The 214832-nt window shown below is 44.7% G+C and overlaps 6 protein-coding genes and 5 long non-coding RNA genes across 32 annotated transcripts; 5 read left to right on the top strand and 6 right to left on the bottom strand.

The window, feature by feature from the left end:
• Nucleotides 1-14357: 14357 nt before the first annotated feature.
• On the bottom strand, nt 14358-41889 carry pgap1 (post-GPI attachment to proteins inositol deacylase 1). Its single transcript, XM_056423573.1, has 26 exons — nt 41474-41889; nt 39983-40136; nt 31019-31194; nt 30158-30329; nt 28673-28833; nt 28238-28290; nt 28057-28123; nt 27785-27890; nt 27286-27344; nt 27086-27169; nt 26137-26186; nt 25963-26014; nt 25803-25880; nt 24145-24220; nt 23984-24057; nt 23847-23898; nt 21897-21963; nt 21709-21814; nt 19285-19323; nt 18998-19182; nt 18671-18901; nt 18448-18583; nt 18288-18338; nt 17831-18045; nt 16964-17068; nt 14358-16867 (listed from the first exon to the last, which is right to left on the bottom strand). The coding sequence occupies exons 1-26, from the start codon at nt 41603-41605 to the stop codon at nt 16729-16731; spliced, it is 2820 nt and encodes a 939-aa protein (XP_056279548.1). The 5' UTR covers nt 41606-41889; the 3' UTR covers nt 14358-16728.
• LOC130199796 (uncharacterized) lies at nt 19332-20867 on the top strand. The gene is made up of 2 exons (XR_008832886.1): nt 19332-19687; nt 20272-20867. It is a non-coding gene; the product is annotated as an uncharacterized LOC130199796 (long non-coding RNA).
• On the top strand, nt 34257-36227 carry LOC130199801 (uncharacterized). The gene is made up of 3 exons (XR_008832887.1): nt 34257-35033; nt 35955-36015; nt 36127-36227. It is a non-coding gene; the product is annotated as an uncharacterized LOC130199801 (long non-coding RNA).
• On the top strand, nt 37120-38580 carry LOC130199805 (uncharacterized). The gene is made up of 2 exons (XR_008832888.1): nt 37120-37660; nt 37739-38580. It is a non-coding gene; the product is annotated as an uncharacterized LOC130199805 (long non-coding RNA).
• Nucleotides 41890-42150: 261 nt separating the features above from the next.
• maip1 (matrix AAA peptidase interacting protein 1) lies at nt 42151-56749 on the bottom strand. 2 transcript variants are annotated; one of them, XM_056435938.1, is made up of 6 exons: nt 56373-56749; nt 50121-50192; nt 47877-48003; nt 43001-43151; nt 42816-42895; nt 42151-42733 (listed from the first exon to the last, which is right to left on the bottom strand). In XM_056435938.1, exons 1-5 carry the CDS (start codon nt 56685-56687, stop codon nt 42817-42819), a joined length of 744 nt encoding a protein of 247 aa, XP_056291913.1. In that variant the 5' UTR covers nt 56688-56749; the 3' UTR covers nt 42151-42733; nt 42816. The 2 variants fall into 2 exon arrangements, with proteins under 2 accessions (XP_056291913.1, XP_056291904.1); XM_056435929.1 differs by having other exon boundaries at nt 42152-42895; nt 56373-56742.
• On the bottom strand, nt 44580-45645 carry LOC130207369 (uncharacterized). The gene is made up of 2 exons (XM_056435950.1): nt 45361-45645; nt 44580-45272 (listed from the first exon to the last, which is right to left on the bottom strand). The coding sequence occupies exons 1-2, from the start codon at nt 45536-45538 to the stop codon at nt 44848-44850; spliced, it is 603 nt and encodes a 200-aa protein (XP_056291925.1). The 5' UTR covers nt 45539-45645; the 3' UTR covers nt 44580-44847.
• Nucleotides 56750-59651: 2902 nt separating the features above from the next.
• Nucleotides 59652-127018, bottom strand: lrrfip1a (leucine rich repeat (in FLII) interacting protein 1a). 21 transcript variants are annotated; one of them, XM_056423178.1, is made up of 27 exons: nt 126446-126903; nt 90923-91009; nt 84899-84916; nt 84663-84734; nt 83850-83891; nt 83211-83261; nt 82954-82989; nt 81864-81917; nt 81737-81778; nt 81592-81648; nt 78894-78953; nt 78110-78193; nt 77196-77273; nt 75763-75903; nt 74547-74573; nt 73786-73911; nt 73048-73119; nt 71688-71858; nt 69665-69757; nt 69326-69418; nt 69066-69158; nt 68093-68237; nt 62261-62310; nt 61500-61620; nt 61321-61400; nt 60637-60741; nt 59652-60560 (listed from the first exon to the last, which is right to left on the bottom strand). In XM_056423178.1, the coding sequence occupies exons 1-27, from the start codon at nt 126533-126535 to the stop codon at nt 60453-60455; spliced, it is 2196 nt and encodes a 731-aa protein (XP_056279153.1). In that variant the 5' UTR covers nt 126536-126903; the 3' UTR covers nt 59652-60452. The 21 variants fall into 21 exon arrangements, with proteins under 21 accessions (XP_056279153.1, XP_056278981.1, XP_056279000.1 ...); XM_056423006.1 differs by lacking the exons at nt 59652-60560; nt 60637-60741; nt 61321-61400; nt 61500-61620; nt 62261-62310 and adding an exon at nt 62763-66690 and having other exon boundaries at nt 126446-127004; XM_056423025.1 differs by lacking the exons at nt 59652-60560; nt 60637-60741; nt 61321-61400; ... (1 more) ...; nt 62261-62310; nt 73048-73119 and adding an exon at nt 62763-66690 and having other exon boundaries at nt 126446-127006.
• LOC130199565 (uncharacterized) lies at nt 99035-100027 on the top strand. The gene is made up of 3 exons (XR_008832853.1): nt 99035-99169; nt 99294-99432; nt 99516-100027. It is a non-coding gene; the product is annotated as an uncharacterized LOC130199565 (long non-coding RNA).
• A 1921-nt stretch (nt 127019-128939) lies between the features above and the next one.
• LOC130206284 (ras-related protein Rab-17-like) lies at nt 128940-133497 on the top strand. The gene is made up of 5 exons (XM_056434192.1): nt 128940-129328; nt 130284-130435; nt 130537-130662; nt 132456-132549; nt 132784-133497. The coding sequence occupies exons 1-5, from the start codon at nt 129145-129147 to the stop codon at nt 132912-132914; spliced, it is 687 nt and encodes a 228-aa protein (XP_056290167.1). The 5' UTR covers nt 128940-129144; the 3' UTR covers nt 132915-133497.
• Nucleotides 133498-139010: 5513 nt separating this feature from the next.
• Nucleotides 139011-142446, bottom strand: LOC130206533 (uncharacterized). The gene is made up of 3 exons (XR_008834139.1): nt 142367-142446; nt 142113-142207; nt 139011-139605 (listed from the first exon to the last, which is right to left on the bottom strand). It is a non-coding gene; the product is annotated as an uncharacterized LOC130206533 (long non-coding RNA).
• Nucleotides 142447-142979: 533 nt separating this feature from the next.
• Nucleotides 142980-194020, bottom strand: mlphb (melanophilin b). The gene is made up of 13 exons (XM_056426726.1): nt 193951-194020; nt 190267-190441; nt 172398-172619; nt 169852-169991; nt 167664-167705; nt 163667-163719; nt 159583-159675; nt 158916-159057; nt 158162-158394; nt 153016-153099; nt 151075-151380; nt 143094-143284; nt 142980-142992 (listed from the first exon to the last, which is right to left on the bottom strand). The coding sequence occupies exons 2-13, from the start codon at nt 190392-190394 to the stop codon at nt 142980-142982; spliced, it is 1647 nt and encodes a 548-aa protein (XP_056282701.1). The 5' UTR covers nt 190395-190441; nt 193951-194020.
• Between the last annotated feature and the right edge of the window lie 20812 nt (nt 194021-214832).

The following is a 214832-nucleotide window of genomic DNA, read 5'->3' as shown; positions in this document are numbered from 1 at the left end:
GTGCATCCCTGTGTATAAATGTATACAGGACTGTCTCAGAAAATTAGAATATTGTGATGAAGTTCTTTATTTTCTGTAATGCAATTAAAAAAACAAAAATGTCATGCATTCTGGATTCATTACAAATCAACTGAAATATTGCAAGCCTTTTATTCTGATTTATTGCTGATTATGGTTTACAGCTTAAGAAAACTCAAATATCCTATCTCTAAATATTAGAATATCATGAAAAAGTATACTAGTAGGGTATTAAACAAATCACTTGAATTGTCTAATTAACTCGAAACACCTGCAAGGGTTTCCTGAGCCTTGACAAACACTCAGCTGTTATAACTCTTTTTTTTACTTGGTCTGAGGAAATATTAAAATTTTATGAGATAGGATTTTAGAGTTTTCTTAAGCTGTAAGCCATAATCAGCAATATTAAAAGAATAAAAGGCTTGCAATATTTCAGTTGATTTGTAATGAATCCAGAATGCATGACATTTTTGTTTTTTTAATTGCATTACAGAAAATAAAGAACTTTATCACAATATTCTAATTTTCTGAGACAGTCCTGTATATCCGTCTTTTGTCATAAATCTTCATGTTCTCACAAAAATATACCGAGAATATCGGTAATATGTGATTAATCATGATTAATCCACAGAAACCTGTGATTAACCTGATTAAAATTTGTAATCGTTTCACAGCCCTAATATATATATATATATATATGGTTCTTTGAAATAAGTTTTTTTGAGAAATCATAGGTTAGGGCACTTATAAGATTGATAGCTTCAGCCTCGACCCTTTCGGTCAGCTACTTTCTTCTTTTGTTGAATTCTGATTGTTGTATATTTTGCTGATCGAAATAAACTAAAATAAACTAAACTAAAATAAAATAAAATAAACTAAACTAAACTAAGGGGTTAAATAAGGGCCCCATTTGTGAATCCCACAGAACCAAACCCACCCCGGGATGGGGTGTAGGAGTAATCACACGAGGTGATTCTCGCCAAACCGTCCCACCCCGTTGGGGAGGTAGGCGATTCATAATCATACTCGCCTATGAATCGCTCCTCCCGTGTAGGCGATTCTGAACCGCCTATCGCCCACCGCTCCTGTGAGATTCACAAATCCCTGCTGCTTTGCTGGAAATCACTTCTACTTACAGACTCTGGTTCGGGGCTCCGTGACGTCACGAGCACCAAAGCGCTTAGATGTCACGTGACAATGTTTTCATGGTGACGGACAAGGTCGCGGAGATCGAAGGCACTGACAAGAAGTGACTTGATAGCTGGTCACTGTCTGCAGGGTTGCCAGGTCTGTGTGACAAAACCAGCCCAATGGCCAATAAAACCAGCCCAAATACCAGCCCAATATCAGAACTCAAAATATGCCCGTGCCAAACCATATACACTGCTTTTAAAGTCCATGTCCAGTACCGCTGCTAACCATGTTGGTGTCCTAAGCATAACTCCTTCATGATGAGATAGAAAAGTGAGCCACGGCGAGCGTTGTCGGGGGGGGGGGGGGGCTAGTGAGATAGTGCTCAACTGTGTGCGCGGATGTGTCGGCGTGTACATGCTGATCTGGAGTCAGTTTGGTAGGATTTGGGTATAAATAAATTATTTCATTTAAAATATGGATTTTTATTTAAAGATATTCATGTAATTTGCATGCAAAATAGGTCTACCTGAACCAGCGCACACAAAATTCAACCCGCGGCAACACTTCAAAAGTAGCCCAATTCCGCGGGAAAACCGCGGACCTGGCAACACTGGGCGGAGTGATCTTCTAGGTGCTACGTACCTGCGAGACCTGGAGAGCGTGATTGGCCGAGTCCAAATGTGACGCCGCAGCGCCATTGGTCGAGTCCAATGTGACGCCGCAGCGCCATTGGTCGAGTCCAGCGATTGGGCTATGACAATGGGTTTTTGACAGCCTCACCTGATCCAGGTTAACGTTCAACCCCTATTAAGACCAACTTCATGACATTCTAGTGTTCGATCGACTGCTCCCTCACTCACGATGAACCCGGTACACCTGTATTATTCTTATTTGAGGATTTTAGAGCGCCACCTGTCTTCAACAAGGTCTAATGAGCCAGAACAGGATAACACGTCTGTGTGGGTGTGGCAGGCTTTTAAAATAATTTCCATTTCATACACTGAACACTTTTAGAATAATTCAAATGAAACAAGTTAATTTTCTTAGTTTTATTGCAACAATAATATATATATATAGTGCCAACATTGCACAGTTTGTCCATTTACAATGACATCAGATACAAATGTGAGAAATATAAAAACATCAGCGCAATCAATGTTGACAACGCTTAAACCTGAGGAGGAATTACTCTTCCACACTAGAGCCTCGCAAGAAAACACAAATAAAGGAAAAGACCCTCCGATAAGGTACATTTCCTTCTTGCAGTATAGTGGCAAAGGTCGGCGGATGAGTTATGTACTATACACACAAGGACCAGCCAGCAGGAGGTTACAGGTTTTAAAGTCACTCGAGGCAGAAACAGAATAAAGAAAAACCAATAGGGTTACCATACTATAAAGCACTTAAACAGTTGTAACATTTAAAAGAGTTTTAATTACATATCACCACATACAGTGAAGAAGAAAAAAAGACCGCCCTCATCTTTTTGCACACCCAGACACATTTGATTGAAGACTGAATGAGCGAGAATAAAACCCAAGCGGAGTAATAAAGTATTCACTTTGGATCCCTGTGTTCAGACGGTGGAGCACACACGATGGTGTACGGACACGTGTTTCACAGCCGTCGGTTTTACCGCTTATAACAATTTAAAAAAGGCAGTATTTCAAATCGAGTGCTTATGAAATATACACTGAGTCCTGGTCTTCATTTCTTTCCAACTTCAAAGTTTGAACCTAATTCTGGAAGTTTCCAAGGAGCCACATGTACTGACCTACTCCTGAATGGGAAACTCCCATTTTAAATACCCAATACTGAAGAAATATAACTTTTTTTGTTGGTGTGTGATGACGTAGGAAAAAAAAACGTGTGTACAATCTGGAACTGGGACATGATCACAGTGAACACCGATAAGTAGAAAATAAATCCCATAAATAAAACCCCACAGCTCTCATCTTTACTGATTCCTTCAACACAGTTGTGTGCGCCACTAACTCTTCACAAAGCACGACAACGGCACCACGACGAGGCGGCTCACTTACACCACGGGCAACTGCACTAAGGTCAAAGGGCACGCGGAGACATTCACATCGGGGATGTGTGTGTGTGTGTGGGGGGGGAGGGGGGTTACATGATTGTACGCTTCCTTGAGGGTCCAGAGCCATCGGCCCCTCATGAAGGGCTTTCAGGCGTGGATCAGACGGGAGGAAGCAGAAAGGCACAGCAGCTGCTCCGCTGACGTGAGGAGGGGGGGGGCACCAGCAGGACAACAGGAGGCAAAGCAATAAGACACCGTTTATCCGTCAAACGTCAAGTACTAGAAAAGAAGAACAAAAAGCGACCTCTGGTCCGGTTTGGCGTGATGTCACATGGACCGACCGTCACTCACCACTTAAAATTAAAAACTATTTTCCCTCCCCCCCCCCGGATGTCATCACATTTTAAAAAGAAGGGGTCGGTTATGAACATCTACAACTTAAAGAGGGCCGTCGGAGCGAGTGCAACGGTTAACCGGCGTGTGAAAGTCACTGGCTGAGTGTGAAGAAAGAAATAAAGACACGCGCCGGATCACAGGAAACGGTTCGTCACGCCGATGGTCCGAAGCAGATGTGGAAACGGGAATCCCAAAGCTTCAGGAGAGAGAACGTTCCTCTCGTCTCAACACCTGGCACGAGGAGAAGTCGGGTGATTTCCTGCCGTTGTCTTTGTGCCGCGGTAGAAGACCCGAAGCAACCGTTCATCCTGCGGATGTGAAGCCTCTTTAGCCTCGTGCATTAATCCTGTTGGAGTAACGATTACAAAAGACGAGTCCCCCTCGTGTTCTAGGAGACCGCTGAGCCTTTTTAATACAATGAAATATAACGCGCGGCTTTTTCTGCACCGTCGTCAGCAGGAGGCGGCGGGCTTTGGGGCTGAGACCGAGATCAACCGACTTGGCTTCGTTTGACAACTATAGAAAAATATGCGACGACCCCGTCTCCTAACTTGATCTCGACGAGGCTGCAGTCCGTAACCATGAGGACGACGACCACGCACATGAGGAACAAATGCGTACAAACAAAAATAAAGATTACAACATTTGCAAAAGGAAACTGTCGTGTATTTTGCATTACAGCTCTTAAAGATTCCAGAGGCCCACAAGGTGTCCATGGTATTGAATACCATTGCTTAGAGCTGGACCAGATGGTTTACATTAGGTAGCATGAGATCATAGTAGGGGGGGCTAGAAGCCCGCTCGAAACCATTGCCAGCCCATAGATTCGAACATGACGCCTCCTCTTTCCTCTGTCTATATAACCCGTGACAACATGATAAACCATTGAACTTTCTCATCCGGACCCTGAAAGTTTCCAGTCATTCTAGATGTCTGTCTTCGGCACGTACCTTATAGAAGAAACTTTGTGTTCTTATCAAGTACCGTGTCGCTCGAAACTTCTTCTCCATCATCTCAAGGGACATGAAATAACCAACATATTTGGCATCACGATTATACAATATTTGGCGTCCGAACAGACCCGGATGGACAGACCTGCAGCATCATTCACATTCTCTCACGGTGAGCATATTAGCTTCATTTAAACGCGTTGACTGGAGCTGTTGTGTGCTGTGGAGGGTGTGGCTGTAAATTTGTGCACCGTGAAATAACTTTTTTCTCTTTTGTGGGAGAGTGTCTGACCGAGGTTGATGTTTTGAAGTTGTTTTTCGTGTTAAATTTTAATTTGATCTGCGCAAAGAATGCACAGAAGTGGGGAGTAAGATTAAAGTAAAAGAGTTGTAGAATAGCAAATGTTATTATAAGTGTGTTAATTAGTAGGTGCAGATTATTCAAAAATAAGGCCTTTGATTTGTTTTAACATTAAGACGCGTGAAAATTAATCACTAAATATCATTTTGCTGAATAGTCAGGTAGGAAAAGATAAAAGAGACAAATTCAGATAAACCTAGATCCAGGTTAGGTTATTTGAAGTAATAAAGGTAGGACAAGAGTTAATCGAAGTTAAAAGTGTGCAAAGAGATTAAGAGAGAGAAGGTTAAAGGACCTTTTGGAAAATGATCATAGAGCTGCTTAAATCGGATAGAACATAGTCAAAAGAAATTAGTACTGGCTTAACGAGATTGAGAAATAAAGTACGATTGTATGCTCCCACTCTGCGGTTATTGACGAATAAAAGCACGAAGCAGCCTCTCATCGGAAATGAAGTCTCGGACGGTAGCAGAAATTAAACCTTAAGAGAGGAACAAGCGGCAAGAGCATGCTAATACGGATGAATGATATAAATGACTGATTTTAGGTAAGAAAATAGCCATTTGTGCGACGTGTAGGCACATTGCCTGATCACGTTTGGGAGGAAGGAAAAAAAAGGCAGAGCAGTTGCGGCTACCGCGGGAGCGCGCGCAGTGCCTGTGAACTGAGGAATGCAGAATGCCGCGCGCGTCAAGTGTGTGTATGGAGTATGGGTCCCGTGGGAGCCAAGTGCATGCATGATTTGTGTGCTATTCAAAGTTTTGGAGGGGAGCAGAACTAATATGTTGGCCAGATGTGATGTGTTAAATACTGGAGCTTCTGAGTGTCAAAGAACAACATCATAGCTATCTGAAATAAAAGGAGACTGGCCATAACCCCCTGTGTTGTTTTAAATGAAAACATGTGTGAGAGAGGGAAATATGTGTCCGAATGAAACTATGCACGCCTTACACATTTAATCTACAGAGAACGTAAAGAGAAGCATGATCGTCCTGTTGAGGAGACTAGCTAGTTAATGAGATATTGATTAGTTTAAACATGAGCTTCCTTGAGGAATAGGTACGCTAGCAGTCATAAAATTAAAGAAGCTCCCTTGAGGGTGCGTGAGCCCAACTAGGGGGGAGAGACACTTCATAAAATTAATTAAATAAAGGAGAGCAAGGACTTTGAGTTAGACTAGTGGTCGAGCGCTGGGCCGCAAGGAGAACAAGGACCTTTAGGTAGACTCGTGATCGCCCCCTGGTGGTCCATCCCCCCATCTTAATCCTTACGTCTAAAGGCCAAGGGGTTCTGGGGTGTGCTGGGAGTGAAAGGTGTTTGGTTATACAGATGGAAGCGATCTGTTCCACCTCGCCATGCATTAAGTGGGAAAAAACACACAGTTCTGTTGAGAGGGAACTTTTTTTATGTGAACTGCTCTTATTAAATCTAAAAAGAGGTTTTGTTTTGTGTTGCTTTTGTTTTTGTTTTAATTTGAAGAATTTAATGAAGGTTACATGCTGATGATAGAACCTAATCATTTCATATTTCTTTCCTTTTGTTCATGCACGATGAATGAGATTTGGACTCTGAAGGACTAGAGGCGTTGACATCAAGGAGCCAGTCCAGGGCGTGGCCGCTGACTGACGTGCTGACTGACGTGCTGACTGACGTGCTGACGTCACCGATGTACAGCTGAAGAGGCCTGTACAAATTTAGCACAAACTCCTTGAGCAATAACCCTGCATTTGTCATATTGAGACTTTTGAGAATATCGATCTGTTTGCATAACACATGAAGACTAAATGCTGTAGTCAGTTTTAAAATAACTAAATAAATAGAAGGCTTGGCAGCTGATTGATCATTGGTTAATTAATTTAATTGGTTAATTGATTTGATTGGTTAATTAATTTAATTGATTAATTAAAAATATAGAATAAAGACAAATAAAAACAGAATGGGGAAAAAGGGAACTAATAATCCAAAGATGATTACTCCTGTCGATGTAGTGCAGAGGAATAATCCTTTAATCAGCAGCGTCACAAACGTTGCGAAGATCTCTGAGAAATGGTCTCAACGATGGCCTCAAATTGACCGACCGTGGCCCTTGGAGGGGACACTTAATCCAGATGTAATTCAAATAATGCATGTACTTGTATCTACCTACAAGGCAGAACAGAAGAAGGGAAATCAGGGAAGCGGCCGACAGGAGCTGTGGTCGGAAGGTCATCGGTGCCTGTCGCGGCGGCAACCCAAGAACCCGGTGGTGGACACCGGGGTCAGGTCAAGCTGAAGAAGGAGGCTCACCGGCCTGGCTGGCCCAGGGTCTCCTGAAGCAGCTGACGGCACCGCAGGCCAGAAGGGCTGCAGCTGCGGTGGTCGCGAAGCAAAAACTCGGGCATGGGAGGAGTTCGGGAGGCCATGGAGAAGGACTTTCGGTCGGCCTCAAAGAGATTCTGGCAAACCGTCCGACGGCTCAGGAAGGAAAGCAGGGTCTACCCCAGGCTGTTCTCAGCGTGGGGAGCTGCTGACCCGGACAGGGACATCGTCGGACGGTGGAAAGAATACTTGAGGAACTCCAACCGCCAACATGTCCCTCTAGAGGGGCAGTGCCTGTAGACTTGGGGGTCGCACCAATATCCCTGGCAGAGGCCGCTAAGGTTGTTAAAAGCTCCTTGGTGGCAAGGCGCCGGGGTGGATGAGATCCGCCTGAGATGCTGAAGGCGCTGGACATTGTTGGGCTGTCTTGGCTGACACGCCTTCAATGTCGCATGGGGGTCAGGAACAGTGCCCTTGGACTGGCAGACCGGGTGGTGGTTCCATTTTCAAAGGGGACCGGAGAGTGTGCTCGAACTATCGTGGAATCACACTTCTCAGCCTCCTGGGAAAGTTTATGCCAGGGTACTGAAAGGAGGCTCACCGCTGGTCGAACCTCAGATTCAAGACCAGCAGTGCGGATTCCGCGTCGTGGAACTGTGGACCAGCTCTTCACCGCAAGGGTCCTCGAGGGGTCCTGGGAGTTTGCCCAACCAGTCTTCATGTGTTTTGTGGACTTGGAGAAGGCTGACCGGGTCCTCGGAATTGTTGTGGGGGTGCTGCGGGGTATGGGGTTCCGGACCCGTCGTTACCGGCTATCCGGTCTCTGTACGTCTGCAGTAGGAGCTGTGTTCGCATCCTTGGCAGTAAGTCAGACACGCTCGTGGGTGTTGGTCTCGCCAGGCTGCCCTTATCACCGGGTCCTGTTTGTGATTTACATGAACAGGATATCTAGGAGCAGCCTGAGAGTAAAACAGATCAGGTTTGAGGTTCTTGGGATCGCCTCTCTTCTGTTTGCAGATGATGTGGTCCTGTTAGCATCCTCAGACCATGACCTCCGCACTCACTGGGGCGTTTGCTGCCGAGTGTGAAGCGGCAGGATGAGAGTCAGCACCGCCAAATCTGAGGCCATGGTGCTCTGCCGAAACCGGTGGATTGCTCCTCCAGGTGGGGACAGAGTGCCTGCCCCAAGCGAAGGAGTTCAAGTATCTCGGGTCTTGTTCACGAGTGAGGGTAAGATGGAGCGGAGATCGACAGGCGGATCGGTGCAGCTGCAGCAGTAAAACAGGCGCTGTACCGGTCTGTCTTGGTGAAGAGAGAGCTGAGCCAAAGGCTAAGCTTTCAATTTACTGGTCGGTCACGCCCAATCCTCACCTATGGTCATGAACTTTGGGTAGTGACCAAGAACGAGGTCATGAATACAAGCGGCGAAATGAGTTTCCTCCAGGGTGGCCGGGCTCAGCCTTAGAGATAGGGTAAGGAGCTCGGACATCAGGAGGAGCTTGAGTCGAGCCGCTACCCTTCGCATCGAAGGAGTCAGCTGAGGTGGTTCGGCATCTGATTCGGATGCCTCCTGGACGCCTCCGTTAGAGGTTTTCCAGGCACGCCCTACTGGGAGGAGACCCGGGAAGACCCAGGACACGCTGGAGATTATATCTCCCGGATCCCATTTGGGGACTCAGGATCCCAGATTGAGCTGGAAAGTGTCATGGCGAGGGAGGGAAGTCTGTCAACCTGCTGGGTCTGCTGCCCCCGCGACCCGACCCCGGAATAAGCGGATGAGAATGGATGGATGGATGGAAATCAGGGAAAGAAACGCAAAGAAAAGAGACAACTCGAGCTTGGAGTTCTCCAGCTATTTGCAGATTCAAGATTCAAGATGTTTTATTTGTCACATACACACACAGGGTGTGCAGTGAAATGAAAGTGGCAATGCTCAGCAGGAATGTGCAAGGGCAACAAGTACACACTATTTACAAATAAAAAACAACACAATATTTACAGTAAGTGTGTGTGTGTGTGTGTGTGTGTGTGTGTGTGTGCCTAAGAGGGGCAGTTGTGTGGGTCTATGTGGGGGTCCTGGTGAGGTCGGAGTTCACAATCCTGATGGCCTGAGGAAAGAAACTCCGTCTCAGTCTCTCTGTTCTTGCAGCGTGACTACGGAGGCGCCTGCCTGACCGCAGCAGCTGAAACAGTCTGTTGTTGGGGTGGTGAGGATCCTTCATGATCCTGCCGGCTCTGGTTCTGCACCTCCTGGTGTACAAGTCCTGCAGGGTGGGAGTGTAGTTCCAATAGTGCGCTCAGCCGAACGCACTACTCTCTGCAGAGCCTTCCTGTCCTGAGCGGAGCAGTTGCCAAACCAGGCTGTGATGCTTCCTGTCAGGACGCCTCTACAGCTCCAGAGTAGAAGGACTGAAGGATCCTCTGGGAAACTTTAAATTTCCTCAGCTGCCTGAGGTGGTAGAGGCGCTGCCTTGCCTTTCTCACCAGAGTGTCTGTGTTTGTTGACCATGTCAGATCCTCGGTGATGTGGACTCCCAGGTATTTATACCGCCACCCTCTCCACAGTAGTCCCGTTAATCCCCAGTGGTGAGTACGCCTCTGTTGTTGTACCTTCCTAAAGTCCACAATCAGCTCCTTAGTTTTGGTGACATTCATGATGAGGCTGTTGTCCTGGCACCAGAGTGACAGATCAGCAACTTCCTCCAGGTAGGCCTTCTCGTCGTTGTCGGAGATCAGGCCCACCACCACTGTGTCATCCGCAAACTTGATGATGGTATTGGAGTTGAACCTGGCCACACAGTCATGTGTGTACAGGGAGTACAGTAGGGGCTGAGGACGCAACCCTGGGGGATCCTGTGTTCAGGGTGAGGGATTTGGAGGTGTGTCTGCCCACCCTGACCACCTGTGGCCTGGCGGTCAGGAAGTCCAGGATCCAAGCACACAGGGGGGTGTTCAGTCCCAGCTCAATCAGCTTGCCAGCCAGTCTGGAGGGGACTATGGTGTTGAAAGCTGAACTATAATCAATGAACAGTAGTCTCACCCCTCTGGCTGTCCAGATGAGAGAGTGTGGTGTGCAGTACCTGGGAGACAGCATCATCCGTGGATCTGTTTGGGCGATAAGCAAACTGCAGCGGGTCCATGGAGGAAGGGAGGAAGGCGCAGATGTAGTCCTTTATCAGCCTCTCAGCATTTCATGACCACCGAGGTGAGGGCCACCGGTCGGTAGTCATTCATACATGCTGGAGAAGCATTCTTGGGCACAGGGACAATAGTGGATCTCTTGAAGCAGGTCTGGACCACGGACTCAGCCAGGGAGAGGTTGAATATTGTGGTGAACACGAGCTAGCTGGTTAGCACAGGTTCAGTACTCGCCCAGATATGCCATCTGGACCTGCAGCTTTCCTGGTGTTCACCCTCAACAGAGCCCTCCTCACACTGTGCTCGGTCACAGAGAGTGTGTGTTCATCCCCAGCGGTAGAACTCACCTCGGCTACGCTTAACGGTGTTGTTGTTAGCAGCGAGCTAGCGCTGTTGTTGCTAGCCTCAAACCGTGCATAAAATGAGTTCAGGTCGTCCGCTAGGGATGCGCCGGCACTCACCATTGCGCTGGGTCTGCTCTGGTAGTTTGTGATAGTCCGTAGCGCGTGCCATAGGCGCCTGGTGTCGCGCTCCTGCATCTGTGATTCCACGCTGTCTCGGTACCTTCTTTTACGCCCTTCACCGCCTCCTCAGTCCATAGACCGCTGCCTTGTACTGCCCATGTTGCCGGATACAAGACCGGAGTTATAGGCAGCAGTACGGGGGCTCACAGCTTCACGGATGGATCTATCAACCCACGGCTTTTGATTAGGAAAGACCCTAACTTTACCGTGGGGACGATGGTGTCCGTTAAGCGTTGCTATGAGGCTCATTGCTACTCAAGAACTCGCTGACGCCACTGGAACTGGATTGGATCATGTCCCAGTCGACGACACGCAGAGCGCCCTGTAGCTCAGCCTCTGATTGGTCAGACCACCGCACGCTCGTCACTACCGCTTCCCGCGATCCTTTGTTTATACTCCGGAAGCAGAAAATGGCGGCATGGTCTGATTTCCTAACGGAGGGAGAGAGACAGCCTTGTAGCCTCTCTTGAATGGCGATAGCAGTGGTCCAACGTTCTTTCCTCTGGTAGCACACGTAATGTGCTGGTGAAAGTTCGCATGACTTTTTAGGTTTGCCTTGTTAAAGTCCCCAGCCACCACCACAGCCGCCGGGATACTTGTTCTGATGCTGACATAACACATCATGTAGGTCCGATAGTGCTACGCCGGTGTCCGCTTGTGGTGGAATGTAGACGGCTGTGGTGATGACCGAGCTGAACTCCCGGGAAGGTAGAATGGACGGCATGAGATCGCCAGATGTTCCAGGTTCGTGAGCAGGAACGAGAAAGAGTCTTAATGTTCTTGGGGTCGCACCACATGTTGTTTGTCATGAAGCAGACCCTCCACCCTTAGATTTACCAGACTCTTCCGTCTGTCTGCACGGAAAACAGAGAAGGACTCGTTGGACATATGACTCGATCCGCACCAGCGGGTCAGCCAAGTTTCCGCCAGACAAAAGATGTTACAATCCGCATGTCCGTTGGAATCTGATCCTTGCCTAAAATCATCCATCTTATTTTCCAGAGACTGGACGTTAGCAAGAAGGATGCTGGGCAAAGGTGGACGGTGGGCTTGAACTCTCAGTCTGTTCCGACCGCCCGCTTCCCTCGATGTTTTCGCGTCTCCCGTAGTAGCGGCTCCACTGCTGTTGTTGTGGTTCGCTCAAATCTCTGCCGCCACGCTGGATCGATGGAAAAGTGGACAAAACCCTTGTTTTGCAAAAGTTTATGTCCAAAAGTGCTGCGGTCGTATGTTGTTAGTGCCGATGTGTTTGTGGCAAAGAAAATATTAAAATAAACACAAAACTAAAAGAGCGCACAATCTCCGCGGAGCTGCCGCGACGGCGACTGGACACGGCCGCGCCATCTCAAAAAAAAAAAAGGGACAGAAAATGATTGCAACTGCGTCAGTAATGTATCCCAAGACAGTCTGTCCTCAGGTCTCAGTGTCCAGTCAGAAGGGGCGTCCTCAGATCAGTGACGAGAGTGATCAGGAAGAGGTCAAGGGGGGTTGCGACCCCAAAGCCAAGTGGAGCAGAGCAGAAGAGGCAGACGACAGTGAGGAGGAAGACAGCGATGAAGAAGACTCCCAGATGACTTTGAGTGAGGTCAGAGAGTTGCAGATAAGAAAGAGAGAGTTACTGCAATCTAATAAAGTGTCAGCACCAGGAAGCATGTTCCCAGTGATCATCAGAGAACAAGGTTTTGAATATAGACCATTGCAGAGCACCGATATGTCAGCCATACTTGAGAAGCTTCCCATTATCGAAGATGGAGCGCATCCTTGGATTGCAAAACTAGAACAGATTTTGGTCGGAGATCTTCCTGCGATGGGGGATATTAAGAAGCTACTGGCTAATGTCGTTGGCGTTTACAGTATGGAAGAAATTTTAGAGAAAGCTGGACTTAATCAATACGTAGGAACAGGTGTGAATGATTCAGACCTGTTTGCTGCGAGTCGAGGTCGAGTGTTCAGAGCACTGAAAGAAACATTCCCGACGAACGTAGATCCAGCCAATATTTTGATTGAACCACTCGGACTGGAGGAAAATCCCAGATCATTTGTTTCGAGGTCTCATCAAACATGGATGAATGTCACAGGTAATGATCCAGAACAAAATCTTATGGACAAATCGATTTTGAGAGGCAAAATCCTGATGGGGTTGCCATTGCCAGTACGAAGCAGATTGGCAGAGGTGGTTGGCCTTGGAAATATGAAGAAGAGTGTCTACACAGACCATATAGCCCACCAGGTGGAGCTGTATCGGAAGAAGGGAGACGATTTGAAAGAACAAGATCGAGAGACCCTCAGGAAACTTCATGAAATACAACTGGTGAGTGATAAGGCTGAGAAGAAGCAGGCCCTGATGAAGAATCAGGTCCCATCAAATCAACCTGCACCACAACCGGAGCCGAATCAAGCTGAGTTCCAGTCGTTCGAGCCATATCCAGTGGGTCCAGTTGCCTTCTACCAACAGCCAGTCTTTGATTATGAACAATATTGAACCGGTAGTGAACTTGAAGGTCAATATTACACTCAAGGATGTGACTGTAATGAAGATGCTTCTGTAATTGTTAAACAGCTGTAGACAGATTCTCACGATGGCACGAAGCGTGTCTAGCTGAAAATAAAATAGTGCTCAATAAGTTGCCAAGCAAAATGCTAATAAAGTCTGTCTATAAAATGGTGAAAACAATTTTAGAGAAAAACTAGGAGTTAAACAGCATCTTGGTGCGAAAGAATACACATTTTTTTTATATATCTTATGATTCTTAGAATCCTAAAACATTTTTGATTAGATTTTTTGCTCTTTCGGAACTCTGAAGAGTTCCGAGTGGGGAATTGAGATAAAATAAATGACAATATATTAAAGGGACAAAAATGTTTCGTGATAATTCATGTTTGATGTTTTGATTTGCATCTGTTCTGTATGCAAGATACTGGTTCTCTTCTGTCATTTTAGAGAAACCACTGTGAGGTGATGGAGTGTTGAAGGACTCCAGTGTTGAATGAAACCAGCCTCTCAAAACGTGAACATGACGAGTGACCTGAAGAACTTTGAACGAGAACTGGTGATGAGACATTCGGATCATCGAGGAGACGAGTGTCAAGGCTGCTGAAGAACTGCAGTGATATGTCTTCTCGTATATGAAATATTAGTAATATTAAAAATGATTTTTCTTGTTTAGGTGTTAATTGTTGGGGAAACAATATTTTCTGTTGTTTGGTGAATATAATGGAATCTCAGATGTTCTCTTTTCGTGATGTTTAGGGACAGAGGTGATTAGGCAGGGATAGGTCCATGGGGAGAGGCGATGGGTTGACCAACTTGATCCTGGACATTATTATTTCCTGAGAAATTCCAGGTGTATTCGTTTGAATCATTTCCCTACACAATTTGCTAAACATTCCTTATTTCAGTGGTATGGAGTTCGATTTAAGGTTGCCTTGGCAGAGGGACCGTGAAAGAATTTTTCTGTCTACATTGTTTAATTGATATTGCAAGAAAAGATAACTGCCCGACAGGTTTTTCAATTTCACATATAAATACTTCATTTTACACCACTGTTACACTTCATACAGTCACAGTAATGTTAGAACTTTACTGTAGGACGGGGTGGTATTTTTGTCATGATAATACACCTGTATGTTTGCATTGGTTGTTTGTTTGTTGTCGAGAGTTTATTAACTCTCGAAGGGAGGTATATGTCGTGTATTTTGCATTACAGCTCTTAAAGATTCCAGAGGCCCACAAGGTGTCCATGGTATAGAATACCATTGCTTAGAGCTGGACCAGATGGTTTACATTAGGTAGCATGAGATCATAGTAGGGGGGGCTAGAAGCCCGCTTGAAACCATCGCCAGCCCATAGATTCGAACATGACGCCTCCTCTTTCCTCTGTCTATATAACCCGTGACAAGATGATAAACCATTGAACTTTCTCATCCGGACCCTGAAAGTTTCCAGTCATTCTAGATGTCTGTCTTCGGCACGTACCTTATAGAATAAACTTTGTGTTCTTATCAAGTACCGTGTCGCTCGAAACTTCTTCTCCATCATCTCAAGGGACATGAAATAACCCACATATTTGGCATCACGATTATACAATAAAACCCAGACCAGATGTTTTGTGATCCGTCCGTTATGAAAAGGTCTTTAAAAGCAAAAGTAAGACATACGGTGGTGTCCTTGGTCCCAGGTCCTGTACACCTGCAGCGAGGATCAGTGCCTCAATAATCAATAAACCAATAACTATCAAACACAAGACACATCAACTGAAGCAAAACATTTTTGTTTCAAAGCTTGACATCCTGAGGATCTGCTGCAATAATCAGACATCCCATAATCCTCCACTGAACATGAATCCGGCTGCACCAGAGTCACCGGAGAGCGTGGTGATGACCCCCAGGGACCCGACCGTAACACGTTGACCATCGGCTCCTCGCCCCGTTCCCTGGAGCCGGCTGCTCTCTTTAGCATAGTTATATCTCCTAAATCACCTCGTTAACTTTGGGCTTGATCATATTTCACCTGTGCACACCTGTGTGCGGCCGGCACGCTGCGACTCAACGCCGCTAAAAACAATAAACCGCGACGCGTCTCAAAGGGGTCGACACGTCGCGATGGATGTTTACGCGTTACGAGCACGGACGTCATCGTGACGCGTAGGAACACGACTTCTCCCAGCTATCGGACAATGTCACGCCCCCACCCATGAGGGGGGGGGGGGTCCTTTTTGATGGAGAGAACGAGGCTTTGGCAAGACGCCAATGTAGGAGTTTCAGAATTATGAAAAAATGCTTATTTGGCTTCTAATTCTTCAGTGAAAATAAATAAATAAAAATCGCTATTATTTCTGACCAGAAGACTATCGGGTGCATGTTTTTAGAGACGCCCTGAGCATGCTGCTCATTTAACAGTCGCTGTGTCCCTGGCGTGGCCTCAGGAGAAGGCGTGGCCTCGCAGGAGTTGCATTCAAAACTCCTCTTGAGGTGTTCGAATAAAGCTCAAATTACTTGACCTCATATTTTTTTGTTTACAGATTTGTTTCTGTTGTTGTGGTTGTATAAATGTAATGTATCAAAAATAATCCGTCATGCTAGCGAAGCTTCCAGCCAGTCAGCGCAGCCCTCCTCCAGCAAGGCGGATCCACGAGAACAAAAACTAAAACTAACCAAGATACAAATTGACGTGCCACACCGGGATGCATGCGGCCCGCAGCCCGGCCACCCCGTCACTACGGCGTCGTGTTTAGAGAACATGGAGCAGATCATAACCTCCTCCTCCTCTTTGTTCTTCATCTTCTTTTTCTTCTTCTTCTAACAGATTAGAGCTCATTGCTCCGTATCAAAAAGGTGAACCCGGCAGAATGCAAACATGGTAACTGTGGGCGTGTCCTCGTGGAGCGAGTGTGCGCCCCTGCCACCGGCTGTGTGTCGGTCACAGGGTAAAGACAACGCGCGGCGAGGAGTCGAAGCAGGAGGAGCTCACAGGGCAGTGAACAACAACACTGGAGACCACAACAACAACAAAGGGAGAAACAAAAGTCATTTGAAAAGTAACACCCTGCTAAGGATCTCTGGTATCAGGAGCTTCACTGGTTGTGGGGTAGCTGCTCCTCCTTGAAGGCTCTAGAGATACAGAGTAAGGCAAATAGGTTTCAGGTCAGTCCTTCAGAGCCGTATTCACGTCAAACGGTCCGAGGCCGTTGCATCCTCTCGTTCCAAAAAAACATTGTTTGTAATTGCCAAGGAGCTTTTAGTGCCAACATCGAGCGCACCGTTCCCCAAGCTGTGTACGTCTGCGGCTCCGCGGCGGCGGGTTCGGGGGTGTGATTTAGAGAAAGGCTTGTTACGGCGGTCGAGCTGCGGACTGAGACGGGACCGACGGCGTCAGAGCAGGCAGCACAAGGCCAGAGGGACGAGCGCCGCCAGCAGGAAGTAGGCCACTCTGTAGAGGTGGAGCGGAGAGAAGGTCACCATGGCGACGGACATGGGCAGGGGGAGGCAGGACGCCAGAGGCAGGAGTTTACTGAACAGAGAATCGAGAAGAAGAAAAAAGGTCAGAAATTCCCCTCGACGCCGACAACAAAGTGTGTGTGTGTGGGGGCCGGGGGGGGGCTCTCACCTGGTGCCGAGTTTCAAAGTGTTGCAGTTAATCAGCAGGATGAACACGATGACGAGCGGCACGCTGCAGGGCCAGCAGGGGTCAGGATCCAGCTGGGCAGAATACCTGCAGGGAGGATCACAACCAGCACCGTGAACCCATCGTCATACCAGTGTTTCCATTATACTCACACCACGGGGTGGCGGCCCGCCCCTTTGACATCACCCCCCACCCCCTCTAAATGTTCTCTATAGAGCCAGATTAAAACAGAAGTAATTTAAGGTTCTCCACCTTGTTCTTTAATGCTCTTTAATTGATCGTATCGACACAACGGCGTGTCATTTCTGTCTCTAGGTGGTGGCGTTAACAGTTAAAGCCGAACGATTCATGTATTTGCAGGTCAAGACAAACATCCCAACAGGCTGCAAGGAGGCCTGCGGCTCTCAGAATAATGGGCCAGACGTCGTCTGCCTTCGTATATCGAGAGGCTCTGGAAATGTTCTTTCAAAAGCCTCGAAAAAAATCCACTGCAGTGACGAAACGTGCAAACTTTGTGGTCGTCATTAAAATGAATTGACAAAATATGGAAACCGTACTTGGAGATGGAGGATGCCGACTTGATTTGATGATGTAAACTTAAAGATGTGATTATGTCGGACTGGTGATGTGCGAATGTGTTATTTGCTGTGGTTTTATCTGTTTTCTTTTGTTATTTACCCTTTTATTTCTCCTTTCCCTTTGTATTGTATACTTAAAGTCCTGTTGTTAATTTGTAATATCAAAATAACTATATTAAAATAACTAACTAATTGACCCCATGTTTCCTCTAAGTGTGTCGGTCGGTCCCCCCTCAAGCTGTAAGTCTCGGGTAAAGCCTGCATACTGTACCTGAGGTTGCATAGCCAGTGGAGCAGCGAGGGCGTGACGAGCATGACGGGGAGCGCGAGGAGCGCCGAGAGGCAGAGGTGGAGCTGCAGGTCGTCCCTCACCTCCTGCAGAGCACACTCAGACAGCAGGGGGGCGCCGGTGCATTCGGTGGGCTGGCTCGGGGACTCCTCAGCGACCGCGCTGCCGTTCTCGGCGTCGGTGTGCTTCCGGGGGGCCTGGAAAGATGCCGAAAAACACCCCTGACTTAATGTAGTCGTTAAAAATAATAAGAGAAACGTGACTCGGCAGCGTTCCACAGTTGGCTGCCGATCACGTGACGGCCCGCCTTAATTTGCCGAGAATCAAATTGCAACAGATTCTGAAGCCCGGCTCTGCATTCAAATCACAAGCGGGCTGCAAAAGAACGGACCCCCTGCTGGTGAGATCGGAGCACTACAGTTCGACCTGGAGCTCTTACCAGATTCAACATGTGACTCAGGGATCTATCCGTCATCTGCAGCCTCAGTAACTGAAAATGCAAACAGAAGGCAGATGTGTGAGAGAAGGGGGGGGGGGGGGGTGAGCAGAGTTGATGTTGGACGTGACTCGGTTTAGGAGCAGGTTTTCCTCGGACTCACCCGGTAAAGGTGGAGCAGAAAGGCAGCGAAGATGGCCAGCGCCCCGCAGGACACCGCCCCCGTGACAGTCAGGCACAGCGTGATGAGGAGCTGGGTCCGGAGCTGCAGGGTGCCGCAGTCTCTGGAGACGGATGGTCTGCGCGGAAAAAGGAGGTTTACGCTTACATCGTGTTGTATGAGACACTCAAACCACACACCTCCGTGTTTAAATGTCCAACCACACCTGTGGAACGGAGCCAATAGCAGAGAGATGAGTCGCATGAGGAGCCGGAACAGTGCGCTGCCCCAGTAGGCCACGGCTGCCCCCAAGATGTAAAGGAGAGGGGACAGGAGGAGGGGCCACTCTTCCACCGACGCTGGACCCTCCAGAGACCCGTTATCAGGGTGGGCTGGGGGGAGGGCGTCCATAGGGGGCAGGTAAAGAAATGACCAGACCTCTTGAAACCAACTGCAGCTGCGGGGGAGGAAGACATAGTACGATTTAGTTGAGCATCTTAAAAAGAGGTTTCTTAATAAAGATACGACCGTGTGTCGTTTTTGTGAAACGTACCCGAGTAAAATGTGCAGAGTATACACGGGCAGATTGACTTTATGAGGCTGCAGGCCTTTAGCCACCACCTCGCTCATTTGTGCGGCTCGCCCGGACTTCAGGATGGATGACAGCTGCCCCCCGCAGGCCTGGAGCAGCGTTACAGCCGTGTACACCGGCACCATGGGACCACAGAACCGTAGGATCTGTCAGACAAGGAAGAGCAGATGGTCAGAACCATACCGGATGGTTTTCATTGAAACAAGACAACCAGAAGAGGAAAAAAAAAAAAGGCAAACATTGTGTACCTGTCCCAGCACCCTGGGTAATGACGTCCTGACGGACACCTGAGGGTATCAGCAAAAGGTAAATCATGTCATTAGATTAACGTCACACTTCAAACTCCTTTGTGATGACAAACACCATGGCTGTGTCTACTACCGCGCACTTGAGCACTTGAGCACTGACTTTCAGTGTTCGAAGTGCGCCACTGAAAAAACCAGCAGAATTCAGTGCACTGAAAGTACCCGGATGGTGCACTGCAAACGGGCAAAACATGTAGTGTAAAACGATGGACACTACTCGCCCTAAGCGGCCGCCATCTTGGTGACGTAGCGGAAGAGGAGGAGCCCTTTCGCCAGCTTTTCATTTTATTTCTAAAACAATGGCGGACAGCACAAGCGGTAGACCACGAAGCCACAGACCGTAAATGTAAGTATCAGCGGTAGTTACACATTGTACTGGTCTTAAAGACATGAGTATTTGGTGGAGTTAACGATGTATATGATATATACCGACAGTTAGCATACCTAGGTAGCATTAGATGCCATTGGATCTGCATGGCAGTTATGATACGCTAGCTGGCTAATCCACCATCCGGTCCTCTTGCCAGTCCGACGAAGGTGCACTTTTATCGGACACTTTTCGCTTGACGAGCGGGGGCACTTGGCGGGCTCCAGCGCTTGCTCCAGCGGCATGTCCGACGACAGATGGCTATGTCAGTCATCGGACAGTGTTAAACAACGTTAACCAATCGAAATAGCAATTTTAATTATGGATTAACAATGGATATGCTCAGTTTAATAACGGGTTAACATGACACCGCGAGCGTTTGCCCACACGCCGCCCGATAATTAATACCGTTACGATAGCTATCTAAGCTTGTCCTTCTAGAAATAATTGTAGCTTTCAATCATCGTTGTGTTTTTTTTAATGTCGTGTATGTATTAATTTAAATGTAATCGTGGTCTGGGACAGAGCACTGAATGGCTATCCTATTTCTGTTTCCTGCCCAGAGACGTTTCCTGGAGGTGCTGGTGCTGGTCCTCTGCTGCCCTCCCGACATCTGGCTCCAATGACCTCTGGCACCTCACATCCACCTCCAGGGCCTTTAAGAAGATGGACCGCCATCGCGTCTTCAGTATCCCGAAGGACCTCTGCACAACACAGCTGGCCTTTGACAGGCAGCAGTTGTAGCTTGGAGGTGGACAGGCTGCCTGAAGGGGGTCATGAGGCAGATGGGTTGGGACAGGCAGGGGGAGCCACCATCCCCAAGGATACAGTATCCTGGTGGAGGGTATGACTGCTCATAGAAGATGGGGCTGTTATTCAGGACCCTGGCATCATGCTCTGAGTCTGGGTAGCCCACACACACTTCTATGAATTTGCACTTATTATCACAGATGGCCTGCAGCTGGATGGAATGAAAAAGCTTCCTGTTAAAATAGCAGGCAGCATCCTCCGCTGGGGGCTTCACTCTGACGTGGCAGCCATCAATAGCCCCCACCACTCTGCTGAAGGCTGCCCACCCAGCTAGACGGGTGAAGCGGGCAGGGGAAGGGAAGATTATATTAATATGCAAGTCATTTTATCAATAAAATGTTGCCATTGAGGTTTTGTAGTCTTTTATTGCGTTTTCTGATTTATATTAGAATTGATGCATGTTTGTAACAATAATTAATATGCCTGTGTTCAATTGCTCATTGATTCCTGTATCAGGGTGAACTTCACTACGACAGAGATGTGTATAAAAGTACAGTCAGTCAAAGTAGGCCTATTACTGTGTGAATTCAAGCAGATGATGCCTATCATTTCAGTGGATAATTCTTAAAACTAATTGGAATCTAGGGACAAACATGTACAGATTTGTCATGTTTATTTTCCATATGGTGTGTATGTGGATTTCAAAGAAGAAGGCTACTTCTGACAAAGATAATTGAGAATTTAGCATACCTAGCGAGGAGAATTTAATTGCAACTACTACATGAAGCTATGCTGTGAAGGTAAGGCAAAATCACACAATTAAATTTACATATACCATCTCGACTTCAGCCAGAAGGCGGAGGCTCCTGCCGCGATTGTGGAGGTATCGCAGTTTCCACATGGGGTGGAGAAAGGTAAACAAGGGACAACAAGAGGGCAAGAAGTGCATTCATTTTGTCACTTTAAGGGTTAGGGTATCGCAAGCAGATTTGCATACGTCACTCCCGGCTTAATTTCGCGGGTGCCGTGAACAGATTTGCGTCCGTCACTTCCGCCAAGTGGTGAACGTAAGTGTTCCATTTGAGACAGCACTTCATCAGCGACGCAGTGCACTGCAATGCAGTGCACTGAATTGTAGTGCACTGCATTGCAGTGTACTTCGTAAAGTGTGCGGTAGTAGACACAGCCCACGTCAGTCACGGTGAGTCGGCAACAGGCCGCGTCTCCTACTGGCGCCTGAGGACAGGTACCTTGTACTGGCAGTTGGGGGCAGTGTGGAGCTGAAGGAGCACAGCTGAGGTGTTGTCTGGACGACTTGTGTGGAGCATCCCTGAGATCTCCGTCACTGACGGCACACTGGCAGACAGATCACACGACGTCACGACAGAAACCGTGAAAACTGAATTAAAGGAACAAGAAATAAGTGAACCTAACTGACCTGGCTGTGGTCAAAGAGTCCTCTCGAAACCACGGCACATGTACCCTGTACACGCCGGGCAGCCGATCTGCAGACAGACATGCAATGGTCATGGTTACGGCTCAACATGTGCACACGTGTGTCTTCTGTGGAAACTGAGAGGCAAGGGATTAGAATTAAAAAAAAATTTTTTACACCCACTATATATAAAGAATTAATGTTGTTTTACAGATTAGTTTTATTTTACATAACTTTCTAACACACACACATATATATAAATATACACACACAGATATATATATATATTAGGGCTGTCAATCGATTAAAAAAAATTAACTAATTAATCGCACATTTTGAAATTCATTAATCGCGATTACAAGTTTTTTTTTCTTCTAAAGACTAAATCTTCTAAATGAACGAGAAATCCCTTCAGACAGCGTGTATTTCAGACACTTGTTTAATTGTATTCTTTTTTAAAGACAGAACTTCACACAGAGCTGTGTTTTCAAAGAGGCTCCTACCTATAAAGTGCCAGTGAGGTATTTAATATTGTGGATGATAAATTGTTTCTTCAGTGAAACATCCAGATTAGTAAACAAAGGTGTATTTGAGACCCCATTGGTCCTGTCATCTTTAACATTGAACAGCAGCAGAACCAGTGGCCTTGGTAAACTGACAAATATGTCATATTAACCCTCTGGAGTCTGGGCTCATTTTCTCGATTTTACAAAACATGTAAATTCACCCTTTAAAGGCTTTTGCATGTGACACATCCCAGTGTTTCCCCCACCATTCTATCAGGGTGAGGCCCCGCCCCCCTGTAATGTTCTCTATCGCACCAGATTACAGCTGAAGTAATGTACGGTTATTTTCTTCAAGACGTCTTTGTTCTTTTATTAAACTAAACGTCTGTTGTTGGTCATCTCTACACCAGCATGTCATTCTGTCTCGACGTGTCGTGTTAACACGTCTCGGCTCTCCGTCTCGCGCGCCGCAGAGCTCCATGCCGGCGTGTCTGCGTGCGCATCGGGCGGAGCAAAGAAAAAAAGTCACCTGCACCTTCCGCCCCGCGTCAGCGACACGTCGCCCGATGTTTCTCTGTGAATATCGAGGAGCAGACGGGAGGAAGGAGGCGGACTGCCACGGCTTGACACTCAGGAGTGAAAAAACTTCAACGCATACCGGAAGTAAACAAAGTTGCGTTAAAATATTTTAGTGCGTTAATCGCGGCCAAATTAATTGCATAGATTAACACGTTAACGCTGACAGCCCTAATATATATATATACACACACACGTATATATATATAAATATACACACATACATATATATATTATATACATACACACACGTATATATATATATATATACACACATCCATATAAATATACACACATACATCCATATACAGGACTGTCTAAGTTCTTTATTTTCTGTAATGCAATTAAAAAAACAAAAATGTCATGCATTCTGGATTCATTACAAATCAACTGAAATATTGCAAGCCTTTTATTCTTTTAATATTGCTGATTATGGCTTACAGCTTAAGAAAACTAAAATATCCTATCTCTAAATATTAGAATATCATGAAAAAGTATACTAGTAGGGTATTAAACAAATCACTTGAATTGTCTAATTAACTCGAAACACCTGCAAGGGTTTCCTGAGCCTTGACAAACACTCAGCTGTTATAAATCTTTTTTTACTTGGTCTGAGGAAATATTAAAATTTTATGAGATAGGATTTTAGAGTTTTCTTAAGCTGTAAACCATAATCAGCAATATTAAAAGAATAAAAGGCTTGCAATATTTCAGTTGATTTGTAATGAATCCAGAATGCATGACATTTGTTTTTTTAATTGCATTACAGAAAATAAAGAACTTTATCACAATATTCTAATTTTCTGAGACAGTCCTGTATATATACACACACATACACAGTGTATATTATTGGATCCCATGACAAACTCACCTTTATTTACTTTGCACTGGCTTGCGACACTAATTCTGAAAGCCTGATAAACCTAAAAGACACAGAGGCGTTGAGCGGTGAGTGACGCAGCAGGAGCAGAGTCACCGAGTCCAGCAACACGAAGACGTGAAAGCTACCTGGTGGAAGTGCTGCAGCTGGATGATGTGCAGAAGTCCAGAGGAGTTGACCGAAACATCGCCGGCAGTCAAACCTGGAAAACCAACGGTCACTGAGAAAAGGAACGAGTCTCTTCTCCTCCAGGTCTAAGGGAATCCACACAGACGGTAACACTACTCACCAAAGGACAGGACATGCGGCACCGGGACGGACTGAGTCTGGGATTCTTGTCTCTGCCACTCGCATTCCACCGTGAACTGTGGACAGTAACATGAGTGATCATTCAAGTTAAGGGTTCTATAGTCTACCGGCCACTGTGTTGGGTCGTCCAGACTTTTATTCTCCACAAGGAACTTTTTAACCCTCCTGTTACCTTTGGGGTCAATTTGACCCCATTCAATGTTTGACGTCTCTAAAAGAATGATTAACATAATTTGTTTTGCTTCATATTTCATGACTTTTCCTAATTTATTGGGGACAACTGGGAAAACATAAAATTCACATTATGATATGTTTTAAATGTTCTGAACACAACTTGTCCGCATCGGTGTTCTTTGAGGTCAATTTGACCCCAGGCTGTTTTTCACTGTGTAAAACATATAAGAAATATCAACTTTTTTATTCATTTAAAGGGCTATTTAGGTACTCAACAAACAAACAAAAAGTACTTGACACTTAAACTTGGGAAACAATATTAATTCTAATAATTTTCTGGGGTTTTTAATTGCTGTGGTCAAAAAGGGTAAAAGATGTTAGTACATTTGAAGGTAACAGGAGGGTTAAAGTTACCTGATTTTCCCTCATGCGCCCCCATCTGGTCAACACAGGTAGTCACTCTACTTCAAGACCAAACATGTGGACAACTAATGGCATTACAGTCACGTTCAGCTGAGCTTTACACATCACATAGATGTTAGCGTGCCACCTGCTGAACGTGACAATCTCAAAGACCTCCGCTGTCTTGTCGTTGGCGCCACCTCTGGTGGTGAGCTGTAATTGCGCCTGTGTTTTAGGATCTTAACCTTCATCGTCATCTTTTTTTAGGGTGGGAGGTTTGTTCGGCTATAGTTATCTTTAACATGCAGGACGAGCAGAGAACAAAACTAAAAACAGGTCGCCGCTTTGTAGGGATTGATAGGTTGTAATAGTTTATTTGGATTATGCACATGTACAGAGGAAGTCTTCTGCTTTAAATTAATACATATAGATAGATATTATCAGGGGAAATATTCGGGAGAATATTGATATTGTTATGAATGTGTTATGAAGCATAGGGGTACTGTTTACTCTATGCAGATGTAAATGGCAAGAATGAATGTATGTTGCATGAGAGTGAATGTTAGTTAGTATTTCAGATTGTCGAAGCCGGTTGAAACCCGTGAAGTGACTTTAATGTGGACAATAACAGACGGGACTTTTATTGTGAAAATACTTGTTTAGTGACTTGACCGGAAGTGACATTTGACCCCTCCATTTTGATAGTGGGACCTTGAGCCAACAGGAAGGTGTTAGAGGATGAACTAGCTTTGAGAGCAGGTGATTGGCTGATTCTGGGACTAATACTCTGTCCTGGGGAAAAATCGTCCTCTTTCATCTTGACCCGGTTCCTTCAAGCTGGTTCCCATTGAGCCCGGCTCACCACGAAACCCACGATCCTGAGCCTTAATTGCTTGTTTACACTTCATGCCATTAAATATTGTTAAACTTAATTCACGCGCATCCGGAGCCTGATGTCCATCATCTGCCAAGTGGCCAGTTTCAGTTCCTCTTATAGTAAGAAAGTAAGTAAGCGAGCGACGGAGCCACGAGCGCCTCATCTTCACAGAGAAGAGACGTTACCTGATTGCCGTTGAGGTTGGAGGCCGAAACAACCAGATGAGTGACTGCAGACAAGTCACTGAGACTCAGGATCAGGATCTGAGGAGGAAGCACAGGCGTTAGAGCAACCAGCAGCGGCTCAGACGGGGCTGGAGGCGCTGCCTCTGGGGAGCAGGATCACCTTGTAGGGCGGCAGCAGCTCCGTTCCCATGGACAGGTCCACCGCACGCACACTGGAGACACCAAGGAGCCCCGGTGAAGAGCAAAGGAAATACATGTGTAATGTAATAGAACAACAAAAGACAGGCAGCAAAATCGGAGATGTGGAAGAGATGCACTCTGGTCTTATTCTTACCACGAAGAACCGTCCTTGTGCATGCAGCCGTACACCCAGCTCGTCATCTCCTGTTGAGCGTCAACCAATCAGAGTCCCATTAGAACTCTGGTCAAAGTACTGATCACTTTGGTTCATACTTTATTATTTCACTGTATGTATGCATGTATATGTGTGTAATTTATATATATATATATTTTTTTTTTCTTTGTTGTTTTTTTCATTATTTTATATTAATTTTCTGATTTATTTAACTTTAATTTAGGATAGTAATTTATAAGCATTTTTTGCTTCTACCTATACCTTTTCAGTCTTTCTCTCTTGTATATTATAAAGAATACTATTGTATTGTATTCGATTTGATTGACTGAATAAAATACACAAACAAACAAACTTCCTGTCCAGTACATTCATCTCTACAAGTCCCTGAACAACTAAAGCCCAGAGGCAAAGGAGGAAACAACTAGTCAGGTGGTCCACTTTTTAATTCTGACCTAAATAGTGGACTTTCTGGGTTTATGACTTGAGAGCAGGTTGGAAATGCACTCTGCCAGAGTAATCCTTCAGTTTTACTCTGGCATCGGAAGTTGGAAAGATTACTTGGACAAAGAAAAACATTCATCTCCCGTTCTTAATTAAATGGACAGTTCACCACCAACAATCAAAAACAGGAACTATTTTCTAGTTGAAGGCTTTGAGCAGCACAAGCAGAGAGTCAGCTAGCCCCATTATCGCCCCTATTACATAACACCAAAACAATGGAGATGGATGAATTGCGGAAACATATGTATGTTAGTTTTTTGCATGAACTGTCCCTTTAAGAAGAACAAACAAACATTGGAAATGGATCCCCAGAGAGAGCTTCCATCTCCCTCTCTGGGTTTCTGTAAAGGAATCAAAGATGTGGGCGGCGACTCGTCCTCGAACGCCTCCAGCAGGTCAAACCTGCACAGCGGAGCTGAGCGCTCACCAGGTTGTTGCTCCGGCAGTAGAAGTGGCTGTAGGCCGTCCTGCGACTGGACAGGGCGAACTGGAAGTATTTGACCTGTCCTTCCTGTCGACGGAGAGCAACACTGGAGACGATGTACATGTCCACCCGCCTGCATCAGGGCTCTGTCCTCTTAAATATATGAAATGACCCATTGAATATAACGAGGCAGAGCCGGGTACCTTCGGTGTGCTGTAAGCCAGACGCAGGGTGTTAACCTTACTCCATGCGGCAGGAGCATCTGGACATGTGGGGAAGAACAAACAAACAGGACAGGTATGAGTGATCCATTAATACACATGTTGACCAATGGATTTCCAGGACTTTACCAAATCTTTATGACCAAACATTTTGTGAAATCTCCGTGTATACATAAGCATAAACCTTAAATGGGAAAATAGTTTGATTAAAAGAATAAATATGTATATAAATGTTTATTCTTTTAATCAAACTGTGTAAATGAACACACGAATATAACACACTTCCAGGACTTTTCCAGATTTTCCATGACCGTACGAACCCTGTTAATAGTGCCACTCAATCAAAACGGCATTCACTCGCTTTAGAAGAATTTAAAACTCCAAATATAATACAATGAGTACAAATGTGTCTTTTCAAGCACCGATGACAGCTACTGGCAGGATGTCCCCGTTTATTCCTCCGTGGCCACGTGTTTCTGACCTAAGATGGAGATGGAGGAGTCTTGGGTTTCTCCCGGCATCCAGACCGGGTGTCTGATGAAGTGGTGCTTTAGGACAGCCAATTTCTTCTCTGGGTTCACTGTGAACTGAGAACAACACGCTGGTTAGCTCGGAAACAGACGGCAATGCAAACCCAGCCAGAGACGTGACGCTCGACTGGAGTCCCACTCGTCTCTCGCCCGCGACGAGTCACGCCGTCGTGTCCTCGGGCGGATTCATTTGAAAACGTGCGTGAACCTTTGTCGTTCTGACCTGTCTGGTTTCAGGATCGAGGAGGTCGAAGAACGCCCTGACGGTAGCGAGGACGAGCTCTTTGCACCTGGAACACAAAGACGTACACACCACATATTAATACATATATATATGGAATCATCCTCGTTCTATTTGAATGTAGCTCTGATGAAAGGTCTAAACACGACGGCGTGTCTTTTACCAGACGATGGACAGATGGTCAGTGGACACCCAGGTCCTGGGAACGGCAGTTGCCTTGAAAAAAGAAAAAAAAGAAATGAAACAAAGACAGGCGCAGTGTCAAACAGAGTCCTTTGGCTTGTAGTAGAATTATAACTCAAATATTATTATTATTTATTCAATTTAAATCGTGCTTTTTAAAGGTACCCCAAAACACTTTACATGTTACATTCATCCACCGTAGAACAGCTACGGGGAGCAACTCGGGGTTCAAGGACACATCAACGAGGGCGGGGATTGAACCGCCAACCCCCTGATTGGAGGACAGACCTGCTGACCACAGCCGCCCCAAAATAATATATTTTTTGTTGGTAAAGCTCCTCGTTGAAAACTTCCCAGGGTTCTTGGACAGTTTCCTACGAGTTGCCCCTAAACAGAATTCCCCAGCGCTACTCACCACGAGGGACAACTTATTGGGGTCTCTTGGGGTGCAAGGCAGGGACGTCAGGCCGGAGCGCACCTGGTAGTCACGGTAACCGCCCCCGACGGACAGAACCGTGACATTCCTGAGCTTTTCCGCCTGGTTCACCCACTTGTGCCTCACTGCCGAGTAGAAATCTACACAGAGCAACGACCGCGTGTCATCTTCCTCAATCAGAACAACAACAATAACAACAACAACAACAGAGGGATCATGGGAGCTGTTGCACTTCGCTTCCATCAGCTTATTTAGCCAAATATACGTATGATTTCTCCTCTCCTGCGTCTGAGGAACAGCCTTTTCCCCCCAGAGCGGTTTCCTCCATCACCCCCACACCCAGCACACCCCACCCAGCACCCAGCTCACACCAGCTCGTGTTGCAGGGGGACCAAAATCCAAATTTACACGACACATGTTCACTTCCAAGCTATTGATGCCGGTGTTTTATGTTTCATTTATTCTTATTTGATTTGAAATTACTTGTTTTAAATTAGAAATGTCCTTTATTCATGTCTTTGCCCGTCGCTGCTGTACTGACACTTTATTTGCTTTTTACAATGACAATAAACTTCCTTATCCTTATCCTCAGAAGGCATTACAGATGGCTGGGAGCTGCCAGCCGAGCTACCGCTCACAGCTGCTCTGCTCGTTTCTCCCATAACTTATACATACGGTCGAAATACATCGTTAAAAGGATCTAAAAAAAGGCGGATGGTAAAGACGTGGCTTGAAAATGAATACATAAGTACATTTACGGTACAGCTAGTACACAGCTAAACGGAGGTCGAGTGGATTTTAGACGTTTTAAGTGACCCGTTCTAACTTAAGTGGTGTGCGTGTGTAGCTCACATTACAGCCGCGTGCTCGTGAAAGAGCTTCTCTCCACATTTGCAAACACAAAAAAGTCATCGTCACATTTAGGAACTAGAACGGGCACTCGGTAGAGTGCATACCTTCGCATTTCACAAGATTGGGCATTGAATTATGAACATTTTGGCATTAGTTGCATGCAAATTGGATACAAATTGACCGTGCTATGGCAACAAGAAGATTTTGACCTTTTCATGACCTTGACCTTTGACCCGATTGATCCCAAAATCTAATCAAATGGTCCCTGGATAATAACCAATCATCCCACCAAATTCCATGCGATTCGGTTTAATCCGATCAAAACATAACCTTCCGCATTTTCAATGCGAAGGTAATAAGACGGTCGATATTTGAGCTGTCCAATAACACGTCATGACGTGACACTTTTTTTCTGTTTTGTAAAAAGTGAAAATGTCCCGCGTGTGCAGGTCATCAGCCGAGCTGAACCACACAGGAGCCGACGGCGCCGATCGGTTACTTCCTGTCTGGTGGAAGGCGTTTCGACGAGCAGTCCGATCGGCGGTTGTCGTGCTCGATTTGGCACGACATCACACCTCACGTGCACAAGGAGTCAAGTTGCCGTTTCCTCACCCAGCAGGTACGGGTCCAGGGCCAGCACCGGGGCCAGGTGGGGCGAGGCCTGGGTGATGATGAGGTTGACCAGGTTGGTGTTGAACCGGGGCAGCGTGAAGAGCGCCCGGGCCACCACTCCGCCCATGGAGTGACCAACAAGCACCACACTCTGAGGCGGGCTCTTCAGGTGCTGCGGGGCAGGCACAATTTAAAAAACCGATTATTTGGATACCTAACCTACTTATTTTAACTTTAGGGTTATCTATAATTACCAGAAAGAAACATTCTGGGTTCATACACATGTCGACCGATGGGTTTCCAGGACTTTAAGCAAATTTCCATGACCAAACATGTTATGAAATCTCGGTGTATCCACGATAGTGGATTATCCATGAGCTACTGAGCGTTCCAGTTACGGTGCGTTCACTTGCAGCACGAAAAAAAAAAGAAATTTGCACCGCGAGTATGAAAGAGCGTATGCCGGCTTATATTTTAAGCGTCTTTCATTCAAAAACATATAAATTATATCAAACTCAGTGTAAATGAACATGAATACAAAAACATTTCCAAGACTTTTACAAAACTTTCGTGATTAAATTTTTTTTGGGGGGGGGGGGACTTTTCCAGGCCTGGAAATAACCATTTTAAAATGCCAGGACTTCTTCAGGTTTCCCACGACCGTACGACCCGCATAATCATCTACAGGTCAGCTGCATTACTAATGCAAGACGCACACGCCAGAGGGATTAATTATATACAAAAAGTGTAAAGTTAGCGGGTGATGAAATGCGATATGCATCCCCCACCCTCTGATATCCCTCCGCCGCCACATAGAGTGAGTGACCCCGCCTGGCGAGCAGCGGGCGCCGGAGGCCTGACCTTGTAGAGCATCAGGATGGCCCTGATGCTCTCGTGCAGGAAGTGCGTCTGGCGCAGCAGGCTGCCGCCGTACAGCGCCACCAGCTCCTCGTTGAAGTCCACGGTGAACACGTTGAAGTGGAGGCCGCCCTCCATATTCTCCGCCTTCCTCAAGGCCACCGAGCCCAGGGAGCGAGCTAGGTGGAGAAGAGAAGAAGAGATTTTATTTTGTTTTAACAACATAAGATGTATTTTGCATACAGCCACTTTCTTTGTCAATGTTTCAGTTGGGCGTCTTGGTACACGTGATATTCGGTTATACAACACACAAGGAACAACACACATCAAATGGTGCTCACTCCAGGAAAGAAAAGAAAAAGAAGAGGGATAATAATGAATAGATTGCATATAAAAATAATGAAATACAAAAGAAGGAGACATTTTGATGGTGCGTTGAGGCCGGGTGTGTTTCGTGGCGTCTCACGGGGACACGTGTGGCTCAGTGGTGAGCGGTCGTCCTTCGATCAGAAGTTCGATCCCCGGCTCCGCTAGTCCACGTCAACGTGTCCTTGGGCAAGGCACTTAACCCCAAAATGTAATGTGTGTGAATGTCAGTGACTGGCGATGCGCAGGTTGAACTGTAGCTCCTCCCGTCGGTATCTTAATGGTTGTTAATGGCTGAATGATGTCATGTGGTGTTAAAGTGCTTTGAGTGGTAAGAAGACGAGGAAAGCGCTCGACAAGTACAGGTCCACTCCAGAGGTGAGGGTCAACGTCCACCAACAACACGCATGTGTGACCGCTCTTCTGCCAACGGATGGGCGGCACCAACTGTTGAGGCGTAGCTCGAATAGGAATGTATTTTTTTTTTAACATGTGACCTAAAAAGAAAACTCTCGCCTTCATTCTAAAATATTCTTTTCTTAACCCTCCTGTTATGTTGCGGGTCAAATTGACCCGTTTCAAAGTTTGAAAATCCAGGAAAAATACTTCTAAGTACTTTTTCTGTATAAAACTTCTTCTGCTGACCTTATTTAGTGTAATCAACGTAAAAAAAAATAAAATAAAAATATCATGTATTTGCAAGCCCCCCCTGCAGGTTTATATAACAGAGATGATGTTCCCGGGTCAATTTGACCCGGCTGTGAAAGTGAAGGCTAAAAGTCACCAAAAGAGTCACGTTTAGACTATTTCTTTCTTTGTAAATGTAGGGCAGTCTTTCTTACTCCCTCCCACCAAGTTTCAACACACACACTCACACCAACACACACACACACACACGCGCGCAGAGACATCAACACACACACACACACAAACACACATATCAGCACACAAACACCCCATTCACAACCACATACAGGACTCTCAGAAAATTAGAATATTGTGATAAAGTTCTTTATTTTCTGTAATTCAATTTAAAAAACAAAAATGTCATGCATTCTGGATTCATTACAAATCAACTGAAATATAGCAAGCCTTTTATTCTTTTAATATTGCTGATTATGGCTTACAGCTTAAGAAAACTCAAATATCCTATCTCTAAATATTAGAATATCATGAAAAAGTATACTAGTAGGGTATTAAACAAATCACTTGAATCGTCTAATTAACTCGAAACACCTGGAAACACATTTTCAAATGTTTGATTTTGTTTTGCTGTTATAAATCTTTTTTTTTACTTGGTCTGAGGAAATATTCAAATTTTATGATAGGATTTTAGAGTTTTCTTAAGCTGTAAACCATAATCAGCAATATTAAAAGAATAAAAGGCTTGCAATATTTCAGTTGATTTGTAATGAATCCAGAATGCATGACATTTTTGTTTTTTAAATTGCATTACAGAAAATAAAGAACTTTATCACAATATTCTAATTTTCTGAGACAGTCCTGTATATAAAGTTGTACACATTTCAAACTTCAAACAAAAGAATCAGGTGGTTGTTATGGTAACCATCTCTATCCTGCTGTGTGCCCATCACCCTACATGAGAAGCACACTTTACAGACTAAACAATGTTTATCATCTTCTAACTTTCCCCCTAAATACACCTTTATTGGACATGGGACACTCATGTGAGGGTTTATTTCATGTCTCAACTAATACATCCGTAGTATAGTACTTCTAATATACTGTCCGTCTGACTGGGAGAGACACACACCCTGTCTCATCCCAATCACAGACCCACACACACACACACTCTTTCTAACGACCGCACCTGTGCGAGAAATACAGATACTATTTTGACGGGAACCTTTATTTTTCCACTCACACATATCAGGGGAGGGGCCAAACATACTAAATGGTTGCTGAGAAGTCCTACAACATTACACTCTGCAGATACATACGAATGCACCAAGAGGATGACTGTGTGCTGGCCTTTGGTCATCTTTTATCATATAATTTATGCATCGTAACACTAAAAATAAATATAACTAACGTTTACTTTCAATACAAATCCTTTATGACTCATTTGGCTTGATTTTTAGTGGGCGGGTCATTATGACCCTGAACAGCACAGGTGTCTCATCTCTATTTATCTACATCACCCCATGAAGAAAAAAAACTTACAAAATGCAAATAAAATTTAGGAGAAAATACATGTTATGGTAGACTAATGCAATTTAGATTTAGATTTTTTCAATGTACCTAAAAAATAGTTTGAACATGTATTTTTCATTAAAACGAGTGAGTGCTCCTGATTGAACTCTGGTCTATGGAGGGGTAAATAACTCAATTCCACTAAAAACTGATTTAATTGTTAGTAATGTTGTTGGTGATGAGGTACAAACTATAGTTTTTAGAATTTTTTGGTTTCTGACCACTTTTGGATGATTCAACATTAACCGGGTCAAATTGACCCGGGAACATCACGGCTGTATGTAATAAACGAACATAACAGGAGGGTTAAAGCTCATTTAATTGCCATTTCTCCTGCATCAAAAGCCTCGACACTGGTGCCCCATGGAGCTGGTTGAACTGGTGAAGTTAAGGAAGCCTGTCGAACACCAGCCGACGTGAGGAGTCTCAACGCGAGTGAAGACCACCCTGAGGAGCAGAGAGCACCCCCACCAGACACCACCACGCGCTCGTCTTCACATGGAGAAAGGCGCGGGTGTTCTCCTCCTACACACAACTGGTAGCAGGAACGGGGGGGGGGTGGTGTGGAAGAGGGAGGGGGGGGGGGCATCATCTTAAGAAAGGATTTGTATCACTGAGAGCTTTACTGGAGTTATATAAAGCTGATACCACCAAACTGAGATCTAACTGAATATATTATACAGAATACGGTGGCACTGAGAACATGGGCGTTTGTCGGATTCTAAGAAGAGGGAGGGGCTAAGCCCCGAGGGGAGCGCTTTGATAATATTTTGGGGCCCCTGATATCCATTGTTAGAGGCAGAATTTCAGGGTCATAGTGATATTTTATGCTCATTTGAAGACTATCACTGAGATAGAGATGAACTAGTTCAGTGGAGAGAAAAATACAATATTCATATATATTAATGCAAAGAATAGAGAGATGTCGATACGTATTTCTTGTATTTCGAATTCCCTCGTTCACACTCGCTCTATGGAGAGAGTTTCTAAGTTTCCCTACATTTGCTTCAAGTAAAGATAAATGTAAGCAGGAAACAATCGTTAATAATTACCAATAGCCACATTCTCTAACTACCTGGACTTAATAATTCCTTTAAACTAACCTCCTGTCTGAAGCTCCCCTAAAATAGGCCCAACGACGCCCCCGACTCAGACCCACACACTCAAAAAACTGATTCTTGGCCCTCATAAACATTAAACAATATTTTTAAGTAAAACGTAACTGAAATATATAAAATCTAAAGTGTATTCATTAAAACCACTTAAACACAATGTAAATATGCTTCGTATAACCTGAACATAAACAAATCAAGTAAACGTTACTTGATTGGATCACAGAAGGAGCATCTGTGAGTGCAGGAAACACTTCACCACGTGACCTCTTGAGTGGACTTGTCATTCTGACCGACAGAGCGACCGAGCGTGACAAAGTTATTAGGTAAGTCCAATCCTTTTCCATCTTAAGTGTAATGTTATTTTATAAGTATTATTTTTACGAAGGTTGGTGAATTTAGGTTAGCAAAAAGGCTTGCTATGTAATTTAGCACGAGCTAGCAGCTTCAACATTAGCATAGTTTCACTGATTGGGAAATAGGTCTGACTTCGGTGGCGAACCTTCTGCTTTTTAACAGTTAAGATAGCTTCCAAAGCGGTGGAGAATATTCTGCTTGCCAAGCTGCTGCAGCTCGGGCTGCGTGTGTCGACAGTTAGCTTAACTTCCACTATCTGGCTAGTCCCACGTGTTCACTAGCACTTGCTATCTGGCTTTGCGCTAGCTAGCAACGCAGTTTTACATGCTGACTCGCTTGACCGCGTGAAAGGTAACGACACTGGTTGTAGTACACGTCGAGACCCGCGTCCGTATAGGCCTCGGCTTCCTGAAGCCCAGAGGCGGAGCGCCGTGCTGCTGCTCATGGTCAGGCTACAGCCGGTTAGGCTGCGTCATTTGCGAACACAGGCTACCGAAAGCTATGTCTTAACTGCTGGCACCGGCTGCTCGCGCTCGGCACGAGCTAAAGCGCTAAAATGCGTCACTTGCTTCCTCTTTACACTGCGGGCAACTAGCTGAACTACGTTCAAACTGCGGTGGCTTAAATATATAAATACAATGTTAACTTAAGATCAGAATCCTGTTCATTGACAATTAATGTTAGGGTGTTCACATGCAAGGAATATGATTTTATAACAAAAGACAAATACATATATAGAATAATATGCAATACGATATAAAAAAAGGAAGAACAATGCAGTTGAGAGCTCTCTCACTCTCTCTCACACACACACACACACACACCTCTGCAGTTGGCTTATTCTCATCCTGGTTGAAAACTTACCTTGGAATATTTTCCATTACTTTCAGGTACACCATTCAAGCCAAATCCACAAAGCATCTTTCATCCTGTGGCAACCTCTCATTTTAGGTGAGTAATGTAACATATGATGATATTGATAAGTTACATCTTAATAAGCCATAGTTTTCTGCATAAATGTTGGCTTTATCTTGACAGTGTTTTCTTTTTTTGCTCTTTTAGGTGGAGGATGTCAAATACACAGCCAACATAACTAAGGTCGTCAGCAACAGAGGAGGAGCTGCTGGAAGGAAGATCCGACTCCTCATGGCTCCAACAGCTAAGGCAAGTGCATTGACTGGTTACGTTGTTAAGCAAAGTGGCTCAGTGGTTAGCACTGTCGCCTCACAGCAAGAAGGCCCTGGGTTCGAATCCCAGTCGTTCCAGGTCCTTTCTGTGTGGAGTTTGCATGTTCTCCTCGTGCCTGCGTGGGTTTCCTCCGGGTACTCCGGTTTCCCCCACCATCATAAAGACATGCACCGCAGCCTCACCCCGGTTCGTATGGATGTGAATGAGTGTTGGTGGTGGTCGGAGGGGCCGTAGGCGCTGATAGGCTGCCACGCTTCCATCAGTCTGCCCCAGGGCAGCTGTGGCTACTGATGTAGCTTACCACCACCGGGATGACTGTGTGTGTGTATGACTACTGGACTCTGTAAAGCGACTTCGGGTGCCTTGAGAAGCGCTATATAAAATAAATGATTATAATAATTATAAAATCCATTTTAACACTGGTTTTAACAGAGTTCCCGCATCCTTGAAAACATAGAATTGTGTTTATGCAGACTGTACAATTGCTCTGGAGTGGGGTTTAAGAAACCTTGACCTAAGAGTGGAAATATTCTAGATTGTAAATTCCTAGTTGGAAACATGTTTTGCCCCGGGATAAGTGTAAAGTCTCAAGGACTTTTGACTTATAATAGGTCATACACATCAGACAAGTGGGCAATATGTCTTCTCTTTGTCAAGGCTTGGGTCTTGAGGAGTAGTAGCATTTATTTACTGGCAAATAAACTACACACTACACTGTTATGTTCACTGCTATAACTTTACTGCTGACTTCTCTGTTTTAACATTTAATAGCTAAACTGGATATATATTGCAGATGTCCGTAAGTTAATTATTTTCTGGTCAAAAAGAACATTTCAGATATCCACACATTCTTCCGAGGAAGAATTACCTCGCTTTTGCCATTCATGTGTTATGGGCTTTTTATTTTTAGATATCCATAATTGCATTTTTTTTTAATAGTCTTACGAGGGGGAAAACTCACATTTCACTCGTATCGACGGGAAAACGGTATTCGAAGCAACATCGACCTTGGCTCAGGAGTACATTGCGCACAGTCCAGTCTGACACTAGTGGCTTTGTTAGTCTGGTTATAAACAAACAGAATATTATTTTAATCATTTTGTCATAGCTTATTACTAATGAAATACAAGTTGGATTTAGCGCTGTGACGCTGACAAAGGCAAGTGTAGGATACTTTTTAATTTGCCAGAACATGTCATAAGGACAAATGCCTTCTTTCAAGTGTCATAGTAATCCCTTGGGTGAGAATAAAAGGGTTATGAGCAATGTCCTGAAAAATATCTTAAAGTGGATACTCAAAATTGTATTGTGCCTTCTTTTGCAGAGTGAGGACATTGACCTCAAGAGGGAGTGTGTCCTCTGTGTGTCTCCCTCAATGAGGACAGCAACACTCATCAAGGAGTACTTGGTAAGTTTTACAGTGAGCTTTCAGTGTTAAACTTGCAATGTTTTCTTTCAAAATGGTCACTTTGTTTTTCACCATCAGAACGTCAACAGTGAGGAAGCTGAGCGAGAGATCGCGCAGACCACCGTGGGCCTTTACAGGATTATCAAAGAAGGTGCTGATAAAGAGGACGAGCCAAAGGACTTTGGAGTGGTGATCGAAGGTGTGGAGCTGCTATGCAATCTGAGAGGCGTTGCCTTTGGATGTGCCATGCTCTTTGGCCTAATTTACACTCAACCTGAGCTATCCCCGAGAACTCAAATTCACTTTTGAGTTCATCCAGAAAGTGTTGATGAACTTGGATGGAAAGAAGTTGTCCCCAAAGGTCCAAACACTTAAAATCAAGATGCTTCAATGAGCTCACATGGTCAGCACTGGAGAGTTGAGCTAGCCACATTTTGGCGTGTTGGACATTGATATATTGACCTGGTAAGACTGTAAAGAAGCTAGTGATTTACTAGTTTGTGGTACTGTTGTCAGGTTCACTGGAAAAGCTGTTATGTGTTCTAATTGTTGCATTACCCAGGTTTATCAATACTGGTATCCATTTTATTAATGATTAATCCATTTTGTATTTTATTATTCATCATAATCACAACTCTAATTTGTAAGTTGTTGATGTCATAATGCATGGCTAGACTGGATATTTTGTATACCTGTTTAACACTTCATGACTAAAATGTTGTGTTCTAATTGTTCCATTACCCAGGTTTACCAATACTGGTATCAGTTTTATTAATAATTAATCCATTTTGTATTACTATTCATCATAATGATCATAATCACAACTCTAATTTTTAAGTTGTTGGTGTCATATTGTGACTGTTTGTATACCTGTTTAACACTTTTTTTTGGTATTCGTCAATAAAGCCTTCTGAATTGTCCTTGTATGCATTAGTGATTTGTTTCAAATATATAATACTTGATTAAACAAATTAGGTTTATGTAAAATGTCCCCTTAACTTTATATGTAATAATACATAAGGTTTATGTATGAATTTGCATCAATTTAATTTAATCAAATCTCATAAGGATTATTCAATTTATTCAGACTGACTCAATGGGATAGAAAAGCATAATGTTTAATTAGATGCTTTACATTGAACTTATGTAATGAAATTACATGGAAAATTTACATGTAATTGAAATACTTAAAGTCAAGGTTTTTTGGATAATTATTTTTTTGAGTGCACACACGTTCATAAGAGCGCATAATAGATCACAAGTATACACTTGTGTCACTTTCTGAAGCAGCTGAGCATGCAGGTTTTTAGCAAACGTCACATAAAAAGGCGCCAACTGTGTTTCTACAGGGACTATTTTCAGCAGACGATGAACACAAGTTGAGTGCTTCAGTGGGTATCTACGGCAGCAGAAATAAACAACAGTGCGTGTGTGTGTGTGGTAATGCAGGTGTGTGTGTCACCTGGAGCGACAGTGGGGCTCACTGGTGAGCTTTTAATAGTTTTTGGTCAACTACGGAGATCAACGGCACAGAGAGGAAGACACATCAGGCTTTGGCTACATGCACAGTGATGATGTCACACAGTGCGGCTCGCTGATGTGAGACACACTGTGTGATAGATTGTAAATAAGAAGCGGATGCTTTGTGGACGAAGCTTTTGAAGCCCCAAAGTCTGTGTTTTGGCCGCCACCATCTTGAATTTTTGCAACCAGTGAACAGAACTGATGGGGGACGTGGAGCAGTGACGTAGTGATGCTGTGCACAGCACTGGGAGCTGTAGTGACCCGTCAATCACAGTGGGCCGCACCCGAGAGCATCCTCTGCTTCATGGTCTGTGTGACTCTAAATGACCATAAAGTATAAATGATGACATCATGCTGTATAGAAGAAGACTTGAAACTAGAGACTGAGACATAATGTTTACAATGTTTACTGAGGGAATACATCAAGAGAGAAGTAGAGTCATTTAAATAGACTTCTATACAACCAGACTTGGTTTAGCAACCGAAGGTATCGCCCCTACTGGTCAGTAGAGAGAATGCAAGTTTTAAGATGCTTCCTCGTTGGCTTCACCTTGAGAACCAGAAGTTGCCGCCTGGGTTTCAATAAATTGATAGTAATATTGTCACCATCGTTTTCGACCCGCTGGTAGATCAGCCGGGAAAAATCAACTAAAAGCAGGAAGTGACGCTCTCGTCCTCAAACAGCCGCAGCCCACCTGCTCATTGAATACAAACGGCTGTACAAGGACAAAACGCACAACTCCCACTGGCCTTGCCCCTGCTTTGTTGCGTAACCCTCCAAAAATAGCGCGCACGTACCTTGTTTGTGGCTGCCTGCGTTTCCAGGCAGGAAGAGCACAGGGGCGCCGGTGAGTTTGAGCGCTTGGGTCTCCTGGGCGTACAGGCCCTCCCCGTACAGGTAGAGGCCGTACGCCGGGTACAGCCGGGCCACCCGGCGAGGCAGAGCCACACGCTGGGAACACAGACAGCGGGGGGGGGGGGGGGGGGGGTCATTAAGCTTCATGTCACACTTGTAAAGGCATGCCGTCTCACCCTGAAGCTCACAGCAGCAGTTTGTTCATCTCAACCCTCCAGCTGGGAGACAACACCGCCCCCCATCCCACCGGCACTCTTCTAAATACCTGCATGCAATTGTGGCTTCATGCGAGATGCAATCAGAAGTCGCATTGTTCGGTGCAGCGACTCTACCTGTGCAAGACTACACCTGGGGCTGGGCTCACGGCTGAAATGATTAGTCAATTAATCGATCGGGAGAAAATAAACGTGCAGCACTTTGGATTATTTACAAATCATTTAAATATTATTTTTAAAGCTACATTGCCAACTTAATTCTCAATTTGAGTGCTTGCTGCTTTGATCCACTATTTATGACTGCAACATTTGTATATTATGGTTCTGGACATCAACTCGGGGGAAGGGGAAGTATAATACTAACAGCAGCCCAGACAGTCGAGCTGTATCACTGTATCACAACCACCAAAGAACGCTTTCTTTGGTGGTTGTGATACTTCAAATCGTAATTTGTCAGCAACATCAAGTCTTTGGCTTTCACCTCAGACTTCAGGAATATTTGCTGACTATTAATTTCTGTTTTCATCTTCCTGGGGGTCTTCATCACAGGTACATCGAGGTCGCCCTGATTCAAGAGACCATGTCATCCACCACATACACAACGATAAAGACATATGGCGGTCTATTTTATTCTTCCTAACAAAACAACAACAACCATGGACTCCGTGTTAAGGCCCATACCCACACTGTGCATTGGCCCCAGCTGTGCTGCACTTCTGCAGGGCGACCCACCACGCATTCATAATGTAGGCTCACGTTAACTTCAGTATGTGTGTGTGGTGTGTGTGTGTTTCCTGCATAACCTGCTCGTCTGCGAAGCGGGTTCAAGGATCAACAGTTGATGTTAGCAGATCATTTTGATAATCTTATTCCAGTACTTAACAAATGCAGGCGCGCGCACGCGCACAAACACAGGTGTGTGAAGAAGCATTGAGGAAATAGATGAGCCCGGCCGGGAGGCAACACCACCCGAGGGAACCAGCCCTGTAGGCGGCTAACGTTAGCAGCACCCATGCAACTAGTGAATGGTGCGTTCAGGTGGACGCGCGGCTGTTGCACTCGGTTGAAGTGACGTTAGCAAGATGCACGCGCTTCTCTCTTAGCGTAACCGATGTGCTCGAGAGCGCGCTACGCGTAAGGCAACGTACCTAGCTTAGCTGACCGTGCGGTGGCCGCGTTGCGAGGCGGCAGGTGAGGCGCTCCGCCCCGGCTACTCACCCGGTACTCCGGGTCCTCAAACATGTAGGTCATGCTGCATCGGTTCTCCTCGAAGCCCGTCAGCAACTCCCGCAGGCCGACCGCCAGAAGCCCCACAGCGAACCCGTAAAAGGCCACGGTGACGAGTTTCATGGTTGAATTCGGACTCTTGTTTTTTTTTTAGTTTTTACATTCCAGGTGTTCGAGCTTCATGTTGTCGCTGTCGTTCCGCAAACATCCTGTCATCCTCACCTCACCGGCTGAACCGGACAACAGGAACCACACAGGGCACACGCGGCTGTGATTGGCACGGGTTTCGGCCAATTCGAGCTTCATGTTGTCGCTGTCGTTCCGCGAACATCCTGTCATCCTCACCTCACCGGCTGAACCGGACAACAGGAACCACACAGGGCACACGCGGCTGTGATTGGCACGGGTTTCGGCCAATAGGAGGAAAGCACTCGAGAGAATAGACCAATGGGAGAGCAGCTAGCGAGTGACATAATCAGAAGCTCGATTTGTTGTCTTCTATGGTTCTTTCATGCTATCGTTTCCATTTTATTTCCAATAAAAATAAAGTTTTTTCTAAGATTATATTTAATTTTCAGATGGCATTCACGTAATCTTCATCAACGTTTCTATGTGTTTGCACACATTTCCTACTTTCAATCATTAGAAATATAAAAAATTATTATGGAATAATAAATAAATGCACATTTTTCATTTATCACATTTTTAATAAAACAATCAAGGGTCTGCTGCAGATGCATCACGCTGCCTTAACCATTGCAAACACGTGTGCACATTTGGTACACAGCATGTACTTCAGAGTCACATTACTGCAACAGGTGTGGGATAAAAAGAATAAATAAAAAAAGGGAAGACCAATTATTTTTTGTGTGGAGATGAATCTGGAACATTGAATATCACTATACCACACAGTCCCGTGTCTGAAGTACCAAACTAAAGTCGGTCCTTACAACAACAACAACAAAGCAAGATGAGTTTCCAAGAAGGGGTGCAAGGCTCACCCATGTGATGATAGGTATAATTACAAGTTTAAGAGTTCCCACACCTGCTGTAGTCTAGGGGGTGATATCAGAAATATTGAATAATACAATAAGAAACACTATCAATCTCTCTGAGAATATATGTGTCTTTTCTACAGTGAATAGTGAGTGAATCCAAGTTTGTCCCGGTGGTTTCCTCGGACTTCCCAGCGAGGCGATGCATCACGATTTCCTGTGTGGTTAATCTCAAGCTGCTCTCGTCGTACTCAATCTAACAAAAAGCAAATGCTGAGCGGCAATTTCCATGTCTTTGATTCATTTCCAGTGGCACAACTGCCACAAATCATAGCCACCTCAATCCAAAAGCTTGGAGTGCTCTATCCTCGTAATGGTCCATTCCGGAGACACTCCCTTCGTGAACTCCCTCTGGAATCTGTCAGAGAAAGAAAAGAAAGATCAGCAGGAATACTCCAATCCCCACAGAGCTTAGTTTTATTCTGTATGCCCGAGTCCTGACACTCCTCAAAGATATACTGACTCATATTTTGCACTGAGGATTCTCTTGGTTTCTGATTCTCCCTCTCCACCGATGGCCACCTGGAACCCACGGCTTCCCTCCATGGTGTCGTTAGGAATACGAGCGCTTGTCAGATACCAGAAACGCATCAGAATACTGACAAATTTCCTCCCTGGAAAAGAATAAAACGGATCAACACTGCACAAAAAAAAGTGGCTTATTTCAAACACACACCATCTCTACTGCGTGTCGGTCCGTTGGGATCTCTTCTCTGTTGCTCCTCAGGACGTAGCCTTCATTTATTCCCAAGTCAAGTTTTATTTATGTATTTGTTTTTAGGTGGAAGCCATTGGTTTAAAAAAAATAAAAAATAAAAAAGGCTCAGCAATTTACCAAAACAGCTGGGCAATATAATTTTTTAACAAAGGTCAATAAAACAGGAGTAAATGGTGCATTTGTTGAGGCTGCGGATGTATGGCTGTATATCCATGTTGCTCTAGTGACTGGTCAAAGCAATAAGAGCGGCATTTGGGATTGTGTCAAAATAAACTGCAGCGTGTGTATTCAGGGTAATGAAGTGTCACCCAGTGACAGTGGGGCTCATTACTTTGTTTCTAATAGCTTGGGATCATCAACGTAGCTCAACAGGAGAGCTGATATATATATATATATATATATATATTAGGGCTGTGAAACGATTAAAAATATTAATCAGGTTAATCACAGGTTTCTGTGGATTAATCATGATTAATCACATATTACCGATATTCTCGGTATATTTTTGTGAGAACATAAAGATTTATGACAAAAGACGGATATATACAGTTATACACAGGGGTGCACATAACTTGCTCACCAGTGTGCGCGCATCGCGGCTGAGCTCTATATAAATATATATATACACAAAAAAATATGTGTACATATACATATGTAAATATATATATTATATATATATACATTCACACATACATATATATGCACACACATAAGTACATATATACATAAGTGGCACCCTTATTTCACCTCCTTAGGGAGGGCAAGGACTCCTGCAGGAGGAAGCTGGAGGCCAAACTCCAGCTGAACAACACAAAGGAGGTGTGGTCTGGGATGAAGCAGATAACTGGCTTCAAGGTGGGAGGGAGACAGCCAGGGGGCTCCCTGGAGAGGGCCAATGAGCTGAACTGTTTTTTCAATAGGTTCAGTTCACAGCCCTCCCCCGTCTCCTCCACACATCACACCTCCCAAACACCTCCCCCTCTGTCCCCCCTGCTGAGCTGCACATCCACCGAGCCCTCAATAACAATGGGCTCCTCCACCTCCCCCTTCTCTCTGTGACGACTGACCAGGTGAGAAGACAGCTGGAGAAACTACACCAGCGCAGAGCTGAAGGTCCTGATGGCATCAGCCCCAGGGTCCTAAAGACCTGCGCCACCCAGCTGTCTGGTGTCCTGCAGCGCCTCTTCAACCTCAGCCTGAGGCTGGGGAAGTCCCGTGCTGTGGAAGACGTCGTGCCTGGTCCCTGTCCCAAAGAAGTCAACACCATCTGGCCTCAACGACTACCGACCGGTCGCCTCACCTCCCATGTGATGAAGGTGCTGGAGAGGCTGGTCTTGGCCCACCTCCGGCCGCAGGTGAAATCGTCGCTGGACCCTCTGCAATTTGCTTACCAGCCTCATGTGGGAGTGGACGACGCCATCATCTACCTGCTGCAACGAGCTCAGTCGCACCTGGATGGAACCGGTGTCTCTGTGAGAGTCACTTTCTTTGACTTCTCCAGTGCATTTAACACCATCCAGCCACTGCTGCTGAGTGAGAAGCTGCGGTGGTCGGTGTGGACGCGTCCACCATCTCCTGGATCACTGACTACCTCACAGGCCACAGTTGGTCAGAATGGGGCGTGTGCTGTCTGGAACGGTGGTCAGTGATGTTGGAGCCCCACAGGGAACTGTTCTGTCTCCCTTCCTCTTCACCCTGTACACCAGTGACTTCCAGTACAACACGGAGTCATGCCATCTGCAGAAGTACTCTGATGACTCTGCAGTGGTCGGGTGTATTAGGGATGGACGGGAGGAGGAGGACAGGGCAGTGGTGAGTGACTTTGTAAAGTGGGCCGATGAGAACCACCTGCGGCTGAACGTGGCCAAGACCAGAGAGATGGTGGTGGACTTCAGGAGGAAGGCGACAGCTCCTACACCTCTGAGTGTCCTGGGAGTGGACGTGGACATGGTGGAGGAGGACCAGTACCTGGGCGTCTCCATCGACAGCCGACTGAACTGGAAGGCCAACATCAACACTGTGTACAAGAAGGGATGAGTCGACTCTTTTTCCTGAGAAAGCTTCGATCCTTCAACGTGTGCAGCAAGATGCTGGAGTTATTCTACCAGTCGGTTGTGGCCAGTGTGCTGCACTTTGCCATTGTCTGCTGGGGAGCAGCATCGGAGCCGGTGACACGAGCCGTCTTAACAAACTGGTTAGGAAGGCTGGCTCCATCATCGGCTGCCAGCTGGAGCACCTGGAACAGGTGGTGGAGAGGAGGACGTTGAAGAAACTTGTGTCCATATTGGACAACCCGGACCACCCTCTCCACCACCTCCTACAGGGACAGAGGAGGACTTTCTCCAGACGTCTCCTCACGCTCCGCTGCCACAAGGACAGATACAGGAGAACATTCCTGCCGACGGCTATGAGGCTCTACAACAGTTCACCTCTTGCCAGATCATAGTGTTGATCTGCACTTCACACATCTCATTTGTTTGCACTACACACATACACACACATTGCATTTCATTAGCTCTGCACTCATACACACACTTTGCTTTTTGCACTCTGTCTATATTTAATATTTTGTGTATTTGATTTGTCAGTGTTGTTGTGTGTTGTGTATGCATGTGTATTGTATATTTACATATATATTTTGTTTTGTATTTTACTTTTATTTTACTTGTATACTTCTATATCTTTCATCCCTGTTTCTTACATTTTGTGTTTTGTTTTTACTCTTGTGTGTTGCTGCTACTGTCACGACAAATTTCCCCTTGGGGATTAATAAAGTATATATCTATCTATCTATCTATCTATCTTATCCTGCTTTCACCTGAAGTGGCTGCAGGGCGATACTCGTGTTCGCCAGTAGGGGCAGTAGCGGGTTTTGCCATGACTGGCGCCGTCATTCTTGTCTTAAACAAACAAGTTAGACCAGCATATCACAGAACAGTCAGTGTTGCCAGGTCCGCGGTTTTCTCCCGGAATTGGGCTACTTTTGAAGTGTTGCCGCGGGTTGAATTTTTTGTCCGCTGGTTCGGGTAGACCTATTTTGCATGCAAATTACATGAATATCTTGAAATAAAAATCCATATTTTAAATTAAATAATTTATTAATACCCAAATCCTACCAAACTGACTCCAGATCAGCACGTACACGCCGACACATCCGCGCACACAGTTGAGCACTCTCTCACTAGCCCCCCCCCCCGTCGACAACGCTCGCCGTGGGTCACTTTCCTATCTCATCATGAAGGAGTTATGCTTAGGACACCAACATGGTTAGCAGCGGTACTGGACATGGACTTTAAAAGCAGTGTTTATGGTTTGGCACGGGCATATTTTGAGTTCTGATATTGGGCTGGTATTTGGGCTGGTTTTATTGGCCATTGGGCTGGTTTTGGGCTGGTTTTATTGGCCATTGGGCTGGTTTTGTCACACAGACCTGGCAACCCTGCAGACAGTGACCAGCTATCAAGTCACTTCTTGTCAGTGCCTTCGATCTCCGCGACCTTGTCCGTCACCATGGAAACATTGTCACGTGACATCTAAGCGCTTTGGTGCTAGTGACGTCACGGAGCCCCGAACCAGAGTCTGTAAGTAGAAGTGATTTCCAGCAAAGCAGCAGGGATTTGTGAATCTCACAGGAGCGGTGGGCGATAGGCGGTTCAGAATCGCCTACACGGGAGGAGCGATTCATAGGCGAGTCTGATTATGAATCGCCGACCTCCCCAACGGGGTGGGACGGTTTGGCGAGAATCACCTCGTGTGATTACTCCTACACCCCATCCCGGGGTGGGTTTGGTTCTGTGGGATTCACAAATGGGGCCCTTTTAACCCCTTAGTTTAGTTTATTTTATTTTATTTTATTTTAGTTTATTTCGATCAGCAAAATATACAACAATCAGAATTCAACAAAAGAAGAAAGTGGCTGACAGAAAGGGTCGAGGCTGAAGCTATCAATCTCATAAGTGCCCTAACCTATGATTTCTCAAAAAAACTTATTTCAAAGAACCATATATATATATATATATATTAGGGCTGTGAAACGATAACAAATTTTAATCAGGTTAATCACAGGTTTCTGTGGATTAATCATGATTAATCACATATTACCGATATTCTCGGTATATTTTTGTGAGAACATGAAGATTTATGACAAAAGACAGATATATACATTTATACACAGGGATGCACATAACTTGCTCACCAGTCTGCGCGCATCGCGGCTGAGCTCTGCCGCAGCCGAGAAGAGTTGTTGACGAGGGGGGGGGGAATGCAAGTGACTTTTTTTCGTCCCGATGTGCGCTCACACGCCGAATTGGAGCTCTGCGGCGCGTGAGACGGAGATCGGAGTCGTGTTAACGCGACACTAGAGACAGAATGACATGCTGCTGTAGAGACGACCAACAACAGACGTATTGGAAGCTCATTCTGCGCATGCGTTAAATGCGGTAAAAAAATATTACTAATTAATCCTGTAATTTAATCATAACGTGTTAACGCGTTATTTTTCACAGCACTAATATATATATATATATATTTATTTATACAGCAGGCTCTAGTACACAAACACAGTACTTGTTAGCAGGATCTATTCATTGCTTTTGGTTGCAGGTAAAGACTTCATGCTGACCATCATCATCAAAGTAGATCCTCACGTCTCGAGGCGTCATGCACATGATGTCATCAGCGTCTGCAGAGAGAGCTTTCTTCTGGTCCAATGGCAGCCCGTTGCACTTTTCCTCCAGCTTTGCGATCAACTGCAAAGACATGGAAAATAAACAAATCGATAAAGCTCAACTTGAGCAGAGAGATTACAGTGATTCTTAAAACACTGCAAGTCTGTCCTTTGATAAAGGTAAACAGCTGTGTTGTGTTTGGTAGCAATAGGACTAAATGGGTTAATTAATCAATACATAAATATATCAAACTGTGATGTGTGGGATGGACTCATCTTTTAGTTTTATTCCGACTTACGAGCAATCATAACAAGTTGCATCTGTTGATGAAAACAAACCCAGTATTTCACAAGTGATGAGTATCGTCTATAAAAACAGAATGACGTGACTAAATGGTTAAAACATCATTCAAGCCGACAAACTCTAAATCCCCCTGAAACACAGGAGGGGAGGAGCCTTGGTTGCTTTGGCCCCTGATGGAAGTCACTGGGATCCCGTCGGTGTGAGGCGACATGAGGCGACTGCTGTGGTCTAAATGACTAAATACATGTGTGCATAGAGGGAAACACTTCTACAGTCCGATGCATGAAGGAAACCGACAAGGGACTCAGAACTGCTTCCGAAAAGATCTCAGGAAAACATTAAATAAGAAATGGACCATCTCTTCATGTTATATTTTCGATATTCAATTAGCTGTTGCCTGTTGTGTAACGATTGATTGTGAACCATCTGCAAAAACAAATGTACACACAGAGAGATGAGGACTTATTGTGTATGGAAGTGGGGATCGGCGAGAGACATCAGGTGGAACGAAAAGCTTTGCTTTGTCTCATCTGTTTTCATAGATTGACACCAATATTAGAACATGTGATTATAACAATTTCCATGACTTTTTCCAAACTTTTATGATTTAAGTTTTTTACATGACTTTTCCAGGCCTGGAAATAACCATTTTAAAATTCCATGACTTTTCCAGGTTTTCCATGACCGTACGAACCCTTACGTTTGGTGACCTACAACAACTCTTTGACTCCGTTTCTAAAGTAGCAACTCACACAAAAGACTCCTCAATCGGGAACAGAATGACTTCATAAATAAATAAGCTGTATGTTTGAGTCTACATCTCCCTCGCATAGTTTGATGTCATCGGTGCTGCTCTGGGTTTGATATTGTCTTTGTTTGTTATGTGGGATATTGTTTAATGTAAAAATGTAATTCCAATATGCTTAAGATGAAATATTATATATATATATATATATAGTATTAATAGAATAGTTCCAACACCTTGAAAGATGATGGTGAACCAGGTAAGATGGCCGCTACACCTTGAAATATTCAGTAATATTTATTTTGCATGGGCCCAGGTGTGAATGGGAGCGAGGCCCATTCAGAGAAATCTCTACGGCCCACACGGGTGTATGTGTATATATATATGTTTGTGTGTGTGTGTATAACTCTGCTTTCTCTCCGGAGCCTTTTGACTTCACGTCTCATAGGGTCCGATGACCCTATGAGACGGCATAGATCCTATCTGCCTGATGGAGCATCGAGGTCTGGGTCGTGGAATTCCTGCTCCTGACTACGCCACTGTCCTGTTGAGACTCCGCCCACTGTTGAGACTCCGCCCACTCCTCCTCCCCACCGCCATCTGCCTGATGGATCGTGGAGGTCTCCATCGTGGAATATGCCTACTATGAACTATTCATACACTCTGTCATATTCATTGAATGTATTTAAACTCTAAATCTGTCCTTCTGTACACATTACATCTATTGCATCTGTCCATCCTGGAGAGGGATCCTCCTCTGTTCTCTCCTGAAGGTTTCTTCCCTTTATTTCCCCCTGAAGAATTATTTGGGAGTTTTTCCTGGTCCGATGTGAGGTTTTGGGGCAGGGATGTCTATGTGTACAGATTGTAAAGCACTCCGAGACAAATTTGTAATTTGTGAAATTGGGCTATATAAATAAACTGAATTGAATTGTATATATATATTTATATATTATATATATATATGTATGTATCTGTGTGTGTATATATATACATATGTATGTGTGTGTGTATATATACATGTGTATAAGTGTGTGTGTTAGAAGAATTTCCCTGTACAATGGGATTGATATGTTGATATATTTTGAAATATGATCACTAACAAGGTAGAGAATGGATACGTTTGGACCTGTTGGCTTCCCGTACTCACGTCTTTCGCCACGAGCCCTTCCAAGGCTTCAAACTGACTCCCTGCCAGTAGTTTGGAGACGTGGATGAAGGCCTGCGGGAGGGAACAGAACTGATGGGGTTCGGGTCGTAATGACGGATAAATAACGTGCAATGACTCCCGTAGCTTGTGGGTCGCTGACAACTTTTCAGCGCCGTGTTCCCGGTGTTACACCCCTACTGGTTTTCAAACCTACTGGTTTCCCTGCGCGTGTGTTGTGTTCTCTTCACATCTGCAGCGGGGCTCTGTCTCGCTCACCAGATTCGTCACACATTCACAAACATATTGCTGGAGATCTTCAAGCCTCCGTTCATATCCATTTCGGCGATTACGATTGTATAAGTGAGCAGCGCATCACAGCCACGTAGGAAGAAATACATTTAATAAAAAATAAAAAGATCGCCCGACCTGGTTTCGATCTCTGTCACGCAAAATGAAACTGCACTCTAAGCGCATAGTCTGTGCGCTGCGCCACCAGATATTAGTTTCAACTCAAGTAATTGATATATTCAACCATTACGTCACATCTTTTGTTTCATGGAACAGTTTGGCGGAGGGGATTTGAAACAACTGGTTACCTTGTTCGGATATTTACACTTTGAAACATGTTTAGCGATGCTTGTTCGCAACGCAACAGCCACACAATACCGACAACAACTAATTGACTTTCGTGACGAGTATATAATGACGATGGTACTGTGAACAGAGATTAGAAACATTGCGAACACTGAACAACAGGAAGAATGGAATACTAGTAATGTTCCATCGACAAAACAATGTAGAACATATTGCTGGAGCTCTTGAAGCCACATGTCACATCTATTTACGATTGTACAAGTGAGCACTACACATCACACATGAAGAAACACATATTTTTATAAAAAGATCGCAACGACCTGGTTTCAATCTCCTTCAAGCAAAATCTGGCCACTGTATAGCGCAGCAGTCTATGCACTACGCCACTAGATATTAACTGCAAGTCAAGTAATTTTGATATTCATCCATTATGTCACAACTCGTATGCGTCATGGGAACAGTTTGGTCGAGGCAACCTGAAACAATTGGTTACCTTGGGCGGATATTCAAATATTTCCAAACATGTTTTGTGATGCTTTTATAAATAATATTCAGACATCATTTTTTTGGAAATGTGAAGGGAATGCATTTGTTAGCTTGAACTGAAGCAATTCTTGCACCATAAGTGGATCCATCGAAGCTTCTTGTCTTTTTTCCCTTCCGTTTGTTTGTCTGACACAGTTTCCTTTTATACAGATGTTGCTAATTATGTCCTTGCTTGATTGGAATTGTGATTGCAAGATGTGATAGCTGTGCATCATTTTCTAAACTCTTGAATTATGTCAATACAGTTTCTCAATATTATTTTTGTATCATGATGCGATCTTTTTATAAAAATATGTGTTTCTTCATGTGTGATGTGTAGTGCTCACTTGTACAATCGTAAATAGATGTGACATGTGGCTTCAAGAGCTCCAGCAATATGTTCTACATTGTTTTGTCGATGGAACATTACTAGTATTCCATTCTTCCTGTTGTTCAGTGTTCGCAATGTTTCTAATCTCTGTTCACAGTACCATCGTCATTATATACTCGTCACGAAAGTCAATTAGTTGTTGTCGGTATTGTGTGGCTGTTTCGTTGCGAACAAGCATCGCTAAACATGTTTCAAAGTGTAAATATCCTAACAAGGTAACCAGTTGTTTCAGATCCCCTCCGCCAAACTGTTCCATGAAACAAAAGATGGGTCATTCCTAGCATTCAGTGCCATTTAGGTCCCCAACACATTATATCATATATTTTTGTTTATTCCCTCTACTATAAAACATCAATGTTATTTTCCCAGGATATTCAAAATGCTAAATAATTACTGTGATTTGCTGTGTCCCAAATCATGTTTGCTCAACTTCTCTAACGGATATAAAAAAAGAAATCAAACAATAACAAACAAATTCTACTTTTGTGTCACTGTTATGTAACCCTTTTATTGATATTCATCACAAAATAAAAAATAAAATGGTAATTCATTTTATTGATTAAAGTTTTAAAAGTGTGTCCCCTGTTTTAATGTCCCCTGTTACTGTGATTTGAATCCTCTGACACCCCTTTACTATGCTACTATTTGTATGACTCAAGAAGAAGGATACATTTTAGGCGGAAAATCATCTTCAAGAAGCAGAGTAAGTATGCACTCTTCCTTCAACAATTTTTTAATGTTTTTACTAACTTAACTGTAAGCATCAGCATAACATGTCCACCCTGTTATGCTCATTTTGTGTGAAACTGATCAAAATGTTTACATTTAGAAAAAATGTGAATAAAGCTATCAAATATCTTTCTCTGATGTCACAGTGCTAGCTTGATCATCATCAGACATGTAGCAATAGCCAAGTTTAGCATACAATGTCCACCCAGTTCCGTCCACCCTGTTACTATGTTTCACAGTAACAGGGTGGACATAAATAAAGGGTAGTTAAAAGGCTAGATGATTAACTATTTCCAGCATGTGCTGTTATGTATTGTTTGTTTAATATGCATATATGTTATATATATATATATATATATATATATTACATTATATATATATATATATATATATATATATATAAATTATATGATATCTAATGGTATGAATGTATTTATCAGGAAATGGCAGCGTTGTCTAATGCAGAAAAAGGCAGCGGCTACAGGGCCGCGAAGGATTCAGACAATGAAAGAAGGAAGCAGTACCTGGATAAAGAGAAGGCAAAGTGGAAGAAAGACAGAGAAGAAGGAAAGTGTCAGACCTCAGTGAAAGAGAAAGGAGAGAACAGAGAAAGAAGTGGCAAGAAAAGAAGAAAATAAAGCAAGAGCCAGCGTAATGACCACTCCACCAAGTCAAGAGACAATGCTCAAGGTTAGAATAAAGTTATGGTTTAAATGATTTGCAGATTGTGTGTATCTGGATTTGAATTATCTTACATGATAAAGCAAACCATTTTGTGTTTCAGTGATTGTAAATTGTGACAATAAACTTTTTTTTGTGTTATAGGCAATACGTTGTTGAACAATGTCAGAAGGCCAGAACCAGATTGAAAACTGGAGGCCACATTGAAGAGAGAAATTAGAAAAATGTACAAATACAAAAGAGAGACCAGCGTTTATTGGGGAGAACAAATCCCCTCGGTCTAGGGTGAATTACCTGCTTCGCAATCAAATAGTTAAGGACACAATTAGAAAAAGATTGTGACATCAGAAATAAATACAAAAGGAACGACACCGAGAAACAAATAATTGCTAACACAACAATAGGAAAGATTATCGAGAAATACAGGCTGCAGAGGGATGCACAGAAAATTCTTGGCTTTTCAAAAAAGCGAGGTCAAAGACCAGATGGAGCGCTGTTGACATTTGAAAGAAAAGTGAGCAACAGATTACCTGCTGAATGCAAAGCAAAGCATTCTATTTGAGAGATGACGTCAGCGGATGACAACGGGACGAAAACAAACTGTCACTCAAAAGAAGACGAAAAATCAAAACGTTTGCTAACTGACACGATGAAAAATCTGCACCAGAAATTCCTTTCTGAGCATCAACATCGGGTCTCTACTCGTGTTCTGCACCTTGAGACCATTTTGGGTTGTGGTGCCAACAGAAGCTGATCGAGAAACCTGTCAGTGTAAAACTCATGAGAACCTACAGTTCCTCTAAACAGCCAAGGCATGTCAGCTACAAAAATATTGAGGAAATGGTAGATGCAACCATGTGCAATCCAAAATCCAAACTCTGTGCATACGGCGAGTGTAAAGACTGTGTTTACACAACACATAAAATGCTGAGAGCTCCTGAAAACATAGAGGTAGGTATTACCCAGTGGTCTTTGGAAGCCAACATCCATAATGGAAAAAGGTCAACAATCACTGTCAAGAAAAATGTGATGACATCAGAGGATGGACTTGCATGTGACTTTCATGACCGACTGTTCAGATTTAGAAGGCACATATTTAACATTCGGTGGCAGTATGGAGCCTATAGACAACTAAGGGAAAACTTGAGGAGCAATGAATGTCTAATTCATGTAGATTTCAGTGAAAATTACTCCTGTAAGTACTCTAAGGAAATTCAATCTGTCCATTTTGGAGGTTCCCACCAGCAAGCAACCCTGCACACTGGAGTGCTTTACACAGCAGCTGAACTGTCTCCAGTGACTTTCACCACCATTTCACCTTCCAGAGCCATCTGGGCCCATCTTGACCCTGTTTTGGACATGGTGAGGAGAGACACCCTGATATCAATCGCCTGCATGTTTTCAGACGCCCAGCAACTCAGTACAAACAGAAGGGTAACTTTACCTACTATCTCATGGAACTTTTGAGGCCAGCCATGGAAAGGGTGCTCCAGATGGTGTTGGGGGGGGTAAAAGATCTGCTGACAGAATTGTCAAACATGGAGAAGATATCCCAATGCGGAAACCATGTTCCACGAGTTAAAAAGTCGGGCACTTCAGTGGAGCAGCTTGTGCCTGTGAAAGGAACTATGAAAATTCACCAAGTCATTTGCCTCTCTCCAGGGATTATCAAATACAGGGACATAACCTGTCTTTGCCAGGCTGACAAGGGCAAACTGGACTGTCCGTGCTATGGGCTGAAGGAGGTGAGCTTGGTAGAAGGGCCGATTCAAGAATGCACCAGAGAACCAACCCGGCCTGAGGTCCTCACTAAAGAAGAAATTGGGCAGTGGTGCATCATTAAGTATGATGGTGAACCCTTCCCAGGAATCATCCTGGAGGTGGAAGAAGACCTGAAGATCAAGTGTATGCATAGAAATGGCATTAACAAATTTTACTGGCCCAGTCCACGAGAAGACGTCAGTTGGTACAGAGATGACCAGATTGTATGCCTCATTACAAATCAATAAGAGGTCTGTCCAGCTGGAAAAGTCTGTTTGAGTTTCTTAGAGAAGCAACTGGGTTGCTGGCTAATGGAATAGATCGGTTGATGTATAGATGGAGAATGTTGGTACTACATATGTATTAACTGTTGAATATGTTCATGAATATTGTATTGGGTGGACTTTTATGGTTGAAGTTTGGAGTATTCGTATTTGTCAGGGCCTGGGGGATGCGGGGCGGGTGGGCTGTTATTGTTAATTATAATAATTCTTGTTAGTATTCTTGGTAAAATGAAATGTAATTAAATAATATATAATATAACATTTTGACACCATTAATTAAATGTAGCCTAATGTTTAAGGATTTATGTTCTTAATTAAATATGTTATTGTATTCACTGATACAAGTCCTCCCCGTCACGTTTCTCTTGTGTCCACCCTGTTGACTGTGTTTCTTTTTATAATGATTAAATGAAACGAACAAATCTGACCAATGTCTTTGTAGTACTTTGCAGGAGATGATTTGACAATATTAATTTACTAAAACATGCCACATTCCAATTAAATTATGTTTTATTCTAAAACAAATGGGTTGAACTTACATTGTGCCTCAAAATAGTAGTATTTTTCGAAATAATGCATTTAAAAAATGTTTTGTTAAATTATTTTGACAGGTTAAGTAAGGAACATTTCAGCTGTTAGATAATTAACATTTATAATGATTGTGTAGTCAAAACACTTTTTCATAGACATGACAATGTCTGTAACAGGGTGGACGTTTTGCCTCGTTTGCATCCGATTATTAAGTCACAATTATTTAAACATAATATCCTGAGCTTGACCAAAACCTTTTTCTTATACTTTAACAAGCCATCATTCAGATTAAATAGAAAAAAACATGGAAAATTATGTTTTTTTATTTTTGATCAACCTAGCTGAAATGGCACCGAATGCTAGGAATGACTCAGATGTGACGTAATGGTTGAATATATCAATTACTTGAGTTGAAACTAATATGTGGTGGCGCAGCGCACAGACTGCGCGGCTTAGAGTGCAGTTTCATTTTGCGTGACAGAGATCGAAACCAGGTCGGGCGATCTTTTTATTTTTTATTAAATGTATTTCTTCCTACGTGGCTGTGATTGCACTGCTCACTTATACAATCGTAATCGCCGAAATGGATATGAACGGAGGCTTGAAGATCTCCAGCAATATGTTTGTGAATGTGTGACGAATCTGGTGAGCGAGACAGAGCCCCGCTGCAGATGTGAAGAGAACACAACACACGCACGCGTAGGGAAACCAGTAGGTTTGAAAACCAGTAGGGGTGTAACACCGGTGCTCACGGACCTGCTTCGCGCCCTCCGTGAAGTCTTCGATGGTGAACTCCTTATCAAAGTACGCCCGGATCAGGAAGTAGTAGATTCGGGTGCGAACCCAGAGGAAGGGACTCGGGATGCCGAAAACCACCAACTTCTGGTTCTGGTGCTGCCCGCCGCGGTCGGAGCTGTACGAGCGGAGCGCCGCTCCCACGACAGCAGGCGGTGGAGGAGGTAGCCACCGGTTAACGGACCGGTTCAGGATGACACTTTCATTTAAACAGAGACGAGTAAAGCTTAATTTAGATGGAAACCTGTGACAACCTCTCAACATGGGCAGCGCCATCTTTCTTTCTTTGTTTTTTCATCCTCGGAAATTTACCGGTCCTTGTGATTGTAACTTCCGGTTAGGAACATATAGGCATTATTCCAAATACAGACAGAACAATTACAAGTATTCGGGGAATATGATTAATTTGTGTATTAAAAAAACATGAACATTGTTTTGTAAATACAATACCGTACTGTTTTATTTTACAGCCGACTTGTATCATTATTTATTCATATAACTTTTCGTTTCTAGTGGGAACAATAACAATGTGACGCCCGTTCAGCGCCGCTGTTTACTTTCTGAAGGGGAAAGTACCGGTGCCGATATTTACAGAAGTAGACACGGAAGTGTTCCTGCGAGACATTTACCCAGGGTGCACCGGGCGGCTGTTGCTGGTCAGTTCTGTAAAGTTGGAAAGATATTGACAGTTCGGACTTCCCGGCGGTTAAAATAATTAATAGCAGACGTCAGTGGGCAACCCTCGGTTGTACGACAGCTGTTATTCTGAAAAAAAATAGATTTTTAATGATTATCATGAATTATTAAACATATTGTATGGAAACAATATTCAATAGCTCCACTGTAATAAAGTGTAGGTTGAAATAATTAATATCAGACATCAATTGGCTCTCCTTTGTTGTACTACAGCTGTTATTTTGAAAGTTAAAAAAATAAAAATTATTATGAATTATTTCACCCTCTACTTTATTACAGTGGAGCTATTGAATAATGTTTCCATAGAATATTCAACATAATTCATAATACTTATTCAAATAAAATTAAAATTAAAACAATTTGTGAATTGTTCTTCTCCGCATTTGTGAACCTGTGTTCGTATTTGCGAGTCTCTCTGTGCGCATTTGCAATTATTGAGACTGATCTGACCCCATCATATACTTTGACCCCAGAGAAAAGCTCAGGGACATCAGGGAAGCAACCACGGCCGATCCGTATGGAGGAAAACGAAAAACAGACTTTGGCAGACTGCCAGCTGGCTTCATCGAGAAGGACCCCCCCCCCCCAAACACGATTCAATAAAACTGATTCTGCACCGTCAGGTCCTCTTGGTTCTGGTCGGGTCTCCCAAGGCAAATTTATTACGTCAAGGTTTCTATTATTTATTTAATAGAGATTAAATAACACAAATCAGAGTTTTTACAGTGGACGCTTCCACTGATAACCCTGTTTAACCCTTGTGTTGCCTTCGGGTCAATTTGACCCGATTCAATGTTTCACCCTCCTGTCGCCTTCGGGTCAATATGACCCGATTCAATGTTTAACCCTCCTGTTACCTTTATATTTACGAACATATTTTTACCCTTGAGGTCAATATGACCCCAGCTATTAAAATCTCCAGAAAATTATTAGAATTAATATTGTCTTCCAAGTTTAAGTGTGAGGTACTTTATGTTTGTTTGTTGACTCCCGAAAGAACACCGACATTAAACATTGAATCGGGTCAAATTGACCGAAGGCGACAGGAGGGTTAAATATTGAATCGGGTCAAAATAACCCGAAGGCAACACAAGGGTTAATGTCCCATTGCAATGCATTGTGGGTAATTCCCTTGGGCAAAGTCTGCATTCTGTCGGCGTTTCTCAATATGCGTACTTGTGCGTACTTTCCTCTACTTGTGTGCTCGTGACTCGTGACACGTCATCAGTCTCAGCCCAAGTACATGTTCCAATTCAAAGTGCGCTTCTCGCAAAGCACGGTCAAAATGCCCGGATGTGACTTGATCCTCCCACTTTCCGGAGGATGCATCAGAGGAGACTTGTGCGACTCTGGCCAGCATATATCCCAGAATGCATTTCACCAGCAACCGGAAACATTAGCGGAGGAGAAAATAAACAACTGACAGTTGACTTTTTATAAATACTACTGTTGTTGAGTCACGGAATGTAATTTTAGGATGTTTTGTTTATTTCACTGTAAAAAATAATTTACAGTGAATAATTAGAGTAAACCCAGGAGCAAGAACAGCTGATGTGGTGACGTCATCAAGTCAGCTGCTGTTCCAATCGCAGAAAGACCGTCGTCCCGTCCTCCGGAGTCTGGACTCCCAAGACCAGACTCCAAAAGAACACAAGTCTGTACTCGTGTACTTTGAATTGAGAAACGCCGTGAATGTCTGCCAGAGAATCCTCCAACACTCGAGGATTTGACCGTGGGAACTAAACCCCCAGTCATTTTCTTTTTGCTGCCGGAGGAGTCGCCCCGACGCCCCCTGGTGGACATTAGAGAGAATGCAACTTTAAAACCGCCTGAATGGGGCGAAGACCCAGGAAAGAGAAGCCATTATTAAAAAGGCCAAGTTACTCCTCCGACCAAAGACAGGTGGTCTAAAGTGTAGACCTGCTCTGTTGATGATGATTTGAGAGTTTTCTCGTGACAAAAAAGTAGCATGAACATTAAAATAACACCGCATCCTTTAAAAATAAATTTGCATGAGGAAAAATCAGTGTTAAAAATGATATTTCAAGTGTCTGTTTTTCAAGATGTTCCTGGTTGCCCTGCGGCAGCCTTCGGACATCACCTGCATATATGCATCTTCAAGTATTCTTAAAGATGTTGTGTACTTGATGCATACAGCATGCTGGAGACGGCGTAGCATAACTTTAATTTGCTTTATGACCGATTTCCTTCCCGTCTCTCTGTAGAGGCGATCAGCCGTCTGACTGAGTTCTACAGAATTTAAAAATAAAATCAGGTTCACATTTGTTCAATATATTAGACCCTTATTCATAATTTGAATCTGTGAGAGGCACATATTGTATTTTGTAAACACCAGTTTGAATAAAAGATTGCGATGTCTTGAATTGTTGGATTTAGGATGATTTCTATCGAAACGTGAACACACGCCGTGGGTACAACTACAAGAGCAATTTGGGGGTTAAGTGCCTTGCCCAAGGACACATCCACATGGGCTAACAGAGCCGGGGATCGAACCACAACATGTGTACGGCATAACATCTGAAGTAAGGTTGGAGCTTTTATTGCACAAAGATTACAGCCGTTAAAGTTCCCCCACAAACATCTTGAAGCTCTGTAAACAGTGAAGCAGCTCCTCCCCAGCGTGAGTCCCCCGACGCCACATTTCTGCAGCGAGTCTCAGCGTGTGTGTGTGCGTGTGTGTCTGTGTGTGTGTGTGCACGAGAGCCAACCAGTGACTGCCTATAGGAAGCAGAGAGCAGCTGGGAGACATCTTGGTAGGACGGGTCGGCGACTTCTGGACTGTTCCGGTCAGTTCCACCGCGGACGTGGACGCCTTGAGAACAGAGTTTGGCTTTGAATGCAAACGAGGACAACACACTTCATTCTGCTCCCCTCCCATTCACGACAACACAAGCACACACACACACACATAAAGCCTTGTTGTCTTCATCGCGGTCTCGGGCCGACGGGTTGTTCCGCTCTGGCTCCGTCTTTTCTGAAACGTCTCCGTCCTCCTATGTGAACAACTCGTCTCGAGTCACGATGAGAGGCAGCAAGAAAACCAGGGTTCAGAGTGCCCCCCCCCCCCTTTAACAGAGGTACACAAAGATATGCCCCCCTCCCCCCAACACAGCTATGAAGACTTATCGGACGGCAAAAACAGGCGAAGAAATGGCACGTTGCTTGTCGTTCTCTACTCTGGATGTGATAACTACGATTTTGTATTGCTTTTTTCCCCTTCTCCTTTTTGTGCGTTTCCTTGTCGTCAGGCCGACGGAACGGGAACCGAGACGCAGGAAAACTCTTTTATGAATCCAGGAGTCGAGCTCCAGTGCGGCGGCGTCGCTATGGAGTCTGCGCCATGCCGCGACTCGTCTTCATCTTCTCCAGTCTTTTGGACAGGTGGCTGTTGTTCGACTCGAGCTCATCGACCTTGTCCAGGGCCGAGCGCAGCTGTCGGGTCAAAGGGGGGGGGAGATTAAAACGGAGCTGGTTTGAGGGTCCGGCTCCTCTCTTCCTTGCCCTCTACCTCTCTCTGTAGTTTCCGTTTCTCGGCCTTCAGCTCGTCCTCCACTTTCTCAGAGTTCTCAGCCGCAGTCTTGTAGCGCGTCACCTGACCCTCAAGTCTGGTCACCTGGACACCAAAAATAATTTTTAAAAGGTGAGAATATATACACTACCGGTCAAAAGTTTGGGGTCACCCAGACAATTATGAAAACTCAATCATATAAAATATGGTCAAGACATTGACAAGGTGAGAAATCATGATTTTTATTGTAAATATTAATGTTTTTCTTCTTGTGGCTCAAAGGAAGGCCAGTTTTATAGCTTCTCTCACCAGCATAACTGTTTTCAGCTGCGCTCACATAAAAAGGGTTTTCAAGGGTTTTCTACCCCTTCGTTAGTCTTCTAAGGCGATAACACAATGTACCATTAGAACACTGGAGATGGGCCTCTACACACACATATGTAGACTTCATTAACAACAAGATAATAGTCATCTACCACATTAACTATGTAAAGACTGTATTTAGGATTAATTTAATATTATCTTCATTAAAGACAACAGTGCTTTACTTTAAAAAATAATGACATTTCTAACTGACCCCCAACTTTTGACCGGTAGTGTGTGTGTGTGTGTATATATATATATATATATATATATATAATTTATTTGAGGTATGCTACGTATTTATGATTCCTCGCAGCTCACGTTTTGTTCCGAAGCCGTCACTTCCTGCTCCGCCTTCACCAGCTTGAACTTGAAGTCACTCATTTGCCTGCTGGCGTCTCCTGGAAGAGATGGAAGAAGCAAAGCGTTCCTGAGCTGCGGGCGACCGCGACGCGGCGGCGCCGGTCGGTCGGTTCCCGCGCGTCACGGCGTGGACTCACTCTGCTGCTCCGTCGAGTCGGGATCGGTGCCGTTCTCCAGAACGTCGCCGCCCGGGCTCGAACTCTTCTCCGCGCCGTTCCGCTGCGTCTTCTGCTCCAGCTGGGACTTGAGCTTCTTCACCTGCGGGAGGAGCCACGAGCAAATCAGTCCAACACTCACACCGCCGACGAGTCCCCATCCCCGCTGCGACTGGAGGCAGACATATTATTATATACTTATTCATAAACCCCTCAGATGTGTTCAGGGTTCATACGCGTGGTGACCGATGGGTTTACAGGACTTTAAACCAAATTTCCAAGACCATTTTGTGAAATCTCGGTGTATACATGAGTATAAACCTTAAATGACACAAATTAATGAGACAATAGTTTCATTAAAAGAATACATCTTGATATAAATGTCTATTCTTTTAATCAAACTGCATAAAATAACATATGATAATACATTTCCATGACTTTTCTAAAACTTTTGGGATTTTTCTCAGGAACTTTTCCAGGCCTGGAAATAACCTTTTTTAAATTCCAGGACTTTTCCAGGTTTTCCATGACTATGAACCCTGTGTATAGTTTCAGTCGTCCCCCCCCCCAGCTGGTCACTGTAGTTTTGAACTCGTGCATCTCTTGGGGGACCGTTTTCAACGTTGGTTTCTCGTGAGCAGGACGGTGAACGTGGGATTTGATTCTTTAGCCTGAAGCACATGAAGCAACATCTCGCGACGCGTCGTGGTCGTCACTGAGACGACAGCCGCTCCGTCTCGCACCTGCTCGATCATCTTCTCGCGCTCATCCACCAGCTTCCTCAGGCGGATCTCTGCAAGATAAAAGCAGTGCACGTTTTGAGAGGACGCTCGGCGCCAGACGCTCGGCGACAGGTAAACGGCGTCGCGCGTCACGACTGCCGCCGGCCATCTTTGAATTAAAAAAAGGAAGTTCACGTACCAGGGGTGGGGATGCAGCCAAGGAGATGGTGGTGAGGGGGGGTCAGGGTGGGAGGTTGATGCATGCAACAGCGTAGGATTCCATCAGGGATGGAGCGGAGTGTGTGTGTGTGTGTGTTGGGGGGGGGGGGATTGTTAGCATGCACACACTGTTGAGAAGAAGGTCAATGCAAGAGCACACAGCGGGCTCCATTCACACGACGTGGCCGCGCAGGAAGACATGAAGACGTGAAGACGTGAATGTGCATCCAGGAGCCGACACTTTGTGCTTTCTGTCACTATTTACCTTCAAAGAATATAAATAAAAAATGCATTTGAACAAACATTTAAAATGGGTAAAAGCATGTTTTTTATTGGCATTTGGGCAATAAAGTGCAATAAAATGCAAACATACACGTGTCAGACATTCCCATGTCATACAGCAGTTGGTTTACAGATCAGGGCCTCCAGTCACTTTGCATCGTCACCACCAACATCACGTCAACGCTTCTCCAACTAAAACATTACCGATTAACAGGAGTGCGTTTTTCTTCTTCAATCGGACACACGTGGAATGAATCAATCGGTCCTGAAGTTGTAACGTGAGGAAAATGACACGACATTATTTCATCCGCGACACACGACAAGCAGCAGCGTGAGAAATGTGCATCGACGGCAAAACAAAAGACGTAGCTAGTGCAGTATTGTCCAAGAGTACGATGGAGCGCCACCGAGCAGCTCACATGACACTGAGATCTGTCCTGTGGACATGGACTGAATGTAAATGATATACAAACGTATATTCAATTGGGAAAGGATCAAAGTGCGGCAACTATTGACTCCCTAAGACTGATGATCTGATATACATCTATGCCAGGTACCCTCGATGAGCTAAGACATCTTACAGTCCTCTTTGCCCTTGCCTTTGCCTTTCTTGCTGCTCCTCTTCACGCCGCTGCCCGCCTGCTGTGGCTCCTGACCGCTCGCCACCGGCTCGGCTCTCTTTGGTGAATCTCGGCCGTGCAGCTCCTGCTTCATGGCATCCAGCCCTTCCTCTCCAGGCGGAGGCTGGACGATGTCGCCCCGCCCGCCAACACTCAAACCCCGCCCTCCCTCTGCCATGTGCCTGGGCTCATCTGCCACGCCCACTTCTTCCTCTGGAATGCGTTTCTGCTTTTCATTTGCCGCCCGCCCCGCCTCTTTGGACGAGGCGTCCCCGCGGGCCCTTCGGTTGTCTGGAGGCGCGGTATCCGGGGACTCTACCCGGTTGCCCCCGGCTACCGTACCCGCTTCGTCAACACTCTCAAGTAGCTCCGCTCGCCTATTCTCATTGGACAAACTACCATTGCTGCCGTCGTCGGGCACGACTTCAACTCCCTCCTCCACCGCTTCCTGTTTTGGATTGGCTCCAGCTGCCTCCTTGTCATCGAAATCAAAAGGAAGACCTTCGTCTCCGTCCTCTTCATTGCCGTCCTGCAGGGAGGGTCCAGGCGGATCGTCGCCCTCAGACTCGTCTGTGCCGGGTTCATGCGGTTGCTCCGCCTCGCTCTGCGGATCCTTTTCACCGTTTGGACGCTCTGGAACGGTCGACCCTTCAGCCCCGTGGTCCTGCTCTGTCCAGGACCCGATTTCAGTCGCTTCTTTTGGAGAGGCCGTTGTATTCAACACGTCAATGGTGTTCACCTTTTCTGCTTCAGCGGACACTTTGGCATCAGACTCCTCAGGCAGATCCTGGCTGTGGACGTCACCCGGTTGTCCGGCCTGTGCTCCTCCGGCGGTCTCCAGCGGACTCTTCACAGAGTCAAAGGCATCGGTGGTATTAACTAATAATGCACAACTATCACTTTGTCCCTCACAGGATTGGGCTGACTTGACTAAATCTTCGGCGTCCGTCAAGCCTTCGTTCAACTTGGTTCTTTCTGCTTTTGGCTCCAAACGGTGCCCATCAGGACCGGGAGGAGGAGAGGAGTCCTGCTCAGCCTCTGCTCTTGCCTCCTCTGGACCTCCACCTAAAACCCCTTTGGAAGCGCCACCGCTGCCCGTGTTCATGTCTGCGGGCGACTCGGAGCCAGACAAGCTCTTGACAAGAAAAGCGTCGGCGAAGACATCGGTGAAGACGTCGGTAGAGGACTGGGACACAGACGCCTTGCCCGTACTCTCGGGATCGATGGAGGATTCAGGTTCATGGGCAGCGACGTCAACATTGCTTTGAACGTGCAATTCTTCAGTGTCTTCCTTAGCGCTCGTTTCAAAGGTGTTCTCGGGGTTATTAGTTGTACATTCAGATTGCGTCTCGTCAATGAACCCAACTTCATCCTCGACTCTATCCATTTTTGACTCGGTGTCGGTGACATCGTCAGTGGTTGAGATGCTGGTTTCACTTTTAGAGTTATCTATACTGGAAGAACACTCTCCATCAAGACCATTGGTGCGTTCTGCATCTTTAGAGGTGTCGATAAGATCAGAAGTGCTGGGCTTGGTCTCTGGGACAGGACTTGTTATGGATCCCACTTCCTCTACTTCCTCAGTTTCAAAGGTTTGTCCCTCGTCCTTTTTGGCCTTTGCTCTGGAGTCATTGAGGGTTTCAACGCGAGACAATGTTTCACCGGGTGCCACTGCCTCTACGGCTTCTACGGTTTCAGCTTCTGAACTCGGTCCCTCGTTCTGTTCATCCGGAACATGATCCAACCTTTCTTTGTTGGGAGTTGCCCCGGGTTCTGCTTCCTTTAAGTTCTCCGTCTGCAACTTTTGTTCTTCGTCGGGCTCATCTGGAACGAGTTCCACTAGAGACTCTTTCAGAGGTTCATTGGTAGGAAAGGTTTCTGTGGGTTTTGCTGCCTCATCTCGCCCGTCCTGCTCATTCTTAACTTCAGCAACTCTCGACTTCTTGAGAGTTTCAGTGGCAGAACCGTTGACTTCAGGTTCTTGTGGGTTTCTTGTAGCCGATTTGTTGTCTACTTCTTCTCTGCCTTTTTCTTCATCAATTCCTTCTTTTTGTTGGTTCTTATCCTTGTTTGTTCCTCCTTTCTTTTTGCCTCTCCTCTTCCTTTTCTTCTTCTTCCCTGAAGCAGCGGCGTCCTGAGGCTGACATTGACCTGATATTTCCTCTGCCTCGTCGTTCTGTGGCTCGTCGGCATTCTCCGGCTCTTGTTGAGGTTCGGCGTTTGACGCGGTTGGGTCGGACTCATCGGGTAAACCTTCTGACATCAGTGAAACTTTTTGCTGATGACATGATTCTGTATCTAGCAAGTTACTTTCATCATCTTCCCGAATGTTTTCTTGCTTTTCAAAAAGGTTCTTACATGACTCGTTGATTTCATCACTCTCTATGTCAACACGACTGCTTTTGGTTTCCGTCTCCCCTAAATCTGGGTGACTCGTCTTCCCTACATCTGGGTGACTCGTCTCCTCTACATCTGGGTGACTCGTCTCCCCTACATCTGGGTGACTCGTCTCCCCTACATCTGGGTGACTCGTCTCCTCTACATCTGGGTGACTCGTCTCCCCTACATCTGGGTGACTCGTCTCCCCTACATCTGGGTGACTCGTCTCCCCTACATCTGGGTGACTCGTCTCCTCTACATCTGGGTGACTCGTCTCCCCTACATCTGGGTGACTCGTCTCCCCTACACCTGGGTGACTCGTCTCCCCTACATCTGGGTGACTCGTCTCCCCTACATCTGGGTGACTCGTCTCCCCTACATCTGGGTGACTCGTCTCCCCTACATCTGGGTGACTCGTCTCCCCTACATCTGGGTGACTCGTCTCCCCTACACCTGGGTGACTCTTCTCCCCTACATCTGGGTGACTAATCTCCCCTACATCTGGGTGACTAGTCTCCCCTACATCTGGGTGACTCGTTTCCCCTACATCTGGGTGACTCGTCTCCCCTAAATCTCCCCCTTGAGGCGATTTGGTTTCTGGAACAATTTCCTCAGACCTTGTTCCAATCTCTTTAAACCCAGGACTGCCTATGATTATACATTTGGCTTCTGTGATTGATTGGTCAATATTGTCAACATTTAAGTCCTTGCCGAGGCCACTTTCTTCAACGTTGTCTTCTTCTGCCGCGGTCTTCTTGTCCTCTTCCAAGCATGTCTGTTCTTCTGTTGGCTGTTCTTCGCTAGATGTCTCCGGCGTGGACACAGCAGCAACATTACAGAGCGCGTCACAGCTCGCAGGATTCTCTTTTTCGTCCTCAAACATTTCTCGACGCCGCTCTGGATCCACCTCTTCCTCTCCGCTACTTCTCAATGGAGTGTCCTCCGTGTTGCCTGAGAGATCATGAAGAGTACACGGTGACGGAGGGCATGACTTTCAAAACTGTAATCTTCGTGAGGAAGTGCATCAGCAGAAGTCAGGGTAAGACAGAACACCCGATTGATTCATTGGCCAGGAAGAGAAGCGCAGAGCCGAGATGACCAATAGAAGCACAAGAAGGAGAAAAAGAAGAGAAGAAGAAGAAAGGCAGGAGGAACACCAAAATGAATTTCTTGATTCCCAGCACATCGATAGACAAGAGAAGAAGCCGGCTGCTCACAGATATACGGGACAGTGCATTTACAATGATGTTCCTTACACATACTATTTGCTATAAATGCTTTGTACCATCAACCCTGTAGAGACCCGTCAGCATTTACACAACTCCACCACATGCATTAATCGAGCTGGCTGTGATTCAGAACTAATATGTGAGAGCTGGGAAAGGTGCAAGAGAAACAAATCAAAAGCCAAAACATTAATAATGGAGATGAGGGGTGAATGGTGACAAAGATGAACCCCAGGGGTCCAGGAGCATGCTGAGCTTGAAAGAGGAATCTTAGTTTGAACAGGAGAGCAAGAGGTTGGATAGATACAGCTGGAGTTTCTGTTTGTCAACAAATTCCATGAAAGTATTAAAAATAACTTGTGTTTTAGTCGGTCACTCAATACTGTCTGGCTCTCCCAACTTGTCTGTAGCACAAGCTCATTGGCTCTTTCTACCTTCTTAATATATATATATATATATATAAATATATGAATAAGACACACATATATATATATATCTGTTAATCATATATATTTATTATTAATATATAGATATTATTAATATATATAATTAATACATATAAATTGATAATATATATATATATATATATGCACAGATCTGATTAATTTGTGTGAAGATTGGAACACCCAAACTGATTCTACTTATTTGTAAATCTTTCCCCCATTTGTTGAACATTCAATATATATTTGCGACCATTTTGAGATCAATTTCACTCCATTATTTTGTATTTTCATGGAATTTTCTCACAATAAAAACAAATAAGTTGACACAACCACAAGGTCAGTTGGCATCGAATTGTCGACCTTAACTTTACATGTTCGGAGAACTTTTAAAATGACTTCTCGTTGACGTTGGCTTAAAAGCTCCAGAACAACTACACAGCTGACCTTGTGGTGAGATTGTCTCGTCGTTGTAAGTGTCCAACCTCAAGAACTGAAAATCAGAGTTAAAGACAGTTGACGAAGAACTGAAGAGTTCATTCCACAATCAGGCATCAGACGTTTGGGATCAGAGATCAATTGTGAGACAATTCTTTGTCGGAATCGTTTTGTGTCACTACGGTAAAACATTGTGGAATGAAAGTCTTCAGACAGTTTAATGCCGAGCCGTGGAGTGAGGAGTTTTACCCAGTATGCTGTTCCCCTCCGACGGGGTGGTGTGCGAGTCCGGAGCCGGTCGAGTGGCAGCGTCTCCACTGGGGGAGCCGCCCACCTCTGCCTCACCAATGTCCCCATTGACGGTGAGATCAGGACTCAGTACTATCCCGTGTTTCTGGAAAAAAACACAAAGGCAAACATGAGCTCCATCAGGGGAGGACATTTACATACTTTTTAGGGGGCAATTTTTGCCAAACTGACTGAAACCCAGGAGCATTTAAAAAGAAATTGAGGGCACTTTTTAAAACTTGTGAAATAACATTTAACCTTTGTTCAAAAATAATAAATATACTTATTTAGGCTTACGGTATATATAAGCAATTATCATAAAAATGGCAATAATAAGACTAATAATAATAATAATACATTACATTTCTATAGCGCTTTTCAAAATACTCAAAGACGCTTAGGCAATAATAAGACTATGAGGCAATAATAAGACTATGAGGCAGTAGTCTACAGATTCAAAAATCAAACAGAAAACATAAATAATATTCAATTTCATTCTTATTTCTTTATGGTTATTTCTTATTATTAAAAATGTTTAACAACAATTATAACTTATTTCCTTTAAAAAATATATATTCTAAATTATATTTATATTTTTTGGTGTGTACCTAGTACAGGAAGTACAGATAGGACACACACAAAGAACAAAAACAAAACACTATTAAATCATCAGAATTATAAGAGGACACTATTGGGACATTTGTTGACATCAGGGGCAACATTATATTATTATGTTTTGCCCTTTGCCCTGTTGTGTTTCCGACGCTGGGCTCCATCACATACATGCCAACATAGTACACACAGAACATATATGTGCACTTGTAAAATATTTCTAGTCAATAACCAGGATTCGGTTTGACCTTTAAAGCTTCAGTTACCGCGACAACGTTATTTCCCCAAAGCGACACGCATCACACACACACCGCCCGAGTACCTTGACAATGTCTTTCAGCTTCACCGCCTCTTCTCGGAGCTCATCGCGCTCAATGCGAATGGCGTCTGTGTATTCTTTCTGCCGCTCTAAGGCCTGAGCACAGCCCCCCAGTGCGAAACAGAAAACGTGGACCAGAGGGGCAAAAGAAGAGAAAAGGATGGCATTCAAGTTCATGCAAAGAAGATGTGCTGAATTCATGCTGAACGAGATGAATCGGATGAAACGGTGAACGGCAGAGGACCGGGACTCAGAGGGCGTACCCCAATCTTTTTATCCTTCCACTCCACTGTCTCCTGCAGGTCAGAGATCTCTCTGACAAAACCCTCCTGCTTGATACGCAGCTGGCGGATGTCCTAAACAGCAGGAGAAGGAAAGCAGGTTTGAGATGGAGAGAGGGAGAGAGAGAGAGAGAGAGGGAGAGAGAGTAGAGTGCATGCTCAAGTACAGAGTGTGGACAAAAAGAAAGTGGCGGAACAGCCTCTAGGTGACAAGCGGAGGAGAGAGCAGGTGTTACCCTTCTTCATGACGTGTCTTTTGAACCAATGGGGCTCCAGTCCACTTTGACTGACAGGCGTTCACACCGGGGGGCAAGTACTCACGTTGAGCAGCTCTTCACTCTGCTTCAGCGTCTCCTTCACTTCACCGAACTGGAACTGCAGCACCGTGTGGGCGTGTTTCTCGCGGTCGTGATCCTGTGGGGAGCAAACATGGAGCATGAGAGACGATCCATCCTCATAATCAGCTCAACCTGAACACAGGGACGACGGGGGTGATGTCAGTGGTCATTGTGCCGTGTGCAGTACGCTGGCACACATATTGCAAAATACAGTGTCAAAAGTTTGGGGTCACCCAGATAATTTGGTGTTTTCCATGAAAACTCACACTTTTATTTATCAAATTAATTGCACAATGAATATAAAATATAGTTAAGACATTGACATGGTTAGAAATAATGATTTTTATTTGAAATATTAATGTTGTTCTTCAAACTTGTCCCTCAAAGGAAGGCCAGTTTTAGAGCTTCTCTCACCAGCATAACTGTTTTCAGCTGCGCTCACATAAAAAGGGTTTTCACGGGTTTTCTACCCCTCCGCTAGTCTTCTAAGGCGATAACACAATGTACCATTAGAACACTGGAGATGGGCCTCTACACACCTATGTAGAGACTTCATTAAACACCAGAGAATAGTCATTTACACATTAACTATGTAGAGGGTATTTCTAAAGGACATTTCTGAGTGACCCCAAACTTACAAATACGATGCTTGTTGTACTACATTTGTTGTAACAGAGCACAGAGACTGTGGTGCTTTGTTGACATTCACCACATGATGGTGCTGCGTTACTGCGGCAACGGGTCTGTGTGTCTAAATGGAGATCGACATGGAGAGATTTGCCTGGTTTCTATAATCCTCAGCGTTTGATTTTACGAGATTCCATTAACGTCCTTCCACTTGCTGTGAAACAGTTATGTCACGTCATTATATTGACATCTGAAACCATGATTTAAAAGTTTTAGTTTTTTAATAAAAGGAAGTTCTGAATGAATGTTTTACAAATGTCTGTTAGATTTTTTTCAGGAATTTAACAAATAATAAAAACAAGGATGCATGTTCGTTGTTTTGAACGTTGTCCTTTGATCATGTGGTCCAAAATGGCAGAGCGGAGTTTCAAAGTGACGACCGGTCGGCTTTAACTTGACCACGCTCGATGTTTATTGATATCACATTTAAACCAGTGGTTCTCAAACTTTTTCTGTCACGCCCCACTCCGGAGGAAGAAAGATGTTCACGCCCCACCGCCCCAACAGAATTGTAACAAAATGGTCCATGCTGAATTATTAATGAAATAACGTTTTGTGACTCCTTCATCTGTACTTTTTCAAATAATAGAATTACTTTCCAATCATTTTTTATTCAACCAGATTGCTCCATCAGACGAAAAACTAATACAAGTTTTCAATCACTTTATAAGAATAAAAATATCTGTGCAAAAAGGAATTAATATTTGGCCAAAAAATAGCTTATAGTGGGCTGAGATTAATCTGTTTTGCACTGAATATATTTTCAAGATTATAACAATAAAGTGAAACCTGTGAAAAACTAAATAAAACAAGTTGAAATATTTGGCAATAAAGAGTTTTACACTGCATATCTTTTCAAAACAACAATAACGTGCAACCTTTGCAAAACAAAACAAAACTAGTGTAGATAAGTGTGAGTCATCACGTGTCATGAGCTCTCCACTACACCTCTTATTAAAACGGGGTTGCAGGCTTAATACGGCCACTCTCAATGTTGAGCTTTTATTTTGAAGGGCAACAGCAGGAAAGCCGATCTCACACGGAGGTAGGATGTGGCAAGTCGCCAAGAACCTCGACCATGTAACCTGTTAAAGTAAACTGTACACTAAAGTACAGACATGTCACTCTTTATTTATGAATGACTTAGTTGTATGTCTGTGTACTTTGTAATATGTGAAGTTCTCAATAAAGATCTTGAAATAAAAAAATAAAATAAAAGATAGATTGTGTATTTATGACGCCCCTCAGGGATACATTAATGGTTTGTGAATAATAAAAACCTCCAGATTTAATCCGTCACCCGTCTCTGGCTGCTGTACCTTGACTTTCTCCTCGTAGCCGCGGCGCGACTCGAACAGCAGCTCCTCCAGCTCCATGAGCGAGTCCTTCAGCGTGTCCACCTGGTACATCAGGTTGTTCTTGTCGTTGTCCAGCTGGGCGTTGGACACCATGGCCTTGCGGTACTTCTCCTCCACCTCCACGAACGCATCCTAATGGCCCGACGCACGGAGAACACACGACTGTAAAGGGCATCCAATGGGGAGGGGGCTGAACTGTGCGACAGGAATCCAGACAATGAGACCATCGATCACACACACACACATAGAAATGAAGAAAGACATGCAACGTGCAGACAACAGCTTGCGAGTTAACAAACAAGTTAGAAAAACATCTGGCGGTGGATATAAATGAGAAATGATGCCTGACGCTGTATTTGAGTTGCTTGGATCAGAATCTCTGAGTGGAGACATTCGTCTGCCGGTTCTGCTCCTCTGCTGTAGTACATGTGCCTCGCGCTTCATTGTCTAGACACAACTAACATGTGGAATAAACACATCATTTCTTTAACCCTCCTGTTGCCTTTGGGTCAATTTGACCCCATTCAATGTTTAACCCTCCTGTTACCTTTATATTTACTGACATATGTTACCCTCGGGGTCAATTTGACCCCAGCAATTAAAACCTCCAGAACATTATAAGAATTAATATTGTTTCTCAAGTTTAAGTGTGAGGTACTTTATGTTTGTTTGTTGACTACCTAAATAGCCCTTTAAATATGTAAAAAAGTTGATATTTCTTATATGTTTGACACAGTGAAAAACAGCCTGGGGTCAAATTGACAGGAGAGTTAAAAAGTAGCGAGTGGACTGCAGATTTTGGCATTTTTACGCATGAGTAAACGTGTGGGGAATCGAAGCTCCGGGAGGAGAGCAGGCGGGGAGACGCATCAACAGGGTTGCAAGCAAGAAATGCATCTCTTGTCTCATTTATCTGAATCGGATCATATATATTGATATTGTTTAGAATAGAATAGCAGGGTGTTTATCCCAGCGAGTCTGTCTCGCTGTGTCGCTCTCAGAGCTAAGGTAAAGAGCTGGCCAGTCGGCGTTGAAAACATATAAATATAATAGTCTGTTTGGTGTTCATAAAACTATTCAGAGCCAATAGCGGCCGGTGACCGTCGATCGGAGCGCCTGAATGCAGCTGTACGACAACGTGTGAGCAGCAGCAGCCGTGATTCTAAAATACGTGACGGAGTGCTTCTGTCGGCTTATTGATCCACAAGCGGCCCTCTGGCTGTCGGCCCACTGTGGAGCACCGGGCTGAACCTCAGCCGGCACCGGTTAGACACACCACCCCTCTGTTAGTGAGCAGCGAGTCGCCCTCGGGCTTCTATACCTTGACTTCTTTTAGGTTCTGCGTGTACTTGGTTTCCACGTCTTGAATCTGATCCTTCAGCTCATGAATCTCCTGGTGAAGAGCGGCGAGCAGAGGAGCAACGGGGCGACAGCGTCGGGACAGGTGACCACGAGGAAAGCAACACGGTGTTTGCAGAGAGAAGGAAAAAACTAGTTTGTGGACCCCGGACAGACATTATGCTCCGACACAACAACAACAACAACACGGCAGAAGCGTCCACAACGCTGACATTACAGTTCAATGGAATATCATATAAATAAAAAGTGTTTCCAGTCGTGTATGATCACATGATTCTAGCTTACAATGAGCCTATAATATCTCCAGAGGGGGCGGGGCCTCTTCACAGAGTCTGCCAGGTTTCTACAGGAGCCCAGATGGGACAAACCATACACAGCTCGTAGTTTTCTGGCGCTCGTAAAACATCAGAGTGTTACACCGCGGCACCGCCGGCCTCCGTTTGACTTCTGTCGCTCCCCAAAGGTCGGATTATATTATGGTATGGAAGGGCGTTATTAATTTTTGCAATTGGTTTGCGTTAAAGTAATCTTGGAAAAGGAGGCCGGGTGTTCAGTTGGGAGATGCCGCCAAATCCTACATACCGTCCCTCCAAGTCAGTCTAATCCACGTTATGAATATGGCGTTCACGTGTGAAAGCGTCGCCCGGCTCGGGTTCTATTCCCTCCGTCAGAAGGAAGCTCCGCCTCCCATCACCGTTACCTTGATTTCTCGTATAGAAGTCTCTGCGTCGATGGTTATCGCCGTCTCGCCGCTCCCCCTCCGCAAGGAAGTGGCGCCGACGGAGCTGAGGGACGCTGCCGTTAAGGCGGAAGCTGCTCGAGACCCCTGAGGAGGAAGAGGAAGTCTTCATTACACAAATGGGGTTTTTTCAGACGCAAACTTTTTTTCTCTTTCAGACGATGAGAGAGAAAGAAACATTCTGGCGCTCCGTTTTCTGAGTCCGATCTGAATTGTTCTCTCCCCCGTGTGTATGACTTAAAAGGTGAAAGAATAAAAATCCTGTATTATATTATTCTGTCCATCCTGGAGAGGGATCTTCCTCTGTTTCTCTCCTGAAGGATTCTTCACCTTTTTTTCCTCCTGAAAGGGTTTTTTCTATTTCTTGGAAGTTTTTCCTGATCCGATGTGAGGTCAAAGGTCAGGGATGTCGTATGTGTACACATTGTAAAGCGAGGATAATTCGGAATTTGTGATATTGGGCTATACAAAACAAACTGAATTTGACTGGATATTATTTAGGTTCCTAGAATACATTTTATTAAAAAAAAGGTTTATCTGAGAAACAGGTGGGAAATAACAAACGCATGATACTTGCAAAACTTCGTCTCCCACCCGTTTCAAAGACGAACAAAATAAGGAGTCATAAACACATTGAGATCAGACTAAGAACTAAAGCACTTGATAAGAAAACATTCCCTGATGTCCCTTCATGCATCTGGACTACACTCGCATCCTCTCACCTTCTCAAGATAATCTCTGTCCTCCACCTGTTGAGACAAACAGAAAACAGTCAGAGAGCGATGTGGAGGCCGAGGAGCCGAGGAGACCGACCGAGGGAGGAAGGAAGGAAGTCGGTCCGTGTACGTTTTGATGGTTTGTTTTTTCGTTTCATTCCAAATACGGAATACGAAATAATGTGTTGTTTGTATTCCGTTTGAAACCAGAAACGGAAAAACAATTCCGTATTCCGTTTCTGTCTGAAACCAAAAACGACAGAACGGAAGTGCTTAAAATGAAAGTCAAAATAAAAGCCATTGATATATATTCGTATTTACAGTGTTCTATGATGAAAACACATAGCAGGGTAACGTTAGAAGAATAGTAATTAATCAATACAAATAATAAATAAATAAACCTAATAATGTTTTATTTATATTGACTAATTAAAATTCTTCTAACGTTACCCTGCTATGTGTTTGCATCATAGAACACTGTAAATACGAATATATATCACGGGCTTTTATTTTGACTTTTTTAAGCACTTCCATTCTGTCGTTTTTGGTTTCAAACAGAAACGGAATACGGAATTATTTTTTCGTTTCTGGTTTCAAACGGAATACAAAAAACCACGTTATTTCCGTATTCCGTATTTGGAATGAAACGAAAAAACAAACCATCAAAACGTACACGGACCGAAGTCCCAAACCCCCTCCAGCCTGCTCAGCAGTGAACACACACGTGCACCACTCTGGTTTCTACACACAATTGAGAAAAGACGTAAACGTATACGAATAAATCGACGCAGTGCAAAAAAAAATTAGTCGGGCAGGTGTCAAAAATCACCAAAACAAAACATCAGTGTTCCCTTCAACAACAGATCGTGTGTTAAGAACACTTCAAAACAACAGAGCGTCTTCAGCTGGGCTCACTCCTGGCCTCACACACACACACACACACACACACACACACACACACACACACACACACACACACACACACACACACACACACACACACACACACACACACACACACACACACACACACACACACACACACACACACACACACACACACACACACACACACACACACACACACACACACACACACACACACACACAAAACAACCCTCTGGTCGACTCAGTGGACAGAGTTTAACCTCGGACAGGGTGAAGAGCACAAAGAGGAAGGACGGGGGGGCAAACAGGCAAACCAAACAGGAAGTCAGCTCACATCGCGGCCGCGGCTTCCTGTGGCGGAAAAGCGACCCGCATCAGGAAAGTCAGGAATAGTAACGTCGTCCAGATCCCGGGGGAGGCCGCCGCCGCCAGCGGCCGCACTCCTCAGGTAACTGGCGACGGAGCTGCAGTGTTCCTGCGCCGGCCACCAGGGGGCGAGACAGAGCGACAGAGCAACAGAGAAATGAAAAGAACAGAGCAACACTTGAGGAAAGTCTACTCCTCGTGTCCTCCTTTCCCATCAGACATCATCACAGCCCGTCCCTCACAAAGGAGGAACGCGTCACGTCGCTCAGTCACGGTGGAGGACAGACGCCAGACAGGAACTTAAAACAACAACACGAGATTCAAGATGTATTCCGACGTAGCAAACTGCTCGTTCAGCCAGTGACCGATCACGGACTTCTAAATACTAATGGTGCGTTCACACCGGACGCGTCGAAAAAATTCTCGACGCGTCTGACATAGCAGGCTCGACGCGCGTCGAAAAAAGGGTGTTCACACCAGACGCGTCGGACGCGTCGGGGGCGGAGTAATAAATGGATCGAGAAACGACAGGACCGCAGAGGACTTCCACTTTTTAGTGGACTGAGCTGCACTCCCACTGCGCTTGTATTTGCTTTTATTCTCGCTATTTGTTGTACTTTACTTTGAACCAACCGCCGGCATATGTGTTTCATGGCAGAGGAGATCTGCCGCCATAGGTGGAAAAGTCTCAGAGACACGTATCAAAGAGAGAAGAGAGAGAGAGCAGCGAGAAGCGCAGTGGGAGTGCAGCTCAGTCCACTAAAAAGTGGAAGTACTCTGCGGTCCTGTCGTTCCTCGATGCATTTATGACTCCGCCCCCGACGCGTCCGACGCGTCTGGTGTGAACACCCTTTTTTCGACGCGCGTCGAGCCTGCTGCGTCAGACGCGTCGAGAATTTTTTCGACGCGTCCGGTGTGAACGCACCATTAACATGTAAACTCGACGCGCGTCAAAATTTTGAGGCGTCCGGTGTGAACACACCATAAATCTAATACATTAAATAATTTATGAATGTGACAATTTCCAGAATGTGACTGGATAAAAATGCCAAGATTATTATATTACTAGATTATTTTTTCTAAATTTTCAGCAGTTTGTGGAGAATGCTAGTGCTGAGTGCAAAAGGCTCAGGGCAGCAGGTCAAAGCATTTTAATTTTGTCTGATACAACACGACAAAAAATGAATCGTTGTATATTTGATTTTCCACCACTGTTACGAGTCGGGCGCTGTGGCTCGTCGACAACTGGACCGAATGGCATTCTTTCTGAGCTTCATTGAATGTCTCAGTCGCCATGACGACAACACATGAACCCGCCCTGTCACGACTCTGCCGTGCAGGTCCACCGCCAAAACATTCATATTTTTGCACGCGTCCAAAATCTGCAAATGTGTCGCTCACCACTGGGCTGACGCGGGCCGAGCCGGCCCTGGACGAGGCTCTGGAGCCGGAGCTGCGATAGCTCGTGTACTCTAAAGGCTGCGGAGAAAACACGGGGTTACACACACGGTACGCTGCAGGTCGACGGCGGGGAGGCGAACGCCAGCAGGCAAACATCTCTCTCCTTTGCTCCCTCGTCTTCATCACGCTCACACCGACGGCAGCAGATGCATGCTGGAGGCCGACGCCTCTTGTTAAAGGACATTTCACCAACGCACACAAGTTAGACATTCAGTTCCGATCCCATTAGAATCCACAGCAACAACTCCGATGCAAAGTTAAAGTCTGGAATGAGAACACAACGGAAGCAAACTTCACACGTGACCCGGTTCATGAGTTCACACCAGATTCACGTCGACTCTGAGGCTGGACGCACTCTTCTGAAGCCACTTGTTCACACACACACACACACACACACACACACACACACACCCCCCCCCCCCCCCTCTGGCAGCCGCATGCTTTTGTTCTGCTGAGTGGTGAAACACCACCCGTGCTGCCTTCAGGGCCCGATTTGTGGTTTCATGCAAAATCGAGACGTGGGGGGGGGGGAGGACGAGACGGGACTTAATGGGGGTGAAATGGTGATTACAGGTGTTTTTTTAAGACCGTGACGTTTTAGTGGGTAAAATCTGTGAGATGTAAATGACTGGCGCAAGGGCTGCTGGGAGATCTGACCGAGTGCAACGTCGGGACGGAGTCAGGGATGAGTGTGCGGGTTAGGAGGGGGCGGCTCGGGAATAGGATGCGGAAACTCGAGAATAAAAGGATTGTTTAACTCGTCCATTCGTTGTTTATTTCTCCTGTGCCTTTGCACAGAGGGGTCAGAGGTCAGCTCGCCGCTCCAGAGCAGTTCACAGTGCGCGTGTACAGACCTTGTAACCATTGAACGCTGACCCCGGGGTTCTGGAGGAGGTCAGACCATTGAAGCTGTACAAGTCAGAGGAAGCGTAAGAGGCCTGAAATGAGGAAAGGAGGAGAGCGGGTAAGGACCCAAGAGAAGGAAGTCATGAGAGTAGCCTGATTCTAATACGCAGAACCAACAGGTGACCGGAGTGCTCTGGACTGGCCATGAAAAGATGGCCCAGACCCAGAAATCAGCACAAATCTATCTATAAAAAGATGTCCCAGTCCCGACGCCACCGGATGTCATCCTGTTGACCGTGTGAATTTGAACCATTACTCACTTTGGACCCGACGTAGCAACACGTCTCCTCCCGGGCCGACGGAACACGTTCACGGTCACATGATTTGAGTAATACAAGATAAACAAGCGTCCCAAGTGATTATGTCATCTTTCGACGGGTGTGGGGAGAATAAAGATAATTTTAGTGCTTACACGTTTTTAGTTTTATTAGCGCTTTTCTTGAGATCACGAGGTAATGATGATGTTATCTTAAGAGACAGGATAATTTTTTTAAATATATATATATGAATATAAATAAATATATTATAATATAAATATATATATATATAGATGTATATTTATAAATATATTTATACAAATATATATAAAAATATACATATATAAATAAATATGTATGTAAAAATATATATAAATAAATATTTATATATGTTGATCTTACAATAGAAAAAGTGTGCACGGACATTAGTAGTATTAGTAATTTTAAAAACAGTCTGAGGTGCGATGCCACCCACCGGCTGCAGGTCTAATCTGGAGGCACGAGACGCCCGGGTGTCATCACTCAGCCTGGAGCTCTGGGGGTAGGGAGTACAGGTGACAGTATCACATCACAGCTCTGGTTCACTTGTTCACATGCCACATGCTGCGAGTGTCAAGCTGGGTTCAAAAACAACAACTTCACAGTTGAATAGATCCGTCGGCGGCAGAGATAAGGAGGTTGAGCCAAAGAACCAGATTATCACGCCATGTGGGATTAGTACGAGCCTCCAGGGGCCGTTGGAATAAAACGTTACATCACACACAAACACACACTCACACACAAGGTTTTGGAATGAGGCTTTGTGCGTGGTTATATTTGATGACGTTTATGAGCGTGTTTACTTTAGCCCCGCCTCCCAGCTCTTGGTCCAGCCGGGAAGGAAAGTTACTTTGCATTTAACTAAAAGTGCATTTCTACAACTTTTATGAACAAAAGATTGAAACAATGTTTAAGTCGTTTTATATCAGAAATATATATATATATATATATGTATAAAACTGCCGAGTTACAGATTCACAAAAAGTACTGACGGACCTGGAAGTTGTAGTTACACCGTTTGGCCACTATGTCAAATTAGCTGAATTACCCAGAGCTCTGGGGTTTAACCCTTGTGTTGCCTTAGGGTCAATTTGACCCGAATCAATGTTTCACCCTCCTGTCGCCTTCGGGTCAATATGATATGATATGATATGATATGGGTGTTATTGTCATTGCATAGAGTACAGGTACAGAAGCAACGAAATTGAAAAGAAAGGGGATGGAAGATTACAGCATAACATGAGGGAAGAGAGGCGAGAAAAAAACAACCCCCCGACTATGCCCCTAGGGGTACAGTGTGGGAGCAGGAAAAAAACACCTTAGCACATAAGCACATACATCTTAAACATAAATTGCAACGAGTAGGAAGGGGGGAGGGGAGGTAAGCCAAAGACTGGGTGATCTAAGCCCAGCCATTGGGGGCAGGAGGTGACCAGCACCGACAAACAGCCAGCCCGGTCCTTCAGCCATTACAGCGCCGATCACAGGCCCGTCCTGTCACACTGGGGGACGAAGCAGACGAAGGCGTGGGATGGGGGGGGGGTAGTGAATGCATTTCAGTGTATGTTAAGTTCGTGTGGCGTGGCCTGTTATGTCGTCCTCCCCCAGGCCACAACAGACAAAGTTCTCAGTCCGCAAGATGGTCGTTGCCATGGAGATAGCCTTGAAGGGTCCTGGGGAGAAAACAACCACAGGTGTCTGTGGATAGGGGAAGGAATGAGAGAGATTCTCGTTTCAGTGATCTTCGGGAGTTGTTGTTCCAGTAACGGCCTTGGCCAAGGCCCGTCCTGGTAAGGGAGCCAAAGGAGATAAGATTGGGATTGTTTGGTCTTCCAGTAGCTGCATTTCAATTTTGCGCAACCACTATTCCTCCATCTTCCTCCCGTTTGCCAATAGGATTTCAAATCGATCCACTTTCATTTGCAGAGCCGTCAGCTTCTCCACGATGTTATCATTCTGGCGGTTTAATGCCACAGTCTGAGTGCCAACAACTCTACCCAAGCGTCAATCATGTCGGGCAGCCTTAGGGGCTTTTACAGCTGTCACCGTTTCCTTAATTTTCCGATAAGCCAGGGCAGCGCCAAATCCAAACAGCAGAAATCCTGTAATCATAGTTCCGAATAGGTAGATGTCTTCACGTCCTCCACGGAGAGTGGTGCTAGGCACAAGACCCGCCACCGCACGCGTCCATCGTGTATCCAGCAACATTCGTCCCAGCAGGACAGGCAGGTTCCCCCGAACCCGAGCTTCTCGTCGAGAAGATGGTGTCAATTGCGTTTAAGGACCAGTTGATTACGTCCATGGTTTTTAGTTCAAGAGCGATCGTGAGAGTCTCTCCAGTATAGAGACAGACAAGACATGACGAGAGAAGCCAAGCAGGGAAGGGAAGGTCATGGGAAGGGGGGGGGAGAGAAAAAATGCGACCGCCTTCGGAGACAGCCAGAGAAGACCCGATTCAATGTTTCACCCTCCTGTTACCTTTATATTTACTAACATATTTTACCCTTGAGGTCAACATGACCCCAGCTATTAAAATCTCCAGAAAATTATTAGAATTAATATTGTTTTCCAAGTTTAAGTGTGAGGTACTTTATGTTTGTTTGTTGACTCCCGAAAGAACACCGACATTAAACATTGAATCGGGTCAAATTGACCCGAAGGCGACAGGAGGGTTAAATATTGAATCGGGTCAAAATGACCCGAAGGCAACACAAGGGTTAAACATAATGAGACGTGGAAAAAATGAAAAAATGTAAAAAAGAAGCGTCCCTGCATCCAAATGATAAATAATAATTTTAATGTCAATGTGACGAATGAAGATTTTAACTTTTCGATACAGCCCTCGCAAATACATTTCATACCATTCTTCGTAGCTCCACCCACTGCAAGTTTGCCTCAAAACATTGTAGTTTTTTTAAATGAATTTTTTTAGTTTCTTTTAACTCGTCTTGTTCTGTGTTTGTTGTAACTACGCCTTTCATATGTAGCTGCATGTCTCGTCTAGGTCACCCTCAAAAAATAGATTTATATAATCTCAATGAGTTTCTCCTGGTTAAATAAATGTTTAATACAAAAACAAAGCAGTTAAATTCTGTTTTCACAGCAACACACAGCACTGAGGATGCTACACGCACCGCTAGCTCCAGCCTGGAGGAGCGAGACGCTCGGCTTTCATCACTGAGTCTGGAGCTCTGACGGCGGGACAGAGAGGAGGCAGGTGAGCGACAGGCGGTCATGTGACAACACAACAAAACGGCGGCTCAACACGCGGCTACTGACCCGGCTGGACACCACACTGTGATCATCGTCATGGCCGTTCCTCTGCGGACAAAGAACACGAGTGAGAAACACGGGGCGCCCGGTGTCTGTGCGGGGGGGGGGGGAGGGACGTGTGCGTTTTACATACGTCTTTGTCTTTGTGCTTATGTTTCTTCTTTTTCTTTGACTTCCTAAGTGAGTCCTTGGGGCGAGAGAAAGTGAAAGAGAGGGAGAGGGGTGAAGGGGCGCGCTGCCTCTGAGAATCTACATCTGCAGTTGATAGAAAGAATCCAGGCGACACACAACACACAACGCACTGAGCAGACAGCTCATGCAGAGGGGTGGTTTGTATTTTGGAGACTTCTGTTATCTGGACTCTCTTCAAAGCTCCCCGGTCTCCTTCGTCAGAATAAGTGAGTCGTTGCCGGTCCATTGGTTCTGTTTGTGACTTTAAACTAACGGTTTAAAACAGTCACAAACTAGCCGAGCGGGGCGGCGGGGGGGCAGAGCGTCCGCTGTCTTTGTGGCGTTGAAGAGAGCACAGAGGAGGATGTAATAACTCTAGAGGCTGACATGTGAGATAAAGTGGCGAAAATATTCAAAATATAGCGTATCCTTAAACTGATAGAGATGTTTGGGTTGTCAGGAACATATTTATCTGCTGCTGGTCCACAGCCGTGCATTGCTTCGTGCTGATACTCAGAGCACCGTCTCGCCACTCAAAATCCAAACTATTGCCTTCGAAGTTCTTGGAGTAAACAAAGCGATTCAGCTGGTACACTCCCAGAGCCAAACGGCCTGGATCTCGTCGGCCCGTGGGAATGATTGACATGAGGAGTGTTTTCCACATTACATGGAGCAGGAGAAATGTCCCGTCACATTCTGAGACACAACAGAGCCTTAAATAGTCGCACTGTGTTTCAGTCGGATGGCTCTACGGCACATAATGTTGCTTTGGTCAAAGTCCGACCCCACGACTCCACTGACGCAGTGTGTGTACACAACAGCACACACACAATGACTGGTGTACTGACCCAGTACTAAACATCCATGCATATCGACACATTGCAGACAATGGACAGAATACAACACTCAAATCCTTTTAATTCACCCCAAGCACACAACCATGCGCTGTATTATAAAGAGAGGCGTGTCCTCACGAGAATAAGGCCCATCGACCGCGCTGTGAGCTCTTCACATCAAACGGTGAGTCACACAACACGCCTTCAAGCCCTTACCCCGCCACCGTAAGCCCCGACCGCATCCAGATCAGACTGTGCAAGAGACACGTCGTCATCATCATCATCATCATCATCATCATCATCAAGTGCCAACCAAATAACAGTACCTTGTTGAGTTACCAAAGACAGACACAATCTGCATCTTGGTTATTGAAAAAGCAAAAAGTTGTTTTGATAATCCCAAAATGGAATAAAAAGGAGCTTTCAGGAATGTGTGTGTTTTTTAATGCGAGTGCCGTTTGAGTGAAACTGACCCTGACGCTGCCCCGGCTTCCCACTGACATCCGCTCATCGTCGTCTGAGAGCTGCGTGAGAGAGAGAGAGAGAGAGAGAGATGGATGGTTAGGGGCGAATGAGAGGACTCCACTGCAACGACACGCGGGTCAATTACAAAAAAGTTGTCTTCTGTTTGAATTAAGATGAGAGAGAAAAGAAGTAATTCACAAATTATTTTGAGGAAGACCAAAACGAAAGACAATAAAGAAAAATTCAAAGAAAACATGAAAAGTCACATCTCAAAATGACTGATTTACATCCTGGTACTTTACCAGACGGACAAATAAGTCGCCACACAACAAAAAAAGAAAAGCTAGGCAAGGAGCTTTTTCTCGAGGCGGCAGCATAAACATAAACACTTTCTCCTTATGGGGAAGAAAAACAAATAAACAAGAGTGGAATTACTAACGATATAGATAAACGCACCTGTACATATAAAATACAGAATAGGGATCCATTTCTTTTACTCGGCACAGTTTCTCGCTTAACAAAAATACTTTTTTATTCTAAATATCATAATGATGACCACATTTAGTCTCAATGCATTTCATTAAACACGTGGTGGAGGCTACAGAGGAAAGGCACGAGGAGATGGGAACAGAGGGAGGGCCACAAACCGTTTGGATCCGCGAAGAACGTGAGTATCTCTCACTGTCCTCCTGGATGAAGGGGGGGGGGGGGGGGTGGAGGTGAAGGGGGCAAAGGAGGAGAGAGAGAAGTCAAAGATCAACGAGACAGATGGATGAGGGAGGTAGCGGGACGTAATGCTCCCACTGAACCCAGAACAAATGACTCTGAGAACAGTAAGACATGTGATCAGAGATTCCCTCAGATGGTGATGTTCAACTGAACGAACACGTTGCATCACCTGCTTTTCGGCTCTTGCATTTGTAAAAATCAGCATGAAACAAAATCCAGATTACTTTTTCCAGACATGCACGTTCTTAAAAATAAATAAAACCGACAAACCCCATGCACAAACACGCCGTCACCTCAAACTGCGACACGCGGGACATGGATCGATTTAATAAACGACAAAAAAGAAACACTGCGATTAGTCAAATTATAAGCCACACACACACTATGAGTACCGTCGGTGCTGGTCTGGGACCAGTGACACTGCAGGGCGACAGTGGGTCTGCAGACGGTCCCCCTGCTCCTTCGAATAAGTGCATTAATGGCCGAGCTTTGATTCTTTATAATCTGTTATTTTCTAAAAAGGCTCAACGGGAATTATCTGGAGTTCAAGAGCAGACACCGTGCGAAAGCCTCTCGCGTGCAGTGTTTAGTGTGGTTAGCATTGTAGCACACACACACACACACACACACACACACACACACACACACACACACACACACACACACACACACACACACACACACACACACACACACACACACACACACACACACACACACACACACTGTACCATCCACTGGTCAATGTCGCCCCATTTGTGGTCCGCGCGGTCGTCTAATTTGGTATCCAAGCCATAATATTTCTAAGAAGGGGCGGGGACAAGAGCACAAGGAAACCCCGCCCCCAAAAACAGGAAACAGGAAACAAAGCACAGATTATTTTCTTGGGAACAACTTAAAGCTCTTCTGCATGCTTGAAAGTCAAATGATGTCCGAGGTGGAACGCAGCGGGAGGGGGCAGGCCTACCTTCTGCACCTGGAAGATCTACGTCGACCAGGGGAGGAGGAGGAAGGGTGGAGGACAGAACACGTGAAAACAAAGAGCAAATAAAAAGAAAACAAGACAAAAGATGAGACCACAGGTGAGATGAGAAGACAAACTTTAAAACTGAAGCCATGAAGCAGCAGACGGCAGAGAGGCGCTGAGGCGGAGCGCGACGCAGCCGATTGGCCGACCGGGCGGTTCCCCTCGCGGGTCGTCTGGGTTGGTACCAGGGGCAGAACGCTGGGTCAGCGCCACAATCTGTCACCATGACTACAGATACGAGTCTTTTCACAAACAACCGGCGTCATTTGTGTCCAAAAACATGAACCCAAACACCGTTGTCATTGTATTCCTTGAGGAGTATTGAGAAAGAACCCACATGCTGCCTCGTCTTGAATGTTGAGATACACATACTTAAGACCATCACTCAATCTATATGGCCCGAAAGAGTATTTTGTCATTAGAGGAAATCTATCGGTCTCTTTCTTAGTTAAATGAGAAGATCGATACCACTCTTTAGCTATCAGCCGGTTAGCTTAGTTTAGCATAACAAATTGGGACAGGGAGCGAGAGCTCGGCGAGCTCGGTGCAAAGTGTCAAGAATAAATATTTAAAAGCTCACCAAATCACCACATCTTAAGCGAGCCTCGAGCGCGACAGTGCTATCTGTTGTTTAGTCAGTGCGCCATGTGAACGGCTCTCACAGGGAATATGGCCGAAGAGGTTTTTAATGTCCTCATTGTCAATTGTCGTTTTGTGCTTCTCTTTTTTAAAGTATCGGTTCAGGCACCGGTACCGTTTTAAAAGTACCGGTTTAAAACCGGTATCGGGAAGAAGAAAAAAACGATACCCATCCCTAATAACGTGAACATCTGTCGTCCCAAATATCCAAATATCAGTCCGTTATGAAGCCGCTCGCGGAGCGTTTGCACACATTTAACGACTTCCTCCGCGGCCAAATTCGATGCCAGCGCCGCCACCGCATAACGACGTGGCGCGAGGACGCACGCGGGCGTGATCGGGGCCGCTTTGTCTCGTGTGTTACTCCAAACACGCAGTCCAGTGAACACATGACGTGTCAACCCAAACACGTTGAGCAGCCACACCGTGACCTCTCGTCTCCGCTGGCCTTTCGGACGAACGATAAGCCAGAGGCATCGAGGCGGGATGCCAGTTCACCGCCGAGTGAAACTTCAATAAATAACGGCGGTGGTAATAACAGATGCCACAGCCACTTTCAAACATTGCTGAATAAAAATAAATTAAAAAAGAGCACTGCCTCTTTGCACTCCTCCAAATACCACAAAGCCCCCCCCCCCCCTCACTGCTGCGCCTCATCAGTTCAGGGCTTTAATCCTCATGTACTACCACTGTGTCTCTTGTATCGTTGCCCAATACATGGATCGGCTGCTCTGTAATTCCGGCCCTCGGACTTCCCCTCAGCTGACCTGCATGTGCACGGCGTGGCGTCAGCACCGCGACCTCGCCGACCTCAAAGAACGCGCCGCGCCACGTCCAGTCACGACAGCAAAGTCCTCCTCGCTTTACAAGCCGGTGACCTCGAGGTCACGCTCACGTCTCGAGTATCTCACCGTGAATAGCGATACATTGCCGTGTCACGTGTGCAAGAATAATACGCTGCAGCAATTCCACACTATTTCTGCACAAAAATATACAGATTGTTACAAGTATGGCCAAAAAGACAAAAAGAAACAGAAACTAATGCAGTGTTTCCCCTACCATTCTATCAGGGTGGCGGCCCGCCCCGCTGAAATCTCCGCCCGCCACCCTGTAATTTTCTCTATAGCGCCAGATTACAGGCGAAGTAATATAAGGTCCCTTTTCTTAAAGACGTCTTTGTTCTTTTATTAAACGTGTCGCGTTAACACTTCTCGGCTCTCCGTCTCGCGCGCCGCAGAGCTCCGATGCCAGCGTGTGCGGTGAGCAGACAGGTGAGCACACTCCCACTAGCAGCACCCCCCCCCCGCTACCTGTCGACGCCGTGGGTCCCTTTCCTATCTCAGGGGAGGCATCGTGAAGGAGTGAAGCTTAGGGCACCAACATGGCACTAGTCCCCGCCCCCCTGAAGCTGTAAACCTCGGGGAAACACTGTAATGCATAGAAACCGTCTGTGCTCCAAGAGCTCTGACTGTCTCACATGCGCCTACAAAAGATGCCATCAGTAAAAACTAAACTAAATATGTTGTATTCCACTTTCGCGAAATGATGTGAAATGTGACGATTAAGATGTAGAGAAGCACAAAGTGGGAAATGACAATAAAGATCAATGCAGAGCGACGGCTGGCTGGAGGGTTCTCGTCTGATTCCTTATCTCTAATTACAAGTCTGGACACCCAATTAGCAAGTGAGCCGTGAGTTACGCGGCCGGTGGCGCGTTAGCTCAACTCACCGAGCTCCGCTTGGTGTTCGGAGCGGCCCTCAGCCCCCTCCCCGCCAGCCGCCGCCCGGCCGTCCTCAGGGTGCCAGGAAAGGTCGCATCCTCCGGCGGTCAGCAGGCGAGACCGCGGCCGGCCACCGAGGCCGGATTACAACGACGGACGACGCGCAGAGGGTTTGAGCTCGGGCCGACGGAGGCGACCGCGATGTGGCGAGCGTCTGCCGCTACACGGACCAATAATCCCACGTTAGTGACGGTCCTCAGCGTGCGAGTGGACGTCCCGAAGGAGGCCGCGAGAGCGACGGCCCATCGCTCGTGTCGGCAACAACAAAACAACAACCGCTCCACCGGGGCGAGCAAGACACCGCTAAGCTACTTTAGAACGCAGCTAAGGGGTTTAAAGGGACACACACACACACACACTCAGCTTAACAATGCTTATGACCGCACACACACACACAGAATAATTGAGTGCTGCTGGAATGCTGATTCTCCCAATCTACCCTTTCATCTCTCGTGATTGTATGCCCATGGGGAAGGATTTCTTTATTTTGTGATTTACATTATGTTGACAATGTGAGGACAATAAAGTTGCCACCAGGGTTCCGTGTAAATACAGTTAAAGAGGTCTTGACCCCCAAATCATCTAAACTGCCATCACGGGCTCCGTCTCGACAGGCGAGAGGCATTTGTTTGTGTGTATGGGATTACCCCACAGGGCTCCAGACTAACTTTTTTAACTAGGAGCACAGTGGCCCCTAACTTAAAATGTTAGGGGCGCAAGCAGAAAATTTAGGGGCGCACACAGGGTTTTCCTGGGTCAAAATTTTGCGCGCTGTGCGCGCACCAACTTTTCATGCAGTCGAGATATTGAGTGAGTGATCAGCAGCTGGCCGCTCTGCCGTGATGCGCGCACACATCCGCGCACACGGGTGAGCACACTCCTCACTAGCACCCCCTCCCCCCGTTAACAACTCTTCTCGGCTCGCCCAAATTTTCTCTATGCAGGAAAAACCCTGCGCACAGTATAAATCGACTTGCAAAGTTTTCCCATCATTTCTACTGTATTACTGATAAATAATTTGACAATATACAATCTTATGCCTTTTTGCCTTCATGAACTGCAAAACATTCACAACAGAGAACTCTTCAGAAGTTACTGTATTGAGTTTAAACATATTTTAAGAAAGAACATACCTTGAGCATGTGCATGTTGCACCGATGTGGCCAATCAAAACATTTGTTGGTTTCTAGAGATGCACCGATCAGGTTTTGGTGCCGATCACGATCACTGAAATCAGTATCTGCCGATCACCGATAATACCGATCACGGTGTCGATTGAAGCATTCTATTTTTTGTGTAGCATTATTGCTATGAGGACTATGAGGAAATACATATATAAAGCAACTCAAACATTAAAGAAATTACAGATTTCTTTAAACATTTAGGACTTTTACTTTGAAAAATGTCCTAATTGATACATTACAATTGTTTGATTGTTATTGTAGGGGATTTCAGATATGTATGGAACACATCTGCATCATTCATTTCCTGGAACTCTTGGGGAAATCTATATACAGGACTTTTCTTAACATACACAAGTCTGACAAATTTTTATAAACCCTTCCTTGGTCCAGTAAAAATGTTCTAATGTTAGCATATGTTAAGCTAAATCTCAGAAACGATCTCTAAAGATACAAAATCAGTTCATTGTTTACTTTTATATGTTCGTGTATGATTTGTCGACATCTTATTTTGAAAAACGGATGTTGTTTCACATGGTTCTTTACGCTAACTTTGCAAAACCGGATGTTGTCACTTAAATCCTTCCGCTAACTTTCTCAAAACCCTCGCGCGCTCCCGATCGAATGCGTTTACCGTGAGCATCAGGCTCTAGGGGCAGACATGTGAGAGTCGGCTGAGTTGACCCAGAGATTCAACTCGGGGGACGGGGACGCCGCTCGGTGCGTGAGGATCCCCTCTGACCTCTCACTCTGCGGCCAACGCCGGTCGCATTGTCTCCGTTGCGGTGCGCCTCTTTTCACACATTAGCCCCCCGCTCTCACACACAGGCCAGCCTTCTTCTTCTTCGGTTTTCGTCTCCTTTCTTCTTCTTCTGGAGTTAATGTCGGTTAGCAAACCAGTCATTCAGGCATTACCGCTAACTATAGTGGGCTGAAGTGTAGAACAAGTTTGTCAGCAACAAAAATATTTAATAACAAAAACAAAAAAAATCTGCTAATTTACTGGTCGCGCATGCGCGAGTTGATGAAAAATTTACTCGCACTGTGTCTAATTTTAGGCGCAAAATGCGACCATTTGGTCGCAGTCTGGAGCCCTGCCCCAGGCTGAGACACACAGAAGGGTGCTAACCACCGGTGCTCTTTGCACTAAGCTTCTGGTGAAGGAAGCCTCCACCGTTACATGCATGTGATACCTCTGGTCTCACAGCAGGGCCTTCAGAATAAGGGCCAGTCCTCCCCCGGTCCCACGGTGGCTACAGGCATCTCTTCAGAGTGACCAATGAGAGACGGGGCTTCGCGAAAACAAACTGTAACCAAATGTAAATAACTACCGGGGTCGGTTCAAACATCGCAAATGTGCTTTCGGGGTTTCATCTGCACAACCTCTTCGTCATTTCAAGAACAGAGCGAATCGAACGTGTGACTTGACTAGCTTCCATAAAAAGCCACGGAAGTTTATTTTTTATTTGGCATGAGATAACCGGTAAAGAGAGCGAGAGAGAGAGAGAGATAGGGAGTCTCTATGAGGACTTCCATCTCGTTACTTTGGAAAGTTTCCTCGTCGACTGCCACTTGTCTAATGTTTCCTAAACTAATGGCGCCTCATGACCGACTCAACTGTGTTGCTGTATAGTTGGAAACTTTGCTTTAAAAACACAAATCCACTTTAATCAGGAGAGAGTTCGAGACGAGCTGCACGAGTGACACCTCATCCAGGTGATTTGCATCATTTGGAGAAATACTCCATGTTCAGACGGCCTCCAGGAATAAATCTGTCGAGGGTCAATTTGTTTTTTTTGCAATTTCCCTTTCTGCCGTGTAGCAGATATTCTGATGAAGGCGACAACATTTGAGTAAAGAAGGCATTTTGATCAGTTCCTCCTGAATCAATACATCATACATAATGCGTCTCATTCCATTTGAAAGCTTATTGTCTTCACTCCCTGTGAACAACAACAAGTGAATCCCCGGTGGTTCTCCTGAGTACTGCAGTCACTCACAGCAGTCCGTTTACACCTCTGACCTTTAACCCCCACCTGGGATTAAAGAGCCCCAGATTAAGAGCGTATAAAGCACCGCGGACGGGAACCTGCCAACAACAGAGTACCAACAAGGCTGCCACGTCCCTTTGTTATTCTCGGTCATGGATTATGAAGCTACGCGGCAGACGGCAGCACCTGGTGTGACCGACGTGACCGGCCTGACCGTACGGCGACCTCCCCCCTCGGCCGTTGAGCCGTCTGGGTTTAGGCCGAACACAAGTGTTACAGGAAGTGACACGTGGGTAAAACTCTTCAAACCGGGGTCGGCCTTTGCAGTGACAGAGTGTGTGTATGTGTGTGTGTGTGTGTGTGGACTTGTACCTCTTTCTGCTGTCGCTCCAGCTCCTTCATGCGGATCTCTCGGGCCTCCGCCCTGGCCGCCCTCTTGGCTGCCAGCCTGGCCTCGGCCTGAGCGGCAGACGGGAGAAAGAAAAAAGTAAATAGAGACAAAAAAAAAGTGAGACAGCTGTGGCACACACACTTACATCTACACACACACACACACATCTACAGGAGCTGAACACACACAGCTGTTATAATGGACACAAACGTTGTGCGGTTTATAGTCGGTGAGGGAACGGGCCATACGTTTCAGTGACGGCCCGTCCAATTCTGAGAAGGAAACGGACCCGTAAACCAAAAGTATAGAGTTCAACAGTTAAATACAGAAGTAGTGCTTATAAACCGGCTGAATCAGGGAAAGCTAAAATCAGAAATTGGATTATCAGAGACTTTACACTGCAGTGTGTGGCAGTAGACCGGTCCATAAACACAGAATATCAAGTGTCCTCTAAACGGTGGACAGATGTAGAGGACTGTATTTAGAGGTGCACACAGCATGTGGGAACCCAGAGACCCACGTGGACGTGGAAGACGTCACGGTGACTTGGCGTGTCCGCTAAGAATACTTTAAAACGTCTTTATTCCAAGTCATTCCCTCAGCGTCCCTCAGGAGCAGGGCCTCCTCCTTAAAAGGGCCCGTGTGAGAGCGCGGACGCACCACACGGGCCATGTGTGCGTACGCGCTTCCTTCCTCCAGCTCTGTGGCCGACGCCACGCGGTAGCAGGCAGTTTGCCTCTGGGCGGGGTCGCTAATGCACCCCATCACCAAACCCCCACCCACCCACCAACATGACGTCACGAGCAAGTAACAGGAAACAAAGAAAAGAGTCACTTCCAAATACTATCCCTTTCTCACTGGACTCATGTCAGGCAACACACACACACACACAGGAAGTGGACATAGAAAGTGGATGTAGGAAGTGGACATAGGAAGTGGACATAGGAAGTGGACGTATGAAATGGACATAGGAAGTGAACATGGACGTAGGAAGTGGACGTATGAAGTGGACGTATGAAGTGGACGTATGAAATGGACATAGGAAGTGGATGTGGACGTAGGAAGTGGACGTATGAAGTGGACGTATGAAATGGACATAGGAAGTGGACATGGACGTAGGAAGTGGACGTATGAAGTGGACGTATGAAATGGACATAGGAAGTGGACGGAAGTGGGATACTTAGGAAGTGGATGTAGTAAGTGGACATAGGAAGTGGACATAGACATAGGAAGTGGACATGGACGTATGAAGTGGACGTATGAAATGGACATAGGAAGTGGACGTGGATGTAGGAAGTGGACATATGAAATGGACAGACATAGGAAGTGGACATGGACGTATGAAATGGACATAGGAAGTGGATGTGGACGTATGAAGTGGACGTATGAAATGGACATAGGAAGTGGACGTATGAAATGGACATAGGAAGTGGACATAGACATAGGAAGTGGACATGGACGTATGAAGTGGACGTATGAAATGGACATAGGAAGTGGACGTGGATGTAGGAAGTGGATGTAGGAAGTGGACATATGAAATGGACAGACATAGGAAGTGGACATGGACGTATGAAGTGGACGTATGAAATGGACATAGGAAGTGGACATAGGAAGTGGACGTATGAAGTGGACGTATGAAATGGACATAGGAAGTGGACATATGAAGTGGACATAGGAAGTGGACGTGGACGTAGGAAGTGGACGTGGGAAGTGGACATAGGAAGTGGACGTATGAAATGGACATAGGAAGTGGACATAGACATAGGAAGTGGACATGGACGTATGAAGTGGACGTATGAAATGGACATAGGAAGTGGACGTGGATGTAGGAAGTGGACGTAGGAAGTGGACATATGAAATGGACAGACATAGGAAGTGGACATGGACGTATGAAGTGGACGTATGAAATGGACATAGGAAGTGGACATAGGAAGTGGACGTGGACGTATGAAGTGGACGTGGAAAGTGGAGAAGTGGAGAAGTGGACATAGGAAGTGGACGTGGACGTAGGAAGTGGACGTATGAAGTGGACGTATGAAATGGACATATGAAGTGGACATAGGAAGTGGACATAGGAAGTGGACGTATGAAATGGACATAGGAAGTGGACATAGGAAGTGGACGTGGACGTATGAAGTGGACGTATGAAATGGACATAGGAAGTGGACGTATGAAGTGGACGTGGATGTAGGAAGTGGACGTGGATGTAGTAAGTGGACATAGGAAGTGGACGTATGAAATGGACATAGGAAGTGGACATAGACATAGGAAGTGGACATGGACGTATGAAGTGGACGTATGAAATGGACATAGGAAGTGGATGTAGGAAGTGGACATATGAAGTGGACAGACATAGGAAGTGGACATGGACGTATGAAGTGGACGTATGAAATGGAGATAGGAAGTGGACGTGGACATAGGAAGTGGACGTAGGAAGTGGACATATGAAATGGACGTATGAAATGGACATAGGAAGTGGACATAGACATAGGAAGTGGACATGGACGTATGAAGTGGACATAGGAAGTGGACATAGGAAGTGGATGTGGATGTAGGAAGTGGACGTATGAAGTGGATGTAGGAAGTGGACGTGGGAAGTGGACGTATGAAGTGGACATATGAAATGGACATAGGAAGTGGACATAGTAAGTGGACATAGGAAGTGGACGTATGAAGTGGACGTATGAAATGGACATAGGAAGTGGACATAGACATAGGAAGTGGACATGGACGTATGAAATGGACATAGGAAGTGGACGTAGGAAGTGGATGTAGGAAGTGGACATATGAAATGGACAGACATAGGAAGTGGACATAGACATAGGAAGTGGATGTGGACGTATGAAGTGGACGTATGAAATGGACATAGGAAGTGGACGTATGAAGTGGACGTGGATGTAGGAAGTGGATGGAGGAAGTGGACGTGGATGTAGTAAGTGGACATAGGAAGTGGACGTATGAAATGGACATAGGAAGTGGACATAGACATAGGAAGTGGACATGGACGTATGAAATGGACATAGGAAGTGGACATATGAAATGGACAGACATAGGAAGTGGACATGGACGTATGAAGTGGACGTATGAAATGGACATAGGAAGTGGACGTGGACGTAGGAAGTGGACGTATGAAATGGACATAGGAAGTGGACATATGAAGTGGACATATGAAATGGACATAGGAAGTGGACGTGGATGTAGGAAGTGGACGTAGGAAGTGGACGTGGGAAGTAAACGTAGGAAGTGGACGTATGAAGTGGATGTAGGAAGTGGACGTGGGAAGTGGACATAGGAAGTGGACGTATGAAGTGGACATATGAAATGGACATAGGAAGTGGACATATGAAGTGGACATATGAAATGGACATAGGAAGTGGACATAGGAAGTGGATGTGGATGTAGGAAGTGGATGGAGGAAGTGGACCTAGGAAGTGGACGTGGATGTAGGAAGTGGACGTGGGAAGTAAACATAGGAAGTGGATGTGGGAAGACGATGTAGGAAATGGACGTAGGACTTTCCCTACGTATGAAGTGGACGTATGAAATGGACATAGGAAGTGGACGTGGACGTAGGAAGTGGACGTATGAAATGGACATAGGAAGTGGACATATGAAATGGACATAGGAAGTGGACGTGGATGTAGGAAGTGGACGTAGGAAGTGGACGTGGGAAGTAAATGTAGGAAGTGGACGTATGAAGTGGATGTAGGAAGTGGACGTGGGAAGTGGACGTAGGAAGTGGACATATGAAGTGGACATATGAAATGGACATAGGAAGTGGACATATGAAGTGGACATAGGAAGTGGACGTAGGAAGTGGATGGAGGAAGTGGACCTAGGAAGTGGACGTAGGAAGTGGATGTGGGAAGTAAACGTAGGAAGTGGACGTGGGAAGTAAACATAGGAAGTGGATGTGGGAAGACGACGTAAGAAGACGACGTAGGAAATGGACGTAGGACTTTCCCTACGTGCGTTACTGCTGACGCAGGGAGTCGCTACACAGATCTGGCAACGTGTTGTAATATTGTTCGCAGCGTACAACTTATCACATGATGGCTTGACCGTCAGTCGCTGCTTTGCCACGTCCACTTCCTGTGTGCTTCACGATATTGTGCAACGCTTGCTCTCCATAAATGGGTGTACACTCTAGTACTTTGTTGCGAGACATTACAATGAAAACATCAAAAATATGATGCACAATTGTTTTTACTCCATGATTTGCCCTTTCCTCGTGCGATGGGGTCATTTCAAATAATCTACTTGTTTTAGTCAAAACAGCTTTAATGACAAAATAAAATGTTTGATGGATGAATAAATGAATAATATTTTCCGATTTCATACATTCCATCTTTAATCCTGAATGTTTCTGAACGCAGAGGTGCCGTCCTCTTTGTGTACCTTGTTTTGTTTACGTCTCCATGCAATGTCAGATTGCAATGAATTGTGGGTAATTCCCTTGGACAGAGTCTGCCTCCGATGCCGACTCACAGAAAGGGTTCACAAAGGGCCCTCAAACACTCGAGGCGTTGCCTGTGGGACAGAACTAAACCCTCACGGACTTCCAGGTGTAACAGTTTAGCTCCACACCTTCCTTTTTTTATTAGTTGTTCTCATCCTGTCTTACTAACTATCATGTCATTCCAGATCCTGCTTCCCATCTCGTCAGTCCAACTCCCTTCACCTGCCTCTGGTCACTCCCTCGTTAGTCCCTCATTACCTTCACCTGGTCTTCATGCCCGTCTCACCTGTTGCCCATTCCCTCATTAGTCCCTGTCTCCTCAGGTTCCCTCACTTGTCCTCTGCCAGATTGTCTTGTGTTTTCCGATCAAGCCCTCGAGCGTTCCACAGTGTGTTTGATTATTCTGTCTGTTCCGTTCCTGACGATGCTCTCAGTTAAGGATCTTTATTTGCATTATCTGTCTCCTGAGTCGTGCATTTGGGTCCACCCTAATCCCACCGTGACACCCGGGGAGCTGGACTCAAAGTCTGTGAGTCCGTGAGGGTGGAGACTGACGGCGTTTCTCAATTCAAAGTACACAAGTACAGACTTGTGTTCTTTTGGAGTCTGGTCTTGGGAGTCCAGACTCCGGAGGACGGTCTTTCTGCGATTGGAACAGCAGCTGACTTGATGACGTCACCACATCAGCTGTTCTTGCTCCTGGGTTTACTCTAATTATTCACTGTAAATAATTTTTGACAGTCAAATAAACAAAACATCCTAAAATTACATTCCGTGACTCAACAACAGTAGTATTTATAAAAAGTCAACTGTCAGTTGTTTATTTTCTCCTCCGCTATTGTTTCCGGTTGCTGGTGAAATGCATTCTGGGATATATGCTGGCCAGAGTACGCACAAGTCTCCTCTGATGCATCCTCCGGAAAGTGGGAGGATCAAGTCACATCCGGGCATTTTGACCGTGCTTTGCGAGAAGCGAACTTTGAATTGGAACATGTACTTGGGCTGAGACTGATGACGTTTCACGAGTCACGAGGACACAAGTAGAGGAAAGTACGCATATTGAGAAACACCGTGAGATTGGGCCAATAACTGATCAGGATCCATCCGAGCGATGAGGGAGGTACTCCACTAATAGCCCTTACCGATCGCTCCCGCCCCTCCCTGACCGTACATGGCAATGATTGTCCTTGGGATTCTTAACATGTACCTGTGCTGACGCATCTCCACTGAACCTCTCCCTGAGAACACATGTTGTCCTCCCACGACCTTTGTGGTTGTCAACGCTGCGGTGGCAAAGCAGTGACATGACGTCTCACTCTTTGCCCTCCAGCAGCGTGACTACAGCTCTTAAAAACCTCCGCCGACATGGTCAGTTTGCCTTTAGGGGTCAAGACCTTTCACACTTTGGTTTCAATAGCTTGTACAAGACCATCCATTGACTTCATTTCAATGAAAGGAAAGAGTCTGGGGTGAGTAATTGGGAAACATGTCAGCGGCAGTTGAAGTTTAGGTGCCACAGTACCACCACGTACAATACACCACAATACAATAAGGGCGAGGACATGCAGACAATCATATCGTACCCAGGGAGACTTTCCTGTGAATGAAATGTGCTCGACAGTCTCCATCCGGCTGCAGTAAACCCCACCCGACAGCAGCCGGCGCATATCAAAGCCCATTACTCATTTAGTTTATCTAATTCTGCCCTCACCTCTCCGGTGATCGTCTGCTGTACAACTTACAATCAATGTCCAGGGGAATATTCAGAGGACACTGCATGCATTTTACCCAAACCCGCTGTAGTAATGTAGGCCGCAGGACGATCCTGGACCGGCTTGAGTTGTATCAACTATCTTTATTTACTCCTAACTCTCTGAATTAAGAGACAACCGACTATTGAATACGTTTCAATTTACAATGGACGCTGCGTCTGATGATCGGCCTTCATTGAAACCACCAACCAAAGATGTTTAGAACCACTATTGGCTGATGGTCAGAGCACCCAGTGACCTGTGAAACAGAACATGAAATAAGAAGGGAGATGTTTACACCACAAAAACAAAACAAAATGGGAAAATACAGGGCTGCAACGCTCATTGAGTGGATGGAAAGTCAAGGTGAAAAGGAAACGCCTTCAAAATAAACCAGTTGTACCGGCTAAAGGCTGTTGGACCGTCAGCAGCAATAGGAAACAAAATGGACACCCCAATACCAACACGTATATCATGTTATTTCAATATATTATACAGTCTATAAAACGGAAGCCAAGCACATAACAGGACATCAGTCATGGGCCTTTATGCATGACTCAGGGCTCCAGACTGTGACCAAATGGTCGCATTTTGCGCCTAAAATTAGACACAGTGCGAGTACATTTTTCATCAACTTGCGAATGCGCAACCAGTAAATTAGCAGATTTTGTTGTTGTTGTTATTAAATATTTTTGTTGCTGACAAACTTGTTCTACACTTCAGCCCACTATAGTTAGCGGTAATGCCTGAATGACTGGTTTGCTAACCGACATTAACTCCAGAAGAAGAAGAAAGGAGACGAAAACAGAAGAAGAAGAAGGCTGGCCTGTGTGTGAGGAGGGGGGGGGAATGATTGACAGCGGGAAGGGGGGGATGACCACGGTTATAGGCTAATGTGTGAAAAGAGGCGGGTCTTGGGGGTTATCGCGAATCCAAAGATTTTACATAGCGGTGTCTCCTGTAAACAATGGACAATGGCGAAGCGGACTATCAGTTCGTACTTTCTTCCTAAACCTAATGATATAGAGAAGACAAATCCTGAGAATGAGTCCGACTCAGATTGTGAGGAAACGGTCGTGGCGAAAAAAGGCAGGAAATTCAGCTTTCGCGATGAGTGGCTGCGCGAGTTCACCTGGCTGAGGTATTTCAGGGAGACCAATTCAATGAACTGTACATTCTGCTGTCGATTCCCACAACATGCGGGGAACACGAAATTTGCTGATAAGACTGGCACTACACAATTAAAACACGACACACTGATGGGGACACATACGTCAACAAAAGAGTGTGAAATCATATATGCCAGGATCCTGCAACAAGGGAAACCAACAAATGTTTTGATTGGCCACATCGAAGTGCAACATGCACATGCTCAAGGTATGTTTTCTCTCAAATTATGTTTAAACTCAAGACAGTAACTTCTGAAGAGTTCTCTGTTGTGAATGTTTTGCAGTTCATGAAGGCAAACAGGCACCATAATGATTAAGCTGTTAGGCTGGTGGTAGGACTAACACATAAATAATTGTGCTCAATATGTGATTTCATTTGAAGGTGTATATGATGCCACTAAAGAGGCCTTCAAGAAACTAGGGACAGAAACAGGGTGGTTAGACAAGACCGTTGCCATGTTAACGCAGGGGGTCACCATCAAAGGAGAAGTCTCTGGTCTGGGAGCAGATGGACTCAATGGAAAGCACACCTCAGCTGCAACGAGCAGTAAAAGCAACAGTAGAGTGCACTGTGCTGCACCTGAAGCAGAGGTTCAGCAGTCTACTTGGCAAGTGAAAACACAGTACAATTTGTATATAATTATGACATCTATTTTTCTTTTCATTTAATCTCTCTTTCTCTTTGTTTTTTTTGATAGATGAAGGGTCCTCATTAGCAACAACGAGGGCAGTGAGGTCATTCAAAATATGAAATCACGATTCCTGGCCTGAACAAAGACATCTCCTGACAGATTATGGTGCAGAGGAGCTGGACTTCCTGCTGGACCACTTCTCCCCCATCCTAACAAGGTTAGTAGCTCTTATCAATGATTATGACAACATATAAACATTATAACACAGAACAGCATTTCAAACATTTACCTTGATCCTACAGAAACTTAGTTTGATAATTTTTTCCTTTCACTATTTTTAGAAATGGCTGTGATACCAAGCTGGCAAGAGAGGAGTATCAGTCGATGAACATTTTCATTGTTACAAACTACATGGACAAGTCATATCATGCCCTGTGGGGGATGATGTTGACCAAAATGCCGTTCTGCTCCGACTACAAAGTAAATATGATATTCTCATTTATTTAATTGGCATATGACTTTTTGATTGACTGAAACCTAAACTATTATTCTATTCTTTGTAGAACATCCTACATCTTGTACACATGATGCTTGCACTCCCAGTGTCTTCTGCTGTGTGCGAGAGAGGATTCTCTTCCCAGAAGAGGATTAAGTCAGATGTCAGGGGGTCTCTTCATGTGGACACTGTTGAGGACTAAATCAGAATTAGTATGGAGGGACCGAACATCGATGATTTTGATGCCAAAGAGGCTGTTGACATGTGGCTCAATCAGGCTCAACGTACAAGGAGGCCTAATTACAAGGGCTGGCCAACACAGGCACCTTATCCCCCACCAAGGGGTGATCTTTTGTAGGAAGTGTTAATGCACAAGTTATGTCTACAACTTGTTCTGTTGTTGTCAGTAGAGCATAAATATTCATTTTGTATTTTTAAGCTGTATAACTGGTGTATGTTATTAAAACTATTGAACAAGTTTATAAGATTGTATATTGTCAAATTATTTATCAGTAATACAGTAAAAATGATGGGAAAACTTTGCAAGTCGATTTATAGTGTGCGCCCCTACATTTTCTGCTTGCGCCCCTACAATTTTAAGTTAGGGGCCACTGTGCTCCTAGTAAAAAAAGTTAGTCTGGAGCCCTGTGACTGCATGCCAGAAACAGAAATCTACAAGTGCAGCATGACTGGTGCTGAAGGAAATATGAAGCCAGTAAAGAGAAACGGAAAAGGGAGCATTCGGACTTTTCTTCTGCCTATAAATCATGTGCAAAGTTGTGTTCTTGTCATTTAATAATCTCCCCGTGCTGCTAGCTTCAGCGTATCTGAGTGGAGCCGCACAGCGAAACCCTCCAAGAAGAGGTGGAAAGATGTCATCATTTATACTCTACGGTGGACCTTTTTTTATTGGGTGCACGCATGGAGAAAAAAAAATGTTTCCAGTACTCTGGAGCTGCGGACCAGTGCGATTAAACCAGATAAAACACAAAAAATGTTTGCCGCGCGCACGGTCTGTATTGCCATGTTACCGTAATTAGCAGACATCTAGGTTTTTTCCCCCCCCCCATAAATAATGGAGGCAATGCTTGAAATCATTTTGCTAAAATAGATAGGCTAATAGATTGACAATTAGAGATGCACCGATCAGGTTTTTTGGTGCCGATCACCGATCACTGAAATCAGTATCTGCCGATCTGATAATACCGATCACCGATCACGGTGTCGATTGAAGCATTCTATTTATTGTGTAGCATTATTGCCTAGGAATATGAGGAAATACATATATAAAGCACCTCAAACATTAAAGAAATTACCGATTTCTTTAAACATTTAGGACTTTTACTTTGATAAATGTCCTAATTGATACATTAAAATTGTTTGATTGCTATTATAGGGGATTTCAGATATGTATGGAACACATCTGCATCATTCATTTCCTGGAACTCTTGGGGAAATCTATATACAGGACTTTTCTTAACATACAAAAGTCTGACTTATTTTTATAAACTCTTCCTTGGTACAGTAAAAATGTTTTAATGTTAGCATAATTTAAGCTAAATCTCAGAAACGATCTCTAAAGATACAAAATCAGTTCATTGTTTACTTTTATATGTTAGTGTATGATTTGTCGACATCTTATTTTGAAAAACGGATGTTGTTTCACGTGGTTCTTTCCGCTAACTTTGCAAAACCGGATGTTGTCACATAAATCCTTCCGCTAACTTTATCAAAACCCTCGCGCGCTTCCGATCGAATGCGTTTACCGTCAACATCAGTCTATAGGGGCTCAGAGCCTCAGACATGTGAGTGTCGGCTGAGTTGACCGCTGTGATTCAACTCGGGGGACGGAGACGCCGCTCGGTGCGTGAGGATCCCCTCGTGGTCCTCTGCACTCTGCGGCCCTCGCTGGGCGCATTTACTCCGTTTTGGTTCGCCGCGATTGAAACGTCTCTGATAGTTATCGCAGATTTTACATCATCTGATCGGCCAAGTTTGATCGGCCGTTTGAGAACGCCGATCAAAACCGATAATGGGAATATCGGCCGATATGGATCGGCGCCGATCAGATCGGTGCATCCCTATTGACAATAGTCCAGGTGTATTCGAGCACGTCGGGCTGTTGAGTGAGTGATCAGCAGCTGGCCGCTCTGTCCATTCGCGCACCTCACAGTTGCGTATTGATCAGACAAGAAGACACTCTTATCAACTCGATTACTATTAATCAAAACAGAACGAGGGTTCGGCTGTAGCCGACTTGAAACATACTATTGAGAACATATTCGCTGACATGCACGTGATGAACACAGTTTTTTTTTTTTTTCCCCATCGCAGACTTTTTTTGCCTTAGGCGCTCGGGAAAATGGCATAGGCGCGCCCAAATTTTCTCTATGCAGGAAAAACCCTGAAAACATGATATGGTTTATTGTTTGAGAGGGCAATGTGCGATTCTGTAAACAACAGAGCAAAGTTAAGTCAGCGTTCTTCCCCGAGCTGCTTGATCACTTACCGTGTAACAATTCGCCCTTAGTAATTCAATCAAGGGGAAAAGGTACAATACGCTAAAAAAAGGGAATGGGCGGATCTGCGAATTCTGGTGTTAACTCTCTGCTCAAATGGTCGTAAAAGAAAAACACACAGTCGATATGCGGAAACCCCAAATATAAGTGTATTAAATCAAATTCAATGCTTACGCAAGTCCCCCAAAATGAACACATACACTACAAACAATCAAACCCACACACAACAAAGTATAATCCCCGGATCCCGACAGTCCCCAAAGTCTTTGCAGTCCCCCAAAACAAAAGTCCCCCCCCACTCCCCCAAAAGCCGGCAAACAGCTGACCGAACAGGCGGAAACTTGGCGAGGCGCCGCGTTCAATCCCCGCGCTACTTCACCCTAGTCCGGTAGGTGCTGGGCCCAGTTCACAGTGTTCCTGCGCAGTCTTCTATTAGTGATTCCGCCCGTTGGCCTAAATCAAAATCGAAGCAGTCGCCGGATTGCTGCCGTCCTAAATCCGCCGCCTGTCAGTGCGCTCCAAACAAAAAACCCTCGCGTCTCCTCCCCCTCGTCACCTTTTATAGCCCGTGACACGTACAAATAATAACAATAATAATAATTAATAATTACAATACAGGACACCACATGATCCCAACTAAACCCAAGCTCACTTGAGGCCACTGACAAAAACACTGGTACGGCACATATACATAAAGGAAAATAAACCAGTAAAAGGTTTACCCTTTACCGGTGCCGTACACACAGGCCAAACCATGCGATCATTACAACCGGGCGCCAAATCCCCCACACATCTGGTTTACTCGACAACTTAATACCAACGGCAAGACACTGTGCAAACATGGTGTTCCTTTAACCACTAGTAAGCGGTTTATATTTCTTTAAATTAAATAAAAACACAGTTCCTTCATGCAGTTATCAAAATACACCATCATGTGACCCGACATGTTGTTCCGAGTGTGAACTGTAGGGGCCTCCAGTCAGAAAGATGCATCTAAATAGGACAAACATCCTCCTGCTTTGCAGCTATTTATACCGACCCACATGCTCCGACCCACATGCTCCGTGCTGTATTCGACCTGCTCTACTTCAGCATCGTTTCAGAGGGCCGGCTGGCCCCCGGGACCAGATGAGCTACTTCAGAACAAAGATGGATGAACATGAGCGGGCAGAACACTGAAACGTTAAATGCTGATTAAAGAATGAAAAACAACGCAAGACTTCAGGGGAAGTTTAGAACACAAGCATATTGTGTGAAGGGGGATGATGTAACACACTGTTTGTCCTCCTTATTTGTAGCTGCTCTTGAATCAAGCGAGCGTGATGTAATTAAGCCAAAATGACACTCTTTATTTAAAAAGGGATGTTTTCCTTCAAGAGGGTACATTCGAAAAAATAAAAACTACAAATGATCGCGGAACACACACTACCGGTCAAAAGTTTTAGAACACCTCAATTGTACACAAGTTTAATTTAACAATGTACTCTGAGATTAAAGCGTACAACAAATAATTGGAGAAAAAAAAAATGATGGAATTGTTTCGTTTAACAAGATGTATAATCTACATGTTTGGCACCTTTTGCAGATATAACAGCCGAACACACTGGTATGGTGTTCTTTCTACAATGGAAATCAAATATGGTTCAGAAACTTCCTCCAGCTGCACATCGTTAACCCTTCATGAACTAATTAATCGCACATTTTGAAATTCATTAATCGCGATTAAAAGTTTTTTTTTTTAAAGACAAAACTTCACACAGAGCTGTGTTTTCAAAAAGGGTCCTACCTATAAAGTGCCAGCGAAATATTTAATATCGTGTATGATAAATTGTTTCTTCAGTGATACATCCAGATTAGTAAAAAAAAAAAGTGCATTTGAGACCCCATTGGTCCTGTCATCTTTAATATTGAACAACAGCAGAACCAGTGGCCTTTGTAATTACCAATGTCAGTTAGTTTAAACCAGGGGTGCTCAATACGTCGACCTGCCAGTCGATCGCGGCGTTGTATGGTAGATTGCATGACATAAAAAAAATGTGGCCCGCCCCCCTGTCACTTTCTCTATAGCGCCACATTACAGCAGCAGCATGTCATTTCTGTCTCTACGTGTCGCGTTAACAGTCCTCTGCCCGCCGTCTCGTGCGCTGCAGAGCTCCGACACCGGTTTGCGCGCATTGGGACGGAGCAAAAAAAAAGTCACTAGCACCCCCCCTCAACAATCCTTCTCGCGCGCGACTCTCACTAGCACCCCGTCGGTCGATCGCCTTGACTTGGTCACATAATAAGTAGCTCGCATGCTGAAAAAGTGTGAGCACCCCTGGTTTAAACTAACTGACATTCAATCAAATATGGCATTTTCTCCATTCTACAAAAAAAAAAGTAAATTCACCTTTTAAAGGTGTTTGCATGTGACACATACCCCCACGTGTTATACATCAAACATTCCAGAACAATCTCAGCTCTCTCTATAATGAAGGACATTTGTCCTCGCACCGTGTTCTCTGGTTCTCTGACTGACAGGTCGCTAATGAGCCTCACCTGTGAGGTGGGAGGTCCTTTGTGATTTACTGAGTGTTCATTGGTTGTTTCTTTCGCTAAATGTTGACAGACAAACGGATTGACAAATCACGGTGAAGGTTTCGTGTGACGAGTTCTTTCCGCGCCGCGTCACCCGACATGTCGCCCCTCCGTCTCTCTATGGGTCGGAGGAGCAGACGGGAGGAAGGAGGAGCAGGAGGAAACCCGACTGATTAATCCACGAGTTTAAACTGATTTCTACTCCCTATTTTCGCGGAGAAATAATTGTTTTAAAAACGGAAACAGTGTCAAACTGCACTGCTGCGGTTTGACACTCAGAGGAGTGAAAAAACGTCAACGCACACTGGAAGTAAACAATGTTGCGTTAATTGCGTTAAAATATTTTAGTGCGTTAATCGCGGCCAAATTAATCGCATAGATTAACGCGTTAACGCTGACAGCCCTAATAATAATAATACATTACGTTTCTATAGCGCTTTTCAAAATACTCAAAGACGCTTAAAATGTACATTATTTGTCAGTTTTTGGTAACCTAAACTTTTGTGTTCAACCTCTGGCAGTTTGCTGCTGACCTTTTGTACAATTTCAGGTTATTCACTTAAACGGTGTACATTTCAATAAAAACTGGAAAAATGGGGGCGTTCGAAAACCTTCGACCAGTCGCGTATAGCGTCGTTCTTCCTTCACATGATGAATTCAAAAAGTTCTGCAAACACAACCCGATGCAATCAAATTATTCAATTTGGATTATTGATTTTTAAAATCTACAGTGTTTTTGATATCCTTTTTCAGCCCTCGGTGTGACCTGTTGGCCCGGCTCAAGTCAACCTGAGCCCTCGTGTCTACTGACAACACAGAAGGGCGTCCTGTCTCCACGGCGCTCCAGAACTACGTGAATTCCCACGCCCAGAGCGCCGGCCTCCAGCCAAACCAAATGGCCGCATATTTTAATGGCCGCTGACCGGCGAGACAAAGACGGCACACACGGCAATGACTGAATCCAGCTAAGAGGATGGACTGCGGTCCCAATGAGGTGGAACCGTTAAGTGGATACACACAGTTGGCCTGTTGAAGGTCATGATGACCAGCTGGGGGAAAACCCCACCGCTTGTTTCCTCTTTGCAAAAACCTTATAAACCACACAGATGTTGCTTAAAAAAGGGAGCGAGTTAGCTTCATGCAGACCAGAGCAGCAGGAGACCGAACTGGCATCGAAACACAACGAAGAAGTTCTGAATAACAGACACATTCCCTCCAGAATAATGGAAACAGGCTGGTTACAGACATGATTGACTTTAACCAGAGAGTTATGGAGAAGTTTGCCAACTTTAAAGAGAGGAGGCTCCTTGTCTTTACAGTAGTGGGTCTGCTCTGTCACCCAATGTAACATGTGATCTCTTTCTGACTCTATTCTGCTCTGAACCTCTTTCATGTGAGGGTGAAACTCTTTTATTTTGCAAACCTCTGAAACCCAACCCCATGTTCCTTAAAGCTGCTCTGAACCTCTCATGCCCAAAGTCACAGTGTGTTGATAGTTGTTATTGGACCGTGTTGAGCACGGTGTGTTCTTGAAATAAAGCTTTGTTTTTTACTATATTCTACTCAAAACCTCTTTTCTTCTCATTGTTGAGTGCTATTTAAACTGCGCCCCCCCCCAAAAAAAATTCACCAGCCGCCACTGGTACAGGTGTGTGTGTGTGTTTAGGTACATGTGTAGACGTCTGGCTCGGTGAAATGAGGTGACCTCTTTGGATCTATTATTCTACGTATCTAGGTGCGTGTACCAGTGAGGGCTTGTTATATCTGTCAACTAGGGTTGCAACTAACGATTATTTAAATAATCGACTAATCTGTTGATTAATTTATCGATTAATCGGACTTTTAAAAAATCGGTGCCAACTATTTTATCGATTCGTTGCTGCCCTAATGTCAACAAAGAGATGAAAAACATTGGAAATATCAGTTAAAGTTCATGTTTACTGTGTTAAGTACCTGGCAATATTTCCAAATAAATAAATACATAAATGTGTTCAAATGCACCTCACATTTGAGCCCCATCTCTTGGCTCACATTGCGGGTCACAGGAGGGTAACCTGCCGCCTGCCTTCACTCACACATGCAACTCGACCTCCGGCTGCACCACCGATGCGCGGAGCAGCTGTCGGGCTCTCAGCACGGCACACACACCAGTGAGCCACCGGGAGGCAATAAAGAAAATAGTGTGCGTCAGGGCTTTCTAAAAATAGAAATCAAGCAAGGCGCCGTAGTTCCACCAGTGGAGGAATGAAACCATCGAAACCACACGGCAGCGCCAGAGTTCAGGGTTTTCTTCAGATTTGAAAGTGGTGGGACCAACAAGGTGCGTCATGCCCGGCACATTAATATATTATTCCTGAATCAAGACGGTGGAAATGTGGAAAATCATTCCTCACAAGAAACTGTGGGTCTCACCACATGAAGGACTGCAGTGTGGAGACCACTTCTCCGCTTGTATTCCCACTGCTTTGCCTCTTGCCAACAATGTGACGTCATCATGCTGCTAAAAGGTCTTTATAATAATAATATATTCTTTATTGATCCCCGTGGGGAACTTCTTCTCTGCATTGACCCATCCTGAGTTATGAGGGAGCAGTGGGCTGCAGTGCAGCCTCTGGGGGCTCAGTGCCTTGCTCAAGGACACTTCAACATGAACTATGGGGAGAGCGGGGATCGAACCGGCAACCTTGAGGTTACGGGACGACCGCTCTCCCCATGATATGAGATATTTGAGAGCGACAGCTGACCCCCAATGATCATCATATGAGATATTGTGGCGTTGTTATCCACATAACTGGTGACACAGCGTGGGGCCCTCATGGTTCAGTTGAGAGCTGCTCAGCACTGCAACATTATTATAGCTCGTATTACTTACTTTTAATAGTATAATACATTACTTATTTTAATGTGCTGTATTGTAGATTTGCATTGTGTGTATGTTGTTTTCTTCTTACCACATATACTGTTGAAGTGTGTTTTATCCTGTACTGTTTTTTATTGTTATGTTTGTTATATGTTTGTTATTGTTTTATGTTTGTTATGTTTGTCATTGTGCTGTTACTGTGTTTTAATTTGTGTCACATGACATCTATTCTTCTGTCCATCCTGGAGAGGGATCCTCCTCTGTTGCTCTCCTGAAGGTTTCTTCCCTTTTTTTCCCGTTAAGGGTTGTTTGGGAGTTGTTCCTGATCCGATGTGAGGTCAAAGGTCAGGGATGTCTATGTGTACAGATTGTAAAGCCCTCTGAGACAAATTTGTAATTTGTGAAAATGGGCTATACAAATAAACTGAATTGAATTGAATTGTTTTATGTGTATTCTGGTCTCTCAAGGGACTACAGATACACATTATCTGTATAGCTACAATCTGGTCCAGAGCATCAAATGGTGACATTTATGTTTTTAACTGTACATGGTCCCTTTTGAATAAAGATCATAATAATAACCGTGGTGCCCTCGGCGTTTCCTTTGTGGGAATAATAGGATGCTTCCTGTCGCCTGAAAATGGAGCTTCAGGCAGCAGCAGTTTATGTTGCAGCTCTGAAACGTGACGGGAGACCAGAAGTGAGACAAAGCAGCTCTGAACACGAGGTCAGCTGCAGAGAGGAACCTCTGTGACAAGAGAGGATTTCTTTCTTAGTGCTACGTGCATGGTGGAGGAGGAAGAGGGGGGGGGGGGGTAGGTCACACACATAAAACAAGACATTCTGGTTTACTTGGCCTCTAAGTAATGACACCCGAGCAGGAGAGGTGAAATGCCTTGCTCAGAGGCACACTGCCGAGGTTTAGTAAAGGGAGACGGGCCGGGGCTCCAGGGATCCACCGACTTCACGCACTTTATTTTACTCGTGACAGGAACGACTCCAGGGTTTCATTTTACCGCCTCACTCCTCAAGCCCGTTGAGGCCGCACACAGCTGTGGTCTGCGCGGCGCTGCTGGCGTCTTGTAGCGTCATAGACATCGGTACTACAATGGAAATTAAGCAAGCCATGTGTGAACAAGTCTTCAGAAACAAAAAAGTCCGCCTGGCACTTTAAATAGTGGTCAGCAGGCGGACTTTTGGTTTACGGAAATTTGAAACTGGTATCCCGCCCAGCCCGAGAGCAAATGGTAAAAACATTATTATTTCGTGTGCCATTGTTTAAAAAAAATAATTGATTGAATAATGACATTTCTTGTCAGGCACTCTCACTTTTCATTACATAAGAATAACATTTACTCTAACAAGTCACAGCTTGTCAAAACAATGCAATGTAGCGCTTTTTACAAAGAAATACAATTAATGTTATCCATAAATGAGTTCAGGCTGTTGGCCCGGCTGTCCACAATATTTGCTGTTCCTCATGTGGCCCACTGGAAAAAATAATTGCACACCCCTGAATTAGAGTGTGAAGCCCCGATGTGTCTCCTGCAATGTCATCAGAGAAAAACAATCAAGGGGAATACATGATCATGACCGTTAAACAGGTTTTTAAAAGACTGGCAGCACGTCCGCATAGTTTTTGGGGATTAATAAAAGTGTATATTCATATTCTAACCTGGCCCTGCAGCCAGGTGTGGTGCAACAGTGGCTGCACTGGAGCCACATTGTGGCTTCTCAAACGCATGCTGAGGATGAGAGAGACCTTCAGGTCAGGAGAGGTGAGAGGAGGAGATGAAGAGATATATTACTGAAAAGAAGTAGAAGAAAAAAAGTGAGATTTGAACTCTGGAATGAAAACTTTAGAAAGCACCTTTACAGCAGCACCAATAAATCCAGCAGTCCTGTCTGCTGCTTTGGGCATATGCTACATGCTGGTAGCATCCTTACTGCTTGATGAGTGCACCCCCACCCTTAGTGTACCCGAGTTCATCAGTTGTATTACCTGCACTAATCCCCTCCAACCCCCCACGATTCCCTAAAGTGTAGAAAGAGAACTCGGCCCCCGGAGGAGAAAACAGGAAGCAGTGTGTGATAACAATCTGTACGGGGCTGTGATGATGTCATCAAGAGGAAGCCAGAGAATGCATTGCCTCCACTTCCTTTAAAGGAGCTGCGAGTCAGGCGAGCCGAGCCAAACTGAAGCCGCTGGTTTGTGTAAACACACACACACACACACACACAGATCAGGAAACACACAAATAATTAGTTTGGACCATTAACGTTTGTTTAGGTGCTTCGTGGCTTAATGGGAGTTCACTGGAAAACGTCAATGTGCTGCAGACGTACTCTGGGCGACACAAGTGCCATATTTAAAGAGGTGAAGAACATTAAACACATCTAAACAAGCAGTAGACCCATATTCTTGTAGTGGGATAGAGTTACTAGAGTTCACTATTTATTCAGTTGTTTGTCCTATTCCAGATTAACTGTGGCTCCGTGAGGACCCGGCTGGAGCCCACGAGCCCCCCAGACTAATCCTCTCTAAATACTCAATTCTTTGACGCTTAACTGAACACCAACCTGGAGAATTAATCCCCAGTGTTGGCCGAGCCCTCAAAAACTCATGAAAACAAACCATCAGTAGAAACCTGAGGAATCGGGCTGAACTCAACAGTAATCCTTTCATTCGCCCGATTGTCTTGGAGTAATATTTATTGACAATATTTATTTGATTGATTTATTCACGAGGGACAGTGCACACTAATCATTATTTCAGCTTCCACCTTAATGTAGAGTGCCAGTTTAGCCACACATCCATGCATGCACTTCACGACTGATGACTGGATACCTTCTTTAAATGGTGACTTATGTTGTCAAACATAAATCGCTCGTCCATTCTCTGTTGATTCAGGGGGCGCTAGAGGTCAGCTGTAGTAGCAGTAGTAGAATTAGTAGCTGTAGTAGCTCTAGTAGCTGTAGTAGCTGTAGTAGCTGTAGTAGCAGTAGTAGAATTAGTAGCTGTAGTAGCTCTAGTAGCTGTAGTAGCTGTAGTAGCAGTAGTAGAATTAGTAGCTCTAGTAGCTCTAGTAGCTGTAGTAGCTCTAGTAGCTGTAGTAGCTCTAGTAGCTGTAGTAGCAGTAGTAGAATTAGTAGCTGTAGTAGCTGTAGTAACAGTAGTAGCTCTAGTAGCTCTAGTAGCATTAGTAGCTGTAGTAGCTGTAGTAGCTGTAGTAGCATTAGTAGCTGTAGTAGCAGTAGTAAAATTAGTAGCTGTAGTAGCTCTAGTAGCTGTAGTAGCTGTAGTAGCAGTAGTAGCTCTAGTAGCTGTAGTAGAATTAGTAGCTGTAGTAGCAGTAGTAGCTCTAGTAGCTGTAGTAGAATTAGTAGCTGTAGTAGTAGCTGTAGTAGTAGCTGTAGTAGCTGTAGTAGCTGTAGTAGCTCTAGTAGCAGTAGTAGCTGTAGTAGCTCTAGTAGCTGTGCTGTAGCTCCAGTAGCTGTGCAGTAGTGGCTGTAGTAGCTGCTGTAGCAGTAGTAGCTGCAGTAGCTAGCAGCTGGTGGCAGTGGTAGCAGTAGTAGCAGCAGTAGTGCTGCAGCAGCAGCAGTAGTGGCTGCAGCAGCGTGGTAGCTCTGGTAGCAGTGCAGTAGCAGTAGCAGTAGCTAGTAGCTGTAGCAGCTGTAGTGGCAGTGGTAGCAGGTAGCTAGCAGTAGCTGTGGTGGCAGTGGCAGCAGCAGCAGCAGTGGTAGCAGCATTAGTAGCTGTAGTGGCTGTGGTAGCCCACTGGTAGCAGTAGCAGCAGTAGCAGCAGCAGTAGGTGCATGTGCAGTAGCAGTGTAGCAGCAGTAGTGGTAGCAGCAGTGGTGCAGCATTAGTAGCATTAGTAGCAGTAGTAGCTCTAGTAGCTGTAGTAGCTGTAGTAGCTCTAGTAGCTGTAGTAGCTCTAGTAGCTCTAGTAGCTGTAGTAGCTGTAGTAGCTGTAGTAGCAGTAGTAGCTGTAGTAGCATTAGTAGCTGTAGTAGCATTAGTAGCTGTAGTAGCTCTAGTAGCTGTAGTAGCAGTAGTAGCAGTAGTAGCAGTAGTAGCATTAGTAGCTGTAGTAGCAGTAGTAGCTGTAGTAGCATTAGTAGCTGTAGTAGCATTAGTAGCATTAGTAGCAGTAGTAGCAGAGCTACCAACTCTCACGGTTTCGCCGTGTGACACACGCTTTTGCATGTTTTCACACGCTCTCACGCCACACAACCAATTTCTCACGGCAAAAGAAATTCTGATTTTGAGTCGAGGCGCGTTGGTTTCTTTTCAAACTCCCCGACAATAGATGGCGCTAAGGAGCGCATCTATAAACCTATTCGCTGCATACACATCCTATTTATTCCAAAGAGTCCCGAAGTTAGCAACAGAAGAAGATTTTCAAACAGACACAACGAGCAGAGACTACGGTATGTTAATGCAGGGCTCTCAAGTGTCACGCATTGTGAGTGACATTCACGCATTTCGGTCTTACGTCACGCACTCCCGCCACACATCGTATTTCTCACGCTGAAAAAACTCTCGGCTATTTAATGTTTTAATGTGCCGCAGCGCGCCAACATGAGCTGGCCGCGCTGCCCTCACCGTGGAGGAATCAAGCGCTCCCCTGGAGTTCTGCTGTGAGGAGCCACTTATCAGCCAATCAAAAAAAACAAATGGGCTACACAATAGCCAATCAGAAAAGAACGTATCTGTTGTATCTGTAAGATTTAATCCAGCAACCAATGAAAATAAAGCATCCTGGATAGATTTATCACTCTTGCCTGTCTTCAAAACTTAAGAGCCCTGTTAATGACATGTGGTTCAATTAAGTTCTCACTCTCTTAAACATTAAATCTTGAAATAATTGGTTGTGTTTGTGCGTGTGATTTTTTTATTTTTATAATGGTTTATTTAATAAGGGACAGTGCACATTGATAAAAACTTTGCAGTAAATGTGCCAGAGTTAGCCAAGAGGCTATTTTTCATCTGTAGTCCCAATGTTGCTGATGTTAAGAACAAACCTAAAAACATAAGATTACAAATACAATCTACAGATAAAGCAAATAAAATAAGGGAGAACAATGTTAAAATGGACAGAATAAAAACATAATGTCAGAGATACAACGTAAAAGCTTACAGACTAAATGTGACATATAACTGCAAACAGGTGAACGACAAGAGAAGACACGCAGGTGGAGCAAACGGCCGACCAGCAAGTCAAGACATACAGAGACCGGACAACAGACAGACAACAACTGACAGACAGAAAAAATGAAAGTCCAACCTGGGCAGATGGAGGAGGGAGGAGCCGTTACAGTCTAGTGCTGACAGAGCTGGGTAGTAATGTACCATTTCTTTGTTTCTGCTTTAAAAGAGTTGAATGATTGTAGCTCTCTGATAGATCCTGGAATGTAGTTCCAGTCAACTGCTGCTTGTACTGAGAAAGCAGCATGACTGAAAGCACTTTTCCTGAGAGGGATGATACAATCCCCTCTCGCTGCTCCTCTTGTGAGCCGATATCCAGTTCGTGTGGTGACAAATTGTTTGAGAGGAGGAGAGGTCAATCCATGTATGATTTTGTACATCAGACAGACGTGCACATATTTAATCAAGTTATCCCAACTAAGCAAGTTGTATTTTTTTAGTATAGGACAATGATGTGACAGAACTTTTTTTTAATCAAGAGTTTTGAGCGTCCGCTTGTATAATGACTGTAATGGTTTGAGCGTAGTGGCACTAGCATGTGACCAGGTTGTTAAACAGTAGGTCATGTGGGAAATAACCATTGAATGCATGAATGTTTTAGCTGCCTCTGTTGACATGTAGTTGCGAGAATCGGAAATTGGATAGATTGTATTTTACCCGATTACAAACTTTTTCACCTGTGATTTGAAAGACAAATTAGAATCAAAGTACTCCCAGGTACTTGTATTCAGATACAACCTTTAGCCTCTCCCCAGATACAAAAACATCCGGTTCTACACTATCAGAGTTTCTTTTGGTAAAAAACATACACACAGTTTTGGATATATTGAGTTGTAAACAACATTGCGTTAACCAAGTAGTCACATTAGCCATGGATGTAGTGAGTTCTTTTGCTACATCTCCCAAATTGCTGCCATGCAAATAAATGACAGTGTCATCAGCATACATTTGAATATTGGAATGAGGACAAACTGATGGCAGATCATTAATATATAAGGAAAATAATAATGGGCCCAGGACAGATCCTTGTGGGACACCTGTGGACAAGCGGAGGGCAGCGGATTGATGTTTTTGAATTTGGACAGACTGTGACCTATTTAGCAAATATGATTCCATCCATTTAAGTGTACCTGAGGAGAAGTTGTAACTGTGCAATTTAGACAAAAGAATACCATGATTTACAGTGTCAAATGCCTTCTTGAGATCAAGATACACAACTCCAACAACACCCCCTTTGTCCAGTAGAATTTTGATTTTTTCAGTGAAGAAACAGGTGGCCGTCTCAGGTGGCCGTCTCAGTTTTGTGTGGTGATGTAAACTCAGCTGTCATAACAAGCAGCAGGAGAGCATCGTGTTAACCTCTTGGTAGACTGCATGCTCAACACATCAGAGCATTGTTTGTTAAGGCTGCCCACACAGCATTTATCACTTTATTTGCGGGCCTAGGAAAAGGACCCTCTCAAAAAATTTCAAAACAGCACTTTGAACAAGTAAGATGTATTATAAAGAATTTAACATAAAGACAGGACATTTGTGCAATAGAATTAGGCATGTTTTTGTAAATGAGAGTAGAGTTATTAAAAAACATTTTAATTCTTTAAGGTAGCAAAGATGTCTCGTAAAAGACCTTTGCCAGGCCAGAATGCAGGGTACAACATGGGTACAACATGGGTACAACGCCAAATTAATTCAAATTTCCTGATATTTGAGCCACTAACGTGTGTGGCTGCGTGCGCGGCAACATTTTGGTCACCCCCGACAAAATCTCACTCCAAGGTTTTTTGAAAAGTTGGCAGCTCTGGTAGTAGCTGTAGTAGCAGTAGTAGCTGTAGTAGCATTAGTAGCTCTAGTAGCAGTAGTAGCAGTAGTAGCTGTAGTAGCTCGAGTAGCAGCATTAGTAGCAGTAGTAGCTGTAGTAGCAGTAGTAGCTGTAGTAGCAGTAGTAGCTGTAGTAGCAGTAGTAGCAGTAGTAGCAGTAGTAGTAGCAGTAGTAGCAGTAGTAGCAGCAGCAGTAGCAGTAGTAGCAGCAGCAGCAGTAGCAGTAGCAGTAGCAGTAGCAGTAGTAGCAGTAGCAGCAGTAGCAGCAGTAGCAGCAGCAGCAGTAGTAGCAGCAGTAGCAGCAGTAGCAGTAGTAGCAGTAGTAGCAGCAGTAGCAGTAGTAGCAGTAGTAGCAGTAGTAGCATTAGTAGCAGTAGTAGCAGTAGTAGCTGTAGTAGCATTAGTAGCAGTTGTAGCTGTAGTAGCATTAGTAGCAGTAGTAGCTGTAGTAGCATTGAACTTGTGTCAGTAGTTTTGCTGGCATTTTGGTCAAAGTACAGAAAGGACTCAAACTTTAATCAGTAACAACTGTAAATCAGATAGGAATATACAGGGCTCTCAAGTTTTGAAGACAGGCAAGCGTGAGATTTCCATCAGCACCCGATACAGCTGACCGTTGCACGCGCCGGCATCGAGCCGAAAAGAGTTGTTGACGGGGGGGGGGGGTGCTAGTGACTATTTTTTTTGCTCCATCCTAATGCGCGCAGACCGGCGTCGGAGCTCTGCAGCGGAACAATCGATCGGCGTAATGAGCACCCCTGCATTCAAGCATTAAATAGCCGAGAGGTTTTTTCAGCGTGAGGAATTCGATGTGTGGCGGGAGTGCGTGAGATAAGACCGAAATGCGTGAGTCTCACGCTCAATGCGTGAGACTTGAGAGCCCTGAATATAGATATTTTCCTTGCATGTAAGCAGGGACATTGCTGTGACCCCATTGGCCCTCTGGCCCCGTGGCCTTTGCTCAAACATTTTTAACCACACTATTGGCAAAGACCCAAGAATAGCAAACATCAGTGTGTGCACATTTTGAAAGTCAGCACAGCACATGAAATATCCGGTAGCTTTAAAAAAAGGGAGCGAAAACAAAGAAAGTTAAACTAAGGACAATTATTTTGAAACTCAAACCAGAGATTGAGTTACAGAGCACCAGCTGTGAAGCTCTCCAACTCTGACGATACAGATTTTAAAAAACGTCAGTGTATCCATGCATGTTTCTTTTTTTCTCAATCCATTGATTCCTTCAACCAAACATGGTTATATTCAGCCTATGACGTTTCAATGGCTGAACCAGTCCATCACACGAGTTGCACCGTTGGCAAGTTGTGAAATGTAGTCGCATTGCAGAGCGCGAGTGGAAGGTTCCTTCAAATGAGGGACAGCAAAGCTAACCGTTGGGTATCGTCGTGAATAAACTCAGGACCACGTCGGGTCCGTTTCTGGAGCGATGTGAGCGCCGCTGAAATAAACAAAGAGCCCACGACATCTGAGCAACTGCAAAGCAATGCTGGAATAATGCTTGAAATGGGAATAAACGACTGCAATTAAATCACTCTCCAACTAGTAGATGGGCTGGAATGCCCACCAGACCTTAAGGTTTCACGTGTTAAAGCATGAATGGAATTTATCTGTCGAAAAATACGATTGGTTATCGTTATCGTCATCTTAATACGGAATGATTAGCTCCACCTTCAGTTCCCTGAATCCCTGCAGCCACCTGAAGGCAGCAGGATACTGAAGTCCTGGAGGCAGACAGTCACCTCATGTAGACTGAAGACTTTCCTCTTGATGGTCTTATAGTTAGACCTGAACCAGGTTCACCTGGTCCAGACCTAGAGATGCTGCTAGAGGTTTATAGCTGCTGGGGGACGTTTAGGATACACTGAGCACCTCTCTCCTCTTCTCTCTCTACTTATGGATGAATTTTCATCTCTCCATCACACATTTAGGGCTGCAACTAATGATTATTTTGATAATCAATTAATCTGTTGATTATTTTTTTAATTAATCGATTAATCGGATTAAAAAAACAGTAATTTTCAACCCTTTATTCAAAACAGGGTTCGTACGGTCATGGAAAACCTGAAAAAGTAGTGGAATTTTTAAATGGCTATTTCCAGGACTGGAAAAGTAATTGGAAAAAAGAAATCCAAAAATATTTGGAAAAGTAATGCAAATTTGTTATATTCAAATGTTCATTTACACGGAATATATACGGTATGCTTTGGAATTCTCATTGTTAGTTTAAATACTACATCTTCTCAGTTCTTCGTGTATACACAGAGTTTTCACAACATGTTTGGTCATGGAAATGTGGTTTAAAGTCCTGGAAAGGTCCTGGAGATCCACTGGTCAGCAGTATGAACCCTGTTCACTGGTCAGCATGTGGATGAACCCTGTTCACTGGTCAGCATGTGGATGAACCCTGTTCACTGGTCAGCATGTGGATGAACCCGTCACAAACAGACTGACAGCGGTTTACTCTCCTGAGTTTACTCAGCCGCCGATTTGTGGGTTAAACGCGTCATACGTGTCGGTGAGGGGGCGTGGCTTATCTCCGTTGCCTTTCTCCGTGGGAAAATATTTTCCGCCATAAATAACCACTATTTCTACGTTATACTTCTTGTGGAAATACCACACGTCGTAGCGCCCTGGTGTCGGGGGTTCATGACGTCACCCGTAGGCGCACACAGCTCCGTGAATGTCTCCGACTACGTGAAGGACTTCTGCTTCCAGCGCCACGAGGGCAGCAGCAGCCAATTAGATTCATCAACAGCGGAGCAGCTCAGCGCTGATTGGCTCTCACAACGCAGCGTTCTGTCCTCTCCCTCCGCTCCGCTCTTGTTTCTCCTGCGCCGCTCTGCACTCAACTCAACTTTTTTTATACTCCGCGACTTATTGAGCACCGTAATAATCGCGCGACACAACGAATCGATAATGAAATTCGTTGCCAACTATTTTAATAATCGATTCTATTGATTCGTTGTTGCAGCCCTACACACATTATTAACTCTGCTTCCTCCCTGAAGTCTTTGTGACTCCACGTCTCAGAGGGTCCATTGGACCTGGCTGGGTCTGATTCTCCTGTCATGGTGCTGCTGGTTACACTTCACTCAGCCCTTTTACACTCGGGGCTGATGCACGTGAACTACAACAGCAGGTGCACTGGTCGACGCCCTCGCAGTCCTGGCGTTCCACTTTCCACTTGAGCGATGGAAATAGGACCCTCGTGTTCCGCTGACATGTTCAACTGATGGCCGACGTGTTCTTTCTCCTTTATGTGTCAAACACAATTTTAAATAAAGTTATCTGCGTCTCAGCCACGCCGGTCCATCCAACATGGCGTAGCAATAAACCACACGTGGACCGCTGGCTTGAAGAGATGGATGATGGGATGCCGATGTGTGCAACCTGAAGCTGCTCCATTATTAACAAAGCTTCACTGTGGATGTCTGACTTTTTTACACACACACACACACACACACACACACCTTATACTGCTCTATACGAGTCATTATTTACGTGAAGAGAAGTTTGTGCGTGATTATTAAATAACCGTTACTATTTTTTAGATATGTGTTTTGACTCAGGAACATAAGTCTTTAAACTATTTGGCAGTATTTATGAAGAGTGCTGTCGAGTTATATCCAACAGCATTCACAAGCCAACGCGTGTCACCAGCAAACTCAGCTCGGATTACACCGTGACAGAGAGAGCTGGCTGTCATTTAAACTGGACTCTTTACCAGAAAAGTGAGAGCTCGCCTCGGGCCTAACTCTACGCCTGTGATCATCGCTATCTGACACCAGACAGCGTGGCATACGAACAGGTAACCACAACCTGGACATGGTTGCATTTAGAAAAGAAAAAGTCCATTCTTTTTCCTTGGTCCATCATGTACCGTGAATCTGCCCAGTCAACGTCAGCTTGCCGGCAGCACTAGTCACTGCCGGTGACAGGACCGTCCTGTAAATACAACTGAAGCCCTGAGGTACAGAGCTCGGTGTCACGAGGGGTTGAATTATCTGAAACACATCTTTACAACTATACCTGGAATAAAAACAGATAAGCCCTCCACACATGTATTACTTATGGTATTACGCGCGTATTACTCGTGGTATTACAAATGTATTACTTATGGTATTACACATGTATTACTCATGGTATTACACATGCATTACTTATGGTATTACACATGCATTACTTATGGTATTACACATGTATTACTTATGGTATTACACATGTATTACACATGTATTACTTATGGTATTACACATGTATTACTCATGGTATTACACATGTATTACTCATGGTATTATTATAATATTTTTATAGTTTGGCCTCAACAAATATTACTTTCTTGATTCTCGTTGTTCTGAGTTTGTACTCATGGTTTATCCACTTATTGTAAATCGCTTTGGATAAAATCGTCTGCTAAATGACATGTGATGTGATGTAAACTACATTTTTCAACAAAGGAGCCCCGTCATGGCGAACATTAGACATATCTATGTCAAAAATTCATTCACCTCTCGTGTTCAGAGATTTGTGATGAACTGGTTGGTTAAATGACCAAAACCAAAAGCTGCATTTTGCCTGCTCTTCAGAGTGGACCGCACAGCTGAGCGGTACGGCTCTGAGACCAAAAGACAAGTAAATAAACAATGGCAGGTTTGCCTGTTAGAAATGCATGCAGAGCCTGCACTTATCTAAACAGGAAGCAGGTGAAGGGGTCACCGGTCCATCCTCAGGGGAACTTGAATGTATGCTCCAAATGGAACGGCAGTCACAGCTGTCCGCCTTCAATAAAGACGTCTACGCTCCTGTGAAGCGGTAGATCCTGACCTACCGGCTGTCTCTGGACTCGCCTCCACGTGAAAAGCTTTTTAATTGCGTATTAATTGCTTATCCTCACCCTGCTGTGTGAGGGGAATAACCCAATGGAGGCGTTTAATCACATCTTTGTAATCAACGTAATGCATAGAGATGCTTTTAATTGTGATTTTCTTTGCTGGTTCTGTCAAATAAAAACACTTCAAACTAGAACGGGCACTCGGTAGAGCGCATACCTTCGCCACAGACACTTTTTTGGTACTTGGCATGAGAGTGTGGGGAGCTTGATGTCATGTGAACATTTTGGCATTAGTTGCATGCCAATTGGATACAAATTGACTGCGCTATGGTAAAAAGAAGATTTAGACCTTTTCATGACCTTGACCTTTGACCTGATCGATCCCAAAATCTAATCAAATGGTCGCCGGATAATAACCAATCATCCCACCAAATTTCATGCGATTCAGTTTAATACTTTTTGAGTTATGCGAATAACACACAAACACACACATACAAATAAATAAATAAATACACAGCGATCAAAACATAACCTACCGCAGAATGCGAAGGTAATGATTAGGAAATAAAAAATATATATTTTGATTCAAATACATGCTTTGATTGAAAGAAATATTGGTATTAGTCATATTAATTATGTATTGTAAGTTGCTTAGAGCTAGGAGGTTAAACAGGTCAACATTGTCTATCTAACATCTATTCTAAATGGCTATGCAAACATCTTCAAATGACTGTATTTATTTATGTTTCTCACCAAAAAACCAACCCTACATTTTCTAACATTATATTTGAATGTGGTTTCCGTTTCGCCCCTTTTTTTTGTTGCCGAATAGAGCTTGAATGCATCATAATCTCATCCGGGCGACCGCTGAACGGTGTGCACGTCCCCGTTCTGCTCAAAGCGTCCTCGGGTTTCCTTCACTTCCTGTCCGCCTGATTGTTTCCTCCCGTGTCTGACCGCCTGCCCCTTCCCTGAGTATTTAAACCCCGATTGTCTCCTGCCAGTGTCGGCTGTCCCGTTTAGATCCCTGGTGATCTCCCGAGATCCCTCGGTTTAGAGACGGATTTAGGCCACGTTTACACAGAGCCGGGTATTTACAGAAACGAATATTTCTGCCCCTCCGTTTTCAAAAATAACGTCGTACACACAAGGTCGTTTTCAAAAAAGTTTCTGTTTATATGAACCCGCATAAATACGCCCCCGGGCGCCATCATAACTATGCCAAACCTGCAGTCGGCAGTGTAACGAGAAGGATAAAGACAGGCAAACCAATCAGAATTCTCAAGACTCGAGACCTCCGAGAAGTATCCTCATGTCAAGGAGGAAATAACTCGGGCGCACCTGACAACGAAAATGAAGGCAGTCGACACTGGACGTAGGAGCCAGTGTTGCCAGGTCCGCGGTTTTCCCGCAGAATTGGGCTACTTTTGAAGTGTTGCCGCGGGTTGAATTTTTTGTCCGCTGGTTCGGGTAGACCTATTTTGCATGCAAATTACATGAATATCTTTAAATAAAAATCCATATTTTAAATGAAATAATTTATTTATACACAAATCCTACCAAACTGACTCCACATCAGCACGTACACACATGGACATTGGACACGTCCACATACACACACTTTAAAAGCAGTGTATATGGTTTGGCACAGGCATATTTTGAGTTCTGATATTGGGCTGGTTTTGTCACAGACCTGGCAACCCTGGTAGGAGCGGCCAAACTAACTGTAAACATAGGACGCTCACATGACGTGAAGTATTTTTTGTCGCATACTGTGACGTTTGACAACCTAAAACTCCGTTTGACCTAGTTCACACGCAAACACAAAAACAGAGTTTTCAGAAATCTCCACTTTGGCCGGAGTTTTTAGAAATGATCGTTTTCCGTGATAAAACCTCCGTTTTTGTGTAAATGAAAGGCCAAAACGCATGAAAATATATGCGTTTTCCCATCGTGTAAACGGGGTCTGAGTCTCTTTGCACCGTTGTCGGCGTTTGGGTCCTCTCCACGCGTGACACAAAGAGTTAAAGAAATAACAGACGGCGGAACGCCTTGACCGGACTCCAGCGTTCACCAACGCCCTGTAATAATCTAGAAGGTCAGCTACAGTGTGCTCACTCCATGCTACTAATTAATGTTTACAAGTGTTTGCCTCCCTAAAGCCCCGCTGGTCTGCTGGTCTTCCGGTTTAGTCTCGACGGCTCGGATCGGCCCCGAGACGGACACTGAAGGGAGTTGGGAGGCGTGGCCACGACAGCAGCTTCAAACTACCAACCCTCCTCTTCACAGACAGGCTTTCATACAAGCATGTCCAGTGCTGGTGGGATGGCAAGTTGGTGAGACACATCCCCCCCCCCCTGCTCCTCCTCAGTCCCCATCCCACACATCTAAAACCAGGGTGCAGCAACAGCTGATCTTTCTGGAGGGTCTATTTTTAAAGCTCTTGTGCGGAATGGGCCAACTCATCAGGGCCGGCATACCGTCCTGTCACAGGACCGCCAGTGAGGGACTTGACCCTCTCTGCTCCTTAAAGGCACAGACGGTCTCCATTGTTGCACAGATGTGAGACGACAGTTTGTGCCTCAAATAATAATAACGTTTATTTGTATACAGCTCCAAAAAGGGACTCAATGCACTTTACATGGTAACGCGAACATTACATTGAGCTGACGCGTTTATCCAAAGAGACTTTGGGGTTAAGCGTCTCGCTCAAAGACACATCGACTAGGGCTAGCCGGGGATCGAACCACCGATCCTCGGATTGAAACACGGACCTGCCAACCACTGACCCAGTCGCACGAACAATAGAAGCAACAGCAAAACAAGAAAGACGACACGCGAGAGCAGAACTACAGGTATTAGTGTCACAGGCTAAAAGCAGATTTAAATAAATGGGTTTTAAGTGCAGTTTTGAAAGTGGCGAGTGACGGAGAATGTCTGAGGTGATGGAGAAGAGAGTTCAGGAGTGAGGAGGCAGAAATGGAAGAGGACCTGTCCCCCCCAGGTCTGATGCTTGGACAGAGTGTGGGGGTAGGGAGGGGCGAGGTTGTGAAGGGCTTTGGAGGTGATGAGGAGAATTTTGAACTGGATTCTTTGCTGTATGGGGAGCCAGAGGAGGGTTTTGAAGGACTGGGGTCATGTGATCTCTGGGGGACTGGGGTCATGTGATCTCTGAGGGAATAGGGTCAGGTGACCTCTGGTGTACTGGGGTCATGTGATCTCTGAGGGACTGGGGTCATGTGATCTCTGAGGGACTGGGGTCATGTGACCTCTGGTGTACTGGGGTCATGTGATCTCTGGTGTACTGGGGTCATGTGATCTCTGGGGGACTGGGGTCATGTGATCTCTGAGGGACTGGGGTCATGTGATCTCTGGGGGACTGGGGTCATGTGATCTCTGGGGGACTGGGGTCATGTGATCTCTGAGGGACTGGGGTCATGTGATCTCTGGTGGACTGGGGTCATGTGATCTCTGGTGTACTGGGGTCATGTGATCTCTGGGGGACTGGGGTCATGTGATCTCTGGTGGACTGGGGTCATGTGATCTCTGGTGTACTGGGGTCATGTGATCTCTGGGGGACTGGGGTCATGTGATCTCTGGTGGACTGGGGTGATGTGATCTCTGGTGTACTGGGGTCATGTGATCTCTGGTGGACTGGGGTTATGTGATCTCTGGTGGACTGGGGTCATGTGATCTCTGGTGTACTGGGGTCATGTGATCTCTGGTGTACTGGGGTCATGTGATCTCTGGGGGACTGGGGTCATGTGATCTCTGGTGGACTGGGGTCATGTGATCTCTGGTGTACTGGGGTCATGTGATCTCTGGTGTACTGGGGTCATGTGATCTCTGGTGGACTGGGGTCATGTGATCTCTGGTGTACTGGGGTCATGTGATCTCTGGGGGACTGGGGTCATGTGATCTCTGGGGGACTGGGGTCATGTGATCTCTGGTGTACTGGGGTCATGTGATCTCTGGTGGACTGGGGTCATGTGATCTCTGGTGTACTGGGGTCATGTGATCTCTGGTGTACTGGGGTCATGTGATCTCTGGGGGACTGGGGTCATGTGATCTCTGGGGGACTGGGGTCATGTGCTTTGGTTCTGTACATGTGCTTAGCATTTAGCTTTGTTATCAAAACACAAATATTGATTTTCCGCCCCGTGTTTTCAAGAGCGTGCAGGGTGTCATGTGATCTCTGGTGTACTGGGGTCATGTGACCTCTGGTGTACTGGGGTCATGTGACCTCTGGTCCGCACCAGAGTGGGAGAGGAGACGGGCAGCTGAGTTCTGGATGTGTTGTAGTTTGTCGATGGCTTTGGTGGACGTGCCGTACATGACGCTGCCGTCCAGTCGAGAGGAGATGAAGACGAGGATGAGTGTTCCTGTGGCTGAAGAGGAGAAGGAGGGGCATGACGAGCAATGCTTTTGAGATGAAAGAAGGCGTTTTCTTGTGATGCGCTTGACATCACATGTTCATCGGAGACACACGAAGGAGACTCTCCTGGACCAACCGACCGCGTGGGAGCGCCCTCAAACTCCTCATCCTTCCTGGACCACATGGACTCAACGATGGGCAGCCACAGGAATGCGCAACCTCAGATCCATTCACGACAGCCCGACCTCGGCAGACTGATTTAAAACCACAGCCGAGTGCTGAGAAGTGGTGACAACGGAGCGTGTGCATGTCAGTGAAGAGTGACATGGAGCATTTGGGGTGAGCACAGACACAACTTCCTGCCAGAAACGGAGGGGAAGCCGTCCTGAAATCGGGGCGATGGCGACATTCAGGTTTTTACACTCATCACCTCACTGAAATAATAATAAAAAACTCAGAGTTAGCTGTGTAAACCAGCAGCAGGGCCCATGTGGGCTCATTACCTTCGCATTGAAAATGCGGAAGGTAATTGTTTTGATCGCCGTGTATTTATTTATTTATTTGTATGCGTGTTACTCGCATAACTCAAAAAGTATTAAACCGAATCGCATGAAATTTGGTGGGATGATTGGTTATTATCCGGGGACCATTTGATTAGATTCTGGGATCGATCGGGTCAAAGGTCAAGAAAAGGTCAAAATCTTCTTCTTTTTACCATAACGCGGTCAATTTCTATCCAATTGGCATGTAACTAATGCCAAAATGTTCATAATTCAATGCCCAATCGTGTGATATGCGAAGGTATGTGCTGTACCGAGTGCCCGTTCTAGTTTGTAAATGCATTAGGGGAGACTCGTGGGAAATGTGCAGCCTATGGCTTTAAAAAAAACATAACTAGAGATTAATGACGACAACTTGATCATAGATGAATGAAAACAGACCCGTAGCGTCTACTTTAGCATCTGTACCAGGCATGCTCACCAGGCTAACACCAAGCAACCGTAAAACAAGTAAAGGAAGCAGCGTTGTGTATTGTTCACACGGCAGGTGCGACACAGCGCCGTGACGTTGGGGGACTTCCTACATCACACGCTCCACGTCTCCTCACCCAGGAACCATTTGAACGTGACGATGAACACGAGGTTTGATCTTTGTGACAAAACACTGGACCACGGGCCCACTGCTGTCTGTGCTTTCTGTACATGTGCTCGGCGTTGAGCTTTGTTATCAAAAACACAAATATTGATTTTCCGCCCCGTGTTTTCAAGAGCGTGCAGGGTGTCACACTTTTTCTTTTTTTTAAAGGAAGCTGACGACACCCGAGTTGTTTATTCCTACCACACAAAACATTAACTTACCCTCAAACACACCAGACGCATCACAATAAAGAGATTATAGCACTTGAAACGGTGTAAACTCGTCTCGACCTGACTTTGAGGTTAGCAAACCATCGTGTGTGTATACTGCTGCCAGCATTGGGTCATGTATTATTGAGGAGGAGAAGACTCGTGGACATGAAAGGCTGAAACCTCACTGGCTGAAACCTTTCGAGTCCTCTGTAGGTCCGAATAACAAGAACTCTTGTTGTTGTTTACCTATCTGTCTGCTGTTATACATTTCAGTTACTCTGCATGCTTTTATTGTCTCTCACATGATGTTTTTATTCTGTCCATTTTAATATTCAGTCCCTTATCTTATTTGCTTTGTTGCATGGCTTGTTAGTACTTGACAATGTCTGAGAGTATAATCACCATTCTCGCTATTAATTGTTTGTCATTGGAAAGCGTAAATATTGTGTCAACATTGTATATGTAATCGTATGTTTTTAGGTTTATTTTATGACATCTGATCTCTCGGGACTACAGATGGAAAAACAGCCTCTCGGATAATAACTCACATTTACAGAAATGTTTTTATTAATGTGCTCCGACTGTCCCGTATCAAATAAACCAAAGAAGAAAAAAGAAGGAAAGAAAAATAAGATAGAGATCTAACTAGGAGGATTACTACCATCACACTTTAATGTCCAAGTGTACAATACAGTAACGATAGATTTACGATATTATTTGGTTGCAATATATGAATGATAAATCAGTTTAACAACACAACAGTCAAACCCCGTCAAACTGCGGTTATATTCTTATCAATCAAACTGCTTGTTATGTTCACGTAAAGTGGATACTGCATATTTAAAAATAAAAAGGAGCATCCAAGGTGTTTGTTTGTGTGTGTGCATTATCAGATCATCTTTCTTTCTTTCATGATGTTGTGTCATTGTCCTGTTGACATGAACATGTACAGGAAGTACAACAAGTCTTCAGCTTGTTAATTATATAGTTTCCAGCTCTTGAATAGAGTTGAAACTAATAAAACACACACAGCCTGCATGCAACTGTGTCTCCAGGCAACACAAGTCCCCACACGTTCATGTTCAAACAGGAAGTGGGTCAGGGATGTCTATGTGTACAGATTGTAAAGCACTCTGAGACTAATTTGTAATTTGTGAAAATGGGCTATACAAAAGAAAATGAATTGAATTGAAAAACTGAATTGAATTACACAGTCTGGACATCTAACATCTCAGAGGCGCTAATGGAATTTATAGTCTACGGGGCAGACAGCGGAGGGCTATTTGTGACTGGTGCGCGTGCGTGTGTCATGCAGGTTTTGGGCTCATATGTTCCGCAAGGAGCGCCAGTCCTCGGACTCTTTACCCCAGAGCGGACAGGAGGGATTCATTCGACATGTTGAACCTCAAGATAAAAGAAAGTAAACTTGTCCACTCACGTCTCTCGCGATGAGGTTGAGGGCATCGTCCTCCGCCGTCGACTTCTCCTTCTTGGAGGACCTTTTCCGCCCGGTGCCCTGAGTCCCCATCAGCTTTCGTTTCTCGGATACTTGTCCACTCGCCGTCGGTTTTAAAAAAAAGAGAAAAAAAGTCCCACTTTGTGGTCCAAAGAGCGCGTCGAATAATCCCAAAACGCAGCCGTGACGTCACGCGAGCTAAACTCCTCGCTCGCCGCTCTCATGTGTCGCTAAAACATCAAAGTGAACGAGAGGAGATTAAAAAACATAAAACCCGAAACAACAAAGCGCGCGTGGTCGCGTTCACCGCGTGGCTCATTGTCACACATCCGTTTCCTTTCTGCTTTCTTTTCTTTTCCTTTTCTTGCTACACTTCTTCATGTGTTTCTGGCACGACGCAGGAGCTCGCGAGGCGGTCCGGTTCAAACTGCGTCGGCTCCACGTGCGCCTCTGGTGCGTTTACGTGCCAGTTCAGTCGGAACCGTTCACGACGCCCCTTTGTGGCGTCTCCGCGCGCTGCGGGTCTGTCTATGAGTAAATAGATGTGACAAACACCGACATTAAAACACTTTAACTGTAGCGGAACTTTGTGACGTGTTGAACTGCCTCGTGCGGTAGGACTGCCCCACCTGACGGACTCACACCAGAACCTCGAACCTGTCACACTGACGGACTTCAAATTCTGCACTCAATCAAGACGCCTTCACTTGGTGTCGGACATATGGGACACAATAGAAACGCAGGTCAATTAGTAAAGTCCCTTTGCATGGTAGCTGCCCCAATGAGCTGCAGTAATGGGGGAGGGAGATGGACTTCTCTGCATGAGTCTACCTCGGTCTCCCCTCCTCTTCTCAGCTCTTTATTTTCCCATCCCACTGTCCATCTTTTTAATCTTTTTACTCTTTTTACTCTTTTTACTGGCTATACTAGCCCATTGCACAGACTGTACTATTTATATCACTTTGCACACACTGTAATATCTGTATAATATCTGTATACACCCTACTCCCTGTGAACATGTTCTCCCTATGTGTATTGTGTTTCTACTGTGATTCTACTGTGATTTGTGTATGTATGTTTGTGAGTTAAGTTAAGTGTATAAACTACTGGATGACCTAAATTTCCCTCGGGATTAATAAAGTATCCATCTATCTATCTATCTATCTAATCCTCGGCTACAATCACCGAGAGGCAATCACACACACGGGGACACGTCCCCTACACGTCCTCTTGCATTTATTTTCTTGCATAACTCTGATATCCCCTTTTTGGAAAGGAAATACTTGATATCACAGACAGTCTGTTGCTTTGTGAGATATTTTTTTGGGGTGATATGTTATGGAAGTCTAGTATGTCATTCACTTAAATAAACCACACACGTTTTCCCAAATTTAAACAACGCGTGTTGATTCGGTGCGCCCAGTTTACGCAAAGCACGTGAACGCAGCATCCACCGCTGGACGCGCGCTCTGTCGGTGGGGTTGAGTTTCAGCCAGAAGCCACATCCCTCATAACCCCTGAGCTATTTATAAGGATGACCAGCGAACTCTGCACACAGCCTGGAGGTGCTCGAGAGATCAACAATGGGCGCAGTGCAGATCCCGGACTCTTGATGTAATGGCGCGATATATAGAGTGTCAATGGAGAGTTGATCGTGACGTCACCAGATACTTTGTGTGTGGTATCACGGTGTCAGTTTGGAACTTCTGAAACCCCGTTCTGTTGTGATATGTTTACACTCTCATCAAAGTTATATTTCCTATCTAATTATACGGTTTTTTTTATATGAAATTGTTTTGCATATTTGTATCCACTTATATTTTGTATTAAGAGGATATATCTAATAGTTTGTATTATTATATGATCATATCACAGGTTGTATTTGTGGTGCTAATTGGGCCAGATTGTTTTTTTCTGGAATGCCAATATTTGTTTATTTTAAAATCTTAATAAGACGTGGCGATGGTTTACAAATATAATAATTTCAGCGGATGGATTGAACACACGTTCATAGACTGAACCTGTATTATTACCAACTGGGATGGGGTGCTGCAATGGCGCCCTCTGGTGTTGATGCAGTATATTGCAAGGAGATAGCAACGCTGCAGTCTATGTGAAGTCAAGTCAAAGGGACATTTCTGAGTGTAATTTCTAATGGCATCTAGTTGTTAGAGGAAATGAATATGTAAATCATTATATTTAAAGTAACAAGGATCTGATAAATAACTTGTTTCTCTTTAAAAAAAAGAAAAGTCGGCTTCTGTTTGTAGCTGACACGTAGCAGTTGAATTATAATAGCTCGGTGGACGAGAACTAGACAACAAAAACATTTGGAAAACAAAATTATGTAATGTTTGCACACCTTAAAAAAGCCCTAAGTGTAATTCATAATAAAGTGCATGTGGTTTCTGGCTCAGAGTGGCCTGGGAGTGTTTATGACCTAGTTGCGGGTGTGTATAAGGAAGTGAAATGTTTCCAGGACTGGACTTTGGTTTTACTTGTATTTTGTTGTAATACAGGGAAGCACAACAAAGAAGAACATGAACTCTCCTCTGCCATCTGGAGTAGCTGTTGCTGCTGAACAGGAAAGACACTGACTGATGAATCGAGGCCTTCTTGGGCATTTTTCCTCTCTTGTCCGTCTGTATTCTCTCACTCTTTTGGAGTGAAGGGAACTTTTGATGGGAGAAAAGCTCCCCGGGGGTCCAGGAAGAGGAGTCCGGCTCCGCAGTGACACCTCCAGTAGACCAGGGCAGACCCTCCGGGTGAAGATGGTGCTTCTGGGAAGCTCCGGTGTGGGAAAGTCCAGCCTGGCACTGCGATTTGCCACGGATGAGTTCAGGAGCACATCGCCCACTGTGGGCTGTGAGTAGACGACACTCAGAGCTCACACAGTGACATTAATACTGAGAAGTAGAAAACTAAATATTTCTTAAATGTTTTGAAAATGCCGTGCTTGGATTAGAAGATCTAACGTTTGATCACTTCCATGTATACGAGGTAGCTAAATAGGAAACTGCAGTCAGAGTAGCTAGTTTAGCATGAAGATTGGAAGCGGTGGAAACGACCATTAGTGTGTTTCATACACATGTTAATATCTACTGATTACAATAAAAAGAATGTCACTAGCTAAATTGCAAATATGAACCAGGAACATCTCCGTAGACCAGTTCTCAAACTGTGGGGCGCGCCCCTCTAGTGGTGCGCCAAGGCATTACAGGTGGGGCGCGAGGGGAAATGCAGATTCTTTTTATTTCAAGACCTTTATTTAGAACTTCACATATTATAAAAGTACACAGACATACAACTAAGTCATTCATAAATAAAGAGTGACATGATGTCTGTACTTTAGTGGACATGTTTACGTTACGGCGTTAACAGGCTATGCTGTGCATGCGTGACGGCCGAGATTCTTGGCTACTTGCCAGCTTCAGGTCTTACCTCCGTGAGTTCGGCGTTCCTGCTGTTGCCCTTCAAAATAAAAGCTCAACATTGAGCTTTATTGAGAGTGGCCGTATCAAGCCTGCAACCCCGTTTTAATAAGAGGTTTCGTGGAGAGCTCATTGCAGCGTTTAATAATGATAACACGCGATGACTCACACACATCTGCACTCGTTTTGTTTTGCAAAGGTTGAACATAATTTTTGTGAAAAGATATGCAGCGTAAAACTCTTTATTACCAAATATTTGAACGTATTTTGTTTATTTTTTAGAGGTTTCACTTTATTGTTAAAATCTTGAAAATATATTCAGTGCAAAACAGGGTAATTGCAGCCACAATTCGGCTGCAATTACCCCGACACCCCCTCCTCTCCCTCAGGTGCCTACCTGACCCGGGCGGTGCATCTGAGTGATGCCATTCTTCGCTTTGAGATCTGGGACACGGCGGGGTCGGAGAAGTACCACAGCGTCACCCCGCTGTACTACCGAGGGGCCCACGCGGCGCTCCTGGTCTACGACATCAGCCAGAGGGTAAAAACACCAGGAGCCGACACCTGAACACACAGAAGGGGCTCGTGGTGCTTGTGCTTTGTGCCACATGGTGTCGTTGAGCGTTGTGTGTGTCGCCGTAGAAAACCTTCGTGAGAGCTCAAGTGTGGCTCAAAGAGCTGGAGAAGCAGTACGTCCCCGGATCCACCGTCGTGTGGCTGGTCGGCAACAAGGTGGACCAGGCCCAGGGTCGACAAGTCTCAGTGCAGGTACACACACCTGTACAGACATATATATATATATTAGGGCTGTCAATCGATAAAATAAAAAAAACTAATTAATCGCACATTTTGAAATTCTTGTTTTTCTTCTTTTTAAAGACAAAACTTCACACAGAGCTGTGTTTTCAAAGAGGCTCCGACCTATAAAGTGCCAGCGAGGTATTTAATATTGTGGATGATAAATTGTTTCTTCAGTGAAACATCCAGATTAGTAAAAAAAAGAAGTATATTGAGACCCCATTGGTCCTGTCATCTTTAACACTGAACAACAGCAGAACCAGTGGCCTTGGTAAACTGACTGGCTTCTGACTGACAGGTTGCTAATGAGCCTCACCTGTGTGGTGGGGAGGTCTTTGTGATTTACTGAGTGGTTTTTTCGCAAAATGTTGACAGACAAACGGATTGACAAATCACGTTGAAGGTTTCGTGTGACGAGGTCTTTCCGCGCCGCGTCACCCGACACGTCGCCCCTCTGTCTCTCTGTGGGTCGGAGGAGCAGACGGGAGGAAGAAGCGCAGGAGGAAACCCTGTTGATTAATCCACGAGTTTAAACTGATTTCTGCTCCTTATTTTGAAATTCAGGGGAGTGAAAAAACTTCAACGAACACCGGAAGTAAACAAAGTTGCGTTAATTGCGTTAAAATATTTTAGTGCGTTAACGCGGCCAAATTAATCGCATAGATTAACGCGGTAATGCTGACAGCCCTAATATATATATATATATATATTAGTGCTGTGAAAAATAACACGTTATGATTAAATTACAGGATTAATTAGTTAATTTTTTAAAACGCATTTAACGCATGCTCAGAATGAGCTTCCAATACGTCTGTTGTTGGTCGTCTCTACAGCAGCATGTCATTTTGTCTCTACGTGTCGCGTTAACACGACTCCGATCTACGTCTCGCGCGCCGCAGAGCTCCGATGCCGGCGTGTGCGCGCACATCGGGATGAAAAAAAGTCACTTGCACCCCCCCCCCCTGTCAACAACTCTTCTCGGCTCGCGCGCGGCAGAGCTCAGCCGCGATGCGCGCACACTGGTGAGCAAGTTATGTGCACCCCTGTGTATAAATGTATATATCCGTCTTTTGTCATAAATCTTTATGTTCTCACAAAAATATACAGAGAATATCGGTAATATGTGATTAATCATGATTAATCTACAGAAACCTGTGATTAATTTGATTAACATTTTTAATCGTTTCACAGCCCTAATATATATATGTATATATTTACACTACTGTTCAACAAGTTTGGGGTCACCCAGACCATTTTGTGTTTTCCATTAAAACTCCCCCCTTTATTTATCAAATGAATTGCAAAGTGAATATAAAATATAGCCAAGACATTGACAAGGTTAGAAATAATGATTATTATTGTAAATATTAATGTTGTTCTTCAAACTTGTCTCTCAAAGGAAGGCCAGTTTTATAACTTCTCTCACCAGCATAACTGTTTTCAGCTGCGCTCACATAAAAAGGGGTTTTGAGGTTTTTCTACCCCTCCGTTAGTCTTCTAAGGCGATAACACAATGTACCATTAGAACACTGGAGATGGGCCTCAAACACCTCTGTAGAGACTTCATTAACACCAGAGAATAGTCATTTACACATTAACTATGTAGAGAGAGCATTTATGATTAATTTAATGTTATCTTCATTGAAACAAAGTTTCTATGTGACCCCAAACTTTTGAACGGTAGTGTACAGTATATATATTTTAAGACATCAACTGTACATTTGAATCTGTGACATCTTTTCATTCGTTTGTTCATCATACAGGAAGGACGCAGTCTGGCCGATGACCGGGGCCTGTTGTTCACAGAGACGTCGGCCCTGTCGGGGGATCAGGTCCACGAGCTGCTGCTCGCTGTAGGTGAGTGAGCCTCAAAGGAACTGCTCCTACCACTAGAGAGCAGTCGATGCACGTGTGACGCTGCTTTATCGCTCATCTCGACACAATTATCCACGTGATGAAAACGGTAACATATGATCACATGCTGTAAGTTCTGAGGTGGCAGTTTTCCTTTGAAGCTTAAACTCCTGGGCCTCTGACGCGACGGCATGCTCGTGAACATGCTCGTCTTCGCTAACGGAGGTCGGATTTCAGCCCACAGAGTGCACGAGTGTACGGCAGCGCAGCAGGGAGGTCTGCCGGCGTGGACGGAGACGCCACATGTGGATCTGCGTCGCAGAGACACGATCACTCCTCTGGGGTCCTGTTGCAAAGTTGGTCCCTGAACCTCTGGGACCATCAGCTGCACGGCTGCTCGCCTCCTGACACACGGGCCGCTGGTATACACGAAACACATCTGGAGTAAATAAAAGGAAATGCCTGTAGATGCTGAATCTTTGGTCCTCTGTTTGATTGATTGGAGGCACACCACTGCATTCAAACACGTATTCAGGTTATTTGACTTAATGCAGGTTACGTCCTCGTGTTCCACGTGTCGGATGGATTTGTCCTCATTGGGTTCAGGACCAACCCCCTAGAGTCTCTGTCCGTGCCAGATGTTGGTCTGATTCAGATTATCCTCATTTAGGGTCTCCTGCCTGTGATCAGATTGAAACCCGAGACCCGGAGAACGGTTCCGTTGAGTGTGGTTGCCACGTTTCCCTTTTCAAGTTCAATAAAAACAATAAAAAATGTAATTTGAACAGTACCCATTCTGTAAGTATTCCCAGTATGCGACCATGTGCTGCGTTCTGCTGGTCTGGATTGGGAATTATTTCCTTTGTCCCTGAGTGGGGGAGTAGCATAAGTACTGTGAGAGATACATTTGTGATACATACTTTCATAGTAAATAAAGAACTCCCACATTTATTCGAGTAGCTGATTTGTTTTTATTGTTTAAAAAAAGAAGATAGTTGCATAGATATTAAACAAAATATTTAAATAGCTTAATGTGTGAAGAAGCTTCATTTCATGTATTTGGTTTAAATCTTTTTTTATTGATTTTGCAAACACATACAGGATGAAGAGTAATACCGCCCCCAAGAAGTTGGCGTATACAGAACATTACCGTCAGTTGCTTGGAGGTTGTGTAACTGTCACTATAAACAAAGATACAATAAATAAAACAACCACAATAACAGTAACTTAAAGCACATTTAAATATAGTAGGAATCAAGACGTGGACACATGCACCAACATGTTGAGTAGATGTCCTCCTTTGTCTGAAGTGCAACTCGTGCTTAAAGCTACTACCACAAACTCAATTTGTGTTGATTATGGCGCCCCCTGTGGAGGGAGGTGGTAGTGTTTCTGAGCGCCAGACTCCCTTTCAAAACCTCTTATTCTTCTGCAGCAGAGTCTGTCAGTCAGTCCTGGTTCTGGTTCTCCCCGTGCCTCCATATCCCTCCGGCGGGCCCAGCAATACAACCCGGGCCTCCACCAGCGTAATGGATGCTTATGCAGTTCATATCGAGCCGTGAGCAGAACATTCAAACTGTTTCATAGCCAGTTAAAAGTACCTTTAACTTGAAGGGAATCAGTTCATAGACAGGAAGTGGGCGTGGTTGGATGCAGACCACAAATAACCACAGGTCTTCTTGTCAAATAAAAATTCAACTAAATGTTTTCATATTCAGACGATAAATACAGAGCGAACAAGAAGTTAAGGAGAGAGAGAAAGAGTCTGCATATTTCTGTCTAGACCCGAACTGAAGCAAAACCAAATGTCATAACTCACCCTGAAACCACTTGGGTCTGAATCAAACTAATGAGATTTGTTTTTTAAATGACTAAACCAGTAGCTGCTGTGTCTAAGAAAGAGCAGATACTGGTTTAGTCCTCTAAAAAACAAATCACATGAATGATTATGGGTTCATTCCATAAACCAAAACGGGGATGTTGTTTCCATTTTATCTAAATGCTTGATGATCTGTTTTGTATTAAACTCGCTGAGCATGCATGGATTCACTTGCTCTTTGAACAACATCCTCTCATGTCATCTCCGGACACTCATGATGGCTCCAAATGTGGGCTTAAAAAAAAAAGAGAAAGTTCAATCCCGAGTGATTTAGAACAGTGCCGAGATCTTCAGGGACGACCGTCAGCTTTCCTGCGCTGATGGAAACCGGCCCGCCGGTCCTCGCCTGGGCCGCCAGGCTTCACGGGGACACAGGAACACCTCGCGCTGAGCGGAGGGACCGCTGGGACCGGATGAAGTCGCCATGAGGAGAAGATCAATCCGGGAGATGGAAACCTCCAGAACTGATGTTTCACATTTTACCAACGTTGTGCAATATGGGGTCAGATCAGACTCAATAATTGCAAATGCAAACACAAAGACTCACACATGCAAACACAGAGACTCACACATACAAACACAGACTCACACATGCACACAAACAGACTCACACATGCACACAGAGACTCACACATGCAAACACAAAGACTCACACATGCAAACACAAAGACTCACACATGCAAACACAAAGACTCACACATGCAAACACAGAGACTCACACATGCACACACAGAGACTCACACATGCACACACAGAGACTCACACATGCACACACAGAGACTCACACATGCACACAGAGACTCACACATGCACACAGAGACTCACACATGCACACACAGAGACTCACACATGCACACAGAGACTCACACATGCAAACACAAAGACTCACACATGCAAACACAAAGACTCACACATGCAAACACAGAGACTCACACATGCACACACAGAGACTCACACATGCAAACACAGAGACTCACACATGCAAACACAAAGACTCACACATGCAAACACAAAGACTCACACATGCAAACACAAAGACTCACACATGCAAACACAGAGACTCACACATGCAAACACAAAGACTCACACATGCAAACACAAAGACTCACACATGCAAACACAGAGACTCACACATGCAAACACAAAGACTCACACATGCAAACACAAAGACTCACACATGCAAACACAAAGACTCACACATGCAAACACAGAGACTCACACATGCAAACACAAAGACTCACACATGCAAACACAGAGACTCACACATGCAAACACAAAGACTCACACATACAAACACAGAGACTCACACATGCAAACACAAAGACTCACACATACAAACACAGAGACTCACACATGCAAACACAAAGACTCACACATGCAAAGACAAAGACTCACACATGCAAACACAAAGACTCACACATGCAAACACAGAGACTCACACATGCAAAGACAAAGACTCACATGCAAACACAAAGACTCACACATGCAAACACAAAGACTCACACATGCAAACACAAAGACTCACACATACAAACACAGAGACTCACACATGCAAACACAAAGACTCACACATGCAAACACAAAGACTCACACATGCAAACACAAAGACTCACATGCAAACACAAAGACTCACATGCAAACACAAAGACTCACACATGCAAACACAAAGACTCACACATACAAACACAGAGACTCACACATGCAAACACAAAGACTCACACATGCAAACACAAAGACTCACACATGCAAACACAAAGACTCACACATGCAAACACAGAGACTCACACATGCAAACACAAAGACTCACACAGGCAAACACAAAGACTCACACATGCAAACACAGAGACTCACACATGCAAACACAAAGACTCACACATGCAAACACAGATTCACACATGCAAACACAAAGACTCACACATGCACACACAGAGACTCACACATGTACACAAACAGACTCACACATGCACACAAACAGACTCACACATGTACACAAACAGACTCACACATGCACACAAACAGACTCACACATGTACACAAACAGACTCACACATGCAAACACAAAGACTCACACATGCAAACACAAAGACTCACACATGCAAAGACAAAGACTCACACATGCAAAGACACACATGCAAAGACAAAGACTCACACATGCAAACACAAAGACTCACACATGCAAACACAAAGACTCACACATGCAAACACAGAGACTCACACATGCCAATCATTTAATGCCATTTGGTGGATGTTGTACTCCATTAATAAAGCTGTAATTGTAAAATGACAAAAGGTAATTGGTCAATCGGAGACTGTGATGACGATGAAGAGGCATTATGAACTAAAACATTAAAAACAACTTTTGCAAACGTACATTCTCAAATATAACCTGCTGTAATTGCTTGTTCAGCGGTCCTACGCATCAAAGTGGACAAAGTTATATATATATATATATATAGTTTAATTTATATATATAAAATATTTATATATATTTATATATTAATACATTAAAAAAATATATTATATATATAAAATATATATAACAAAAAATATATAGTTTAATCTCTATATATAAAATATATATATATGTATATATTAATTAAAAAAAATAATAATAAAAAATTATATATATAACAAAACCCATTGTTTCACTGCTTTACCTTGCCCTCATACAGCCCATTCCTATAGGACACTGAAGCCAGTATGGATGCTCCCTTCAATGTCACCTGACTCCATTGACAACAACAGTAATTGCACTTGGCAGGACATTCTGGTCTGCCGCTGCCTCGCCGGGTCAGCTTGTCTGTTGTTGTGGGACGTCGGTGTTCTGAGGGGTCAGTCTGGATCACTGACGTCACACAAGCACACAAACAAACCACAACCCTGGGAATTAAAATGATTGTTTTTGTGAATGGTGACTTTGCAGAGAGATCGTGTCTTCGGTACTGCGACTATGGAGCACAACCTCATTCAACCCCACTTCTTCCAAATAATTCCTTAAATATAAAATGACTGATTGTGTGTCGATGATGTAGCTCTCATTGGCATAAATACACGAAGAGAAGATCAGACAATTCACACGTTTACTATAGAGTGCATTTAAATATTGTACCATAATACATACACTGTGCATCAGTGTACATATTTATTTGTATTCATATACATCACCATCTAACCGTATGAGACAGGCCTATACTATTGACATGTTTAACTTTATTATAATGATAGTAGCCGAGCAACTGTGATGGCAGTATACAAAATCAAACATTTGAAACATGATATTCTAATATTTAGAAATAGGATATTTGAGTTTTCTGTATATTAAGAAAACATCACAAAAAAGTAGAAAGAAAAGAAAGAAAAAAAGATAATGTAAATATATTTAGAATGTTATTTGTTATTGCACGTTTTAGACTGGCTGCAAATAGCACCATTTAAAATGTTGCTTTAATCTGGAAATGTTTTAATTTCAAACAATTTTAGATGTCAGATTAATACAATACAATACTCAGGAGTGGACAATACTTATTTAAATTAACTATTTGTACGTCATTACTTTGTCTGCGTTATTATCCATATTTCCCCTCATCTTCTTCTTCTTCTTTTTGGAGTGAGCACCATATGATGTGTGTTTTTCTTTGTGTTGTGTACCTGAATATCACGTGTACCAAGACATACTCCTGAAACATTGACAAAGAAAGTGACTGTATGAAAATACATATTGTTATGTTGTTGAAAACTACATTTAAAAAAATGAGTTTAAAAAAACAGGAAACGTGAAAGCTTTTGCAGAGTACGGTGTATGTACCAGTGACTTCCAGTACAACACGGAGTCATGCCATCTGCAGAAGTACTCTGATGACTCTGCAGTGGTCGGGTGTATTAGGGATGGACGGGAGGAGGAGTACAGGGCAGTGGTGAGTGACTTTGTAAAGTGGGCCGATGAGAACCACCTGCGGCTGAACGTGGCCAAGACCAGAGAGATGGTGGTGGACTTCAGGAGGAAGGCGACTGCTCCTACACCTCTGAGTGTCCTGGGAGTGGACGTGGACATGGTGGAGGAGGACCAGTACCTGGGCGTCTCCATCGACAGCCGACTGAACTGGAAGGCCAACATCAACACTGTGTACAAGAAGGGGATGAGTCGACTCTTTTTCCTGAGAAAGCTTCGATCCTTCAACGTGTGCAGCAAGATGCTGGAGTTATTCTACCAGTCGGTTGTGGCCAGTGTGCTGCACTTTGCCATTGTCTGCTGGGGAGCAGCATCGAGCCGGTGACACCAGCCGTCTTAACAAACTGGTTAGGAAGGCTGGCTCCATCATCGGCTGCCAGCTGGAGCACCTGGAACAGGTGGTGGAGAGGAGGACGTTGAAGAAACTGTGTCCATATTGGACAACCCGGACCACCCTCTCCACCACCTCCTACAGGGACAGAGGAGGACTTTCTCCAGACGTCTCCTCACGCTCCGCTGCCACAAGGACAGATACAGGAGAACATTCCTGCCGGCGGCTATGATGCTCTATAACAGATCACCTCTTGCCAGATCGTAGTGCAATAACTACAATAATAACTTCATATCCACACTATGTTGATCTGCACTTCACACATTTCATTTATTTATTTACACTACACACATACACACACATTTTATTTTCATTTACACTACACACATACACACACTTTGCATTTTGCACACTGTCTATATTTAATATTTAATTTAATTTGTCATTAGTATTGTATTGTGTAGTGTGTATGCATATATGTTGTATATATACATATATATTTTATTTTATGTTTTACTTTGTATACTTCTTGTATACATCTATATATTTCACTTGTATACATCTTTATCTTTCATCCCTGTTTTTTATATTTTATTTTTTATTCTTGTGTGTTTAGTTTATTGGTGCTGCTACTGTTACGACAAATTTCCCCTTGGGGATTAATAAAGTACATATCTATCTATCTATCTATGTGCATTAATGGCTGAGTACACACTAAGATGCAGGTCAGGCAACATTAGTGCATACAGTGTGGTATCAATCCCAGTAAAATAGCACAACTAATATAAATATAAATGTAGGCACAGCTGACGCTCTCTGCTGTTTAACATCAGCTTAATGACAAATGTGGTCACATGATGCTCAGCCTCCTCCTCATTGGTCCTGCATCATGACTGGTTTCTGCAATCAGAGAGAGAGAGAGAGAGAGAGAGAGAGACGGGAAAGAAACAAACAATGATTGGCTGTAATTAGCAATAAGATCATCAATCTTTGCGTGCTTTGATTGGGTTAACTGATTCATTGTTAGTCATGAAGTCATTCGTAGCAACGAGAGGCCAACATAAGGATCTGAACCCACGGGGTGTATGAGACGAACACACCTGTTGATGACGTATGAATCATAGTGCTGTGAGCGATCACTTCAGGTTATAGAAAATAAACTTAACTACGGATTTAATGCACATTAAAGGATAAATCACTCAGCAGGCCTTGTTGTTCCAGCTGGAGATTGGACCGCAGCCTGTTTGTTTGCATATTGCACAAACACTATTAAAAGCTGAAGCATGGAGAAAAAAAGGCTCATTCACAGTTGAAGAAGATTTAACTTTTCTTTTGACATGGCTGTCTTTCAAATCTTGATAATTAATTTTAAGAGCTTTTCAGACATCTTGGCAGACAAAGCAGCGACATGTGCTTTACATTCTTATAATAGATCACAATAAACGGCCGTATACTTTTCATAACCGGGGTTCCGCCCCCGAATCTAATGCAACCTTTTGGTAGAATCCATGATGTGTTTAAATTCAGTCCGAAAACATGTAGTAGGTATGAAAAATTAAGGATATTAAATTTTAAATTAAATTAATTTTAATATTGGCTGAATTGAACAACTGAATAAAGTTAATCATACATTCTCAAAAATGCAAGAATGGCGCCAGAATGTGTAAATCTGATTGAAACAGAAGAAGCAAAAATTAAAAGGAAGTACAAATCATTTAAAAATCATGACAAAGCCTGATTGGAAATCCGACACCAGACGATCCACCAGGAGAAGAAGTCGCAGCCCAGTGAGGAGTTCCTTTCCAACAGTTACATCCATTTGCAGAACAAAATATATATATATATATATATATATTAGGAAATTAACTTATTTGCTTTCTCTCCAAGAGATGAGATAATCAAAACCACTCTTATTGCATACTGTAAGGCTACAACGAGCTTCCAGTTACTTTAGCGTAGCTTAGCACAGCTAGCCTGGTTCGGCCCAAAGGAAACAAACTCCACCAGAACCAGCAGCCTTAAAGCTCTCTAACCCGAGTATAGAAACAACACCCCGTGGTGTAAAGGAGGGAAACTATTCCTTTATTGATGTGTTCACTCGTGAGCTTCGGAGGTGTTGGGAGGGAGATTTATTTGTGTTACCAAAGAGCCATGCTAGCTTGTTTTCCACTGTTTCCAGGGGGACTGTGTGCATTGTTGTGGGGGCCCATTATACCCAAACCCAATAGTCAAAACTGGGGGCGTCGTTAGGCCTATTTTAAGGGGGCTTCAACACATTTGTTTCTCACATGGACACGTTATTTATAAATCCAACATGCTACATATGTGTGTCCTGGTTTGTATGTTTTCTCCCCCTTCAAATTACAATCCGATAGCCTGTCATCATACTTAACGATAAACTCCCCGGGCACTAGGACCTTGGGGAGGCTGCTGCCCCGGCTTTCTTACTCTGCCAAGTAATGTCGCTCATCAACGACAGCCAGGATTACAGCCAATGAGGTGAGCTCAAGGGAACTTGTAAATCCAGGTAGTTACAGAATGTGTATATAATTAGTTATTAACGATTGTTTCCTGCTTACATTCATCTTTACTTGAGGCAAATGAAAGGAAACTTAGAAACTCTCTCCAGTGAGAGAGACTGAACGAGAGAATTCAAAATACAAGAAATAACTATCGACATCTCTCTATTCTTTGAATTAATATATATTATTATAATATTGTTTCTCCATTGAATGGTATATTTGACACTGAACTAGTTCATCTTTATCTCAGTGATAGTCTCCAAATGAGCATAAAATATCACGATGACCTGGGAATTCTGCCCCCCTAAAAAGGCGTAGCGCTCCCCCTGGGGCTCAGCCCCCCCTTTCCTTGAATCCTACAAACGCCCCTGGTCTAAACCTTTTCCCATTGGACCAAAAGCCTGGAAAACAAAGAGCCATTGCTCCGAAGGCCCATCGGTCATATGCCTCCACCAGAGTGGGCAACAGCTATAGCGCCTAATGAAGCTCAGATCCATGCTGCTCAGTAATTACTCATGTGTTTCCTGTTTGTTGCAGGGAGAGGAAGTATTTTCGGAGCAATGTGCCTTTTGTTTTTTTAAGATAATGGGCAAATCAGACAAATTAGTCTTTGGGTCCAATGGGACCTTTGGTTTCCTGACTCTAGCTCTCCACTTAACATGCAGATGTGAGAGCGCTCTCAATCTTCTCATCTCACTCTCAGCATTTAAGTATTCCCCAAAACATCAGACTTCTTTTCTTTGTCCGATCAATATCTTTACAGACAGAAAAATCGTTTTTGTTGCCATAAATACTTTGTTCATAGATATTTGTTCTCAAATGGTAGCTGTATGAAGTTGGAACTGAACTCTTCAAAGCACCCAACACCGTGTCGTGGCGTCATACCGCACAGGTGGCCTTGGTCTTGGGCTGAGCCACTGGGGTCCTCTGGGTCAGGGAGCCCCTGTAGAAGGAGTTTCTCACAAACCTGTCCACCTCGCCTGCAAACATACAGCAGCTACAGTGTCCAGCCATGACTCTCTCTCTCTCTCTCTCTTTTTAAACGCAGATAGTGAGTCTGGAAACAATTTCTGAGTTTAACTAAGTTAAGACGCTCCGAGTCAGGCGGGAGGCTCGGGGCCAGCGGCGTCGGCTCTTACTTGTGGGAAAGTTGTAGTTGAGTCTTCTCGCTCGGATCGGGATCGCAGACTGCAAGACAGCAAAGAGGAAATAAAAGAGGGGAAAAAAATAAAAGAGAATGTGGGAAATATATCTACCTACAGACGGAACTGCTGAGGAGATAGAAATGATCTTTCTGGTTGATTTTGATTATACTTTTAACAAATGTATCTAGCATCTAACCTGGAGGTCAGACAGCAGTAAAGTGCAAAAAACTAGTAAAATACAGAATAAATAGACTGTGGGTCAGTGGTGAGCAGGTCTGTCTTTCAATCAAGGGGTCGATGTGTCCTGGAGCAAGGCACCCGTGTGTTGTTGACGGGGTATTGTCAGATTGTGATTGTCATTGAATGTCAATGTATTGTATGTATTGAGACATGTATTGTAGTATGTAAAGTATAGAATAAACAGGAGTATGTAAACACTAGATATTTATATGTGATATTCCACCTGGATGTTGTATCAGTGCAATCAGCTTTGGCAGCTGGGCGGATGATTGCCAATCAGCCAGAAACCTAGTCATTGATCCCTTGAGCAGGCACCCCATGCAATTTTGATGTATTACCCATGTCACATGTCATGGTCACAATTTGATTACCTTTCTTTCCTGTATCCGCCCACACACCGTCATAGCGCTCAGGGGCATCCTCGGCGCGGCAATGATCGGAAACGCTCGACACAAACAGACTTTTCACTCCGTGGCCACACTTCCTGTGATGGGCCCGTGAGCTGGGCGTCGGGTCTCGGCTCACTCCGCCTGCCGGGCTGACGGCGCGGCCGCCTGATGAATCTCGATCCTCCAGCTCGACCAGTAAGGCTGTTGAGCCTCTGAACGCGGTCTGGGAGCCCTCCTCTAGGGGGCGCCACTTCCTCTCCAGGCTGTCTGGAGAGCGGTTCACCTACGAGACAAATGTGAGGAGATTCACATTAAAACGTCACCAAGCACTTTCTTGGGGGTCATGATGATGATGAGGATGATGACAGAGAATAACATGTAACAAAAATTCCCAGCTGACTCGGGGTCAGTGCTTGTACCATGTTGGCCACCAGTGAACCCTGAGAAAACTCTTTTTGAACATAAAATCATGAACACAAATTAAAAAATTCCCAAATCCCCACAGAGGAAGACAAGATAAACAAAAAATGTGCTTGTGTGTTAAACTTCATCCAGGCCTACATCAACCAGTTGGAGATTACCGTGTAGGTATTGGTGTTATATGTCAGTTAAAAATAAAATAAAAAAGCGTCTATGTGTTGGAAGTCACTTCATGTCTCCATTACATCGTTTGGACATCGACAAGTTTATTATTCAAACATAAAAAGGTCCCGCTCTGTACATATTAGTAATTAAAAAATATATATTTGAGGATTTTGTTTTTAATGATTTAGGTCAATAATAATAATAATGTTGATCAATGGAGCAAATTGATGAAAAGTCCGAAGCGGCGTTATCGAAAATGATGAATTTTCCAAATCAGCGTTATCAGATGTCCGATACAGACGTGGCTCAGCCTCCGGGTCAGGGCGCTGCTGGAGAAGAGGCTCTACACAACATGGCCGCCTGCAGCGCACAGCAGCTACATCGTACAGCAGCTACATCGTACAGCAGCCACATCGTACAGCAGCCTCATCGTACAGCAGCCTCATCGTACAGCAGCCACATCGTACAGCAGCCTCATCGTACAGCAGCTACATCGTACAGCAGCCACATCGTACAGCAGCCACATCGTACAGCAGCTACATCGTACAGCAGCCTCATCGTACAGCAGCCTCATCGTACAGCAGCCACATCGTACAGCAGCCTCATCGCACAGCAGCTACATCGCACAGCAGCCTCATCGTACAGCAGCCAGCAGCCATCGCACAGCAGCCTCATCGTACAGCAGCCTCATCGCACAGCAGCCACATCGTACAGCAGCCTTATCGCACAGCAGCCACATCGTACAGCAGCCTCATCGTACAGCAGCCTCATCGCACAGCAGCCACATCGTACGGCAGCCACATCGTACAGCAGCCTCATCGTACAGCAGCTACATCGTACAGCAGCTACATCTTACAGCAGCCTCATCGTACAGCAGCCTCATCGTACAGCAGCCACATCGTACAGCAGCCTCATCGTACAGCAGCCACATCGTACAGCAGCTACATCGTACAGCAGCCACATCGTACAGCAGCCTCATCGTACAGCAGCTACATCGTACAGCAGCCTCATCGTACAGCAGCCACATCGTACAGCAGCTACATCGTACAGCAGCCACATCGTACAGCAGCCTCATCGTACAGCAGCCTCATCGTACAGCAGCTACATCGTACAGCAGCCACATCGTACAGCAGCCACATCGTACAGCAGCCTCATCGTACAGCAGCCACATCGTACAGCAGCCTCATCGTACAGCAGCCTCATCGTACAGCAGCCACATCGTACAGCAGCCTCGCACAGCAGCAGCAGCCTCATCGTACAGCAGCCACATCGTACAGCAGCCTCATCGTACAGCAGCCACATCGTACAGCAGCCACATCGCACAGCAGCCTCATCGTACAGCAGCCACATCGTACAGCAGCCACATCGCACAGCAGCCTCATCGCACAGCAGCCTCATCGCACAGCAGCCTCATCGCACAGCAGCTACATCGCACAGCAGCTACATCGCACAGCAGCCACATCGCACAGCAGCTACATCGCACAGCAGCCACATCGCAGCAGCCACATCGTACAGCAGCCACATCGTACAGCAGCCTCATCGTACAGCAGCCTCATCGTACATCAGCCACATCGTACGGCAGCCACATCGTACGGCAGCTACATCGTACGGCAGCCTCATCGTACGGCAGCCTCATCGTACGGCAGCCTCATCGTACAGCAGCCACATCGTACAGCAGCCTCATCGTACAGCAGCTACATCGTACAGCAGCTACATCGTACAGCAGCCACATCGTACAGCAGCCTCATCGTACAGCAGCCACATCGTACAGCAGCTACATCGTACAGCAGCTACATCGTACAGCAGCTACATCGTACAGCAGCCACATCGTACAGCAGCCTCATCGTACAGCAGCCACATCGTACAGCAGCCACATCGTACAGCAGCCACATCGTACAGCAGCCACATCGTACAGCAGCCTCATCGTACAGCAGCTACATCGTACAGCAGCCACATCGTACAGCAGCCTCATCGTACAGCAGCCTCATCGTACAGCAGCTACATCGTACAGCAGCTACATCGTACAGCAGCCACATCGTACAGCAGCCACATCGTACAGCAGCCTCATCGCACAGCAGCCTCATCGCACAGCAGCCTCATCGTACAGCAGCTACATCGTACAGCAGCCACATCGTACAGCAGCCTCATCGTACAGCAGCCACATCGTACAGCAGCCACATCGTACAGCAGCCTCATCGTACAGCAGCCACATCGTACAGCAGCCTCATCGTACAGCAGCTACATCGTACAGCAGCCACATCGTACAGCAGCCACATCGTACAGCAGCCACATCGTACAGCAGCCTCATCGTACAGCAGCCACATCCTACAGCAGCCTCAGCCATCGCACAGCAGCTCATCGCAGCCACATCGTACAGCAGCCTCATCGTACAGCAGCTACATCGTACAGCAGCCTCATCGTACAGCAGCTACATCGTACAGCAGCCTCATCGTACAGCAGCTACATCGTACAGCAGCCTCATCGTACAGCAGCCACATCGCACAGCAGCCTCATCGTACAGCAGCCTACATCGCACAGCAGCTACATCGCACAGCAGCCACATCGCACAGCAGCCCCATCGTACAGCAGCCTCATCGTACAGCAGCCACATCGCACAGCAGCCTCATCGCACAGCAGCCTCATCGTACAGCAGCCACATCGTACAGCAGCCTCATCGTACAGCAGCCACATCACAGCAGCCACATCGCAGCAGCCACATCGCAGCAGCCACATCGTACAGCAGCCTCATCGCACAGCAGCCTCATCGTACAGCAGCCTCATCGTGCAGCAGCCCGATCGTACAGCAGCCACATCGCACAGCAGCCTCATCGTACAGCAGCCACATCGCACAGCAGCCACATCGCATTGCAGCAGCCACATCGTACAGCAGCCTCATCGTACAGCAGCCTCATCGTACAGCAGCCACATCGTACAGCAGCCTCATCGTACAGCAGCCACATCGTACAGCAGCCTCATCGTACAGCAGCCTCATCGTACAGCAGCCACATCGTACAGCAGCCTCATCGTACAGCAGCCACATCGTACAGCAGCCACATCGTACAGCAGCCACATCGTACAGCAGCTACATCGTACAGCAGCTACATCGTACAGCAGCCACATCGTACAGCAGCCACATCAGCTACATCGTACAGCAGCCACATCGTACAGCAGCTACATCGTACAGCAGCTACATCAGCTACATCGTACAGCAGCTACATCGTACAGCAGCCTCATCGTACAGCAGCCTCATCGCACAGCAGCCACATCGTACAGCAGCCACATCGTACAGCAGCCACATCGTACAGCAGCCACATCGTACAGCAGCCACATCGTACAGCAGCTACATCGTACAGCAGCAGCCTCATCGCACAGCAGCCTCATCGTACAGCAGCCTCATCGTACAGCAGCCACATCGTACAGCAGCTACATCGTACAGCAGCTACATCGTACAGCAGCTACATCGTACAGCAGCCACATCGTACAGCAGCCACATCGTACAGCAGCCTCATCGTACAGCAGCCACATCGTACAGCAGCCACATCGTACAGCAGCCACATCGTACAGCAGCCTCATCGTACAGCAGCCACATCGTACAGCAGCCTCATCGTACAGCAGCCACATCGTACAGCAGCCACATCGTACAGCAGCCACATCGTACAGCAGCCTCATCGTACAGCAGCCACATCGTACAGCAGCCACATCGTACAGCAGCCTCATCGTACAGCAGCTACATCGTACAGCAGCCTCATCGTACAGCAGCCTCATCGTACAGCAGCCACATCGTACAGCAGCCACATCGTACAGCAGCCACATCGTACAGCAGCCTCATCGTACAGCAGCCTCATCGTACAGCAGCCACATCGTACAGCAGCCTCATCGCACAGCAGCCACATCGTACAGCAGCCATCGCAGCAGCCATGCAGCAGCCATCGTACAGCAGCCACATCGGACAGCAGCCGCATCGTACAGCAGCCACATACATCGCACAGCAGCTACATCGTACAGCAGCCACATCGTACAGCAGCCACATCGCACAGCAGCCTCATCGTACAGCAGCCACATCGTACAGCAGCCACATCGTACAGCAGCCTCATCGTACAGCAGCCACATCGTACAGCAGCATCGTACAGCAGCCACATCGTACAGCAGCTACATCGTACAGCAGCCACATCGTACAGCAGCCACATCGTACAGCAGCCACATCGTACAGCAGCCACATCGTACAGCAGCCTCATCGTACAGCAGCCACATCGTACAGCAGCCACATCGTACAGCAGCCTCATCGTACAGCAGCCACATCGTACAGCAGCCACATCGTACAGCAGCCTCATCGTACAGCAGCCACATCGTACAGCAGCCACATCGTACAGCAGCCACATCGTACAGCAGCCTCGTTACAGCAGCCACATCGCACAGCAGCCTCATCGCAGCAGCCACATCGCACAGCAGCCTCATCGCACAGCAGCCTCATCGCACAGCAGCCACATCGTACAGCAGCCTTATCGCACAGCAGCCACATCGTACAGCAGCCTCATCGTACAGCAGCCTCATCGCACAGCAGCCACATCGTAGCAGCTACATCGCACAGCAGCCACATCGTACAGCAGCCACATCGTACAGCAGCCACATCGTACAGCAGCCTCATCGTACAGCAGCCACATCGTACAGCAGCCACATCGCACAGCAGCCTCATCGTACAGCAGCCACATCGTACAGCAGCCTCATCGTACAGCAGCCACATCGTACAGCAGCCTCATCGTACAGCAGCCACATCGTACAGCAGCCACATCGTACAGCAGCCACATCGTACAGCAGCCACATCGTACAGCAGCTACATCGTACAGCAGCCTCATCGTACAGCAGCCACATCGTACAGCAGCTACATCGTACAGCAGCCACATTGTACAGCAGCCTCATCGCAGCAGCCACATCGTACAGCAGCCACATCAGCTACATCGTACAGCAGCCACATCGTACAGCAGCCTCATCGTACAGCAGCCTCATCGTACAGCAGCCACATCGTACAGCAGCCACATCGTACAGCAGCTACATCGTACAGCAGCTACATCGTACAGCAGCCAGCAGCCATCGTGCAGCAGCCACATCGCATAGCAGCTACATCGCACAGCAGCGACATCGTACAGCAGCTACATCGCACAGCAGCTCACAGCAGCTACAGCAGCCACATCGTACAGCAGCTACATCGTACAGCAGCCACATCAGCTACATCGTACAGCAGCCACATCGTACAGCAGCTACATCGTACAGCAGCTACATCGTACAGCAGCTACATCGTACAGCAGCCATCGCAGCAGCCACAGCAGCCACATCGTACGGCAGCCACATCGTACAGCAGCCTCATCGTACAGCAGCCTCATCGTACAGCAGCCTCATCGCACAGCAGCCACATCGTACAGCAGCCTCATCGCACAGCAGCCACATCGTACAGCAGCCTCATCGTACAGCAGCCTCATCGTACAGCAGCCACATCGTACAGCAGCCACATCGTACAGCAGCCACATCGTACAGCAGCCTCATCGTACAGCAGCCACATCGTACAGCAGCCTCATCGTACAGCAGCCTCATCGTACAGCAGCCACATCGTACAGCAGCTACATCGCACAGCAGCTACATCGTACAGCAGTTACATCGTACAGCAGCCTCATCGTACAGCAGCCACATCGTACAGCAGCTCATCGCACAGCAGCCACATCGGCTACATCGCAGCAGCATCGTAGCACATGGCAGCTGCAGCCATCGTACAGCAGCCTCATCGTGCAGCAGCCACATCGCACAGCAGCTCATCGTACAGCAGCCATCGTACAGCAGCCTCATCGTAGCAGCCATCGTGCAGCAGCGTGTACGTGTCAGCTGGTGTGTAGCGTCATTGCAGCAGCCTTGGTGTAGCCGTGTGTGTAGCTGGTGTGTAGCTGGTGTGTAGCTGGTGTGTAGTTGGTGTGTAGCCGGTGTGTAGCCGGTGTGTAGCTGGTGTGTAGTTGGTGTGTAGTCAGTGTGTAGCTGGTGTGTAGTTGGTGTGTAGCTGGTGTGTAGTCGGTGTGTAGCTGGTGTGTAGCTGGTGTGTAGTGTAGCTGGTGTAGTGGTGGTGTGTGTGGTGTGTAGCCGTGTGTAGCTGGTGTGTAGGTGGTGTGTAGTTGTGTGGCTTGTGGCGGTGTGTAGCCGGTGTGTAGCTGGTGTGTAGCCGGTGTGTAGCCGGTGTGTAGTTGGTGTGTAGTTGGTGTGTAGCCGGTGTGTAGTTGGTGTGTAGTTGGTGTGTAGCCGGTGTGTAGCCGGTGTGTAGCCGGTGTGTAGCCGGTGTGTAGTTGGTGTGTAGTTGGTGTGTAGCCGGTGTGTAGCTGGTGTGTAGGTGTGTGTAGCTGTGTGTTGGTGTGTAGCTGGTGTGTAGTCGGTGTGTAGCTGGTGTGTAGCTGGTGTGTAGCTGGTGTGTAGCTGGTGTGTAGCTGGTGTGTAGTTGGTGTGTAGCTGGTGTGTAGTGGTGTGTAGCTGGTGTAGCTGGTGTGTAGCTGGTGTGTAGCTGGTGTAGTGGTGTGTGTGGTGTGTAGCCGGTGGTGTAGTTGGTGTGTAGCTGGTGTGTAGCTGGTGTGTAGTTGTGTAGCTGGTGTGTAGGTGTGTGTAGCTGGTGTGTAGCTGGTGTGTGGTTGGTGTGTAGCTGTGTGTAGCTGGTGTGGCTGGTGTGTAGCTGGTGTAGCTGGTGTGTAGCTGGTGTGTAGCTGGTGTGTGGCTGGTGTAGTTGGTGTGTAGCTGGTGTGTAGCTGGTGTAGCTGGTGTGTGGCTGGTGTGTAGCTGGTGTGTAGCTGGTGTAGCTGGTGTGTTGTGTGGCTGGCTGGTGTGTAGCTGGTGTGTAGCTGGTGTGTAGTTGGTGTGTAGCTGGTGTGTAGCTGGTGTGTAGCTGGTGTGTAGAATGGCTCCAGGAGACGTTCCCAGCGAGGTAAACACACGTAGCACAGCGGAGCGGCACGTTGTCGTTTACGGCTCGTTGGTTCGACGCTAAGCAGGACAGAGAGGCTGCTGGGAGATCTACACGTCCATTACGCTCGACCTTTGCTCCCTTCAGTCTGCAAAACCGTCACAAGGTCATGAGGTCGCGCCCGAGTGCTCCCCGGCTTGTGCTGGCTGGTGTTAGGTGATAATTTAAAGAGACGGCGTGCCGTTTAAACAGGCCGGTAGTCCAGAGATGTTAAAACACCGGATGTCATAACTCACCGTTAGCTTCTAGGGGAATGAAATGCCACAGAGAGCGACGCAGGCGGCTACGCACATGCAGCAAATACTTATTTTTCTATTTCATTTTCTGTTTTCGGAGAAGCTGCTAGCGACTTGATTCATGACTCTTGTGAGCTGCAAATGGATTCCTGCAGAGGTGGGTTTAAACTTCATGAGCCGGGCTCTTTTCCTCCACCAGCATGGGCGACAGTTGAGATGTTTCAGTGCGTATGTTTCCGGTGTTTTGCTCATTGAACCCGTCCGTACCTTCCGGGTCTCCGGCCGCTCCTCCTCCAGCCTGCAGAGGACGATGCTGGTCCTGGATGTGGGTCTGGTGGGTATTCTGGTGGGTATTCTGGTGGGTGTGGCCTCCCCCTCCGGGCTCCTCCACACGGGGATCTCTTGGGAGGAGAGCGGCCCGCCGGCCTCGTCCTCGTCGGAGGTCAGGTCGTGGTCACTGATGTTGTCCGTCATCTTGAGCAGCTTCTGCCTCAGCTGCTGCTCCTCTAAGTCCTCCTCCTCATACTGAGGAAGAGGAGAGGTGCTGCTTGGAGTGGGAGGAGCCTGGCCCGGCTGCAGGTACAGAGCATAGAATAAGTGGCTGGATTGCTTTGCACCTCTCTGGTGGCAACGCACAGCCGGGGCCCGTTAGCACACAGCACATGTCTGGCTGAGTCGGCACATATCACGTTAAAGTCCAGCGGATTAAGAAGAACGTGAGATGTCTCATGCGTCATGATCCGTGTCCTGTATGAGTCTTCTCTACCTGCTCCTTCTGTTGGAGGTCGCTGGTCTGACTGTTCTCAGATTCAAGTGTCTCTAAAACTAGAATAAATGAGTGAAGAATCGAGGCTCTGGGGATCCAGAGCTTAGTGAATGATTTCATGTCCACTGTGCACCCCATCTGAAGGCTTTCGGGAAAGTTTGGATGTATATGCCGTGTTAGAAAAGTACTCAGGCCACGTGAAAAATGTATTTCAGTTTGGGCCACGTGTCAAATTTGGATTTGGAGTCATAATTTTGAGTTTAAAGTAAAATATATGAGAATTAAAGAAATCTTAAAATAAATGAATAACTTTTCCGAATACAGGCCCAATTATGAGAATTCTCTCTCTTTCATAATTTTGAGAATTTGTTCATAATTCTGAGATTAAAGTCATCACTCTGACTCTTTACTCAAATAATCTCTTCTCGTGGGGCCATACGTGTCAACGCGAGATTTCTAAATGATCCATCTATTCAGTTTCACTGTGGTGCATGATGTCTCGCTAAAAGAGGTAAACACTAAACGTGGGCCTCCTCTGCAGTTGATGATCTCCTGATATTACGAGGCCTCTCGTTATAAATGATATTTGGAGCTTCATTATTTTTGCATTACATGGCGGAGCTAGTTAGCCAAAGTATTACAATACAGGATCATTCACATTCACTAGCGTTCAAAAGTTTGGGTTCACTTCGAAAAAAGAAAACACCATTTTAAATGTCCTTATTGTTAAAAGAAAAGCACTGTTTTTTTTCCAATGAAGATAACATTGAATAAATCAGAAATACGCTCCACATGGCATCACTCTGAGGAATCGGTTCCAGATGGCACCTTCACTTCTCTGTGTGCCGCCGGCTTATTGCCAGGCCGACACTCACAGCCACGACAGAACCAACACGGAAGTAATCTTGCTCAAGTGTATACCTCAGATATCACTCCACACTCCACACTCCTCACTCCTCACTCCTCACTCCTCACTCTTCTTCAACTAGCCCAGAGGACACAACCAATGGCTGCCCTGCGTGTTCAAACAGGCCGTGTTGTGGAAACGTGGCGGTCGCTCAAGGGTCACTCAAAGTCCGAGTGACGGTACTTGATCTGCATTAGGCCCCGCCCACTTTAATCAACAGCATCTGTGTGCGCCGCATAGACCCGTGAGTGAAGTGACCCCACGCGTCGCCCTGGAACATGTGCAGGGTTCATATTTCACGTGTAGTTTCACATGTTCGACATGTTTTTGCTACTTTCTACTCTTTTGTTCCGTCTGTAATGAGACCGACGAAAAAAAGACGAATCACAGCCCCCGTTGCTGTGGTTACGCACACACAAACATGTTCTCGCTAATTCCCGAAAGCCTCCTTGTGCAGCAGATGGGCCGAGGTATGAGAATGATTTACGGTGATTATTTGGCAGCTGCGATGTGATTTTGTGCGTAATGGGTTTACCTCATCGTGTGTTGAGGTGACCTTCAGCTCCAAGTGGCTCAGGATGCTCTCGATGGCGGACATGCGTCGGTTCTGGTCAGTGATCTGGAGAAAGTCAAATGACGTGACGGAGAAGGAAACGTTAGCGGGGCGGAGACGTAGAGGATCGACTGGGTTGGAGAAAGCAAATGGGAGAACTCAAGAACAGTCCCCACACGTGTATTAATAATCTCTTCCAAAACAAGATTTACAGGATGCTGTTGAAGCATCACCATATGATGCACATTTCACTCAAAGCAAACATCAGAGTCTGAGCTCTGAGCCAAATCCCCTCATCTCCAAATCGAATTCCCCTAAATGGCGAGCGTCCACTCTACAGTGACTTTGATGAAGCCGCCCAGATGCAGAGAGAGTAAATCTGGATTAAAGTCAAACTCCTTTGAAAAAGCCTCATAATGCTTCAATACCTTTTTTTTTATTCCACGGGGTCGACAAACAGTCGTATTCAAATCAGGAGAGACGTCTTTGATGTTAGAGGGACTTCTTTGTTTTACGGTTGTTAAAATCCTGCCTCTCAAATTACCTCATTCCTAGGATTCCCAAACCTCGACCGTATTCCCAAACGTCAGCACCTGTAACCTAATAACCTCGAACCATAACATCATCAGAGCAGGACGAGACTGGACGCGGTCTGCATTTTGTCCCTTTCGTTTCAGGTTCTGATAGAGCATGCATGGACGAGAGACGCCCAACGCAGGGACAGAAGATCACTCGACACTCATAAGTAGATCAAGCAAAATGATTTTTATGAAATATATCAAGTTACTTCATGTTATAAAATACCTTTGTTAGAAAAATTATGTTTATAGTTACAGGAAAAGTCATTAAATTATCAAATTGAACGTGCTATGTGTTTGCATCGTTAAAATATCCACGTTTAATTATTTATTCTTTATATTGATTAATTAATATTCTTCTAATGTTAATACGAATATGTATCACTGGCTTTTATTTTGACTTTCATTTTAAGCACTTCCGTTCTGTCGTTTTTGGTTTCAGACGGCAGAAACGAAATACGGAGGTGGTATTCCGTTTTTCCGTTTTTGGTTTCAGACGGAAAACGAAAAAACCACGTGATTTCCGTATTCCGTATTTGGAATGAAACAACAACAAAAACGAACAAAACGTACACAGACCCATTATACATATTGTAGCGACCCTGTGAAGTGGCTGTCAATCAGTGTGGTACCGTGCATGCTGGTCGAGGGGGCGTGCCTGTGATTGGCGGAGTAGAGGGGAGGCGGGGTTAACCTGTCGGAAAACGGGAGTTAAGGGTGGTTGACGGGAACCGTTGTTGTTGACGTTCGAGCTGCTAAACTGAGAGGAGCACGCTGTCTGTGTTGGTGGATGCCCAATAAAGGGAGGATTAATAACGTCGTCCCGTCTCCGTGTCATCAGTGCCATAACGTCCGAGACGTTACAATATCATGGTATATAAGTGTAATAGATTATGAAGTGAAACGTAGTAGTAGCAAAACAATATTAAATATAGTACAGCAGTAACGTACAGCACTATCTTATTGCATATTGTAAGTAAGTGTCTACAAAAAGACACTAATTATATATATATATAAATTATATATCTGTGTATCTAGCTAGCTATTTTAGCTATCTATCTAGCTAAACCGCAGCTCCTCCATTCTGTAATCATGAAAGTGATTTCTTCCGCTGTCCGGGCACTTTAATGGAGCTTGTCACTGAGTCGTCGCAGACTCGTCACTGCGCAGACATGCCGCAGACGCGCCTGGCCGACCCTCCGTCTGCTGGCACTTTTTGACTAGCTGTGGCACCTTTTAACTAGTAGTGGCACTTTTTGACTAGCTGCGGCATCTGCTGGCAAGTGCTGGCAAGTGCCACTGAGTGCCAGTGCTTAAACTTTAGACTAACAGTGGCATCTCCTCAAAGTAGAATTTCATGGAGGTATAACAGTATGACATGGTAAAATTTTATTTTTATTTTTTTATAATTAAATTGTTGAGTGTTGCTGCCGGCGACTCGTCGCAAACACGCCGCTGAGTTGTCGCTGAGTACTGGCACCGAGCGGCACTTGCCACAGACTTGTCACTGACTTGCCACCGAGTTGTCGGTGCCAGTGATTGCACTCGCCCTCTCTCCATCTTACAGTGTGTCTGCATTTCAAGGCATGGAGGACGTCAGCGTGGGCCGTTTGTATGTGACGCTGTCGTGTTGTTACTTACTTTCATCTCAGTGAATTAAGGCTTCATTGAGCTGATCGTTCTAACAGTGGAGAGACTAACAGATGTCTAAGGGCGCGATCACACCGGACGCGGCTCTCAAAAACACGTCGCTAGCAACACCGTTGATTCCCTACGGTACGGCCTTTCAGACGCGCCTTTTAAATGCAACGCGGCACGTTATTTTCTAGCGTTTTTCAGGCGCGCTTAAAAGTTAAAATATTCTCAATTTTAATAGCGAGATGCAGAGGCGCACCGCTCATCAATGTTACACTCTGCCAAGGCGGCCAATGGGATCAAGCAGGAGGCCCAAGGCAGCCAATGGGATCAAGCAGGAGGCCCAAGGCAGCCAATGGGATCAAGCAGGAGGCCCAAGGCAGCCAATGGGATCAAGCAGGAGGCCCAAGGCAGCCAATAGGATTCAAGCAGGAGGCCCAAGGCAGCCAATGGGATCAAGCAGGAGGCCCAAGGCAGCCAATAGGATCAAGCAGGAGGCCCAAGGCAGCCAATAGGATTCAAGCAGGAGGCCCAAGGCAGCCAATCGGATCAAGCAGGAGGCCCAAGGCAGCCAATGGGATCAAGCAGGAGGCCCAAGGCAGCCAATGGGATCAAGCAGGAGGCCCAAGGCAGCCAATAGGATCAAGCAGGAGGCCCAAGGCAGCCAATGGGATCAAGCAGGAGGCCCAAGGCAGCCAATAGGATCAAGCAGGAGGCCCAAGGCAGCCAATGGGATCAAGCAGGAGGCCCAAGGCAGCCAATAGGATCAAGCAGGAGGCCCAAGGCAGCCAATGGGATCAAGCAGGAGGCCCAAGGCAGCCAATAGGATCAAGCAGGAGGCCCAAGGCAGCCAATAGGATCAAGCAGGAGGCCCAAGGCAGCCAATAGGATCAAGCAGGAGGCTTTCCTTCCTGTTTTCCCGACGAGAACCTCATATCAGCGGTATTTAATTACGAAGAGCTTTAATTCTAAATGTAAACACGACTCCGGCTGACTCCTGCTCGGTCGGAAGTGCAACTGAAAGCGTGGTATTCGCCGTACTCTTTCCTTTCTTTTTAAAAAAATATCGTGAACCCCAAAATCAACGGTTGGTTGCGCACGCAGCTCCGCTCCACAGGCTCGCTGCTTTGCGTCATTCTCCACCTCGTGCGTGGACTCTGCATGGGATCGTCGTCAAAAATGTGAGCGCAGCATCCGCCTGCTGTCAGAGAGGAACTAGGGATTGTTGTAATTTTCTGTTCAGGCGAAGAAATATTTATTTTGATTTCATTTATGTTTCACTCAGACTGTCACTGACACACACGATGCATCCTGGGAAACTAGGCGTACATTTACCATCAGCAGTGATTGGAAATAAAAAAGGAGTCAAATTCCCCTGAACCGTCTCCGGTCTGAATCCAATCAAAGGCGCGTGGAGCCGGCCGCCGGGCGCACGAGGACACATGCCGCCTCGCCGCTTTCTGACCGCTTTCTGACCGCAGTGCGAACGCCAGCTCCACTGATGCTCCTCCAACACATAAACAGACACTGATGTAACGTACTTAATCCCCGTCTGATGTAGCAGCTGTCGGCCCCGAGTCAACTCCATCGAGTGGAGCGTCGAGGCTCAAAGTGTTAGAAAGACTCGCAGCGCGAGACGGAGAGCAGCACCCGGCTAGTTTTGTGTCTTTCATAAATGTGACTCCAACATTCATTATCGTAGATCTCGTTTACGTTTTCTGCCAAACATATTTCTCACCACGCAAACTGGGCACGATTAGACGATAGTTTTTTACGGGTTTGGCTTATAGCCTCATCTTTCTGTTTATTGCTCATTTTAACAATGAAAAATCTGCTTTGTGACTCGCCGTGTGGCGGAGCGATACCATGTGGTCAAATGTAGCAGATTCATTTCTCACATTGTTCCGACTCGTCCTGGACATTTGGTCTGGGGAAGCAACAATGTGAGAAATAAAACGAGATAGCCAAGTTTTAGCTCGACTCTCGTGCGGAGGTGGTAATATTTAAAACATGTCCAGCATGTCAAATCATTATTAGAAGCAAAGTACATTATTATTGGTTGTCATGCATTTTGAACTACAAAGACTTAAACTGTGCCAAAGGAAAATTTCCCTTCTCTGAGTCTCTAGTACTCCTGTCTGTCTCTCCTCTAATCTCTCAGTTTGTACCAATCTGATTCCTTTCCTCGCCTCCTCTCCTTGCGTCTTCCCTCCCTCCCACTCTTCTCTATACTCAAGATGCAGTTTAGGATATAAGAAATCCTGCGAGATGGCACCAGGTCACAGGCAAGAGGACATAGGAGATAAGGAGCTGAGGAGATGAGGAGATGAGGAGACACAACGTGAGAGGATCCTTGGTCTTCCCTCCTCTCTCCTGGACCAGTCGACTCACACACCTGCCTCCCACCAGCTCATCTAGCTGCAGTTTCATCTTCATCCCAGTAATACAATAACTATTTCACCTACACCACTCTGGTCTGTGTCCGGCCTCTACACGCAGAACAATAATGGTTCTTATGGTTCTTTAAAAGGCTTTGTGGTTCTACGAAGAACCATCACCTGCTGAAGAACCATTTTTTTCGTTTGAGAAACCTTTATAGGTTCTTTGAAGAACTATTTAAGGACACGGTTCCTTAGAGAACCCTGGTTTGAAAGGTTCTTTGTGGAATCAGAAATGGTTCTTCTATGGCATCACTCTGAAGAACCATTTTTAGTTCCAGAATGCACCTCCATTGTTCTGTGTGTGTGTCAATAAGCACAGCATGGGTTCTGGTCCGATAACAGGTGATAAGCAGGTAATCCCTGCTGTTGGTTTGCATTGTTACAAACAGCTAATAAACCTTCTTCATAAACGATTCACAAGCTGAATGTAGGCAACGCTTTGATGAATACATTGCTCCGCCAGGGAATAGAGACCTGCGGTGGGGGGTTGGCTGAGGTCAGGCTCTCCTGGGAGGTGTGGCTGCGGGGGCCCAGGTGGGACCGGGAGAGACGGCAGGGCTCGTCCTCCTCCGAGTCCTCCGGGCCGGGCGGGTCGCTGCTGCCGCTGCCCTGGGGGCACCGAGCGCTCCCACTGCCGCCGGAGGAGCAGCTGAGCCGGGAGGCGGAGCGAGACGGAGCGGCGTGGCCGTCCGGGTACGTGAGGTCATCTGGGAGAAACACGAGGGTTTCATCAGGGAATGGAATTAGCAATACGCTTCCACATTTTCTCTCACAGTTTTTTTTTCTTCAGCTAAAAAACCTCCGCTCGCTGCTTTCTGATTGGTCACTATGTTATATCAGTCACATGACCAACCGGTCCCGGGGCTGTGCTGATGGTGAACAGTTCAGTCCATCACTTTGCATCTGAACTAACAGATCGGATGTCACAGGCCAAGGGTCTTTATTTTAAAGCTGGTTGATTGTATACGGGGAAAAAATTGCAGAAATTTAAAGCTGAAATAAAATACACACATTAATGACATGGAAAGAGGAAACATGTCATGTTTAGAGATGCAAGTCGCGGTTCTCGACCAACGTTTTCAAGAGTTACAGAGCTCTGAAAAAGCCAGTTGGACTTTTTATCTCTCCCTATTTCCCCTTAAATATTGAATGTGAGTTAACATTGCTCTTGGCACTGCGTGGCCTCTGGTGACCCGGGGGGGGGGGGGGGGGTCCGGTCGGTCCTGACCTTGCTGTGGAGTCATTCCCAGGTCCAGGCCTTTGCGTTGCTCCTTGAACATCCTTTGGAAACCAGAGGCCACATCGGCCTCAGTGAGCATGGACTCCCTCTCAACGACGTCCATGTCCTCGATGTCTCGGGGGACGGCCGCCTACGGACGAGGATGGAGTGGTCAGAGCTCATTTTGAAATAACAACAATAAGTGGGAAGTTCCCAAATGTCCTGTATTGTTATCCTACATCCTACATTCCTCGTAGTAGATTTTACATTCATTTTCTTGTAGTTACAATGTAGTTACACAACGATAATAGAGTACAAATCTATCGATTTGTATATAGTTACAACTGAGGGGACCAAGCTCTTCATGTGGTCTTGTACTGTTGTTGGTTTGGTGCGTGGATGTTTGGTTTGGTGGTCATGGCCAATGATGCAATAACTTTCTCAGTTCATGGGGTTCATTTTCAAATGTAAACTGCTCTGAAGAGTCTGTTTCCCAAATGATCTAACTACGACTTGGTTTCTTTCCACTTGAGTCTACATTTGGCATTTGGTTAAAGTCTTCTGTTAACGAGCTGCCAGCAGAACAGGAGAAGTCCAAGCGGACAAAGGGGCTCTTGTATGAAGGTGTTGCAGATGAGTTTGGGGGAAGCTGGTTCTGGGCTCGTCCAGCTTCTACCTGATTGGGCCGTCCTCTCGATTCCATCAAGAAGTCGCCGCCCAGCTCGAAATCAAAGGGGTCGACGGTTAACCGCCTTTTGGTCTTTTTCATCTTCGGAAAGCAGAAAAGGGAAAACACCGTCACCAAAAGAGAAGAGAGAGTAGGAAGTGGAGAAGGGAGAACAATTATCCAGAGGAAAAAGTGTCGCCTCGAGGAGGGGAAGGATTTAGAAATCTTCACGGCTGGAAAAAACCAAACACTTCTCACATTAAGATGACCAAAAGAAAGTAGCAATGCAGAGTTATAAGGTAGGGACACCTGGCCGTAGTGCATATGCACACAAACACACACACGTCGTATAGTCACATAATCATATACAAATGTTACCAAAAAGATGCATTATTCATAGTTTGACTAATTTAAAAGTGTAAGTGAAGTAAACATATCCTGTTATTACAGATCGCTCAAGACTATTTGACAGAAGAAAAAATAGACTTTTTGAGGGCGAATGGCGCTCGTTCTAGTTGATATAACCCCAATGCCCTATGGAACCACTTTATTATGTATGTATTTATTTTTGTTCCTCTGTGTGGCGACTAAAAAAAGGAAAAACTCCAGAAGGAAGATAAACAACACGCCGGAGTCCTTCGGGACTCCTCTAATCATCCAGATAAAAATTGATTCGGGTCAAAATGACCCTAAGGCAACACAAGGGTTAAAGAAATATCCTGTGCTTTTATTTTGAAGGTTTCAAATTAAATAGATTTATGTGAGAATATTAGAGACATCTTCATGTGTACAATATTTCTACACTTAAATAAACAATAATCAAATGCGAAGAGAGTTATATAACAATACATTTGAGTAGTTTATACGTTTACATGTTACAACCTTTGAGGGTGGCCATGATGCTGATGAGGCCCACGGTGGAGATGAGTTTGACAGCCCGACCCTACATTGTCTTCTCATGATTTGTTGTTGTTTCTTTAAAAAGGGGTTTCACTTCCAGGCGTGTATAAATGAGCATGAGGCCTTTTCATTAGTTTAATCTTATCTGAGTAACAGAGACAAGAGACAACTTTGATTCAGAGACTTCATTCCTTCTTTCCCGATTGACAGAACATCTTCCATCACACCGGGTACACACAATATAGTATTTTGGGGATAAAGAAAAGGCTCAGCACTTACTGAAATGTAATGTTACACGAGAGGCACACATTGGGGCCGGGAGAACGTCTCCTATGCGATTTGGACCCACCATGTAGAACCTACATGTAGATGCACTGTAACACGTCTGAGTGGGTGAAAAGGTTTGACAGGAGTCAATGATGGGCTTCAACAGGCGGTAGTACTCTATTTGGACCAGTAGGGGGCACTGAGTGTAATCCAACAGGGCCAGCAGAAAGCACCGTCTGACCTTGTTGTGGTCAACATGTAAACTTTTCTTCTTCTTCTCCTCCTCAGCAGCGGCTGCAGAGAGTGAACAAAGCTCGGCTCCCTCATTACACAGAGACTGTGGTGTACGCAATAGTCCTGTTGGTTTTAATGACGAATTCCAGAGGATTCAGAGGCTCTTTTCTTGTTTTACAACCTGGACTTGAACCAGAGGCTCTTTCCACTCTGCTCCGACTCATACGACGTCCTGGCAATTACCCACAATGCAACGCTGCCGGCGCCTAATGCTGGTTTGCACACGGTGTCGAGGCGTCCCAGCTGTTTGGGCTGAGGCCCAGATCACATTGATAAGCCGTCTAGGAAATACCCCCCCCCCCCCCACGCTTCTCCACACAGGAAGGAGCCGTCAGCGTGACAAAGATCAGGCTGAACACGGGAGGCCCAACAAACATGTGCACGCTCAACGCCGACTCAAACCTGATTAGAATCGTCTGTTTTCCTCTCTGATACATTTATTATTTCATTCTGAATTTAGGAAAAAACAAGGAGAGACAGCTCTCAAACCCTGCCAGACCCCCCCCCCCCTTCCCCACTACGATAGCTGACATCTCTACTTGTAAAAAGACTTATTTAAATATTATATATTCATTTTTCATGATATGTACTTTTTGAAACATTAATTTAATGTAACTACAGTAACTGCAGGCTAACAATATGAGAATTATTATGAGCATCAGCGTCTCGTACTTTCCGTTTATCATTTTAGTTTTTCTGGGCTTCCTTTCCCCGTTTCCATGGTTACCTGTAAAGTAACTACTGTTTTGCATTCACGTCCATACAAATAAATAGTCAAAAGAAGTACGTGTCGTGGAGATGGGGGGAGCAGTTCTCCAGATGGTGACATATTGTTGTTTTTGCACTTTGGTTTTTGTTGAGATTAAACAAGTGAAATACGAGTAGATGTGTCCGTTTGAGGTGCTGACAGGTCAGCGCTGCTCCCTTTGGCTGAGCCAGGCCAGCTGCTGCTCTCCTCTTGCTCATATTTATGCTAACCGTCAGGCTTCAGTCTGGGACTTATTGAACAGACACAACGGAGGGATCTACGGGGTCAGATCAGTCTCACAAATGCTGAACACACAGATTCACAAGTTGGTTGGAAATGAGGGCGACATCTGATTGGCTACAGAGAGGTCCGTGTTGAAAGAAACGCATTTGTGAATCGAGCCTCGGCAGAGGAGTCTCAACAACCCACAAACAAATCGTAATTTATTTATGTGCATTGTAATGTATTAGTCAATCGTTCTGCGTACATTTGAGAATCTTTGTGTTTGCATTTGTGAGTCTCTCTGTGTGCATTTGCACGTATTGAGACTGATCTGACCCCGTATATAACTCCTCGTGTTCCTCAAAAGTTTGAAGTGTTCCTTGAATGTTCAATGTGAAGTATGACGGGAGTTTCACGTTATATTGCCACTGCTTTTTTCCACCTTTACTTGCCAGACATATTATTGTGTTTTGCTTGATTTCCTCCCTCCATAAGAATAAAGAAAGATATACAAAAGGGGAACGCGTGAGCTGTGAGCATCAAATCAACAGAACTGAAGGGAATCCGGTTTTGTGTCGAGGTCTCAAGGTGAATCAGCAGAGAGAAGAACATCTTTTCAACTGTACCTGGAATAAACACAGATTAGCACTTCAGTGGCATTTACTCATGGTATAATTTATAGTCGTATTACTTGTGGTATTACTTTTAGTAGTATTACTTGTGTTATTACTTGTGGTATTACTTAGTGTTAATTATAGTATTATTTCTGGTATTACTCATGGTATTACGTATATTATTATTTATGGTATTACTCATAGTATTACTCGTGGTATTACTCGTGGTATTACTTGTGGTATTACTCGTGGTATTACTTGTGGTATTACTCGTGGTATTACTCGTGGTATTACTCGTGGTATTACTTGTGGTATTACTTGGTATTACTTGTGGTATTACTTGTGGTATTACTCGTGGTATTACTTGTGGTATTACTTGTGGTATTACTCGTGGTATTACTCGTGGTATTACTTGTGGTATTACTCGTGGTATTACTTGTGGTATTACTCGTGGTATTACTTGTGGTATTACTCGTGGTATTACTTGAAGTATTACTCGTGGTATTACTTGTAGTATTACTCGTGGTATTACTCGTGGTATTACTTGTAGTATTACTCGTGGTATTACTTGTGGTATTACTCGTGGTATTACTCGAAGTATTACTTGTGGTATTACTCGTGGTATTACTTGTGGTATTACTCATGGTATTACTCGTGGTATTACTTGTGGTATTACTCGTGGTGTTACTTATGGTATTATGATATTTTTGTAGTTTGGATAAAAGCCTCAGCTAAATGACATGTGATGTGATGTAAATGACATGTGATGTAATCTAAATGACATGTGATGTCATGTAATGCCATGTGATGTGTTGTGATGTAAAGAAGCACCAGAACTACCCGTGTTCTGGTGAGTCCACATTGGTATCTGTTTATGAAACATATCACTGGAAAGCTTTCGACTCGCCACAAACTCCCTGAAACAGAAGCGCCTACGAACAGCTGCAAGACGTCCGTCAGGGTGACGTTCAGGACGAGCAGACCCAGTACCGTACGGGGGAAAGCCCGGTGAAAAGAAGCATAGCAGTTCATAACCGAGTGGCCGTACCGCCTTGTCGTGTTTTGAGTCCGCCGCGTCCAGACTGTGCTCCTCGTACCCATCTGCTGATACAGAAGGCGGACATGTTAGTGTTAAGCTTTTTTAGAAATAACTAGAGGTCAACATAAAATAAACAATACAGAAAGATTGATGATAAGGAATGCAGTGCACTTATAACTTCATCTGGCATTTCTTTTATGCGCATGTATTTATGAGCAAAGCTGAGTCACATTATGAAGACCAGGCTCACCACCCTGAGGAAAGAATGACATCTTTCAGACCAGCTAAATCTAAATCTTAACCAAATTACTTAGGCTTTAAAGCAAGATGAAAACTGTTCTCTGTGCAGCAAACCAAATCCCCTTTTTATTTCCATCTTACGGAGCAAGTACAGCAAAGGGAGCCAAGAGGAGGGCACGCTGTGTTTTTAATCCACTTTTACCAGAGTGTTTATGAGCATTTCTACACAACAGTTCCCTCTTTGGTACAAGCAGAGAGAGAGAGAGAGGGGGGGGGGGGAGAGGGTAAGAGAGAGATAGACAGAGAGAGAGAGTTTGTTTTTTTAAATTTTTGAAAAAACTCTTTATTTCCATTTCTAGACTGTAAACAATTTCTTTTAAATGAAGTGTTTAGAAAAAGTTTGTTTAAAATAAAAAAAACAATAAAATTCAAAGTAAACATGCTTTATCTAATAAAAAGTGGTGTGAGCATCAGCTCCTCCTCCACAACCGAACAAACAATACCGTTAAAACACCACCGTTGTTTAAAAGCTTCCAAGTCTCCAATGTCCTTATAAAACCTGAACTCCAGCCAGAGTCTGGCCCTGATGTTGCAGAGCCACATTGAACGTGTTTACATGCATTCGAATAACTGGTTTAGTCGGACTGAAATCGAATTATCTGTTTCATGTAAACACCTTTGTTCGACTATGTGCGGTCCGACTACGATCCGATTAACACCCCTGGATAACTCGATCCGATCCGGTTGATAATTCGACTATCGCGGCATGTAACGGTGAATTGGATTAGGAACTGGACTTTGCGTCTTTGCGCATGCTTGAGATCCCGCCGCCCTCCTCCCCCCTCCCTCCCATGTCGTGACCCGGAAGTCGAAAGAGACGATAAGTTGTCACTGCCGGGAGCCTGGCCGGCAGAAAACAAACAAATAACCAGTACCGCTGCTAACCATGTTGGTGCCCTAAGCATAACTCCTTCATGATGCCCCCCTGAGATAGGAAAGTGACCCACGGCGATCGTTGTCGACAGGGGGGGGGGTGCTAGTGAGAGTGTGCTCATCTGTGTGCGCGGATGTGTCGGCGCATCACGGCAGAGCGCCTAATATTTCTAGACTGAAATAATATCGGCATTATAATTATTATAACTATGAGGATTATTTTTGTTGCCTATTTTGTGGTGCCCCCTCAGGACTTGGTGCCATACGCGCAGCGCGTCGTGCACGTTATGGGAGCAGCGGCGCTGCAAACAACGCGATGGAGAACACAAGAGCCACCACACATCTCTGGACCGAAGAGCAGACAGAATTTATGCTTAATGTATTGAAGGAGTTGAACATACTAAAGTTCATGGTTCTTTCTCGAAATGTTGATGTTGTTGTTGCTGTTGGTGGGGGTGAAGAGGTCAAGCGGAAATGGCTGTATCACCACGAGTTGTAATGAAAACAGCGCCACCTATCGTATCGGATATGACATGCTTTTGGCCAATGATTCGAATTACTCACTGCCATGTATATTGGGATAATAGCAGATGACCCAAAAGATAGCATAGTCCGACGAAAGCAAGATTCGAATTATACCATCATGTAAACGCACTGACTGTGAAAGAGGGTAAGAGAGATATAGACAGAGAGAGTGAGAGAGAGAGGGTAAGAGAGAGAGAGAGAGAGAGAGAGATAGAAAGAGAGAGTGAGAGTGAGAGAGAATGAGAATGAGATAGAGAGAATGAGACTTGGAACATCAAAAGCTGCAGAGTGAAGCAAATGTTGAAGAATGATCCTTCCAGATCGGCAGATAAAATGCTAAAGTTGAAAGCTCATGCAGAACAACAACATAGTAGATTAGGTTGATGCACTGATACTCTAATAATGTCCAATAGAAATCCATTTGAAGGATTTTAGTAATCACACGATGGCCCAGAAGCACATGAACGCCACTCAGAGGAGCATTACAGCTGCTGATGCCACCACTGCCTCTCATTAGGATGAGACATGTTAGTAAAACTTTCCACCAACAGTTTCTTCTCAACCTCGTAGCCTCTGCCTGACGAACACTTCCCTGGCTCGCCTCTTCTACACTCGTTGTGCCAATATGAATAAAAGCCAGGCGGGCTCTGGTTGGGCCAGCCGAACCAGAACATGTTGGTCTGGTCCCAAACCAGCAGGGTTTCATGGATTATTTTCATAATCCAATGAAAAAAGTAAATAATTACTTCAAACAACTCCGATGTAGATAATCACGCTGTTCATGAACCACCATCATGTATGTTCAGATTCTTTATGAGATATTGATTTAGTAAACTGGGCAGCAGGCTAGTCATGTGACCCCATGGATCTAAGGAGGACCACACATATAGCTGGTTTAAGCCTCTATGGGGCCCCGGGGGAGAACAATGTGTGTTTGATCTGTTTGGGGGCCACATGTATTTAGGAATTACAAGGTGCCAACAAACCACGTATCAATGAAGGAGCAACCGTCAAGTTTTTAATGCATATTCCAAAACAAACTTGCAACTAACCAAATTACAACCGACCAACTACCACATGAGGGCCACTGGTTGGTGATCTATCCTTGACCACAGACAGTGGAAGTGCCATAACACAGCAGGACTACATCATTACAAATATTATTTGCCACACAAAGAAGGCACAAGTCCAACTCCCCCTCTATGCAAATGTCCAACCAATGGACGGAAGGCCCACTCACCAGGATGTAAACTCAGCAAAGTGATAAACAAACAAACAAACAGGACTTTCACCCAGGAGGCTGCTGTTAGTGTCCTATGTGAAGCCAACATTCAATGTTAACTTTATTCTTGTTACGTAACGTTACGTGAGAAAGTCAGCTCCGGGGGTTTATTATTTATGGCTGTTAGTGATATAATGTTAAGTTGTCATGTAACGTTATTATGTAATGCTAAGCATCAGTGTTTTGTAACATTACGATATAATGTTGTTGCATTAAATAACAAGGTCCACTTAGGTGTATATTATTCATTTATACTATTTTCTATGATCCTTTGCATTGTTCCATTTTGTGTTCCGTTGTTCTGTTCCGTGTTCCGTTGTTCTGTTGTGTTCCGTGTTCCGTTGTTCTGTTGTGCTCCGTGTTCCGTTGTTATGTTACATTGTTGCGTAACATTGCTGCGTTACATTGTAGTTTTTGCCGAACCAATTCTTTCCCAGTCATAACCACATGCCAATCAATGTGCTTTCCTGAACTCAAGAAATCTAACACCGTAAAAACCACTAAAAGACATTCCAACCAGCCTCAGCTGCACTTTGTTGCTAAGATGCTAACGTGCTAAAGTAAGATGGCGAATATGGTTCACAGTGACCCTGCAGTGCTACGCATCAGCTCGTACGCCTCGTCATTGAGATGTTAGCATGAGGTCAGAGCTCAGAGAAGCTGGCCTTCTGGTCCCGGAGGACTATTCTAGAACGTCTTTTAAGTGACGTCGTCCTGTTATGCAGTTCTTTGGTTCCCCTCATTTAGTTTGTCGGTTGTTCTTTATTTTGTCTTCGTATTTTTCGACTCCATTTGCCTTGATTCTCTACAGAGTACTTTGTAAACCCTGTTTTTAAAAGGTGCTATATAAATAAAGTTACTATCATTATTATTAGTATTAGTAGTAGTAAGCTCTTGCTTTGGTTTTTAGGCTACTTGGTGTTAGTTTTTATAAAAAACACCAAACTCTTTAATACAATACAAGGGAGGGAATAACAAAGCAATAATATCTGCCCTTTTATTATGATTTACATTGAGTGTACTTACTGTGGACCTCCGGTATGCTCTCCGTATCATATTCATTTGGCTCTGGAAAACAGAAAAGACAAAAGAAGACATGACTTATGGAGCATACAACTGGAAATGAAAATGAACGAGGCGAGGTTTGCACTTTTGCAATTCAGTAACTAATAAATAGCTCAGCAAATGGAGATAATACAGGTTGTCCTGAGCCTACTTTCCACATAAAACGGGTAATCACAAGCAGAAGCAGCAGTAGCACCATTTAAACTGCAGAGCTGAGGTCATCCAAATAATTGAGTTACACTCTTTAACACCGATGTGAACAAAGACTCGGCTGTGAGCCCCAGCGCAGACGGAAAACTCACAGGATGACACCTTCCGAGCTCTGAGAGCCCGACGGACCACAGCAGCACATGTACAGTCAAAAGACTGCAGAAGAATGTCTGTGTGTGTGTGTGAGTGTGTGTGTGTGTGAGAGAGTGTACAGTCATGCATACGGAATTTAATCCAGGTGGTCACATGGATGTCTGCATGTGACGAGTGGCCCGGCCTTTTTTTTTTAATACACAATGCATCTGTTAACATGCATATTTATGGCTGCGTTCACACACACGTTTTTTTTTCTCCTCCTCCTTCTCCTTCTTCTTCTTCTTCTTCTTCTTCTTCTTCCTCTCTCTCTGCTGGTTGGTGGAGCGCTGCAGAACTCACTCCTTCAATCCCAGACACAGAGCGAGGAGAGGCATGTGACCGGACACACAAGGTCCGCCGGGCTGAGCCAGCAAACCAACTCCTTCTGTACAGCGTCTCAAAATCCTCCAATGGGGACTCGGCGTAAGGAGTCCCGGCTGTCTCCTCATGAGTCATTGATCTCCTGATGGCGTATGATAATGCCTATTAAAGCCGATATAGGAGACTTGTTTGATATGTTCTGGGATTACAAGTAAATGTGTGCAGGGGTTGAACTTCTATTGGATTTTCAGCAACACGACCAAGTTGTGTGCGTGTTGCCTTCTACTCCATCTTGCGCTCTGGGCCTGGACCAGAGGATATTGGCAACGCTGCCTGCTTCTCCAGAGATGGAAATGTCCCACAAGGCCGAGCCTTCCGGTCAGTTCAAAAAACCTGGCATTGAAAAAGGGGCCGGGCCCAGATCTGTATCCGCCGGGCCTGATACACGAGTCGGTGACATCGCTCGGCACAGCTGTACAGAGCCAGAGTTTGGAAAAACAGAAAGATGGATAAGATGCGAACCCTGTGACAGAGTTGGCAGCCTGTTGATGATGGAGGAGCCTGTGAAGAAGGAAAGAGGAAAAAGGAAGTTCATTCTTGTGACTCGGTGTCACAAGAATGAAGGGTCTTAATAGCCAGGTGGTGTGTTGTTGGGGCGAGAGGAGCTTCAAGAACACCTTTCTTTCAAATGATATTCCATAATTGAAGTTTTTTTCATTCATGATGTGGCTCATCGTCTAATCTCCTATGTATGTTCCATTGTTGGTGACTACCAATGCAAAGATGTTCAGTCCAATGATGTCTATTTGGATTCATTTCAAGAGCCTGTTTGTTCACAGGGACTTAGACAATACATGCAGTACCAAGTCCAGTTATTGAACTTTAACTAAATAACTGACACTACATGCACAAGTCACGATGATGTTTACATCAATGTTCAGATCCAACCGGCTGATTCAACATTCTCCATGCAGAGTCAGTCCAGAATGCAGCTGTTAAACCTCCTGAAGCCTTTCATTAGCTGGGGGTTTCTTGCGGTGAGCTCAAGTTGACTTCCACTTCTGACCTGCGGCTCCCCTAAAGTGGCTCGTAAAAAAAGAGCGAGTGGAAGAGATAACAATTTGTTCGAGTTGCCCACTTCAAAGTTACCTTGAGCCCGAGACGTGACTTTCGGCCACATCTGCAACAGTGGATCCGCACCGCAGACGTTCACAGTTGGCAGCGGCCCAGAATAACAGCAGTTTTTGAGAGTGGGGGTTAATCTCCACAGAGACCGCGGAGTGAGTGTTTGGTGAGTGAAGGGATGTTGCGTGATTTACGTTCCACTTACAGATTTTTCCAAAGTGGATCAAGGATTCAAACATTCCACTCCTGAAACGGGAAAGCTTTTCCAAAACCGATCTATCAACAAAGTCACACATTCGAGATATTTTCTGTACGAGTAAAACCAGCCACAAGGGTCACCCTGACATTAACAGCTCACCCTCCAGGTCATCCTGAGAGCGGCTGCGTTCGCCGCTCAGCCTCCGGGAGAGCGATCGCATCACCTTGGCGCTGCCGAAGCGCTTGAAGCGGGCGCGGACGTTCTCGTGGTACCACTTCAGAGTGCCCATCTTCAGGACCCTGGAGACAGAATAGATGCTTTTAAAACACACGGATGAGTCACGTGAAAAGATGGTTGGAATACATCCATCCAGACCACGGGGAGTATATGCCTCTCCGGTGACACGGAGCAAGAACCAGACCTGACTGATTGCTGTGCCGACTGCCGGTTCAAGTACGAGATGTATCGCGTGATCTTTTCCAGACATCGGCAGAGTTCAGTGAAAGGGCTTTTTGTGCGAGGCCCCATCTGAGCAAACAAATGCACGATGGTAACCGAGCTCCACTGAACCCCACGCAGCCCATACGTGATGTATTATTTCAAACACATTTTCAGATCTCAGTAGAGCTGCCAAACCACAGTATCTGTATGGATTACATGCTTTATCGCTCTCAACCTTAACAATGGAGCTTTAAAGTAGAGCTTCAGGGACTTCTACATCTGGACTGCTCTTTGATTTTTTTACTTTAGTATTCATCCGTAGCTTGGGGTCAGACCCCAGGGTGTAATGGATGGGTAAGTACACGACCAAACAGCATGGGTACATACTGTACTGTCTTTATTAAACACGCTTTTTTGATTACAGTTATAGTAGTTTTGTTGTTAAATTCAGGTTTCATTTTCATTTTCCTCAAAACTATCACTAATTTAGTTTGCGTTCGTTGAGCATGAGTAACCAAGCAGCCCCGAAGCTGGAGAACCACGCGGCACGCATTCAAGCTTCAATTTATGCATGGTTTCTATGAATTCCCATATCAAGTAATCAAACAATCATACATAAATGTAAAAATTCCGTAAATCAGGCTTTTCTGTTCCATGAAGCAAGTTTGGCAAAATCACCATAGCAACACATCCACAAACTTGAACCTGCTCCAGCGCAGGCTAACTTAAGTTAGCTGGATAAGCTGACAGCCCCCTTCCTCAGAAATCTCTCTGATGGAACCGGACACAGTCAGGGCGGTCCTCTCCCCTCTCAGCCGGTCTGTTGTCTTGTTAAGTCCGGTTATTCTGGGCCGAGTTCATTTACCTGAAGCTTCTCCACCAAAGTTCTTCTCTCAAACGGGTCTTGGAGGAGAGGTTGTAGCGGGTCGGGTCTTCTTTGAAGAGAATTGTTTGTGCTCCCGCTGGCTGTTGTCATGTCGTTAAGAAAGCGCCTGATGAGAACGCGCGAGCTGAATCTTATTTAGGATGCTGATTGGCCCAAAGCTGAATCTTATTTAGGACGCTGATAGGCTGAATTGTACGTCAGTCATTTATATATTTAATCAGTAAGAGGCTAAACCGTTTCTTAGACCCGCCTCTTCTCGGCCAAAACGATTCGGCCCCAGCTGAGACATGCAGACAGGCGCAGAGGAAGTGCATTTATTTTGCAACCACATCTTATTTTAATATCCGATTTTTCAAATATTACTGGGTACTTTATTTCTAAAAAACTAATATTGACAATTTGTATAAATTATTAATATTATTATACTTTTTTGTGTGTGGCTCAAGGTGGGGCCAGGACCAGTGGCCCTCAGGAGGAAGAACGGTCAGTTAACGCTGATGTACAACAATATGGACACTGTGTAGAATGTGTGACATCATCCATCAGCTCATGTGCTGCCATACGGGCTCACTGCCTGCTGCCATTTGGGTGAAAAGGCTCTCATCATTAACAAATAATGAACTGATCTCATAAAATATAGTTAATATATATTTTCCAGTAATAAAAACAACGACATGATGATTTGTAATGTTTCATAATCAGTATCAATGCTATAATTTCAGTTCTGTTATTATTTGTTTGATGAAAAATAATATTGTATCTTAGCTGCTGAGAGATGGTAATATCTACATTCTGATTAGTAAACTAATCAGGAACCCGGGACTGACTGACTGTCACCCCCAGGACTACCACCTCTTCTTCCACCTTCCTCTCTCCTCCCTCTTCCCGCTCCTTCCTCTTCCTCCCACCTCCTCCTCCTCCTTCTTCTTCCCTCCTAGGCCTCCTCCTCCACAACATTTAACTTAAACAGTAACATACACTTTAACTAAACACACCACCACACACACCCAAACACTTTCACATTATTTGTTGTCTTTCTGTCGTGTTGATTGTTGTTTGTTTGTCATGTCCAAATGTTGCACCTTCCGCCAAAAAAAATTCCTCGTTTGTGTAAACATTCCTGGCAATAAAACTGTTTCTGATTCTGATTCTGATTCTGATTTATTCTTATAAATGCACAAATTATAATATTTTATAGACTTTGTTAAGGACTAAGAAATGATGTGTACATATTTAAGAAGCTGTTTGGATAACATCGATAAACATAAAATTGGTAAACGGACCATAGAGCAATAAAATAACCAGTCACAATTTAATGTATTTACTTGTCCATCAGTCATGCGTTCATCAGTGATGGTTATTATTGGTCACTTCCTACCTGGCCATGCGACAGGGATCACACACCCAGCCGAGCTCCTTCTTGTTGTACAGACTGCAGGACTTGCAGATGAAGAGCTGGCAGTCCAGACACTGACGCTTGCTGTTGACCAGGAACTGGAAGGGCTGCAGACATCGAATGCAGTGGGACTCGGCCAGGCTGGTCTGGTTGCCCAGCAACTCCCTCTTGGTGTCTTCTTTTTCAATCTTGGTCTTTAAATCCCTAAAAAAGACAAGAACCCAGAGCGTTCACGAATGTACGATAATTGAGATGACTGTGTTCTTGAAGAAAAAATGACTTTGAATGTATTCTTGAGTCACAGTTTGATGATTTGTAGTTAAGAAAAAAACACTTGTTACAGAGTCACATGAAGTGTCTTTATGTAATAGGACTTGTTGCACTTCCATGGCTTCATTGTGCCAATGTCCCCATCTGGCATGCCAACCTGATGTCATGAGAAGCACGTTGTTTATCCGACATTCCATGACTCAGCAGTTAGCTGGTTTAGGAAAAACATGGCTGGGCATTAAAGTAACATTATGCAACAATTGTACCTTAAAATAACAGCTTGTGCCACTACAATGACTTTTAATATGGCGATTTGCGCCTCCGCCATTGCCATCGGGGGTCTGTGGGGAAATAACTCCGCTATGTAGGATTCTGGAGCCGCCCGCTCCGGGGCGGATGTACTTCGACCTGCTTTCTGGCAGTGATTACGTAATGTCATATAGTGCCAGTCCACGCTCGCAGCTCCAGTATAAGGGCGAAGCAAGCGAAGTCTCTTGTCATGAATTACACGTTCCAATGTAAATTATGAATATGTAGCTTTTTGGTGTTGTCAACAATATTGTATCCGATCACACGTACTCCACATTCAAACATTTAGAAAACAACGTATATAGGCTGAAAACGCGATCGGTATTTCATCTAAACTAAATGTTGTCATTCTTTTGGTTATGTTAGCATTCATCTCCGATATCACAATGAATAAAACTATGCAGTCATATTTATGTAAAATCTTTGAATATTCTTATCGGTTGACATCATTTCTTGGTTTCTGACTTCGTCTGGTCATCAAAACAAATGTATGCGAGGCTGCATCTATCGTAACTGGGTATTTACGACACTGAAGTAAACGTTAAATACCTCCAAAACTGAAGGGGGCGCTAAAAGCGAAAAACTCCATTATGGAGCTTTAAGGTAGAACGCATTGATAGTCGGGCCTTCCTCCTCTACTACAACCCATCGTCGTTTCAAGAAGTGATGACTAAAACGGATTATATTTGTATCAGTCTATACATTATTTTGTCTTATAATTATTCCTGTATAGCTTTAAAATCAGTTTCTAAACTAAGTAAAAGTTAAACAACGTAACAGAAGTACAAGAAACGCATCTCAAATATCACCCACGAAACATCGTTGGGACCCGAACACCGGCCTCCTGGGTGAAAGTCCTGTGTTTGTTTGACTCATCCACCACAAGTCTCACTCACTTTGGAAACTTTTTCTCCGAGCAGAGCATCTTAACATGGATGTATTTACTTTGCAAACTACATGGCGTAGAAAAACACGGATAAAACACGAATGTCGTTGTTGTGGCACGTTAAATGATTCGCTCGTCAGGATAAACAAACACCGGCAATTGTTCAATGGCCATTAATAACATTTTGTATGAAGTGGTCCAGGTAATTTGGCTGGTAATAATAATGCAGATCCATTTGGGCTGCAGAAATAAACACTACATAACTTCTTATGTACATCTTGCAACAGGAAATTGTTTTCGCCAAATTGTGTTGGAAGTTGAGACTTGGTTGAAATGAGGTTGGCGCTCTAATTATGATAGAGCGCTAACCTGGACTGCTGCTCGACTGGTCTTCGGCCTCCCGAAATCCACCCACACCACTACCGGTGGAGCAGCATCCGCTTCACAACATTGGTTCTGGCGTACCGTGCTCTGAACGGATCGGCCCCGTCTACAGTGCATCCGGAAAGTATTCACAGCGCTTCACTTTTTCCACATTTTGTTATGTTACAGCCTTATTCTAAAATGGATTAAATTCATTATTTTCCTCAACATTCTACACACAAAAACCCATAATGACAAAGTGAAAACTGATTTTTGCAAATTTTGGGCTGTGAATACTTATGTACATGTTATGTTTTCGTTCTTTATTTGTAACAGCTTTGCAAAAATTTGCAAAAAACAGTTTTCACTTTGTCATTATGGGTTTTTGTGTGTAGAATGTTGAGGAAAATAATGAATTTAATCCATTTTGGAATAAGGCTGTAACATAACAAAACGTGGAAAAAGTGAAGCGCTGTGAATACTTTCCGGATGCACTGTACATCCGGGATATGGTCACACCGTACACCCCGGCAACAGCCGACTCCGTCACTTCGAGCTAATCACTCTACATCCAGACTGTTTGCTCTCCTGGCTCCTGATTGGAGGAACGAGCTCCCCACTGACATCAGGACAGCAGAAAGTCTCTACAGCTTCCGCCGGAAACTAAAAACACATCTTTAGACTATACCTGGATTAAAACACAGATTAGCACTTCAGTGGTTCTTAAATGGCTCTTATTATGGTATTTTTGTAGTTCGACTTTGTTGAGGAAATGTTACTTTCTGTATTCTTGTTGTTCTTAGTTTGTACTCTAGGTTGATGCACTTATTGTAAGTCGCTTTGGATAAAAGCCTCTGCTAAATGACATGTGATGTAATGTAATGTAGAAGTCTTCCATGTTTGGTCCCATCGAGCCTGAACAGAAACCAAACGTGTTGCTCTATCAGTCGTCCAGAGCTGTGGCTGAAGAGGCCACCCAGAAATCCTGAGCAGGAGCCTAAACTGTTATTTGCCAATAAATAGTTCCGCCTTGTATCCCCACCTAAAAATGTTGATGTTCGGGTACATAACATGACACAGCGTCAGAGTTTAGTGAATTTTTCAAATTCGGGACAGAGCCCTGACAAACGTGTTTATGCTAAGCTAAGCTAACCATATCCTACACTACTCATCTCACTCAGAAACAAAGCCAATAAGCACATTTCCTCACTGAACTAATAACCGCTGGATATATTTGAAGGTCAATTTGTAACGCATGATTCACTTCATGTTTTTACAGCTCATAAAACAAACTATATAGCATTTCGTGACACAGAGTGAGAATGTTGGCTGACGGTAATGAGTGAAGAGATGGTTCTCAGCATGGATGGCTTCCCTTTGGCAACTCTCTGTCAACATTAGGTCAGCCTTGTTAAAAGCAGAACAGGCTGCAGTGTTCCTCCAGAAAAGGTTTAGTGCTACGGTTAGAAATATTAATAAAAAAATAAACAAGAGAGAGATGAGGAATAGCTTCACCGTGCATGGCCCCTTGATTTAAATCTTTAGCGCTTTAACATTCATAAAACTGTATAATGTAAGTTAATGTACGAAAATGTTTAGTGTCCCTTCAGTTACTTACAGTAATAATGCTAATACTAATACTGTACCAGGAAACATTCCTGTTCTGAAAAGTGAAGCCAATGTGGTGCCCTGAACTTGCATTATCTTGAAATGTCCACCAGGGGGCGACTCCTCTGGTTGTATAGAAGTCTATAGAAAATGACTACCTCTCTTGATTTATTCTCTCAGTAAACATTATAAACATGAGTTTATGGTCTCAATCCCTACTTTTAAGGCTTGTTCCACACAGCATGATGTTTATTTAGTAGATCATAGTCCATTTAAAGTCAAATAGACCATAAAGCAGGGGATGGTTTAGGGTGGGGCTACCTTGGGATTGACAGGTTACTGCCACGACGTTGTCCGGTCTGGGAGTTGTTTGTGTTTTCATCTTCGAATGATGATAGAAGTTGTGTTCTTAAATACAGGGAAGTATGGTTTACTTTTCATTTGACTCAGATTGACATCAGATTGAACCTCAGATTGAACCCTTTCAGTGTGATTCCAGTTCATGAAAGGCTCTTCTGTGGTCAACAGTGTGGTGGAGTCCTCACTGACGATGGGCTGCAAGTTATTTTGTACGACACTTTACAGTCACATTTTTACTTATTTCAGAAACATATTAATTTTGAGTAATTATATTGCAATTAAAAAGAAAAATCCATCTCAGTCTTTCATTTGTTTTCCTCCATTTAAATAAACACATCTTCCTTTACACTCTGAGTTAGTGGAGGAGCCGTTGCAGAAACGTGTTTTAAGGATGAATTTGAGCTCTATTATTCTAGGGAAACAAGAGTACTAGCAATATGTCTGGAGAGAGAGACAGGAGTACTAGCAATAGTTCTGGAGAGAGAAAGACAGGAGTACTAGCAATATGTCTGGAGAGAGAGAGACAGGAGTACCAGCAATAGGTCTGGAGATAGAGACTGGAGTATCAGTAATAGGTCTGGAGATAGAGACAGGAGTACCAGTAATATGTCTGGAGAAACAGACAGGAGTACCAGCAATAGGTCTGTAGTACCAGCAATAGGTCTGGAGTACCAGTAATAGGTCTGGAGTACCAGTAATAGGTCTGGAGTACCAGTAATAGGTACAGTGATGGCGTGGCTGTGTCCAGACGCCGTCGTGGTAGCTCCGCGGAGATTGTGCGCTCTTTTAGTTTTTGTGTTTATTTTTAATATTTTCTTTGCCACAAACACATCGGCACTAACAGCATACGAACGCAGCACACTTTTGGACATAAACTTTTGCGCAAAACAAGGGTTTTTGTCCACTTTTTCCATCGATCCAGCGTGGCCGGCAGAGATCGTCGGCGAACCACAACAACAACAGTGGAGCCGCTACTACGGGAGCAGCGAAAACATCGAGGAAACGGGCGGAATTGGAACAGACTGAGAGTTCAAGCCCACCGTCCATCTCTGCCCAGCATCCTTCTTGCTAACGTCCAGTCTCTGGAAAATAAGCTGGATGATGTTAGGGCAAGGATCAGATTCCAACGGGACATGAGGACTGTAACATCTTTTGTCTGGCGGAAACATGGCTGACCCGCTGGTGCGGATCGAGTCATATGCCCAACCGAGTCCTTCTCTGTTTTCCGTGCAGACAGAACGGAAGAGTCTGGTAAATCTAAGGGTGGAGGGTTTGCTTCATGACTAACAACAAGTGGTGCAACCCCAAGGACATTAAGACTCTTTCTCGTTCCTGCTCCGAACCTGGAACATCTGACGATCTCATGCCGTCCATTCTACCTTCCCGGGAGTTCAGCTCGGTCATCACCACAGCCATCTACATACCACCACAAGCGGACACCGTAGCACTATCGGACCTACATGATGTGTTATGTCGGCATCAGAACAAGTATCCCAGCGGCTGTGGTGGTGGCTGGGGACTTTAATAGGGCAAACCTAAAAAGTCATGCCGAACTTTCACCAGCACATTACGTGTGCTACCAGAGGAAAGAACGTTGGACCACTGCTATCGCCATTCAAGAGGGCTACAAGGCTGTCTCTCTCCCTCCGTTGGCAAATCGGACCATGCCGCCATTTTCCTGCTACCGAGTACCAACAAAAGATAGCGGGAAGCGGTAGTGACGAGGGCGAAGCGGTGGTCTGACCAATCAGAGGCTGAGCTACAGGGCGCTCTGCGTGTCGTCAACTGGGACATGATCCAATCCAGTTCCAGTGGCGTCAGCGGTTTTGCGGACGTGGCAATGAGCCTCATAGCACGCTAGCGACACCATCGTCCCCACGGTAAAAGTAGGGTCTTTCCTAACCAAAAGCCGTGGGTTGATAGATCCATCCGTGAAGCTGTGAACGCCCGTACTGCTGCCTATAACTCCGGTCTTGTATCCGGCAACATGGGCGAGTACAAGGCAGCGGTCTATGGACTGAGGAGGCGGTGAAGGAGGCCAAGAGGAGTACCGAGACAGAGTGGAATCACAGATGGAGCAGCGCGACACCAGGCGCCTATGGCAGGGGCTACGGACTATCACAGACTACCAGAGCAGACCCGCGCAATGGTGAGTGCCGACGCATCCCTAGCGGACGACCTGAACTCATTTTATGCACGGTTTGAGGCTAGCAACAACAGCGCTAGCTCGCCGGCTAACAACAACACCGTTAAGCGTAGCGAGGTGAGTTCTACCGCTGGGATGAACACACACTCTCTGTGACCGAGCACAGTGTGAGGAGGGCTCTGTTGAGGGTTAACACCAGGAAAGCTGCAGGTCCAGATGGCATATCTGGGCGAGTACTGAAGACCTGTGCTAACCAGCTAGCTCCAGTGTTCACCACAATATTCAACCTCTCCTGGCTGAGTCCGTGGTCCCGCCTGCTTCAAGAGATCCACTATTGTCCCTGTGCCCAAGAATGCTTCTCCAGCATGTATGAATGACTACCGACCGGTGGCCCTCACCTCGGTGGTCATGAAATGCTTTGAGAGGCTGATAAAGGACTACATCTGCGCCTTCCTCCCTTCCTCCATGGACCCGCTGCAGTTTGCTTATCGCCCAAACAGATCCACAGATGATGCTGTCTCCCAGGTACTGCACACCACACTCTCTCATCTGGACAGCCAGAGGGGGGGCTATGTGAGACTGCTGTTCATTGATTATAGTTCAGCTTTCAACACCATAGTCCCTCCAGACTGGCCGGCAAGCAGACTGAGCTGGGACAGAACACCTCTCTGTGTGCTTGGAGCCTGGACTTCCTCTCCGACAGGCCACAGGTGGTCAGGGTGGGCAGAACACCTCAACCCCTCACCCTGAACACAGGATCCCCCAGGGTTGCGTCCTCAGCCCCTACTGTACTCCCTGTACACACATGACTGTGTGGCCAGGTTCAGCTCAACACCATCATCAAGTTTGCGGATGACACAGTGGTGGTGGGCCTGATCTCCGACAACGACGAGAAGGCCTACCTGGAGGAAGTTGCTGATCTGTCACTCTGGTGCCAGGACAACAGCCTCCTCATGAATGTCACCAAAACTAAGGAGCTGATTGTGGACTTTAGGAGGGTACAACAACAGAGGACGTACTCACCACTGGGCATTAACGGGACTACTGTGGAGAGGGTGAGGGTATAAATACCTGGGAGTCCACATCACCGAGGATCTGACATGGTCAACGAACACAGACACTCTGGTGAGAAAGGCAAGGCAGCGCCTCTACCACCTCAGGCAGCTGAGGAAATTTAAAGTTTCCCAGAGGATCCTTCAGTCCTTCTACTCTGGAGCTGTAGAGGCGTCCTGACAGGAAGCATCACAGCCTGGTTTGGCAACTGCTCCGCTCAGGACAGGAAGGCTCTGCAGAGAGTAGTGCGTTCGGCTGAACGCACTATTGGAACTACACTCCCCACCCTGCAGGACTTGTACACCAGGAGGTGCAGAACCAGAGCCGGCAGGATCATGAAGGATCCTCACCACCCCAACAACAGACTGTTTCAGCTGCTGCGGTCAGGCAGGCGCCTCCGTAGTCACGCTGCAAGAACAGAGAGACTGAGACGGAGTTTCTTTCCTCAGGCCATCAGGACTGTGAACTCCGACCTCACCAGGACCCCCACAACTGCCCCTCTTAGGCACACACACACACACTTAGTGTAAATATTGTACTGTAAATATTGTGTTGTTTTTTATTGTAAATAGTGTGTACTTGTTGCCCTTGCACATTCCTGCTGAGCATTGCCACTTTCATTTCACTGCACACCCTGTGTGTGTATGTGACAAATAAAACATCTTGAATCTTGAATCTTGAGTACCAGTAATAGGTCTGGAGTACCAGTAATAGGTCTGGAGTACCAGTAATAGGTCTGGAGCACCAGCAATAGGTCTGGAGTACCAGTAATAGGTCTGGAGTACCAGTAATAGGTCTGGAGCACCAGTAATAGGTCTGGAGCACCAGCAATAGGTCTGGAGTACCAGTAATAGGTCTGGAGCACCAGTAATAGGTCTGGAGTACCAGTAATAGGTCTGGAGCACCAGCAATAGGTCTGGAGCACCAGCAATAGGTCTGTAGTACCAGTAATAGGTCTGGAGTACCAGTAATAGGTCTGGAGCACCAGCAATAGGTCTGGAGTACCAGCAATAGGTCTGGAGCACCAGTAATAGGTCTGGAGCACCAGCAATAGGTCTGGAGCACCAGCAATAGGTCTGGAGCACCAGTAATAGGTCTGGAGCACCAGTAATAGGTCTGGAGCACCAGTAATAGGTCTGGAGCACCAGCATGTCTGTCAGGCCGTCATTGAGCGTGTCTTTCTGTGTGATATTTAACGCCACGCTGTTACGTTGAGGCGACACTCAGTGCGTTTACATGATGGTATAATTCGAATCTTGCTTTAGTCGGACTATGCTATCTTTTGGGGGATCTGCTATTATCCCAATATACATGGCAGTGAGTAATTCGAATCATTGGCCGAAAGCATGTCATATCCGATACGATAGGCGGCGCTGTTTTCATTACAACTCGTGGTGATACAGCCATTTCCGCTTGACCTCTTCACCACCACCAACAACAACATTTCGAGAAAGATGGCGAACAGAGAGCAGGCTGCTACATCCCTCTACTATTCTTCCATGGTGTTAATAGGAGTACAGCGAATGCAAATGGCGCTATTGGCTGAGTTGATAACGGAGAGAAGCCACGTCGAAGGTACACGGAGAATTTAATTTATCGTCTTTCGACTTCCGGGTCACGACATGGGAGGGCGGAGGGATCTCGAGCATGCGCAAAGACGCAAAGTCCAGTTGCGAATCGAATTCAGAGTTACATGCCGCGAGAGTCGAATTATCAACTGGATCGGACCGAGCTATCCAGGGGTGTTAATCGGACCGAAGTCGGACCGCACATAGTCCGACTAAGGTGTTTACATGAAACGGATAATTCGATTTCAGTCCGACTAAGCCAATAATTCGATTGCATGTAACCGCACTGACTGGTGACGGCTGCATTTAGTTACCATAGAGCTGGATATCAGAACATGTTATGCTCTGCCACTTGTTCAGAATGCAGCGTATTCAGTACATGTTACATACGTACAAGGGACATGAAAAAAGCAAGACTGGAGTTCCTATCGTATTAACAATGACACAAATAACTGTTCATTGCACCTCCCAGAACACATCTGCCCTCGATCAGTTGTTTTTACTTATTGTTTGCTTTTGGTGTTTTAAAGTCTCACAGTAACACAAACTAATCGATGGAGGCAGCGGTAGACCAGCAACATCTGCCCCTCATATCACTTACACCTCCTTCATTAACTCCAAACATTCTGATGTTGATACATCTGTAAATGTGAGTGCCCTCATGTGCAGCACATTATATTCCTGGCAATATTCAAATGCTTGTGAGAGCCACTGTAAAAGGGATCCTGTTGAGTGTTTCACCTCCGGAACAGGAGAATAGTACTTTTGACAGATTTGTACACGTGGTTTCCTCTACTGTACATGAGGATGGACATTTAATGCAAGTCATAGCTTTGTTGTTTATTAGAAAACACCATCTTTAAGGTGAGGCGATACATTTATATACATAATAAGTTATGAACAGAAACTGCACAACAGCCGCAAAGATCAGAAATAACTGCAAAGTTCCACTTTATTTCACTGAAACGAGATTGTTCTCTTTGATACGCCTTATTATGTCCTCAGAATCCTCACTTGTCCTCAGTATTTGATTAAAAGCAGGTAGAGGAGGGTTTATGTGTGAGCGTTTTCCAAATAGACGTTCACTTGAACAGTTCTGGAGACCCACGTAACCGAGTGTCTCCACACACATTGTAGATATGTTTACATGTAAATGTCCATTTTCAGACAGCCTTTTTAAAACACAACTATAATGTTATTAAATAAAACGCATTACCTGAGTTAGACTGACATGATATCATTATGATGTCAGCCCTGAGATAGTGTGATAAAAATATAGTCACAGGGCTGACACCATTTACGCTAACTTTCACACCTATGGGCAGTTTTAGAGTCAATAATTGATGCAGGTTTTTGGACTGTTGGAGGAAGTTAATATATATATATATATATTAGGGCTGTCAATCGATTAAATTTTTTTTACTAATTAATCGCACATTTTGAAATTCATTAATCGCGATTATTTGCGATTAAAAGGTTTTTTTTCTTCTTTTTAAAGACAAAACTTCCCACAGAGCTGTGTTTTCAAAGAGGCTTCCACCTATAAAGTGCCAGCGAGGTATTTAATATCGTGGATGATAAATTGTTGACAGACAAACGGATTGACCAATCACAGTGAAGGTTTCGTGTGACGAGTTCTTTCCGCGCCGCGTCACCCGACACGTCGCCCCTCCGTTCCTCTGTGTATCAGAGGGGACGGAGGAAGGAGGAGCAGGAGGAAACCCGACTGATTCATCCACGAGTTTAAACTGATTTCTGCTCCTTATTTTCGCGGAGATTTTTTTTTTTAAATAACGAAAACAGTGTTAAACCGTACTGCCGCGGTTTGACACTCAGAGGAGTGAAAAAACTTCAACGAACACCGGAAGTAAACAAAGTTGCGTTAATTGCGTAAAAATATTTTAGTGCGTTAACGCGGCCAAATTAATTGCATAGATTAACGCGTTAACGCTGACAGCCCTAATATATATATACATACACACATATATGTATATATATACACACGTATATATATTTACATATAGTGGATTTGGTACAGAAGTGCACATTCAAAAGTATTGCCAAAATGTGCTACATTATTCTACAATCCAACATATGTTTTTTATATGATTTCTCGCAGTTTTATATGCACTTGAGGATGTGTACCGCAGAGGCCTGGGGTGAAAACAACAGTCGTCGGCTCTTTTTGGATGGAAAACAAATAGCTGCAGAAGAACCTTGGCGGGGCCCGCTACCTGCTGTGTGGCTGACATTGTTGTCCTGTTTAAAAGTGGTTCTGATGAGATATGCGGCCCACAAACAACTGAGAAGTATATCCTCAAGGGTGTTCTTCATTGGAGAGCATAATACTGTATGAATAAGCAGGAGATTAAGCAGAAAATCATCCATAAAAAAAATTATGTTTTCATATAAACAATGAAACAGATAACAGATGTTTCTTTGAAGGCCCTCCACACCAACAGTGCTTTTCAATCACTCTCTCTGATTAGATTTCCAGTTAGGTATAATTTAGGTGGAGCAATATGGAAATTGGGTGATGTCACCGAGCGATGTATTCAGAAACATCTTTCCAAACTTGCAATATTCTAACTTTTTAGGCAACTGACTAAGCAATGGTCGACATCTCGATGACAACGTCCATTTCTCATCTACAGACTAAGGTATAAAGTGAGCGTTAGCGTCCATACCAGTGTTGTAGGCGTGGTACTCGATGCTTACACATGCGTACATCTTACAAAATCAATGGGTCACTGGACGTTTTCTTCATCTTGGTACTATCCCAGAGGATTACTGCTGCTTGCTGGGCACACATCCAAGCTTCGGAGGAAATTCCCTCTAAACCTCTTCCTCCCACGGCCTGATATCTAAACCATCCGTCACTGCTGCCAGAGAGACATGGGAGCAGTGGGTCGCTGTTGTGCACCGACAGATATGCTAGAGAGGTTCATGTCATTTATGTTCGCTTTCTCTCATTCCAGGCTTCCTGATTGTTTTCACCTGTCATCACACCTGTCTCCTATGCTCATCAGTGTCAGCCCCGCCCCTGATTGGTCCCACCTGTGTCTTGTTACCATGTGCTTAAATTCCCCTGTCTCCCAGTGTTCCTTGTCAGTTCGTCTGGTCTTTTGCCATGATCAGGTCGGGTTATGTTGTGCTCTTGAAAAGTTATTGATCCTCACTACGTGAGCGCTTTCATTTGTTCACTGCAGAACCGAAAATAAAGTACTTACAAATACTTTATCTCTGTCTCCCGGTCGTGCAATTGGGTCCTACTTCCTAAGTGTCTGAGCTCGTAACAGAACGAACTGACCACATTATGGACCCAGCCGACCCAAGAACGCTTCACGCCGCTCTGTCGGTACAGGGCGTGACGATTTTTCATCACGAGGAAAAACTGGACAAAGTCAGCCGGGAAATACAAGAGCTGAGAGGACGCCAGGCCGGGGTTCAGGAAGAATTATCTACACAGATGCAACAACTGGTTGCCCAAATGAATAATTTTTCACTCATCAACAGACTGCTCCTCTGGTGACGTCATCCACAGCTGAGAATTTGCCTGTCAATACTCCAGCTGACGACCCAGGTCAGGCTGTTTCCTCCCGTTACGGCTGGCTCTTCCGGAGAGATTTTCCGGAGACTCTTGAATTGCAGAGCCTTTCTGGTACAGTGTGATCTGCATTTTCAACACAACCCAGCAGCTTTTTATCTGAGCATGGTAAAGTGGCGTTTATTGTGTCTCATTTAACGGGAAGAGCTGCAGCCTGGGCTACTGCAGAATGGTCTAGAGACACCGAACTATGTTACTCATTGGCCGATTTCATAGAGACTATGAGGCGCATTTTGACCACTCATCGCCTGCTACGGAGGCCAGCAGAAGACTGTTTCAAATCGTCAGCTCAACCGTCAGGTGGTTGATTATGCCATCGAGTTTCGTACAGCAGCAGCGGACAGCGGATGGAATGTTCCGCTCTTCGTGACGCCTTCATGACAGGACTTTCGAACCGATAAAGGACCAGCTGGCTCCACTGGAGACACCCGGGATCTGGAATCCTCATCGCTGTGGCCATCCGGATCGATAACCGTCTTCGAAAGAGAGAGGAGCGTCGACGCAACCGAGATGTTATTCCCAGCTTCCAGAATTCGCCTCGGAGGGTCGCGCAGCCAGCGGAGGATTTCCAGCTCATGTTACCGGACCATCAGAGGACTACACTTCCGAATGACTCCGGTGAACCCATGCAGCTTGGAAGAACCAGGCTTTCTCTGGAGGAGAGGCAGCGCCGTCTACGGGAGGGTTGCTGTTTCTACTGCGGCCAGCCGGGTCATCAACTCGCTTCATGCCCGGGAAAAGATCGTGCTCACCAGTCAAAAGGAGGGCGCTGGTGAGCAAGTTTCCCGCAGACTTCCCTCCTCGACCTGTTACTCAGGTAGACATTTGTATTAACAATCAGACCATTGACCAGGGTGTGTTAATAGACTCACGGGCTGACGATAGCCTTATTGACTGGAGCCTAGTCAAACAGCTAAAAATAAAACTGTCCCGCTATCTCATCCTGTTAGTGCCAGTGCCTTAGACGGCCGCTTGTTGTTCACAGTTACCCATTGCACTGAGCCCATACGGATTACTATAAATAAGGACCATACCGAGAGCATGCAATTTCATATTTTTGAGTCGACTCAGCACCCGATTATTTTGGGGTTTCCTTGGCTGAAGATCCACAATCCTCACATAGACTGGCCTTCAGCGAAAGTTATAGACTGGGGAGAGGATTGTAAGGGCAGGTGTAAACTTTCGCAACCTGTTAATGCACCAACAGACTCTAGTAGGATCATTATAGATCACCCTGACTATCCTGATTTACACAAGGTACCTTCCTGTTACCATGATTTAAAAGAAGCGTTTAACAAGTCTAAAGCCTTGTCGCTACCTCCTCACCGAGATTTTGACTGTCCCATTGATCTCTTACCGTGAGCCCCCATTCCCAAGGGGAGACTTTACTCGATTTCGAGACCTGAGAGAACAGCAATGGATGAATACATCTCCTCTTCACTCAAATCAGGGATTATCCGTCCTTCATCGTCTCCAGCCGGAGCGGGATTCTTTTTTGTGGGAAAGAAAGACGGGTCTCTGAGACCTTGCATAGACTACAGTCCACTAAATGACATTACGGTGAAGAACCGCTATCCTCTGCCACTCATGTCATCTGCTTTTGAACTGCTTCAACGGCCAAGATATTCACCAAGTTGGATTTAAGAAATGCATATCACTTGGTTAGAATAAAACAAGGGATGAGTGGAAGACTGATTCAACACTCAGAATGGTCACTATGAGTACTTGGTAATGCCTTTTGGACTGTGCAATGCACCGCTGTTTTCAAGCTTTTGTGAATGAGGTTTTGGGAATTCTTGAATATTTCAGTGTTTGTGTATCTGGATGACATACTGATTTTCTCCCCAGACGCTAAATCTCATGTTAACCATGTCCGCCAAGTTTTGCAGAAACTACTGGATAATCAGCTATATGTCAAGGCAGAGAAGTGCGAGTTCCACACAGAAGAGGTGTCTTTCTTAGGATACATAGTCTCACCTAATCATATTCAAATGGATCCTGCGAAAGTCAGTGCAGTATCCCAGTGGCCCACACCAGACTCCAGGAAAAGGTTCAGCAGTTCCTAGGATTTGCTAACTTCTATAGGAAGTTTATTAGGAATTTCAGTTCTGTTGCTGCTCCTCTGCATGTTCTGACTTCTCCTAAGGTTCCCTTCAAGTGGACCCCCCAGGCGGATCTTGCTTTCAAACTTCTCAGAGATAGATTCACATCAGCTCCCATACTCACCATTCCAGATCCCCAGCGCCAGTTTATGGTCGAGGTGGATGCTTCCAATGAGGGAATTGGAGGAGTACTGTCTCAACGTTCTGCAGAAGACAACAAGATGCATCCATGTGCTTACCTGTCGCGGAAGTTGACAACGGCAGAGCGGAATTATGACGTGGAAACAAGGAATTGTTAGCTGTAAAAGCTGCCCTCGAGGAATGGAGACACTGGCTAGAGGTGCAGAGCAACCGTTTTTAGTCTGGACAGATCACAAGAATCTAGAATATATAAGAAAGGCTAAGCGTCTCAACTCCCGTCAGGCCAGGTGGACACTTTTCTTTAGTAGATTCAACTTCACACTCTCTTTTCGTCCCGGGTCTCAGAATCAAAACCCGATGCTTTGTCTCGTCTTTACGATCCCGAACCACTTGCGGTAGAGCCCAAGACCATCCTTCCACTTAACCGGGTGATCGGAGCCTTTTCCTGGCAAGTGGAGTCAGACGTTAAAGAGGCAAATGTCATGAATCCAGCGCCTAGCGAGTGTCCCAACAATCTGCTGTTTGTTCCTGAGGCTCTTCACTCCAAGGTCATCCACTGGGCTCACTCATCTGTGCTTTCGTGCCATCCGGGAGTAGCAAGAACAATGTTCAGGATTCAACAACGTTTCTGGTGGCCATCCATGAAGAAAAATGTGGCCGAGTATGTAGCGGCTTGTCCGGTGTGTGCGTGTAATAAGACCTCATCTCAAGTTAAGATGGGCTTGCTCCAGCCGCTGCCGATTCCCCATCGTCCTTGGTCACACATTTCGATGGATTTTGTGACAGGATTTCCCTCATCCAGAGGCAAGACTACGGTTCTAACAGTGGTTGATCGATTTTCAAAGATGGCTCACTTCATCCCATTGACCAAGCTTCCTCTGCCAAAGTCACCGCAGAGGTCATGATGAATCACGTATTCAGGATCCATGGATTCCCTAATGACATTGTTTCCGACAGGGGTCCACAATTCATTTCCGCCTTCTGGAAAGAGTTTTGTCGACTCATAGGTGCCACCGTCAGCCTGTCATCAGGATATCACCCTCAGTCAAATGGACAGTCGGAGCGTCTGAACCAAGAACTAGAGACTACGCCACGTTGTCTCGCCTCCCGAACCAGACCACCTGGGTGACCACCTCACATGGGTCGAGGTTGCCCACAATACCCTTCCCACGGCGGCCACAGGTCTCTCTCCATTCCATTGTGTCAATGGTTTCCAGCCTCCACTTTTCCCTAACAACGAGGAAGAGGTGATGGTTCCATCGGCACATGCCATGATCAGACGTTGTCGCAGAGTTTGGGCTGGTGCTCGCCAGTCTCTTCTCCAAGTTCAGCTCGGATGAAGGCTGTTGCGGACGTTCATCGCAGGGTCGCTCCCTCCTACAGTCCAGGCCAAAGGTTTGGCTCTCTACCAAAGACTTACCACTCCATGTCGCCTCAAAGAAACTGGCTCCGAGATTTGTGGGTCCGTTTCCAGTGTCCAGAGTCATCAACCCGGCGTCGTTACGCTTGCAACTCCCAGGACCTTGAGAGTGCACCCAACGTTTCACGTTAGTAGAATCAAGCCGGTGTGTGAGAGCACACTTGTTCCCGCCTCCAAGCCCCCTCCACCGCCCCAGTTCTTTGAAGGGGGTGACGTTTACAAGGTCCGTAAGCTACTGGAGGTCCGTAATAGGCGGAGGGCAAGCAATTCCTGGTAGACTGGAAGGGTTACGGTCCTGAGGCTAGAAGCTGGATAGCTGCTTCATTTATCGTAGACAAGACTCTTATCCACGACTTTTACAATCAGCCTGGGCCATCAGGAGTTGGCCCTAGAGGGAGGGGTACTGTTGTGCACCGACAGATATGCTAGAGAGGTTCATGTGATTTATGTTCGCTTTCTCTCATTCCAGGCTTCCTGATTGTTTTCACCTGTCATCACACCTGTCTCCTATGCTCATCAGTGTCAGCCCGCCCTGATTGGTCCCACCTGTGTCTTGTTACCATGTGCTTAAATTCCCCTGTCTCCCAGTGTTCCTTGTCAGTTCGTCTGGTCTTTTGCCATGATCAGGTCGGGTTATCTTGTGCTCTTGAAAAGTTTTTGATCCCTCACTACGTGAGCGCTTTCATTTTGTTCACTGCAGAACCGAAAAATAAAGTACTTACAAATACTTTATCTCTGTCTCCCGGGTCGTGCAATTGGGTCCTACTTCCTAAGTGTCTGAGCTCGTAACAGTCGCTGAGCCAGCAGCACATGACTGAGTCATCTGTTGGAGATCCAGCCTTCAGTAATAGAGTGCAGTTTGTAATTTCCACTCCGTTGTACTAAGTTTAAATCAAACAACCATCTTCTCTTGATAAAAAAAACACACAAATAATTTGGTTTAGAAATGAAAAATGTACTCTATAAGCAATATGACATTGCTGCAATTCATACAGTCTGTTTGTGTGTTTTGCTAGAGCTTAGATCTGGATCTGTCTGCGCAGTGGCTCGTGGTCGCCATAGGTAATATCGATTCATCATCACAGTTTCTGCGTTTCAGCAAAAGGAACATCGTCTCGCTCTGAATAGTCACTTAACACGAGGCTGTGGAGCACACTGCCCACTCTGACTGGACGTTTCAAGCTGAAGTGTGCTTTGTTGTGAAGGTAACCCCACCCAACAGGGATGTCACAAGGTCATAGAGTAGCTTACATGTCTACATCATTGCAGCAAGGTGAATAAACCTGAGCCACTGGGGAGCAGTCTTTAAAGGGCAGGTCCATTGGAGTATTTATTGGGGGTTTTCATTCTGGAGCTTCAAAGTGGGGTTCCTTATGCATTAAAATCCAATCATTCAAATGTATCCACAGTCAATGTGTGTAACCTAGAGTAACTTAGATGGCGTCTGGAGCTCCCGGGTTGGGGGAAGCAGGCAGGAGGAGCAGCAGGAAAGCTAAAAGCAACAAAGTGCGGTTTGGAGTTCCGGAAGTGACCAAACGACGAGCACTAAATAATAAATCGAGGCCTGTGGCCAACCAGCAGCTCCTGTGTCCTGTGAGGTAAAATCCCTATTTTCGACAATAGATTCTTGGAGCTAATACATCCTAAATTGCCTGTTGGAACGGCCTGTCCAAATAAATATTGTATACTTTTAAAGTGAATGCCCCCGTCCACAGCCCTTTTACTTCTGAGTTGGAGCCATTTTAAGGCTAACGTGAAGCCACAGGACGCCATTGACAAAAAACATATTTTACCTTGCAGAATTCTTGAGTATACATATAATCCCACATCGAATCTCCATTAACCCTTTCAGTTATATACAAACAAAGAAAGTTTAATTGCATGTTGACTCAGCTAGTTAAAAAAAGAAAAGAGAATCCATCCTGAAGCATCAAAAGGATGGCTTCTTTTGGTTAGTTGAGAAACAGATGTGCATCAAAAAGAAATAAAACAAATATACATGATCATTTTTAACATACCCAAGTCTGTCCTCCTCCTTCTTCCTCAGTCCGAAATCTCTCTGGACAACTTCCCAAACATGCTCGGCCTCCTCATCTGTGAGTTTGGAGAGATCCAGCTTCCCGTCTGTCGTGGTGGAGCTCGGCATCGTTGCGAAGCTGATGCCTGTGAGCTGGCAGGCTGTCACGTGCGTGGCTGCATTTGGGCAAAAAAAATGAAATAGAATAGGTTGTCAGCTACATGAGGAAGTTTTTAATACAAATATTTAAGAGGAACTGCAGTGAAAACACGACCAACTGGATAAAAATAAATAAAAACTGCATTTTCTTTTCCAACCGATGTTACGCTACATGAGCGGTGAAGTTCACTCCTTGACATGATTGTTAATTTAATCAGTCAGGTTTGTTGTGTCACGTTCACGGTACAAATCTGTGTGAAGAATGGTTGGGAATACATTTGACACAGCTTTCTGATGTCCCCCTGACCTTTGCACTCTTCAACATTGCAGAAAGACGCTTTAACAACCTTCAGATCACACGATAATATTTAAAAAAATGGGCCGCTTTACATACATTGCTCATTCCTCTTGATTTAATTGTGTTGCAACAATAACACTGTTAAATTAAAAGGTGCATTTAAAAAAAAAAGAAAAAGTGACTGCAGAGATATAAACTGATTTGAGCATGCTAGCCAGATAGCCGAGGCCCGTCCTGTCTTGTAATACCAGTTGTACCTCAGGGGGGCAACAGTGAGTCAATTCAACGTTCAGTGTCGGTCCAACATGAGAGGACAGAAAAGTAGAGCAGCTTCATCCACGGCCTGTGTGCATATTGATAGCATGTTTATTGTATTCAATCCGAAGTGGGAGAAAAGAAACAACATTAAATATAAAATCCAGTAAACTCACAAAGTGTACATGGACTGTACAGATCTGGTGTGGCAGCAACAGGAACTACAGGCCGACGCCACACATGAAGATTATAACGGTGTTCTTTTGAACTGATGTCTCGATTTCCAACAGTTTGGTTGAATTGACGTGTTCTAGTCGCGATGTTTAATTAGTTAGCAGTTGGCTGTTGATGTCAATTTACACTTTAAAAGGATCGGTCCAGATTTATGTGTCATTGAAAACAATTATTTCCCGATGCAACTGAGAACTAAACATCTACATTCTTGTATATATATGTATATATCCTTTAACTCCCACGTAAAGCAAATCTCAAGGACTGCATTCTTTCATCTACGTAATATTTCAAAAATCAGGCACATCTCGTCTCAAAAAGATGCAGAAAAATTGGTTCACGCGTTCGTTACTTCGAGACTGGATTACTGCAACTCCTTATTATCAGGCTGCTCTAATAAGTCTCTTAGGTCCCTCCAGTTGATCCAGAATGCTGCAGCTCGTGTTCTCACTAAAACTAAGAAAAGAGATCACATCACTCCTGCACTAGCTGCTCTGCACTGGCTCCCAGTAAAATCAAGAATCACTTTTAAAATTCTTCTCTTAACCTACAAAGCCTTGATTGGTGATACTCCATCATATCTTAAGGAGCTTGTAGTACCATATTGCCCCACTAGAGAGCTGCGCTCACTAAATGCGTGACTACTTGTAGTTCCTAGAGTCTTAACAAGTAGAATGGGAGCCAGAGCCTTTAGTTATCAAGCTCCTCTTTTATGGAACCAGCTTCCAATTTCAGTCCGGGAGGCAGACACAGTCACCTCGTTTAAGAGTAGACTTAAGACTTTCCTCTTCGACAGAGCTTATAGTTAGGGCTGAATCAGGTCCACCTGGTCCAGCCCCTTGATATGCTGCTATAGGCTTATAGCTGCCGGGGGACGTTTTAGGATGCACTGAGTACCTATCTCCTCTTTTCTCTCCTTAAGGATGAATTTTCATCTCTCAATCACACGTTACTAACTCTGCTTTCTCCCCGGAGTCCTTTTGACTTCACGTCTCATGGGGTCATCGGACCCTATGAGACGACATAGATCCTATCTGCCTGATGGATCATCGAGGTCTGGGTCGTGGAATTCCTGATACCGACCACGCCACTGCCCTGTTGAGACTCCGCCCACTGTTGAGACTCCACCCACTCCTCCTCTCTACCTCCATCTGCCTGATGGATCGTGGAGGTCTCCATCGTGGAATATGCCTACTACGAACTATTCATACACTGTCATATTCATTGAATGTATTTTAACTCTAAATCTGTCCTTCTGTACACATTACATCTATTGTTCTGTCCATCCTGGAGAGGGATCCTCCTCTGTTGCTCTCCTGAAGGTTTCTTCCCTTTTTCCCCCCTGAAGGGTTATTTGGGAGTTTTTCCTGGTCCGATGTGAGGTTTTGGGGCAGGGATGTCTATGTGTACAGATTGTAAAGCACTGAGACAAATTTGTAATTTGTGAAATTGGGCTATACAAATAAACTGAATTGAATTGGTAAAATAATTATTATTGCACAATTGCAGCTGGTCGCTAGTCAGCAAAACAATCCTGCTCTCGTGTTTTCTCAGTGTATCTTCTGATACTTTTTGACTAATGTCCGTATGAAATAGATTTATTGCGTTTGCTTTTCATAAGTCATACTTTTTTTTGAGAGACAACTGTTGTCAGTCTTTTTTTAGACTGCTGTTTTCTCCAAACAAAACAGACCAGAATAATAGAACTGATCGAGGGTCAGTGATCCTGTGATCCGGGGAAAGTCCGGTTCAGTTCAACCGTCACATCGCTTAGGGATTTGAATCAAGTCTCTGTTTAACGGAGCAAATCATTTCACATGCTCCAGGTTCACAACGTCTTGGTTTTCAGCAACTCGAGCTGACAAGTGACACACACACACACACACACACACACCAGCGAGTTGCACTGAAACACTCTATCAGTCTAATCTAATTTCTTCTTATGCAACATTGGAACGAATGGTAAAAACAAGTTTAACACAGGTCACGTCTAAGTGGTCGACCCTGAGTAGAACATTGTCCTCCCCCAGCTCCTTTAAATAGTGCATACAACGTTCCCACAAGCAAAGGGTTCCACTTGAACACAGAAGCTCGGCATGTATTTGCTTAGCGGGTGTGAGCAGCTCCGTATCTTACTTGTTGTATTAAAGGACCATAATGGAAGAAATAAAGCACTTTAGAATTGTGTTATTTGCTTTTCATGAATGTTTCTCACAGTATTTTATGCCACGGTTGAATCCTAACTTTAAAGCAGGTGGTCTACAAATCATCGTCCTTGCATTAAATCTTCTGTTGATGCCACACAATTTAAGCAGGTGCACGGTTGAAGGACTCCTTGTGTTTGCTAAAGGAAAGTTTGGCTTGTTAACCGGTGCGCAGACACACACACACCTGAAATAGTTCTCCCAGCAGAAGAACAAATAGCTTACATTTCTTTCTTTATTCCATTCTAAACCAAATTATATTCTCTTACGCAGACTTTTAAATGTGGCTATCTTGGCTACAGGTGGACAAAAGCTGTTTGACGTTTGTTTCAAAAGCTAATAATTACACAAATTACATTTCTAATAACACACATGAATTTGGTCCAATATGTAATGAGCCCACTGACAGCTTAAGTAAAGTAGCATAGATCTAAAAAAAAAAGAACAGACAACAGCATTCATATCAATAACACAAATGTAGGCATTAACATAATTGATGTTCTTCTCCGAACAATCAATGCATGGGGATATGTCTTACCTTGGTGTTGACAGAGCAGCCCGAGGGCAGGACTTCCTCTGAAGTGAGACCCGGCTGACTGCAGGGCAAACTAAGCAGAGCAGACAGCGAATCACATGTCTAGTTAATCAGGAGGAAGAAAGGCATGGAGACAAGCCTCCTCTCTCGCCGCCTTCCTCCAATTTACGTCAAAAGGTCAGGCAATAACGCTGGGAAATGACTTATGAATGGTAAATCAACCGGTTTGGAAGCAGACATCATTTCGGGGCAAGTCTTTGCTTGGACAGCATTCAAGTGTGCAGTGATCATGAGATTATGTTCATGCCAGTTGAGCTCAAGTTAATTCAATTCAGTTTGTTTTGTATAGCCCAATATCACACATGACAAATTTGCCTCAGAGGGCTTTACAATCTGTACACATATTGTAAACAAGTCCCCAGTCACATGTCGTAGATCCTACAGTTTGACTTTAGAGAGAGCAATCAGAGCAATTAACCCACAACTGACACGTCTTTATTGCGAGCGACATTCGTGTCTCGGAGGAAGACCAGGGGGAGGTCCTCTAACGTGTAGTGTTGGTTCAAGGGCACCGCGTCGAAGAATAGTTGTGAGAATGACATTTGCACAGTGGGTGGGTCAACCTTTACACATGGGATCACCACTCAGGACAGCGCTGCAGTATTCTGTGTGGAGATCATTACAGTTACCAGGAGTTGGAGCGAGTACAGATGGTCAGCACGAAAAGACGGAAACACACTCACAACGTGAAAAGACCCAAATGAGCGTGGGTGACTCATTATCTCATTCTCCTTTCCATAAACAAATGGATTTGTTTCCCATTTCCTCTTTTGATTTGAGCCATGTGACCTGTCCAGGGGTCTAATGTTCTGGTTAGCTCCAACCACCAGTTCCTGTTGTCTTAAACACATGAGAACAAAGTCTTTGGAAGAGATTAGTCACAGCAACTTTTTTTTTTTACACTAAAGGCAATGACATTCTTGTGAGTGAATCTTTAGTTATTTTTATTCAACCACAACACAGAAGCTGAGCTGGTATTCAGGGCTGTGTCCCGCTGACTGAAGAAACTTTTGGCATTTAAAAAAAAGCAAACTTGCAGACCTAATTTAATTGTTGACTTCTCAGCTCAGGCAAGTGTCTGCTGTCTGGGCACAACACCCCAATGAAAATAAAACAATTATTGTTTGTTGTTTTTGTTGTTGTGGCTAATTGGTCAGAATGTTCAGAGTGTCCAGCCGGTGTTTCGCTCTAACATGTGACCGTGTTAATTGGTGTCTCAAAGCCAAATGCGCTGTGGAAGCTCGTAGTTACGGCAGCTGTTGAAAGCCTTGAGTTTCCCCGTATTATTTCTTAATACATTTTATGATGTTGTTGTTTAGGTTTGTTGTTGTTATGATGTTTATTTTCCATACCAACAATTTATTTAAATTCCAAGAGCACACAAATGTATGTATGGCTGCTACTGATGTTGGTTAAGATTTTTTTCTTTTCTTCTAATCATGGCAAAACAAACATTTCGCTGAAGTTCAGCCCATCATTTGACTCCTTTGGTTGTTTCCCCTCAACAAGTATCATGTGACGACGACATGTATGTGCAGCCCAGTATCATGGCAGTTTGTGAAGTAGTCACAAAAATAACATTCATTTGTTTTGTGTATCGGCACAGAAATTGTCCTATTTTTTTACTTCTAGCTTTTCAGCACAAAATCAGCAAATGGAAAGTCGTGAATTCATCCACAAGACTTCAGCAACAGCCAGAGCAGGAAAGACCACTTATGGCACATGGGTCCTACAAACATCGGAATTCCAACCACTTGTTCAATTTGAGGAGGATCTGGCCAGAGTTTTGGAGTCTGGAGTCTGATTTTCCCAGCTGCTCCTGAACGCATCATCTCACTCTTCCGGTAAGCTTTGGTTGCCAGCTCAACAGCGAGCATGACTTCTTCTTCTCTCTTGCTCAGTGTGTCTCATGTATAGTTATCCCTTAATGATAACGATACATGCAACAGTTTATTTGCTAGGTTGGAGGCAGGTCTAAGTGGGTTAGATGCACTCCGCCGCTATCAAGCTCAGACAGGGATGGTTGGGTAACTGTACCAACCACTTCAGTTTTCCTGCTCAGCGACACGCGGAGATACAGTCAGATTGTAATACACCGTAATGACGCCCGAGCCCGCCGGAACTCACTAAAATTAATGTCTATAATCTGCAGACAGACGAATTATAGCCGAATGTCGTCTTTCAACCGCTGGCTGTCGGTGGTAGACAACTGGAAGACTTTCTGAAAACCTGATCTGATGAGGAGGCGGCATTCATCCCACGTTGATGAGGAGCGTCTCATTTCTGCGAATATGACCAAGTTGATCACCGGACTTAATCTATGACAACCCAGGGTTCAGATCAGGAACAGCAGAGTTGTAGTTTAACACCCTTCTCTGCTCTTCCATTTTACCCACCCTTGACTTTAGAGTAGAGACTGTGTCTGTCCAATTAAATAAATCAAAAAGTGAGAAGAGGTTAACACAATTATTTCAGCAGTGCAACAAAATAGGTCTATTAAATGTGGTCTCCTAAATATTCGATCTCTGTCATCTAAAGCTGTGTTACTGAATGATTTAATATCAGATAATCACATTGATTTATGTTGCCTAACTGAAACCTGGCTGAGCCATGAAGAATATGTCTGCCTGAATGAATCGACTCCTCCAAGTCATATTAATACTCACATTCCTCGAGGCACCGGTCGAGGAGGTGGAGTAGCAGCCATCTTTGAATCGAGCCTATTAATTAATCCTCAACCAAAATTACACTACACCTCATTTGAAAGCCTTGTTCTTAGTCTTTCACATCCAACCTGGAAAACACTACAGCCAATTCGATTTGTGATTCTGTCCATATTCAGAGTTTATATCTGAATTCTCAGAATTTATATCAAGTTTGGTTCTTAAAACCGATAAAGTTATTATTGTTGGAGATTTTAATATCCATGTGGATGTTGATAATGATTGTTTATACTACCGGTGTACTCCGTTAGTGCTCTGGTATAACCCTCAGACCCCGCCAAACTGAAAAGCGCGTCACGAAAGCAGCATATATGGCGTTCTATATCTCCGAAGAAATCGCTTAGTTTGGCGATGGAATGCCGAAAACCGTTGTATGCCCTGGTGTATATTTGGGATTTTTCTCATCAATCGTGACCAATTATTTATTTTCCAGTTTCTCTCGAACACGCCTACCTGTCTCTTGGTGTCTCTGCTAACAGGCCACGCCCACACTCCTTCAAGGTGGCTGTTATTAAAACTCTTGATGTTAAACTCAGACAAAACCGAGTATTTTAATCGGCCCTGAGCACCTCAAAAATTGGTTCGCGTCTCGTTTACTTGAAACCGTTGTTCGTTACCTTTTTTGTGTTGTTGCTGAAATGGTATTTTCAGCCCAGGTGTTTCCTAAACCTAACTGGATGAGTTGCCTGATAAAACTTCTGTTTTCTAGCGTAATGTCGTCCCGACAGAACAATAAATCATGCCGAGCGACACGAAATAAATGCATTTTGTGAGTATTTCCCAAACTGACGTGAGACTTTGTAAGTTTACCGTTGTAAAAAAGCTAAAAAGGGATTAAAAGAAGATGTATCTCTATACAACTTCATTAACATTTCAAAATACACAATATCAAAACTAAAGAGTTTTTATGATATTACAAAGTTTGTGAAGTATGACATTTGAAGATTGCTGGCCCTCATGTTTGTTGCCAGATGAGTGGAAATACGACTAAAACAGAAAGAACTTCAAACAGACTTTTTAATTCCTTGTGGGGAAAAAAGACAATACAGTTTTGGCTTCAGCACAATCAGTTCCTGTAGTTATCCTCCACTGTGTTAGCATTGATAAATTCCTCCCATTTTAGTTTGGACAGCATCCAGTGCAAACAAGCAAGTGTTAATACAAATCCTTGTCTGATTTCACTCTCCCAGTCTTGGCCTTCAGAATACCTATCAGTGCTATTTAAAGTAACTTTAGATTGAGGGGATATTTCACAATGCTAATATGCAAGCATCTCTGTTAGTCAAATTCATAGGGAATAAGCAAAAAGTTCAGATAGTATCAGATTCTTGCGTTTGTGGTAGCTATTTTGTAAGACTGCGAGTAACATTTCTTAATGATGGATGTTTAATTTTGGAATAACAAATTGTGAGAATCAAATTGAAGTTATTCTTGGACACTGCTCTACTAAAGGCATAAGCAAAGATAAAATGTCCCCCATTGTATGTGGATAAAGAAAATATAGGAAGCATTTACACAGACAGACATGCTAACATGTTCTTGTGTTTACCATTTTCACCATCTTAGTTACGTGTTACATGTTAACATTTGCTAATGAAAGAGGAGCTGGAAGAGCATGGCAGTTACATAGTTATTTCAATGATTATTCCAAAACCTAACTTAGTATTGTTGTTGCCTAAACATATCTGAGCTGTTTTTAAAAAGACTGGATATTTACTAAATTTCTAATGAATAAAAGTAACATCCTATACAAACTAGTGTATAGGGATACGTTAGCTAAGCGAAGCTGTGGATTTGTTTAATGCTCCTATATATACTGTACATTGGCGATGTTAGCAATATTTACACCCCAGGAGTTTAGAAACAATGGCTTCAACACAATGCTTTGCTCGCTAACCTTGTAAATTCATAACATGTTGTGAGGGAATCCAAAAAGTTATTCCGTGCGCTCGGAAAAAGCAAAGTACTTTCGAAAGAAAATTCCCTCTGACTATTTGTACAGAAAACCATTGACCATCTGGTTCTGGCTGGCTGCAAACACTTTAGTTGAAAAATCTTACTCTTATTTTGTATTTGTTTATTTGTATATGTATATACTTCTTTATCAGACATGTAATGATCAGTGAAGGGAAGCTTGTGGAGGTGTGGATCTCAATTGACAGAAGTCATGAGCCCCATGAGTTGAAACTAGATCTGATACAAACGTGGAACTGAACAATAGTGTAAAATGGATACGATAATTTAACTCTACAACTGCAACACTCTCTTATATGTGGTTTTCTCCTCATCTTCCCTCATATTTACCTTGTTGTACGATTAGGCCCCTTTCAGAATGAGCATTAACTTTCACATGGACCTGCTGATCATCTATTTTCAGTAATTATAGGAAAGCAGTAGCAAGATCTCATTTCAGCACGGTGCAAGTCAAACCATTGTGAAAGGTTTTTCTGTACACAGTTAAAAAACATCCCAGTGTCCTTTTTTATATTGAGCACTTGAAAAGTTTTTGGTTTTGTCATTAAACTCGCTGTTGCCAAGATCCTGCATGAAGTGGTCGAAGGAGGCCGCTTACAGCAGTATTTGGTGGTAATGTTGTGGTGACTGATTTTTTTTAAATCGTTCATCGTATTTGAATCCCATGTTTACGTGAAATAAGTCTGTGGAAAGGAACAGAGAAATAAACTTTCTATTCAAAGGTTCTTTGTGTGTTCTCTGATGGGGATTATAGAGCCAACAATTCAATGTGAATCCCCCATTATAAAAAGCTAAGTTTCCTTTCACACATCCAGCTGGGCACTGCTGGCCATCAATGCATTTTTTTCTTCAGCGAAAGCTGACAAAGGCTTCTTGTAAAGAGTGCTGCTGCCCTGCAGCACACATGGCTCTTTTACACCAAGTGGCACACACTCCCCACACAAACTAAAACTGTCGCTCTTTTTCTCTTTCTTGTGGGGCAGGGCTTGCATAACTATCGTGAGTGCAAAAGAGAATTACATAGACGGACAGAGGACTCAGACCCCGTTTACACGATGGGAAAACGCATATATTTTCATGCGTTTTGGCCTTTCATTTACACAAAAATGGAGGTTTTATCACGGAAAACGATCATTTATAAAAACTCCGGCCAAAGTGGAGATTTCTGAAAACTCAGTTTTTGTGTTTGCGTGTGAACTAAGTCAAACGGAGTTTTAGGTTGTCAAACGTCACAGTATGCGACTAAAAATGCTTCACGTCATGTGAGTGTCCTGTTTACAGTTAGTTTGCTTCGGTGCGCCCGAGTTATTTCCTCCTTGACATGAGGCTACTCCTCGGAGGTCTCGGACGGGTACTGTTCTAAGAATCAATGCCAACATATCCCTATATTTAGTTTGGCATGATTCCCAATCCACATTATCGAGTGCTTTATTTGCCTTATAATCTAAGGCGACTTGAAGCAGCAGCTCCACTTCGCTGTCTGTCCATACAAATGAACCTCGCGCCATATTTACTCTCTAAAGGAAAAGGAAGTTGGTCGTGTTTTTCGTAGTTGTTGCTGGTTTTGAGAATTCTGATTGGTTTGCATGTCTTTATCCTTCTCGTTACACTGCCGACTACAGGTTTGGCAGAGTTATGATTTCGCCCGGGGGCGTATTAATGCGGGTTCATATAAACAGAAACTTTTTTGAAAACGACCTTGTGTGTACAACGTTATTTTTGAAAACGGAGGGGCAGAAATATTCGTTTCTGTAAATACCCGGCTATGTGTAAATGTGGCCTCAGTCTAACTGGTCGAATGCATCATTCAAGTGAAAGCATTAGACTTTCGAGCAAATGGAAAATATAAGCTCATATGTTTATGTTCAAATGATAAAGCCCTCTGGCTCCGTCTGGAGCGAAACATGTGGGAGTTTCGGTTTGGAGATCACTGTGTGATTCCTGTTTCCTACAAACAATCAATGTTGGTTTCTCTAAACCAGGACCACAAACCAAACCTTAAAGGGTTAGTTTGGGTGTTTTAACTGGAGTTGTATGAGGAACGCCTCAATAGTACAGATTGTAAAGCCCTTTGAGGAAAATTTGTGATATTGGGATTAGGGATGGGTATCGTTTGGGTTTTTTCCGATACCGGTGCTAAACCGGTACTTTTAAAACGATACCGGTGCCTGAACCGAAACTTAAAAAAAAAAAGCACAATGAGGACATTAAAAACCTCTTTGGCCATATTCCCTGTAGAAGCCGTTATCATGGAGCACTGACAAACAATGGATATCAGACTCTTAGCATACACAATATATGTTCTCCATTATATGATGTGATATGTATTGTCATGTGCAGACTTAATCCTGTCACTGTGTTGATGGGCAAAGAGAACAACCAATCAGAGGTACTGAAGATGACACGTGACAAATAAAGTTTTGCTTCTGACAGCGAGAGTTACACTGAAACAAAGTGATGCCCCACGGTCTTTATTCCTCCGTCATTATATTCCCGGTAACACCGGGTATACAGCCGGGATCGCTGGACATCAACACATCTGCTAGCAGACTGTCACGCTCGTAGCTCGTAGCTCGTAGCTAGCGCTAGCTACGAGCTAGCTTAAGCATGGTTATAATGGCTAATTTATTATTTATTGGCCTACTTTTATGAATGCAAGACTTTCAGTCAACGTTCCGGTACTAATCTGAGTTCAGGCTGCTCGTCATCATCGGTCTCCACGTGTTCAGGGCGCCCAGCCTGACGCTGGTGTGCTCGACACGGGTTCACGCCGTCACACACGGCGCATGCCTCCGCTGTCAAACTTAAATATGACAGGCTATCGCAACCTGCTGACAGGGCGGAGTCACCAGAGAAGTTCACAACAATAGTTTTTTTCAATTTCAATCGGCTCAGGCACCGGAAAGAAGCACTGAAATGTGCGTTGCGTTTCGGTCCGGGTAATACCGGTTGTATTGGAACCGGTACCACATTGGCACCGGTTTCCGGTACCCAACCCTAATTGGGATATATAAAATAAAATGAATTGAATAATCTATGTTTGGAGAAAAAGACAGGAGCAGCCGCACTGGAGGAAAGCAAGGAACTGCTTTGCATAGAGCAGCAGTGAAATGTAATTTAGACAGTTCAAAAGAAAGACGCACCAAACTTTTCTAAATAAGTTTAAGGGTGCACTATATTTAAAATATTTTCTGAAGGGGAACGGAACTGAACATGTTTTGTCGATGCAAACCTGCTTGTCCTGGGTTGTCACGAGGTGAGGCTCAGGTGCAGAGAAAACAAGGCTGGACTCAAGGAGACAGGAGTGGCTGAGGGCAGGTGAAGGGAATGAAACAATCAAGGAGACAGAGGAGTGGCTGAGGGCAGGTGAAGGGAATGAAACAATCAAGACAGAGGAGACACAGAGGAGGGCGTTTCACTGCTGGCTTTGAAGGGAGCATGGACATGTTTCACTCCCAGTTTAGTTTACCTTCTGACAACAAGACAACTTTGAGCTCAACGATTTGGCAGTCGCCATTTTGGATTACGCCTGTCGGCATACTGGCTCTGTCAATCAAAGTAAGCCCACCCTGAAACCTAGCTGGATTTATGGTCTATTTACTCTAAATGGGATCATAGTTTAATAAATCAACATCATGATGTATTGAAAAAGATTTGAAACTTGTGATTGAGACCATAAACTCTTAGGCTTATTTTCTCATTGATTTCCTTACAATCTGACTTCTTTTGGCAACCAGATGAGTCACCTCCTGCTGGCCAGAGGAGTAACTAATTCTTTAGCACTAAAAACTACAGTATGAGTTTTATCTTGTTCGGATTGAAGTATCCTGCCAAGAGCAATGACTAAAACAATGTAAATTACTTTTTAATACACTGCATCAATCATATAATTAGCTACGTTTATAGTTTTTGCACTGAACCATTGGAATAACATGGCCACTCAGTGCTCTTTGTATGGTCATAGAGCAGTGATGATGTTTGGAGTTGCATAAGGAGGAAAGATAGTAGGAAGTTAAAGTGTTTTTTTAACAATCTTAGTTTTTATTTTGATGCAGCCATATTCAGCTCGCAATTAATCAATAGCTTTAGCAAGTTCAAACTCAATATAAGCTGGAAATGCTTAGCACTTACATACAAATAGAAATGTTATAAAATACTTAAAGGAATAGTTTTACATTTTAGTAAGTAACCGTATTTGCTTTCTTGCAGGCAATAATATTTATACTACTTTTCTGTACATTTAATGAGGCTGGCAGCTGGTTAGCTTAGCTTAAAGACTGAGCTCAGCTGGGCAGATATAAGTGACATCTACAACCTTGAATTTGACATGCAACACTGACGCACTGCATCATTATGTGCAAAGATTTACATTTAGCTTGAACCAGATATTGCAAATAACTAAAAAATTAATTAGAAATTGTCAAATATATAACGGTATTGTACCAGTTTTGTGTGAAGAAGGATGGGATGTAGGATCAGGAGATTCTGGGAATGCGTTTTGATTGCAACAATCTTAAGAAAATGAAAAGTTTCCCCGACCTGGAGTCCTCAGGGTCCACTGTTCCCACCGACGCTTTCCTCAAAAACATCGGGTTACTGGAGGCAACAGCTGTGTGCAGCACAACGTTCTTTCCAAGTTGTCTGGAAAAAAGGGCCAGCTATATAAAACCTCTTGCAGGGATCAGGCTGTGTATGTTGTTTCAAGTCCACAGTTGGCAAGCGACTCGTGAAGAGGACCATGGATAGGGTCTCAGCTCTTGGAGCGTTAACAGCATGGCGGCCGAGTTCTGCAGCAGACTGGAGATACTTCTCTTGCCTATAGTCATGAATAGAGGGAATGAAGCTTGGAGAAAATGCAACCAAGAACAACCGTCTCTGTCTGCGGGGGGGAAAAAACTCCTAATCTTGCTGATACACCATAGCTGAAAAGAATCTCACACCAACATTTTGGGCTCCGACTTAAAGCAATGATTACGACATTTAAGACAACCAAAACATTACAATTAGCTTCCATGAACTGAAATCCCACTGTGTAATGGTTCAATTTCTCAGATGGAAACACGAACAATACAGATTGAACCGCATCATGGCAGCAACCTGTCAATCACCTTGTAGCCCCGCCCTAAAGCATACTCCTCTTTATGGTCTATTTGACTCTAAATGGGCCATGCTCTACTAAATGAGCATCAAGCTCTATGGACGAAGACTTGTGACTAGAGGTTGAGACGTAAACTGTTGACTGAGGGAATAAACCAAGAGAGAAGTATATTCTTTACAATCTGATGGCTTTTTTACAAACAAAGCACGCAACAAAGAATGCAGTTTTCTGCAGAAGAATACAAGATTAGCAGTTGACAAACACAGCGGTGCACACTCAGTCATGGACCTCCCACACACAAACAACAGATTGCTTTTTTCCTCCAGCCAGAGATGGGAGGAGGAGAGGAAGCATAAAATAGAGAAGATAAACAAAATATGCTCTAAGATTGACTGCAATGACACAATTAGAGTAAATCAGTTATACTGTGTGATGCGGCGTAGCCGAGGTTTAATGACTGAACTCCAGTAATCTAAATTGGACAGTGACCTTTTGACCTCCAGCAAAAACAAACACAGAAGTGGCTGTTAAATACAGCTCCGGGTGTAAAGGCAAAAGTAGGTCTGGAACGTAGCAACCCATCTTCTCAAAGTGGTGTTTGCTTTACTCCCACGTTGAAGCGTTTGTCCAGCCTCTGACGTTATCTATTTTCCCCGAAGTGAGAGAAGATTATTATTACACAATGTCAGATACTTGGCTACACCCACAATACCACACTGTACACCCCACTACTTAGTTAAGGCCTTTTCTGATTAACCATGGAACAGATTCTAAGATACCATTAGAGTCATGCGTTGGATGCTCTCTTACGGTTCCGTGAGTCATATTGGGTGCAATCTGTGTCCAGATGCAAGCAGCTGGTTCAACAGCCACAACTGTTTCCTCCACTTTGGTGTGATTCAAAGCGAGAGTCCAGAACATGCAGCATATTTTACGCATTAACCGAATCCCATGGAGGTTAAGTGTGTTGTGTTTCAGATCAGCGTAACTATAAATTTTATCCATGTCGGCACACAAGAGTGGTTGTCTAACCCCCCCCCCCCCCGCCCATTCAGTGTATGAAACACTGTCAGCACTGAACGTGACACATAGAAAGTAGACCGCCGAACTGTAAGCCTGATGAGCAACACATATACCCAGTGAGCCAACTCCTTTATGCAAATCATGTCAACTATAACGTTTCAAGGTAAATACCACTTAAGGACCAGTGTCGGAAAAGGCAACGGTTAAGTGAGTCAGCCCTTCAACATCTGCAACTCGGAAAGGCCTTTTCAGGACGACTGTGAGACACACTTCTTCCATGTTTCCATCCAATCCAAAAGCATATTCCCCTACAAGAATATGTACGTATGTAATTTATTGTGGAGTAGCCATGGCTACTGACTACGGCATTAATAGATTCCAGCTGTCAATTAAAGACAACCATTGAGAGTTCAATGGTGGGCATTGTTCAGCCGGATTGGTGAGTCAGAGGAAGGGGGCGGGGGTTGTGTGCGGCGGCTTGGCAGACCGAGAGGGAGATGTGATACACCAGAAGCAAGTTACAGCTACAGTTAAGTGTTGGAAAGATATTTAGTTCCTGCCTCTTTTGTGGGGACGAGCGGGAGCCAAAGAAACCTTCGCTACTTTCTTTTCACAGAACATTTAAACATGTAGGGATTCTGTAGGGTTATCAGGACCATAAGTCACCTCATCCCCAAATGAAAAATACTGATAACGATAACTCCTGAGAACATCAGGAGTTCACAAGTTAGGCCACATTTACACATTGCCGGGTATTTACAGAAACGAATATTTCTGCCCCTCCGTTTTCAAAAATAACATCGTACACACAAGGTTGTTTTCAAAAAAGTTTCTGTTTATATGAACCCGCATTAATACGCCCCCGGGCGCCATCATAACTATGCCAAACCTGCAGTAGGCAGTGTAACGAGAAGGATAAAGACATGCAAACCAATCAGAATTCTCAAAACCAACAACAACTACGGAAAACACGACCAACTTCCTTTTCCTTTAGAGAGTAAATATGGCGCGAGGTTCATTTGTATGGACAGACAGCGAAGTGGAGCTGCTGCTTCGAGTCGCCTTAGATTAGAAGGCAAATAAAGCACTCGATAATGTGGATTGGGAATCATGCCAAACTAAATATAGGGATATGTTGGCATTGTTCTTAGAACAGTACCCGTCCGAGACCTCCGAGGAGTATCCTCATGTCAAGGAGGAAATAACTCGGGCGCACCGAAGCAAACTAACTGTAAACAGGACGCTCACATGACGTGAAGCATTTTTAGTCGCATACTGTGACGTTTGACAACCTAAAACTCCGTTTGACTTAGTTCACACGCAAACACAAAAAGAGTTTTCAGAAATCTCCACTTTGGCCGGAGTTTTTAGAAATGATCGTTTTCCGTGATAAAACCTCCGTTTTTGTGTAAATGAAAGGCCAAAACGCATGAAAATATATGCGTTTTCCCATCGTGTAAACGGGGTCTTAATGTGGAGGGATTCTTCCTTGATGACGAAGTTACAGTATCTGGTACTATTTCTGAGCTTACCTCCCAGTGCGATTTGAGGGGGTGGTGTGGGAAGGTGCGGTTGGTTACTCCAACGTTTTCATGTTAGAAGAAGTGTAACACAGGCCTGAGGTTGGCCATTGGGAAACACAGAGAGCAATGTTCTAGAATGGCTTTCCAAACCCCAAATGACTATGGAAATATGTGTGCATCACGCGAATAGCCATGTTAAGGCGGTTTGTTAAAAAAAAATCTGTGGAGACATTTTAACGTATTTCAAAGAGAAATAAGTGAGTAATGACACTTGGACCGAGTAGACTTGTTCCTTATACAGCATTAGTGTTCCTCTCATCCAAAGAAAAGCCCAGAAAAGAGACACACAGAAGTTTAGTCTTCTAGTTTAGTGGCTTCATGGCTATTATCTGTTCCGCGGTTCGATCCCCGCTCACCGCTCTAGTCGACGTGTCCTTGAGCAAGACTGTGTATGATTGTAAGTGGCTTTGGATAAAAGCGTTAGCGTTATATGCATTAAACACTGTAAGTGTAAAGGTTTCATTGTTGTATTTCTAAAATCAACCACACTAAACTGTTTGTAAAACAAGATTATTTTACGTAGGCCTACTGTGCACATAGACAAAGAACTTCTTTATCTGTAAAACTTAAAACACTCCTGTCAGATTAGCAATTGTTAGCATGCTAACACAGTAACTAGCATGGTGAACATACCGACTGAACATAATGGAAAGTACTTGTGTTGTGTCATAGTGGGAACATTAGCATCTAGCTCTAAGCACTGCTAGCATGACTGTGGACCAGTGTGTCTCATGGATGAGCTCCAGGTGCTGCAAGACTTATCATATTGCAATGTTGAAACTTTCACTTTTAGACCAATTTCATCGGAATTTTCAAAATTGGCTTCGAAATGAGAAATGTGGTTTCTTAGTGAAACTTTCAGATGACAATATATTATTATTATTAACCCAATGGAGAGGATGAAATAATGACTGACGGGTTTCTGGCCGTCACCCGTGTGTTTCCCCCCCAAGCACCAAGGATAGCCAGACAGCCGCGAGGTTCCGTCGGGTAACATCCTTTTATTTAACAAAACACACAACACCAAGCAGACCGCAACACTGTGCCTCTGCTCACTTTCCTGCTCCACTCTCAACTGGGAGCTTTTATGAGGGCGGCCTCGGCTGCTGACTGATTGCCAATCACCAGCAGCCGAGGCCAAATTAGAGACAGCTGCCACAATGACGTATTGCAAATCCCGGTGAAATATGATCTAAACGTTAACATTCACTCGATGTCTTTAAATTGTCTGATTTTGAGCGTCTTTTCACCAGTGACTAGTCGTCTTTTATACCTCTTTTCAATTTTGGGAGAGAACGGGTTATTTAAATCCCTGCAGCGTGTGTTTACCAAAAACCTTATTTTCAGGCATATAACAATTGAACCAAAATTTAAAAGATGCTGACTCCTTTCCAGGTTTTAGGACACATTCTTCCAGCACTCTATATCAATGTCCATTTGTGTTCTGTTATAACGTTACACCACATTTAAAAAAGCGTATCTAGGTTATCGCTTCACAACGTGTTTGAATGCATAACAAAAGAAAAGGTCAAGCATTAACTCGATGTAAATGCTTCACTGCCTTTTTCTGGGTGAATCTGTCTGCATGAATGCAGAAGGCCAGATGACCCAGGTATGAAGCTGAGAGGCTGGTAATGTCCACCAGTGTGGATCATCCAGATTGCTTGAAGTCATTCCAAAAAGTCATAGTTTCTTCTCTAAAGAAGAATCAAAGGAAATTGGATGACTAGAAGCTGGGCTCCTCATGTGTGCAGCACATTTCATAAATGGGCCGAACACTTTTTTTCTTTGCTTTCTTCCCTCTTGGCCAGCTGTATGTCTGCTTCCTAAATTCCACAATTTCATAATTTGTCTTTTACAATCACATTAGGGTAGAATCAAGACCCCCTTGGAATACTTCAGTTAAGTAGAGCTGTATGTTTTTTCTCAAACATACTCTATTTATGACTGATACTGAGTCAGCGGTTTATTCAGTTCGTAAAAGCTTGGTGTAGATAAGAGATTGTTAACATCCTTCCATAAAAAAAGACCTACGTTTTTCCAGTTATGGTTGCCGTTGTTTATTTCACAAACAACAAAACATGCCTAAATAAAATACATAAAAGCGCCTAAAACAAAGGTAGGTGGGAGTCTCCCACTGTGCTAAATAAAAGGCTCTTTTATGCCTTTCGCCTACCGAAGAATGATTACATGTTTATCTTTACAGTAACTTCCTCAGTTGTTGAAAGGCGGAGCTTTGAAGCTCGGGATGACGAAGCCGAAAAAAAGGACAAGCCACAAGCTTCTCTGCCTCTCCTCTCACTGCTGATCTGCAGAAATAATGGAGGCCAAGCAAGCAGGATGTGAGATTAAACAGATGCACAATTTGATGAGTGCATCTACAGCAGACTATCAAGTCTTTTGGCAGATTGAAGGGGCCGGGTTCATCCCTGAAGAGGAAATGGTCTGTATAAATAGTTTCGAGCCGTGTTTCCGTGCCTTAGCAACGCCTCGCAGATACACATACAAAATGCAAACATCTGCAGTATAAACACACATAGTTTCACACATATGTTTCTACTGCTAGAGTCGGGAGGACCGTGTCTGTCCTTGAATAGTTGACATTTTGATAAATACATGTAATTGCTTCAGTGTAAATAAACGTTACATATGAATCTGCCATCAGCAGCTGGTTAGCTTAGCTCAGCACAAGACTGGGAATGGGGAAACAGCTCGCTTCTCTGCATCCAAAAGTAACTGAATTGAATGAAATCCACTTTATCTGCTCATGGATGTGAAGTGCGAGATGAAATAGTTTCAAGACCCAATAAGTCATCATTGTACCCTTTGCTTTACTTTTCACACCGAAGTTGACTGGATGTCAAATTCAGACCACCTCACACGAAACCCCGGGTAACGTTGTGTAGCGGTTAGGTTTATATTTACTGTCAAACAAAATGTGTTCATGAAAATAATTTTTTAAATGAGAAGTATCGGTATCAATCCAAAGTCAGAGTGTAATACTGGAACAACAATGCTACTGTTGACTCTTAATGAATGTCTTATAAGTCGATCCGCAACCCAAAGTCAAGGCCTCGCGCAAAAAATGACCTCACTTGACAAAAATTTTGTCGGTTTTAAATTGATTTGCACAAGATTAGCGAAACACACACACACACACACACACACACACACACACACTAGAACACAAAAAGAGAGGGCCAGTGGGGATGTATTTTTTCCTCACTCAAGAAAAACCAGTGTGCTCCCGTGCTGCCGCCCACCCTCAATCCACACTCTGCCCTTCTACCAATGTCATCTGTAAGCAGTTTACTTACTTTACTAGACCTGATCCCCCCCCCCCCCCTCACACACAGCTGGTACATTTGTCCACAGCTAGACCTTCTGCCTAATGGAGTTAGCAGCACCACGTATTGGCACTAGTGAGCTTAGAAAGAGAACTCAACAGCTCTGTGGAATGTCTTGATAAGAGAAATATGCTGATAATCTGTTTCATGCCGAGACAGTAGCAACAGTCACACAACCCTTTGCTCCTTTTCTTTTTAGCTTTGTGTGAGGAGCTGTGTTCACAATGAAGAGAACACTGACTGCTGTTGAAATCTGCATGCAGAGATTGTTAATAGAAAACTCAGATGTCACTATGGATTCATAGATCATTCCACAGAGCATGTTTATTTACCATCAGCTGTGGCAACTGAGCGACATACTTATTTTTTGCTATGAGCTTATAAGCAGACACGTATCACAGCTAAAACTGCTTATTGGAAAATCACACATAACACAGGGAATACACTGGGAAAGGGACACACAGTGTTTAAATTGACTGGGAAGGGGACACACAAGGTTCAAATACACCGGGAAGGGGACACGCAATGTTTAAATACACCGGAAAGGGGACACACAAGGTTAAAAAATAATAGTGGGAAGGGGACACACAGGGTTCAAATACACTGGGAAGGGGACATGCAACGTTAAATACACTGGGAAAGGGACACACAATGTTTAAATACACTGGGAAGGGGACACGCAACGTTTAAATACACTGGGAAGGTGCAGGTGATTAGACACAGGAGGATTCAATCAGGGGGCGGGGCAGACAATCACGCAGGCGGCAAACACATACAAAGGCAGGAAGTGAAGTGAACACAGGACACAAGAAGCAGGGAAATTCAAAATAAAACAGGAAACCAACTCAACAAAACCCAAGACCGTGACAATCACTGTATTAACGTTGCACCAGGATGGGGAGGGAGGCCCTTCATTCATCACAGGTTTCATCCACTTCAATTATTGATATATTTGTATGGTATAGATGGAAATTAATCAGTGAGATCCTAAATGCATTCCAAGGAAGAAACAAGGATCTGAGTATGAGAGGAGAAAGAATCCGAGTCCCTCCTTGAACAGTATTGGTTGCAGCATTGCCCTGTGGTCTATCGAGGCCTGTTTTAGCGTCTTAAGTGATCAATTTGTTCATGTACTCACTCAGAACAACGCACATCGGCTTCAGCAACCCAGACTTGGAAGTCACAATGTAATAACTACTCTTCGTTGTGCTGAAGAGCAGTCACAAACATATTACGTTTGATTCAACAGAAACTGTTTTGTACTTAAACAAAATGTTATTCTGGTTTCACTTGGCACCATTGCAAGCTCGTCCTGGTACTCTCAATTCTGTCCCTTGCAAAATGCTATTCAGTGTATGAACCTATTATGCGTTGATATTTATAGAAATAACATACATTAAGTCTGTGAAGGGAAATTACTTCTTCAACACCACGATCAAATGACCCCTCTAACAACAAGAAGCTTCCGAAGCGCCAGCTAGGCCTCCATCACCCCGCCAAGCTTACTCAGCAATTTTCTTTAGACAACTGGAGCCGATAATACTTCCACTTATTCAAATAAGAGCTCAACAGAATTGTCTTCAGATAAGTTCCATATTCAGACTGATGTCTCGGCATGCCCGTCCAGATGTTATCGTTGTATCTCGCTTCAGGAAATGAATAGTAGCTTGGGTTTTGGATATGGTCACCTGCTGGAAGAAAAATCCTCTCTGCTGGTTTATATTGCAGATTCTTCTATTAAGTCACCTCAAAAACATTAGAACTCAAATAAGTCTCGGTTGATAATGACCTTATGTCCTAATGCTGTGCTAGAACCATTTCTACAGTTTAGTGTGGAAGAGTTCATACAGCCTTGAACAGAACAAATGCTTGTTTCATAATTCCATGAGTCATTGTGTGGTTCTGAGTCAAAGTCATTCAGAAAGTGGAAAGTACAGCACACTCAACAGTATAGCATCAACCACATAGAAGATTTTACCATTACTTTGCATTTCAGCCCACTATGATTGCTGTTATGAGAAGCAACATAGACTATTCGTTGAATTGAAACTGACTTGGGGCTGATGCCCCTCGTACTTGTCTTTGTCATGACAGACTGAACAGAAATGCTCCAGTGATCCAGCTGTGAAGAAAAGGCCGATCACTTCAAAAGGTTTTGATTTAAAGTCTCTGCAGACCTCTGGTGTACTCATGAACCTGACCTCCTCCGCTTTAGCGTCCCAGAAAACTGGGGAATGTGAGGAATCTGACCTTTTCCTTTAACCAAATTGATATGCAGTGAATGTGAGGCTTCTACCATTGAGTATGTCGAGTAATACAGTGGCATCATTATTATATCGTAGGATTTGGACCTACTGTACTTAAAAAAACTAGACTCATAATGTCTTCACAATTTACAGTATTTGCTGGTGTTGTTTTCCATAATCTGCTTGTTGAGTGTCATAATTTAGTGACCTATACTTCTTCTGTCATCTTCCTTGCCTACCTTAAATGAGAAATTGTTGTTTTGCTGGATTGTGTGTTTAAAAAATAGTATAGTGTTATATAGTATATTTTCTTGGTAATATTATGCGTTTCATAGCTGTTCAGTACAGTCTAACTCTGGTGCATTTTTCCCATTTATTTTCTTTCAGGCTGGTGTGAAAGCTGTCAAACTCTGGTGGGACTGAGCAACCGGTCCGAGGCCTCATCAAAAGGGGGGTCAGAGTTACAAGGGGACTCTGGTGTATTTGTTTCTCTCTGGTGTGAAAGCAAACCGGACTAACCGGTATTTAACTAACCCGCTGTACAGATGAGATATCTTGGCACCCAGTAGATAAGGCCAGTTCAGCATCAATTCAAAAGACACACGGCAAATGAAGTTATCTGCTATCCTGAATTATTGATGAAGGATTCTAGAAGAGCGATCAATGCCCTGAAAGCAAAGGTGCAAGGTACAAAATACTGTTGCTGATGTAACGACTCCACGCGGATTACCTTCATATGCACTGCACTGTCCGTTATGGAAGAAGGTAGGCAGCATTAATAAAGTTACAACTGCTCAGTTTTTTTCCTCCCGTGTTTGGACCTCCTTCTGTTGAGCAGCCACCGTTAATGTGTGTATTAATACTTTCCTCATCAGACACGTTCAGAGTGACGCAAGGCCAATCCATCTCCACCCCTGTGTTTGTTTATGCTGCGATGGAAATAAGTGCGTTGGCGGAATCAACACACGCATTTGCCTAAAACTGGCCGGTGAACAGTTTGTTCCTAATGGTAACGTCTTTGCAGGCAAGAAAAAGCAACTTTCACAGAGCGGATTGAATACTCCAGTTATGTGGAGGGGAGTCGCATGCTTTTATTTGAGAATAGAATAAACAAGTGTGTTTTCACAGTTTCAAAGGGTTTCAATAATTTCCATAGAAACCGGTTAACATTACAGCCGCACCCAAATCATGTTGAAAGAAATGTCCATATGCTTGAGGTTTTTTTTTACCCTAAAGTGAAACAAAGTTGAGTGATTCTCATCTCTCCTATGATGCATACATGTGTTATAGAAGCTGGCAGTTATTGCTGATTGAACAAGAGCAAGGGCAGCATCCAACAGCACCACAGGAAACAATCTGCTCTTTCATCCACACATGAAGTCACCTCAGTGGCATCCATCAAAGAAACCCTTGACCACAATACTGTCCTTGTCACGCGGTGAGGTTTTGAAGGCTCTGTGTTGGGTTAGTGCTCACTCTCTCACATGTTTCCTCAATGATGTATTTAGATCCAGTTGATCGACCCGTTTCTTACTTTCATCTTTACTTGCAACGCAGATTAATACGTTACATAAGAACTTATTATCGTTGAAGAAACAATCATTCACTATAATAGGCCGATCTAGCTGCTGATCGCAGAACATATAGCAGCTTGTAACTCAATGAATATTACAGCAGTGGTTGCGATAGCACCGCCACAACAATGCAGTCCTTTGTAGGAAATATTGGTGGTGTGAGTAATGACTAGACAACAGAACATGGATACAGTGGGCCAGTGTTATAAACACATATGATTATGTAGCTTAACAGAAGTTACCATGCCTTGTAATCAACTGCTGTTGAAACTCTTATTCACACAGATGGGATGGGATTAATTTTGCAGCATGTTAACCTCTGGGAACAACGTCTTTGAGCTCACTGACTGCAGCAGTCCTCTCCGTCTATGGAATGTACTCCAACAGCAAAGGGCTGCTGAGGGTTCTTTTCTGCGGACATTTAGTGTATTGTCTAGCCCAGCGGTCCCCAACCCCCGGCTTGGTGGATACCGGGCCGCACAAAAAAGGTGAATGAAGTCGGAAAAATATTTATTTAAAAAAAAGGACCGGATAGACCCGTCTGTGCGTCTCAAGAGGTCACGAAATACGTGACACATCTCAAGTCACGTATATAGCACAAGCGAGCAAAAAATTAGTGAAACAAAACAAACATCTTTGGAGAGCTTTTTGGCGAGGGGCAAAGGCCAAATAAAGAGACAGAAAAAGAAGAAGAAAAAAAAGCTGCATTCAAAAGACATTGTAAGGAGTCTTAAAGTTCGGGTTTATCGCTGCTCACACACCGAACCCGCTCTGCTGGCGGCCCAGTGACAAATAATGGGTCTTAAAACATATTCAGCTGGCTAAATGAACTCAATCTGTCACTTTAGGGGAAAATGACAACTGTTTTCAAGTTGGCCGATAAAGTTGCTGCAATTGTGGGGACGGCAAGTGAACAGTGGAATATTAGACATGTTTCTTGACCGGGTGAGACTGAGCCATCGTTGTCCAGCTGGTGTACGATCACTTGTCTTTGCCATTCAAAGAGAATTAAAAGAGAGTTCTTACCTACTATGGACGGACATGTTTCTTCCGTTAGCTGCTAAATGCTCCACTGGTCTCACCAGCTTAGTAGCTAACGGTTTGGTGTCTGGAAACAAGGCTGATGAGAACAAAGATGCCAGAAAAACGAAACAAGGAGCTGAAAGAGGCTGCAAGGCTTTGTCCTCTTTGGGTGCATCACTATGAGCAAAACTGCTCCCGTCATGGCATATCATCTTCTTCTAAAGCTGTTATGGT

The sequence above is a fragment of the Pseudoliparis swirei genome, chromosome 2 (genome assembly GCF_029220125.1).
Source record: "Pseudoliparis swirei isolate HS2019 ecotype Mariana Trench chromosome 2, NWPU_hadal_v1, whole genome shotgun sequence".
Lineage (NCBI taxonomy): Eukaryota > Metazoa > Chordata > Actinopteri > Perciformes > Liparidae > Pseudoliparis > Pseudoliparis swirei.
Note: the sequence above shows the minus strand (reverse complement) of the source record. Positions and strands in the feature narration are given on the sequence as shown.

Excerpts from the sequence above, each read along its gene's own strand:
- lrrfip1a (XM_056423006.1), bottom strand. The coding sequence starts at position 126,535 with ATGGGGACTCAGGGCACCGGGCGGAAAAGGTCCTCCAAGAAGGAGAAG. Across the intron at positions 82,990-83,210 it reads GAAGCCGGGGCAGCGTCAGG|TCTGATCTGGATGCGGTCGG; the intron begins GTCAGTTTCACT and ends TCTCTTGCACAG. Across the intron at positions 71,859-73,047 it reads AGAACCTAAAAGAAGTCAAG|GATGCGTTCGTGGAGGTGGA; the intron begins GTATAGAAGCCC and ends TCGGGCCATTAG.
- mlphb (XM_056426726.1), bottom strand. The coding sequence starts at position 190,394 with ATGCCGAGCTCCACCACGACAGACGGGAAGCTGGATCTCTCCAAACTC. Across the intron at positions 159,058-159,582 it reads CGAGAGGACGGCCCAATCAG|GCGGCCGTCCCCCGAGACAT; the intron begins GTAGAAGCTGGA and ends CCTCGTCCGTAG. Across the intron at positions 143,285-151,074 it reads AGCGGCCGGAGACCCGGAAG|GTGAACCGCTCTCCAGACAG; the intron begins GTACGGACGGGT and ends TTTGTCTCGTAG.
- LOC130207369 (XM_056435950.1), bottom strand. The coding sequence starts at position 45,538 with ATGGACACAAGTTTCTTCAACGTCCTCCTCTCCACCACCTGTTCCAGG. Across the intron at positions 45,273-45,360 it reads ACACTGGCCACAACCGACTG|TGTTGATGTTGGCCTTCCAG; the intron begins GTAGAATAACTC and ends TCTTGTACACAG.
- maip1 (XM_056435938.1), bottom strand. The coding sequence starts at position 56,687 with ATGGCGCTGCCCATGTTGAGAGGTTGTCACAGGTTTCCATCTAAATTA. Across the intron at positions 50,193-56,372 it reads TCACGGAGGGCGCGAAGCAG|GCCTTCATCCACGTCTCCAA; the intron begins GTCCGTGAGCAC and ends TCCCTCCCGCAG. Across the intron at positions 43,152-47,876 it reads GATCTACTTTGATGATGATG|GGAGGAAATTTGTCAGTATT; the intron begins GTCAGCATGAAG and ends ATTCTTTTCCAG.
- pgap1 (XM_056423573.1), bottom strand. The coding sequence starts at position 41,605 with ATGAAACTCGTCACCGTGGCCTTTTACGGGTTCGCTGTGGGGCTTCTG. Across the intron at positions 27,170-27,285 it reads TGGCTTACAGCACACCGAAG|GAAGGACAGGTCAAATACTT; the intron begins GTACCCGGCTCT and ends CTCCGTCGACAG. Across the intron at positions 23,899-23,983 it reads AGCTGCAGCACTTCCACCAG|GTTTATCAGGCTTTCAGAAT; the intron begins GTAGCTTTCACG and ends TGTGTCTTTTAG.
- LOC130206284 (XM_056434192.1), top strand. The coding sequence starts at position 129,145 with ATGGGAGAAAAGCTCCCCGGGGGTCCAGGAAGAGGAGTCCGGCTCCGC. Across the intron at positions 130,663-132,455 it reads GTCGACAAGTCTCAGTGCAG|GAAGGACGCAGTCTGGCCGA; the intron begins GTACACACACCT and ends TTCATCATACAG. Across the intron at positions 132,550-132,783 it reads CGAGCTGCTGCTCGCTGTAG|CCCACAGAGTGCACGAGTGT; the intron begins GTGAGTGAGCCT and ends GTCGGATTTCAG.